This window comes from Trichosurus vulpecula, chromosome 3, assembly GCF_011100635.1.
Source record: "Trichosurus vulpecula isolate mTriVul1 chromosome 3, mTriVul1.pri, whole genome shotgun sequence".
Lineage (NCBI taxonomy): Eukaryota > Metazoa > Chordata > Mammalia > Diprotodontia > Phalangeridae > Trichosurus > Trichosurus vulpecula.
Genome location: NC_050575.1, coordinates 81,104,627 through 81,389,413, shown reverse-complemented (window position 1 = coordinate 81,389,413; position 284,787 = coordinate 81,104,627). Strand labels below are relative to the sequence as shown.

Sequence of the window (284,787 nt, the reverse complement as noted above, 5' to 3'; positions counted from 1 at the left end):
CAATGTCGCCCACAACAAGGAAGATCTGAAAAACCTCAACATTGATAAGAAATCACTCTTCTATTTCTATTCTCTGCAGGCAGTCTGCTATGACACTGGTCAACAATGAATCTCAAGAATTGAATGTACATTTAGTACAACCTGAACATAGCAAAGTGATCTCCTTTACTATATTCCCAGCAAGTGGTCATCAAGTCTCTGTTTGAAGACCTCTAGGGCCTCCTAGGTCCTCCTCTAACTGCCCCCTGAGGTGATTCAGTTCACTTTTGGGCAGCTGTTACAAAGCCTAATTTGCTTCTCTATAACCTAAATTTGCAAAGTTAGACCTTAATTTCTTCTGGAGTCAAGCAGAGCAAGGCCATGCCCTCTTCCACACAAAGTCCTTCAAAGACCCTTAAGTTTTCCCTTCTGAAAGCCAAATATTCTTAGTCACTTCAACAAATACTCATATAACATGGTGTCCAGCCCTACCACCATCTTGATTACTCTCTTAAGATACCTAACACCAAATGCGATACTCTAGATGGGATCTGACCAGAGCTAAATACAACAGCTCTATGTTTTTATACTACACTTTTCAATTCAGCCTAAGATTGCATTAGTTTTGGAGGGTTTTTTTTAGGGGGGCGGGGCAAGGGAGAATGTGGGCTGCCATGGCATTTGGCGTTTGGCGTTTGAACTCACAATCCACTAAAACGTCTAGATTTTTTTTCAAGTTCAACTCAAGTATGACTTTATATATAATATGCCTTGATTTCTGCAAGGAATTTGACCATGTCTTAGGATACCCATGTGGACAAATGGAAAGATATAGGGTAGATGATAACATGCTAAGGGGAATCTGTTACTTATTGAATGATCAAATGCAAAGAATAGTCATTAATGGGTTATTGTTAAGTTGGAGGGAGGTCTTTAGTGGGATGTTCCAGGATTTTGTCCTTTGCTCTGTACTATTTAAAAGTTTTTTATTAATGACATAGATAAAGGCACAGATGGAACATTTATCAAATTTGCAAGATGACACAAAGCTGCAAATGATAGCTAACATGCTGAATAACAGAATCAGTATCTAAAAATATCTTGACAGGCTAGAACAATGTGCTAAATCTAGTAAGATGAAATTTAATATAGATAAATATATAAATCCTATACTCGGGCTGAAGGAATCTACTGCAAAAATACTGAATTAGGGAGATGTAGTTAGACAACAGTTGCTGCTAAAGGAGTTTTAATGGCCTGCAAACTCAAGTGAATCAATAATGTAACATGGCAGACATGAAAACACTGTCCTTCATAAAGCAAGTAATAGTCCTGCCATATTCATCTAGGGTACGGTATTCAGTTTGGGGTACCACTGACAAGATGAAATGCATACAGAAGGTAAACAGGAGGTGATAATAGTAGTAGTAATAATAGCTAACATTTGTGTGGTACTTTAAGGTTTGCAAATAATTTTACATATAAAAAGTAATTTTACAGGGCAGCTAGGTGGCGCAGTCAGTAGAGCACCGGCCCTGGAGTCAGAAGGACCTGAGTTCAAATCCGGCCTCAGACACTTGACACATGTACTCGCTGTGTGACCTTGGGCAAGTCACTTAACCCCAACTGCCCTGACCAAAAAAAAAAAAAAAAAGTAATTTTACATATATTATCTCATTTGATACTGACAACAATTCTGTAATGTATATGTTGTTGTTATACTCATTTTTACAGATAAGAAACTGAATCTGAGACAAGTTAAATGACTTCCTGGGTGGGGAAGGTGGGGGGGGGGGGTCAATGACACAGTTAAGTGACTGAGGCATATTTTGAATTCAAGTCCAGCTTTCCATCTAGCTGCCCCCAAAGATGTGACTCAAGATAACATCATACAAGGATGAGTTGAAGGAACTAAGGATGCTTAGCCTATTTAAAAAAAAAAGTTTCCAGGAATATGTTGAACTAAATGACCTCTGAGGTCACTTACAGCTGTTAAACTGTGATCCTTTTAGTGGCTGTCTTCAAGTCTAAAGGAATATCACGTGGAAGAGGGATTAGAATGGTCCCTACTTGACTCCAAAAGGCAGAATTAGGAACAAAATGTAGAAGTTGATGAGAAGCAGATTTATGCTCAATGTAAGGAAAAAAGTTTCCCAACAGTTAGAGCTATCTGGAAAAGGAATGAATCAGCTCAGTAATTAGTACGTTCCCCCTCCCTACAGAAATGATCAACTGAATGATCAACTGTCAGTAATGTGACAGAGGGGATTGTTGTTCAGGTACAATTTGGACTGGGTGACCTCTGAGGTCCCTTCAGACTCACTGCTCATTTGTGCCATACAAAGCTATTGCTTTTTATTAAATAAGATAAATGAAAAATATTTGTAAAGCACAGTGCTTGGTGCATAGTAGGTGCTATAGAAATAATTATTCCCTCTCTTTCTCCATCCCTATTACAAAATTAGGGATCCAGAGAAGAAAGTAAGCGATGAATATCAGAAATGATCATAATCATAAAGAAGTGAGGTTCCTGTCTAAGTGGCTGAATTATCGCTTAACTATGCCATTCATAATAAGGCAATACTAATTATCTGGTCTGAAGCACGTCCTAATATAGTTTGAAATAAGAAACCTAAATAGCTCCGCTGGGAGCCAGCTGAGATTTTCCTCATATTTAATACTAACATTCTCAGGGAAAACTACACAAAGAAAGCCTGATACTTTACATATTTCTAGGGACTTTTTAAAACAGCTTACAAATTAGATCAAATGCCTCAGAACAATGGACAGACATCAGCCCACTTTCAATTTCAATTTATGTCATATGTATTACCATAGCCTACTTAAGGCATTAGAAGCAGCTGTTTGTCCCTGTCATCTAGTATTTTGTCAAAGAAGATGCAGTCATTTGTAACCTAAATTGACTGAAAGCTGAACAATTTTCGTTTCCTCTAGGGTTAAGACCTTCAGAGAGAAAAGAAAAAAAAATATCACACAATCACTTATTGGATCACTTATTTATCATTTCCTTCTTTAGAATCTCACATAGCACTATATAATTAGGAAAATGAGAGCTGAGAAAGTTAGCAAACCACACTGGGGATACAGAGCAAAAACAACGAAGGGTAATGTAAAAAACATAATAATGATAAAATGAAGCTCATCCCACATACAAACTTAAGGCTAGGCCTAACAATCCTAACTCATCAAATAGCCACTAATTTTTTTTCTCTGTAATGCCAGTTTGCTTATATGATTTTCTCCCCTTGAACTGCCTGATTATTTGAATGGACTGACTAAATGGACTAGATGTTTTGCCAACATACTGAACCACAAAGGAAAAGTCAATATAAATTGAAGCATGTATCAAACACAAATTTCAACAAAGCACAGAGGAAATGCTCCTATGAGGCCAATAGTTTGGAATTGCCCGCATCCTTTTAATAAGTTGGGTGTGGGAAGGCAAAACCCTACTATATTTATCCTCAACCAGACTACATGAAAACAATTATTCAGTTGGGTCAAAACAACCAATCTAAGCAGATTTATCATACTACAGATGAACTTATTGGCTGAACAAACACTTCCCAGCAATCTGGTTATCATGCCCTTACTATCTAACCATCTCCATCAAGAAGCTTGGACTCCTCTGGATTCCCTGGTACTGATAGGAGCCTAGTTATATTTCTGTCTTGCTGGGACCAGGGCTTCCATATCACCTCCTGGCGAGGGGTGTTCCCTTCACCATGCCCATACTTCTGTTCTCCCTCTTCTCCCACCCCGGCTCTCCAGCACCCCTATATGGGTTGTCTTGCCCTATTAAACTATTTAAGAGTAAGGACTATCTTGCTAGCCCTTAGCACAGTGCCTGACACATAGCAAGAACTTAATAAATGCTTTATCTATCAAACTGAATGACACTGACTTTTCACCTGGTTATTTTGGCTCTGTGTTGACCCCAAGACTAAAAGTTAATGTCACTTACAGAAGCTAGATAGTTTGTATGAATTTGAGCAGCCCTCAACTGGAACCAGGGAGAAATAGTTTCCTTTCTTTTTGCGGAACACTACATTCAGTTAGCTCAGCCACATCCAGGAAAACAGATGGCTGCAACGAGTAGTTGCAGAAGCAGCAGATGCAAGTACTGAAATTAAGTGGAGGAGAAAAGATGGCCTTTATAGCATCTGCATTTTGCTATAGAATTGTCAGTGATCCACTCTAACTATACAGGATTGTATGGAAAATTTGCTTGGCTGTACTTTTCATTCTGTTCTTTGTCTCTCTGTTTTAAAGGTCTCTGTGTGTGTATGATTCAGTCCATATCGTGGAAAGACTATCGGTCTTGGAGTTAGCAGACATAGAATTTTCAGTATCAACACTTCTTTAGCTATGTGTCCTTGGCCAATTCAGTTAATCTCATCTGTAATATGATAAAACTCAAACTACAATATGAGTATAATATTATATTATTTATCCCTATAAGGCTATCAGAGTGCTATCTTGCCACTGGACCCAAATGGCTCCAGAGAAGAAAGTGAGGCTGGTGACCTTGCACAGCCCTCCCTCACTTAAATCTTGTTCACTTGCAAGTCATGGCATCACCTTCCCGATAAAGGTCCTCTTTGAGAAAGAAGGACAAACAACCTAACCTTTAATCACCAAATGGGTGTTGCCTCAGTCAGAATGAGACCTGGGAAAGGCCTTATCTTAAAAAGGCCAACATCTCCCGTGGCATTTGGAGCCATCTCCAGTCTTCCTGATCTATATCTGGCCACTGGACCCAGATGGCTCCGGAGGAGAAAGTGAGGCTAGAGACTTTGCACAGCCCTCCCTCTTTAAATCCAATTCACTTGCAAGTCATGGCATCACCTTCCTGATGCCATGGTCCTCTTTCAGAACAAAAAAACAAACAACAACAACATCTAAATGTGAGCTATTGTTTTGAGCTATTCTTACCATATAGACTCAAAGTTTATCTCAGCTGCAGGGCAGAAGAAAGGTAAATAACTTTCTAAAGAAAAAATATTATTAAATTTTACAAGATGAAATGAAATCTGGATGACCACAGATTTTCTTCTTCTTTTGAAAATCCTTTTTTATTCTAACCTCACTTAAAAGAAAGCATTTCCATAGATAGAGCAGAAAACCAAAAAAAAAATCTATAAGAAACTGTGAATCTTCATTTCATACTGCTTGCTTATTCAAAAGTATAATAAATTTTATACATTATTTTCAAAATTGTCCTTCATATCTATGCTTCTTTCGGTTCTCCTTGGTGTATTTTTTTAAAAAAAATATTTCAAAGGGTCTCTTTTTAGGGGATGATATTATTATTTCTAATCCCTCTCATTCTTAACCACTCCCTTCCAAATTAAAAACCAAAAGAAAAACAACTCTTTAAGGAAGGTTAGATTAGGGGAGGGAGTAGTCAGAAGAAAACACTTGAGAAGGGACAGGGTGAAAGGGGAGAGACAATAGAATAAACAGGGGTGGAAGGAACAGGTTAGAGGGAAATACAGTTAGCAACAGTAACTGTGAAGAAAAAAATTTGAAGCAAGTTTTTCTGATAAAAGTCTCATTTCTCAAACCAAATCACAAAGGAAAAATTGATATAAATTGAAGCATATATCAAACACAAATTTCAACAAAGCATAGAGGAAATGCTCCTATGTGGGTGATACATAGTTTGGAATCACCCATATCTTTTTAATAAGTTGGGTGTGTGTGGGGAGTAGAAACCCTACCATATTTATTCTCAACCAGACTATGTGAAAACAATTATTCAAGTGGGTCAAAACAACCAATCTAGAGAACTGAGTCAAATTTATAAAAATAAGAGCCACTCCCCAATTGATAAATGATCAAAAGATGTGATCAGTTTTCAGACAAAATAATCAAAGCTATCTATAGCCATATGAAAAAAAATATTCTAACTCATTACTGATTGGAGAAATGCAAATTACAAGAATTCTGAGGTACTACCTCATACCCATTAGATTGTCTAATAGGACAGAAAAGGTAAGTGACAAATGTTGGAGGCAATGTGGGAAAAATGAGACATTAATGCATTGTTGGCAGAGTTGTGAACTGATTTACATTTCATTCTGTAGAGCAATTTGGAACTGTGCCCAAAAGGCTATAAAACCATGCATACCTTTTGAACTAGCAATACTAGGTACATATTCCAAAAGAGACAAAAGACAAAAAAGAAAAAGATCTATATGTACAAAAATATTTATAGCAGCCCTTTGCTGTGGGTAAAAAATTAGAAATTAAGGGAATGCCCATCAGTTGAGAATTGTAGTATGTGATTATGATGGAATACTATTGTCCTATAAGAAATGATGAGCAGGATGCTCTCAGAAAAACCTGGAAAAGACTTGCATGGCTTTTCCACAATCCGGCTAGCAGCTTCTGTGGGGGTGTAAGATCCACCCACAGCCAGCACCCAGAAAGCTGCCAACAGCACAGGTTCTTTTGATCTGCTTAACTAAGGAAAGCAAAGTGAAGGGGTTGACAAGTTTACTTTAATTCAGCATACAAATACCATTTACTTAGTTCAGAGGAAAAAGCCAGCACCCTGAACTTCAGAGCAAAATACAAACAAATTATAAACATCAACAGACAGGTCCAATACAATTCATAGTTACCAACATCTAGGTTCGGCCTGGGAGCTCAGAACAAGGGCTGGCCTAGAGTCACACGTGCCACCACTGCTGTAGGTAGGAGCTCCAAGGAAGAGGAGGTCAACCCCTGGTTTTTATGTCTTTTTCAGCGTCAGGGGTGAGTCACACATGCGACTCACCCACATGACCTAGAATCGTCACAAAGAGGCGGACTTAAACCCACGTGGTCTAAAAGCCTCTGTTCTCCCAGACATGTAAACTAGGCCCTCCCTGGAGTTAGCCCCACCTTGGGCCCCACCTTAGTTGCCAATTCACACCCACATAGGTTACACACCTAGGTCCCTAGGTGTGTTGGTAACCAAAAATGGGCTCCTTAGCACTTAGTTCAACAAGTGCCCTTGAATAGTTTGGCTTTTGTTCCCTTTGAGTAATTCATTGAGCCTTACTAGGTGCTAAGCCCCAGGCCCAAACCCCTATTAGGTGTAAAACCTTAGTGGGTGTGGATTGGCAACTAAGGTGGGGCCCAAGGTGGGGCTAACTCCAGGGAGGGCCTAGCTTACATGTCTGGGAGAACAGAGGCTTTTAGACCACGTGGGTTTAAGTCCAATAAGTCTGCCTCTTTGTGACAATTCTAGGTCAGGTGGGTGAGTTGCATGTGTGACTCACCCCTGACGCTGAAAAAGATATAAAAACCAGGGGTTGGCTGTCTGTTCTCTGGAGCTCTCTTACCCACAGCAGTGGTGGCACGTGTGAGTCTGGGCCAGCCCTTGTTCTGAGCTCCCGGGCTGAACCTAGATGTTGGTAACTATGAATTGTATTGGACCTGTCTGTTGATGTTTATAATTTGTTTGTATTTTGCTCTGAAGTTCAGGGTGCTGGCTTTTTACTCTGAACTAAGTTTAATGATATTTGTATGCTGAATTAAAGTAAGCTTGTCAACCCCTTCACCTTGCTTTCCTTAGTTAAGCAGATCAAAAGAACCTGTGCTGTTGGCAGCTTTCCTGTGCTGGCTGTGGGTGGATCTTACACCCCCACAGAAGCTGCTAGCTGGATTGTGGAAACACATGGGCAGATGCAAAGTGAAATATACTGTGTACGAAGTAACAGCAATATTGTAAGATGATCAATGGTGAATGACTTAGCTATTCTCAGCAATATAGTGATCCAAGACAACTCTGAACGACTTATGATGAAAAATGCTATCTATCCCCAGAGAAAGAACTGATGGTGTTTGAATACAGATAGAATTCCAAAAATTTTTACTTTATTTTTCTTGAGGTTTTTTTTGTCTGTTTTTTTTCACAACATGACCTTTATGGGTATGTTTTGCATATACATGTATAGCTTATATAGAACTGCTTGCCTTCTCAATGAGCGGGGTAGGAAGAGAGGAAGGGAGAGAATTTGGAACTCAAAGTTTTTAAAACAAATCTTAAAAATTGTTTTTACATGTAACTAGGGAAAAATGAAATATTAAATAAATTTTAAAAACCTCTTGAAACAAATAAGTACATCCAAGCAAAACAAATTCCCACAGTGGCCACATCCAAAAATGTAGGCCTCTTTATGCACCTTGTATCCATCACTTTTCAAGAGACAGGTAACATGCTCCATCATTGACGCTTTGGAGTATATGCGTAAAAGGGTTATGGTGCATGCCCAGATCACCTAAGATGGAAGTAGTCACATGAGAGATGTTTTGGACCTGCTCCTATGAGATAGGACCAGTATGGCTGGACATTCTGCATTGGCTTACCACATGCTTGCAAGTTGCCTCTTTCCATTGACTCCATAGCCAGAACTAACAGTATCATCTAGCTGCTGGGGCACAGTTGCTCTCTTTCCAGTGGCGATCATGAGTGAAAGACTCATTTGCTCACCATGCAGGAGCACCGTTCAGTAAGCTGGATGGGGAACAGTTACATTCTCATTCCCTTTTTAGGCCCCTTGGCCGTGAGAATTAGATTTGCGGTTTCGTTTTGATTGTTTTTTGCAGTTCTAGGTACAAGGAATGGAGTCCCTGACCCGGGGGCTTGAGCCATAAGAACCCTGGAGCACAAGATTCTAAGCTGGATGTTGCTGCCAGCCAGCCTCTGTAGGAAAGCTCCAAGAATGAACTAAAAAGCTAGTTGAAATAATTAACTTTAGCAAAGTTGCAGAATATAAAATAAACCCAAATAAATCATCAGCATTTCTATATATTACCAACACAGTCCAGCATCAAGAGATAAAAAGAGAAATTCCATTTAAAATAATCAGACAATATAAACTACTTGGGAATCTACCTGCCAAAACAAATCCAGGAACTATATGAACGCAATTACAAAACACTTCTTACACAAATAAAGTCAGCTCTAAACAATTGGAAAAATATTAATTGCTCATGGGTAGACCAAGCCAGCATAATAAAATTACAATTCTACCTAAATTAATTACTGTTTCAATGCCATACCAACCAAACTACCAAAAATATTTTATAGAGCTAGAAAATATAACAACAAAATTCATCTGGAAGAACAAAAGGTCAAGAATATTAAGGTGATAAATGGGGGAAAAATGTGAAGCTGCACCAGACCTAAACTGTATTATAAAGTGGAAATCATCAAAACAATCTGGTACTGGCTAAGAAACAGAATGGTGGATTAGTGGAATAGATTAGGTGCATAATAAAAAGCAGTGGATAACCATAGTATTTGATAAATGCAAAGATTCAAACTTTGGGGATAAGAACTCATTATTTGACAAAATCTGCTAGGAAAACTGGAAAGCATCATGGCAGAAACTAAGTATAGACCAACATCTGACCTTATACTAAGATAAGGTCAAAATGGGTACATGATTTAGACATATAGGGTGAAACCATAAACAAATGAGGGAAGCATGAGGTAGTTTACCTGTCAGATCTATGAAGAAAGGAAGGATTTATGATCAAATAAGAGATAGACAGCATTATGGGATATAAAATGGATAATTTTAGTTACATCGAATTAAAAAGTTTTTGCACAAACAAAACCAATGCAGCTAAGATTAGAAAGAAAGCACAAAACTGAGGAGGGGAGAAGGGGGAGAATTAAGGCAAATTTCTCTGATAAATGCCTCATTTCTCAAATATATAGAGAATTGATTCAAATTTATAAGAATACAAGACATTCTCCAGTTGATAATGGTCAAAGGATATGAACAGGCTATTTTCAGATGAAAAAATCAAAGTTATCTATAGTTATACAAATGATGCTCTAAATCACTATTAATTAGAGAAATGCAAATTGAAACAACTCTGAAGTACCACCTCACACCTATCAGATTGGCTAATATGACAGAAAAGGAAAATGATAAATATTGGAGGGGATGTTAGAAAATTGGGACATTAATGCACTGTTGGTGGAGCTCTGAACTGATCCAACCGTTCTGAAGAGCAAGAACCAAGTCCAAAGGGCTATAAAACTGTGCATAGCCTTTGACTGAGCAATACAACTACTAGGTATGTATCCCAAAGAGACTTTTTTGAAAAAGGAAAAGGACCTATATGTATAAAAATATTTATAGCAGCTCTTTTTGTGGTGGAAAAGAATTAGATATTGAGGGGATGGTTGTCAATTGGGGAATGGCTGAATAAGTTGTAGCATATGATTATAATAGAATACTATTGTGCTATAAGAAATGATCAACAGGAATCTTTCAGAAAAACCTGGAAAAATTTTAATGAACTAATGCAAAGTGAAGTGAGCAGAACCAGGAGAACGTTATTCATAGTGACAGCAACATTGTACAGTGATTAACTGTGAATTACTTGGCTGTTCTCAGTAATACAATGATCCAAGACAATTATGAAGGACTTATGATTAAAAATGCTATCAACCTCCAGAGAAAGAACAGATAGTTTGATGCAGATCAAAGCATTCTTTTAAAAAAAAAACCTATTTTCTTTATTTTTTGGTTTGTGTTTTCTTTCACAACATGATTAACATGGAAATAGGTTTTGCATAATTGTACATGTATACACTTTATCAAATTGCTTGCCTTTCTCAATGAAGGGGGAAGGATGGGGAGGGGGGCAGGAGAGAAGTCGGAAATCAAAATTTAAAAAAAAATAAATGTTAAAAATTATTTTTTCATGTAACTAGAAAAATAAAATATTTTAATTTTTAAAAGTTGCCTGTTTTCATGTTGACTTCAATCAGGACAGGAATAAACATTAAGGAAACAAATTAATTTGCAAAATTCACACTATTATTTTAAGCATAACCATATACAAAGAGCTTAAAGGTGACAATAGCAGGAGATTCTAATAATGTAAACTTCCCATCTCCACCCTGTGCCACCTGCATTTCAATCATCATTCTCATCTCCCTCCCATGGGAACCTTGGACTCTGGCCGTAGGAAGTGAGGCTCTGATAGGTAAGCTTTCTACTTAGGTTGTTCTAAACCAAGCCTCCATACCACTTTTGGCCATCGTCTAAAATAGACATTTTTACCGGAAGTAAAGCATAATTGTATTCTCCCTCCAAATCTTTAAATGCTTTAACTTTCAAGTAAAAGTAGTTTTACAAAGGTCAACTATCAACACTACAATATAATATTACAAATTATTCTACATCCTCGTGAAACGCAAAGAAAATGGGTTGACATTTCATAGGAATAATGGTGCTAAAGACAGGGAATATGAGAAAGCATCACATCAGAGCACCATAGGACAAGATCCATAAATTTAAGGTCTTATCTACAACAGAGGCTCACAGGGTTGGATATGAAATTCATGATTCCAGATTTGTAAGAGACCTCAAAACTCCTCCGGTACAACCATTGCCTGAAGTATGAATCCCACCTACAACAAACCTGACAAATGGATAAGTAAAGGAAGTAGTGTGATGGAGACCTTGTGGCATTGAGTAAAAGGCACAGAATTTGGAGACAAAAGATCTAGTTTCTTTTTAAAATTCCCCCAAAAGTCTTAATGATGCTAAGAGATATCACATCAATCTATAAAGTAGAACAGAGAAGGTTATATGTGAAACAATGAGTTTCTATTACCACTTGCTTTTTTAAAAAAATATATTAAAAAATTCAACATTTACTTTCATAGCTGTCCTTTTCCATGTCTCTCTGAATTTCCTTCCTTCCTCTAGTGTATATTTTTTAAAATGCTTCAATGTCCCTCTTTTATCTTTTTGACAGCACTTGTATCAGCAACTCAGTCTCTCCCCGCAAAAAGAAAAAACAATCCTTACAACAAACATAGTCAAACAAAACAAATTCACACATTTTCCTTGTCCAAAAGGGTATCATATTCATCACCTTGGGTCCGTTACTATGGCAGAGAAGATCAAATGCAAGACATTGAGGAGAGAATGGGAGAAAAAGAAGAAGAAGAAGAAGAAGAAGAAGAAGAAGAAGAAGAAGAAAGAAGAAGAAGAAGAAGAAGAAGAAGAAGAAGAAGAAGAAGAAGAAGAAGAAGAAGAAGAAGAAGAAGAAGAAGAAGAAGAAGAAGAAGAAGAAGAAGAAGAAGAAGAAGAAGAAGAAGAAGAAGAAGAAGAAGAAGAAGAAGAAGAAGAAGAAGAAGAAGAAGAAGAAGAAGAAGAAGAAGAAGAAGAAGAAGAAGGGGGAGGAGGAGGAGGAGGAGGAAAAGGAGAGGAAGGGGAAGGGGAGGGGGAGGAGGAGGAGGAAGAGGAGGAGGAATTCTGTATCTTTTTGAGTATCCTTTGTATAGAACTAAATAAATCTGTTAACCATCGAATGAGAATGTCTCAATTCGTTTTGACATCAGACCTAAACTACCAGGGGAACTAACTCTAGTTGTGTTCAGCATGCTACAGCCACCCTATTGCTGACCTTCTTTGTCTGGACTCTTCTTCCTTTCTGCTGCTGCTGCTCAGTCATGTTCAACTCTCCATGACCCCATTTTGGGTTTTCTTAGCAATGATACTAGAGTGGTTTGCCATTTCCTTCTCTAGTTCATTTTACAGATGATGAACTGAGGCAAATCAGGTTAAGTGACTTGCCCAGGGTCACACCCCTAGTAAGTATCTGAGGCCTGGTACTCTATCCACTGAGCCACCTAGCTGCCCCTCCCCATCCCCAATCTCCCACAATTGACCAAAAACAAACAAAAAAAAACATTGTAACAAATAAGCATAGCTAAGCAAAGTTTCCACATTGATCACTTTTGATTCTACACCTTGAGTCCACCACCTGTCCAGAAGTGGGCATCATGGTTAATCATCAGTCTTCTGGGCCTGTAGTTGGTCAATTCACTGAACACAGTTAAGACTTTCAAAGGTTTGTTGTTGTTGTTTCACAGTGTTGTTATCACATAAATTGTTCTCTGGGTTCTGTTCACTTCACTCTTGAATCAGTGTCTTATGACACAATAATATTCCATTACATTAATATACTGCTTGTTCAAGCCCAGTTGAAGGACATCCTTTAGCTTTCAGTTCTTTGTTATGAGCATTCATAAAAATATACATAAATATGAACACAAGCACAAACACATATATCTCCCTTTTCTCTCTCTTTGTGGTATGGGCTTGGAAAGGGTAAAGAGTAAGAGAATAAACTTTAATTAAGCACTTACTATGTTTCAGACACTGTGCTAAGTATTTTTAAATAACACCTAGGGAGAAGAGGTAGCTGAGGAACCTTATGTCATGACATGGGAGGTTAGGTAGTTTGGCTTTAAGTTTAAAAAGATGGAGTAAAGGGGAGAAAACAAAAGGGTTAAATAGTTGCTGTGGGGCTTGAGAAAAGGAATTGATAAGGTAGAATAGAAAAATTATTAAGAAGCAGTAAGAGAGGGGGGATGGAACCAAGATGGCAGAGTAGAGGCAGTAACCTAGCTGAATTGTCCCAACATTTTCCTACCAACTTTAAAATAGAATTCTGGGGAGGCAGAGCCAAGGAAGGGTCAGGGCAAGACATTTTTCTAGCCTTAAGACAACTCAGGAGGTCAGCAGGAGGTCTGTGACACCAAGGTGGGGGCTAACCTGGAGCACGTAGTGGCAGCACCAGATGTGGGCCTTGGAGGTAGCTGTGACCGTGAGCAGCAGCTTCAGCAGCTCTCAGCCCAGAGATAGGCAGGGGGTTAGACAAGAGATTATAGGGTATTCTTTGTTGGCACTAGATACAGGACCTGGTGCTATTTGGCAACTCTATTGCCCATACACAGTTCTCGGTCACAGCTCCGGGATGGTGAGGAGCTCTTGAGGTCAGTCACAAGGGAGAAAGGGCCATGGTTGTGGTGCCAGGGCAGAGAGAAGCACTGGTGCTTGCAGCTGCAGGGGACCAGGGGTCCTTCCTGGGTAAAGACCAGAGTGTAGACAAGGAGAGCAGGGATCACACCTTTCCTCAGATTGCAGGAACTTAGAAGCTCCAAAATCTTTCAGACCTCCAGAACTAGCTCTGACAACAGCAGCATAAAAACATCTAAATATTGAGAGACTGCCTCCTCACCCCTAGGTGAATAAATGCCAACTTTAACATGAAGTTCAAAGTCAAGAAATAGGCTAGAAAAATAAGCAAACAACAACCACAAAAAAGAACTTGTTCATGAAAAGCTACTTATGGTGGCCAGGAAGACAAAGACATAAATTCAGAAGAAGAAAACAATACAAAGCCAGATAAAAGCAAAACCTCAAAGAAAAACTGTTAATTGGACACAAGCCCAACAAGAATTCCTGGAAGAATTAAAGAAAGAGATGAGAGTGGGAAAGGAAAATTGGGAAAGGAAATGAGATGATGCAACAAAATAATGAAAAAAGATTTTAATAGATTGGTAAAAGAGAACAAAAGTTCACTGAAGAAAAGAACTCCTTAAAAATCAGAATTGGCCAAACAGAGAGAGGTAGAACAATTCACTGAAGAACTCCTACAAAAGTTGCATTGGCCAAATGGAAAAAGAGGTACAAAAGCTCGCTGAAGAAAATAATTCCTAAAAAATTAGAATTGGGCAAGTAGAAGCTAATGACTCCCCGAGACCACAAGAAACAATAAAACAAAGTCAAAAAGGGGGAAAAAATGTGAAATCTCTCATTAGAAAAATAACTGACCTAGAAAAGAGATCGAGGAGAAATAATTTTAGAATTATTGAACTGAAAGCCATGATCAAAGAAAGAGCCTATACATCATATTTTAAGAAATCCAGGAACACAACCCTGATATCTTAGTTCCAGAGGGTAAAACAGAAATGGAAAAACTCCACCAATCACCTCTTGAAAGAGATCCCAAAAGGAAAACTCCTAGGAATATTAATAGCCAAATTCCAGAGTTCCCAAGTGAAGTAGAAAATAGTGCAAGCAGCTAGAAATAAACAATTCAAATATCATGGAGCCACAGTCAGCTTCACACAATATTTAGCAGCTTCCACATTAAAGGAGTGGAGGGCCTGAAATATGACATACTGGAAGGCAAAGGAGCTAGGATTACAAGCAAGAATAACCTACCCAGAAAAACTGAATATAATCCTTTGCAGAGAGGGGGAATGGACATTTAATGAAATAAAGGGCTTTTGAGCATTCCTGATGAAAAAAACAGAGCTAAATACAAAATTTTGACATTCAATTTAAAAAAAAAGATAAATACGAAAAAGAAATCATAAGGGACTTAATAAGGTTAAATCATTTAACTTCTATATGGAAAGATGATACATGTAATTCCTAAGAACTTTATCATTAATACAGCAGTGATAAGAAGTCTACATAGACACAGGGCATGGATGTGAGTCAACTATGCTAGGATGATCTTCAACAAAAAAAAGGAAGGGTAAGAAAGAGGGATGCACTAGAAGAAGGGAGAAGGGAGAGGAAATGAAAATTTTCTCACATGCAAAGAAGAGTTTTTGTAGTGAGGGGAAGTGAGGGGTGGCAGGCAACACTGGAATCTCTCTCTCATCGGAATTGGTTCAAAGAGGGAAGAATACACAAACTCATACATACGTATGTATGTATGCACACACTCAGTTGGATATAGACCTTTATCTTACTCAGTAGGAAAGGTAAGATGAGAAGAGGATGGGGGGGAGGGTGGTGATAAAAGACAGGCAGATTAAGGGAGGCAGTGGTCAAAAGCAAAACAGATTTTTGAGTAGGGAGGGACAGAATAAAAAGAGAGAGAGACAAGGATAAAGAGAAGAAAATAGAATGGAGGGAAATATGGTTGGGGAGCTAGGTGGTGCAGTGGACAGAGTGCTGGGCCTGGAGTCAGAAAGATCTAAGCTCAAATCTGATCTTAGACACTTATTTAGCTCTGTGACCCTGGGCAAGTCACTTAACCCTGTTTAACTTTACTCAGTTTCCTCATGTGCAAAATGAGCTGGAGAAGAAAATGACAAACCACTCCAGTCTCTTTGCCAAGAAAACCCCAAGTGGGGTCACAAAAGTCCAACATGACTGAAACAACTGAACAACAAACCATAAATGTGAATGTGAATGGAATGAACTTGCCAATAAAATGGAAGCAGATACAGAATGGATTAGAAATTAGAATCCAATGATATGTCATTTGCAAGAGACACATTTTAAACAGAAAGACACATATAGAGTTAAAATACAGGGCTGGAGCAGAATCTATTATGCTTTAGCAGAAATAAAAAAGGTAGGGTTAGCAATCATGATCTCACACATAGAGAAAGCAAAAATAGACAATTAAAAGAGGTAATCAGGGAAACTATATTTTGCTAAAAGGAACCATAGACAATGAAATAATGTTAAAATAATTATAGCAAGTTTCTCTGAAAAAGGCCTCATTTCTCAAATATATAGGGAATTGAGCTAACTTTATATAAATAAGAGTTATTCTCCAATTGATAAATAGTCAGATGATATGAACAGGCAGTTTTTAGAAAAAGAAATCAAAACTGTCAACAGTCACATGAAAAAATCCTCTAAATCACTACTGATCAGAGAAATACAAATTAAATAAACTCTCAGGTACTACCTCATATATTTTTAAATGAATGCTAAAAATAATGAATATAAAAGAAGCAACAAGGGCTCAGCTGCGATTATATACCACTAATTATGTTACATGCAAAATCAGGTTGATTTTACAAACTTCCTCCAGATATATTCAACAGCCTGAAATGGAAATGGCATAGCTGCAAAGAGATGAGGACAAAGTTAGGAATGGTGGAAGTTCTAGGACAAAGGATTCCACGGTAATAGCAAATGAAGCATCAGAATGAAAAACTATTTGGACAAGGCTAGGTATAGAAGTCAGGGCTGGAGAGAGTTAGGAGAAAAGAGTAGTTCGAGGAACCAAAGGTCAAGATAAGGACTAAAAGTCAATAAACATTTATTAAGTGCCTAGGCACTGAGCAAAGCCCTGGGGTTATAGAGAAAGGCAAAAGAGAGTTCCTGGCCTCAAGGAGTTCACAATCTAATGGGAGAAACAAACAAACAAATATGCACAAACCAGCTACATAAGAGATAAACAAGAAGAAATTAATGGAGGGAAGGCAGGCACTAGAACCAAGAGGGATTAGGAAAGGCTGAGAGATGGGATATCTTGCTTGAGGAACAGTGAGAAAGCCAGTGTCTCTGAATTACAGGGTAGAGGGGATGAGATGTAAGATTGGACAGGTGGGTGGGAGGGAACAGGTTATGAAGGGCTTTGAATGACAAATAGAGGGATAGGTTTATAGTTAAGTGAGATGATTTGAGTTTAGGAGATTGCAAAATGAAAGTGGCATATCAAAGAGGAAAAAGGGAAGAGGGGAAGGGGGGCAAGAGAGGGGGAGAGAAAGAGAGGGAGAGGGGAAAAGGGTTTCCAAGGTAATGCTTTTCAGTTATCCATAAGTGAATTAATAAATAAGCACATCTTTTCTAAACTGAATGTCTGAGATATGTATATATATATATATATATACATATATATATATATATATATATACATATATATACACACACACATATGTGTGTGTGTGTGTGTGTATATGTATACCATATATGTTATATTGTGTTTGTCCTTCATTTTTGAAGAGGACCATGACATCAGGGAAATGATGATATGACTTGCAGTTGACTTTGATTTGAGTGAGGGAGGGCTGTGCAAGGTTACCAGCTTCACTTTCCCCTCCAAAGCCATTTGGGTCCAGTGACCAGATATTCATCAGGATGACTGAAGATGACAGAGGATGCAATGGGAAACCCTGGCTGGCCCTTTTAGACTCAGGCCTTTTCAGGTACTCACTTAGAATGAGGTAGCCTATTCAGTGAAGAGGCCTCTTTAAGAAGTGAGTTATATATGCATAAAGACACACATATATACATATACATAAGTGTATGTATATATATTATATATACACACATATAAGTACATATGTGTATAGATACATATATACACACATTGCTATTCTTTGAATGTATGAAAGTGCTGTTGTGATAAATTCACTTAAATGTTAAATAATTCAGAATAATTTTGTCATATTTTCTTAATGGATACTAATTACATGACTATCATGTGAGGGTCTGCAATTTTTTTTTTACTTAAGAAGTCCTCATCCTCAGGATGATTAGAATTATTTTTGTAAGGAATTGACAAATTGCAATGTAACATAACTGTAGCATAACAATTAGCAGAGACTTTACCATTTCTCTCTCGCAGCTAGATTAATGTAACAAAAAGATAACCAAAAAGGAAAATAAAGAATTGAACAAACTGTTGAAGAATTTAGATATGAAAACTTAAGGTATATTCTGAATGGGAATATAAAAGAATGTATTTCTCACCAACACATTGCAGCTTCACAAAAACAGATCATGTCCTAGGGCAGAGGTATAAAACAAATGAGCACAACATTCCCTAGTGAGGCTCAAACCAGATTGAAATATAATTGGGAAATATTTAACAAAATAAAAATACAGCAAAATATAATGTTTTTATATGATTTTCTCCATTAATATGCACCCACATGAATCCTTATGGCTGATTCAGTGCTGTCATTTTGATTTTAGTTTGACACTTTAGGGCACAGAGAAATTAAAAATATATTTAAAAAACCAGAAATATTAAACACACGCTTTACATAACCACAATGCAACAAAAATAGTAATTAATACAGAAGATACAAGGAAAACATACAGATAAATGGAGATTTAATAATGACATCCTGAATATTTGGTGGTTCAAAACACAAAACGGAGAAACCATAATGATGTGAAAGAGTGATAATGAGAAACATAACAAAATTTCAAGGATGAAGCTAAAACAGTTCTCAGAGCAGAAAAAAATCAAGAACATTCTTTAACAAAATAAAAAGGGGATTAGGGAATTAAATGTGTAATTTATTTAAAAATATTAACCTAAGGTACTGAAATAATTTTGTAGAAAGTTAGTTTGCTCTTACCTAGTTTTAACTATTGAACATACTACTAATTTCCCTTTGTTTAAAATAAAGAAAAACACTAAGTTAAATAAACAGTGCCACAGAATTAAAAATTTTTTAAAGGACAATTTTAAAAAAAAAAATATTTATTTTTAGCTTTCAACATTTACTCCTATAAGATTTTGAGTTCTAAATTTTCTCTCCCTCCCCAAGACAGCATGCAATCTGATGTAGGCTATACATATACATTCATATTAAACATATTTTCACATTAGTTATGTTGTAAAGAAGAATTAAGACCAATGAGAGAGAAACCATGAGAAAGAACAAAAAAAAAAAGAGAGAAAGCAAATAGTCTGCTTCGGTCTGCTTTCAGACTCCATAGTTCTTTTTCTGGATGTGGATAGCATTTTCCATCATGAGTTTTTTGAAATTGTAAAGGACAAATTTTTTAAAGACCCAAAGAGTCACAGCAATCTCCTGATTCTTATAATGAAAGGTAAGCTCATGAAAAACTCCACACAAACCTGCTGCTAAGAGACGCTCACAAATGATCAGAAAGGTCAGCACAGCTAGAAACAAGTCCTGCAACTAAAATAAGAGTGACAAAAGGAAATCAAAGAAATCACACTGAGCTTATGTGATACATGTGAATACAGGAATGGAAGGAAAGCTAATGATGCGTGATTTCACTGTCACACAAATGTGCTGACCACACAGTTCTAAAGCAAATAGTACACTAAAAAACTCTCCACTTCTAGTCGGCATTGTCCCTTTCATGATTCTGAGTGACCGAAGTTGAAAGGTAAACCACTAAGAATTTTCCAATCAGCTGCTATGGGTAGTCTATAAAGTCTCATTCTCAAATGAGGTTTATTTTCAAGGGAAAACAAGAACTACAAGTAATGATATCTAATGTAGTGCTTCATTGTCCCCAGATTTAAAAAGCCTGCTCCCTCCTGCGATTGCTATGACTATCAACTGTCGATGGCCTGCACGCATCTTTAGATGTGATGGCATAAGACAAGTGAATTATATCCTGGTAGTGGAAGCTTCATTCTTCATTTTGACTGAAGCATGTCAGACATTTTTTATTAAGATTTTAAGCAATTGCAGAGAAAGAGACAGCTGGGGCCAGAGTGGAGAGGGTGCTAGACTTAGAGTTAGAGAGGCCTGAGTTCAAATTTGACCTCAGATACTTACTAGCTGTGCCATTTAGCCCCATCTGCTTCAATTTCCTCATCTATAAAAGAGGAATCATAATAACATCTGCCTGATGGGGTTGTTGACAGGCTCAAAAAAAGATAACAAATATAACAAAATAACAAATAACAAATATAAACAATAGAAATATATAGACAATAGAAATATAAAACGCTTTGTAAACCTTAAAGCATCATACAAATGCTAGCTATCTCAATTTTAAAATTATGATATTCAAAGATTCATAGCCACGAATTAACATCTCAAGAACATTTGCATGGGAAAACGTTTGTGTGCTGGGGAGTAGGTGGAGAATTCCTGAAAGTACTGTTCAATTTCCGATATGGAACAATGTTATTGGTACTTTCTCCTGCTGGGGAACCATCTCATCGTCCATCTGTAATGACTGTCCCAGATACCATATATACTCCTCTATCTAGTCAAGTCTCAAGTCTTGTCAATAAATGCCGTAATAAATTCCATAAGTGCTATCCACATCCAGAGAAAGAACTATAGAGTCTAAATGCAGATCAAAGTATACTATTTTCTCTCTTTTCTTTGTCGTGGTTTTTCTCTTTTGTTCTGATTCTTCTTTCACAATATGACTAATGTGGAAATATGTTTAATATGATTGTGCATGTATACTATATTAAGTTGCTTGCTGTCTTGGGGAGAGGGGAGGGAGAAAAAAATTTGGTACTCAAAATCTTATAAATGTGAATGTTGAAAACTATCTTTACATGTAATTGGAAAAAAAATAAAATACTATTAAGTGGAAAAAGCCAACCAACTAGAAAAAAAAAAACTAGTTCTACCTCCATGGCATCTCTCATAGTCATCCCCTTCTCTCCACTCACATGGCCGCTGCCCTAGTTCAAGCCCTCATCTCCTGCCCACACTACTGCAGCAGTCTCCTAACTGGTGTCCCTGATTAAATTCTCTAATCTGTCCCCAAACAACTTCCAATATAATCTTTATAGGCTTTATCAGGTCACTGCCCTGCTCAAAAATATTGAGTAGCTCCCTGTTACCTTTATGATAAAATGCAAACTCCTCAGTCTGGTTATTTAAGAGATCTCAACTGAGGGATGCCTAAATAATTTGTGGTACATGAATGTAATGGAATATTATAGCACTATAAGAAACAATGAATATGAAGATTTCAGAGAAGCATGGGGAGACCTATGTAAACTAAACTAATACATAGATGCAGCATGTTGTAATTGTTAGAGTGCCAGACTTGGAATCCCACCTCAGGTACCTCTCTGAGCAGTTTCATCTTTAAAATGGGAGGGTTGGACTAGATGCCCTTTAAGGTCCCTTTAAATTTATGATCCTAGGGGCAGCCAGGTGGTACAGTAGATAGAGTACCAGCTCTGCAGTCAGGAGAACCCAAATTCAAATCCAGCCTCAGACATTTACTAGCTATGTGACCCTGGGCAAGTCACTTAACCCCAATTGCCTTCCCAAAAAAATATGGAAAAAAAATCTATGATTTTATGAAGTAGGCAAACTAGGAAAACAATTCACACAATGACTAAAACAATGTAAATGAAAAGAATAAAAAAGAACCCAACAACCTAATGTGTAATTACAGGGATGAATGTTGACCCTGGAGAAAAATAAAGGTACTAGGAAAGTGCAGCTGTCTCCCTTCTCCATAGCCTAGGTTAGGGACCATGTATGTGGAATATTATATATACTGTCAGACACACTGATGTGTTGGTTAGTTTTTCTGAACAGCCTTTTTCTCTTTTCTTTCTAAATCTTTGATTCAAAGGATGTCACTGGGCAAGGCGGGGGAGATATATTTGGAAATTTATAAATTTGTTGTAAAAACAATACAAATAAGATAAAGTAAAAATAAACATGAAAGAGATTTACCATATCTTTTAAAGACCTTTACTTGATTCAGGCAACTTCTCCAACTATCTTCCTGCATCTCTCCCCCTTTTACTGACAATCTCTGATACTCACTCACTGTCTCCACTTCCCACTCAGTTTTCAGCCCTTTGCAGTATAGCTTCCAATCTTACTATTTAATAGAAATCACTTTCTCCAAAGTTACCAACAGCCTCTCACCTGCAAAATCCAATGTCCTTCTTGTATTACCATACTTCTTGGCTCTCCAAGGCTTTTGTCACTATCGATTCCCTCTCTCTTCTCTAATTTTTGAGACTTCTTAGTCTTTTCTTTTGTTGGATCACCAATGCCCAGCCTCCTTTGGATGTGTACTCCAAGGCTCTGTTCTGGGCCCTTTTCTCTTCTCTCTATATACTCTCTTCAATTCCATGAACTCCTACAGGTTCAATTATCATCAGTATGCAGATGAACCACAAATCTACGTAGACAGCTTTCCTCCTCTCCTGAGTTCCAATGCTGCATCACCAGCTTCCTGGTGGACATCTCTACTTGGATATCCTGCAGGCAATTCAAATACAATGTGTCCAAAACAGAATTTATTTCCCTTCCCTCCTAAAAAACTACCCACTTCCTTAACATCTTTACCTCTGTTGATGGTACCACCATCTCTAGTAATCAAGGTTTACAACCTTTGAGACAGCCTTGACTTTTTATTGTTTTTCATCCCTATGATCTAATTAGTTGCAAAGTCTTGTCAGTCCTACCTCCATAATATCTCTCATATCTACTCCCTTTTCTCTAATCCCATACTGCCCCTAGTTAAGGACCTCATAATCTCTCATTTGAACACTGAAACTTTTTAATGTATCTGTTTGGAAGGCATATAGTAAATTTTTTCTTAAGTTTTTTTTTTGAGCTAACTTTCTGCTATTTGTTTTTGAAGTGCTTATGATAACAATACAAGGCATACACTTGTAATACAATATACTACATGTCAGAGTGACCTACTTTATAAATACTTTCATATACCTTGGCACAAAGCACAAGATTCCTTTCATACAAGCCCTATTCAAAAACAAATAATTTTTTAGGTTTAGCTTAATGAAAATAAAATCATTTGACCACCTTTTTAAATGAATTGAAAAAAATGGAGAACAATTTTTTTTATTGTGGTTGTTGTTGCCATTCCTGTAGAAGTACATTGTTTTCAGAGTCCTGAAGCTCTGGCACCATTACTTTTAAAAATTTCGTCTTTCATGGGGTATAAAAGCTTACTACAATCAGAATTTAATTAGAAAACAGCATATTAAGACATTGCACTTCGACCTAGGCCTGTCAAATACTGCTCAGATAAAAAATATTAGAAGCAATAAAAGGGCTGAATTATTTTGCAAAGAGAGAAAAAGGTAATTACCTTCATTCATTATAAAGATTCCTTTATAGAGGGCTCGGAACTTTCAGAACTTTCTGGAAAACTCTAATTTCCATTAACAGTTGTTTGGTTTGGACTCCATGAAACCTCATCCCCTTATATCCCCCCCAATCTGCTATCCCTCCTCCCCACTCTTTTCAGCTTCTTTTTGGGTGTTGTCTCCCTCACTAAATTATAAGCTCCTTGAGGGCAGAGATTGTCTTTTGTTTTTCTTATTTTGTGCCCCCAGTGCTTATCACAGTGCCTGGTACATAGTAAGCACTCTATAAATGTTAACTGAATTAAATAATATTTTTTAAAGCTGAGAAAAAGTTTAAATGATGTTCCGTCTTTAGGGAAAACGACAGCAGAATTTCTGTGGCTAATGTTAAAACCAACGCAAAGAAACACAGACAGCTTGTCAGTCATACCCAAATACAAGGTCTACAATTGCTAACAAATTTCTGATTTTTATCCTGAAGAATAGGAATGTAATTTCAATAAAAAGAAAACACAAACTCATGGCATAAAAATATTGGCTGTTGAATTTAACAATCTACACATCTCAGTGTACAAGCTTCTCAGAAATTATAACCTCAATTTAAAAATACCTAGGGAAGATAACCTTTGGGTAATTGGCCAAATTTTGGAATCAAGAGTAATTTCATGTCTGGAAAATACCAGGACTCTTGACAGGTCCTTCAACATGTACGACCAACCAATTACAGCTTCTCAAACATGAGTGAAAATAAATGTAGATACTGGTCTGTAATTTCATCAGTGTGGGCACTCTCCTCCATCTGTACAATTTATAAAAGTTGTAAATAGATAGCTGGAGAGTTGCTATGGAGCAAAAAATTCATCATCTTGTGTCCAAATTGACAATAAAGCTAGCTGAATTTAGCTAGTCTAGTCTACAAATAACAGTCATCATTGAACCTATATTGGAAGCCTTTCCAGATTTGTAAAAGCTACTAAATGTTATGTCCTACTGGCATTGTCTCTAAGAACCCCTTGTCACCTCCACATCACAATGAGGTCTCCACCATACTGTTTTCATTTCCAGTAGATAGAAATTGCAGTACATTACATTTTCCCCCTTAATAGCATTTTTTTTCCAATTACATGTAAAGATAGTTTTCAACATTCATTTTTGTAAAATTTTTAGTTCCAAATTTTTCTCCTTCCCTCCTTCCCAAGACAGCAAGCAATCTGATACAGGTTATACAATACATTATACTCTTAAATAACTTACCAAATGATACAAAGGAGAATAATGAAGGGATACACTCACAGGGGAGAGGAAGGATCAACACTGTTCACCAAAATATCATCTTCTCCATACATATTTAAGGCAGGATCCCCAAACCGGAAAGGGAACAAAGGTACTTAAGAGTAAATTCCTATTGGAATTAGACTGTCAGAACTGTCTGTGTTGAAGGACTTGTATATTGACAATAAGCATACACAAAATTTGTCTTCATAAATCAGAATCTTTACTTTTTTTATTAATCAAAGGGTGATTTTTGAATGAATCAAGTTCCAGAAATTCACTGAGATGCTTAGGAATTATAAAGTCTAGTAGGAAGTCGTTTGTTTTTGTTTAATAAACTGTCAGTCAATAATATATACTGAATGAGATAATAAAGAATTAGAAGCCATAATCCTATTCAAAATCTAATAGAGATTTCCAGTAGGAAATACTCAAGCTGTCTTGGGGACTTCAAGTCTAGTATAAAGCCCTGGATCTATGTGTAATATATACGTGTGTATACACACACACACATAGCATATCCTTGCTGTGCAGATGATGATATGCAGACAGGACATTAAGATCAATCATCAATACACATATCTTAGATAGGCACTGCAAATGGAAAACGAGCTGACCTCAGAAGTAAACAAGGGGAAGAGTATGTTAGATTTCCTTTGGAAAATTGCAGTTATTTTAATGCCTGAGTTTCTCCTTCAAAGGTTCATCTTTTTAACACTAATATTGCTCTAGTGATATGAAGTAACTGTGAATCATATAACACTATAGTTTCTAAAAAAGTGAAATTGAGACTCTCCCAAAGAGCAAAGGTGAGGTGAATTCAGTGAATACATTATGAATGAGGAATTACGTTGCAGATATAGTATAAAGGACATCATCAAAGAAATGTATGACCAGATTAAAAGAGGGACCAGTCACATCACAAGAATGTACTAGCATGCTCCACTAAGACACATAATCAGGTTAAACTGAACTTTATATAAACATGGAAAGAATGGGGAGAATAGGTGTCACTTGAGTTTCGCTTTTATTTAAGCTGGTCAAAAGGAGCAGCACACACCCATACACAAAGAGGTTGGTGCAGAAATACATTCAAGTTAGCAGTGATACAGATAGGAACAAGAAGAAGGGAAAGGGAGACAGAAGAAGGAAGGTAGATTCAAAATTTTCACAAGTAAAACAAACTTTAAGCTTAGAGAGTGAAGGTTAAAGGGAAAAGGAAAGGGTAAAAAACTTGAAATAAACAAAGGTATATAAAATAAAAGAGAATAGAACAGAGGGGAATAAACAATTTACTATCATAAATGAAAATGTGAATGGGCTGAAGTAAGCCATAAAACAGAAGAGGTTAGCAACATGGATTAGAAAGGCAATTCCAACAATATGTTTACCAAAAATACACTTGAAACAAAGACTCACACAGAGGTTTAGGGTTTCCACACCACCCCCATTCCCCAATGGGATAGGCGGTGGTAAGGAGAGAAAACAGATTTGTGTTATACTGCTATAGATGTGAAATGCTGCTTGCATTTTTAGATGAGGCCATTGTATTAGTTTTACTTAACTGTTTTACTCTGTTGCAAGACACATCTCACAAACCTCTCATGAAGAGGAAGTAATCTGTAAATATTTGTAACATAAAAACAAATCACATCAAAATATTTTATTTTAAAGAGAGAACATGAAGAAAACCCTCAGTTATGGATTTGTCAAAGGACACAGACAAGAGTCACATAGAATAGGCAAATATAGATGCATTGTGAACTCTACAGCTGGAAAAAGTATCTACAATTATGAGCCCATAAGATCATATAAATCCACTGGAAGGGTATACTTATTGCTTTAACCATGTTTTGACATTTTATTATACCCATTACAAGAAATTGGCATTATCATCTAACCATTTCACATGTGTGTCTTATCACCCCACGAGAGTACAATCTCCTGAACATTTCCCTCCAAGCAACTTTAAAATAACTCCTCAAATCAAATTTTGGAGTGACAGAGCCAACAAAAGTAAGAGCAAGACATTTTTCATGCCTAAGACAACCCAAGAGGTTGACAGGAGCAGTCTATTTAACAGGGTGGGCACAGATCCAGTGAAGGCCTCAGGCCTTGGAAGTGGCCGTGACAGCAGGGATGGTGGTGGTGACAGCAGCAGTAGTTTCAGGAGCTCTCAACTGAGAGAAAGTAAGGAGGAACAGATGACTGGTCAGAAACAGATTACAGGGGATTCTTTGCTGACACTGGGTACAACTGGCACTAATTCACAACTCTGTTACCCATAGACCATTCTGGGTTATAGTTCCAGGCGGAAAAGAGTTTTTATGGTTGGACACAATGGAGCAGGGCCCCTGGTCTCAATTCCATGGCAGGGAAGAGCACTAGCCTTGTGGCTGCAGGAGAGCTGGGGACCTGGTCACAATTCCAGAGCCAAGAGGAACAATAATAATTGTGTCTAAAGGGGAGCTGGGTAAAGAGCAGAGCGCAGGCCAGGAAAGCAGTGATCTTTCCCTGCATCCTACAAAAACTTACAGACCCTCAGAACTAGCTATGGAAATAGCAGCATAAAAATGCCTAAAAATTGGGATCGTGCCTTCCCACCCCCAGGTGAGCAGAACCCAACATCAACATAATGTTCAAAGTCAAGAAATAGGCTAGAAAAATGAACAAACAAAAACAACAACAAAAGAACTTTATCATAAAAAGCTACTTATGGTGGCAAGGACAACCAAGACATAAAGCCAGAAGAGCACAATAATATGAAAACAGCTATGGAGCAAATCCTTAAAGTAAAACTGCTAATTGGACCTAATCCCAACAAGAATTCCTAGAAGACTTAAAGAGATAAAAGTAGGAAAAAATTGGGAAAAGAAATGAGAGTGGTGCAAGAAAACTATGAAAAGAGAAATAACAGCTTGATAAAAGAGGGACAAGAAATACCGAAGGAAATAACACCTTAGAAAATAGGATTGGTCAAATGGCAAAAGAGGCACAAAAATTCACTGAAGAATTCTTTAAAAAACATAATAGGCCAAATATAGAAAAGGTACAAAAATTTACTGAAGAAAAGAATTTCTTAAAAAGTTCAACTGACCAAATGGAAAAAGAGTTATAAAAGTTCACTGAAGAAAATAATTCCTTAAAAATTAGAATTGGGAAAATGAAAGCTAATGACTTCATCAGACAAAAAGAAGTAATAAGATAAAGTCAAAAGAGTAAAGAAAAATGGAAGAAAATGTGAAATAGCTCATTGGAAAAACAACTAACCTAGAAAATGGATCGAGGAGAGATAATTTAAGAATTATCGGACTATCTGAAAGCCATGACAAAAAAAAAAAGAGCCTCATCATCACATTTCAAGAAATTATCAAGGAAAATTAGATCCATAGAATAAAAGAGAAATTCAAAGAATCCACCAATCACTTCCTGAAAGAGATACCGAAATGAAAATTCCCAGGAATATAATAACCAAATTTTAGAGCTCCCTAGTGGAGGAAAATATTGCAAGTAGCTAGAGATGAACAATTTAAATATCATAGAGCCACAGCCAACATCACACAAGATTTAGTAGCTTCTGTGTTAAAGGAGTGAAGGGCTTGAAATATGATATTCTGGAAGGTTAAAGAGCTAGGATTATAAGCAAGAATCAGCTACCCAGCAAAACTGAGTATAATCCTTCAGGGTGGGGGTGGGGGGGGATGGACATTTAATGAAATAAAAGATGTTCAAGCATTCCTGATGAAAAGACCAGAGTTGAATACAAAATTTGACATCCAAACACAAGGCTTAAGAGAAGCATAAAAAGGTAAATATGAAAGAGTAATCATAAGGAACTCAATAAAGTTAAACTGTTTGCATTCCTATATGGGAAGATGATACATGTCATTCCTAAGAACTTTATCATCAGTAGAGCTGTTAGAAGGAGTCTGCATAGACTGAGGGGACAGGTATGAGTCAATTATGTGATCTCTTTTCTAAAAATGAGTGTGAGAAAGAGGGTTGCACCGAGAGAAGAAAGAAGGGAAAGATATAATGGAGAGAATTTCATTACATAAAATAGGGAAGGGGGTGGTGGACAATGCTTGAATCTTGCTCTCATCAGAGCTGGTTTAAAGAGGGAAGAATTTTTTATGCACACTGAGCTGTGTACTGAAATGTAACCTACCCAGTAGGGAAATAGGAAGGAAAGGGAATAAGAGAAAGGAGAATTTTAAAAGGGTCCTCCCATTAAAATGCAGGGCTAGAGCAGAATCTATTATGCTTTAGCTGAAGTAAAAAAAGGCAGCGGTAGCAATCATGACCTCAGACAAAGCAAAAGAAAAAAATAGACACAGAAAGGATAAACAGGGAAACTACATTTTGCTAAAAGATACCATAGACAATGAATATCAAAAAAATTTATGGCAAGTTACTCTGGAAAAGGCCTCATTTCTCAAATACATAGGGAACTGAGCCAACTTTATAAAAATAAGACCCATTCTCCAATTGATGTATGGTCAAATGATACAAGCAGGCAATTTCCAGAAGAAGAAATCAAAACTATCAACAGTCACACGAAAAAATGTTCTAAATCCCTATTGATTAGAAAAATACAAACTAAAGCAACTCTAAGGTACCACCTCATACCTATCAGAAATGATAAATGCCAGAGGGTATGAGAGAAAACAGGTAAACTAATACACTGTTAGTGGAGTTGTGAACTGGTTCAATCATTCTGGAGAACAATTTGGAACTACATTTAAAGGGCTATAAAACTTTGCCTACCCTTTGACCCAGCAATACCACTACTAGTTCTGTATCCCAGAGATAACGGAAAAGGATTTACATGTACAAAATTATTTATAGCAGCTCTTTTTGTGCTGGCAAAAAAAAACCTGAAATCAAAGGAATGCTTATCATAGGAAATGGCTGAAGAAGTTGTGGCATATGATTGTGATGGAATATTATTGTGCTATAAGAAATAAAGAGGGGAATGGCTTCAGAAAAAAAAACATGGCAACATCTATACGAACTGATACAAAGTGAAGTGAATAGAACTGGAACATCATTATGCATAGTAACAGCAACATTGTAATGATAATCAACTGTGAAAGACTTGGCTACTCTGACCAATACAACGATCCAAGATAATTCCAAAGGAATGGTGAAAAAATGCTATCTAGCTCCAGAGAGAGAGCTGATGAACTCTGAGTGCAAATTGGTATATAATTTTCTCATTCTTATTTTTTCTTGCTTTTTTGTTATATGGCTAACGGGGAAATGTTTTGCCTGACTTCACATGTATAACTGATATCATTTTGCTTGCCTTCTCAGTGGGTGGGATGGGAGAGGAGAGAATTTGGAACTCAAAATTTAAAAAGAATATTAAAATATTTTTTAAAAAGAGTGCAAGCTCATTTAAGTCAAGGGCAGATTAAATTTTTAGGGCATTATCATCGGAGATTTTTTCCTCATTCTTTTCTCTTCCCCTCCCAGAGTTAGCAGAACCCCTCATTATCATACATAGTAATTTCAAAATATACTTGACAAACCCAATTAAATAAAGCATGAAAAAGACAAAGAACAAGTACAAGTAGAAAAGTGTTTAATTTAGGTATAATAGATTTGGGAAAGCTTCATGTACTAAGTGACTTAGTGACTTTTTAAAGATTGAAGAGACAATATGGTAGAGTGGAATGTCAGACTTGAAATCTCAAAGACCTGGGTTCAAATACTAAGGTGCTGACTTTAGCAAGTCACTTAATCACTGTTCCTTAGATAATGCCATAGCATTTAGCTACTACATCACAGATTTTCCACAGGCTGAAGACTCAGTAGTGATTGGAATACGAATTTTCCTCAAGCCACCAGGGTTATGGAAACGCTATAAAGATTATATTTTGGGGGGGACAGACTCTGAGATAGATTGAAGAGAGACAGAATGATGTAATGAAAAGAATGCTGACTTTAGAGCCAGAGGATCTGCATTCAAATTAAGTAAACTGTACAATTTTTTGTGCAGTCTTGAATAACTCCACTTCTCTAGCACTGTTTCCTCTTTGCAAAATGAGATTAGAATATACTTACATTCAATATTAAGTTTATAAGCAATTATTTAAATAAAAAAGATAGAAAGAAGGGGGACCTGGAGACCAGTATATCACAGCAACAAGTTACTAGACAAGATAGCTTAGATGGAATAAATCTGAAAAGTAAAAAATAAAATAAAATAAAATTACAGCATAGAAGAGGCAATGGGGTAGCAAGGAGCAGGTCAACTCGACTCGTCCCAATGTGCCTGGGTAGCATAAGGTAAAAAAGTAACCCACACAAATGGGTGGCCAGAGAGGCTATATTTCCATGAGTGGAGTGACAGAAGATGGTAAAAATTTTAAGAGGAAGGCAAGTTTGTGCTTAATAGACCATAGGGAATATGGAAGCAAAAGGGCAGCTGAAGATATGAGCTGTAGAGGCAAAGGGCTGAACTGGATAAATGAGAGTTCAGAGTGTGGTATCAGCAGGGGGAGAGGATTTTTGATTCAGCAAGCAGCAACTGACTCTGAAATGGATAAAAGGCACAGAAGTGGAAGTTTTCCCAGCTGGGACCCCCAACAGGGGTCAATATACCCATCCTCCAGGGTACTATGACAACGGAGAGGTGGTTGGTGTGAAGATAGTGATGTCAGGTTCCAAGGTTTGTCCCTCAAACAGGGAACAGCTTGAAGGCTGTAGGGGGCAGGGGCGATCTAATTAGGTCTCTGCAACAGTAAATACTTGGTGATCTTGTCCCCTGGGCTGGAGGTATAGTGTGGGATAGTGGAAAGAGCATTGTATTTGGAATCAGAGAATTCTAATCCTGACTCTGCTCTTCAATGTATGACTTCAGGGAAATTGCTTCTCTTTGGGTCATTTACCTTGTTATATAAAGAAGTTGGACTGATCATCTCTAAAGTTCCATCCAGCCCTAAAGCTATGGTCCTAGATGAATTCTCAGGTCTCTTCTAGCTCTAGTTGCATAAATAGACTAAGTTAATCACACACACCAAAAAAAAAATACTATTTAATGATTTGAAACAAGATTCTAAAACTATTTAACTTCTTTTACCTGGATTGGTAAACCGCATATTTTTGCTATACTATACAATGCTACAGCTCTAAGAATTTTAGCTCCAAGACTCTGTCACTAGTTGGTCTATGTGCGTTTACTAGCATTTTATTTGGACCCTGTGCAGAACTTGTTTTTATGTAGAGGATGTGCATCATGAATGCTTAGCACTTTTCCTTTAAATCTTACTTTTTTGTGGTGTTTATGAGACATTTAGCATTTTCAGGCTTGTCAAACTCCTGTTGGTTTTGGCCCTGCTTTCTAGTCCAGGTGTTGGTTGTTTTTGAAATGACCTAAGAAAGTTTAATTTAAAAAAACGTATTCCCTCTTCGGGGAAGTGAGATTGTGTAGTAGGGGGTATATATAACCCTTTCCACTAGGTTGCCTAGCCTCATAATTAACATTTCCAGATTTATGTTTGAGAAGGATGGATGTCAATACTGAGTCCTCTTTTAAAACTTAAGTATGCCTGTGAGAATCACATGACAAACTATTATCGCTTAACATTTAATAGTTATTAGACGTATAGGACCTGGGAGAGGGAGAGGAAAAGCTTTAGAAAGGCAGGGTTAGTGGATGCGGAAGGTGGGAGGCTTTCAAAGCCAAATTTTAGCTACTTCACAATTTTAGCCAGGATGCTGATGCCCAGACCTCTTCTCTTCATAATTCTTTTGCACTTTGATTTGGTTTATTATAGGCAGCGTGGTAATTTAGTTTCTCCTTTGTTGCAGGTGAAAACAATGACAAGCCTGAAGCCAAAGTGATAATGATGATACAGCTTTCCTTAAAGCATATACCCCACAGGAAAATAATTAGTAAAGTGAGATCACACTCTGAAAAGCTTATCTTTCCTGAGGACTTTAAGCAAGGTTAAAAGATTAAGAAAAAGGGGAAATAGCAAAGTAAGTAGATGAAAAACACCTAGCTCAGGTAAAAATTTGATATTTTAAGGTTTTTGTTCATTGCCTACTAACTACTGTGCTCCCTAAGGCAACCTTTAGAGGAAGGGAATGTGATGGATAGAGCACTAGATTTGGAGTCAAAAGAACCGGGTTAAATTTCTGCTTCTGATTCTTACTAGTCCCGTGACACGATTTCACTCAACCTGAGTCTCAATTTCCTCATCTGTACAAGAGATGATATTTGCAGTTTTAGGGGGTAGTTGTGAGTCCTCAAAGATGCCGTAAGTTAAGTGTTTTACAAACTTTAAGACCCTAGAGACCTTATGCAGCTATTTGTACTATAGCTACAAGTTTTTCATTTTCTGGATGAAGAAAAAGTGAAACCTGGGTTAAAATGATTTGCCCAAGGTCAGGGAATTACTGAAAGGGCTGGGGAATAAATAAATGGTGGTCTAATTCCTAGTCTTGCTTCTAAGAATTTCATCCTAAGAAGAACTTTGAATTCGGCCTGGGCTTGAGCTTTTTCTTTGGGTGATGGGAGATGATTCTTTACATAGAAAGGAGCCTGTGGTCTAAGGTTTAGGTTGTGCAGCTCTCCTGAAAGCCATCTTCAGAACATGAGGCTATGTAGGAGTATGTCAATCACTTTTAAAGCCCCTTAAAGAATGTATTCAGCTCGCATTAGCTGAACCACCCACCTGATGAGGCAAGGACCTGGAGAATTGACTAAAGCTATCATTGTAAAAAAAAAAATGCAAACATTTCAAGAAACCAAGAAATGCTGGTTTCTGTTTAGACAAAGAATGAACCTAATCCTGGGAAAAAGTAAATTTTCCTCTTTGGTTTTCTAAATTTCCCCTGGTGTATCTTCATTGCCTAGAACTCTAAATGCTCAACTAAACCAATATTAAGCGTTTACAGGACTTCACAGGACAGAATTACTCTCCTCTTAAAAGACAAGAAAAGAGGATGTTCAAGTCTGTGTTCCATTCTCAAACATGCTCAGAACTCGGAGGAAACTCCAAAAAAGCATCCAAAATTCTTCTGTCTTTAAAAGTGGGCAGCCAGAAACAATCTCTTATCAGAAAGAGAGAAAGATACGGGTTTTGGTTTTTTTTTTTTGTAGCACTTCCATCTTCTCATTTCACCCTCAATCTCAACCTTTGCTGTCACATAGCTTCCCCTATTTTGCGAGGGGCGGGGAGGAGGAGGAGAAGGTGACTCAGCGCACGCGCAGAACACCCCAGTGAAGGCTCGAGCCCCAAGCCAGCCTCGAAGGTGCTGCGGCAGACAAAAGAGTCCAAGAGCTCCCCTCTCCTCCCCCACCACTCGGACCGCAGTTAAAGTTTAAGAACGCGCCGGATGTTCCTTTTAAAACTAGTTTTTCAACCACGCTGGAAGGGGCAGCGTTGACTATACGGGACGATGGACCCCATCTGTGGAGATGGCCCAGTTAGTAACAAGTGTTTGTGCTCCTCCAGTTCCTTTAGTTATGCTAGTTAAGCTTCACAGAAGAAAGTCGCAGCGAACCCAGATCCTTTTTTATGTGAGAGCTCGGAGCTCCGAGTCGGGTCGGTGTCACCGTCACAATCGGCCTCAGGGCACCGCGAGTGCTTAAAAAAAAGGCCCAGATCTGACGACTGAGGGGTAAAGTGGGCGAGAAGTGTTGGCGCGGAGGAACTGACCCCTTCTAGGCCCAGGCCACTCGTGCTCCTCTCCGGCCCAGAGGAGCCAAGTTGTCACCGGGCCCGCCGGGTCTGCCTTGGTAACCGTGAGGAGCGTCGCGCGCCCAACGCCTTCACCCTCCCGTCGGCGCCTCCCAACACTGGGCAGCCGGAAACGGAAACTGTTCTCCAGCCATGCCCGGAATCGGAAGTCCCGCCTTCCTGTGGAACCGAGGTTGGGAAATGCAGCTGAGTTAGGCGACCGGTCTCTGCTTCCCCCTAGTGGAAGCCCTGCTTCATTCCTCCGAGTGTGTGTAGGGAAACTACCTGGATCTGGAAGGAAGAGGGAAAAGAGAGGATGGTGTGGGGGGGCCTGAATGAGTCTGGCCGTCATTCAAGCTTACGTCCCCTTTGCTCACAAGCACAACAGGGGAGATAGTTGCTCTGAATTTTTGAAGATTCATTCACAAGCATTTATTATGTACCTGCTGTATATTGTACACAGTCATTCAAAAATAGAGAATTCAAGCCAATCAGATAGGTGTGTTCGTTGAGCAGGCTCTATAGGATACGCAGAGAAAAAAGGTTAAGATCCACGTCTTGCTTTCAATAAACTTTCATTCTAGTTGGCGAAAAGAAGCTCACGGTCTTGAAAGTCAGACAGTAACATATAGGCCAGGCACGCTGGTGGGGTGTGTATCCCATCCAATTCAACAAGCATTTGTTAAGCATCAGTATGTGCCAAACTCTGTGATATGTGGTGGAAATAGAAAGACAAAAATAAAACATTTCCTGCCTACACGTTTACATCCTATGGAGAAAATTCCTTTGTCCTCTGTTGTCTTTTGAATAAAATGGGCAATATCTTTGATGCTGCACTAATGATAGATATTGGTTGAGTGGTGTTCTCAGTTTGATTTGGTCCTGGAAGATGAGGACCCAGCAGAAATGGGAAGAGAGAGAGAGAGAGAGAGAGAGAGATTGAGAGAGAGGGAGAGAGAGAGAGAGAGAGAGAACAGATAGATTCTGAAATGAGCCTGCATATCCATACAAGGAAGCATGGGGCGCTACCCTTTAATAGTCAGTTAATAGAGACAATTTGTTCAAAACAAAGCAATTACTTTGCAAGGAAGGCTATCCCATGGACCAGGTTCATAGATATGCTTCTTAGTTCAGGGAAACTATGGGAGCTTTGAGATTGGCTTCTGGCCATGCATGACTCAGAGTTAAAGGATCTAATGAAAAGTCTCCTTATTGGCTAGAATCAGATGTCTCTGCTGAAATTTCACAGGGAAAGACCCCAGCTTCAGCCTCCCTTTTCCATTCTGGCTAAGAATCTTGTCATTACTGCTTTGAGCCACTTCCTGGTTGGTGCCACCACCATGGTTAAGGAAAGATAGGAGGAATTGCCCCAATTGTCTATGCATCTGTGAGCACAGCATCAAAAGCTCACATCTTACCTAGGCAAGCCTGAGCTTGGTTTTAGCTGTGAGTTTTGTGTTTGTGTGTTTCTGATGTTAAGCAAAAGCATATCAATTCCAAAATGGATGCATCCAGGCTGGGAGTTGACCTTTTGAGTTAGAAAGGTCCAGAATGTCCAGGTTCCATCAGGTAGAACTGAATGGTGGCAAGCCAGAGTTCCAGTAGAGGTCAGCCAAACCACATGCCTGGGTTCAAAGCAGAGGTTAGGGCCCTTTGTGGAGAAGCGAGTGAGTGACAGTGTCCCAGTCCTTTTGGGCCCCAGAATTGGTTCTTCAATTTTAAACCTATAATGGCATATAATAAGAATAATATTAACAAAGCATTCCCCTATAAACCTGGTATACACTCTCTTACTTAATGAAAAGACTGGGTTCATATTTAGAGTAATTGGTACAGAGGCAAACAAGTAAGGAACACATAGGGTTAAAGCAATTCATATGCCAGCACCTCCATGTTCTGAAGTTCTTTTTCTCTCATAAAAGACCTCATGCTGCCCCTGGGCACAAATCTCTCCTGGACAGGTCACTCAGCTGGGCTCTATAGTAGGTCTGCCTCTCTCTGGAGTTTACCTCCAAACTGCCAAGGTTAGCTCTCTCCTAAGTCAGTAACTGGCTCTCTCCCCTGCTGCTGGGGGTCACACTCCTTCAAGCTTTTTCCCCCGCCTCAACTCCTCCAGAGATAGAGCTTGCCTTTTAAAGACTTGCCTGGGCATGGTGAATCTTAGGTCAGCCAATAGCAAACTGCCCTTTAATTCCTCTAAGTAGACCTTTACACCTTATAAATAAAGGGATAACAAAGTGAAAACCCTTCTTTTCCACTATTTAAGACAGTAATACTTGGTCTTTATGTTATTTGTCCCAGTTGATCAAAGGTTCCTTATCTATTTCTTCTCACTACAGTGATAAAATGAACCACAGAGAATATTATTCAGAGAAGCCTCCAACGTGAGCCAGATGTGACCTGTCAGGAGTCAGGACCTAAAATGAATTATTAGATTCCAATCAAGGAGTGTAGCTAAGCGCTATTAGAATTCAGAGGAGAGTGTGTTACTGTGGGTGATAATATTTTGATATGGATACTTCCCTATACTTCTCTCTTCTACTAGACTATGAGATCCTGGCTCTGTCATTTGCTACCTGTGTGACTTTGAACAAGTCACTGATTCTCTCTGGGTAAATAAGTCAAGCAGGCGGGTCTGGGTGAGGTTTTGTCCTATTTTGTTGGTCTTAGAAGGAAATAAGAGGGATAGACCATAGTATACTGGGAATGAAAGGAGGAAGGAGAAAGAGCTCACTATCTCACACAATAGGGGTGCTTAAGATGAAGAGTATACAAAGGAGTATATTGACAAAAGGGTATGGGGATGGGCGTCCTGTGAACATTACTTTCATGTGAACAAAGCAAACAAAGGTTGTTTGTGTATTCCCATATACGCACTGAGAAAGCATAGTATAGAAATACATTAAACTTAACAGAGAAATAGGTAGGGACAAGGAGAGGGGAGAGTTAAGAAGGGCAGGATAGGTAAGGGAATAGTTATAAAACAAACTCCAACCTTAGAAGCAGGTAGCATGAAGTGAGGATCAAAAAGAAAGAGTCAAAATCTATTATCAGGTCAGGACAAGAGAAAGAAGAGCAGTGGAGTGGAAACAGACTATCATTTATGGATCACAAGTGTTACACAAACTCCTCTGTCACCACTTCTGATTAAAGATTTAATATTTATCAGAGTAGATATGTAAGCCAAAGGTTAAGAGCATTTTCCTAAATTGGCATTAGTTCCATTATAATTTAATTTCCTGTGATGTAGTTTAGTAAATTGTTATGTGGACCTATTTAAATTCAAATAACAACTGAGAAATCAAAGACTATGTATTTTAAAACCTTTTTAAAACCTTACATTAAATGTTAAAAGAAACCAGAAAATACCTGCCTTATGCAGATAGTGAACAATATAAGTTTATCTATAAAATCCTGAACCCACTTTTTAGAACCTGTTCTTAGAACATGTTAAAGGCCTGTATATCCCATTAGAATCATTTTCAGTTGATATAGATAGATAGATAGAAAGACAGATGTATAATGTGTACGTATATATTCATCTGCTCTTGTTGCTTTCTCAAAATTGTCCATTCCAATTAATTTTGTACTTTAATTCCCAATTTATATAAGACTCCAATTAATTCCATTTCCCTCTCTTAGGAGAAGTAGAGACTTTAAGGATCTAATCCTTACACAAAAACATAGGTAGCAACACTTACTGTAAGTAGATGACCTCCATTACACAAATGAATTTACTCCAAAGTTGCTGATTTCACTTCAATTGTACCAAAAGTCCAGGGTTGGGATGTGTAAATACACAAAGTGATTCTAATTTGTACGCATAGAATACTGTATATCTCAAGCAAGCAGTGTGTATGTAAATGGCATGCACTCCAGGACTTGCTCTATACACAAGAAATTAATCCCAAGCCAAATAATAAACCTAAATAAAACTGGATTTCCCTTCAAGGTAAGACAAGATAGTCTATAAGTTATTCTCCTCTAAGAAAACTGATTATACTGAAATTCTTTACCTTAGTCTCGCCAAAGTCAACCTCTACCCAACTATTTCCCAGGGATGCTACTTCCATTGAGCTACTGTCATTCTTCTTGAAGCAGTGAAACTGGCTTTACAACATGACAAATCTGAAAGGAAAACTCAAAAATAAAATTCATAGTCCCAAAAGGTTTTACCTTAAACAGCAAAGTCTTACTTATCACAGCTTGTGGCTGGACACAATAATTATCACTCTTCAATTGCTGCAATTAATTAGTCATAAAAGCTTACCAGGCCTTCCAAAAATTGATCAATTTCTTTTTCTTCTGCTCATTCTACTTCTCCAATTTAATCTCATCCTGATATAAAATCAATTATTAGAAATCCAGAAAATAATTATATTTTGGAATTCCACCTAGATAATGGTTATACTAGTTTACTCAAAAACCCAGAAAAAACACTGGCCAATTGCTGCAAATCTCTAGACTAACGGATATCTATCTCATAAGATATTGTATATAATCCTTAATCTTTAAGACTGTTCTATTAAGACTAAGTTGGTTCAAAACGTAACTTCAAAATATACTATTCCATATATAAATGCATAATTTTCATCATCACATAAATCACTTCTATACTATAAAGAGACTTTTAAATACCCCTCAACCCCACCCTTCGTCAAAGAGCACTTGCAATAGAGGAGGGGATCCCCTTATTCTCAATGAGCCAGTTCATTGTCTAAAAACCTCACAACATTCAGCAACTTTTTTACACAGGGCTGATAAGATCTTATTACCCTGCTCAAGCAGATAGTCCCAAGAAACTTGCAAGGCAAGTTTAACAGTAAGGAGAATTTACAAGGATTTTTTTAATTATTCATTTTGAACTTAAATACAAAAAGGCCTCCAAAATTTAACATTTCCATGTACACAGCACAACATAAAAAGAGGATGAATCATGAATTTCTGTTTCACATGGTTTACTTTTTCTGAAAAACTGTATAATAAATACTAGACATTGTTTTTAAAGCTACCCTGTTTTTCTGTGCTTCCTTCTAAGTTTTCTTTTGTTCTCTACTGTGCACTTCGCTCCCCACCCTACCTTGCTTTAGAGAAAGCTACCATTAGGGGTGTGTGTGTGTGTGTGTGTGTGTGTGTGTGTACTTTACACACACATACTTTACATACACCTATTTATCAGTTCCTTCTCTGGATGTGGATAGCATCTTTCTTCATAGGTCCTTTGTAGTCGATGAGTGTTTATAATACTCAAAACAACTTAGTCACTCAAAGATGTTCTTAGAACAATATTGCTGTTACTGTGTACAATGTTCTCTTGGTTCTGCTCATTTCACTCCCCTGTCATTGCTTTAAGTCTTTCATGTTTTTTCTAAACTCAATCTGCTCATCATCTCTTATAGCACACTAGTATTCTATCACAATCACATATCACTATTTGTTTAGCCATTCCCCAATTAATAGGCATCCCCTCAATTTCCAGGTCTTTGCCATCACAAAGAAAGCTGCTATAAATATTTTAGAACATATCATTTCTTTTCCTTTTTTCCCTAATCACCTTGGGAAGACCAAATAGTGGCATTATCATTTCCACTAACTCTTTGGTTGAATCTTGAGGATTTTCTGAGTATATCGTCATATCATCTGCAAAAGAGATAATTTTATTACCTCATTGCCCATTCTGATTCCTTTCAATTTTTTTCTTCTCTTATTACTATTGCTAGCATTTCTAATAATGATATTGAATAATACTGGTGACAATGGGCATCTTTGTTTCACTTCTGATCTTATTGTGAAGGCTTCTAGGTTATCCTCTTTACAAATAATGCTTGCTGATGGTTTCAGGTAGAATCAGAGGTTCCTAAACTTATTTGGCTCACCACCCCCTTTTCAAAAAAAAATTACTCAGGTCCCCTGGAAATCTTTAACCCTTTAACAATTTTTTTGGAAATTTGTGTCATTTCAAAATAATATAATTTTTGATGACACATCTTAAATTTAATAAGTTATTGCAAATTTGTGGGGTTTTTCCTGCATTGAAATTTTGATGATGCAATATTGTATCATCTAACCATATCGCATTGTATTGTAAACAAGTCATTACATTCACATATTCTTGCCAGTACCTGCTGGACTTCCCGACAATGCCCAACACACTCTCCTGCCAACACAAGAGTCAAAACCTGTCAGTGGACTTGACCACAGATTGGTTATACCTTACATTCTGTGTGTTTATTTGGAAAATAATGTAATCACTACAACTTTAACTCTGTTACACAGCAGATGAAATGTGTATGAACGGTTTTTCAAAATTCTCTTTTCTTCTTTCCTTATGCTTCCAGAGCCCCCTTACTTTTATTCAAGGTTCCCAATTGTATCTGAGGCTACTACTGTCCCCCCCCCCCATTGTTCCAGCGCCCCCCAGGGGATGGTATCGCCCACTGTTGTATTTTATCAAAAGCCTTTTATTCATCTATTGATATAATCATATGATTTTTGTTGCTTTTGTTGCTGTTAATGTTAATGTTAAACCATTCCTACATTCCCGGTATAAATACCACTTGGTCACAATGCAGAATCTTTGTGATATATTGTTGTAGTCTCCTAGCTAGCATTTTATTTAGGATTTTTGCATCCATATTCATTAATGAAATTGGTCTGTAATTTTCTCTGTTCTTGCTCTTCTTGGTTTAGATACCTTATTTGATAGATATTTGATAGATTTAGATACCTTATTTAGTACCTTATTTGTTTCATAAAAGGAGTTTGGTTGATCTTTAAATGTTTCATAGAATTCACTTGTAAATTCATCTGATCTTGATGCTTTTTTCTTGGAAGCTCATTTACTGCCTGTTCAATTTCTTTTTCTAAAATAGGTTTATTTAGATATTCCATTTCCTCTTCTGTTAATCTAGGCAGTTTATATTTTTGTAAATATTCCTCTATTTCACTTAAGTTGCTAAATTTATTGGCATATAATATAGCAAAATAACTCCTTATAATTGCTTTGATTTCATCTTCATTAGTGGTATATTTACCCTTTTCATTTTTAATACTAGTGATTTGGTTTTCTTCTATCTTTTAAAAAATATATTAATGAATGGTTTATCTATTTTATTGGTTTTTTTTTTAAAAAATAAAACCAACCCCTAGTTTTATTTATTAATTTAATTTTTTTTACACTTAATTTCATTAATCTCACCTTTAATTTTTAAGATTTCCAATTTGGTGTTTAATTGGGGATTTTAGATTTATGGTTTTTCTGATTTTTTTAATTGGATACCCAATCCATTGGTCTGCTCTTTCTCTGTTTTATTGATATAAGCGTTTAGAGATATAAATTTTCCTGTAATTAGTGCTTTTGCTGAATCTCATAGGTCTTGATATGTTGTCTCGTTATTGTCATTCCCTTTAATGAAATAATCGATTGTTTCTATGATTTATTCTTTAACTCACTCATTCTTTAAGATTAGATTGTGTAGTCTCCAATTAGTTTTTAATCTGTGTTTCTATGGTCCCTTAATGAAAAGATTTTTCTCTATTTCTCTTTGTCTTTTCCATAAAGTAAGCAATTATTATTCTTCTCTTTCAAAATATATTCAATTAAATACATGATAGGTTTTGACATCATGACCATATCCTCTAATAATTAATAATTTCACAATATCCAAATCAAAAGGAGTTAAATCTCCAAAGAAACAATCTTTATCACTCTCTCAACAGCATTCCTTACATAATGATTTCCCAAAATTTACAATATAGGAAAATTTAGAAACACAATAATAACCTTCACTATATCTGGAATTTAAAACATAAAACAAAACTTATAACTAATCAGATGGTATCAAATCAGTCAAATGTGTTTCTAAATTAGAAAATCACTCATTTTATCACGTTTAGCATTTTGTACCAATCACCTTTAAGATCCAATGTAGAGTTATCCAATATGGAGTAATTGCATTCAATCAAAGAAATAACAATAATAACAAGGATACAGTGTTCCCCATATGCCAGATCTTGTGTTAAGCAATGCAAATATTATATTGATTTTGAACCTTATAACAACCCTGGGAGGTAAGTAGTGTTATTAATTTTCTTTTTAAAAATCAGGAAACTGAGGTAAAGCAACTTGTTTTAAGATTACACAGCTAACCGATTTCCTGAGACCAGATTTTTAATTCATTATGTTTCAAAGCCATAATCATCCAGCATTTTGCCTTAATATCAATTTGCGTTATGGTTTCATTTCATGACAAACCTTTACCATATAAAATCTGGATTTACAATCACAAAATCAAAATCTCGAAATTCCACAGGGCCACATACTCCCAGTACTTCACATTATAGGGTATGCTATGCGCAGGTAGTCTACTGCCAAAGATGTAAAGTGGCAGTCTTGTATCGTTATATCCTTTTCATCGACTTTTGGTGACTTATTTCTAATTGATCCAAACAATTAAGTTCTTTTATATTATTCACAGAAGTAATACAAATCATTTTTCCAAATTAAATATCACTTTCAGTCAAGTCGTTCCCTTAAATGAACTTGTCTTTTTGTGGGTAAAAAGATAGTTCTTAAAAATTCAAATTGTAAACTTGCTTTGAAATTTAGCCCAAACTGACTTCCCCTTCTTTAACCTGAAGTTATGTGATGTTGAATAGCTTTCAGGGGTATAACTGATGATTCAGATGTTGGTTCAGATTTTCCCTTCCTTTGCTCTATTCTCTCACATACATCTATAGTGATGCTTCTAAATTTGTTTGTACCTTTCTCGTGTCACTTAGGGAAGAAAACATAGATATAACACTTAATTCTCTTTTTCTTTGCACTTTGAAATTTTACAGATACCACTTAGAAACCAGCTTCTTCTAATCAGTAAAATTACCCTTCTCTCTTAGCTGTAAAACAATAAATCTGTCTATAACATTCACAGCTATGTTTTTAATTTCCTTATAACAAATTCCAAAGAATGTTAACCCAAAATTCATTAGAATATTTCAGCATTTATAAAACCATTCAAGCCATAATTTGGAGATTCACAGTAGAGAACTTAGAATTTAGTAACAAATTCAGTTTCTAATTAGTTTCCAATGTCTTATGTGGTCTGAGGAAAAAGAGTCCTTTTATTCTTATCTGCCTTTCTCTCTGTACTCCCAAGAGAGAATCTTACTTAAGACTTGAGAACTCAAAAAAGTTAGTTCACAAGACACACAGAGAGATTTTCCAGCAAGGTTTTTCCTTCTAAGCTCTGTGTACACAATTTTCTAAAAACAATCTCAATAGAATGAAAGATTATCACTATAAAACAAATACAAAGACAATAAGCACTAGTGACAAAGCTTCTTAAAAAATAATTTTGTGTGCAGAAATGAAAGTCTCCTTTCCAGGTCAAATTCTGGGACCTTTATATGTGTGTGTGTATGTATGTATGTATGTATTAGTCTAATTTTGCTTTAATATTTAAGTCTTCCCCAAATAACAACTGGGAAGATCCCCTGTTTACAAGTTTCCCTAGCCTCTTAAAAATGGCTCCTCCCCTCCTGGCATGGACCAGGAACCCCTTGTGAAGGAGGAAATATACCTTCAGGGATTCAGTAACCCTCCCAGCACGGACAAATTAGGGTAAGGGTATCCCTGAGTGATAGCTTCTCTTATAGTTTGACTTAAACTGGGAACCCCCCTTGAAGAAGAAAAGCTCTTCAAGGGCTCAGCATTGCTGGAAGAGTCATTGAGCTCTTAGGCAGACTCCCTGGGTTTTCTCTCACCACTTACTGCCAATCAGTCACGCTGAAGCACAGACAGGAAGACAAACAAATACAGCTGCAGCTTCCCCCACAGTGTGGGGGTTTACCTTAGTTTAAAAGGTTGGGATTGGGGGTGGGGTGATCCAATCCCAGTGCAGCTCTCAGCAGAGAAAGTCCCTTCAGTAGAAAATTTCACCTGAGTGCTCTTAAAGAAGAACTTAAAGAAGTGCTCTTAAAGAAGCCCCAAGAGGCTATCTGATCAATTTTCCTCCACCAATCCCTTCATGGTTACCAAGCTGTAATAATTAAAACAAGGTAAACTGAGGCACAGAGTTCTGAACATGATCGATATGATGATCAATTTCAAATTCAAAGATGAATTTACCAATACATAGGATCTCAGTCTCCTCAGCAAAGCTAAGACCCTGAATGAGAGGGACAACTCTTTTATGGTTTTGGGGGAGTACAGAACAAAGAACAGGACTTCATAGGTGGGGGACATGTTATTATTGGTTACAAGAGCTTAACATCATGAATGGCAAAAATCAATATTATTGGTTATAGAGCTGAGGCAAGGAAGACAAATATGATTGGTTAGAAATTGGGAATGATGGGTTAGCAACAACTCCCTCCTTCCATCCTGTGACTGAGAAATGTTCATTATTTGAGCCTATCTGCAAGGTTAGATATAGTGGGCCAAACTTCTTTGGATATCAGTCCAAACATCCTTTGGTGGTTTAAAGGTACTATACCAGGTTTCCTGGTGTCCACTCGCATCCTCCAAGGACAGCAGATTTCTATGAGGCAAGAATAGTACAGGGATTAGCAAGAAAACTTGATTTCTAAACATAACTCATTATAGGTTAGCTGAATTTCTGCACTAAGTTCAGAGACAAAGAACCATGACTTAGGCAGTTGTAGGACAAAATCAATTAACCATAAATAAGATTGATAAAAATAATACAGAATGAATTTAATCTTCTCAAAATGTGAAAGAAAAAAAAACATTGAATTGATTAAACTAGGAACTGATTTTTGTTTTTTGGGGGTGGAACTAATAAAATATTCATATGAAGAGTTTATTTTTAAAAATCAACTAAGCTAGTTGGTTCTAAAAAGCAAAAGTTAAACCAAATTGGATGCCCCTTATCCCTAAAATTTAACATAGTGCTAGAAATTCTTGTTACAGCAATTAGACAAGAAAAAGAAATTGAAAACTTAGTCAAAGAGAAAAGAAAACTATCACTTTTTAAAGATGATCCATGTATAGAACTCAAAAGTAAACTAAAAATAAATTCAGCAAAGTTTCAGGACACAAGATAAGTCTACACGAATCATCAAAATTTGTGTATCTTAACAATGATACGATATGTTTTATTATCAGTCTTCTGGAATCATAGTTGGTAATTTCATTGATCTGAGAAAGAAAACCAGCAAGAAGATACAGAAAGAGAAATTCCATTCAAAATAACTATATCGTATGCAAAATACTTGGAATTTTGTCTACCAAGGTATTTATGAATCAAACTACAAAATGCTCTTGAAAAATTTAGGTCTAATGAAATGGAGAAATAGTCATTGCTCACGGGTAAGCTGTGCCAGTATGAAAAAATAACAACTCTAAATTGGTTTATTTATTTAGTGCCATATCAAACAATCAAAAGAGTTTTCCAAGAGCTAGAAATAATAATAATGAAATTCATTTGGAGGAACAAAAGTTCATGGATCTCAAGCAAAATAATGAAAAGATTGGGAAAAAGGGACCTAGCAGTACCAGATCTCAAACTAAACTATAGTGTAGTAATTATCAAAATTATTTGGTATTAGTTAAAAAAAGAGAGAGATTTATCAGTAGCATAGTATTCAACTAATACAAAGATCCCATCTACTTGGGTAAGGACTTACTATGTGGCAAAAAACTGTTGGGAAAACTGAAAAGGAATTTGACACATATTAGGTTTAGAGTTAGACCAACATCTTACATCATATACCAAGCTAACCTCTAAGTGGATATGTGACTTACACATAAAAGGTAACATTATAAACGGATTAGAGGAGCAAGAAAGAAATCACCTATCAGATCCATGGATAACAGGAGAGTTCATGATACAACATGGATGAGCAAGAATCAGACAAAAAACAATGGAATTTGATTACATAAAGTTAAAAAATTTTTGCAAAAATAAAAGTAATTCAGTTAAAATGAGAAGAAACAGTTAACGGGTAAGACATCTTTGCAACAAATTTCTCTCATAGAAGTTTCATATCTAAGACATATAAAGAAGTGTTTCGAGTTTTTAAGAACAGCAGCTATTCCTCAGTTAAAGAATATGAACCGGTAGTTTTCAAAGGAAGAAATCCAAGTCATCAACAAACACATGAAAAAATGTTTCAAATTACTAATAATTAGACAAATGCCAATTAAAACAATCCTGAAGTTCTACTTCACAATCATCAGATTGACAAAGATTACTAAAAAATAAAACAAAAATTGCCAGAGAGGCTATGGGAAAACAGGCATATTGAACTGGCCTAGCCATTCTGGAAAGTAGTTTGGAAGTTTGCTCCCAAAACTGTTAAATTGTGCATACTCTTTGACCCAGAAATATCATTACTAAGATCAAAGAAGGAGGGGAAAGAACCATATGTACGCAAATATTTATAGCAGCTCTTCTTTTAAAAAAAATATTTATTTATTTATTTGTTTTTAGTTTTCAGCATTCGCTTCTATAAGATTTTGAGTTCTAAATTTTCTCCCCCTCCTTCTGTTTCCCCCTCCCCAAAATGACATGCAATCTGATATAGGCTATACATGTACAGACATATTAAACATATTTCCACATTAGTCATGTTGTAAAGAAGAATTAGAACCAAAGGGAAAAACCATGAGAAAGAAGAAACAAAAACAAAAATAAAAGAGAAAATAGTCTGCTTCAATCTGCATTCAGACTCCATAGTTCTTTCTCTGGATGTGGATGGCATTTTCTAACATGAGTCTTTTGGAGTTGTCTTAGATCCTTTTATTGCTAAGAAGAGTTGTCTATCCAAGTTGGTCATTGCACGATGTTGCTGTGTACAATGTTTTCCTGGTTCTGTTCAGTTCATATAAGTCTTTCCAGGTTTTTCTGAAGTCTGCCTGCTCATCATTTCTTATAGAACAATAGTATTCCATGACTTTCATATACCACAACTTGTTCAGCCATTACCCAATTCATGGGCATCCCCTCAATTTCCAATTCTTGGCCACCACAAAAAGAGCAGCTCTTTTTGTCATAGTAAAGAACTAAGAACTAAGGGAGTACCCCTCTACTGAGGTAACAAATTATAATATATTAATATAATGGAACATTATCATGTCATGAGAAATGGTGAAATGGATAGTTTCAGAGAAATTTAGGAAGATGTATGAACTGATGAAAAGTACAATAAGCAGAACCAGAAGCATAATTTATGCAATAGCAATAACACTATAAAGAAAAGCAACTTTATAATACTTGGATACCTTCCTTTGATCAATGCAATGACCAACTAGAATTCCAGAGGACTGATGATGATTCCAGTCAGCCAATAAGCATTTATTAAATCTCTATTTTGTGTCAGGCACTATGCTAAGAACTGTGGATGCAAAAAGAGGTAAAAGACAGTATCTGCCCTCAAGGAGCTTATGGTCCAATGGAGGAGATGACAATCAAATAAATATGTACAAATAAGCTATACAGAGGAAAAAAGAAAATAAGTAAGAGGAGGAAGTCACTAGAATTAAGAGGGATTGGGAAACTCTTCCTGTAGAAAGTGGAATTTTAGTTGGGACTTAAGGAAGCCAGGAAATCCAAGAGGAAGAGATGGGGAGAGAGAATGTTCCAGGCTTGGGGAACAACCAGAGAAAATGCCCAGAGCAGAGCCATGGAGTGTCTTGTTCATGGGACAAAGAGGAGGCCAGTGTCACTGGATCAAAAAGTGCATGTTGGAGAGCAAGGCATAATAAGATTGGAAAGGCAGTGGCTGACTTTGAGTGTTAAAAATAGGGTTGTGTATTCGAGGTGAGAAGGAGCCACTGGAGTTTATTGAGTAGGGAGGTGACATGACTGGATATATACCTTAGGAAAATCACTTTGTCAACTGAATGAAGGGTGAATCGGAGTGGGGAGACACTTGAGTTAGGCAGACCCATCATTAGGCTGTTGCAACAATCAAGGTACGAGGTAATGAGGACCTGCATCAGAGCGGTGCAGGGTCAGAGGAAAGAAAGGAGGGATGTTGTAAAGGTAAAATTGACAAGCCTTGGCAATAGATTGGAGCATGCTACTCACCTCTTGTCAGGGACTCAAGGGACTCCAAACAGACATTTTTGGACATGGCTAATGCAAAATTTTATTTTGCTGGACTATGCATATTTTTTTACAAGGGCTTGGTATTTTTTTTTCTAGTGGAGGTGACTGAGTGGGAGAGCAAGGAAGAATATGGATTGGAAGTTTCTAAAAAAGGAAAGAGGATCATTGCATCATCTTTTCAAACACATTCTAAGGACAGAAGGAAGGCTAAAAAGAAGCACAAAGAAACAAAACAGCTTTGAAAGCAAAAGATTATACTTATCTACTTTTAAAAAAGATGTATATAAAGAAATCTGTACTTTCATGTACAATTCTTTTTTCTGATCTACTATGAAACACCCACTTTATTTGATGTTTGTTAAGTTTGAAATAAAAAAAAGTTTAAGAAATAAAAGATAAATATGAAGAATACAAAGAAGCATAGGAAGACTTATACAAACTGATGCAAAATGAAGGGAGCAAAACCAGGAAAACAATATATCCAGTGACCATAACAATGTAAATGGAAAGAACAACAGAAAATAAAAACTGAATGCTGTGAAATTATAATAATCAAGCTTGGTTCCAAAGAAAGACATGAAGATGGTTGCATGTTTTTTGCAGATGAGGGAGACTATGGATGTGGAATATTATATATGTAATGTTGGAATTCACTAATGGTTTGATTATTTTTATTAATTGTTCTCTTTCTCTGTCTCTCTTTCTGTTTCTGTCTCTTGTCTTCCTCTCCGTCTTTCTCCATCTGTCTCTGTCTCCATCTTTTTCTGTCTCTGTCTCTCTTCTCTTTCTTCCTCTTCTAAAGGGGATGATTCTCTAAAAGGAAGAATAGCAAGCATCATCTTGGGAAATGAAGATGATGTAAAAACAAGACATATCACTAAATTTTTTTTAAAAAGTAATACTTCAAGGTTGCATAGTTTCATCATCATGGACATGCCCTTTGCTGATGCCACACAATCCTTTATAATTTAGTAGATGATCTATGAGAACTTTTATGATTTTTAAGAAAATTCAACACCAGCATCACCATTTGTCACCTCAGAATTTGATTAGACTGCATTTGGACCACAGACAGACCATCCATTACCAGACAATCCTGGATCCAAAACTTTGATAGAATTTTCCAGAGTTTGTGCTCTACTAGCATAGCCTTCAAGAATCCAATATCACCTTTATGGTAAAAATAATATATCAAAATTGTATTTTGGTGGAGGTTTAAATCCCTAATTTTTTCCTTTTAATTTTTTATTCTTAATTAAGAACCAAAAAATAAAGCATTTCCATACACATAGCAGAACACAAAAGAAAATTTTCTATGAAATCATAAATCTTCATTTCTTGCCACTTATTTTTTTAAATCTGCAATAAATTCTATACATTACTTTCATAACTGCTCTTCCTCTCTGTGCTTCCTTCTGAACTTCCTTCTGTTAATCCATGCATTAAAAATATTTGTGTCCCTCTTTTTTTAGCATCACTATTATTAATTTTCTCTCCCTCCAACTCTCCTTTGGCACAACTAATCAAGAAAAAGAAAGGAGAAAAAAAACCCACTAAGAAATAAGCATAGTTAAGCAAAATTAATTCACATAATGGCCATACCTAAAAATACATCTGCACCTTGTGTTCATAAATTCTCTGTCAGGAGGTTAATAGCATGCTTCACAAAGTTCCTCTGGAAACATTGTTGGTCACTGTATTGATCATTGTTCTTAACTCTTTCAAAAGTGTTTTTCTTTACAATGTTGTTCTTGCATAAATTATTCTCCTAGTTCTTTGCTTTGAGTTTTTTTCATACTACCTAGAATTCTCTGAAATTGTATCTTTTATCACTTCTTACAGTGAAATAAGATTCTATTATATCACAATTTGTTCAGCCATTCCTCGATTATCTAAGAGGCAAAATAAGACATTGACTTAAATTCTAGTTCCTTCCTTCCTTCCTTCCTTCCTTCCTTCCTTCCTTCCTTCCTTCCTTCCTTCCTTCCTTCCTTCCTCCCTTCCTTCTGTGTGGGATGAAAGACCCTCACCAATTAAATTTATAATAAGGAGCCATCTCAGGGTGGGAACAGAAATAAATTTTATTCAATTCTCAAGCATAGGGCATCCTCTGCTAGAACGGATCTAGCAAGGGAGGCCCTTTACAAGAGGCAAAGCACCAATAATTGTACCTAACACAAGAGAATTCCTGCCCACCTCTGACCCTTCTCACCATTGGCTGGGAGACAGGCTTACAATCTGAGCACAAAAGCTAGACAAAGAACTGGGAAATTGAGGCACGGAAACTCCAATTCCCATTCCCTTAGTTAATGATTATAACTGAGGTGACATCTATAAATCAAAAGAAGGAGAAAAGGATAAGGGGAGAGGGAGACCCTTTCTATTCTTCTACAGTACTTTTACAGTAAAGGAAAGCAGGTCACAGTGACCCTATTCTTACTGAGCAAATCTTTTAACCAGAACTGGAAGAAAGAACAAAAAGTTTCAGGGTAAACTTTCCCAGGGGCTGAGCCATTAGACTCTCATGGCCTGAGAATTTTCCACTTCCCTATTTCCCTATTTCTTGATTTTTTAAACATTTCTTAGTATGTATATGTATATATATATATATATATATATATATATATATATGTATATAGTTTTACATATCTTCCCTGTGAAGTCTTCACATTGTATTTACCTCACACTCTTCCTTCCTTCCTTCCTTTCCTTCCTTCTTTTTCTTCCTTTCTTCCTCCCTCCCTCCCTCTTTCCCTTCCTTCCTTCTTTCCTCCCTCTTCCTTCTTCTCTCTCTCTTTCCCTCTTCCTCTCTCCCTCCCTCCCCACCTCCCAGTTCAAGATCAGGAAGTTTGTTTTGCTTATGACATTCCTTTCCCGGTATTATCTTTCCTCTTCAAATCCACTCCCCATACTTTCCCTGTTGAGTAGGCAGGTATGTGTATTCAAACTTCCTTTGCCCATTTCAAATAAGAATGAAATTCAGCTAATATTTATTTCTCCACTTTTTTGGTGTTTGGTGCCTACTTCTCCACCCCTTCCTTCATGTTTGCATATTCATCCTTTTGTGTACCCCATTTATGAGAAACTGCAAGTTCCATCCCTTCTTTCTTTTTTCTACACTAATGAATTTGTCCTTTTACCTTCTAATCTCTGGAAGCTCCAAAGCATCCAGGGGAGAGAGACCAGGCTGGTGGAGGGCCCTAGAAATGTTACAATATGAGTTCTTACAATATCTTACAATATAATCTTACAATATTAGTTCAAGGAAACTGAAGATTTTTATCATGGGAAAAAAGATTTATGGAGAAATTTGATAGCTATCTTCAACTATTTGAAGAGTTGTCATATTAAAGCAGGATTAGATTTATATTGCTTTGGTCCCAAACCAGGGGTATGCTGGAGCCAGATGTTAAATTTTCAGTGTAAGTATTCATACCTCTGAAATTGGCAAATGCTACAAATCAGGACTTGACATTGCTTTTTTGGTTGTCTAGACTTAAGAAAATGATGGAGAAAATATTAATAATGCAGACTAAATTTAAAAGAGTGTCATGTATGCATCCTCCCCCACCCAACCCAAACCAGCTGTTAAACATTTATCAGCATGCCTTTGGAGAAGGCAAACTCTTAATAGGTGGAAGTTGAAGAGGTAAGCTTCAGCTTTATATAAAGAAAAACTTTGCAAGAAGTAGGCCTATCCAAATGGGGAATGGTTTTAAGAGTGGTCTTGATTCAAGTTCTTTGTTCAGTACTTAAAGGTCATTCACTTGTTAACAATAACATAGAAAGGATATACTATGGGGACAGTCCAGTGCTAAGGTCCTTTCATCTCCCTATGGAAAGTTGTTTGGTCAGCAGGGCAGGGTGTGGTGACTTGAGCCACCTAGTCTAAAAGAGCTAAAAGGTATTTCCATTTGAAGATGGTTTGTAATCTGAATAATTTAGGAAACAGAATTTAGAGAAGGTTCCAAGGTATAGAGGGAAAATGTCAAAGGGCATTGATACAAACTATAGTATTTGAAGAGATCAGGGTTTGTGTTTCAAATTTTCGTTTTTGTCAGACACCTGAGTTCATTTAGGAAAATTAGAAGCCCCAGAGTTCAAATTGGGTATTTTTGGTAAGATGAAATATTTGTTTCCTACTCCCATTTTAAGACTTGGTAGGTCAGTAAATCTCAAATAGGGGTCAATTAAATATCAATATATTCATTTAGAGTATATTTGGTTCACAAAGAAGTCAACTAATTCAAAGGGATTGGTTTTTTTTTTTCCACATTGCAGTATTTTCTTCAGTATTTCCAGTCTCAGAGTTGTGCAGATATCTGAAATAAATGCCCATTTAAGGAGGTCGCTGAGTTCATGTAATCTTTATTGTGGTTAAAGGAAGTCAATAAGATCAGTGTATTAGGAGGGCAGAGTTTATAATCTCAAAGAGGATCATAAACATGTCTGAAACGTTCGGAACCGCCGGATATAAGAAACTCTCAAAGTAGAAGGCAGAAGAATCAAAACATTTATTTAGGCTCCACAGTAACCAACCCATGAACCAGCAACCCCATTTTGATATATTGATCAAAAGCTTCCAGGCCCAATAAGTACGCCTTGAAAGAGTAACCAGGAGGCTACAGAGAAGCATGATTGCGTAAAGCAAAATCATGTTTCCCCCTCTATGGTAATAAGATTACCCACTGGCCTGAAGTCTTTGTTCAGCTTTCTCCCGTAGGTCAGCTCTGCTACTGGCAGCTCCTGCTTCAGCTGTGACTGTGGCTGTAACTGTAGCTGTAACTGTCGCTGTAACTGTCGCTGTAACTGTCGCTGTAACTGTCGCTGTAACTGTCGTTGTAACTGTCTCTGGCTCCAACCGGAAAAGGAAAAGAGGATCCTCAAGCTGTCCTCTCCCCTCTTATAGAGTTTTTGACATCATCAAGCACCGCCTGAACGACCAGGGCCGATTGGTTCTTGACTTGGCCCCTCCCCCTAGTGTAGCTGTTAACACCTCCCCTCAGCCAGCCCCATGACTCCTCACACAGGAAGTTGTCTGGTCCTGCCCCGGAAGAGCAAGCCACAGTGTCCAGAGGCTCAATGAGGTAAGCTGAGTCATTCAAAGAAAACAAAGGCCATTATGGCTACACTCCACCCCTTGTTATAGGATACATAATCTAATCAGCCATGTATCCTAGAACATACATTGTGATCCAATTACAAAGGAAACTAAAACATATCATTCATTATAAAGCAAAACATATCATTTGGTGACATTCCTAAATATTGGTTTACGATTCAAATGTGATCCACCCCTAGGTCCCAGCAAGATAATCTCTTCAATCAATCATCCCCAAAATAATTATTAATAATTCAAATGTCCACCCCTAAATCCTTGTATCCATTACATAGGATCAATAATATCATAACAATAAAACAACACAGCAAGGATAACACAAAATAAGTAAACAGAACACTATCATCATTTCCACCCCCCTTGAACGATTGGGGCTCAAAATCTTGGGGTGAGGGGTGAAGGTCTCATTTTCCATAGCTTCTTCATGCTGAAATTGGATGTAGAGATGGCCCTGTCCCCAAAAAGTCCCATTCCAGAGGTCATTTCTTTAACGAGCTGGCAGGAATTCCAAGAATGCTACATGCTTAGGCAGTCACCGGAAAGTGCAGGGTGCTTAAGCCTGAAGGAAACAAAACTAGCAACAAGGTTAGCCAAAACAAAGGACAAAAAGAATAGACAAGTATGGACTATAATTCTTCAAATAAAATCATCTCAAGTTTGGTTGAGATTTCAGTTATGCAAAGATCCAACATCAGAGCCAAACTCAGGTGGGAAATGTTTCTTTTCAAAAGGAACATAATGAGGAAGCCAAGAGGATCCCACCCTAGATAGAGACTAAGATTGTCCTCTCAGCCTTTCCCCAAATGTACAAGTTTTCATCCGTTAATCACACAAGGTCACCTTCAGTCTGAGTGGCTTGTGGGCTTGCAGGAGCAGTTCTTATTTCCCTATTTCTCGTGTTATCAAGTCCTCTATACATTCTGTATAATTCATTGGTTGGAATTCCATCTATCATTTCAAAACCTACCCCTGCTCTCAATAAAGCAGTAAACATTTCTTTCCTTGTTACTCTCCTTTGGCGCCAAGTTTGCTGGTTATTCACCCTTCTCTCTCGAGGAGATCTATCCCTTCCCCAGTCACCTAAGTCATGTAACTGTAAAATCTTATTTATCACTGTTGTAAGACGGCTCCCTACTTCTCCAAGTAATAAATTCAAAATTAGTTGTTTATAAGCAGGGGGAGCTGTCCTAATTATTAAATTCCTATGAGGCAGTTCCATTGGATCATTGTAATATTTGTCTGCAGTTCCTATCATAATGGCAGTCTTCATTACCTCCTCCTTTAGTCTCATGATACAATCTCTAAGTGAATACCAGGGTCTGTGCTCAGTGGGCCACATAGAATCAGTAGCATATCTCTTATTGCATCCCACAGCGGCTAATGCCAACAGAGTAGTCCTGCTATCACCATCTCCTTGCTGATGATGTTCCCTAAAAGCTTGTTGAACTAGAGGATCATGGCTGATACCTATGAATCTCATGCAGTCTGTCCTATCTACTGATATTCCACTGGCCCCTTGATCACTGAGTCTTACCATCCAAGATATCAATGGTTCTCCTATTCTTTGGCTGAATCTACTCAAAATATCTGTGACCTCTTGCGGTGAGAAATCTTCCTGAATTTCCCTTGTAACTGAATCTTCACCTCGGGTTTCTGTCTTCCTCCTTTGTATGGGTCGAGCCCTTGTCTGATCATTTAACCATCTCCTATTCTCTGTGTGAGGCACATCCTGAACCCCAGTAGTGTTTTGTGCCTCAGCCCCTAACATTGTCTCATTCTCTCCCCACTCACTTCCTCTGCCACCATGGCTAGGACGAAGCAGGCAGTCAGGCTCTTTCTGGGCTGGGTTGAAATGCACTCTGGGCTTTTTTGGTCTCCTGTTGCTCTTAGCCACATTAATAGAAAAGTTCTCATTTGAGTCAGTTTGGTCTCCTGCTATCTGAGATTCCCCTTCTTCCTGTGGGGTAGGAGTGCCCCCATGTCTTTCACTTAATCTCAATCTTTCGTATACTAGCCGGTAGGCTGATAACACTATCCAGCTTTGCCTAGATAGTGATGCCCCTGACTGAATCCCAACTTCTCGTAAACACTTTTCCAAATCCCTAGGATCTCCTCTCTGTAGCCTTGGTTCCCAGTTTTCACAGGGTCCAGCTTTTTTAGCCAATTCTTTTGCTAGGGAGGAATAAAATGGATCCTCCCATCCTGGGATATTCATCTCTTCCTCTGGAATTGTTCTGCTTCTAAATAGAGATCTTATACCTAGCGATCCCATCCTCGTCGCCAAATGTATTAGGAGGGCAGAGTTTATAATCTCAAAGAGGATCATAAACATGTCTGAAACGTTCGGAACCGCCGGATATAAGAAACTCTCAAAGTAGAAGGCAGAAGAATCAAAACATTTATTTAGGCTCCACAGTAACCAACCCATGAACCAGCAACCCCATTTTGATATATTGATCAAAAGCTTCCAGGCCCAATAAGTACGCCTTGAAAGAGTAACCAGGAGGCTACAGAGAAGCATGATTGCGTAAAGCAAAATCATGTTTCCCCCTCTATGGTAATAAGATTACCCACTGGACTGAAGTCTTTGTTCAGCTTCCTCCCGTAGGTCAGCTCTGCTACTGGCAGCTCCTGCTTCAGCTGTGGCTGTGACTGTAACTGTCGCTGTAACTGTCGCTGTAACTGTCGCTGTAACTGTCGCTGTAACTGTCTCTGGCTCCAACCGGAAAAGGAAAAGAGAATCTTCAAGCTGTCCTCTCCCCTCTTATAGAGTTTTTGACATCATCAAGCACCGCCTGAACGACCAGGGCCGATTGGTTCTTGACTTGGCCCCTCCCCCTAGTGTAGCCGTTAACACCTCCCCTCAGCCAGCCCCATGACTCCTCACACAGGAAGTTGTCTGCTTCCTGGAATGCTCTTTGGGCCTCCTGCCCCGGAAGAGCAAGCCACAGTGTCCAGAGGCTCAATGAGGTAAGCTGAGTCATTCAAAGAAAACAAAGGCCATTCTGGCTACAATCAGAGACAAGACTTAGTTAAAATTGAGGTTATTTTCTCAAAGAGGAGAAAATTCCTTTAAATTCTTTTTCCCTGCAAAATAAATAGTAAAGTAAAAGTTTGGTTTTGAATTTCGAAGTGTATAGAAAGAAGTTCAGATAAAATTCAATAATTGAGTTCATAGGTCACTGAAGCCAGATACAGGTCATAGGATTACATGTGTGGACCTGGAAGGGACTTTAGATACAATGGATAGAATGCTGGACTGCTGAATCAGGAATCAGGAAGACCTGAGTTCAAATTCTGCCTTAGATACTTCCTAGCTGCATGACCATGATAATTCACTTAACCTCTGTCTGCTTCAATTTCCTCAACTATAAAATAGGGGAAAATTATAGCTCCTACCTCCTGCTTGTTGTGAGGATCAAATGAGATAATATTAATAAAATGCTTTGCAGACTTTAAAGTGCTACTTAAAAATTAGCTATTATTATTACTAAGTATAATCTAATTTACAGATAAAGAAACTGAAGCCTGGAGAGATTAATCAACTTGTCCAAAGTCCTTTAGGTAGTAGCAGAACTGGTTTTCAAAAGTAGATCCAGTGACTCCAAATTCAACACTTTCCATTGCTCCAATAATAGAATCCCAGTCTACAAAATCCCCCTTTTCCCCTAAAAACAAGTCTGTGAAAGTATTGCCTACTAAATGCAAAGCACTAGGCTACAGCCTTGAGTGAAATACAAGGTTGTGAAAGCTTCCCTATGAATAACTCAGGCAAGGCAATATTCAAAATAGAGATAGTACAAATTTAGTTAGGATATGAATCTCACCAGGCCTAAGTTTCGTTTTCCTGTAAATCATATGATTTCAGGGAAACCAGATGATATTCCCCTCTCCCCCTCCCCTAGCCTACTTACAAACTGCCATCTTAGCATTAAAGTTTCCCTATAAGGTAATTCTGTAGTTTCTCTGCTTGTATTAGGTAAAACTTATTTCTTTATTCCTGGTTAGATTGTGAGGCCACTCATCTCCGCAAATGGGGACGGGGGTCCAGCCTCTGGCGTGGGATTTCTTAGAATTGTTTGTACAAGGGTATATATCTCCCATTTGCCTTGTCCCCCTTCACTGCTATCTCCGCCCTGGTAGTGAGAGGTGCCCAATTCTCACAAGACTTGATAAAATAAAGCTTCTGGTTTTTTTTTTTCCCTGCCTTGAGAAACCAAAACACCTCTGTTTTTTTTAACTTGAGTCAGTGGTCTTTTGACCCACACAGCCTTAAGAAAATACAAAAATAATTACTGAGAAGCATAAAAGTCAGAGAACATAAATGGTCACAGGGGGCCAATGAGTTTGTTGGCAATTCATAAAGTCACATACCTCATTGGAGATCTATTTGGCATTATTTATATTTCACCTAAATTTTCAGCTATCCAGAAATTTCTAAACAATAAAAAAGGTCAATGAAAGATTAGTAAGTAATAGAGAAGGGTGGGTATTCAAATTGGGATCATATGAGATAAAAGTTTAAAGTCAAAATTGTCATGTCCTATTCAAATCATGTGAGACAATATATATAAGGTGCTTTGTAAATCTTAACACATGACATACTATCACTATGATTAGATTTTTTTTTGTTGTGATATTCATTATTATCATATTACTTGTTAGTGGCTAGTAGAAACCAAATGAGGTCATTGGGATCATCAAGATGTCATTAAGAGTTGAGAGTCACTTGAAGTCAGAAAGTTCAATAAAGGTCAAACTGCAATATTTCTTGCTTTTCCCAAATTGTCTGGGAGTATATTAGGTAAAATTAAGAAATGTTCTGGTTTAAAAAGTCAAATAAACTCATACTTTTAATGCTCCTAATTAACTCTGAATAATTCCTCTGATCTCTCTTTGATCCATTTTATGTTTTCATTTAACCTTTGTGCTGTCTAGGAATTTGCTTCCTAGTTGGGAAAAATATGAAATGTGCCCATTTGGCCTCAAATGAAAACAATTAACCCACAATAACCTCTCCACATTCTCCCAACCCGACTTCTCCAGACTCCATTCATGTTCTTACTTCACTTTTAGGCTTTCTTGGAATTTTCCGGTTCTCTAGGAAAAATATGATATATGCCAGTTTGACCTTTACTTGAATTCTCCGACCTCAAGTGACCTCAACTTTCAGTGAACTTAGTGATGTATCAATGATTCTATTTGACCTTTATACTGTCTAGAAACTTATTGGCTACATAGGGGAAAATAAGAAATCTGCCTGTTTGACCTTAGATGATCCCAGTTAACACCAAATGACCTCTCTGTAATGCCTTTTATGTACTTCTTGAACCCCTGTGCTGCCTAGGAATTTTCTAGGTTGTCAGGAAAAACCAGAAATGTGCAATTTGACCTCAAAGAAAGAACCAAGTTTGTATAGCCGATAAGTGTCAGAACTGGGATTGGAACTCAGCTTTCTTGGTTCTAGAGAGGCCAGTGCTATTTGTATTACTACATACGGAGGCATTTAAATAAAATTAAATTAAATTAACTACATGGGCATAAGTTGGGATATAATAGGCTTAACAGCAATTCATGTGAAAAATACCTGGGCATTTAGTTGATGACAAGCTTAACTTGGCAAAATCTTTAAGAGAATAATTTACGTACATATTGAGGATATGCTTTATGGAAAAAAGAAGAAGGAGAAGCCTATGTTTCAGAAATGATATGCTACAGCAGACAACATCATTACAGTCAGACAACTGACTTAAAGGTTCAGTGATTAGAAGAGTCCCCTGTGCTTTTTGCTTGTTGACTATGAAAAGACATTTCATTCAGCAGAGAAAAACTCCACCTGTCAAGTTCTCCAATTAATTCTTTCCTGAATATAAAGCATCCCTGGATTGCAGCAACAGCAGAAATAATTTTATGATCCTCTAGTAAGTTGTGGTCATTCAGTATTTGCTTCTGTCATGTCTATTTGGGTTTTTTGTTGGAAAACTGTTTATATCCATTGAGGAATGGGAAATATCACTGTGACTTCTTAATACTTCCTTATATATTTTAGAGGTGATGTTTTATCTGTCATATTTACTAGACACTCAACCTGATAGTTTTCTTTTTAAATACTTTTGGTTGAACACAATTTTTTAAAAATCCCATGTAACAAAGCACATCTATTTTTCCTTAATAATGCTTTCTATTTGTTGAATTGAAAAAAACTCTTTTCATAAGTGAGATACTTTGTATCATTATCTCCCATCTTTTTCATATATAGTGTTTAAAAATTTGCTTCTTATCCAGCTACAATTCAGTGGAGTGTGAAGTATCAAATGAGGAATCTAAATTCGTCTCCATATGGCCCAAAACTTTCCCCAATTACATTTATTAAATAATGAATCTTTTTCTCAGTTTTTATTTTCTATAGACTGATTAAACACTAAACTTTCATATTCATTTGTTTGGATATCTGGTCCATCGATAGAATTCTCTTTTTTCCCATAGTACCAAGTTAGTTTTTGAGAAGTCACTTCCTAATAAATTTTACAGTGTAGAAGAACAAGACCATCTTTATCATCTCTTCTCTTCCACGTGACCCTTTATATTCTTGTCTACTTATTTGTCTACACAAGTTTTACTATGATTTTGTCTAGTTTTATAAAGAAGACTTTTAGTATCCTAATTGCTTTTGATTTAAATGTATACATTTAATTTGGAAGCATCATTCTTACTACATTAATTTGACCTATCCATGAATATTAAATTTCCTTCTAGTTACAGAGGTCTTCCTTTACTTTAGTCATTGTAGTTTTATGGCAGGACTCATATATGTTTGGTATCTTCCTAGGCAGGTTAATTTCCATGTATTTAGTAATTTCTATTATTTCAAAAGTTTTCTTTTTTGTTATTTTCTTGATTTGTACTGCTAGTAAGTTAGAATACAGATTTTTTTTTCTGGGCTAATCTTGTATCTTAAGCTTTGCTTAATTTATTTTTGTCTTCATTATTTTTTTATTGACACAGGTGCATTTTCTAGTTATACTGTCATGTCATCTGCAAGTAGTGATATTTTGACCTCTTTTCCAATGTTAATTTCTTTAATATCTTTTTCCTATCTCACTGCAACTGATAGAATGTTTAATGTTTGCTGTCCATTCTCGAAGAAGACCAAAATGACATCACTATGTTAGAGTCAAATTACAGTGTGTCCGACTATAGCTGATCAGACCAATATAACCTCAGAATGCTCTACCACAGATCAGGCACATATAGACCATCTGAACCTTTGGGGTGGATTCTCTAAACCTGAGTATCTTGTGTTTCTTTTGAACTACTTCAATTCTGCTTTGCTCATAAAGCACAGTACCTTCTCTGATGAGGGCATGACATGCTGGGCAGACATGTGCCAGTGTCTCCCATGTCACACAATTAATTCCTAAGTTCTTAAAGGAAACCATTAGAGTGTTCTTGTATCACTTCTGACCACCACGTGAGCGCTTGCCCTGTTTGAGTTCACCATAAAATATATTTTTGGGCAAGCATATGTTAATACTGTCAAGTGAAAGCAGTGAGATTGCACAACTTTGTTTTTTTTTTACCTGTTTTTAGTGGAAATGCTCCTAACGATTATCTTCATTGTCTCATGTTTGCTTTTAGGTTAAGGTAGATATAGTTTATTGCATTGAGAAAAAAATCCTTCTATATCTATCATTTTGAGTGTTTTATTACAAAGTTATCAAAAGTGATTTTTAAGCATCTTTTGTTATGATCATATCTTTTTTTTTCTTTTTTGCATTTCAGTAGTTTTATTGAAAGGTTACTTTATTGGTACCAGAACATAATGGTACATTGTTAGGTGACTTCACCCAACTTAAGTTTGCATTGATGAATTAGAAAGAAAATTCTTTTTTTTTCAAAAATTTTTAGTTTACAACACTCAGTTCCACAAGTTTTTGAGTTCCAAATTTTCTCCCCCTCTCTCCTCCTCGCTCCCCACCAAGAGGGCATGTAATCTGATATACGATCTACATATACGTTAATGGAATGAACCATGAGAAAGAAGAAACAAAACCAAAAAAGAAGTAAAAAAAAAGAGAGCAAATAGTTTGCTTCAATCTGCATTCAGATTCCATAATTCTTTCTCTGGATGTGGATAGCTTTTTCCATCATGAGTCTTTTGAAGCTGTCTTAAAACCTTTTGCTGAAAAGAGCCAAGTCTATCAAAGTTAGTCATCACAGATACTGTGTGTCTGTAATCGTGTATAATGTTCTCCTGGTTCTGCTCCCCTCAGTCAGCATGAGATCATGTAAGTCATTCCAGGCTATTATGAAGTCTGTCTGCTCCTCATTTCTTACAGCACAATAGTATTCCATTACATTCATATACCACAACTTGTTTAGCTATTCCCCAATTGATGGGCATCCCCTTCATTTCCAATTCTTTGCCACCACAAAAAGAGCTGCAATAATTATTTTTGTACATATGCGCCCATTTCCCACTTGTGTGACCTTTTTTGGGATACAGCCCTAGAAGTGGTATTGCTGGGTCAAAGGGTATGCACATTTTTATAGCCCTTTGGGCATAATTCCAAATTGCTCTCCAGAATGGCTGGATCAGTTCACAACTCCACCAACAATGTAACAATGTTCCTATTTTCCCACATCTTTTCCAGCATTTATCATTTTCCTGTTTTGTCATGTTAGCCAATCTGATAGGAGAGATGTGGTACCTAAGAGTTGTTTTGATTTGCATTTCTCTAATCAATAGTGATTTGGAGCATTTTTTCATATGACTATAGATATCTCTAATTTCTTCCTCTGAAAACTGCCTATTCGTATCCTTTGACCATTTTTCAGTTGGGGAATGACTTTTATTCCTATAAATTTGACTCAGTTCTCTGTATATTTTAGAGATAAGGCCTTTATCAGAGACACTGGTTGTAAAAATTCTTTTCCAGTTTTCTGTTTCCCTCCTAATCTTTGTTGCATTGGCTTTGTTTGTACAAAAACTTTTCAATTTAATGTAATCAAAATTATCCTTTGTGCATTTTGTAACACTATCTCTTGTTTGGTCATAAATTCTTCCCTTCTCCATAAATCTAACAGGTAAACTATTCTTTGCTCTCCCAAATTGCTTCTAGTATCAGCCTTTATGTCTAAGTCATGAACCCATTTTGGCTTTATTTTGGTATACGGAGTAAGATATTGGTTTATGCCCAGTTTCTCCCATATTATTTTCCAGTTTTCTCAGCAGTTTATGTGAAATAGTGAGTTCTTATCCCAGAAGCTGGACCCTTTGAGTTTATCAAAGAGTATATTACTATATTCATTGACTACTGCGTCTTGTGTACCTAACCTATTCCACTGATCCACCACTCTATTTCTTATCCCGTACCAAGTAGTTTTGGTGATTGCTGCTTGTTTAATATCTGGTATGGCTAGGCCTCCTTCCCTAGCATTTCTTTTCATTAATTCCCTTGATATTCTGGACCTTTTGTTCGTCCAGATGAATTATTATTTTATCTAGCTCTATAAAATAATTTTTGGTAGTTTGGTTAGAAAGGAAATTCTTCAATGAATCAGGTATTTAGGAGTAACTGAAGAGTGCATTTGCAAAAAACTTTACAAAATGAAGCATAAGACATATGAGACATACTGTGGCTCTTTGGTTTATCTTTAAAGGGAAGTTTTTTTTCCCCCCACAACAAATTTAAATTAGTTATAGCTATTACAGAAGTTAAGCCATATATTGCACTGATTAACTATGTGCTTTCCTAACCCTACGTGTCAACCCTATATGTCAATTATGATTATATCTTTTTAAATGTATTTTTTAAGTTGATAGTTTTTCTGATGTTGAACCAGCTTTTCATATCTGCTATAAACTCGTTTGATCACGATGGATACTTCTAAAAATGTTCTCAAATGGATTTACGGTTTCATTGATTCAGAAGTTCCCTCCAATGATGCAGCTCTGAAGCTACCTAAGACTGCAGATTCTGTGTAATGATTGTCTACAATAAATTTGCCACAAAGAGACTGTCCAACATGCTGAAGACCTTCCTTGCTTCCTTCTGACATCACTAGGCATCAATGGAATATTCTGGCTATCTATCATCTCTTGCTCTCACCACGTGACTAGCCCATTTCCTCTTTCTACCATACAAGTACCCTGATGATAATCTTTTATTCCTGTTCTTTGGAGTTCCTCACTGGTTATATTTTGTAGCCTGTTCACACCCACTATATCTCTCTATTGACTCATGTGTGATTTGCATTTTTATTATTTGGAGATAATATGTCACGTCTTGATGCCATGCATCAACACTGATAAGAGTGTTGGTAGTAAAAATATGAGCCTCTACTTTCAAGGGAAGTTTAGGCTCATTAAAAGACCTCTGAAATTTCCCAAAGGCAATCTAACCTGTCTCTCCTCTACAACTCTGGGGCCAGCTCATCTATACTGTCTGTTCCAGATAAATGTACTGATAGATAAATTCTATAGGTTGTCTATTCAAACGCATGTTGAAATCTGGGCAATAAGCATTCTTTATCATCTTGGTCCTTCTGTTTTGTTTCTGGTCATGCCAAATTCCTTTGAGTAATTACAGATATCTTCCAAAAGGTTTCTAGAATGTTCAGGGACTTTTTGAAATCAGTACAATGTCATTGGAATATCTGGAGGACTTCATCATCCAAAAAAGATCCCTGTTCAACCTGGAATCTTCATTGAATTCTTTCCATCACAGAGGCAAATACCTTTGTCAAACATCCATTTCTGTTTTTATGTCTCACTTGATGTTTATAATCACAGGGTTGTGGAACAGCATTATGTCTAGTTATATCTTCCAAGGAATCTTGAATGGTTTTGATATATGGATAGAAGATAACTTGTTTTAAAATAGCATTTTGTTTTATCAATTCAAATGCTTTTTATTAATCAACAAGCATTAACAGGATCTTATATTCTCCCTATCAATTATCTCAACTGATATAAAGATGTTGTCCATTGTTGAATATTACTTGAGAAGTCCTGCATATTCCCTATGAGATACCAACAGAAAGATGCTCTTGAGTTTTACATAAATAAGTTATAGTGATTTTGTATAGCTGCAAGAATAGGCATATAAACTGATAATTATTTTTTTTTAGTTCAAGTCCAAGTTAGTTATTTTCTAGTTCAAGTCCAAGATTTTTTGCATGCCTTTCTTTCCTTCACGTCCTTGTGTAATAGTCCCTCAGTGCCTTATAATTGTGCTTCGTCTGTGGCAAATAAAATTAATAAAGGCAAATTGAGATAAAAGGCTCTGAGCAAAATCAGTTTATTAATAGTGATGCATATAACTGTTAACAAAGTGGGTCAGATTGTCAACCTCAGTAAAGCCAGTGACTTCAATGAGGAGAGGACCCTCTTTATTGAAACATAATAAAGAAGGGCTCTTGGTAGGTATGGAACATAACGATTGACTATACTAAGAAAGGTGGGCTGGCATTCAGGGGAAGCTAATCATGCCCCTTTCTGACAATTAAGAAATGTTCATTGTTTTATGGGATCTTATAATCTTGGCTAGGAAATAAAAACTGTCAGACTTACTGTCTCCTTGGCAGAGAGAAAAACCCCTAATTACATAAGGACAGGCAAAAACAGATGCTATCTCTTTTGGGGATGGTTCCAAGTTAACTTGTGGGGCTTAAAGATAACAGATGTCCTTGGAAGTATCGTAGGGGTTAATGGTATGAGAGATAACAACCTTTCTTTTAATTAGAACTTTAAACTAACTCAGAGGGAAAGCTCAATTCCTGAGCTCAACTCAAGGACATAGGGGGCTTAAGCAGATACAGAATATATTGTAACATAAAATCAACACAATATAGAAAAAGTTACAAAGAATTAATTTGAATTTCTCATCTTTATACATACTCGTTTTAATCTTGCTGCTTTTTCTGTCTTTTTTTAGTGACATTTCTCCCTCCTCTATATCTGAGACTATGAGGTTTGGGGATTAAGTGTGATGGTTCTAGTATCCTAATACTTTGTTATAATGATATTTGTAAATATTTTCATTTTCTTCATTTATAGTCCTATTTTTGGTTTTGGATGATTTTGCTTAATTAGCTTGCCAAGCTTTCTTAAAACTGCAGTTAACCTCTGTTGACTCTCTCTGCTCGATGAGTCAATACTGCTCATAATCATCCATCATCCATCTCTTTCCATGTGGCAAGTAAGTTGTAGGTTTGCTGAATGAGGTACTTTTTGGACTCTTTTGGTCCCTTTGTTGTAGCAACTAATTTGTATTTCTTAAGCTTGGCCCCAAAGAAGAAATATGAGAAAGGACCTTCCTCCCTATTTTGCAGAGGTGGGGGACTACTGATGTGGAACACTGCAGATGTTAAAATTTCTTGATGTGTTGGCTAGTTTTGCTAAATTATTTTGCCTTTTTTATTCTTTGTTACAACAGATGTTTGTCCAAGAGGGGATGAAAATACACTGGGAAATAGACAATGTACAAACAAAAGGTATCAATAAAAATCCATTTAAAAGTTATTTTGTTTGGTAGAAGTTTTAAATAAAGTTACAATTGGTGTCGACTGTTTAAATAGTTCAGGATTGCTTCAAATCTATGTCACATTTTTTTTCTCTATTATTCTTTCTTGTTTTTTATATTAACTCTAATCTTAGCTCTGATGCATTGATGGTTTGCTTATACAGACTATTGGAAGATTTTGCTCTTTATGGTATTAGTTGGTGCTCAGCATGTCCATTTTTACCAATTCTTTTCTTGAACAAAATGCTTATATATGAAAGTGTGAGGCTTCTGTACAACTTGTACCTCCTTGTCCTCTACCTTTCTCCTGAACCATGCTTTGCCGTATGTTGATCCCTGTCCTCACCTTTTACATCTTTGCATTGAACTTCATTTATCATAGTGGATGCCAATTTAAATTGGTGGCCCTTATCAAGCTCTTTATAGAAATTTCCTATCACTTTATCCTCAGCAATCAATGTTGGCATATAAGCTGCAACTATTTTCATTGGTGCAAATATTTATCATTGGTGCTGTGATATATGGTGAGCAAATATTGCATGGAATCTATTGTTCCATTTGGGTATTTGTTGAAATCAAATTTGCCAATTCTTTTGCCACCTTAAGTACTACTTGGAAGTCATCTTTCCATTTAGCTGCAACTTCCCCCTTTCTTTGGTTCTGTTTATAGCAAAAATGTCAAGTAGAAGTGGGTGAATCAGAGAAGAGCCAAAATGTCAAAGTAAGTGGAGCATTTTTGTCAATCTCTACCTACATTTCTTTCTGAACTTTTAAAAAGTGAATCATATTGAATTCTAAGTGACATAATCAACAGAAACTCAGAGTGAGTGATTTTTTCAGCCCAGGACAGCTTAGAAGGACAAAGAGGTCTAGGGTACTGGGGGGTGGTGACTAGCCCAAGCATTGTGCAGCAGGAACATCAGCTATGGGCCTTGACATCAGTGGCAGCAACGGCAGTACCAGCAGTGGTACTAGGGGCACTTAGAGTCCAGCAAGAATAAAGGAATTGAATACCTGGTTAGAAAGAGATTATAGGGAACCCCTGTGCTAGCATTGGGTCCAGGCCTAGGCATCATTTGGCTATTCCATTACACACTTCTGGGTTGTAGTTCCATGATACAGAGAATGCATGTAGGTACAAGGGAACACAGGCTTTTGATGGGTCAGGATCACATCAGAGACCAGGAGGGCAGTGACCACATCTCTCACAGCACTTTGGAAACATTAAAACTTAGAGGCTCCCAGGCCTATCTGTGAAAACAGTACGACCAAAAAGCCTGAAGTTTGAGACAGTCACATTCCATCCCACTCTAGAGGTAAGAATAGCCCATTTCAAACAAAGTCCAAAGTCAAGAAATAGGCTGGAAAAATAACAGCAAGAAAGAACCCTACCATAAAACATTACTATGGTGACAAAGGTCAAGACACAAATTCATGAAAACATCTAAAAGCAAAGCCTCAAAGAAAAATGCAGATTGGACACAAATGCAACAAGAATTCCTAGAAGAGCTAAAGAAAGATTTTTTTTAAGAGCCAAAAATGATTTTAAACATAAAAATGAGAGTGGTAGAGGAAAAATTAGGAAAAGAAATGGGAACAGGAAAAGAGAATAGTTTGCTTAAAAAAAAAGGCACAAAAATACTGATGAAAACAACTCCTTAAAAATCAGAGTTGGCTAAAAGGTAAAAGATGCAGAAACCTCACTGAAGAAAGTAATTCTTTAAAATTAAAATTGGTCAAGTGGAAGCTATTGATTCCATGACATGACATGAAGAAAAATAAAATGAAGTCAAAAGGATGAAAAAAAGTCAAGAATGTCAAAGTTGATATAATTATCTCCACATTGCTGTTGATTGCAATATATTAAGTGGCTTTGAGTTTTAATTTAATCTTTTTGATTTTTTACATTTTGATTGAGGAACACAATGGTTTCCTTTTAGTGTATCACAAACTTTAAAAAAATCTCTTGCATAAAAGTTATTGTGCAGTTTTCTTTTCCAATTTTATTATCTTCTTTTTCAATTTTTTTCTAATTTGAATTGTACTGTATTAATTACTATTAACGTCACTCACTGACTTTCTTAAACTTGTAGTTGCACCCTCTCCAGCTTATCAATGTCCTGCACCCAAGATTGAACACAATATTCCAGAAGAAATCTGACAAGAGCCAGGTGCAGGGCACTCTGTTCCTAGAAGCCATCTATGGCTTTCTCATTGCATCCCAAAATTGTGTTGGCTTTTTGGTACCATATGACAATATTGAGGTAACAATTCTTTAATAGCCCCTGATCTTTTTTCAGAAATGCTGTCTAATCATCTCTCTCACTATCTTGTACTGGTGAAGTTGATTTTTAAATGTGTTTTTCGTTAAAATTATAAGCTAAAAATTATAAGACCATTATAGATTTGGGGCTGGGAGAGACCAGCAAGTCTGATCCCTCCATTTCACAGATAAAGATGTACTTTATCAAAGGTCAAAATAGAAGTAAATGTTTAACTTGGAGGGGAGGCGAGAAGGAAACAAGTATTTAAGTTCCAGGCCCTGGGCTTTACAAATATTATCTCATTTGTGAGGTAGGTGCTCACAGCATTCCCATTTTATAGTTGATGACTAAGGTAGCAGTTACGTGACTTGCCCAGGTTCTCATAGCACCCAAGTATCAGAGGCCAGATTTGTACTCAGGTCTTTGCTAATTCCAGGATTAGTGTTCTTTCTATCCAGTAGGACACCTAGTTGCCTCAGGATCTGGATTCAGGCTTTGTTCCTCTGACTCCAGATACAGTGTTTTCTCCCACTATATCATACTGCCTTTAATGATTCTGATTGTTTAATGAGGCATGCAAAGAGATGTTTATTTGCCTCTAAAAAGGAGATCCAGCACTGAACATGAATTGAAGAATTCCATATAGACACTGACATATCATAAGGAGGGATCCATTAAATGTCAACTGAGGTGCCTTCTAATTCAAGATATATTCTTGTGATTTCTCAGTTGCTAGATAACATCTTTCAAAGAATTTTGTGTAATTCTGTCATACAGGGGAGACATCTGGCTGGCATTCGATGCTATTGGATGGATAACCAAAGGAGATGCTGTTGAGCAGAGGTGTTAGGCTTGCAATCATCGCAAATCTTATTAAAATGTAATCGGGAAATGTTTAACAAAATAAAAATACAACATTGGTGTTAATTTGTGCAAGGATCCATTTCTACTTTGAGTTTGACACCGCTGGTAGAGCTCATCATTCAACGTATGTACCTTAAGAATCTACTAATAGTGGGGCAGCTAGGTGGTGCAGTGAGTAGAGCACCAGCCCTGGAGTCAGGAGGACCTGAGTTCAAATCTGGCCTCAGACACTTGACACACTTAATAGCTGTGTGACCTTGGGCAAGTCACTTAACCCCAATTGCCCTGCCTTCCCCCCTCCAAAAAAAATCTACTAAAAGATGTTCATCCCAGAATTGAGCTACATTTATGGGATGATCCTAAGCTTCTCTCTGAAACAAAGGGCAATTATTATAATACTAACACTCTTCCATTCCTATATTTTTTTATAGTATTAAACATAAATAACTGCTTTTATCAAAGGCTTTTCCCTACCCCTCTACCTACTGATGCACTCAGTTTTTTATTTCACACTCTGCTTTATTCCTCCCTGGTTTGGGTTTCAAGACCACATTTGTCTTATAAAGGAGCTTGGCAGAATGCAATCTTTCACAATTATTGAGAATGCTTTTCATAAAAGAGGTATTAATCACCCTTTAAATGTTGGGTAGATTGAATAATTTTTCGTAAGTGTAACCAACATATAAATCACCATACCAAGAAGACAAGAAACTACAAAGTGCCTTATTCAGCAAATGCTTTACTAGGGTAGATATGGCACTTGAGGGCAATACTGTTTAGAACATCAACTCATGTGAGAACCAGGAGAACATTGTACACAGTTACAGCCACCTTGTATGCTGACTAACTTTGATAGACTTAGCTCTTCTCAGCAATGCAAGATTCTAAGACAACTCCAAATAGCTTATGAGGGAAAATGCTTTCCATATCCAGGGAAAGAACTACAGAGAAGACTGAATGCAGATCAGAACATATTATTTGCTCTCTCTTTTTTGTTTTGATTCGCATCTTCATTCTTGTGGTTCATCCCATTGGTTCTAATTCTAACTCTCAACATGACTAATGTGAAAATGTTTAATATGAACGTACATTGTAGATAGAGCCTCTATTAGCTTACATGCCATTTTGGGGAGGGGAGAGAGGCAGGGAAAATCTAAAACTCAAAAGCTTGTGGAACTGAATGCTGAATAATAACAAAAAAAATTAATTAGAAAAAAGAATATAAACTCATTTGAAGAATCTTATGAAGAATGAAAAATATAAAATAGAAGAAGTGGAGGAGCAAAATGATTTTAAAGAAGCCAGGAGAGTTCAAGGGAAGTCATGAGGTACTTATGGTTGAAACTAGAAAGTCAAAAACAGCTGTATCGGAACAAGTGCACAAACAGAAGACTTGAGCAGGAGCCGTTATTGTGAAGGGACTTATTCACAAGCTATCTAAAGTTGTGGAAAATCTCAGAATTTATTTGAGAAAAGGCAAGGGTGCAAATGTTAATAACAACCCATAATACTTACTTTCCCATCTATATAAAATTTTCATGAGAATGCACATACATATCAAGAGTATCTGCAATGATGACAAGCTTTTGTACACAATATTTGAACACTGATAATATACTTTAACTAATACCCACACACTGCCCTCTATCTATTTGGACTATTATTTTCCCACTAGGCCTGAAGGACAATAATGAGTGAAATTGAAGAAGCAAGTGCCAAGGATCATTTTTCTTCGCTTCTTACATGTAGTCTATAGTCACCTCCTCCCTGGGAAGGAGGGAAACAGGTGTTTGCAAAGGGTGGAAGACTGAAAAGCCAGAGAAGTGAAGAAGCAAGGTACAAGTTCCTTTCTCCCATTTCACCACCACTATTTGGACTTGCCTTTGTTACCACATCAGGGAATGGCTATGTCTGGTGCCTTTGGTTAAAGCTGGGTGTGGCTGATTGCCACGCAGGTTGGCAGTAATGGATTTTGGGACTGGTGGACCATGAGTTTTCATAGAAATTTCAAAGAAATAAAAATTAAAAATGCCCCTTTTATAGAGAAAGTTGCGTTTTTCCTTTATTTTTTAAAATATCTTCTCCACATGATTATAAAAAAGCAAAGAGTACTAATGCCATTTTTGTAAAAATACAAAATGTCTCAAACACAGGCTTAATCACATCCTCTGGACAGGTTTTATACCCAGGATATCAAATCCTTTAGCCATGACAGCGGCAGTTGCTTCACACAGTAACATTCTCCACATGTTCACCTTCAATATTTCACCTATGGAAAACAAAAACAAGGCATAGTTGTTCTTTTTTTTTTATCATTCATACTTTGTTAAGCTAAACAACGGTCCCTGACTCTTAATACTGGAAGGGACAGGCACATCAACTGATGGAAATGTTTTTTTTTTACTTTGAAATAAAAGTTTTTAGATTTCTATCTCTATAGTACTATTTTAAGTTTAAAAATTGATTTAAAAATGCATTGTCAATTTAAACAGCTTTGTCCTTTGAGGCATTCTTAAATTCTTGTCTTTCTCTAAAGAATGTGTTCTTTCTAGAATGTCCTTTAAGTGCCTCTGTGCTCCAAATGGAAGCAGAAATTTAGAAGTCTACTTTTGAAAAAAAGGTAATATTAAAAATAAAGGTACTTTGGCCAGGATTATAGAAAAGTGATTTTTGGTTTGCATTCTAGCTCGTGATACTGACGAATTAAGGAACCTAAAGGCATAAAGACTGTATTGCATTTCTTTCCAATGTTAGTTTATCATTAATGGCCAGATTTCCCCATGTAGTTTAATAGTTCAGTCTTACAAACAACTACTTGAATTTAATGTAATTTATTATAGAGGAAGAAAAGGATGAAGTGGAAGCAAAATTGATGATGAGTCTTCAGAATATTGTTTTCAATATAAAGAAAGCCAAGAATTCATTCTAGGACCCAGTCCAGGATGTCTAAAGAGTATGATTACTTTCTGCTGAGAATACTTTATGTCACACTGAATGTTCCACACCAAATCCTACTGTAAGGAGGATAAAGACACTTACCAGTTTGTCGATCTTTCTCCACGCAGTAACAACTATCATAGAATTCTGTGAAAGTGGTTGCTAATTCATAGAGATAATCACAGAGTGTGTGGAGAAACAAGTCATCCAAAATCTTCTGCAAAATCTCAGGAAAACGTAAAATGCACCGGCCCAGCTTCCATTCCTTCTCATGGTCCAAAATGATCTTAGTTTCTTTAGCTGCTTTCCGTAACATCTCTTCATCAATGTTGGCCAATCGGGCAATAGATCTAGAAAGGAATTACTGTGTGAACACTGCTCATTTATGGTATGTATAACCATTCTTTTTATTACAAAATTAAGCATAAAGAAAAGTGCATTAGCCACTCACATTACTGCCAGTTAAGGAGAATAAGTGCTTCTTCCTAGAGCATTATAGCAGCTGTACTAACTTTACTATGCAATTCATAACACTAATGATCTGTTCTGAAACATTTGCTAAAATAAAACTAAAACAGGAAATCTAAATAGATTTAATTCTGAGGTGTTTAAAGCAATAACTTTTAGAGGAGGTAGCCCAGAAATTAAAGGTAAAACTCAAGTAGTCAGATTAAAACAGTTATTTTAAAAGAGGAAATAAAAACAATTTGCACATTTCTAGGGAGGTTTTAAAACAGAATTTAGATCAAGAGGCTGCAAGATAGTTATAAGAGTGCTAGACTAAGAGTCAGAAGACTTGGGTTTTGAGTCCCAGCTCTGACATCGACTGTATTAAGCACTATGCTGCATGCTGGGAATATAAATACAAGCAAAGAAACTTACTATTGAATGGTGGAAGAAAAGACAATACATAAAAGGAAGCTGAAAAGACTAGAGTACATTGGGAGGGGGCAATTTGGGTACCCACTGCAGGGGAATAATGAAGTCTGGAGTGCAGCCTGTTGAGAAACAGAGATATGGTTGGCATGGGTGTCCTCCTAAGCTGCGCTAGGCCTCCACCTTCTCATTTGCAAATGAGAACTGACCTCCATGGTGTCTTCCATTTCTAACAATAGACTTGTCTGTAGGCTGACTTTCTACTTAAAATTATGTCACGTGCCTTCCTCTCCACTTTACCTTATCCTAGTGAAGGCATATAGCAAGTAAGCAGCTGTATTTCCTCTGTCATCTAGCATTTTGTCAAAGGAGAAGATGTAGTCATTCATCCTGTTGTGGGAAAGATCAGCATATCTGATGCAGCCAAAAGCCACGGAACTCTGAGCAGCCTTCAATTCCTCTGGAGTTAAAACCTTTAAGAAAAAAAGGATCACTCACTATTCAGTACGTCTCGGCACTGGCTTAGGCACTTATGATACAAAAACAGATAACGAAATGATCCATATCTTCACAATGAACGTGCATTCTGAAAATGACAATAAAAAATATGTACGTGTGTGTGTGTATGTATGTATGTATATAGTTTAAGAATATAGTTAACAGGTAGAAATATCTACAAACCTCACTAAAAAGAAAGTCTGGGAGACATAGATTGGGTCCAGATTGTAAGAGTCTTTGAAAGCCTAGAAGATTTTTAAATTATTTTATCCTAGAGAGAATAAACATTGAAGTGACATGGTCAGATCTGCACTTAAGGAAGATAATTTTGGCAGCAATGTGTAGGATGGACTGTAGTTATGAAACCCAAGAAGTGACAAGGGCCTGGATTAAGGTGATGGCTGTGTGAGCTGGGTGAATGGGTTCGATGAAATAGTTGTTGTGCAGGTGGAAACAGCAAGATCTGGAAACTGATTAGACATTTCAGGTGAGAGAGAATGAGAGTCATATATATATATATATATATATATATATATATATATATATATATATGTATATAATGCTTAAATTATGAACCCAGGAAATTGTAAGGATGGTAGTGCCTTTGGCAGACATAGGAGAGTTTCGAACAGGAGGAAGATAATGAATTTAGTTTCAGACATCTTGAACTTAATATATTTCTAGGACATCCAGTTTGAAATAACCACCAGGAAACAACTGCTATGGGACTAAAACTCAGAGAATGGGTCAGATCTTGAAGTCAGATGCATAGAAGTTGTAGTTAAACCCATGGAAGCTGATGAGAGGGAGTACAGAGGAAGAAGAAAACAGAGCCTAGGACAGAACCTTAAGGGAACATGCACAACTATGCCAGACAAGAAAGGGTTAAAGGAGAGGAGAGGAAGTATAGGCAATGACTACAGAGAGCTAAAGATTCAAGGAGAGGTAGATTCAGTGGGATTGCAGGGGATGCAATTTTCTGGATAGAATAGGAGGAATGAGATCAAGTGCACATGTAGGGAGACTGACTCTGGCAACCAGAAGAACCAGTCAGAAACTTCAGTAAAGTAGAGAAGGGTAGATGTCATCTAGGGCCAAGGGGTCAAATGAACACAGGCTGCATACACCAGATCAAAACACGATTAGGAAAAGATTTTTAAAAATAAATAAAAATAAGAGAACACAGATGTTAATATGGTTTTCTAAGTCAACACACAGCCTGTAGCCTTTATGTATGTAGAGTTTGGTGGCCCCGTTTCTATTTGAGTTTGACACCACTGGTCTAGCTAGGGGTTTTAAGAATAGAATGGGAGAAGAGTCCATGGCCTTAATTCTCACGGTTAAGTCAGAGGAGGGGGCCTTAGCTAAAAAAAGGAGGAGGATACATGGGGGCTAGAGGAAGGAAGAGGTTTGAAGTAGATTCTGTGGAATAAGATGGGGAAGGAGGGATGAAAGGATTATGTTACTGCAGAGAAAACTCAGTTGAAGCTGAATAACAAGAATTTGTAATGTGCACAGTTAGAATAGCTGTGGGATTGCCTCTAGCTTTTTTCAGCTGCTTGTGAGTAGGAGTGGAGGTGAATGGGAGTAATCCAGGGTTGAAATTTGGCAAGTGAAGAACAAACAAGACCATTAAAGGGTTCAAGAGCAGAAAAAAAGTGAGGAATTGAAATGGCTAACTATTGGTTTGAGGCTGGAGAGAGAGGAAAAGTGAAGTCAGAGGAAAGGAAATGGCCCGAGAAAATACTGAAGAGTAAAGATGGTAAAGGAGGTCTTAATGAGGACAAAGAAGAGGTACAGGAGGGACTAAGCCTAGGGAAACATGGAATGACAGGTTATGGCCAAACAGGAATGTCAGGGAAGTGTAACACCTATGGGTAGGTAATGGGGAAATCGAGCACACATGCTATGTGTGGCTGAGGTGCAGTGTGAAGGTGGTCATGGGCCATAAGGAGTTTTAGAAAGTCGGAAATGAAGGGAGTATTCACAAGGACATTAAAGTTCCATAGTGTAAGAGCAAGAAATGACTGATGAGTCAGGTGCTAAACTCCTTAAATGAGGGAGAATGACACTGGGAGAAGAGGTGGGTACATTATAGTTACCGTAATTTTGATTGAATGGAAATTTTTATTTGAGTGTATTTTAAGAGAGGAAAGGTTACTGAGTGAAAAGGTAAAAGGAGAGTCTGCAACAGTAGGAAGCAAGTAGTATTCTGATACTAAAATCAACATTTTCAAGTATCTCACATAGTACTATGTAATCTGAAGGTAAAAAAACTGATAGAATTTTTAAATTAGTATTAGCTAGCAAGACTGTACAATGCATGGCAATATAAAAGCTTCTCAGTGTATAAAACAGAAAAAGGGCCATAAAATTCACTATCCACAAATATTAAGGTTGGTTTAGTCAACTGGCATCTATTTTGTTTACATAATGTCACAATTACCTGATCTTTTGATTTGGAGGATTTTTGAATGCATATTGATCATTATTTGTTTTAACATTATGCAGCCACAAACTGACACATCAGACCATAAATGCAAAGTGATATTAAGGCGGAATCATGTCGAATAACAATATAAAGAAAAAATATGATGCATTTGGTTTTGGAAAAATGTAATCCTATCATTTGTTTTCAACAATGATAAGTGCACATGGCATCAATACATTAGGTCAAATCAGTAAAACAATTGGTCCAATTGAATCTGGCATAATCCAATGAAGGAGCTAGCTTAATGTCCAGGTTTTTCACTTTTCATCTGATCATCCTGGCTCTATGTGGGGGACCCAAGATTAAACGCTAAATGCCCCTCACTAGAGAGAATGGGTTTTTCTTTTCTTTTTTGCCAAACACTATTCAGTTATCTCAACTGCACCCAGAAAAGTAGATGGAAGCATCAGTGAGTGAACAGGAGGAGGCATTGAAATTAACTGCTGGGGAAGTGACGTCTTTTCTCAACATATCATTTGTGTTTTATTACTGAATTGTCAGTGATGGAATCTAAATAAACAAGAGCAGTTTTCCTAAAAGGAAGATTTCTTTGGATCTGCACTTTTTAGTCTGTTTCTCATTCTGTTCTAAAGCCTGCAAAGGGCACTGGATTTATAACGACAAGACTCAAGTCTCAGCAATTCTATTTGTAAGCTATCTGACTTGGGGCAAGTCACTTCACTTCATTTGTAACATGAGGAAAATAAAATGTACACGACTTATTTTATTTGGTGGCTGTAAGGAAATAAGTGCTATGTAAATATGAGATATTGTATTTACGCTATGCTCTATCTCTACTCGGGTGATCTCAACTATTCAAGAGCAAAACAGTTTAGGAAAGACACTCAAAAATATGTTAACTTTAGACGGTACAACAAAATCTGAGTTAACTAAGACCACCTAAATGAGAAAGTAAAAGGTCAAAGTATCATATTGCTTTTGATTTCCAGTCTACATAATGAACACAGTAAGAAGCAAAGAAAAAAAATCAAAACATATGCTTATTTAACTCCAACATGTACAATTACCTTATCTCTTTCTTTTTCCTTCAGTTTATCCATAGACCTTTTCAGTCCTTCCTCTAATAGATCTATGAGGCGCACTGTATCACCTGAGCGAGTTTTAAATTTTTTCCTAAAAGCAAACATTTAAAAATTCTGAGTTAATAGATTCAAGCATCAACTGCACCTAAAAAACAAAACCGGCACTGGACTAAATCCCAAATAAAAAGGAGGCTATAAGAAAAGAGAAGATAAGTTGTGTATAGTGGAGAGGAAGGGCAAGGTGATGAATTAAAGACAGTGAAAAGAAGACAAAATGAAAGGTGCTTTTTCAATTATAAACAAATCAAAGATAGAACAAATCCAGTTAGAAACAGTGGATGACAGAATCTGTGAAATTCAAGTATATACAACTACAACATACACACACACACACACACGCACACGCACGCACACACGCACGTATATAACTGTTGCTAGCTGTTCAAAACATTTGCTCTTATTTAAACATTTTATAATGGAATAAAATACTATAATCATGACATACTAGTAGCACATAAATGTAAAAAAATATTAGAGTCCTAAAGTCAATTTTAAATTACTATACCTGACTAGTGAGGTGCCAAAATAAGAATTAGGTCAGGAACAAATATTAAGTAAACATACTAAATAGGCTAACTTCATACTATTTTAAACACTACTGCTTATAAATTCTAGAGGCTCCTTTCCAATAGAAATGAAAATTTAAACAAATCAGACAATTCACACTTGCTTTTTTCAAAATTCTGAGCAATTTCTTAATTATTGAGTTATATATGAACTCAGTATTCTACTGACTACAAAATAAACCTCAGTCTAACACACGGCACAAAATCAATAATAATATTCGTTATAACCAGGGCTAAAAATAGGGTAAAATACTTGGAAACGACTGTACCCGTACAGGTACAAGGTTGTTCAGTTGTTTTCACCATGCTTGGTTCGTTCTGATCATGCTACCAAATAAAATATGGTTTGTTTTGTAGATATTTGGGAGGTGGACAGTCTATTTTTCATTCCAGGCTTCACAGACTTACTTGTCTTCTCCTAGCACTACACCAAATCCAGCATGGCTTACTCGGGTCACTTTAGGGTCATACCATCCAATCATCTGAGCTGCTGCAAATACAGTCTGGAAGTGCAAAGCCTACAAGATAACGTGAAAATGTTTATTTGTTCTATTCTGTAATACAATTAAAGAAGCTAAGGCTATGCTTACGTTTTGACATTAGAAATGATTTGTGGTTTTCTCATTATGGGTACCTTCTCTCACTGACAATGAAAACCACCCCCTAAATGACTTCATCCTATGCTGTGCACATCTACGTTTTACCTTCATAAATCCTTCATGGAAGATCTACCCCTATATTAATGCTGAAGAGGAAAGAAAGTTTTAGCAGCAATATTATAGAAGGTGATGGCTCTTATTCTCTACAACAGGGGTTCTCAACCTGGGGTCCACTAACTTCTAAGGCTCCATGAACTTGGCTGTGAAAAAAAGTTACATCTTTATTCTAATACAACTGGTTTCCTTTGTAATCCTATGTATTTTATTTGATGCATTTAAAAACATTTGAGAAGTGGTTTTACCACACTGCCAAAGGGGTCTATCATGAAAAAAAAAGTTTAAGAATCACTGATCTAAAAAAATGGCAACAAAAAACTAATGACAAATTCTTCCATTTCTTTATATTTTAGAGATCTTAAAAGTAGTCTTGCTCATATCTTTGTTGGAAGGAGAATAACACTGTTCTGAATTTTAGGGTTTAGGGAACCTTAGACAGTTACCAAATGACAAAGTAAAATATGAGTTATGATTCCACAGAAGACATGAACAAAAGGGATCTGTGAACTCACCTGTCCATTGTCTACCACATAGATAATGACATCTGCCTTTTCTTCCATTAATCTTTGCTTAATAGCTGCTAAGTCGGATGTATCATAAGTATAACCTCCATCTGATTTTACTATTGTTAATGGAATTGAGCAATCTGGGACAAACACAATCTTCCTCCCATCATCCACCTGTACAAATCCTATAAGAATAGGTTAATTGTCAATAGGACTAAAAGAATTTCTCAAAAAGACAACATTTGCAATTCAGCTCAACAGTATTCACAGAGTATCTATCTCAGGCACTTATGACTATATACTTTTGAACACGGTAAAGTTTACTAACTTCTCAGCCCATCAAGAGGGCAATACAAATGCGATGTGTTTTCTTCTGTATTCACGGGATACAAAATATTTGCCCCCAAGAACAGTTATTTCTAAGAACACCTTTGCACACCAAGAGCACTTCTGCCTGTCTTCTAACTCTAAGGCACAACTCAGATCTCTGCATAGCAGCTGTTCCCAAGTTCCTGACAGGCTCCTTTAAAAGCCTCATCTGCTCCACCAGCCTAGGCCCTCTGAGACTTTCTTATCCAAGCTAACACCATAATTATCTTTGAGGAGCCACCCAAGAGGCCAATTTACAATGTAAGCGAAAAAGGCAGTGATAGGAAATCAGAATGATAGTTCTAGTTCAAGATCTAGGAAAACATTCAAGAGGTTAACACAATGGCAAAAACATAAAGAGAAAGATGAAAGTGAAACTCAGTGTTGTACAATGACTGAGCTTGGCCTGGGATAAGAGCTGAGAAAATGAGCCTCCCTCCTTTGCAGAAGTTGGGGGTGTGAAATACTGTGTAGCATATACTGTCAGACATATATGTTGGTTGATTTTGCTTAATGGCTTTTTCCCTTTTCTTTTTTGGTTCATGGCTCATGGGGTAGGGAAGAGGGATATATTTGGAAAAGGTGACATAAAAACAAAATGCATCAACAAAAAAATGTGAAGCGATATCATAAGTGTTTTGGTCCAGAACTGTGGGAGAAATGGAAGAAAAAAACCTCAGCTTCTATTTATATAGTCACCTCAAAAATGATAAAACGAACACACTGGGGATTAGGTCTAGCAAACAGTAGGTACTGGCTCCATCAATCCTGATTGGGGGGTGGGGGGCTGTGATGGTCTCCTGCAGTGGGTGGAGGACTATTAAGATCCCTTTAACTAAAGGCAATGAAGCTACTTCTGCTTAATAATGTTCTTTATGCCAATTACAGCATCCACCTTTGAAAGATCAAGATAGTATGATCCTATATGGTTCTTAACCCAGAAGTTCTACCTCCGACTAGAAAATTGATTATGTTGGCTCTCTTCATTTCTGGTCTGCACATGGGATTGCAGTATCAGTTAAATTCATCACCATGTCACTTTGTATAAAACACAGCCTCCTCTATTTGAGGGGTTGGAGCCAAGATGGCAGCTGGAAAAGAAGGACTTGCTTAAGCTCTCCCCCAAATCCCTCCAAACACCTGTAAAAAATGGCTCTGAACAAATTCTAGAGCCACAGAACCCATGAAACAGCAGAGGGAAGCAGGTCTCCAGCCCAGGACAGCCTGGATGGTCACTGGGAAAGGTCTATCGCAGCATGCTGGGAGGGACGCCAGGACAGACCAGACTATGAGTCTGGCAGAGCAGGCCTGAGGGCCATGAATCACTGAGCTGTGGCAGTTACCAGACTTCTCAACCCACAAATGCCAAAGACAACGGAGGTCTGGGGGAAAACTACTGGATCTGGGTGAGAAAAATGCATGGTCCAGCCCCAGCCCTGGGGGCGGCGGAGGTGGTGGCACAGCTGCTGCAGCAGCAGTAGGCTCCTGCAGCTGATGCTAGAGCTCCGGTGGTGGCTGCTTCCTGGTCCCAGGCCCACAGGGTGTGAGGAATCAAGCGGTGGCGGATCAGAGTGGGAGTGTTTTGTTGGGGCTAAGCCAGGGTTCTCTTGCTTTGCCCTACTTGGATGTGGGTTGAGGATATGGTTGGGGGTTCTCAGGGAGGAGCACTGCTGGGGCTGGCAGAGCTTGGGGTGACTGTGGAGGAGTGGCAGCTCTGAAAACAGCAGGGCAGCCCCTAAACTTGGGACAAAGCACTCTCCACTCTAAAGGCAGTTATACCCTGACAAAAAGCTCAAGGGTCAAGTAGTTGGCTTGGAACATGACCAGGCAGGGCAAAAGGACTAAGACTCTAGAATCTTTTTTTTTTTTTTTTGGTGACAAAGAAGATCAAAACATACAGCCAGAAGAAATCAACAAAGTCAAAAAGCCAACATCAAAAGCCTCCAAGAAAGATATGAATTGGTCTCAGGCCATGGAAGAACTCAAAAAGGAAAAGCAAGTAAGAAAAGTAGAGAAAAAATGGGAAGAAAATGAGAGTGATGCAAAAAAAGCATTAAAAAACAAATCAATGACTTACTAAAGGAGACTCAAAAAAATACTGGAAAAAAAAAAACATCTTAAAAAATAGACTAACCCAAATGGCAAAAGAGCTCCAAAAAGCCAATGAGGAGAAGAATGCCTTGAAAGGCAGAATTAGCCAAATGGAAAAGGAGATTCAAAAGAACACTGAAGAAAATACTACCTTAAAAATTAGAATGGAGCAAGTGGAAGCTAGTGACTTTATGAGAAATCATAAAACAAAACCAAAAAAATGAAAGAAATGGAAGACACTAAAAAAACCACTGGCCTGAAGAACAGATCCAGGAGAAATACCTGAAAGCCATGATCAAAAAAAGAGCCTAGACATCATCTTTCAAGAAATCAAGGAAAACTGCCCTGATATTGTAGAACCAGAGGATAAAATAGACACTGAAAGAATCCACCAATCACCTCTTGAAAAAGATCCCCAAAAGAAAACTCCTAGGAATATTGTAGCCAAATTCCAGAGTTCCCAGCTCAAGGAGAAAATATTGCAAGCAGCTAGAAGGAAACAATTCAAGTATTGTGGAAACACAATCAGGATAACACAAGATCTAGCAGCTTCTACATTGAGGGATCAAAGGGCTTGGAATATGACATTCCAGAGGTCAAAGGAACTAGGATTAAAACCAAGAACCACCTACCCAGGAAAACTGAGTATAATACTCCAGGGCAAAATACGGATTTTCAATAAAATACAGGACTTTCAAGCATTCTCGATGAAAAGACCAGAGCTGCATAGAAAATTTGCCTTTCAAATATAAGAATCAAGAGAAGCATGAAAAGGTAAACAGGAAAGAGAAATCATAAGGCACTTACTAAAGGTGAATCATTTTGTTTACATTCCTACATGGAAAGATGATGTGTATAATTCATGAGACCTTTCTCAGTATTAGGGTAGTTGAAGGGAATACACACACACACACACACACAGAAGGCACAGGAGAAGTCGAATATAAAGGGATGATACCTAAAAAAAATAAAATTAAAGGGTGGGAGAGGAATATATTGGGAGGAGAATGGCAGAGATAGAATGGGGTAAATTATCTCACATAAAAGTAGCAAGAAAAAGCAGTTATAATGGAAGGGAACAGGGGGCAGGTGAAAGGGAACGAGTGAATCTTGCTCCCATCAGATTTGACTTAAGGAGGGAATAACATACACACTCAACTGGGTATCTTACCCTAAAGGAAAGTAGGGGGGAAGGGGATAAGAGAAGGGGGATGATAGAAGGGAGGGAACAGCAGGGGAGGAGGCAATCAAAAGCAAACACTTTCGAAAAGGGACAGGGTTAAGGGAGAAAACTGAATAAAGGGGGACAGGATAGGATGGAGGAAAACATAGTCTTTCACAACATGACTATTACGGAAGTGTTTTACATATACATGTGTGGCCTATGTTGAATTGCTTACTTTCTCAAGGAGGGTGGGTGGGGAGGGAAGAAGGGAGAGAATTTGGAACTCAAAGTGCTAAAAACAAATGCTCAAAAAAAAAAAAAGCTGTTTTTACATGCCACTAGGAAGTAAGATATACAGGCAATGGGGTATAGAAATCTATGTTGCCCTACAAGAAAGTAAGGGGAAAGGGAATGGGGGGGAGAGTGGGGTGACAGAAGGGAGGGCAGACTAGGGAAAGGGGCAATCAGAATATATGCCATCTTGGAGTTGGGGGGAAGGTAGAAATGGGGAGAAAATTTGTAACTCAAAATCTTGTTGAAATCAATGTTGAAAACCAAAAATATTAAATAATAAAAATATATTAAAAAAAACCCAGTGCCTCCTCAAAGGCCTCCCTCTACCATTGCCCTGATCATGGCACCCATTTTTCCCCCACAAAAAAGGCCTCAGAGTGGGCCCACTGCTATCACAATTTCTGGGTTTTCCATCTTGAGGTTAATGCTGAAGAAGCGTGAGGTCTGACAGGCATTAACATGCCTTATAAACAACTGTATGCAGTATGAGGCATCATCTAAATTCCTCCACTGGTATTGACTCTTAATTGGAGAGCCTTTAGTTGTGTGATTCTATAGTCAGATCCCTGACTACTACACAGGAAAAAGCATGAATAAAGTATAAAAATATAAACAAAAACTCCATCTCTCAAGGCTAACTGCAGACTATACTTTAGTCCACTAGGAGATCTTGCCAGAACCCCAAACCCTCAAGTATTTTTGGCCTCTATTATTGGACTGATGGCTCCCAAAGTCTACTTGGGTAAACCTCTCTCATAACAAGCCAAGCCATCAGAGAACCAAAAAACCCCAACTTCTTGGCTACTAAATTCTTATAGGTATGGACTCACTGGGTTAGTGGAAAGGTGGGTACAGGAGAGGAACAGTATTTTAACCTTAGCCACTGTGACTTCATCTGGCTCAGTGTCATCATTATACCTTCAACGTAGTGGTGAACATTATACTGTCCTTAATTTATGACCAAAAAAGAGATCAAGAGGACCACAGGATATAAAATGGATAATTCTGATTACATTAAGTTAAAAAGGTTTTGCACAAACAAAACCAATGCAGCCAAGATAAGAAAGAAAGCAGAAAACTGGGGGAAAATTTTTACACCAAGTTTCTCTGATAAAGACCTCATTTCTCAAATATATAGAGAACTAAGCCAAATTAACAAGAATCCTTTCATTCCCCAACTGATAAACGGTCAAAGGATACGAGCAATTTCAAATGATGAAATTACAGCTATCTATAGTCATGTAAAAAATGCTCTAAATCACTACTGACTAGAGAAATGTAAATAAAAAAAAATTCTGAGGTACTAACTCACACCTATCAGATTGGCTAATATGATAGAAGAGGAAAATGACAAATGTTGGAGATGTGGAAAAACTGGGAAACTACTGGACTGTTGGTGGAGTTGTGAACTGATCCAACTATTCTGGAGCACAATTTAGAACTATGCCCAAAGGGCTATAATAGTCAGCAATACTGTACTAGGTCTGTATCCCAAAGATTAAAAAAAAAAAAGAAAAGAAAAGAACGTATTTGTACAAAAACATTAATAGCAGCTCATTCTGTGGCAACAAAGTATTGGAAACTGAAGGGATGTCTTATCAATTGGAAATGGCTGAAAAAGTTATGTGTAATTGTGATGGAATACTATTGCGCCCCAAGAAATGACAGGCAAGATACTTTCAGAAAAACCTGGGAAAAACTGTATGAACTGATGCAAAGTGAAATGAATAGAACCAGGAGAACATTATATAAAGTAACAGCAATACTGTAAGATGATCAACTGTGAATGACTTAGCAGTGAGGGGTGGGGAACCTGTGGCCTTGAGGCCACATGTGACCCTCTAAGTCCTCAAGTGCAGCCCTTTGACTGAATCCAAACTTCATAGAACAAATTCCCTTAATAAAAGGATTTGTTCTGTAAAACTTGGACTCAGTCAAAAGGCTGCACCCAAGAACCTAGAAGGACACATGTGGCCTAGAGGCAGCAAGTTTCCCACCCCTTATTAGTTATTGTTGGTAATACAATGATTCAAAACAACTGAAGGACTTCTGATGAAAAATGCTATCCACCTTCAGAGAAAGTACTGGAGTCTGAATGCAAAGTGAAGCATATCTTTTTCACTTTATTTTTTCTTTACAACATGGCTAACATGGAAATGTTCGGCATAATTTCACATTTATAATTGATATCACATTTCTTTTCTTCACAATGGGTGGGGGAGAGAGGGAGAGAATTAAGAACTCAAAATTAAAACAACAAAAAAATCCCTACCAAAAATAAAAAATAAAATTTTAAAGAAAGGAAATGGACTCTCAGGTCTCTGTCCACATTTTGTCAATATGGTGAATTCAAATAACCCTTAGAAAAACTGGTTCGGTTATACTGAACTCCTTTCTTCCCAGGTAAAAGTAAACTGTTCCCAACTAGCCTTGGGAATAGAGGAAAAGATACTACTGGTAAGATCAATGATTCTATGCCACCTGCCAGACTACTTGGGTCTGGGGCTACTTGTTCCACTACTTTTACAAGGTCACAAATGGCTGCAGCAATCAATATACTTTAATTCATCTACTCTAAGTCTCCAGGTATCATGTCCCTCCTTCACAGGCTACATATCGTCATTAAAACGGAATTTCAATACTTAAGTATTTAAATTTCCTTCATTTCCATTACTTTTTGAATTTCCATCAGTTTTCAGTTCCAAGGAAATATTCTCCAACTGCATGCCCTAAGACTCAATATTGTTTAATATTAATTATCCTGGATGGTTCAGGCAACTCTATGAAGCTTGCATTTAGCTCTAATCTAACCACAATAACTGGCATGGAAGCTGCCACAAGTCCCTATCCAGCTACTGATTCTCAAGAACTCAATTTTTATGACCACAATACACTATTTAATCAACATAAATATAACTGAAACCCAGACTTTGGATCTTCTACCCACCTTTACCTGAGGAAGACACTTCCCTATGTTTTAATTATGTTATCAGCGTTGAGGAGTTATCTAGTAGCCTTTTGCATACTTGGAACCCCAGTGCCTTGACTTGGGCATATATAGCCTCTAGACCCTTTTTAGTACTGCAAAAGTATCACTATCCTCTCAGTCTCCTAGGTTGGTAGCCTCAGTGGTATCCTGGATTTCTCACTCCCCCTTTTATCCAACCCTGCTGCCAAATCTTTCTGTTTGACCTCTATGCTCATACCAACTTATTTTGGGCTCTCCAGAACTCTTGCCTGGACTCCAATGGCCTCCTAATCCATTACCCTGCTTCAAGTTTCCCTTTGTTTCAATCTATAATCCTGCAATCAGTTCAGGCGGATCTGACCATGTAACTTTATAAACTCCAGTAGCTCCCTATTTCCACTAAGATAAAAAGCTACAAAATCCATTTGGCTTTTAAAGTTCTTTATGGCTCTGCCAACCTATCTCTCCAAATTCATTATAATATCACTCTCTTTCAACTCTATGGTTCAGTCGAACTAACTTTCTTTCTGATCTTCACAAATAAGCACACCTTTCTTTTGTCTCCATGGCTTTGCAATGGCTGTTCTCCATGCCTGAACTGTACTCCTGCCTCATCTTTTCTGCATAAAATCCTTCATTTCTCTTAATATTCAGCTCAAGTATCACCTTCTACTTCTCTGTAATGCCTTTCCCGGTCTCTCCAACTGCTAGTATCCTCTATCTGTAACTACACTGTATTTATTTTGTGTATACTTAAATACATTCATGTTGTCTACCTCAATATAATGTAACTTCCTGGAGAGCAGGGACTGTTTCATTTTTTGACTTTGGTCTCTACACTGCAGAATACTGAGTAAGCATTTAATAGATGCTTGTTGACTATCTGATATAATCACTATGTGGTTTGTTTACATATGCTATCCCCTCCCTTCCAAGTGGACTATAAATATGACAGCATATGAGGATGACAAAAATAAGCCGTCATTGTTCTAAAAACAATAATCTGAATTAAAATATAGTTTCAAATTCTTGGTAGCTTTATTAAGTTCAAAAGCACACAACTTACCTTTCTCCTCAAATTCTCTGACAATATCAGTCATCCTGTCTTGGTAGAATGATTCCCCTCTCTCTACTAGGGAAATATCTAAAGCCTCATAGATTTTTTTGAACTCTAAAAGAAAGACAAAGAAAATTAGCTCAAGAGAAATGATAAACCATTCTAAATTTCTCAGGTGGTACAAGACAATGGACTGACATTCCTCACAGGACTGACTCGAGACAATAAATGGGATAAAGGATCACAGCACAATACAACCGTGTGAAGGCTATAAAATTAAGATCTTACTTAAAATATTGTACACTGGATATAATGAATCTCCAAAGCTCACCCTGGCGAGAAACATCACAGATAAGATTCCAAGCTTTCGTGATATCTGGCATTTTACTCTGGAGTTGAACCACACATTGGTATGCACGCTTCTTGAATTCTTCTTCAGTGTCAAACCTCTTCTTAGATTCCTGAGTTTAAAAAAAAATTTTTTTTGAAGCCTATTTGTACAATTCTGGAGAAGAGATCAAGGAACATCTAAATCTATAATGCTTAGGACTTATACTGTACTTAATATTAAAAAATATTTTACGTACCTTTGCTGAAGGACCATATTTGTTACTTTTTTGGTGAATAACAAAATCTTACATTTTTCTGCTTTTCATCTTCCTTTCCCAATTTTCACAGTCCTACCTCAAATAATTTCTACTTGGTTCAAAAAAAAAAGGGGGACAGATGGCTTGTATCAAGAAGCTGAAATTCCACATCATTCCCTGTTCCACATGTGGTTTCTGAGAAAATAACCTTGCTTTTCTTTTGAAATAGGGACATTTATTCTTCTGTGATTTAAAAAAGCATTGGAACATTTGTTGATCTGGGTGACTGAGGAGCACACCAACAGTAAAGTGGTCAGTAAGGTGACATGCTTATGCCAGTTCAGTTTCAGCTGCTCTGTAATATCTACCCCAGACACACACCAAAAGAAGCTGTGAGGTGGGAGACAATTCTGGATGTCTCTACATAAATGCAATGATTTTAGTAAAGTAATTTGCAACATATTTCAGTTTATTATAACAATAATTAGTATCATTGTAAAAAAACAAATTTCAATATTCAGATTTATAAGATTGGTAAACAAGACATTACATGTTATGTATCATTCAGTCAATGGATACAAATACAAAAGTAAACAGGGGATATATACAAAATAAATAGTGATTTGGGGGCATAAAGGGACACTGACAACTTGAGAAATCAGAAATGGCTTCTTGCAGGAGGTAGTACCTGAGCTGTGCTTGAAGGGAGTTAAGGGTTTCAAAAGGTTGAGGTGAGGAGGAAAAGCATCTCACATATAGGAATCAGCCTGTGCCAAGGAACAGATGCAGGAAACAGCTAGCATAATAACTAGCATTTACATAGCAAAGACCTTTACAATAAATATTCTCTTGTATGATCTTCACAACAACTCTGGGAGGTGGGCACTATTGTTATCTTCATTTTACAGCTGAAGAAACTGAGGCAGAGGTAAAGTGCTTTTCCCAGATTCAAACAGTAAGTGTCTGAGGCAGATTAAATCAGGTCTTCCTGCCTCCAAATGAAGAGTTTTATCTACTTGTGCCACCTAGCCACCTTACAAAGCCATGCACAGGCAGCAACAAGAACGCTAGCTGGATGGGAGCAGAGTGTAAGTTGAGCGATGTACTATGAACAATGCAAAAGTAGTCTGGAATTAGATTCAGAAGAAATTTAATGTCATACAGGAGAGAGGTGAAGAACAAATAACTGGAAATATATACCTTATAAAAGGCCTGAAGATCACCTATAGGAGGTGAAACCGTTACATAATCTGGGAATTTATCTTGCAGATGAGCGATGAGCATACCGAACTGTGTCCCCCAGTCTCCCACATGATTTAACCTGGTTAGTAAAGAAAACAAAAACAAGAACAAAAACACTTTCAGAAACGTTGAAGGACAGAGCAAGGTAGATTTTGGAAACACAACCCCCTGCATTGTACAGAGAGAACTGAGAATCAGGGAAGGAAAACAACTTGCTCAAGATTCTACCACTGGCTTGTGGCAAAGCAGAGAATCTGAAGCCGAGTTCCCAGGCTCTCCTTCTAGGATTCTTTCTATTGTATCATGCTACCTCTTCATGTTATGGACATTTTAATTAAATGGTCTATTTCAAGTTACAGAACTCTGAGGCTTTTATAACACCTAATCACTAAATTAGGAAATCATACTGAAATGTTAAAGGCAAAACTTATTAAGAGACTGCATTATCTCTATAATGTAGCTAACCTGGAGAGAGCTCAGGGAATTCAAGTAGGCCCAAATAACTGAGGTTAAGTGAAAAATTCATTCATTCATTCATTCATTCAATTTAACTCTACTTAGGAAAAAAAAATTAACCACCTACCATGTGAAAGAATCCATGATATGTGCTAAGAACACAAACCCAAGGATCAAAGAGTCCCTGACATCAAGAAGCTTACGTTCTACTAAAAGGACAACCTGTACTCAGATGAGTACAATAAAATACATGGTATGAGGAAAAGAAGAGATTCAAGGTGCTCTAGACAAATGAGGATGGAAATTACACTTTCAGTGGTGTTGTGTAGACAAAGCCCCATTTTCAAATGAAACCTCTAGATTTCTACAGAAATGTCAAAATGAAGGAAAGTGGTATCTACCTGAGTACATCATGACCCACAAATTCAAAGAGTCGGCTCATGCTCTCTCCTATGATTGTTGAACGAAGATGGCCTACATGCATCTCCTTAGCTATGTTTGGAGAAGAAAAATCGACTATAACCTGGGACAGAAAACCAGAGAAAACACTGTGCAGAAAAGCTTAATTTCATTAATATACATACAAACCTCTTCATAAAACTTACATTATTACCAACATTTATTAAATACTAATTAAGTGTTGAGTACTATGAAAGATACTGGGGAGATACAAAAATAAAAATCCCTGTCCTTAAGGAACTTACATCCTATTGAGGTAGACAATATGTACATAAATAAGTATATATAAAATAAAAATGATGTGATGGGGAGAGGGAGTGGAGGGTAAGCCTAAGTGGCTGGAGAAGAAAGGCTTCATATTACGAGTAGAGCTCAAGCTGAGCTAACCATTAACTTTTTCAAGCCTTTTCCTTTGTGTTTTCTCACTTTAGAGTTAAAAGAAACCTGGCAGACAGGTTTGGCAAATGTTATCCCTCACATTTACTCAGTGGTAGAGCTCAGAAAGGAATCTAAATCATGATATACAGCCTTGTTTATTCTTTCCTTAAGACCATTGTTGTTTATTTTTTTAATAACTAAAATGTCATCTCTTATCTTAGACCATAAACCTTTAAGAGTACTGCTAAATGTAGAACTGATAAAAGAGCAAACTACTTCTAATAAAATCTGCCATTTCGTACTTGTGATTATGACGGAACTATCAGGTTTCCAAAAGAAAGGCTACTGTGATTTTACATTCCATTCACAATCATATCGCAATAATTTAAATGATGAAAACTCAATGTAGAAAAATGCAAAGCATAACAAGTTATGACGGTAGCTCTTTACTACTGTGTACGATAAACAATACTTCAATATAAAAATGCTGTCCACATAGGTACCTTCTTTCTTTCTCCAAGAGCAGGTGGCTGTACTCCATTCACCAAAAGATTAGTCAGTTGTTTGGATACAAAATCTTTTCTTAAGTGAACATTAATAAAACCTAATAGTGAGAAAGGAAAAAAGAGAAAGCAAGTTGCAGAGCCTCAGTTTTGGTACCCAAATAGTTTTCTTTTCAAATGATCAAACAAAAATACCTGTAGTTGAGAAAAATACATATTCTCATTAAAAACTGATACCGTTTAATAAATGAAGACCAGTTCTCTATCACTGATAAAGCAACAGATCTCCCTGGAATGGCTTCTAGAAATATTAGGTTATGTAAGCAGCAAACTTGAGATTTTATCCTACTTCAAACCAATAAATATGGCTACCACTTGGGGTTTCTGAATCAAAGAATTTTAGAGTTGTGAAGGGCACTATAGATCACCTTGTCCAATTTTTCTGTTTTACAACTGAGGAAACTAAGGCTCAGAGAGGCCAAATAACTTGCCACAGTTTACACAACCAGTCAGTGATATTAAAAAAAAAGAAAAGTTCTAAAGGACCCAAGTCCCCTGAAGGTAAGCTAATGGAGTTTCCTGTTAATGATGGTGTATCAATCGGTGTATAAATTACCTGATAAAAATAAGGTTTCTTACCCATGACCAAACTATGATGCAGGTTATAAGAAAACAATACAACATAGTTTCATTATATATTTATAATATAAGCAATATTACAGTCTATGATTCAGTAACATTTTTAAAAGCCTACACATATATTACTTTATGTTCTGAAAAATACTTTAATATCCACTATTTTACATCAATTATCATACCTGAAGTAAAATGAGTATTATTTATTCTTTATTTCACTGGTAAGGAAAATAAGCCCAGAAAGCAGAAATAATCAACTTAAAATCATATGGCCAGCTGGTAGCCAAATGATTCCTATATCGTAGGTGGAAGCCCTTTTTACTAACCTCATTTTATTTATTTAATTCATTACTCAAGTGTTTTACCCTAAAACTGGATTTGAACTCATCCTGCTGGTTCCTTAAGTTAATCAAGTATCAGTACTTCTACTTTAAAAGGATGATTATGATCATACCAGGACCAGCGATTTCAACTTTTTCGATGTATTCATTGTCTGGAAGGTGTCTGGCAATATTTTCTGCAATATCTCTTGGGTTAACTTTCTCTTCCTTGGTTTTGAGCAGCATCTGTAACACAACACAAGGCAACTTAATACTCTACAAAACTAAGCAAATTTCTTGCAAGTCCACAGAAGTACCCTGACATAAAGCAAAAGGTTCTTTTCATATAAGTGCCACCAAAAAAGCAGAAGCAGTGAAGCCTAGCCTCTTTTTATAAGGTCAGCTTATATAAGAAATATCATGAGGACAATTAAAGAGTCAAAACCACATAATTTCTCCACTTAAAATGAGGCAGTGAAAATGTGTGGAACACACAATTTATTTGCTATTGTTACTTTAGTAATACAACATCCTTAAGATTCTAAAGATCTGTTTTGTTTACAAATTTAATTTTCGAGTCATCATGGAATACAAGAGCTTAAATACCTGGGCATTAACTAGAATGCAGTACTTTATAATATTAAACTTTAACCTAGAATATGGAATACAATCCAGGTAAAGATACCAGACTCACTAGATAAGAACTTGAAGGTAGGTAGGGTAGGAGGAGGAGGGTTAATGGCAATTATCAAAATAGAGGAAAAATTCATTTAACAATAAATTGTGCTAAATCTATGGAGGGAAAAAACAAAAAACAAATGTGAAGGATCATCTATGGCCAATATTTCAATCATCACAGGATAGTCCAGGCCATATATCAATTTTATTTAAAGAGCAATGATAGGTTAAATATTTGAAGCTATTAGTAACTGGGAGATGGTCAATTTTAAATTTTTATGCTATGATATCCATATGTACATTGTTCCTAAATAGAATGGGGGAAGAAGAGCAGTACCAGAAACAATACACCAAATAAGGGATGGATGGGTGTCCAAATAAAAAGGACAAGTTTATACTTTCCACAGTTGCTCATTTCACTGTGAGGAAAAACAATAAAGATTCTTGGTAAAGGGAAACACAAATTTATTGTGGCAAATATACTGGCTGTTGATGGAGTAAACAAGACATAGGCCTAAACCTTTAAACTATATCTTTAAGAAATCAAGTCCTTCAGTATTCGGGGGAAAAAATCCTATTCAATCAATAAGCATTTATTTAGTAAGGGCCTACTGCGGGCCAGGCACTGTACTAGGTGTGGGGAAAAGATACACTTTTGATGAATAAGACAAACTTAGAATTCAAGGACAGTTATGATGCTATTGCAAACACTTTGCAATCTTTTGCTTATAGGATGTATATGCTCCTGTCCAAGATTTAAATAACCCAGAATAATTAATTTTAACATGGTACCTTTGTGAGACCCATAGCACTGTTACATTGATAATCCCCAAATTTTGGTTGCTGACTTGGTGTGACTATCAGGGGAGGATTTTCCAAATCTGGATAAGCAGTCTTAATAGCATAAGCAAAGAGTTCTTGTAGGCGGCTATTGATGTTAATCATGCTTTTAGTTGGTCTATTCCTTTCTGCTTGAAGACTCTGCGGAAAAAGAAATAAATATAAATTGTCATGCCCCCAAATACAGGCTCATACGGTATTCATGGTTTTGAGGAATTAATGTTAGGTAAAAATGAAAAAGACAACATAAATTAGAGGTCCATGTGGTATCTTGACAAGACAGGCATAGTTTTATATATAGTCACAGATTCTAGAAATTATGGAATTGGGAACTAGGATTTACTCTGTCTTGTTGAAATCTTGGAATGAGAAACTCAGGCAATAAATGGAGCCCAATCAATTTATTAACAAAAGCAGCAATTACTAATAAATAGGGTCCAAGACTCCTCAGTAACCAAGGATCCCACCTGACAGTCAAGGCATTTCTTTTAAAGTAAAGGGACCCAATCTATTCTTAGTCAATGTGGGTGTTATCTAGTTATGATTGGCTAGAATCAGAGAATGTGGATTTTGCACAGGGTATGGGGAATTTTCACAGCAACAACTCAGATTTCCTGGAATATATGACATCAAAGTTTCATGGAATATATTTGACCTTTACCTTAAGTTTCTGTTAAAACTGGGTGGTGGGTGACTTCTAAGAGGGAAATAAGGAACTAAAGTTGCAGGCTCAAGAAGTTTAAGCTCACATAATGAGAAGGTGAATAGTAACTAGATTAAGCCTGATTAAGCCATAATGAAATACAGTACTATCTCAAATTTTAATATCCTACAATTTCCCCCTATGAACCTCTGAAGAGATGTGCATCTTCAATGGATCACTTAAATAAAACAATCATCAATACCTAACGAACCCTATATCATTCCTTGTATCGTTCCTACAAAATCTTTAAAGGTAAAGTAACAATCACAGAATAAAAAAAAGGCTGAGTTAAATTTAGATTCACAAAGCCACTTAGCAATACTCATGATTAATTAATTTTGAGAAACTCTTGGTACTGCAAGTGGAACAACAGTTAAGATAACCCAGATAACAATTAATTATGAGACCTAAAGAAAGCATATTTAATTGTTGGATTATGGTGAGAATTTTCATCTTGAGTCCCTGACGTCCCAGGGTAGTTAGCAATACTTGGAATGGGCCTTCCCAGGATTGAGTTCCATTGGTCCACTAGAACTTCCTGATGTAATATTATCTCCAAGGTGGAAGTCGTGTAGCAAAAAGTCCAAAGGCCCAGTCTGTCCTGCGGTTCCTGCTTCATGAAGTTCATTCAGTGTAGTTTGCTTAAATCTTCCAGTAACAAGGCTCAGTACAATTTAGTACTCTCTCCCAGAGCCTAACTTGGAAAATGAGCCTTTCTGTCTCTTAAATTTATCAGAGACTTCAAAATAGGAAAATAATTTCAATTGTCAATGCAATTTTATACATAAAATCTTTAACCCAATTTTGAGAACTTGTTACTAAAACATACTCAGGGCCTGTATATCCTATTAGATATATCTGAAAGCCAATCATGTATTCCTAATTTGCAAAGAAAGGAATGTCATTCTGTTGCTTTTTCAAAATTTACTACTCCATTTAATTAGATGACTTTTACATTATCTAATTTCTTCCTTTTGATGATATTATCCTCATATAATCATGTATAACATTATTTATTTGTGTATGTACTGAAAGAATGAGATACTTGAAGGATTCATTCCTACACATGAGTGCACAAGTATTAGCAAGGGGGTGGGAAAGCAAAGAACTCATTAGTTGCTCAGGATATTAAGGCGACTATTAATTCAGATTGAAAACAGCAAGATCCCCCACACTTATAATAGGATGCAAGTATAAAAGATCTTACTGAGGCAATCTGAATCATATCCTATTATAGTAACTCGGGTGTTTCAGTATTAATCTATTGAGAGATTTAGTGTTGCAACAACATACTCATCTGCCCTGTTTACAAAAATGTGCTATGAAAGGAGGAATAAAAAAGGGACATGATTATGTTATCAAAACTATCCCCTCAAAGGCAGTGATCTGAGATAAGCCGCAGGGAAAAAAATCCCTTTAGTTCTGTTTGATTCCAGGCAAGGGTCATATGTAATAGCCAACCATCTAATAAAGTCCCACATTATTCATAGGGTATCAAAAGCCATGCTCAGAATTAACCAGGGGGGGAAATTTCCTATTCGGAAAGGAAATTGCAGAATAGGGAATCTGAGTCAAAAGGATCCTACCTTAGCCTATGTCAGGTTGTCCCCTCAACTTTTCCCTGGCACAGACATCTACCTGTAGCAGTTCTCATACTGTGCTCTCTTTGGGCAGCACATGGCATCCCCCTTGAATAGTGGACTCGTGGTTTCATGACAATTCAGACACTCATACCTGAAATCAAAACTCAGAACAATATCAAATTATAGTCCCACAAAATTTTACCTCAAACGGCAAAGGTTCACCAATCACAGCTTAAGGCTAGATTACTATTTTCTCAAGTTGCACAAATAATATTTCATTTATAAAATAAGATTAAGTACATTCTAGAGTTTTACACATACAGTGACTAGTTGGCTCAAAACCCGTAGGAAAATTTTTAGCTACTTTAATTTTCCAGTCCTAAGAATAAACAATTAAGTTACATCTTATTTGTTAACAGATACAATCTTTATAATTTTCAGATGTGGTAGTCAAATAATCCTATTAGAAATTCTCTTTCTACTATTAGCTAAATTTGTAAATTTCTCCACTTTGGCTGGGAGAGGTCCTTGTTCCTCAAACTGCAGAACTTCAGGGTTACAAACTATGCTGTCAGTAGGGCTGCTCAGATCTTAAGACCTCATCCAAGGAAAAAGTCCCTTACAGACACAGATTGCTTTAGGAGGATTTTACTACTTTCTCCCAATACTGAGTCATTATGACTATTTTCCAATTTAAAGTAAAATATACCTCATTAAATATTTAAGTCTTCAAACATTTTGACCATATTCTTAACAGTTCACTTTAGAATCTAATAGTGATTCTGATACAATGTTTCCCCAAATTTCACAATACAGAAAAAATTTCACATTCACAATGTTAAAACATGAAACAAAACTTATTACCAGTTATTAGTTCAGTTGAATACACTTCCAAAATATTTTACACAGAAAATCACTTTTGGCATTCTAGAGTGATTGCACTCAAGAACAATATAGAGTACTTTCTTAACATTTTAATACAGTGCTTATAACATGGTAGGTTTTTTTCTGATTAAGATTCATTTAAAGAGGTATAGAGTCCAAGTCTTTTGGAGTATTTTAAAATGTTTAGGTTTTGATTTTTCAGTTATTCTGAATTTCTTAAATGTATCAGCATAACAATCTGCTAGTTAACATTACATGGCAGTTAAGTAGTAAGAGTGAAATTTTTCTATAAGAATGAAATCTTAAAAATTAAATAATGGAACCAACGTGAATTTACAAAAGCAATCTTTCAGCAGTAGAGCGTTACCAAACATTCTGTCCGATTGAATTCTTGTAAGATCTGAATATTGCACTGTTCACCCTCTGAACAAGTCAGGCACTATGCCAAGCATTTCAGTTATATGATCCTCTCAACAACTCTGGGAAGTGGGTGCTATTATTATTATCCCCTTTACAGATTACGGAAACTGAGGTAAACAGATTTACCACACCTCAGTTTCCTAATCTGTAAAGGAGACAATATTCCAACAGGAGAACACATCTCACTGTAAATGAGACCACAAATTTTAGTTTCAGGACAAAATTTTAATCAAATCATGTTTGGTTTTACAATGTCAAAAGTTATATTTGTAACCTTGAATTTCCCAAAGGCCATTTACCGTTAACATTTCAAATTTCAGGGCCCACTTTACTTAGCTCAAAAATCACCAAATGAACCGAGTCATCCCCTTTTGTTTTCTTATCTTGTCCCTCTAAATGCTTCAAAACGGTGGGTGTAAAGTACACATCTTGGTTCTTGGGAGACCCTAAAGGTTGCGATTCACCCTTTCAAGGACAGAGTGTTAGCATGTATAACCAAATAATTTTATACTGCAAATTTTCCTTTTAAAAATCTTGAAATTTTTGTCCCAATTATATCCCAGACTATTTGTCCCTTTACACTTTAGTGCAAGTTTTATTACACAAAACCAATTGCAGGACTGTCACCTTTTTGGATTTTTAAAGGCTTACAAATGCATCATTCATTACAATTTTTTATTAAGTTATATCGTTTGGGGGGCGGAGCCAAGATGGCAGCTGGAAAGCAGGGACTTGCATGAGCTCTCCCCCAGGTCCCTCCAAAAACCTATAAAAATGGCCCTGAACAAATTCTAGAACTGCAGAACCCACGAAATAGCAGAGGGAAGCAGGGCTTCAGGACAGCCTGGATAGTTGCTGGGTGAGGTCTATTGCGTACGCATCTGGGAGCAGAGCAGAGCCCAGCATGGGCAGCGGCAGGACCCACCAGACCGGAAGCCAGGCGGAACAGGCCCTAGCGCCCTGAATCAGTGAGCTGTGGCAGTTACCAGACTTCTCAACCCACAAACACCAAAGACAACAGAGAAGGTTAGTGGGAAAAGCTGCTGGGGACAGAGTGAAAGGAGGAGCTCCCAGTTTGGCCACCACCTGGGGGGCAGGGCAGCGGGGATGGTGCAGCTACAGAACCACAGCTGCAGTTGCTTCTGGCCCTGGGCCCACCTGGTGGGAGGAATTAAGTGGCTGCGGGAGTGCAGAGCCTGCTTAAGATCTGAGTCAGGTCCGGGTTGGCAATTCTTGGGGGGAGGAGGAGCACTGGTGTGGCAGAGCTTGCTGTGTAGAAATAGCTCTGAAAACAACAGCACAGCCCCTCAAGCTTGGAACAAAGCACTCTCTACTCTACAAGCAGTCATACCCTGACAAAAAACTCAAGGGTCAAGTAGTTGGCTGGGAACATGGTCAGGCAGTGGAAGCAGGCTCAGATTCAGACTCAGACTTTGGAATCTTTCTTTGGAGACAAAGAAGACTAAAACATACAGCCAGAAAAAGTCAACAAAGTCAAAGAGCCTATATCAAAAGCCTCCAAGAAAAACATGAACTGGTCTCAGGCCATGGAAGAGCTCAAAAAGGATTTAGAAAAGCAAGTTAGAGAAGTAGAGGAAAAATTGGGAAGAGAAACAAGAGGGATGCAAGAAAAAGAAGTCAATGACTTACTAAAGGAGACCCAAAAAAATACTGAAGAAAATAACACCTTAAAAAATAGACTAACTCAAATGGCAAAAGAGCTCCAAAAAGCCAATGAGGAGAAGAATGCCTTGAAAGCAGAATTAGCCAAATGGAAAAAAGGAGGTCCAAAAGACCACTGAAGAAGACACTACCTTAAAAATTAGATTGGAGCAAGTGGAAGCTAGTGACTTTATGAGAAATCAAGATATTATAAAACAGAACCAAAAGAATGAAAAAGTGGAAGACAATGTGAAATATCTCAATGGAAAAACCACTCACCTGGAGAACAGATCCAAGGGAGATAATTTAAAAATCACTGGACTACCTGAAAGCCATGATCAAAAAAAGAGCCTAGATATCATCTTTCAAGAAATTATCAAGAGGAACTGCCCTGATATTCTAGAGCCAGAGGATAAAATAGAAATTGAAAGAATCCACAGATCGCCTCCTCAAAAAGATACCAAAAAGAATACTTCTAGGAATATTGTTGCCAAATTCCAGAGCTCCCAGATCAAGGAGAAAATACTACAAGCAGCCAGAAAGAAACAATTTGAGTATTGTGGAAACACAATCAGAGTAACACAAGATCTAGCAGAACCTACATTAAGGGATCGAAGGGCTTGGAATACAATATTCTGGAAGTCAACGGAGCTAGGATTAAAACCAAGAATCACCTACCCAGCAAAACTGAGTATTATGCTCCAAGGCAAAATATGGACTTTCAATAAAATAGAGGATTTTCAAGCTTTCTCAGTGAAAAGACCAGAGCTGAATACAAAATCTGACTTTCAATCAAAATCAAATTAAGGGCTGAGAGAGGAATATATTGAGAGAGGGAGAAAGGGAGAGATAGAATGGGGTAAATTATCTCGCATACAAGTGGCAAGAAAAAGCAGTTCTGTAGGAAGGGAAGAGGGGTCAGGTGAGGGGGAATGAGTGAATCTTGCTCTCATCAGATTGACCTGAGGAGGGAATAACATACACACTCAACTGGGTATCTTATCCCACAGGAAACAAGGAAGAAGACGATAAAAAAGGGGGGACGACAGAAGGGAGGGCCAAAAGGGGAGTAGGTAATCAAAAACAAACATTTTCGAAAAGGGACAGGGTCAAGGGAGAAAACTGAATAAAGGGGGATAGGTGAGGAAGGAGCAAATACAGTTAGTCTTTCACAACATCAGTATTGTGGAAGGGTTTTACATAATGATAGGCAAGTGGGCTATGTTGAATTGCTTGCCTTCTTAGGTAGGGTGGGTGGGGAGGGAAGGGGGGATAGAACTTGGAACTCAAAGTTTTAAAAAGAGATGTTAAAAAAAAAAAGCTTTTGCATGCAACTATGAAATAAGATACACAGGCAATGGGGCATAGAAATTCATCTTGCCCTACAAGAAAGTAAGAGAAAAAGGGATGGGAGGGGAGTGGGGTGACAGAAAGGAGGGTTGACTGGGGAACGGGGGCAACCAGAATATATGCCATCTTGGAGTGGAGAGGAGGGTAGAAATGGGGAGAAAATGTGTAATTCAAACTTGTGAAAATCAATGCTGAAAACTACATATATCAAATAAATTAAATAAATTAAAAAAATAAAAAATAAAATAAATTATATCGTTCACAGTACTTAATTGCTTAGGCTGACCAGAAGCAAATACCATGATAAAACAAATTCTATTATAAATTAAGTTGCTTCCTGATTTAGACAAGCTTCTGTTTTCATGGTCAACTGAGTTAATAGTAGGTAATTCCTAAGTATCAGATAAATTTAAACTTTGAGCTCTAACCAGTGAAATCACCTTCCTTCCTTGCACTATAATCTGTCACTCTCCAGGGAGTGATAAAAGGTCTACGTGTTGTTTCCATGTAACTTTCTGTTTTATTCCTACTTTTCCTTAAAACAGAACTCACCAAAATATTTCAACATTTACAACACATTCAAACCATGAATTTGAAAATCACAGTAGGGAAATGAGATTTGTCACAACTTTAGACTGTAATTAGATTATAATACCATACTACTTTGCCCTAGACAATTAAATTTTGTTGAATCGTTTCAGATCTGTCGATAATTGAGTCCCTCTATTGTTCTCCAGTAAAGGGGAGGGAGAATATAGGCATTTAACCTGATTCTTCAAACATCGAGAATGTACTAAGCTACAGTTACCATAATTTGGAAATTTATAGTAAAGATGTTACAAGTTAGTCACTAATTTTAATTTCTAGTTCATAATGTTACACATTTCTACAAACTGGGAACAAAATTTCCCTTCCCTCTTATCTGAGTCTTGTCTGCCCTTCTGGCTTGCCCAGAGTTAGAAAAGCAGAAAGAAACACTTCCTTTTTGAAAGCTTTTAAAGTTCCTCAGAAAAACATATTCTCCATGCCCACCCCCCACGCCCCCTTCTGGTTGATGAGACCACAGGAAGAAGTTAGCAGTATTTACCACAAAACACAGGTAATTCAGTAAGACAGACATAAGACAGACGCACAGACATACTTGATGGCAATGTTTTTCCTTCTTTTAGTTTAAGCAAAAAAAAAAAGTCAGTGCACACAATTTTACTGACTGCAATCTTAAAGCCTTTAATAAGTTAAAGTTATTCTTTGGGCCAGATCAAGGAGACTAAATGTTTAAATCAAGTCCTGGGGGGGTCCTAATAGGGAGTCCCTCCTGGCAGTCCTAAAAGGCAGCCCTTGCTATCAAGATGGCTATCACAGCACCATGCTCAAGACAGCCTCGGGCGGGCTGCTACAAGTTGTAGCATCAGCACAGGTAGCCAATTTATTTCTAAGGAAGGGATTCACAGTGTTGGAGCAGGGAACATTATTTTACTTGTGAAAAACACGTCGTCCTGCTGGTTGGATGCATTCATTTAGGGCTTACTTTAGCTTACTGAGCCCTCCTGAGCACCCCGGTTAAAAGTGTCTACTGGAGTGCTCTAGGGGGTTCCTCAGAGAAGAGGTCCCAGGGGCAGGGTGCTATCATTCAGCCTCCTGGCTGGCTCACCAACTGTCATGATTAAAATCTATGAATAAGAGAACTGAAGTAATAAACTTCTGAGCACAATCAATTTATTAGCAGAAATAGCAATTGTCAATAAATGGGGTCCAAAGTTCCTAAGGACCCACCTGACAGTCAAGGCACTTCTTTTATAGTAAAGTGACACAATCTGTTATTGGCAGAGTCAGTGTTATCTGGATAGAATCAGAGTATTGGGGATTTTGCATAGGGCATGGGGAATTTTCACAGTAACAACTTAGATTTCCCGGAATATCAGATATCAATGCTCCATGGAATACACTTGACCTTTATTTTAAGTTTCTCCTGAAAGTAGGGAATTAAAGTTGCAGTCCTAAGGAATTTAAATTCACATAATGAGGAGAATAGTAACTAGATTAAGCCTGATTAAGCCTTAAAGAAATATAATAGTATCTCAAATTTTAATTTCCCACAATTTCCAGAGAGAAAATTATAACGCAAAATTACTCATAAATAACTTATCAAATACTAGAATAGAAAAAAAAAGCATAGAAAAAATATTATTGAATTGCCAAGACAGAGGAAGGATGAACTCTTTGCCAATAACAAATTGGGGTAGGAAAGGAAAGGAAATTTCACTATCTCCATATTGCACATAGTTTGGACTCTTTCCTATTAGTTAATACTGCTACTTTTACTCCCTGTTTCCCTGTCTGAGCAAGAGTCAGATGAAGACTTTAAAACACTGATAACACAAAAAGTTGTCTAAATTAGATTTCATTTCTTTTCTTAGCCACTTTACTTTGTTTACTACTTAAGCCTTTGAAAAAATATTGATATAGGGAATTATATTCTTAAAATTTGTCTGTGGGAAGAGAAGACAGACTAAGTTGTCTTAGAGGACTGCTTTAAAAAAAAAAACAAAACTTTTTACTTCCACATTCTCTACCTCCCTCCTCCCCCACTCTTGAGAAAGCAAGAAATATGATAGCCATTATACCTATATAGTAATGTCAAACATTTCTGAATTAGCCATATCTTAGGGAGAAAAAAAAGAAAAATAATAAAAGGAAAAAGACTGCTTCCTTCTGTATCCTGCGACCATTAATTCTCAATCTGAAGGTGGAGAGCATTTTACAGCATGAATTTTTTGGAGTTGTGGTGGTTCATTGTATTGATCAGAATTACAGTTGATTATTCTTACAATATTGTTGTTACCATGCAGACAGTCCTAGCTCTGCTCATTTCACTTTGCATCAGTTCATATAGGTCTTCTTGGGTTTTTCTGAAACCATTCTCTTCATGATTTCTTACAAAAAAGAGCATTCCATCACATTCATATACCATAATTTGTTCTGCCATTCCCCAGGTGATAGGTATTCCTTCAGATTCCAATTCTTTCTATCATAAAAGAGCTGCTATAAATATTTTCATACATATGGGTCCTTTTCCTTTTTCTCTGATCTCCTTGGCATATAGACTTACTAGTATTGCTGGGTCATTCCGGGAACCAAGGTGCTCTCACCCTCCCTTGGTGACCTTGAAAAATCCAGAGAATATTGCCCCAGGAAAAATTCTGAAACAGTGGAGCCAGCAGAAAGATGGGCACCTCAGTCTTTTAGCTCAGGGAGGCTAGGGAAATTAATGGGAAAAGTCCCTCTTGCTGTGGCTGAAGGGGACCAGTACAGGATGGGAGGCATCCAGCAAGCCAGCAGCAAGTCCCACCTCAGAAGACCAGCTGGAGATCCTGAGCCCCAGGGTGCAGGAGCAGGCAAGCGCCAACACTAGGCACACATCACCTCCAGCTTAGCACCAGGTAAACTAGGAGACCACTACAATATCCAATTGCCAGCACCTGAGGCCCCAGCACAAAACCAGTAACCAGGCCACTAGGCCCTAGCCCAAGAAGTCTGGGAGAGCGCACCCTGGGCCCCAGAAGCAGAGATCAAATTTAAGCGCCAGAAAAAAAGGCAAACAACATGAGCAAGGAGAATTAAAAAAAAAAAATCACTGACCATAAAGAAATATCTTAGTGACAGGGAAGATCAAAACACAAATTCAGGAGAGGACAACATAGTCAATCTACCCACATTAGAAACCTCAAAGGGGAATATGAACTGGTCTCAAGCCCCAAAAGCCTAGATGGAAGAGTTTAAAAAGGGTTTTAAAAGTCAAATAAGAGAGGTAGAAGACAAATTTAAAAATACAATCGACAAAATGGAAAAAAGTACACTGAAGTAAACAACACCTTAAGTAAAATTGGCCAAATGGAATAGGAGCTACAAAACCTAACTGAAGAAAACAATTCGTGAAAAATTAGAATTGGGCAAGTGGAAGCTAATGACTCTATGAGACATCAAGAATGAGTCAAACAAAATAGAAAGAATGAAAAAACAGACGAAAACATAAAATACCTCATTGGAAAAACAACTGACTTAGAAAATAGATCCTGGAGAGATAATTTAAGAATTATTGGTCTACCTGAGAATCAGGATGGGAAAAAAAAAAAGACCCTGGACAGCATCTTTCAAGAAATCAAGGAAAATTGCCCTGAGTCCTAGAACCAGAAGGTAAAATAGTCATTGAAAGAATCCACCAATCACCTCCTGAAAGAGATCCCAAATTGAAAACGCCAAGGAACACTGTAGCCAAATTCCAGAATTATCCGATCAAGGAGAAAATACTGCAAGCAGCTAGAAAGAAATAATTCAAATATTGTGGAACCAGAGTCAGGATTATGCAGGATCTTGCAGCTTCTACATGAAAAGATCAGAGGGCCGGGAATGATATTCCATAAGGCAAAGGAGCTTGGATTACAACCAAGGATCAACTACCCACTGAAATTGAGCATAATCTTTTCGGGGACGAGACAGACATTTAATGAAATATGGGACTTCCAGACTTTCCTTATGAAAAGAACAGAGCTCAATGGAAAATTTGATCTTCAGATACAAGACTCAAGAGAGGCATAAAAAGGTAAACAAGGGGGGAAAAACCCAACAACATGTTATTCAATAAGGACAAACTGTTTATAATTCTACATGGGGAGATAACTCACAACTCTTGAGAATTGTATCTTCATTACATCATATAAAAAGGAAATATATAGAGGGGGTGGGTTTAAGTTGATTTTGATGTGATGATAAAAAGCCTAATCAAGGGCTGAAAAAAGATTGTAATGGAAGAAGAGAAAAGGAGGAGGCAGAAAAGGGTAAATTACATCACAAGAAGAGGCACAAAGATGTATCACAATAGAGGGAAAGAAGGGAGGGTGATGAGCATTGTTTGAACTTTACTCACTGGATTTGACTCAAGGAGGGAACATACTCAGGTACAGATATCTAACTTGCCTATAGGCACTTGGAGGGGAAAGGGGAAGGAAAAAGGAGGGAGGGATAGAAGGGAGAAAAGCAGAAAAGGGAAAGAAAAGAGAGGGACTGATAGAAGGGAGGGCAGATTGAGGGAAGCAGTGGTCAAAAGGTATTGCTTGGTGAAAGAGTATGCATAGTTTCATAGCCCTTTGGGGATAATTCTAACATTTAAACAATATTTGTTGAACAATGGTTAGTGATCTATAAAATAAGTTATAATCCCTGTTTATAGTTTAATGGAGAATTCAATAGGAAATAACAAAGCTGATTAAGACATGCCTTAGGACACTGAATCTAATATAAATTGGGTAAATATGCCATAGAACTTTGGTCTGTACTACATTTTAAAGCATTATGTAAACCTTAAAATACTATTAAAACATAAGTTATCATTACACATATTATATAAAAGATTGATAACGTTCCCAATTGTTTCATATATTTAAATCTTTTTTCCCCAACAAAATTACCTAGTAATCACATGTTCATTAAGGACAGAGGAATAGCTTTTGTAACCCTCACAGCACATAGCATAAGAGAAGTTACCTGACACAGTACATAAAGTCCTGGCCTCTGATTAAGGAAGACCTGTGTTTGTACCTTTCGCCTGACTTCCAGTAACTCTGTAGCCATGGAAAAGTCATTTAATCACTCTGAGGCCATTTCCTTGGCTGCAAAATGGCAAGAACACTCACAGGGTTGTTTTGAGGATTAACAAAATGTGTAAAGCACTTTGCAAACTTTAAAAGTCCATATGAATCCCACCTATTACTTATTTGTTCAGACCAAATGACTAAGATACGAGAAATGTGGAAGAAAAAGTAAATACTAATATAGATTACAGTCAAGTAAGGTCAAATTGGGATAGTTCCATGAACTAGGTGCAGTAGTGACCGAAATGTAAAACTCACTCAAGGAAAGAGGCTTACTTTCATTCTTCTCGTTGAGTGATTTTTCAGTCATATCCTACTCTTTGTGACCCCATTTGGAGTTTTCTTGGCAAAGATACTGGAGTGGTTTGCCATTTCCTATGCCAGCTCATTTTATAGATGAAGAACTGAGGTAAACAGGGGTAAGTGACTTGCACAGTGACAGCTAATATCTGAGGCCAGATCTGAACTCATGACTCCTGGCCCAGCACTCCATCTACTGCACCACCTAGCTGCCTAACAGGCTTACTACAATGGTGTAAAAGTTACACTTTTTGGGGGCAGAACATAAGACGGATTGATGAACAAAAGCTTTTTTAGCTCTAAGACATTAACTGACACAGTCTCTCTGAGTCTTTTTCTAGTATTTTATTAGAAAATCATTTACTTAGGTCTTGTAATACTGTAATTAGAACTTGGCTAGTATTTATGTATGTAGTGTGTAGGATTTTAAAATTAGGTATACCTTAGTTTCTCATGTATGTGATATTTAAGACAATGGTAACAGATGGGGATTTGCCCTACTCATTTTAAATTGTGTTGAAAATATTTCTGAAGTAGTCTCAACTTACTGGCTCCTCTATGGAGGCAGGTAGTGCTAATCTAAGTGTATAGGGCTTGTGTAGAACCTCATTTTTTTTCCAGTCTGAACCAAACAAATCAGGTTTATGTTATGTGAGAGTAGCTGGCAGTAGTCTCCTTTTAAAAATGTAAATACCCCTTGGAGGGGGTTTTGCTTTAAATCTTTTGTCAGTTAACATTAGAACAACAGGACTGGTGTATAGTGTTTTGGGGGAAAAGGAAGGTCACTAATAGAAAGAAAAGAGTAGTTGATAGGAAGGATGGGCAGTTACTAGATGCTTGTCTACTCCACAATTTTGTCAATTTACAAGTTTAATATAAGAATGAAAATAAATCTGTCACTTTAAGGAATAGATTGTTTCAAAGATTATAAAAATATCTGCAGAAAAGCTGTTAGAAAATGGACAATTCTTTTAATGATTTTTCATTTTCTCTGCAAGCTGTTCTACCAAATCTAAGCAAATTTAGCACAATTAAATTTAAAGCAGAATAACGGCATAAAAGCTTCTAATATTTCACTTGGTAGTATCAGACGATCTCTCTCTCAGAACAAGGCAAAAATCACAAAAATGTCTATTCATTAAGCTTTTAACATTAACTCTTCCAAGTTCCAAAATCCTTTCATCATAGCTCTACATTATTTCTCAAATATTCTACTTAAAGTGTATTTTCCACTAAACCTGGGGATGATTATTTTATTTTCTAAGGTTTTGACTAATGGAGGAAGTTTTACCAATGCCTTTGGCTTTTATATTGGCTATTTCTGCATAAACTCTGCCTTGCCTCACCTAACCTACTCTTGTAATAAAAAAGTTAAACAAAACGCTCCCTTCTCATCCCTATTGCTTTTTGAGCAGGGTGCTGGTGTGCACTTTTTACATTTTCCAGAGCATGCCAAAGGTTGCCAAAACTTCCTCTTTAGTTATACCATAGGTATATAGGTCACATTTGTTTTGAGTGTTTTTAGTTTTCTTTCATTTAAAACAAACCAGAAGTGCTTTTGAAGGGTGAGGACTAAGCAGGGCCCCAACTCCAATAGCTAGGTATATACTATAGGCACTCATTATGTCATGACTTAAGTCTCATATAGACTTGACCTATAATTGGATTTCATGACAAGGAAATGCTTTTTTATTTGACCTCGAGATTATTCTTATTCTGGGTGAAATACAAATTTATTTTTCCTTTTGTTACAGTTGAGGAAAAATGATAACTAAACCTGTAAGGTCTTTCTGCTGGGGTAATGGCAACAAGTCTTGAAGCAATTTACACCCTCCAGGAAAGCAATTATTTAAGTCAGATTACCCTCTGGAAGGCTTGAGTTCTTTCCCAGGACTAAAAGACCATAATTCAGAATAAAGAAAATATTTATTTTAAAGGTTTAAAGCAGACAAAACTCTGGTATGTAAATTCTTTTAATGTTCCCTGTCCTAACAGCCACTTTGAAATTTGTTCCAACAAATGGATACTGTGAATTTGGATTGTTAGTCATACTGAAGGCATCAAAATATAGTGGATGGATTTGGAGTCAGACACATTGAGGACGTGCTTATGACACTAAGATGTATGGTCATGGGAAAGTGACAATCTCTGAAGAAAAAAGGGATACTTACCACTTTCAGGGAAAACACATTTCATATGTTGTAAAAATATTTGTAGAAAAGCTGTTAGAGTGTGGAATCTCCTCATCTGGAAATTAGAGCTAATATCTGCAGTGCTCAACTCACAAGGTTGTTGTGAAGTTCAAAGGAAAATATATGTAAAGTACTTTGTAAACTTTAACGTGCTAAATAATGTCAGTTGTTGTAACATCTTGGAATATCTAAAGCGCGAAGATGACCTTACAGTTAATCTAGTCAAAATACTTCATTGTAAAAAGAGCTAGCATTTATATAGCTCCTTAAGGTTTGTAAAGTGCTTTACAAACATCTCATTTTAACTTCACAGCTAGTAGTAAATGTTTCAGGCAGAATTCAAACTCAGGTGTTCCTTATTCAGATCCAATGCTCTATCCCCTGTGACACCAAGCTGCCTCCTACAAATGAAAAAATCTATGAAGCCTTAAATGAACTACTTAATACCACATAGGTATAGTCAAGTGGCAGAGCTGGGACCAAAAAGCAGATCTGATTCCCAGTAGCATTTGACAACTTCATTTTTAGAACTATATATAGCTTATAACGATATATAAGTTTATAACTTCATTTAGAACAATTTAGGGCATTGGAACTGGAATCAGGGCCTGATATTGAGTTTGAAGGAAGTACCCTCTCTCACTGGTACTTCCTCTGATTCAGGTCCAATAAATTACCTTGTACTTGAAGGCTTAAGCCTACTGTTATCTTAATTTAATCTTAAATGTACATTTAAAAATGTATTCAATTCAGTAATTATACCATTGCTACACCAAGGCATGCTGAGCTAACAAAACATTTTAATGAGACACTTCAAAGAGCCATAAAAAGACACTAAGCATGAGACAACTCAGCTTTTGCTCTGTTTGCACAAACTAGGAGGCCAGTGGTAACTTGTTTGATCCCTGGAGATCCTCTTCTTTCCAAATTGGATCTGTAGTGCTTCCAAAATCTTTTATGAATCTTAAAGTCTAGAACTGAGAATAAGCCCCTGAACCTATTGACACAGCAGAGGCTTACCCACCTTTTGGAGCACTTTCAGCCGATACTTAAGTTTTGAATTTTCTTCTCGTAACTGCTCCAAACTAGGAGAAACTCCTATAGATCCGAAGTTTTTCAATCTGTCAATTTCAGCAGTCAGAAACTTAATCTCTTTCTCCTAGGAAGGAAAAGAAAACAGCAACATCTTCGGCTGTACTTTATCAGCTATTTTACTTTGGTCTGATAATTTTATTCTTTATTATGTACAGAGGAGATATGCTGGGACACAGTATTATTTTGGGGCGGGGGGGGGGGCACTTCAAAGTACTTGGGCAATGTTTTTGATAAAATAGGAGAAAGTTGCTGGTAAAACCTAATAACTTAGATTCCAATGCATAATATCAGCCCCCAAATTACCTAGCTAAGATAAGAGGATTGGACCATCCCTCCCTCACCCTTCCTTGTTGGTTTTTGGTGATTTTCCTTCTTTGGGTTACTTCTCTGATGAACTAGGAACTTTGTGAGGAAGCTCTTCTGTACGGCGTGTTGGGCTCCATTTGCATTACATATGGCCATAAGCATAGTCCAAACTACTAGACTGATTCAGATAAAGAAACAACAAAGGTATCTTTGTTCCCATTTATTACAAAGTTTTAGTTTCGATCTGCGCAGGAGTGTCCATATTGAGAACTCCCATATGGAGGGAGACTGATTCATTAAGGCATCAAAAAAAAAAAATACTGATGTGACAAAGCTCAGGCTACAACAGTTTCATTTCTCACCAGTGCCGGTCTAGCATTCACTGAGTTCAATTTTAGGGTTTTCCATAACGTTGGAACTGCTCATTGGTCCTACTGTCTCTAACATATGGACCAGGATCCAACTAAGATTCAAGGTACGTTTTCCGACCCCGAAGGCTCTGCCCAAAAAACCTGGGCACCCCTGCTCCTCGCCCCTCCCGCCCGTAGGATTACCTCCATTTCCGCACCCCTGCTCTCCCCGTCCCCAGAACCAATTTTCCTTTTTTTTTTTTTTTTTTTTTAAAAAACTCTAACACCTAAACTGTTAATGGGCCGATTCCGCAGGAGGCGAGGACACGAATCCCGGAGGATGTGAGGAATTCCCGGGAACTTTCAGACGTTCAGGGAGGCCTCTCATTCCCAAAATTCCTCCCTCCTGGGCCAGACCCAGGCTCAGGCTTCCTGGAATTGACTGTGAATGGGGGATCTCGGGGGAAAACAGTAAATTATCCAAGGCCAGGAGTTCTGCTAGACGTCCACACCCCTCTCCCTTCCCCCACCCTCCGCCCATACGAAGGAAGGGTCTCGTTTCCTCCACGCTCGTCCCACGAGCGGTCGGAGACCCTCCCCCTGTCCCGCGGCCCACTCTCGGTCTGGTTCCTGCGGGGAGGCCCCGGGCCGGGCCAAATTCCTTGGCCACGTCGTCCTCTCCCTTCTCCGCCCCACTAGAGCCCGGGCCTGACCTGCTGCAAGAGACGCGCCGAGCACTGAGCAACCAGACCCTCCATCCTCTCGTCACCACCTTACTCGCCTTGTGGCCGGAAACGGAAATGGATCGCCGGCCCTGTCAGAAACCGGAAATCCCGCCTTCTCCCGGAACTGGCCTCCGGAACGGAGCTAGACCGGGTGTCTCGGGTCCCTGCCGCCCCCTAGCGGGGCCCTGGGGGTCTGTGGGGACACTTTTTCGGGGTCGTGGTACCTCTGCCTCACACCCCATCACTTGTATTGCGAACTTTCCTCCCCCCGCCCCTCCAACCCATTCAACTTTGGACCCTTCTTATTGTTGGGAAGTTTTTTTCTTTCATCAAATCCGAATCTGCTGATTCTTTCTACGCCACCACGCGGCCTCGCAGGGACTCTCCCAGAGCAGCCAGAGCCTTTGATGGGCAATCTGCTTCCCTGCCCCCAGGTCTCTTTTCTTCCCTCCCCCTCTCCCCCTTTTATTTTTTGGTGGTGAAGTTAATTTCCTCCAAGGCCCCCTCCCAGCCCGTTACATTAATGACTAGAGTGATCCACCTGTAAGGCCCCGGCACCCACCCGAGGGGCTCTGGGATCCAGCCGCCTTGAATCTTCTCTCCTGCTCCGAGTAATTTGAAAGGCTCAGGAGAGACAGAGGGAGATCTGTGGATTGTAGGGAGTGGCGACTTTCTGTTTCCCCCTAGGAGGAGCTGATCTCCCTGGGGCACTGCAAGTTTAAAATCACTGAAGGCCTTGAGTCCAGTATTAGCACAGTCTGGGCGGAACAAATCCTTTTAGGAAGGGGGATTTGTTCCGTCGAGTTCGGATTCAGTCAAAGGGCCGTACTGGGGGACCTAGAGGGCCTCTTGTAGCCTTGGCTCCGAAGGTGCTTCCCCCGCAGGAACCTGAAAGTACAGTGGGACTCTAGGGTGGGAAGCTTTAACTGAGTTCAGCTCTCCCGGACCCTTATGGTAGCCTGCTCCTCCTTGGGTGAAGGAGGGGCTGCGTAACAGACTTCTTAAGAGCTGAAGAACTGGGTTTTAACCCAGTTCACTCTGAAGCTCGTAGATTGGACCACAATAGGTCCCTGCCCAAGCTCTACTTAAAGGCCGTATTTTGGGCCCTCCGGGCCTAGAGTGAATGTCAATGGTAACTTTCTCTTTGGAACAGCAGCCCAGAGGGTCTACCCCTCCCAGCTTAATTTTTTTTTCTTTTTCTTACTAAAGGGGCCATCCCTTGATTCACTTCTTAAAGAGGCCTATTCGCTGAATGGGCGTTACCTCACATGAAAAGTACATGAAAAGGCCTTAGCCTAAAAGGGCCAGGGTCTCCCTCTGCATCCTGGGCCATCTCCAGTCATCCTGATGAATATCATCTGGTCACTGGACCCAAATGGCTCTGGAGGAGAAAGTGAGGCTGGTGATCTTGCACGGCCCTCCCTCACTCAAATCAAAGTCAACTGCAAGTCATGGCATCATTTCCCTGATGGTCCTCTTCGAAAACGAAGCACAAACACAAGAGCTAATGGCAGAATTCTCTTTTTCTCTCTGTTGTTCTCGTGTTTTCAGCCGTACCAATTTCAACCTTGAATACTGGGAATATGAGAAATGGGTGACATCTGATTTATGGAATATTACGTTGTGATCTTTCCAACCCTCTGAGGTAGGCAGCATAAGCAGCTTTTCTTTTACGCAAGGGAGGCTCAGAGAGAAGTGATTTGTGCAATGCTCCATGGCTATTATGTATCAGAGGCAAATCTGAGCCCAGGTCCTAACCTAACTCTAAGTCCAGCACTCGCTATCAGACACTTGTTGTGAGTAAAGATGAGGGTACAGTCTCTGGGAGCCCCCTTAAACTCTCCTTGAGTCTTCCAACTGGATCCAGCCTTCCCCTAATGCCATGGGCCTTGCATTATCATTGGGCCCAAGTCTCTGCCTAGCCTAGACCTCCATTGTCCAGCTGTTTCCCACCCTTAATCCTGATCAAAATACCTATACCCTAGCTCTGTTACCCTAGCCCTGTATTGTCTGTCATCTCCATGTAGCCTTCAGCTACTTCCCACGATGGAGTCTGACCTCATCTCAGTCCAATCAAGCTCCTTCTTAGACTCCTCCTCAAGTCCCTCCCTAAACCCCTCCTCTAGTCACCCCAGACCACCCCTCAATCCCTCCCACAATCTTTGTGTATATAATCTCCATCTTGCCTCCATGAAGAGGCTCAGATTCAATCTAGCTCAGTAGATTGAATCTGGCCGGCTTGTGAAAACAGGCATCACAAAGGGTGGGATTTCTTAAGACAACCCATTATGGCAAACCCTTAACAGACTTTGTCATTTCCCTTGGCTGAAAAGGCTTGGGTCGAATTCTTTCGGCAAGACCCGGCGTGTTGGTACTTTGGGGTGTCGAGCACCCCTCAACCCAAACCTCTTCACTTTGAGCTACTAATATCGTATGTGAGAACTGGCACGTATGCAAAACACTTCCACCATTATCTCCTCAAGTAGGGGACTTACTTGTTTCCAGGAGAGTTGTAATGATGTGTAATGAAAACCTCTAGGAGAGGCTTGATTATGCACAGGCACTCTGTAACTGGTTCTAGGTGCTAACCACATATTTAGATGAAGACTTTCTGATTGGTTGTGTAGTCAGAAATGGCTCTAGTGACCAGTGCCTTGACTGAATATTTTTTTGCTTTTCAGCTACTTGATCTTGGTTTGACTCTTGACTAACAGCATTTGGTGAGACAATGCTTTAAGGTAGAGGTGTCAAACATGCAGTCAGATGGCTCAGTAACCAGAATATTTAAGAAACAAATAACATTAATATGTGGTTTTCTAAGTCAATATGCAGCCTGTTGGGATCCTTATTATGGTCCTCATCTGATAGATGTTGTTTTTGGACGTGAAGTTGGTGGAACTAGTGCTATGTACTTAAACTCACTCCCTAAAGATTGAGGTGGGGTAGGCAGCAGTGCCTGTTCCCCAGGTTTGGGGGCGAAATGTTGTACTTTCGTTTTTGCTTTATCTTTGAAATAAATATCCCTTTGTAAAAGTTAATTGATGTAAAGTTGGGCAGATGTAGTCAGACTGGTTGGTACTGGTATACTGGGCCAGAGCACATCTGATGTGTGTGTGTGTGTGTGTGTGTGTGTATCCACATATAATTATGCCAAATATTTACAGAAGAATTTTGTGGTGCCTAAAAACTGGACACAAAGAGTGTACCTGTCAATTGGGGAAGAGTTAAACAAATTAGGCTATATTAACATAATACGATATTATTGATAAATGCATGATTCAGAGAACCATGGGAAGACTTGCAAGAACTGATACAGAGCTAAAGAAGGAGAAACAAGAAAATAATATACACAGTGATTACAGTAAAGCACACTAAAATGAAGTGAAATCTGTGAATGTCATGACCATTTGTGGTTGTAGAGAAGAAATTTAAAAATGTACCTCTTTCCTTTTTTTGGAGAAGTAGGACAATGGATGTGAAATATCACATGAGCTGTCAGAAACTGCCATACATCAATTGGCTTTGTTTTTTCTTTGGTATAAAAGAGGGTACAGTGTGTGTGTGTGTGTGTGTGTGTGTGTGTGGAGGGGAATAATTGGAAATGACCACATTGTAAAAAAAATTAATGGTTAGTAGTATTATTTTTATATCCATTTCTGTGTTTATATACAAGTGCCCTTATAAAGGAAGGAAAAACATGGTCTGTGGCTTTGATGAGTCAGATAAAACCAGAGGGTTGCAATTGGCTCCCTTCTTCTCCAACCCCTTTTATAACATAACTCAGCAAAAGCCAAAACACACTGAGAGCAAATACCTTAGCAGCATCTTTGCTGTTGAACTGTTTTAAGTGATGGTGAAAGTCAATCTTTTTAAATGTTAAAATCATTGCCATTAATCTTAAAAGTAAAAGGAGGAAAAAAAGATTTCATGGCGCTGAAAAATTACCTCTGTTTTTTTTGGTCTGAAGAGAAATAACAAGCATTTATTAGAGTCAGAATGCCACGGGACTCTAACTACTCCTTATACCCATCCAAATCTACAAAGATTTGTGATTTTTCTTCATGTGCATGCTTCTTCCAACAACACAGATCAAAATATTCCTAGAACTCGGTAAATGGTCTTCAGGACTTGCCAAAATATTCATTATCTTGTAGCCGAACTGATGAGAAACATCTTCAAATTTAGGTAGGTTGGTTCTTTGACAACAAAACTTATCAAATGAGACGATCATAAAGTGTTTAGCACAGTGTCTGACACAGAGTAAGCACTATATAAATATCAGTAGTAGCAGTCATAATCATAATAATTATCATCATTCTCATTGGGTCTTCATTCTTAGGCCGCTAGGTAGTGAAGTGGATAGAGTGCCTAGAGTCAGGAAGACTCATCTTCCTGAGTTCAAATCTATCCTCAGACACTTCGTAGCTGTGTGACCCTGGGCAAGTCACTTAACCCTGCTGGCCTCAGTTTCCTCATCTGAAAAATGAGCTGGAGAAGGAATGGGCAAACAATTCCAGTATCTCTGCCGAGAGATAGGGTCATGAAGAGTCAGACAAGACTGAAAAACAACTGGACAATGACTGACTGCATTCTTAAGCCTTTTTCATTTGTGTAATGAGGACCTGCTCTCTACTGAGTCAGCCGAGAATTATGTCACCTACATGCCAAAGGAGGCATTGGTAAGACTTCACAATGGAAGCGGAGCACTGTGGACGATATGAATCTGGAACTAGACCAAGGCAGGCTGTCAGGAGAGCAGATGCGAAGATCTATTTCATTCATACCCAGCCTAGGACTTTGCTGGCTGTTTTATTAACTTACAAAAGAGAACAAGTTAAACAAAACAAACATTTCTGGGCTGTTTTAATCATGATTCATAATTTGGATAGTTTTTAAAAAAATGCCATTCACATCTAGATTTGAGCAACATGATACTTGCTAAGTAACCTAGGTCTTTTTCTGAAGCATAGTCAAGTAAAAGAACCCATCCTAAAAAAAAAGATGTGTGATAGAAAAGGCAACTGTCAGCCTAGGAGAAATGAGGCAAATTCAGATTGATTTTATTTCTTCTTCATGCTAGACTCTACTGAAATCTAAAATTCAAGTCAATGTTTCCACCCAGGCTGAGTGTAAGATGTGAGGTTTCTGAGATAAGAGTCAGTACTAATACAGCAATATTCTTGAGTACCTAAAGCTCAAAAGCTTTGCTCTAAGAATCTGAGGCAGAAACCGCTACCCCTCTTAGGAGAGCAGTTTAATGCTTGGTCCAGAGGATTCTAGAGCAGTAAATAAACAAGAGTAGGGAATCTCTTTTGCTTTAAAAAGTATCGTGTAGTTAACACTTAACATATTTGAAGTTCACCAGAAGACTGCACCAGAAGCATTCTCCTTCTACCTCTTGTAGCTCTGGTCATCTTGTCCCTAAAGATGCTGGGGCCAAAAGTATGCTCTAGTTCTGATTTCTAAAATGTCAACATGGGGGCATTTAAGACTAATTTATACAGACTGAAATTGAAATGGGGATATATTCCAGGAGGGTTGATTCATGCTGGAAAAACTGAACATGAGATGAGGTATTTGGAGGGGCTGTAGCAGATGGTGACAATCAACCAATCTACTAAGTTTTTATTGAATGGCTACTACGTTCCCAGCTTCATAGTTGAGCATGGTAGAGGATGAGAGAACTGTAAGACATAGTCCCTTTCTTCAAGGAGCTTCCAACCTAGTTTCAACAGACACACGTGAAACAATTCAGTGCTAAACTGAGCCACTGTATTAAACTGATGTAGGAATTCAGGCAAGTCTTAGCTGAGGGCAGCATGTTACTATGGAAAGGACACGAGGCTGAGAGCCAACGTTCTCCTTCCCACTCTAACTAGTTTTATGACTTGGGACAAGGAAGGGCAATCTGAAAGTGGAATGCTGGTCAGATGGGAGCAGAGTAGAGAGGATGGGAGTCAAGCTTCAGGCATCAAGCTGAGACTAAGTCTGGACACTAAGGCTTTCTTCCCTCTAGGACTACACAGTACCTACCATAAGGTAAAATGTGCAGTGACCAATCAGTGCTCAGCGGCTCACTGAAATTACCAGGGATTGCAGTTACCTCAATGCCTGAATTTGGGTTTGGTTCTCCTCTTTCCTGTAGTTGGAAAAACAAGTCATACCCAAAGTGCCTGGATCTTTGAGGGGGAAAGTTTTTAGGGGCAGAGACCAAGTATTTCATGTATATATGACAGTAATATCCTTACCTCTATGTGAGTATATTTAATTTATGGAGAAGATAAGAATAAAGAGGAGTAAATAAAAATAAAAGTCCTACCAGTATGGGAGAAAGAAATGGATGGGAACTGGGGTCAAGCAATAATAATATAACCTGAAGTGGGGCTGAGGGAGAAAAAGGGAGAGAAGAAAAAAAAAGATTCATTCAGAAAGGCCACTTTATTGATGAAGATAAAAATGAATGTAGTTCCCCACAGCCCTCCCCTCACCTTTGTGGCTTCACTGGGCATGAGACTGGCATGGGCAGGCCTGCCTACCTCAAGTGTGGGCCAAGATGCCCAGGTCAGGCCCTGCCCACCCTCTTTTCTCCTCATCATGCAGCCAAATGCAAACACGTCACAGCTCACGAAGATTCATTGACGGCACTTTAGAATCCCCAAAATGGCTCCCGTGCATTGTTATTTCTCTCCCCCCACCCCTTTTTTTTTTTACACATTGTACAAAATACATGACTAGGAAAAGTCAGCTGTGCTGATATCTGCAGGAGATCCTTTTAGGATTCCTTATCTTCCAAATGTATTTATTGCAGTAAGACCTCTAAAAGGTAGAGCTGTACAAAAAACAAACAAAAAAACAAACAAAAAAACACAACCTACACGATTTTAAGAGCAGCAACTCAATACTGCTTTAGTTCATTAAAATTTTCTTTCCCAAAAATACATTCCTAAATATACAAACTATACAATCTTGTCATTTTAATGCTGGTTTTTATAATAACAATAGAACCAAAAACTAAAAACAAAAACAAAAACCTGTTCATCTTCAAACTGACAAGAGCTCTACTGTGCATGGGACTGGGTACCTTCATATAACACCACATAAATAACTAGCCACACCCAACTGTTCACATTGTGGGTACATGGCCAGTGGGACAAAGGAAATACTTTTCTGGCGATCAGACATCATCCGCAGAGAGGGTCGGGATGTTAATCCTGGGTCGGGTGAAAAACGCCATCTTCTCCCTACAGAGGATGTCATCATTGTTGGTTAGTGGAGAGGCCCCACTAGACTAAGTGCCCATTTCAGCTCCAGAGTCCATAGTGAAGGTCACACAGCTCAAGAAAATGTTACCAAGGCAATGTCCCTGTGTTCTCAAAGTAGTGCTCTGACTATCCTGAGACAAGGGCTGTGAGTTTGTGAAGCCGGAAGGGATCAGTGAGAATAAATCACCCCAAACTGTATTTATCACTCAGCCTCTTCAGCCAATCCCCCACAATTACCAGTGATAGAAATGTAATAATAAAGGCTGGAGCAGGTGGTTCATTCATTAAACAAGAGCATCTGACAAATTAGGCAGCATTGTGCTGAGACCTGATAAAGCCAGCCAGGGGAAGAGCATGCAAGGGCTCATACATCACCAGGGAAGACTTGGCAACGGATAATCATCTGTTACTGAGAGCCAGCCCTGTACAGGAGGCCAATGAGAAATAGGGAGATGGGGAAAGTGGGACAAGAAGGGAGAGTGAGATTACAGGAAAAAGAGGGGAATGAAGGAGAGGGAAAAATCAGAGGAAGACTGAGAAAAGAGGACAGGAACAAAAAGAGAGACAAGGATAGGGAAATGGAGATACTGAGCACTGAAGTAGGGTATCATTGCTCCTACCTGAATGACTGTACTTCTGGGGGCTCTTTACAACTCTGCCCCCGTAGTCGGTGGACGTCCTTAGCTGCAGCTCTCATCATCTTGTCAGCTTGTAACTCACCCTTGTGCTCAGCCCTCTCTGCCTGCAGGGCAAAGCAATTCCAATAGTTCAGTTAACTTGGGGCCTCCAGAATGCCTCTAGAGATTGGTCAGTGAAAGAAGAGTGTATTTTAATACAAAGCGATGAGGTTTCTGTGGTCAGGGGGGCCAAATGTGATGAAAGAGGTTATTTTGAGCACTTCTCACGCTCCACGATGATTTATTTTGTAATGAATTTTACTCAAAATAAAAATGAGTAAGTTATCATAACATTGTACAAAATACATGTTGGATCAGCAAGATTTATCTAGGTCAATGAACTGACCTGTGCTGTCACGGAAAGAAATAAGAGACGGAGATTGAGTGAAACATTTGGGAAGGTGGGGAGAAGGAGATTTATAGAAATGGTCACTAGTTTTGGCCATGTGCATGTCCATGAAACAGAGGCACATCTTTTTTGTCCTAACTACTACTACCACCACCACCACCTCATGTTTATATGTCACTTTACAATTAACAAAAACATGTTCCATACAACCACCTCATGGCACAGATAGTGTAAGCATTATTAATATTGTACTTTTCATTTCATCTTTGAATCCATAATGCTTAATACAGTGCTTACTCACAAGCACTGTATTAAGTAGGCATTTAATAAATACTTGCTCAATTGAATCTCCATTTTATAGCTGAAAAAGTTCAGATTTCGGAAAGTAATAGTATTTTAGTGTGGGACACAAGCCTGGAGCTGTGGTGTCAGTGGGAAGAACAATGGAGTTCGGGACCGCAGATCTGGGTTCTGGTGCTGGCTCTGCCCCTCACTAGCTATGTGACTGACTTGGGCCAAGTAACCTTTCTGAGTCATCCAGTTTCCTCATTTATAAAATGGAGATACTAGTACTACGAAGCTGTCTAGAGGATCAAATAAGATGGTGCATGTAAAATACTTTATAAACCAAAAAGCCCCATAGGAACATACTCCTTCCTTCAGTTGTTGCTATGGAGATTTGGTGAGATTGGGAGTGTCAGCTCCTGTTAGTGCAATGATAATAGGAACAGCTAGCCTCTATAGCTATTATCATAGCTATATAAGGTTTAAAAGTACTTTACAAGTATTATTTCATTTGATCCTCACGCTATCAGTGATAATCAGTGCTATCATTATCCCCATTTACAGGGGAGGAAACTAAGGCAGTCAGAGGTTAAGTGACTTGCCCAGGATCACCCAGCTAGTAAGATTTATGAGGCTAAATTTGAACTTGGGTCTTCCTGGTTCCAGGTCTATCTCTTTATGAAGTGTGTGGTGGCAAGCTGCCACCAGCCCTGTCAAGTTTCCATAGGAGCCATTCTGAAGGAATATACTACATAGATACAATATAGTACTAAAAAGCCCAGGTTCTTGGCTTTTTAATCTAGTGTTCTAGGAATTATGCTCTTTCCACTATACTGCATTGCTTTTGGGTAGCTAGGTGTGACCCTGGGCAAATCATTTAACCCTGTTGGCCTCAGTTTCATCATCTGTAAGGTGAGCCGGGGAAGAACACGGTAAACCACTACGAGATCTTTGCCAAGAAAACCCCAAACAGGGTCACGAAGTGCCAGAAACAAATGAACAACAGCAACATAACTTCTTTTACTATAATCTTCACTTTAACAACAACGGCAAGAGCTACCATTTATATAGTACCTACTACATGCCAGGCAGAGCAGCTAGCTGGCACCATAGTGCACAGAGCGCTGGGCCTGGAGTCGGGAAGACTCATTTTCCTGAGTTCAAATCTGTCCTCTGATACTTACCAGCTGGGTGACCCTGGGCAAGTCACTTATCCCTGTTTGCCTCACTTTTCTCATCTGTAAAATGAACCGGAGAAGGAAAGGGCAAAGCACTCCAGTTATCTTTCTTGAGAAAACCCCAAACGAGGTCACAAAGAGTCAGACACAACTGAAAAATGACAACTGCAATGTACCAGGCACTGTGCTAAGCGCTTTTACAAATATTAACTCATGTGATCTTCAAAACAAAACAACCCTGTGAGGCAGGTGCTATTATCACCTTCCTTTTACAGCTGAGGAAACTAAGGTAGACAGAGGTTAACTGACTTGCCCAAGGTCACACTGCTAGTAAGCGTCTAAAGGCCGAATTTGAAATTGGCTCTTCCTGACTTCAGGTCCAGTGTTCTATCTACTGTGCCAACCAACTGCCCCTTGTTTACAAATGAACCATAATTTACCCAACAGATGTATTCGCAGAATACTATGGAAACAAGTGTTAGATAATGTAAAAGAATGTGTTCTTGTTTTTCTGTTTTTTAAGACTAAATTTTTATATTTTGGGTTATCTTAAGGAAGGGCACACTTATATTTCTATTTCGAAAATCTTCCAACTTGACATCTTGAACCTTAAACCCTTTCCTTGGCCAGTAAGTTGAATCGCAAAGCAAGAAGAACCTTCCATGAAGGTATGGTTTTATCACTGTAAAAAGTTCCGCACTAGTTTCTTGTCCCTTAAGATATCTAGACACTGGATCTAAGATTTCTGGTCAGAACCAGTGGAATTAGTTATATGTACTCCAATCTTGATTGCCAGAAACATTAATAATGCGTCATCTCTGGGCCAGCCTCAGAAACACCTGATCTCCTGAGGTGGCTACATTAATAATTCTCCCCTTCAAATACTACTGTTTATGAACCTTATTTGTAAATACGATGCTGGATGGGCCAGTTAAGGGAAATGCTATGGAGAAAATTACGTGTGGACTATTGCTATCACAGCTGCTTGGATTTCCATAGTATGTTTATATCTGTTCAAAATTAGGTACATTTGGAATAATCATTGTTGACTACAGGACTTCTTGATCAGCTAGGTGCATTACTAATAAAAATTTTGGCCTCTCCTCATTCATTCATTTGCAAATGATTTCCCCTACCTGGGCAAAAAGCACCAAGTCTGCTTGCCTTTTTTGTAAATGATATTCTATCTGACCACAGAGAAAATCCCTCCTAGCCTTAGTTACCTTTCACCAAAGGTCTCTTTTACAGAATACAATGGTTTCATGGCAAGTATTCCCATCGTAGACTTATTCCTACCCAAGGATTAAATCTGAGAACATTAGATCAGAGCTTCTCCATTCTTTGTCACTTACCCTCTTTTCTACCATCCTCAGCAAGAGCCGGTACCGTTCGTCATCTCGGACCCACTGAGGCAGCTCCTTTTCCCCATGGCTCTTGGCTCGCTCTAGCTGTTCCTTCAGTTCCTTCAGCACCGAGATTTCTTGTGTCAGCTGATTATGCCAGGTCCTTGAAGCCTGCAAGTCTAACTCTAGGTCTAATGAGGTGCGGATTAGGCGCTCAGCTCTGAGGGATTTGACAGATGATGGCTGGAATAGAGAAGATGGTTACTACTACTACTTATCATCTGAACAATCCACTTTGCTTATACTATTCCCTTGATTTTAAAAGCTTCTTCTTTCCCATTTGTTAAACTACATGCCTCTCCTTTAAAACCAGGGTAAAAACCCCACCTTCTTCAGGAAGTCTTCCCTGATTAATCTCAACTGATGCTGACTACTCCTCTATTTTAAACCCCCTTGGCATCTGCATGCTTGTTTTGCATAAGATTCATTTATGAATAAACTACTTTATGATCTCTTAAGGAGTTTTAGGTTTCTTCTCTCCCCAGCTAGATTTCAAACTCCCTGATGGCAGAGACCATAGGATCTGAAATTTAGAGCTGGAAGGGACCTCAGAGGACATCTGGTCCAACCCCTTCTTTTTACAGAGGAAACTGAGGCTCAAGAGGTTATGTGATTTGTCTAGGGTCATACACTCTATATTCTGAGTGAAGTTCTCAGAGGAAGAAAACCCAGTGTCTTTCTTTTTTAGAGTAGAGCCAAATACTAGAAATTGGTGTGGCCAAGCGGTAGTTAAGGAGAGTGCTGATGTCACAGGTGCTAAAGCCCAAATGCCTGCATTTTTTTCTGGCAGCTCAGGGACTGGGCAGCCCATGCTGTGCTTCTCTAAGATCTTTTTCTCAGCAACCCAGTTACTGTCCTTGGAAAATCTGTGTTGGACGTCTACCCCCAAGTGCTGCATAAATGTCACGGGCTCCTGAACTTTTCTGGATAAGTATAATGAATGTCATGCCTCCCCCTGGCCCCCTTACATTTCCTTCAACATGTTACCTCTTCCCTTTAATGCTCCATAAGCAGAGGAAATAGTGTAGGGGAAGAAGAAATGAAGAATGGATAGCAGATCTAGGAATGTAATATCTTGTTTGGGACCAGGCAAGAGCTCCTTAGACTCCTAAAATTGCTGGCCACCTGAACTCATTTATGGACTCAGTTAACCTGAAGTTACTTTGTATTTGTGTATATCTATATCTAAATCTCTTTATATCTCTGTCATTAGCTATATCTCTATATCACCTCTATCTCTGTCTTTATATCTATATCTGTACTTATCTTTCTTTATCTATCATTATCTAAATCCATGTCTCTATATATCTTTATATATGTTTATATAGATATATTTAATTAACATAATTAAATATATTTAAATCCATGTTTTTAGCCATATCTATATCTTTGTCATTATTTACATCTATAGACAAACATAACATCTATAGCTCTATATACCTATAAATTTGTGTGTGGGTGTATGTGTGTATAAGCACAGAGTGCAACCAGAATCGGTTACAGTCAATACATGTTTGATAGTCTCTCAAAGACACTCCCAGTACACATCATCACACCTCTCCCAAAAGCATGGAGATGTTGTCAGAAGTATTCTGTGCATGTGCCAATACCTGTAATTATATATGCACATCACCATAGCTAGCATAGTAGGTGTTTAATAAATGCTCGTTGACTGATTTATTCCTCAGCTCTGGATGTAAATCTAAAGCTCAGCAGCCCCTTCTTTGTTCAAACATGGCCCTACATGCGGCAGATCTTTCCTTTTATGCCATTCTCCCCTATGGGACACTCACATGGGGTTTCTTGCATTTGCAAACCACTTTCTAATCTAGTCCAGACTTGACTTGTAAGGAACTGGAATGGTCCTTTGCTTCCTAACTCCAAGCAGTCATTTTTCCAGAAGGAATCTCTATTTCTTTCAGGGACAGCTTGTCAGCTTTCAATGTCAATTTCTAGCTGGTTTGCAAAAAAACCCATTTGCACTTCACTGCTTTTGAGAGGCTCTTGGAAGCTCAAGTTCTTTATTGCAGCAGAAGGCAGTCAGAAGCCTTAATTGGTCAGTCAATTGGACAGCATTTACTCAGTACAGCACCTGATGCAAAGGGCTAAAGAGGTTAGGGCTGGGGGAGAGTTTACCAAATAAATAAGCCCTTGAGGAACTTCCTATCTAATTAGAGGTTGATGCTTTTGTCAAGCAAAGCTAAGTATGCCAACTCATAATGTATACACAGCAGCCTCTCCCCTGTTCAGGCTTGCTATTTCAAAGAGCTGGATCCTTTACATCAAAACTTGTGAAGATCAAGTCCATTGGGTCCTACAACATTATTGGCTGCTTGTGAAGGGCACTTTCATCTGATGGCTCAGGATGGTGGTGAGGGTGAAAAGGCCCTGGGTGAAAAAATAGTTTGAAAGTGATTTCTTACCCTCTTCATTCGGACACTTCTTCTCTCCAGGGAATTTCGAACAAAAGGTGGTTTTTTGGATAGGGTTGAGCTATCGCTATCACTTCGATTCAACTGAAAGAGAAATGTCAACATAAAGTAAATGTGGAGCTATTCTCATTATCAGTCCTGAAATCCATTCGGTGAACATGCAATGGTACTTGGAGTTTGAGGAGAGCCTTGAATGCCAGGCTAAGAAGTTTGGATTTGATCCTACAGATAACAAGGAACCACTGATTCTTTTTTCACATGATGAAAGCAATGTTTTAAGAAGATTAATCTGCAAGTAGCATATAGACTGGGAGAGAGGGGAGATTCAGGCAGGATCACAAGTTGGGGCACTATTACAATAGTATAGGCATGAGGGAACTCACCTGAAGTGGTGGCAATGAGGATGCAGATGTGAAAGATAACAGAGATAAAAAATGGTTCTCCTTTATGGTTACTTACCCGACATACATACTGACTCTGAGGCCCAGGAGAGAAGGTCTTAGAGCGAATGATGGTGCTCCCTCGGACAAATGGTGTAGGGGGTGGGTTGCCCATCCTTCGATCTTTGGGCCGTACAACTGTAGGTGATGGTGTCAGGCTCTCTGTGTTGGTTTCTTTGTCCACCTGAGGAAAAAGTCACTCATCCTAAAGCCATCCATCACTCATGAGGATTTAACTACCTACTTTTGGGAAACAGGCATCTGATTGATTTTTCTAGGCTCAGGTTTTCTTTGCTATCAGCATAGCCTGAAATTTCCCTCTTCGCCCCACAGCCCACCACTGACTGCTGTATCCTAACAGATGGAGCAACCCCCTTCTACATCCCCCTGGGGCCCTTCCTATGCTGAAACAACAGGAGGGCATTTTCAACCTCTAGAAAAAAAAAATTCAAATAGCCAGTAGAGGCATACCTTGCCTTTACATAGAAGAGTGACTGGACAGTTTTGTAAACTGAAATCTGATTTCTCTCATACTTACTTATTTACATTCAATTTCTTGAGTTTTATTATTAATTTCTGAAGAACCTAGCAGGACTTAAAAAATACTTTAAAGATATATGTATAGCATTGTATAATATCAACCCAAAATTTTATAATAAGGTACTGTAAACACCCCATAAAAGAAAAAAAATTCAGGCTTCTTCTCTGGTATGAAGGGAGGACCAAAAAATTTTATGTGGATTTTCCAGACTGCAGAGTGCCGCACCCCTAACACCTATAATATGGAAGGAAGGGATAACTGTAACAACATTTATATCATGCTTATTATTTACCAGGTACTGTGCTAAATGCTTTACAACTCTTATCTTATTTGCACATCACAACAACCCTGGGAAGTAGAAACTATTATCATCCCCATTTTACAGATGGTGAAACTGAGGTAAACAGAAGTGATTTGCCCAGTGTCACCCAGCTAGTTAAGGGTCTGAGGCTGGATTTGAACTCGGTTCTTCCTGGCTCTAGACCCAGTGCTCTAAAATGAACTAGGGAAACTTGGCATTTATAGAAATTTGGCATATATAATGATAGATAGACTAAGCTTCCAAAGTGATATAATGTGACAAATAATTCCCTAGTTAAATATTTTTGGGGGGGAGGGGAAGGCAGGGCAATTGGGGTTAAAGTTGCCCAAGATCACATGGCTAGTAAGTGTGTCAAGTGTCTGAGGCTGAATTTGAACTCAGGTCCTCCTGACTCCAGGGCCGGTGCTCTACTCACTGCACCACCTAGCTGCCCCAGTTAAATTTTTTTTTTTAACAGTGGGGATGCACAAATATCAATGGTAACTATAGCGACAGAAGAGACAGGATAAAGGAACTACATCAGGTATCTCTTTTCTATAAAGCTCCAGGCAGAGTTACATTTAGTAACAGGACAAAGAAAGGGTAGGGTTGGGGAAGCATCTGGGGAGGAAAGAGAGGAATGAGTAACCGGTTCTGATAAAACCTTGGGCACAGGTTCACCAACGGACTGGGGTGGCTTCTGTACCTCATAGGTCAGGATGAACCAGAGGATGGGGAAGCATCTGAAGTCTTGTAGAACCAGTTCCTCTCTGCGGAACAGAGAGACTCTTGGATATGATATTAGGGAAAGACAGAACCAAGACATCTTCGAGATCACTGAACCCAATTTCTTGCCCAATGGATAACATCCCTTTCTCACTCAATACTTTTGCTTGGGCAACACTTAACCTCTTTGATTACCAGTGCTATGACCAATATTGGGGATAGGGAGACTTGAAATATAATCTCCCTCCACCCCCACCTCCCTCTGCTTTTTATACTCCTCCAATTCCAAAGGAAATGTCTGTTTCTTGGTAGACGAAAAGTGGTCATCCCCAAACCTCCACTGACTGCTAGGAGTTGCAATAGCTTGGAGCTCATTGTCTCAGCAGCCACTTTTCAGGGGGAAGTCAAAAGCTACCTAAGGACAGAGTCTTCTCTTCTCTGAGAAAAAGGATTAAGGGGCAGTAATGCTAGGGTACTGTGTTATCTCTCCTAGGCAGGCTGGTTCAGATTCTTAGATGTCATTTTCTCCCTCCTTACCTTTATTGCTGGGCTATCTTTCATACCCAGCAAATTTTTCTCAGTGAAAACATCCTCCTCTTCCTCCTCATCCTCTTCCTCCTCCTCAGCAGCTCCTTCATTCTCACTGCCACCATTGGGATCTTCATCATATGGCCTATTATAGCACAAAAGGCTTAGGTCATCAACCTAGAGAGAGAGACTAACCCCTAAAGACCCCTAACCACTGATCATTGCCCTGATGTTCCTCTTGTCTGGAGTCTCAGAAAATAAAGGGACCATTAAGATGAAGAGCCAAGGGGACATGACTGTTGGGAAGAAAAAGGTGAAAAGTGAAGTAGAGGACCTCAATTTATATACAGATCCGAGTAACTGTAATGGGGCTGATATTTTCTCCAAATAAAACAAATCACAGATTTCTGTGAGAATACAGTGGGATTTGTCTCAACATGACTCTGACTGCAGTATGCCTAAGACATATTTATAAGTTAGTGTCTTAGAGAGTTTGAATGGCCAGGAGAGGTGGGGAGGGGAGTACGTGTGTGGGGATGAGGGGATAGGAAGAGAGAACAGAAGCAGGGTTGCTAAGTAACAATGTGAAAAGTCCCAATAAAAGCTTGGGAATTTGGCCTAAATCACTGATCCTCTGCCAGAGCTTTAGAAGACATGTCCTATGTCTATTTCTGGCTTCAGACCTTCTCGGGTTTGAACCGGCACAGCAGTTTGCCAGAGACAAAGCAAACTTTAAAAAAAAAAAAAGCAACCTTAACCCAGCAATTTTTCTACTCTCAATCACAACAGGAGGAAAAGCTGAAGGAAAAGCTCAATGAAAAGAGGAACTGGGTGGAAGGACACTTCTTATTGTTAAAGAATTTTGACCTGGGGAGGCATAGGAAACCAGAGTTGTTCTCAGATTTCCACCGGGAGTTCTTTTCCTGAATATTGAGGGTACACTGGGATAAGGACCTGTGTTCATGTTCTTTATCAGCTGGGCCTGCTCAGCATCAGTGCTGATGGGGGGATTGTGGGGGAAAGCCCTCCCTCACTCACCAGCTCTCTGCCATAGTCAGAGCATTACTTTCCCCCTCTAGCCTCTTCTCCACCGCCTTCAGTTCCACAGCTGTCTGTTCTAGGAGTGCAGAAACAGTGTCCTGTAGAGAGAAGGCCCATGAGGCTCACTCACCATGCCTCCCAGCCCCACTGCTCATGATCAGTCATAGAGCCCCAAAGTTTGAAACCTAGAAGAGTCCTTGGAGATCATCAAGAACCCCATTTAAGAACCCTAGTCCAAGGGTTCTTAAATGTTGGGCCTCTTTGGCAGTCTGGTGAAACCAGCTTGTGGACTCCTTCTCAGAAGAATGGTTTTTTGAAATGCATAAAATAAAACACACAGAATTACAAAGGAAATTAATTTTCTCAAAATAAAAGTTATCACAATATTAAAAAAACAACACCACCAAGATGATGGATACCAGGTTTAAGAGCCCTTCACCTTATCCATTTTATCTATTTTGTTAACAGTGAGTGGAGTCTAGTTATGCCAGTTCCATCACTCATGGTCCATAGGCCATGGAGGTGGAAATAACAAAGAGCATGTAGGTCGATACTAGCCCATTACCAAGGAGGACCCTGAGGCTTAGAGAGTATAAGTGATTTGCTAAAGGCCAGGGTTCAACCTCAGTCCTCTGGCTCTAAACCCACTTGCTCTTTCCACTAATAACACTGCCTTTTGCTACCATCCATATGATCACAGGTAAATTGCTTTACCTTTCTGGGCTTCAGTTTTGTTGACTGTAAAGAATAAGAATTATATTACCTATAGTAGAGGGCAATGATGAAGGGAAAGCACCTCATGAAGGAGGAAGTGACAAAAAACTGTGGATTATTTTTATTAGGGATAGGGACCAGCGACCTGCCACCCCCTTTACTCCTTTCCTATTCACTTCTGACATGCTCCTGGATATTGTACATTAGAAGCTGGACTTGAACCCAGTTCTTCCAGGCTGGATCTTGAGTTACTATGTCACTTTTTTTCTTAAAGCCTCTCACATCTTCAGAAACATAACACTCTAAATATATGTCTATTAATTTTTTCTTTAATCCAAAAAGTTCTCTCATAGCTCTGAGCAAAATCAAAAAAATTAAACCTATTTGAATGACTTTTCCAAGTAACACAGCTACTTATAAATATGATCCTTTAAAAAATAATAAAATTTAAAAATTTTTTAAAAACAAATATGATCCTTTCATAGTGTTTATGATTTATAGTATATCAACGTGTTGTAAATGGATTAATCTAATGAAGGAAGTTTGGGCTCAAATAAAAACCTATATACCATGCTGCAGCAGAGCTTAAAAGTAACTCATCAGTCTTGTGAAATCCTGATTATACCAATACTCTATTGCAATTTAGGAGAATATCAATTTAAAACAACCAGAGCTGCAGAGACAGCTTATTCTTTTGTCTATACTAATGGTGGGTGGAGAAAAGATCTGTGGAATTCAATAATATATTCCTGCAAAACATATCTATTGGCTCTACAATGCAGTCAAAATCATTTAATGAGACATGTTTTAGGAGAGAGCCCATACCTGTGAGCTCATCAGTATAGGGGGCACCCAGAGAGGAACTCCCTCTCCAATACAGATTATACCTGCCCTGTAGTTAGGAGTCTTAGAGAGTTGGCTGGAGCACTGAGAGATTCAGTGACTTGCACAGGGTCACACGGCCACTATGCATCAGGTGGCACTTGAATCCAGGTCTTCTGGCTTTCTATTCACCATGCTATACTGTTTCTATGTGTCCAGTATTTGATTTTTAATTGAAAAAGGATCCTCTCTCCCAACTCAGAGGAAAATCTTTTTTTTTAATTTTGGATCATATAGTAAAGTTCATTTATGTCTTTATGTATCCACTAATATAATCTTTATGCCCTCCATTCACAAAATGGGAAGACTAATTCAAATGTGCTTTCAAAGGATATCTTCCAAATGAAACAGAAGGTCAAGAACTTCCTCCCTCCATGTTTTAGTACAGTACATGGAGTCATTGGGGTTTTGTTGCATAAATAAATAAAATATCTTGGCCAAATGAGAAATTAAGTGCTATATACATATCTAGCAATACTCTCTATGTATATGTGTATACATATCTATTATATATTATATATCTGGGTGGTCTTATACCTAACATACATGTATATAAAAATATACATATATGTACATATACATATGTGTGTATAGAGAACTATAGGTACATATGTTTTAGTGGTTACTTTAAAAATGATTATGCTACTTGTGTGCAGGACATACTAGACAGGGGGTAGAATCAGTGTGGGGAACTTTCAGTGTGAAAACTATCTCTACCAAAATAGATCAATAACTCCTTTGTAACCTATGTCCTTACAGAGAGGTGGCAGGGACCACTGAGAAGTTAAATGACTTAACAATCATCACAAAGGCAGTCCGTGGCATAGACAGAACTTGAATCTGTAGCCATACTGCTTTGCCATTCAGGAACCTTTGCAGGGGGTTTAAAACAGATTAGTTTTTAAACCTTCTTTTAAAAACTGTACTAAAAATGAGTATGATACATAATTTTATTTAAAAATTCAATAAATGTGGTTGTTTTAAAAATTATTAACTCTACTTTTTTTCTTTAGATACGTTTTATCATTATTTTTTAAATGCTTAAAAGCAGATTTCCAGCTGCCAAATTCAAAGAGGTTAGCCAAGCTGTGCTATGGCAGATATTTGTACTCAGATATATACATACATACATACATATATATATATATATGTACATGTGTGCATGTGTCTATCATCTAATTATATCTGTCTCTATATATTATACACATACACATTAGACATGGCATGAAGATCGATCTCTCTCTCTCTTTCCTATCTATCTTTCCAGTGGAGCAGATGACCCTGGGTTCTCGTGTGCTATACTTATAAAGCACAACTTTTGGCAGGTCCTTCTCTAGTCAAAGGCAAAGGCCCGGTGATGGACTGTATGTCTATTGTCTAAGGCTTGATCAGCCTGGTTATGTTTGGGGGAGGTTCATCACTAGGATGTTAGTTAGTGTGAAGAACTTTTTATGCATGGCAGTTAAGCCATATTCTAAGTGACAGAAGGGCTTCAATCTATGTGTGGGGTGTGGGGGCGGGGTGGGGTGGGGATGGGGGGAAGTACTCATGCTGACAAAAGTCACAACTTCTCTATCTATATGTACATGTGTATCCATATATTTGTATAGAGAATATGTACATGTTATACACATGTGTAGCTAGCTCTTTTCTTATTCCTCTTCCCTCCACTGACTCACAGAATCACAGAATTGGGAGTCCAGCAGCCAACAAGTTCAATTCATACTCAAAAAGGAAAGCCCACTCTAATATATGAAGTAAGTGGTGACCCAGACTGCTTGAAGATCTCCAGAGGGAGCCAGCCTCTTCCATTTTTGGATGGCTCTAATTGTTAGGAAACTTTTTCTAACACCCAGTCTAAAGTTGCCTCTTTGTAACCTTCACCCATTGTCGTCTGGGGGGTAAACAGTACAAGTTTAATGCCTCTTACATGTAAGGGCCTTCAAATACTTAAATATGGCTATCATGTTCCATTCTCATCCTCTTCTAGGCTAAATATCTTCAGTTCTTTCAACCGCTCCTCATATAACATAGACTCAAAGCCTTTTATCATCTTGGTTTACCTTCTCTTGATGCTTTCTGGTTTATCAATGTCCTACTTAATCTGTGGTATGTTTCGCACCTCCACTATTCTCCTCCTCCTTCCCCTCATGACACAACTATTTCCACTTCTGGATACCCCATCTTTCCTGAGTGTCATATATGTTAGGTAAATATTCATTCATGTTCTCTCACCGAGTTCTCAGTGCCCACCATTACAGAGCAGTTGTGTGCTTCTTGCTTGTTTTGTCGGCTTTGCTTCTTCAAGTATTTGTAGCTCAAGAGATTGTACCAGCGTACTGTTTTCTCTCCTGACCGGCACACCTCAGCAAGGCTGATCTGGGCTCCACCCTGTGGGAGGATAAGAAGAGAAGATGAGATACTACCACTGGTACTATCTTAGGCTATCCTCAGCTCTCAGGAGGTATTTGAAAAGTACCAGGGACAGTTTACTAAGGGAAGAATTTACAGAGAGTAAAGTTAAAAATTAGATCCTTTTAGTTCTGAAAGCATAGCCCATTCCTGGTGATTCATGAAAGGATCAGAGCCTGGATAAACAAAACAAGGCATCCTCCTTTTACTCATTCCATTTCCATCCATTTCCATCCTCCTTTTACTCATTCCATTTATTAAGCATTTATTGTATACACAGCACTGGGCTAAGTGCTGAGGGAGACATATATAAACAAGACATGATTCCTATCCTCGGAGAATCAAAAGCATCTCAGCTGGAAAGACCAGAAGCCATGAATACTGGAACAAAAATCCTCTCTAGGCCTTGGCCTTTGTTTTAAGATTTATAATCATAGTGAAGCCCATTCATCCTACTTTCAAAGAGCTCTAATTGTTTAGAAGTTTTTCCTTACATTGTGTCTAAGTTTGCCTTTCTACAACTTCTAGCTACTTTTTGCTAGTTTTCCCAATGGGGTCAAGCAGAGCAAGTTTATACCTGCTTTTCCACGACAGTTTTAAGAAGTGTATCTGCAGGTATTATATCTCTTCTAAGTATTCTCTTTTTTTGACTAAACTCACCCCTTATTTCCTCCAACCCCAACCTCCTATATCAGCTTCCTGGCCTCTCACCATCCTAGTTGTCCTCTCTGGAACAAGCTCCAGTTTGTGAAAGTTCTTCCTAATACACTTTACTTCTGACCAGTACCAGAGAAGCTTGCCTTTCTTAATGCACAGTTTAAGACTGTTAGACTTCTTGGAACTTTCAAGCTTCAAATTCTTTTCCCCACAGAGAACACTGGATTGGTTTTGTAAACTAGGTGAGCCTACTTATCTTTGCATATCCACCCACCAATAATGGTTCCCACAAGTGGTAGGAATGCCAAAGAACAAGGAAGCAAGGTAGTCGTGGACAATCTACTAATCTACTTGCTAGCCAAGTTTGCCCCTGGATAACTAGACATTAGAACTGCTCTAGCAGCATCAAGATTGACCATGGGGAAACAGGACTGATTGTCTTCCAAAGGTGATATACCTCAGGATTTTACTAGGAGACCAGAAAAACTTTCTGACTTGCCACTGATGATCTCATATCTGCCAAAACCTGATTAATCCATGATTTCATCATCCATTTCTATGGAGACAGATTCTCAAGTCAATGAGGAAAACTTCTGTAACTCCTCTTTCTAAATGCATATCACTTGGAGACTGTTATTAATTTTTTACAGTTCACATGTTCTAATTGTAGCTTTAAGAGCTTAGATGGAATGTTGTGGGGGGGGGCAGGGGCAAGGAGAGGGAAAGATAGACTGATAGCTGGAAGTATCAGTTGAGAAATGCCTTGACCTGAAGCATTTTGGGGGTCGATGAGGACCTATGATTAATCTTTGTGTGTGACAGAGAAGGTGAGGATGGACTTCTTTCTTATGGAAACTATCTTAGGTTTTGTTAGGAGGAAATCCTACGAAGAGAAGTTTATAAAGACAATTCTATAAAATACTTTGGAGAAGCTGACAGATGGTTTCCTGTCATTGTTAAAGAGAATACAAAGAGTAAAGGTAATATTCTTGAGGAGAAACATTAAGAAGATATTAGAGACAAATGATTATCTGGAGTAAGTTGAATGAGTTGAGACTGAATTTCCAAACAAATGAAGAGAGGTTAACTACTGATAGTTTGAGGGTTTGAGTTGACTTTGTTGATGACATTGGTCATAGCCAAATATTGTAAGTAGTTCTTTATTAATATCACACACATCATATATGTATATACATACACGTGTATGTATATTTATTTGTTCGTTTGTTTAAAAGTTATATATTTTGGTAATTTTAATATTTAAATATAGATGAAAAAGTAATTAGTAGTGGTAAAGGTTTCTCTAGGTCATTAAATAACACTTAATGAATTTGAGTGGGAGCTTGAACTAATAATTTAATTTGAGAAGAGATTATAAATTTATTAATGAGAAGTACATATTCTCAAATACTCCTACACTGTTATAGAGATTAATAAATATATAGCAACAAATCAAGTGAAATAAACATAGAGCAATGAATCAAGAGCTCCTGTTCTAAGAGCTAGTTGATTGTTAAAGTTTCAGTGTGAACATTCACACCTCAGAAATTGGCAATCTTTACCAATTAGGGATTGATTTATTGTTTTGTTGATTGTCTCAGCTTAAAAAAAAGTTAATAACGTAGATTAAACTTACAAGTATGGGTGCACATATTTTGCCTCCCAGACAAATTGCTAAGCATTTACCAGCATACTCTTGTCTTGCTCTGCTGGCATTACTTGAGCTCAGCAGAAGTGCAGTAGAAGGCTCAGGAAATGAAGTTATCATCAGACTGGAAGCCTTAGGCTTAGCCATTAGCCCGTAGGCTGATGATGATAATGATGATGATGATGCTAATTGGCATTTATATAATGCTTTAAGTTTTGTAAAGTGCTTTACATGCATCATCTCATTTGAACCTCACAACAACACTGTGTTTCTTATAGTTGTCATTCTGGCAGACTGTGAACGCTACGGCACAGTGGTTAAAAAGAAAATGATGGCACTGGGGTGGGTGGGGCTATGGAAATAAGTGGCTAGGAGAAAAGTCAAGAGGTAGAGTGAGAAGGAAAGGCAAGCGATGAAGATTGGGGTCAGAGGGAAAGGGAAGCCACAAATTGTTGATCAAGCTCAGGTACCACAGGGGTTGGCAAATGGGACTGGAAAGAATGCCTAGCCCTTTCTTTCCAGGCTATGCTAATCTTTCGCATCCTTCCAAGTTCCACTTCAGATATCCACCAGGAAGTCATTCCTCATGACATCTACCTTTACTAATCTCTACCTTCTTCAAACTCTGTAGCCCTTAGATTTTCAACTAGATTCTGATTTGTTATATGGTACTCTTGGAGAGGAAAACGATAATAACGATGACGACAGCTAGTATTTGTATAGTGCTGGGCCCATTTTAGAGTAGGGGCTCTAGAAGACCTAATTGTCTGAAGTAAGCCTGGCCTCCTATAATTACTAGCTGTGTGCCCCCAGGCAAGACACTTAAACCCTAAGCTTCAGTTCAGCATCCTCATTTCTCATCTGGGTAATAACACTTTCTACCTTATTGGGGTGCTGTGAGGACCAAAACAGATACATATATAAAACACTTTGCATACCATAAATGCTAGTTATCATCATTGTTAATATTACTCACCCACTGATATAAACTCTCTAATCAGGAACCAAGTCTTATTCTCAATAAATTTTTCTTAGTGAATAGTACTAAGTAGGAGATTAATAATTAATTACTGAGTGAAATGAAAATGGATGAAGACAGCACATTTTCCAGGCCCATCCAAGGTAAAGGAACCTAACCCCTACGGTGGCCATTAATGTGTATCTCCACCCCCAGAAAGGGATACTTAAGAACCTCCCTGATACCTCACATTTCTGTTCCTTTCCCCCTCAAAATCTGACAGTCCATTATTTGAGTAAGCAACTCAACATTTTCAAGTAACCCAGCGAGGTGAGCTTCTCATCAGGCAGCTGAATATAGATAAGTGCCAAAGTGAGATGGAGAGATTCAGCAGCCTCCATGGCAACCTACGATGGCCAGATTTCAATTAGGAAGGAGGAATAAAAGGCAACCAATTAGGAAGAGGAAACAGGACTGATTCTCTTCTAATTGAGAAATACCCCAGGGCTGGGGAAACACTTCACTAGGAAGCCAGAAAATCTTTCAGAGTTGCTACTGAGGAGTCTGCCAAAGCCTGATCAATTTATCACCTCATCATCATCCATTTCTATTTGTTGCAGAGCCCCTGAAGAACATGATGCAGGGCCCAGGGACCATTTCTTTCAATTTCCTGAGATGGGGAAGGAATGGGGGAGAATCTCAGAACTGAAGAATACCAAGGCTGAAGGGGCCCTTAGAAGACAGAACACGGAACGTCAGAGCTCTAAGAATATTGAGAATTCCAGAGTCAACTCATGGGTTTGCCTTTTCTGTGTCTCTTGCTGAAGAGAAATAAGCCAATAAAGGCCTAGACTTCCCACTCTTCTGAGGGAACATGCTAAACACACATATGTAGTCACATGTGTATATATATACACACTTATATACATGTGTTATATATCATGCATGTGTGTAAGTTCATGTATATGGAAAGTAGTGGAATAGTGGCATGGAATAGTGGAAAGAATACCTCTGACAGTACTTGTGATCTCAGACAGGTCATTTAACCTCCCTGGGCCTGAGTTTCCTGATCTGTAAAATGAAAGGGTTAGATTAGGGAGCCTCTGAAGTCACTTCTAGCTCTGGATCTGTGATCTAACACATAGTGAGAGAAGCCTATGTATTTACAGTGCTTTAAGGCTTATAGGGTGCTTTTCTGGCAATCACTGCATAGAGCAGTGAGTAAGGATCATTACTTCCATTTTGTAGATGAGGAAGCTAAGGCAAAAAGAGGTTAAGTGACTTACCCACAGCAACACAGTTAAAAACGATAATAGCTGGCCTTTGTTCAAGGCCTTCCCTACTCTACCACGATGATGAAGGAATCTCTTCGTATTCTACATAGTCCCCTCTAGTCAGGACACACCCCTGTTCCCAGGAAGTTATAACTGAGAGGGAAAGGAAATTTTGGAGTAGTGATGTCAGTCAGCTGGACCCTATGGTCTGAGCCCACTTTGGTCCAGTTAAGAGTCCCTTAAATGTCTCCTCCTTACCCCAATTCCACAAAAGAGAGAAAGGGCCAACCTTTTTCCTCACTAAGTACAACCGATGGGTTCCCAAGGTGAGTCTGGTGAAACTTTCCTACAAATGACTCTTCAGCACAAAATTGGAAGAGAGCTTAAACAAGAAGAGGTTTAAGGTAGATAAGAGTAGTAGTTTCCTGAGGGTCATGACCAGAGGTGGGGAACCTGTGGCCTGGAGGCCACATCTGGGCCTTTAAGTCCTCAAGTGTTGCCCTTTGACTAAATCCAAACTTCACAGAACAAATCTCCTTAAGTCTTGAAGTTTGGGTTCTGTCAAAGGGCCACACTTGAGGACTTAGAGGCCCACATGTGGCCTTGAGGCTACAGGTTCCCCACCCCTTGTTATGACACTGGAAGAGAACACCAAAGGAGTCTCCTAAAATCTGCCTCTTTTGGATATCTAAAAACAGGATACAATAGTTATCATGGACATTTAGGGGAAAGGTCATCCAGAAAGCAAAAGATTACCCACATGGCCTTTGGGACTTCATTTGCTTGCTAAGGTTGGAGAGTTCTACCCAGAATGCAACAGCAGTTGTTCTGGAGAGCAGACAGAAAACCACTTCCAATCACCTCCCTTAAACATTTCCCTTTGTCCTTCTTCGAATTTTTGACCTTGGGAAAGTAGGGTTGGGGATAATTCTCTAATTTACTTTTACTTCCTTTGGATACATTCTTTTCCCTTTGGAAATGTCTGTTACTGTTGCAGAGGTAAAGAAGAAACAGACTACAGAAGGAGAGAAAGAGTAGCAATTGTAATTTCTGAGCTAGGGCTTCAATTCTGATCAAAGGAGAAACCCTCTGGGCCCCCAGGCATCCTGGGAGAGAGGAGGCACCATTTCTCTCAGTTTCCTGAGATACGAAACAATGAGTTAGGAGAATAAAAGAACAAGAGAATGTCAGAGTAAGAAGGATACTCAACTGCAAGTCTTGGAATCCCTGGCTGAACACAATACTCTGCATCTGAGAAGTGGCAGTTAATTTTGGCGCTTCTGGATGCTATCAACTTCTTAATGCTGCCTAAAATCATGTTAGCCTCAAGCTAAAGGTCAAGATTCAGCTGAGGTACAACATTCTACCCATGGTGTGCCCTGGCTACCCAGCTTCCAGTGACTCCCTTCCACATGATGGCTTAAATTACTTTGTATTTGTATATATTTTATTTTGTTTTTCTGTGTACAGATTGTTTCCCTCTAAGTGGAAGCTCCTTGGGGTAAAGATAAGGGAATAAGCATTTATTAAGTAATTACTGAATGCCAGGCACTGTGCTAAACTTTACAAATATTATCTCATTTAATAATTTGATACCAAGTGGAGGGACTATTTCATTGTTGATTTTGTATATTCTGGTGCCTAGCACAAATGCCAAAAGCATAGTGGGAATTAAACAAATGCTTGTTAATGAAAAAAGGTTAGAAAAACGAACTGACACATTTGGAGCATAGTAGGTACTTGTCTATGGGCTTACAGATTAGATAAGATTAGAAAAATGTCAACTGCTTGACCAACCATCTAAGGCTATAAGTGTGTTCTATGGAGCTGTGAGCCTATCACAGATTCTCAGTTCTAGAGTTGTTTTTTATTGCTGGTTTAGGTCCCAGGTTCTATCAAGGCTAATCCTGAACAAATTTTCATCTTTTTCATCAAAGTTTTCATCAATTCTGATGGTAATTGGTCAGATGGGAAAACTGGGGATAAGTGGAAGGAAAATTGGATCAGCCTCTGTTCCTGCAGGCAATGGTGCTGCCCTGGAGGGAAACTGGGCATCTGCCTATGGAGTAAAAGGCAGGTTCTACACTTTTCCTTAGAGCATGAGGGACTAATAGCAGTGACTGGTCAGGTAGAAATTCTGTTCTGGGATCTGGAATTCTGGAGATTGGTTTGTCTTGCTTTGATGAAGCTATCCCTATTTAGAGAAAGCACATCAAGTTATCTTACTGTGTAATTTAAGGGACTATAGAAAGACATTCCTCCTCCCCTGAGCAAAAAATATCTCTTTTCACCATGATGCCTTCAATTCTACCATTGGTTAGTGCTTTAAGATACTATCCTATGTTCCCTTCATAAAATGCAATACATTTGGGAGGGATGCTTGGTGGATGGAACCCTGGATCAGAGGTGAGATCAGGAAGCGCTGGGTTTGAATCCTTGCTCAGACATTTACTAACATGGTCATCCTTGTCAAGTCACTTAGTCACTATCAGCCTATTTCCTCATCTGTAAAATGGAGATAATGCTAGCATTCGTCTCACAGGGCTGCAGCCCTAGGATCGAATCAGATAATTGATAATTAGAATGCTATATCTAATAAGATTTTATACATAAAATATAAAATTTTGAAAACTTTAAAGCTCTATGTATTGACTATTATTAACTTACAGAAAAATGAACACATTTTAGCCAAAATACATAGGTAAGAATTCATCAGACTGATATCTGAAAATGAGTTAAGAACTGAGATAAGGACTAGCTTATAGACAAAGTTCTGAAGACAAAGAGAAATGAGTCTCACCAGGCACTCTTCCACGTGATTCTGATCTGTAGTACAGACATCCACTCTTAGGGTCTTCTGGTGCAGAGAGGGATAGGAGATGGATACCCAGAACATTTCATTGAATATAAGATTGTCAGAAGCTTCCAGGGGCCTTGTCCGGAACAAGCAGGGTGTGCTTTCAGAGCAAGGAAGGATAGCAACACGGACATTCCTAAGGGAAAACAAAGTTAACTCTTTCACATTCAAAGGGCTTTATTAAACAGTTGCTGTCACTGTACTGTTAGTTTTACTTTGTTACAAGAGAACTTGCAGGAATGAAAGTTATCTGTAAATGTTTATAATGTGAAAACAAAATACATCAATAAAAATTTTTAAAAGTGGAAAAGATGAGAAAAAAGTCAGTAGGCTTTTTAAACTAATTAACAAGGACAGAATAGAGAAGGAAGAAGATATGACTCCCTTACTCTATTTCTGTATTGGTAAAAGGCAGCTAGATGGTGCAGTGAATACAAGGCCAGGCCTGGAGTCAGGAAGACTCATCTTCCTGAGTTCGAGTCTGGCCTCAGACACTTACTAGCTATGTGACTCTGTGCAAGTGACTTAACACTGTATACCTCAGTTTCCTCATCTATGAAGTGAGCTAGAGAAAGAAATAGCAAACCGCTCCAGTATCTTTGCCAACAAAACCCCAAATGGAGTCACAAAGAATTGGACACAACTGAACAACAACAATGGAAAAGGCTGCGTAAAGTCTACAGGAAATCTCATCATCAGATTCTAAGGACAGGATTATGTGTCTCTTAGTGATACTTAGAGCATTTGGTCATCTCTATTCTGTTTCACAGGAAGTAGGGAGAAAAAGTTATGGACAATATGGTATACAAAGAAAAAGCAGAGTGGGCTCTTGGCAAAGCCCCTTTGGGCTTGGAAACAAATAAGGCTTCCAAAAAGGAAGGTGGGAAAAAGGCTGGGAAGTGAACCCATTTCACAAGGAATTCCCCAGAAGATTCACCCTTAGGATGTCATGGTCAATCAATCAATACTCATTTATTAAGTGCCTGCTAAGCTGCTCTCTGCTAAATGTTGGCAATACTAAGGAAGAAAGGGTTAACTAGTTCAGCCCTCAAGGAGTTTACATTCCAACAGGGGAGGCAACCTATACAAAAATTTATACATACAAAGGAGAAGGCTCTATGCCTGTACACCTGTATACCCATGTATGTGCACAGCAGTCTCCCCAAATGGCTGCTTGCTACATGGTTTGGAGAAGGGAAAGTGGAGGGACAAATGAATAGAAGGGAAGTGGCCCTCTACAGAAAGGCCTAGGATTCTTGCACACTGACTACTAGGAGGAGACAGTCACCTGGGGTCCAAGCCTGCAGAGAGCCTAATTCAATAGATCCTGTTCCTTAAGGGCCTATCACACTATGGAGAAGATGGAATAGGCTAAGGAGATTCCATGTGTCCTCCAAGAAATCAAATTGTCATCACTCTAAACCATGGGATCTTAAACTGCCAGAGAGGGGAAATACAGACTCCTTCCTCAGAAACCTAAGCCAACTAACACTTGACATGTATATGTATATGGGTGGGAGAGGGTGGGAGGGTGAGAGGCTTGGTGAAGAAACAGTCCACATTAAAAACAAAAATAACTGCCCCACCTAAGCCTAAAAATCTCCCAGAAAAATGCAGCAATTACAGTGCCTATTTAGAATGATAAGTCTGTCATGTTTTTCAAGGAAAGCCTATTATACAAAAAATTGAACTTACACAAAAAATAAATTAGGGGGTGATTACTGAAAGAATCTTCAGCCTATGGCTGAATGAAATAGACAGTCACCTTTTCTCCCACTTATCCCTATTCTGTGTCTTTAAAAATTATTCCATTTACCAAGATTTATAATACTTTAAAATTATTAAATATTACAATACATGTGAATTTTTTTTCAGGATCGTATCTATTGAGTAAATCAAGGGCAGACCTTTTGCAAATGTACATTTAACATTATTAGGGAGTTAGAATCAAATGGCAATCCCGAATCGCAGTAATGCACAATGCCATAAATATGTAACAAGTACTTATGACACAAATGAAGCCTCCGACACTGAAGGAAATGTGTTTGGGAGCCAAGCATTTAATACTGGTGGAGGACGATACTTGGGCCCCTCAGCTCCCATACTTACACCTTCTGGTCTTGTTGCAACAACAGAGCAGCAAAGTTACTCAGCTGGACGATTAATATCACAAATTGCTTATTCTTCTCATCATACCTGAAATGAAATGGGGAACATGTAGCACCTGTTATTAACAAAATGTTTCTTCAGTAGCAAGAAGATGCAGTTGCTAATGGCTTACGAACTGATTCTGGAGAATTTTCACTGTACTCGCACTTTTCTGTATTGTTAGATTATCAGAAAGCAACAGACCTGGACCACATTATCTTAGGTCCCTGCAGATATGCCTTTGCCGAGCTAAGATTTAATGTTACGCTTTCAGTTTTTATAGAGGGGTTGATATATCTTTTTATAAGAAATGTCTCTTTGAAGAATGTTTCTGTATCTTTTTGCCAAACCTGTAGCTGAAGACATTTTCCATTATGGTACCCAAAGCCCATTATATAGCCCCAATCAATGAATCCATTCAACCTAGTGTAGCAGAAGGAGCAATAGTCTGGGAATCAGGAAAACTCAGTTCTCCTTCTGCCTCTGCAACTGACTTGCTTTGGAAATGTCATTTAAACTCTGTGAGACACAGTCTTTGACTAAGGGGTAGAATTAGGTCTCCATGGTGGGGACCAGAGTTTCCTTGTGGGGAAAGGGGCAGGGGGAGGGAAGAACCTTGCTTTCAGGTCTTCTAAAGTTCTATGACTTGATGATTCTGTGACTTCAAGATAAGGAAGAAGCCTTTTTTCCCCCAGAAGAAATAGTTTGCTTCCTCTTATCAAACAATGAGAACAGTATAATGAAATGTTTCCTTTTTGCCTTAGCTGCCAGAAAACTCAGAGTTTAAATTTAAACTGTAGTAGCTCTCTCACTTCAGTCACCACAAATTGTTGTGCCTGAAGGTAGGCACAACGTAGGTAGGTTGTGCACATCTACATGTATTTATATAAATGTAAATGTACATACTTCTACTTAGTGGGAGATGCTACTAGACTGAGTAGGGTCCACCTACTCTTCCCTACCAAGGGAATCCCCAGGGAAAGGCAGTGAGAATAGTCTGAGAGCTCCCTCTGCTGGCAAGATTCCATGTGCCGCAACAGCTTAGTGCATAAGCCCACCTTTGAGCCATGGTTGTGTTTCCAGGTCAAGGTGTTTATTACAGAGCAATTCCCTACTGGTTGAGGAGGTGTACAAGTTGAAGAATAAGGTCAAAGACTTTAGAAAGCATACTCAGGGAGTTATTTGCATGTATTTACAGTTGCTTTGACCAATGCAATTCTGCAAAGCTGAGCTTACATGCCTTTGAAAACAGAAGAGCCTTGGGCTCAGGAGGGTGAGAGCATCCTGGAGTTAACTATCAAGAAAAGTTCTCCAATAACATAGGTGTCAAATGGGTTACTATAACCAGAGGTAAGGAACCAAGCTAGGGTGAAAGCTCCAAAGAGTTGAGGACATGTCAAACTTTTACATGTGTTACATAAAAGGAATACAGTATAGCACAATGGAAAGAACACTGGATTGGAAATTTGAGATCTGGGTTCTAGTTTTGGCTCTGGAATTTACTTTCTGTGCAACCTTGGGCAAGTCATTCACTCTCTTTGTGTCTGTTTCTTCCCCGTCAAAAGGAGATAATCATACCTGTCCTACCTCCTTCATCCAGGGGGTGTGAGAATCCCATGAAACAAACTTGAAAAGTAAAATTTAAGGTGTAGAGAGTCTGGACAATTCCTAAGTCTCAAAACTGAACTTCCCTATTCCTTTGCCCCCTTTCCCAGTCCTTACTTCAGAGCAATCTGAACTCTGGCAGCTCCTATGGCCTCCAACTCATCACTGTCAAACACAGTAGCTTCTGAAGTGCCCAGTCTGAAAGGCAACAAAGGAGAAAAAGAATCAGGGTTTAAGCAGCTCCCATCAGGAAATTCGAGGACAGCTATGTACATTTCTTAAATGATCCAGTGATGGGGAATGGCTGAAAAACATTTGCAGTATTTGAATATAATACAATACTATGGTGCAGTAAGAAATGATGAATATGAGGAATTCAGAGAAAGCACTACATGAACTGATGTGGAGTTATATAAGCAGAAGTAGAACATTTTGCGTAATGGCTGAAACCAACAAAAGTCTGAGAGAATAGGGAATGAAACACAATATCCCTCCTCTTCAGAGGCGGGGGCATACTAAGGCAGCATGGTGACCTCGCTATCAGACCTGCTTACAACATTCTAAGTTCTTTGCTTAACAAAAGGTACTGTCTTTGTCACAAGAGAGGGTGATTCTAGAAATGACTGTGATGTAACAATAAAAACTCAATAAGATGTATGTAAAATCAAATGTAACTTCTAAATTAAAAAAAAATTAACAATAAATGCTGAATATAATGAATGAATATAATGACCAAGCTTGGTCCTGAAGAAGAGATGAGAAAATAACCTTCTCCCCTTCTTTGTAGAGGTGGGGAACCACTGGTGTAGAATACTGCATATATTGTCAGTTATATTTGATGTGTTGGTTTGTTTTGCAGAATGCCTTCCTCTTTCCCCAATGCTCTTTCTTATTATTTGTTGCAGGGATGGCTTTCTGGGTAGGGAAGTATGTATGTGTGGGAAGAATATATGTGGAAATAAAGATTATGTAAAGCCAAAAGATCTCAATTAAAACGTAAATAAATTAATGTAACAACGAGACTTTGTGTTCACCTACCTACCAAAGGGAACCCCCTTTTCCTGTGCCTTCTTCTTTAAGTCTGCCTATAAAATCACCTGGAGCCCCCATTGGTAGGCAAGCCAAGCATTAGGTTTTTTTTTTCTTCTTCTTCTTTTTAATCATTATTTATTTATTTAATATTTTTAGTTTTCAGCATTAATTTTCACAAGAGTTTGAATTACAAATTTTCTCCCCATTTCTACCCTCCCCCCAAAGCATTAGGTTTTAATGAATGGTCCCAGTGCTCATCTGTGAAAAAAATTCAGAGAACAGGGGCTTCTTCTTTCCTCAAACTTGTTTCCTATGGCCCTGGGACATTTAAAACCATTCCCAGATGAATGAGTGACCTCAGAGAGCTGACATTTTCCCTCATTTTCAAAGTCCTTAGCCCTCCTCCTTCAATACACAGCTCTTGAACTAGAGCATCTTCTGAGGACAGAGAATCAGACTAGGATCAGGGCTGCATCTCTGCACCATCATCATCACCACTGTTAAAAACCCTAACAATGTACAACACCATACTCAGATGACTGCAAGGTCATGGTGCCTATCCTCCTTGTACTTAACGAGGCAGAGAGACAGCAAGGACATGGATTGTTACCTCTGCCCAGAAGCCTCGTACACACCACTGTCTCCTGCCACTGACTCATCTGACACAGCTGCAGATACACAGGCTACTTTCAGGACTGGTCCTCTGGACACATTCGAACCTGATGGAAGAGGAAGAGGAAAGGAATCAGTCAATTAATCAATCACTAAGCAGTCATTATATGCCTAGTGTGTGCCAGGCACTGTGCACTCAAAGACAAAAAAGTTATAGTCCCTGCCCTCAAGGAGCTCAGGTTGAGGAAGTATCCTACATTGGCAGCATGCATCCCCAAATGACCTGTCCTCCCCCCACTGCTCCCCAAGAGAGTCAAAGCAAATTAAAAATAATTCCCATGTGGCCTTTGAGAGGCAGTATGGTATAATGGAGAGAGATTTGGGTTTAGAGTCAAGAGAGACTCGCATGTGAATTCCAGCTCTGACCCAGACTAGCTTCATGATCCCACACAGGGCTGAGCCTGCATTTCCTTAACTATAGGGTTAGAGACTCATTCTGGGATTTCATTCCAATCACGAATTCCCAGAAGAGGAAGCTCCCTTTATCAAAGTAGGGCAACATCTTCTGGACAATTTAAGGATAAGACAAAGTTGCCTGGTGCACTGAAAGGCTAACTGATTTCCCAAAGGTCACATCTTTATTATATGACTAAAGATTTGAACCCTAGATCTTCTACATTTTGAGGGAAACTCTATCCCCCACCTTTTTCTTTCTCATGCTTCCTTATCTATAAAATGGAGATAACAGCACTTGTACTGACTACCTCACATGGTTGTTGTGAGTAAAGTGCTTCATATATTTTAAAGCACTAAATAAATGTGAAATATTGAGGCAAAAACCTTGGTATTTATCATATCAATCTTGAGGGAGAGGTAGTATGGAAGGAGACTCCTCTTCCCCCCTTCCCATTTCCCTTTCTCCTTAAAAAAAGAAAAAGACAGGGTCTATTTTTCATTTTTGTCTTTGTATGCTGGTACCTAGAATAATACTTTGCACAGACTAGGCCCCATTTCTTCCATGATTCTTTGATGTTACCACCCACCAGGTCACTTGGGACAGGGTCTCTAAGCTTCTAGACCTTGGCTTAGTAATCAGAATGCATGCTGAATACCAGCTGCATCTGTCTAGCAGCCTTACCACTGAACCAGGATGACAGTGTGTGTCTGGCAGAGAGGAAAAGGAAGGACAACATTGTCATTAACCACAGTGCTTGCTGGGAAGGCAGAGAAGGAAGAAAAGGGGGAAGACCTGTTGGATGAAGCTAAGAGACATCTTTCCAAAGCTGTTGTCCATGAAGACAGTGCATTTTTGTTGTTCAGTTATTTTAGTAGCATCCGATTCTTTGTGACGCCATTTGGGGTTTTCTTGGCAGAGATACTGGCGTGTTTTGCCATTTCCTTCTCCAGCTCATTTTAAAGATGAGAAAACTGAGGCCAACAGGGCTAAGTGACTTGCCTAGGGTAACATGGCTAGTAAGTGTTTGAGGCCAGATTTGAACTCAGGAGGAGGAGTCTTCCAGACTCCAGGCCTGGCACTCTATTCACTGTACCACCTAGGTGCCTTGAAGATAGTGTATAGATTTCCCTTATTTTTACTCCCTCCCACCCCATAATAAGTATAGTTTGGAGGCCTAAGTCTCCCATGATCAGTCATACTGCAGGGATCAGAGCAGGCATCATAAAGCCAGACAGGTCTTCCCCTTCTCCTCTAAACCACTTAGGGAGATTACTCTGTCTGCTGACTGAACACAGTACTAATCACTTAACCTGCTTAGCAGTGAATGCCTAGCGCCTGCCACCAGCCCCAATACCACTGACAGGGGACTTCCCCATAAGAACATTCACACAAACACAAGAAAAAAGCTGCATTCAGACCAATGGTTCATTAAGCCCTGCATTCTGAATGACGGTGACTCCAAGAAGTTTGTGGATGAACATCAGAGCTGCCTTTCATGATGCTGACTTCATTGAATGTGTCCTGGACATTTCTAATGTAACTGAATAATTCTATCATAGCAGGGGTTCCTTTCATGGACCCCTTGGACAGTCTGGTGAAGCCCATGAACTCCTTCTCAGAATAATATTCTTAAATGCATAAAATAAAATGCACAAGATTACAAAGCAATTACATTGGAACACAGTTTTCAAAATATGTATTAAAAAGCCCCAACAACAATTAAGTTCGCAAACCTCAGGTTTAAGAACCTTTGCACTGTAGAATTTATATCCAAAGATTTGTTAAGATCTTGCTTTAACCTCTTTATATCTGTGATCTGGACCACCTCACAGGGTAAAAGATTTCCTTCAGTTTACCACCTGCTGCATTAAAGAAGTACATGCTTTCTATTTATTTTAAGATTCGCTTCTTTAAGCAGTAAGGGGTGTACTCTGCTCACATCCATCTAGCTGCTTCAGACACAGGGCTTGTGGGCAGCAGTGATGTTCCTGCCTATTGCTCTGATTAAATGCCAGGAATTCACTCACCAGGGCTCCCTATTACTGGTGTAGCCTTTCCTCACTCTCCCCCCTTCTCCTCACACCATATAATGCTGTCATCCAAAGCATATTCATCTGGGCCCAGTGCTAATTGGATCTACATTCCTACATTCCTGGGGCTGTATTTGCTTTAAGGATAAGGTAAGCTCTGGTTGCTTCAGGTCCTATCCTATAAGCAGGCAGATCCCTCCGTAGGCAGAGAAATTCTAGGGAGATAAGTTACTTGAAAGCCAGGACCTCTGTCTGTTTTTTACCTTGCATCCTAAGTCCTACCTTGAAGGAGTTCAGTAAGTCTTTGTGGGCTGACAGATATCCTTTCTTTGTTTCTGATAGCCAAGCACTGTGCTGGGACTAGCTGGGCTAGTTCCAAAGGCCTAAGAAACACATTCCCTGAGAATACGTCAATCAGGTGTTCTTAACCTGGAGTTCACAGACCCTCAAAGGGTCTTTGGATAGATTTCAGGGAGTCCAGGAACTTGGACAGGAAAAAAAAAAATCACATCTTTATATAATTTGTTTCTTTTGAAGCCTATGCATTTTACTTTATGTATTTAAAAACATTATTCTGAGAAGGGGACCAGAGGTTCCATCAGACTGCCAAAAGGGGTGCATGACACAAAAAAGGTTAAGGACCCTAGGTGTAGACCATCCCACTCATTTCGGTGCTTATGCAGTGACTAAGGAGTCTATTCTATGCTCAACCAAAAGGAAGGTTTGGGGAAGCTAGACTTTTGCCTCCTTTCTTATGGGCTCAAAGTCATGAGTATGGGGAGCACATGTGGGCAGCTTACGGATGCCACAGGTTTCTGAGTAACTAGGGGCAAGGGGGTATAAAGCCTATTAGGCTAAGGGTTCTTCCATATCACCAGGTCCCCACAGCCCAGACAGGCCTCATTATGATGGTCTGGTTGGATGCAATTCTACTTATGCATAGGGTGTTCATAGCAGAAGGGAAGGGGGGAAAAGAATGTATTTCATTTTTGTGAATAAAGCAGGACCTGGCTCCAGTTTCCTAAATGACTGAGTCTGAGAAGACCCGTGGATCAAGGCATTTTTGGAACCTATGTGCTTCATCTAAGTCCTGGCGCAGTGAGGTCCTCTTTCTTGTCCCTTTCCAGAATTAGCAGGGTCTAGATGCGGAAGCCAATATGGAAAGCTCTACCTTGACAAAGGTGCTTGTCTTCTCCAGTTTCTTCTAGCTGGTAACCATTTCCAGTGCTGCTACCAAGGGTGAGCTCAGAAAAGTTTACATTCAGCTCTGGATCTTCAAAGTCCAAGGGGCTCAGGAAAGCGTCTCCTGCTAAGAGGGGATCGACGACCAGAGGGGAGCAGGGTGGGGATGGGGAGGAAAGAGAGGATCGAGGGGAGAGTGAAGTCATGGACTTGGGAGTGCCAGACAGAGAGCGGAGAGCCTGAAGGCGGCTGGCTGCCTCAGCTTTCTGAGTCTTTACCACCTCATTCTCATGGATGGTGGTGATGTAGCCTGAGGGCCGGAAGCCAGTGGCTCCCTCCATTAGCAGGAATTCCACTTTGCTCTGGAGCTCAGAATCCAGCTGGTCCAGTGGATCATAGTAGAGATCAGTCAAGCTGGCTGAGGTGGAAGAGTCCAAGCTGGAGGCTGCCAGGGATCCCCGGCTGGATGTGAGCGAGCCAGGGCTGCTGCCAGAGGACAGGGACTGCATGCTGCTGGAGAGACTGCAGTAAGGACAGTGGAAACATATGCATTACATGAAGAGACTCTGCAGCTCTAGGCTCTCCCTCCAATGCTACAGGCAATGGGAGCAGACTCAGGACCCCAAGAGTTTTCTGATGCCTGAGTCCAAAGTGTAGAAGGCCAACCAGACCACTACCAAATACTCACCTTTTCAGCTGGACGTGGAGACTTGCAACTAGCCTCGTCATCTCTTCTAGTTCTCGCACCAGCTGGTTTCTCTTACTATTTAACTTCAGCCTATGGGGAGGCACAGATTAGAAGGCAGTAAAGTAAAGTGCTAACATATCTCTCTACTCTCCTCACAAAATAACTCACATGAAATAACTTCTGTTTCCAGAGAGTTTAGAGGTTTACAAAGAGCTTTCTTAGCAATAACACTGCCCAGACCTGAGGTGGCGCAGTGGATAGAGTGCTGTGCCTGGAGTCAGAAAGACTTGAGTTCAAATCCAGCCTCAGACACTTACTGACTCTGGGAAAGTCAATTAACCCTGTTGGTCTCAGTTTGCTCAGCTCTAAAATGAGCTGGAGAAGAAAATGGTAAATCACTCCAGTATCTTTACCATGAAAAAGCCAAATGGGGTCACAAAGGTCTGAAACAACAAAAGTCCAGACCTCATCTTCTATTAATTTGGGGAACTCCTAGTGTGGCAACTTTCTGTGCTCAGGCAGATAAGTAACTGGTTCACAACACATGCAGTCATAGTATTCGGATGACACCAAGAGGTTGAGTGACTTCATCAGGGTCATAGTATACGACAGGGACAAGGCTTGAACTTTCCTCGCTCTGAGGCCAGCCCTTTATCCGCTATACAAGTGTTGCCTATCAATAGTTAGGATTACTCTTATTTTACAAATGAGGAAGTTGAGGCACAGATGGGTATATTGACTTTACTTAGTCACTAGAATCCATAGTTACACAGTTAGGAAGTATCAGAGTTGGGAGTCTAACCCAAATCTCTTCACTCCAGACCAGTGTTCTTTCCATTCTATATCTCACTGCCTCACAAAAAGAAAAAAGAAGGTTCCTCCACCCCTGACTTACCCCTTTCAGCTCCATCTCTCTGTCTCTCTCTTAGATACACACACACACACACACACACACACACACACACCTTTTAGTGCTAAGGTATTTGTGAGATTTTGAATCCATAGAGTAGCAAGTAAATAATAGGCTAAAACTCTGTTCTTGAAGGATCATTTATAAAACAGGCGTACTTTCCAGCTCCCTACCTAAATTCCAGTGAAGACTGAGGCACTCTCCAACTCTGTGGAACACCCCCCAAATTTCCATCCATCCCTCTTTTAAAGGCAACTCAGATGGACTCTCCAGTCTCCCTCAGGGTTTGGAGTTTTTTCAACCCTTCTCCAATTATGCCAACTACCAGTTTCTGGAGGTTTGGTTAGGAAGGGCCACTCTAAAATAAAGCAAGAACAGTCTCGTTGTCATGAATGGGAATGGGACTCTCCTTGGGCTGCGACAATCTATCGTTCTCCAGTGCATGCAAAGCTGCATCTGCTCTGAGGAAAATCCCGGTAATTAAAAAATACTGAGGGAACGTGTTCCACTGCTTCTTGTCAAGGGTACAGCCTGCTCCTGGGTCTGGAAGCACTGCTGTCATCTGCTGCCATCTGTGCTAGTGAGGGCCTCCCTCCCCTTGCTACCCCTGGCGGCCTGATCACCAGGCCCCTGTCAGGGACTGGAGATAAGCTGGGGAACCCAGACTAGGGTTTAGCCACTGAGGGGACTAACATTGATGAACCTGTTCAGCTTCTCAGTGTCAGGGAAAACAAAACCAACAAATCCCAGCAAAACCAAGGCTCAAAGAACAGCCCACAAAACAAAACAAAAAGAACAAAGCTTGCTATATAGAAAACCCCATAGAGAGGTGGAGGTTGCTGGATAAACAATAGAGTGGAACATTTTAATCCAGGGCAATTAAGAGAAGGGACAACCAGAGCCAGTGTGCAGGCCAGTGGCAAGCTTCTCCCTAGCAAATGAGGATCTCCAAGGACTGCTATATTCAGTGACCTCTCTGACCATTTTCTGCTAAAGGAGGCTGGCTGGAGCTCAGTGAAAATGCATGCCTGGGGCTTTAGTGAACTGGCAGCATTTGAGGCAGATGGAATCCTTTATGAATGAAATTTTTTAATATCAACAGAACAGAAGACATTGAGAGATTCCTCAATGACCCACTAGAGAGATCTTTGGAAAAGGGATGATTGGTGAGGTCAATAAGAAACTGTGTTCTCAATGTCTACTCTTTGAGACACTCCTGAGCATCTTCTCATCCATGAGAGACAAGCCAGGGTTAACTGCATCAGATTCCAAATGAGAAATATAGTTCAAATGAGAGACCTCAGTGCGCTGCTTATAGAATTAGAACCCTATAGTCAATGAAGCTTAGAGAACCCCTAGAATTTACATTCATGGGCATACCCCTTTGTACCCACAAAAATATGTAGGTGTGACTATCACCCCTGAGAGGCTCTTATCTAAGCCATATGGTTTTTCTCTTCAGTGCCTCATGCACCACAGGTGGACAGGAACACACAAAATCCCCAAACATCCATCTATTTGGGGCACTGAAGGCAAGGTAAGAAGCAAGGTCAGAGTGAGAGAACATAAGTCAGAATCAGCCATTGCTACTCTGTAATTTAGGAGTTCTTTTATTTTTTTGAGAGGGGAAGGGAGGGCAATTGGGGTTAGGTGACTTGCGCAAAGTTACACAGCTAGCAAGTGTGTCAAGTGAAGCCGCATTTGAACTCAGGTCCTCCTGACTCCAGGACTGGTGCTCTATTCACTGAGCCACCTAGCTGCCCCTGATTTAGGAGTTTTTATGCGACTTTCAGCAATGAAGATGGAGGCATTATCTTTTACTATGCTTGCCAGAGAGCCATGACCTATGAAGTGGAGAATGGGTGAGACCTACCAATCTGGCAGACACATGGTTTGGGATCTTGCCCCACCACACCATCCTTGCGTCTCTCTGCCTATGGGTCTTTCTGATTTTTTGCTTAGCCTCTGACTCAGTTTCCTCATCTGTAAAATAGGGATAATGAAAGCACCTACCTTCTAAGGTTGTTGTGAGGATACAATGAGATAATAACATATGCCAAGCATTTTGCAAACCTTAAAGCGCTGTATAAATGAGAGCTCATTTTGGTTCATATCCTCCCTCAAGTGGGAAGACAGTGATTAGATGAAGTGGGGGGTACGGGGAGGGAGAGGGAGAGAGAGAGAGAGAGAGAGAGAGAGAGAGAGAGAGAGAGAGAGAGAGAGAGAGAAAGGAAGGAGAGGGGAAGAACTGAGGGAAGAACAGAAGGAGAAAAGGAAGAGGAAGAGAGAAAAAGAAATGGAGGAGGAAGGAAGAGAGGGAAAGAAGTGAAGGAAAGAAGGAATAATAAAGGCAGGGGAGGGTTATTATAGTAATTGTTCCATCCAGGAGGATGCTTGCTTCTGTTAGCAACTATGCTGCCCAGAGAGCATCTGCCTCCAGGGAACTGTCTTGAGGTTTCTCACAGCAGCAGCCGGCTCCCTGCCCACAAGCTGTCTGGCTTCTCTGCTGTTAATTCCCTCCTAAGGATTCAATCTCCCCAAAGCACTAAATTGCATTCTCAGCAGCTGCTTCAGAAAGGCAACTCTTAATTCTCTGGCCCAGGGCACACTCTGCACCAGATGGGATGGGGAAATGGAGAGGAGAGGTCAGCAAGGGACTTTGAGACCAGGACCTCTACGGCCTAGACTTCTTCAGCATAGGGGAATCGAAAAGACTTCCCAAACACACCTCTCTTAGAAGTATAGTCCTCATAGCCAGAGGAGACCTCCTGTTATTGATTCCAAATCGCAGACATTATGGCTTTACAGAATTTGATAGCTGTCCATCTAGTCTAGCCCTTCCGTAAAGGGAATTCCCTCAATAACATGCCTGACAAACGGTCAGTGGCCTGTGCTTGAAGACCTCAGGAGGGAGGAAACCCCCCCCTCCCGGCCTCTTCCATTCTACTTCTGCACATTTCTAACTGTTAAGAAATTTTTCCTAACATCAAACCTCAACTTGCCTTTCTGCTCCTGGTTCTGCCCTCTGGGGAAAAGCAGAACAATGGCAGTCCACGTGACAATCTTTCCAATATCTATACTGACCTATCATGTTTCCCTCTGCGTCTTCTCTTCTCCAGGCTAAATATGCCCAGTTCCTTCAACGGATCATGGACTCAAGACCCTTCACTTACCCTGATTATTCTCTGGATACTTTCTTTCTGGACAATGTCTTTCTTAATCACCGGTGCCCAGACCTCAACACAATATTCCAGATGAGGTCTGACAAGGGCCCTCTATGGTGGGACTGTCAAGCTACCTCTTCCTGGAAGCCGTGTCTCTCTTAATGCAGCAAGAAATCTCATTAGTGTTTTTGGTTCCCAAATCACAGTGATGACTAAAATGGAGCTTTAGTCCAGTAAAATTAAAAATCGTTTTCAGAACAACTACTCCATCTTATACTTATGAAGTCAATTTTTTTTTATGTTACTGCCTTCATTTTATAGTAGAAGCAATTGAAGCCCAGAGGGGTTAAATGATTTGTCCAAAATAATAAGACCACAGGCAGGGGGTGTCCTGGTAAATGTTTAACAACCAGCTCTCTGAAAGGAAATAAATGTACTTGTGACATACTTTTAAGTTGAATTTACATTATCAGTATCTTCTCCATCACTTTCTTAAGTCTAGAAAATCAACAAAATAATAAATCAAACCCTGATTTATAGTGTTTGCAGATTTCTGAGGTGTAAATACTCACACTGAAAATTTAACAATTGGTCCTGAGCAGGTTTGAGCTGGCTCCAGCACACCCTTAACCATAGATCTGGAGCTGAAAGGGACATCAGGGGCCATCTAGTCCAATTCCCTCATTTTAGAAGTGAGCAAACCAAGGCCCAGAGGAATTAAATGACTTGTTCGAAATCACACAGCTACTAAGAGGTAGGAGGATGAGAATCTTGCTCCTGCTTCCTACTCTGGTGGATCTTTCCACTACATCACATTGTCTCAAAGCTGCCTGCAAAATGACCAAGGCAGGTTTCAGCAGGCTATGCAGGCCAGGAAAGGTGATGAGCTCCATCCCTCATGAAGTCGCTTGGCTTTCTCCCAAAAATAGTTTCAGGGTTTGGTTGCAAGTGGGGAACTGAGGACCCTGGGAAAGGGGCCAACGGGAAGCAAGGGTTTTCCTAAGTCCAAGACAAAGAGCTCAAAATGGGGCACAAGGAGATTCCCAGTAGATTCTTTGAAGTACCTTCAACTCTTAATTACTCAGGCTCTTTGCTTCTTTTCCCTTTCATTTTGTCTTTAGATCATTTTTCACTACTTATCAGCTTCCCCTCCATTTAGCAATGGCCTAGGGAAATCCAACCTGCCATAACCAACTTGACTTCCTATGAAGAGTTCTGATAAAAGGTTTAGTTGGAAAGGCTGAAATCAGTGGTTCAAAGGAATTTTGGATTAATAGAATGTGAACTCCTATCAGTCAAGATCTATGAAAGGTTGCATAATATAATGCAAAGAGCTCTGGACTTGATTAGATGGTCTGAATTTGAGATCACATGTGACCCTGCAAAGGTTGCGTGACCTCCAGTTGTTGCATATGCAAAATAGGGATAATAATATTCCCAGTACCTAGTTTGCAGAGCTTTTGTGAAGACCACAGAAAATACTGAATGGGAAAATGCTTTGTATATATTAAGTATTATATATCTAATGCACAAAATTGTGAGAAAAGCACTGTGGACATCTTAAAGTACTATATAAATATATCTATCTCATTCTATATATAGTTAGGCAGTATGTCTATATTGTTCCCTATATAAGTATTTATCACTGTGCCAAGCAAGATACATCATCTGTTATTATTGAGCTGTGGGTTTTCATCCTTTCATCCATCCATCCATCCATCCATCCATCCATCCATCCATCCAAAGAAGTACTTACTGAGAGCCTAATGTGCACTACTGTACTAGGTGCCACATATACACAACAAATATAAAAGATAATTTCAGCCCTCAAGGAGCTTATTTTTTAGTTTGAGAGACCCAGTATATAAACAAGGAAGAAGCAAAGACCAAGGCAAATACATAATAATACAGCCCATCCATACCAAATACAACACAGTTCCCCACTTTATAATAGAGAGATATTCCTGAAACATCTTGCAAAATCTGAGTTTTTGTAAACTGAATCCTATGTTAAATGCATTAGGGTTGCTGGCTAACAAGAATTCTTTGAAAGTAAACAACTGGCCCATAAATTCACATTTCATCATAATGGGTTTTCTTAAAGTGAGGGTGCACCTACTGGCAAAAGAAACTGAGGGTTGGAGCATAGATCATGGGAAAAGGACTCTAGCTTCTTCCTTGTCCAGCCCTTCTGTCCCCAGCTCTAGGACTACCTCTCAGTCAGAGCTTTGCTCTGAGTATCTCTGGCTGCCTGAAGGTCCTCCTCCAGCCGCTTCCTTGTCATCTCTAGCTGCTCCACCTCACTCTGGGTCCACTTCCGAGGGCTGATGAACCGCATCTCCTTCAGCAGCTCCTCCTTCTCATTGATGAGAATCAATCGATCCCTCTCAGAGTCTAGTACTCCAGGCCAAGCTTCACTGTCCAGCTTGGCCAGTTGGATTTTCAGGTTGGCAATCCTAAGGAGAATCACAGAATGTTAGAGCTGGAAGGGGATCTAGTCCAATGGTTCTCATTTAATGGTTCATGGAAAAAAATCTTTAATGCTACCTTAAGCAGTAAATATAAAGAATATTAAGAGTAGTATGTTAAATTACCTTGGGAGTTGACAACATTTTTTTTGTTGTTGTTGTTGAAAGGGGTTTGTGGAACAAAAAACACTGGGAAACACTGATCTAGTCCAACTCCGTCATTATATAAGTGGGGAAACTAAGGCACAGAGAGGGGAAGAGACTTGCCTAAGATTAAAGAATTAGTTAATCACAAGTCTAGGATTAGAATTCAAGTCTCCTGACTTTTATATGTGTCTTCTCCTTATATATAAACACATGACCTCTCTGGTAGAGAAGAAGAGAACAAATTTCATATCTAGCAAAGCTTTGGGATTACAGTCTGAGCCTCATTTTCCTTCTGAGGGTACACTGATGAGGGAATTGAGGGGATTAGGAAAGCAAGGGGTTAATTGTGGGAATTGAGTGAACCACACTGACTCCTTCTTGTGACTCAATTCTGGAGCTAGCTTAGTTTCTATTCAATTATGGGTCCAGTCCAAATTGTCTTGTGAGAAAAGTTTTTTTAATTGTAGGAACTGGGAGAAAACCTTATTGTATTGCTTGAACCTAGCCCTACATAGCTGGAAAGCTATACCACCTCTTCCTACTGTTTAGAGATCCTCAACCAAAGATTAGGTCATGCTGATCAGAAACCCAGTCAGACCCAAAGATTGATAATAAGGACACTTTTCTCACAATTACATCTCAAGCAACCCCTATGTCTTATCTGAAAACTGGCCCCATACTGATCAATCAGTTATTGTTTCCATGTTTCTTTGATTGTTCACAGACACTTAGGGATAGTGAGATACCTCCTTTTCTGAAACAGGGAATTTCTCTTGTTCATTCTCCTCCTTCCAACTTAGACCTAATCTTTCATCCAATTAGAAATCAGATTACCTAATGTTGTATTGTTTCCTTTTAACTAATTGGCCTTATTTGATGAATTGCTTTTAACGTATAAAAGTTTGTCTCCCCTCCTGTATTCAGGGTTTAGCCCTAAGCTGAGGAGGGGGCCTGGTCCTGATTTGTTAGGCAATTGGCATGCATGGATCAATAAACCACTACATTTGGAAGATTGAACCTTTGTTTCCTCAGTAATTTCATCTTTCACTCGCCACATTGAACAGGAAACCACCACTTCCCCAGGGCAGGTATTCAGCAATTACTCTGTAACTTTTTACGACACTCTGTTGTACCTACTTCTCGCATAAAATAAAGTTGATGGAGTTCACTGTAAATCTTAAGATGTTACATAATTTGTTATAAGAATTCCTAGGTCAACTGAGAATATATACCCATATTACCATAGCAGTAATTATGAGTATTGTAGCATAGGGTACTATACTAGGTACCACAGAGATCACAGAAAATATAACAGACAACCTGAGCCCTCAGGGAGCTTATGCTCTATTTGGAGAGATCCAATATATAAACAAGGAAGAAGTAAAGAACAAAGTAAACACATAATAATGCAACCCATACTAAATACCACAGGGTTTTCCACTTTACTAGAAAGGCATTCTTGAAACATCTTGTAGAAAGTGAATTTTAATAAATGTTTTCACAGCCATATCTACTGTTATAGTTGAAGATATACCAGAAACTAAGAGGAAATATCTCCAAAAATGTGAAGATATGATGTAATTTCCCATTCACATATAACTTTTCAGGTATCATTTTACGAGGTCCTAGATAAAGGCAAAGCAGAAACATGCTCTTTCCCAACACAAAGCTTTCCTCAGTTCCTTCTTCCCTATGGGGATGACTTCAATGCATATTACAATACCACAGCAACAAAATCCACGATTCCCTCAGTTGTCCCCCTCCCTTCTATTCTCCATCCCACTTCTCCCCTCTGCTACTGAAATGCTGACGTGGATGACAACCCTTCTGTGCCTTAGCAGGTAGTTTCATGAACTGCTCTGATCAAAAGAATTCATTTTCTGGTTGCCAATCCTCTGGGGATGGATCTAGAGATGAGTTATGCTAATTCCTGAACACTTAACAATGGCGTATGGCTTTTACTTTTCCAAGTACTTTCATGTATTATCTCCTTTTATCCTTATTTCTTTTCTTGGGTTGAATAGGGCTGACATGGTTATACCCACTGGATAGATGGTAAGACTGAAGTTCACGGAACTTACATGACTTGACTTAGGTCACATGGCAAATTCATGGCAGATGTGAAGCTAAGACCCAGGCCCCCTGATTCCCAGGCTTGGTTTTTAAGTCATATGGCCAAATGCCTCCATACAGATTCTGATTTATTCTAATGATTTTGGTGTGAAGTTCTACATGACTTGCCTTCAAAGTTTCCTACTGAGAAAAACACACATTTTTCCCCCTGGGCTCATTTATTTTTGTTCATGTTCTTTCATGAGTTCACCATAGCAGGGATGCTTACTGTTAATTAATGTAAATTCCACAATTGTTAGAAAATTCATCCTAGTTATTTTTAGGGAAGCTGGTTTGTGTTCTGGCAGTCTGATGAAGCTCAGCATTGCACCCCAATGAAGAAAAAGTGTCATAGGAAGGAAAGAAAGGGGAGGCACGATTCATTGAATTCCTCTGTCTGCCCTTAAAGACATGCATTTCCTAAGAGGATTGTGGGTGTTAGTAGTGACTTGTTCCCTCCTGGCATCATTTATATGGATTAGATTTCAGAATGGAACTTTCTATGTTTCCCCAAGGCATCGAGGCAAGCCATTCTAAAAGGCTCCCCGTTCCCCCTCTTTACCTATGTAGATTTTCTTGCCTTTTTCAATTAAAATGGTATCAGGGTAAATGGAGAGAGCAAAACAATCAGCAGCCTTGATTTAGGGAGTGATATTGTGAGAAGGACTCAGTGCCCAAGCCAAGATTTCAGTCCTTCAGCCTCCACCCCAGAACTAACCACACAGATGTCATTTCAGAAGCTTGTAGGCATTTCTCATGAACAGGGATGGCCACTGGATTAGTTAGTGAGCCAATAACCATTTATTAAGCACCTACTATTTGCCAGGTACTGTGCTAAGCACTGGGGATACAAAACAAAAAAAGGCAAAAGACAATCCTTGCCTGAGAGGAGCTCACAATCCAGTGAGGGAGACAACAAACAAATACATACCAACAAGCTATATAGACGATGAACAGGAAAAAATCAACAGAAGTGGTATTAGAAATAAGAGAGACTGGGAAAGATTTCCTGTAGAAGGTGAGGTTTTTTAGCTGGGTTTGAAGGAAGCCAGGAAATCCAGGAGACAAAGATGATCTGGACTGTACAAGCTTGGGTTGAATACAAGCTCCCCAGGACAAGAGGAAGTCTGAGCTCTGGGCAAATACTTGATTTGAATTGTTTGAAGCAGAGAACTAGGGATAGAGGACAGAAACGAGCAGGCATGGGATGCTTACTCCCAGGAAGATAAGGTGGCTGCTTCCTGCCATAGCAGCATGCCAGCACTCCCATTCAGCCCATTCCAATTTGTGCGTTTAAGGTTTTGTTAGGATATTATAAACCCCCTCATTCATGAGGGGAAAAAAATTATAACAGCAACCAGCAACCTTATCTAATTGAGCCTGATTCCAAATGTGAATGCAGTCCATATTGGTGAAGAACTCAGCAGGCTTCCAAGGCATGCTATGCATGTCTAGGTTGTATGTTATCAGTGACAATGAGATTGGTTGTTAGGGTTCACTAAATATATGAAATTCCTTCAGTCACTAAAGTCGTGCCTTTTAAAAGCACACTTTGCTATGGGCTATGGGCTGAGGTTTTCTACAACCCATTCCTAGCCCTAAAACCCTGCCTGTAGCTGTTAATAGATCTCTCTTCAAACATATCTCTTTACGCTGTAAACTGAACAACCATTATCATAGACATTATAATATCAGACACCCCCAAGCCACCAATTACCTTCTCTTAGCTTCTTCATATCGAAGGCGTAATCTGACCTTCTCAGCCAACTGATTGTTGCCACTTGTACTGAACTGGGAGGAAAGTATAAAGTCAATATGTTATATGGTTACTGTTGCCTACACAGATTTCAGCTTGGAGATCCCATGTGAGGCTGAACAGTCTGACTGGGGAACAGCTAATGACTCCCTTAAGTTCATAGCCTGACCTCAGGGATCTCAGAAAAGATTTGAAAGCACAACAGTTGCCTGCCCCAGATCATGGGGTTTAGCCACAGACTCAAGACAGAAATGTATACTACAAGAGACATACAATTTCCCCTCCCTGCCCACTGCCTGGAAAACCAGCTCTGGACATCAAATGTTCCCCCAAATCCTAGCTGCAGAAGCGTGGGGGACAGTTGGTGAGAAGGAAGCAGGGACAGCCAAGAAACACGAAAGCCATTCTGGGGAGAAGAATCAAAAGAAAACTTGATAGGGCTGGAGTCAGTAGTGAAACACTAGGGGAGCAGGGATGGGAAGGAGGATGGGAAACTGGAAGGAGGCAAGAGGCATCTTTCAGCTACACCTCCGGCACACAGCTCATGGCCAGACTCAGGGAAATGGGGGTGGTGGCAGGAGAAGCAGCCCCATTCCGCGGTGCTAATTGTAAAGTGTGGCAAGAAGCTACACAGCTCACCAGGTCACGTACGGACATGACTTCTCTTCACAAGTGTGAACGCAGCTACAGAAATCAGATAGGAATATAGTTTAACCACAGGGACTGGGTGGCAGGGAGGGGGAAAACTGGCTGAAGTCAGGCTTCTCTGGCTAACCAACAAAAAAGTCTTCTGAGAGTTTCTGATCTCCACTGGTCAATCTTACTCCAAAAGGGCTACTCCTTTTAGAAAGAAACAGATTTCCAAATCACCAAATTTTAGAACTATAAAAAGACCTCTGAACTCATCTTTATCAAGTTTAACAATTCAGTTCTCCCTATTCAACACTGGAACCAGTGTTTAGCTTTAGGCTCATTAGAATGACACCTGTATGAAAGTGGAATTGCTTTATTTTGGTACTAATAGGAGTGGAGAGCACACACTGCATCATGGGATTTAGGGCAGGGAAGAATCTTAAGAGACCTTCTAGTTGTATGCCTCAGTTTACACATGTGGAAAGTAAGGTTCAGAGAAGTTAATGACTTTCCCAAGGTCACACAGTTAGCAGGGTTGGTCAAGCTCTCTGACTCCAAATGTAGTATTCTTTCTATCTTACATTGTTTCATCTTCCATCAGGTGAAAGAGAAAATAGAACTTAATTCCAATACAATTCCAATGAATTGTACTAAACATGATGAACAAAAATGAAGATCCACCAAATAAAGAACCTTCATCAATATTATCCCTAAAGTGTTCAGAGAGGTAAAGCAGTACAACTAGGCAATATTCCAATACCCAGAGTAAATGATAAGGGCTTTTATTTTATTTTTTAAATCACCAACTCAGATGGCCAGGATCATAAGCTCTTAGACAGAACTGTACCTAGCCTTGCACTTAATGGACTAACAGTTTAAACAGCCGCTCACTCAGTGCAAACAACTACTCATGCCAGAGAGAACACCAGAATGCCACACATCACTTGTGCCCTTCTCCCTAGCAAAATCTCTTCAAGGGGCTAATATGTTGTGGGGGCTTCTTGTCAAATGTGGCTTAAGGCAATTAGGATAGCATCCCACAACCCGATCTTCTTACTGTGAGTTTCTGGCCCCAGAAGACAGAGGAAAACAAAATTTTGTATATCCTACTCACATTTCCAGAGACTTCAGTCTGTGAGCTCACATCCATATACTGCTTGGGCAGGGAGAAGCTGGAGCTTTCTAAGGAAGTGTTGCTGGCCCATAAATCTGAGTGGGACCCTCTGTCTGTGAGGAAGCCATCCTTCAGCATAGCTAGGCTCTAGTCAGATAAAAATCAAGATTAGTAACTGCTCCTTTTCCTTTCCAGGTAAACAAAAAAGATTTCCTTCAGTCCAACTAATCGCTCTTCTTGCTTTTTCTCACACACAACAATCTTTCTCCTAGCTCCATGATAGTATACAAGCTGTCAAGTCCTCCATGGCAGGAATATATTTCCTTTTCACTTCTGACTCGTAGAATCCCTGGTTTTCTTCAAAAGTCATCTCAGATGAAAACTCCTACAAGAGGCCTTTCTCAATTTCTTCAGCTGCTAGTACATCCCTTTACACTTGAATTTATCTTGTACTATAGATATCTTGTATAAATAATATAGTTATATTGCATGTACCTAATATATACATATGTACCTTATTATATTACCTTGTGTTATAATATATATATGTATATATATATACATGTTTACATTCATATATTTCCATGTGCTTGTATGAGTACATATTGCTTTCCCCAAAAGGATGTAAGCTTCTTGAGGGCAAGGATTATTTAATTTCTGTCTTTATATCCTTAGTGCCTAGAGCACAGGGAGCCCTTAAAACATGTTTGATTGATAAGAAATGAATAAAGAGGCAGATTCAAAGAAACCCAAGAAGACTTATGAACTGATTTAGAGCGAACATGAACTGATGCAGAGTGAAAGAAGCAGAATCAGGAAAATAATTTATACAATGACTACAATAATATAAAGTAAAACAGTTTGGAAGGACTTAAGAACTGTGATGAAACACAATGCCCAATCTGACCCAGAAGACTTCTTATAAAACATGGTTCTCACCTCTTGGCACAGAGGTGTTGGGACTTCCACAGGTGAATAATGAGACAAGCATTTTCAGACGTGACGAATGTGTGAATATCATTTGCGTAACCACACTTACTGTCACAAGGGAAGGCTTTGATTTTGGCAGTGGGGGAGGGAAGGAATTATAAAGGAGAATAGAAGAGTAGTAATAGGGATACAAAAAGAGAAGAAAACAATGAAAAGAATGCCAAAAAAAATCATTAAAAATACAAAGCAGAGAGCAGAAGGGAAGTCTGGGAAAGGACAAAGACAAGTAGGGCAAGGTTTATAATCATATTAAGTTTAATATATACTTTAAAAAGCTAAGTGATCCATAACAGAGACTCATAGTTTCAGATATAATTCTCTTTTTCTGTTCTCTGTATATGGAAATGCTAATGTTTATCAAGTTCAAAATTTTAAAAAAGGAAAAAAAATGCTTGCTTCCTTGACTGAATTGAATTCCATAAGGTTTTATTAAGTGCCTACTATATTCCAGGCACCATACTAGGCACTAGAGATCTAAAGACATAGATGGAATAGCCCTTGTCATCAAGAAGCTTACATTCTATGTGAGATTTTTATAAGCACAGAGGTCCATATTAGTGTACACTATTACTGCTATCGCTTTTGTGTCTTTACTTTTTTTTGTTTCAATCAGTAAGGCTATCTGTCTTAGACTGAAGGTTTCCTTCCAAGGGATGAGACTATTTTGCACAGAACCAAATGCTTCAGAAATGTTTTTTCACAATGACAGTGGATATGTTAGTATTTTTAACTATTTGCACTCTGATGTGGTCAGGCAGTCAGTCCCAAATAGCTGGTCTTAACTACTAGCCTGGCTCCCAACATTCATTCCTAAAGAAAGTAGGACAAGGTTCCTTGTCTATTGTTCCTTCTCCCCCGTCCCCTCAATACCTTAATGAGGTCCTGCTTTTCCTTCTCCCCGCAGGTGATGGCCTTTTTGATGGCTTTCATTTCTCTCAAAACAGCCTGTGCTTCATCCAGTTTGTAGCCACCCTGAGCATCAGACATTTTCATGTCAATTCTAGGAGACAGTTAAAACAAAGCAATAAAGATGTGATCATGACTTCTGGGGGCTCTGAGCAAGCTTAGCCATAGGTAGGCTAGGCAGCCCCCTTCCTGGTGGATTGTGAAGACTGTCAAAGTGATCCATAGCCCTAACCCAAACTCCCCCACTTGTTTGCCAATGGTGACGCCTTTGGATTTAGACACAGATATCAAAGCTTTTTTCAATACTGTGCTACAAAATTAGAAAGCCATATGTGTTCAAGCTGCTTGAATTTAGTTATATAATTCACTGTACTCAGCTCCAATAACAATTACTAATTGATTCAAGCCTTCTACCATGTCACCTGGCGGCAGTCACACAATTGCAGGCAGGTCATTAGACCCCATTGGTCCAATAGTTCAGGTGTTAGCTAAGTAATTGGATCATTTTTTTGGAGGGGACAGTGCCTAAAAATCCCAGGTAGCCTGCATATCTCAGATTACATGTTATACGTCCTAGGATCAGCACTGAAATATATATTAAGATAATAGCTAGCATTTATATATGGCTTTAAGGTTTGCAAAATGCTTTTCAGATGTCATCTCATTTTATCCCCAAAACAACAGTGGGAGGTAGGTGCTAATATTATCCCTACAGATGAGGATACTCATCTATAAAACAGGGAATAAGGTACAGATGAGGTAGACAGAGGTTAAGTGACTTGCCCAGGGTCACACAGCTAGTAAATGTCTGAGACCCAGTTAGAACTCAGGAAGATGAATCTTCCTGACTTCAAGCCCAGCTCTCTCTATCCACGGACCACCTAGCTTGCTGCTTCTAATAGGTTACTTGGACATTAGGGGGTCAAGACATAATAAACCAAGATACCCATTAACACTTGTCCCAATTAGTTTGTCAGGTTGCTTGGCCAGGATCCAAGTGACTGGGGTACAAGATAAAGACAATGTGGTACAGCAGGAAAAACAACAAGGAAAACATGAGGTTTAGGATCAGAGAATCTGGGTTAAAATCCTGGCTCTTCCACTGACTATCTGTGTGGCCTCAGTTTCCTTATCTGTAAAATGAAGGGACTAGACTAAATGACCTCTACAATCTTTGTTAACTGTAAATCCTTTGATCGTTTGGTGGATGATCTATGCTCCTGTGGGGGAAGGGATCTAGGAAAGTGTGAGCCCCACCCCACCATGGACTAGTACCCTGGACAGTAGAACCAGGTAGGGTGAAGCCAGTCAGGGAGGGGGGGCTATAGAGGAAGGAGGACAGAAAGGCAGAAAGAACAATTTTGGTCCACGGCACAACTTTGCCTGGGGCTGGCCCTGAGGTCCTCACTCCTTAAAGTCAAAGGAAGCCATATATTCAGAGTGAACACCACAAGCCCATTATTTCAGGATGATAAAATGCTAACATACTCTTTTCTGATTCCATGTTCAGGCCAAGCTGTCCTTGTCTAAAAATAACCTGAGAAGGGAATCACTTGAAGGAACATGATTTTCAACATGGTTTCATCATCTGTAAGCCTTTGAACAGAAGACCAAGAAAGAGGGAGTTCAGCCTAAACACAGCCCCCTTCGGTTATTTCAGGCTCCACAGGGAGAGCCCAGCCCCTGGAAAACAAAGCTTCCATTTATCAGTCCCCACTAAAAATAGAATGTCTATTCCCTCCAAGCACTTGGGTCCTGGCAGGCCTGCCAGAATGTCTCCTCTTGCTCTCCGGTTTAATCAGAAAAATTAGTCTAATCAGGGCCTTTCCCATCGGAATCCTGCCTAAGATGCTCAGCGGAAGCCAGGCTCCCCCAGGGTAAGTGTGCTTGCAGGAGGGGACACCCTGTCTGATTGGAACCAGGCGCCCAATGGCAGAGGGGGAGACACCAGCCGACAGAGCACGTCCAGGGGGCTGGAGGCTTTAGGGTGGGGACTGTGCCCAGCAACCTTCTGCCAAGGCAGCTTGAATAGCTTTGAATCCCCAGTTGGGATGGGACAAAAGAAGCTTGTCTTCTGTGCTGCCTGCTCCTTAAGCAGCCTCTACCTGACTTCTCTCTGAGGCCTTAGCAACCCAGTCTGTGGAATTTGGCTCCAAAGAACAGACTCCGAAAGGGAACACTCTGGGAATGCAAGGGGGAAAAAAAGAACAAAGGATCACCATTATAAGTGTCGGTGAATGAATCTTTTTTTTTTTTAAGGAAAGTGGTGGTGGGTTTTTTTTTTAAAGGATTTCCAAGTGGCACAGCTGTCCTTTCTCATGAACCTTCAGAGGTCCAAGGAACCATAAAGGGTCAAGGAGAAAAAGCGGACAAATAGGACAAGGATCCTGGCAATAAATAATCCCTTTTCCCATTCCAGACAGCTCTTACCTGGTTAGCAATAAGAAAAAGGGAAAGTGAGAGGGAAATGTGCCACCCTTTCCCCCAAAGTGAAGTTTGAACTGTTCCTAGTCACAGGGGACAGGGAGAGTTTGATTCATGGAAAATTTCCAGATAATCCCAAGCACATTTTTAATCATTAGTTTCCCTTTCCTTCCAGGTTTCTCTGTCAACCCTGACAGACTTATAGAAGAAATATTTAAGCTAGAGCTGTTAACAAAGAACAGAATGAGTAGATTTGCATTCTCCTTTCCTTCTCTGCTTGAGGAGAAGCAGAGGGGACTGGATAATCCAGGGACTGCACACCAACCTCTTAAGTAACTACTAAACCTAGTCATACTATTCTCTTCCTCCTCAAATTATATTGGATTTCCTTATCTCGGTAAATGTTGTATCCACAGTAGAATGCAAGATGCTAGAAGGCAGGAGCTAGTTTTCATTTTATACTATCTCCCTAGAGCCCGACACAGTGTCTTACACACAGTAAGCTCTTCATAACCAGCTTGTTATATTGGCTGGAACTGTCATCTTGCTTATTGTCTTAAGAAGCCATATGATAACAGTGCTATAGAAGTGAAGACTCATGGTACATCATTCATCATTCATGTTCCTGCCCATCCATCCAAGAAGTCTAACTTCTGGCTGGCGTACTGGCTGGTGCTGGTCAGAGCTGCCAATCAAGGCTTATCTCTGTGCCTGAAGGGAGGAAAGACAGCCGTCTTGGGGGTTTGGGTGTCAGCTTGTGAAAAACCTAGACTTTTTTTTCAGGGCTGCTGCAATGGAGCAGAGTGGTAAAACAGGTTTTTGAGTAGCTGGGAAAAGAATAGGGAACCTTCTAACCTGACCAGAAGCTCATGGAAGAAGGGGCTGGGGGAGGGGAGCATTGAGTTGTGAATGAGTAATCTTCAAACTATTTACACAGGAGCTACCTCAGCAACAGGATAGTGGAGGATCTGAAGCTCAGAAGCATCAATCAATCAGTAAGTATTGTGTGGCTCCACTGGTCCAAGGAAGGCAGTTCGGTACAGTGGAATCAACATTGGTTTGGGGTTCAAAGGATCTGGGTTAAAATCCCTTCTGATGATTATTACCTATGTGACCTTGGGCATGACATTCAACCTCCTGGTGCCTCAGTTTCATCATCTGCAATATGAGAGGTTGAGCTAGATGGCCTCTGAAGTTGCTTTTGGCTCTACATCTGTGATCCTAAGTCTAAGACTCTGTCCTTAAGAAGCTTCCAGTCCAGGGAGATGGATAAGACAGCCCCTCAGGGGATAACAAGGAAACAATACAAGATGATACAGCACTAGAGAAGCATCATGGTATGACAGAGAGAGTGCTGGACTTGGAGTCAGGAAGACTGAGGTCCCAGTTCTACCTCAGATATTTACCAGCTGTGTGGCCCTGGGCAAGTCACTATATCTCTCCAAGCCTCAGTTTCTTCATCTGTAAAATGGAGGTGATAATAATAGCACCTTCCTTACAGGATTGTTATGAAGTTCAGAGGGGGTAATGTGTAAAATGCTCCTCACACTTCAGTGGGCTGTAGAAATGTGACTTATTATTATTATTAGAGTGGGGTTCAATCACTGCGGAGAGCTCCTGATAAGGAAGCTCCCTGTAATGAGGTGAACTTACTGTTGTTACATGCCTTACATTCTTAGGTAGTTGCCTAGGGCCCTGAAAAGTTAAGTGACTTTCTCAGGGTCACAGAGATAGTATATGTGGGAGATAGAAAGTGAACCCACGGTAGTAGCCTTAAGCTACTGGTGCACTTTGAGACTAGCCCCCTGTGCACTATCCTATACTGCCTCTTGAGACTGACAATAATGTGGGACACACCATTTAACTAATGGCACCTTATAACAAGCAGTAGATACAGGACCGTCAATGTCAGATGCCATGAGCTATATATGATCCATGGCTACTGAAATCTAAGTGGAAACAGCTAAGTTTAGATAGTTATGACCTTTTTCAGTTGTAAAGAGCTCCCTGATGGCCACCACAAACATGCTTTCATGACCCATCCTTCAAGTGATTTGGAGGGGTTTTTTTTTTGTTAGGGATATAAGGAAAAAGGAAGTAGTACCAAAGAGAAAGAAAAAAAAAAGTAGCTTTGGAAGGAGATATATCTGAAGATGTGGAATCAACCTGAAATTTCTCTAAAACCAGGAGCCTCCAGTTCTTCAAAGTGGTTTAAGAGAAGGACTTTTATAGTTAATGCACAATTATCGATCAATTAACTAGCCAAATTCATTAAGCACCCACTTTGTGCCAGGCACTGTACTAGCTGCAATGTGAAATGCAGTCGAGATAAGACAGGTACATACAGTGCCTAAGGCAGTCTCTTGCACAACATTAGCATTGAATAAATATTTGGTAAGTGAATGAATGAATGGATATGAAGAGATAGCTAACAATACATATGGCTAAGTGTCAAGTGAGTTGTACACACAATAACACTATTGGAGTTCAGGGGATGGAGAAATCACTGCTCACGACTAAGAGTGACACTGATGATAATGGCCACTCTATTGTCTATAATTAATACCTGACTCACCTGGAAACACTGTTCTGGTTTCAGATAATGATAACGGAGGCTCTCAAGGACTTTAATAGGAGAATGATGAAAAACAGAATTCTGAGCAAAAATATGAGCTCAAAGGAAGGCTCTCTGGGGAGGTATAAATAAGAAGAAAAACTGGATGGCGGAGAAGAAACTTAGGGGGAAGTTTACAGAGATAACAGAAAGCACGCTTAAGACTTTTAGATGTTTATATGATGGTAAAAATAGTGCTTTTACTTTTCCCACAGAGATGCCACCACCGCCACCATCAGCACTTTACCATAATGACTACCACTACCACTATCACCAACATCACCACCACCATTATTATTGCTAAGGCTACTTGGACTTCTATTACTACTGTGACTATTACGACCATCATTACTGCTACTGCTTTTGTTACTCATACTCTTCCTCTTTCTCCTACTAGTACTACTATTACCACCATCACCACCACTACCATTACCACCACCACTATGACTATGAAGGAGGAAGAGGAGAAGATGAGGATGAAAAAGAAGCATGGTATGGAGATTATGAGTTTGCTTTGAATTCAGGAAGATCTGGCTTCAAGTCCTACCTCTAACTAGCTTCGTGACTATGGACAAGTGAAGTAATCACTCAGTGCTCTGGGCAACTTTCTAAGACTAAAAGCTACAGATAAGTCACATGTCTGCAATGGCAGAAGGAGTTTCCACACCGGGAGTTTTCCTACACTTATGAAATCACAAGTCTGAAATAAGCATACAAAAAAAGTTCATGTTTATATATGGTGCTGTAAAGTCTGCACTGTCCTTTATGTACGTTATTTTATTTGATTAAAGGGTCTGAAGTTAAACTATGACTTACCAGATGGAATCTGTAAATGATTTTTTTTTGTTTTTTTGTTTCTTTTTTTGGAGGGGGATAAGCAGGGCAATTGGGGTTAAGCCCACAGTCACACAGCCAGTAAGTTTGTCAAATGTCTGAGGCTGGATTTGAACTCAGGTCTTTCTGACTCCAGGGCTGGTGTTCTACTCACTGTGCCACCTAGCTGCCCCCTGTAAATGATTTTTTTTTAAAGCTTAAAGTTTTGCATGTGCTATTTACAATCCACTTTGAATACTAAGGCTGCTACCTTTTAAAATTGTGGGCACTATCATACACACATCTTTAATGTACAGAATCTTCATCAGTGAGAGGAGGATGAAACCTGCCTAAGGGCTGGGTTGGGTGTAGGTGAGGAGGGAAGGAGGCGAGTTGAGAGGAAGCAGGGTGGCCGTCACTCACCTGCCTGCTGTAAGTCCCTTCATTTTTTTTTTTTTGGAGGGGGAGCTCTTTTGCAAGATGGTCTAAATTTCCTCTTGACCTTGGCTTAGCTTGACTGACCTGTTGTATACATTTTCTTAGGGTAAGGTACCTGAAATGTGGGTCTACTACTGACCTAAAATGCAGCCTAACCCAGTTCTCCATGATTGTATCTCCCACCCCCATTTCCTTTTTTCTGCTAATTATTTTCCCCCAAAATTGATTAGTGGCGCAAAGAAAGATAGACCTGAAGAAAATGATAAGGCCTAATGGAAGCAGATTCAAACAAGAACCTAAATATACGGCTACAACTATAAAGGATGCTACTGTTATTTTCCCCATAAACTTGGAATAGCTTGAAGTTTGTGGATTATAGATTCAGAAGTGGAAGAAACCTTAGAGGTCACTGACCCCTACTCCCACCCTCCCATTCTACAGATGAGGCAGCTGAGACCCAAAGAGGTTAAGTGACTTGCCTGGGGTCACCCAGCTAATAAGTCTCTGAGGCAGGATCAGGACTCAGGAGCCTCTCTTTAATCTACTGTGTTGCAGTTATGTTTTCATTTTTTATCATGTTTGTTGGAATGCTGATTTTTGTGGATAGTTTTAAGTTTATCATATAAAATCATTTTTCTAATAAATTGATATAAATTGATTATAGAGTTATTACCGGACAACGAAGAAACTGAAACTACTAGGAGTAATCATCCCCTGGCTCCTTAGAAAAATCTAAGCTCTAGATCAGGGGTTGGCTATGGCCTGTGGGCCAAATTCAGCTGGTCACCTATTTTTGTATAGCCGGTGAGCTAAGAATGTAAATAGCATCTTATTTTTAAATGAAAAAAACATTCTTAGCTCATCGCCATACAAAAACAGGTACTGTAGTTCACCAAACTCTGCTCTAGATTTAAAGTTTCTTCTAGCTCTAAATCTAGACCCTAAAGAAAGAGCTAAGCTAGAACCCAATTTGGGTTTTATCATCCACACTGGCATCTGCACTGGTAAAAGGGAATCTTATTGGCAAAAGAAGCATTAGGACATGAGGGGAGAAGAGTAAGAAATGGGGGGTAAGAGAGGAAAAGGAGAGTGGAAGAAAGAAGATCCTCCAAGGAGTGGGATAGATGCACTTACTTCTTCAGGGTTTGGAAGCCACGTTCCTTGAACTGCAGCTCTTGCTGGAGGTGAACCATTTCCCTCTTCAGTTTATTGACCTACAATGAAAAACAAAGGTGCTCAGTTACAAATGCAAGTGAGTGGGTGATTTCCACTCCCACATTTCCTTGATGAATAGGAATGGATCCAAGGTGTCAGGTCCACATTAGAGAACCCACCCTTAAGGAAGAGACCAAATGTATCTTGCTTCAGGCCAAGCCAGATCCCAAATACAATTCTCTTCCCTGAACTCTGACTTCTGTTATCTGGAGCTCACCCCTTGAGTCTTCCTACCCCACCACGCTACCCCTTCTGACTTTTTGGATTCAGTGGTATGGTGCTGCTGAGCATTCTACCTCCTGGTTTTTATACGGTCACCGCTACATCCCTCCAAGTCAATCCACAGGTATACAGAATGACTCTTTTTCCCTAAAACAAACCCTTCTACTTTGACATGTATTTTGGGGGAGATTGTAGTCTTAGAGCTCCTAGGTTACTGGGACCCTTTCAATGACTTCAAAAGAACAATTGACAGAAGACATCTTACCCGGGACTTAGCAGTAGCAATCTCAGCTTTCAGAATCTCAGGGTCATACTTAGAACTGGATGATGAGCCAGAAACCACTAAAATGAGGAAAAAGAAAGGTGTTTTGGTTCAAGAAAAAAGTTTGGGCAGAGTGATTTTTTAAAAGATTTTTTTTAAATAAATGTTTTTTTCATGCTCCTTTTTTTTTTTTTTTTAGTAAACATAACAGCCAATTCCCAATAACTCTCCTTTTCTCCACTGAACCCAGTGAAGTCTTTGTAACAAAGAAGTGGAATTAAGCCAAACAGATGGATACATTGATCGTGTCTGACAAGGTATGTTTCATTTTGTTCCTATAGTTTACCACCTCCCTGCTAAGGGGAGGGTAGCATGCTTCTTTGGTAGTCCTTTTTCCAACCATCTGTTGGATTCATAATCCAACAATATGTAAAGAGACCCTCAATACTTCACAGTGAAACACAGAATCAAAATCTCTATCATTCCTCAGTTATGACTCAGTTTCCTGGTGACCAGTCAAACTGAATGGCTCCATAGTGACTGTCTGGTGTCTCTAATAACAAATGCTGAGGTAATATAGGTGCTATTTAAATGTTTCATGTGAATTTATCTTGTCTCCCCCAACTGGGCTATCATTATCTTGAGGGCAAAGACTATGTCTTCAACTTCTTCTTCATCCCCCACAGTGACTAGTATAGTTCTAGGCATATGATAGGTGGACATCTGCTATGTGGTGACCAAATGAAGTGACAGATCACAGATCAGGGTTGTGAGTGTGAGTGTGTGAGAGAGAGAATGTGTGTGTGTGTGTGTGTGTGTGTGTGTGTGTGTGTGTATACACTTGTGTGATCAGTTTAGGTTATACTATTTCTAGTAGCTCTGAGTTCAGGTCACTCATTGCAGATTGACCCAGACAGCCACAGCCTACATCTCACCATTGTGCTTTGACTATAGATATGGGATCATAGATGACAAATTTAGAGCTGGAAGGACTTTAGAGGTTGGCCTCCTCGTTTTACAGATGAGGAAACTGAGGCACAGAGAAATTCAATTGACCTGCCCAGGGTCACATAACTGGGAAGTCTCTGAGGCAGGCTTTGAACCCAGGTCTTCTGGACTCTAAGCCTAGGTAAGGAAATCCTTTCTGAGTGGGAGTAACTTGGGATATAGCCTTTATAGTATCAAGCCTCTTAATATTTGCTCAGTAGCCTATGAAAAGGCCTTATCTGGAATACCCTGATTTAACCAAAGACATGGATTCTCCACTAACCGTGTAACCTTGGGGGAGTTACTTCCCCTTTCTGAGAACTGGTTTCCTCCTCTGTAAAATGAGAAGTATGAGATAATTTCTAAGATCTTTTGTGTGATTTATCACTAGGTTATGGCAAACAATATTTTGCTATTAAAAAATGGTATTTAACACCATCCTTGGTCACAGAAGAGAGGGCATCGGGCAGGTTGTCTTACTGTGAGGGGGCAAGGTGCACAGGCAAGCCCAACAGCACAGCCTTTCTCCTCTGGGCTGAGCCACAGGTGTGGTCCAGGCCCCAGGCAGGCCAAGAACACTTTGTAAAGCCCTTGCATGCCACAACGGGTCATCTGAGTTAGAGAAGAGGTATGTGGCCTTACCGGTTGGGCCAGAGCAGTCTACTTGGATGGCAAACAATGCCTGTAAAACATTAGGAAAATAGACCTCAACCTCCTGAAAGGTCATTCTGGTGTGTCCTTTTAACTAGGTTGACTGAATAGTGTGCCTGGGTAGAATTTCTTCTTCTCCCCCATTCCCTCTACACCCTCTAAACCCAAGAGGATGGAAGTTCAGACTATTGCTGCTTCGAGAGTGCTAAGCCTAGCCAAGCTTCTAATGTGAACCTGGCACTTAGACATATGGAGTTCCTCCCCGTAAAGTTGCTTAGGTCTGAAAGTAAAGGCTGAGCAGAGTTTCTGAAGATTCTATAGAAAGACCATAGAATCACAGATTTAGAGCTGTAAGGGACCTCAGAGGCTATCTAATCTAACAACCGCATTTTACAGATGAGGAAACTGAAGCCCAGCAAGGTGAGGGGATGACTGAGGTTATACAGCTAATAAACGGCAGAGGCAAAATCTGAACCAATCTCCTCTGAAATGCAGCCACGTAGATGACAATTAATATTCTACATGTTAATATTTTGATAGAAAACTTATAGTTATAAATTGGAGACCATTGTTTGCAGTGTGTTGCTATTTATCCTTTCTTTTTTAGTTTGTGGAAGTGTGTGTGTGTGTGTGTGTGTCTGTGTGTCTGTGTGCGTGTGTGTGTGTGTCTGTGTGCATTATTTGCCAATGGAAACATTTTGTATTTGTGAGTTTCTTAATTTTATTGCTGTGTACATTCTTTAATCTCTGAGATGGTTGGCCACCAAAGGGTTATCCTTGCTTACACCATAAAGGCCTCCCTGCCACTTCTATCTTGGGGCACAGGGGGAGGGGGAGCTGAGGTGGGAAGCATACAAGAAGGTGTGTTTCAATTTCCTTCTTACAGTAGCCTGAGCACCTGCTGTATTAGACAAAGACCAGGGAGCTGTTGGGAAGGGGATATGAAAGCCCCAAACAAGGACCAACTTCAAAGTAATGTGCTTAGCTCTGAAAGAGATCAGCTGCTTTCTGAACATGACAATGGCCCGCACTCAATTCAGGTGACCAAGTACTTGAGTCCAGTGGGGCTTCTTATGGTATCCTCTGAAAATGGAGGATTTACTAAGTTTAAATGAAAAGAAGGGAAGGCAGAGGAATGGAACGAGTGGGGAAATTGCTCTTTTTTTCTCCTTTCCTTTCTTTTCTTTTTAAAGCCACATATCCCACTAGGAATGAATGTCAGTGTAAGTAAGAAAACTCTGAGGCCCTTGTTCCCCACTGGAATTTAATCTGTCTCAGGCCAAGCTGCTTTCCCAAACATCAACTAAATTTTTTCCTGGATCAATTAAAAAACCTTAGTACTTTGTTTTATTATTTTCCCTTCTGATCCTTTACTCACTTTCTAAGTGAGAAACGTCTGCCTGAATAATGTCCTAAAAGTCTCCTGGACTGTTCTCCTCTTTTCCATTTGGTACCTGGCCCTTCCCTTCTTCAAACTGTGGCTTAAAAGTGATCACTTCCAGGAAATCTTTCCTGATCAACTTCGCTGTACTTTGGTTGTTCTTATGCTCCTTTTATTTGAACAGGCAGCCTCTGGGCTACAATACCGATTTAGGCAGTATCAATTCAAACTCTTAAATTCATAAACAGGTCCTTCAGTTCTTTCCTTTGTCAGTGTTGTATCTATGAAGGACTCTGTTTCCTATCAATGTTGTATTCTTTCTGCAGTACCTGTGCACAGCGGGTGCTCATTTATTATAGTGATCATTAGAGTCCTCTTTAGATTCCAGTTCCCAATTGGAGAAAAAACCTGTTGTCCTGAATAATGATGAAAGTAATCCTTTACATTTATATATGTTTTTATATTCATCAAAACACTTTCATACCTATTGATTATCTCCTTGGATCCTCATAACCTTGTAAAGTGTTGGTTTCTTCTTCCCACTTTTGCCCCACTCCCGCCTTTTTTTTTTGGTACTGTAATTCCAACTAAGTAGGGGACTCTTGGAGTGCAAGGTATACCTTCTGAGGCACATCAGCAACTTGTCTGTAACTTATAGGCTTAGAGGATCAACTGCCTTTGGCACAGAGAAGTTAGGTGACTCACCCATAATCACACAGCCAATATGTGTCAAAGGCAATACCTGAACCTAGGTCTTTCTTATTCCAAGGCTAGCACTCCATCCACTTTTCTATCCTATATCATATCTTTATTTTATATTTGAGGTCCAAAGATAGGAAATGACTGGTTTAAGGTCACACACGTAATAGGTGGCAAAGTTGAAATAATCCAAGTCTTCTGACTTAGTCTCTTGTTGCCATCTCCGACATCATAGACTGTTTCTCTTTCACACTGAGCTCCCTCCAATCTGTTCCCCCTCTTCACCTGGTAGCTGTGATACTTTCTTAGGAAGGCATCCAAGCCTCTAGCCACACATCTGAGGGCTCCCCTCCTCTCTGGTCCCCATACCTAAGTGGAACAGCTGCATAAAGCCCAGGGAGCCCTTGGAGGGATACTCACAGCTGATCTGGGAGCCCAACTTGTGCTCCCAGACATCGTGGAGCTGGCGGTATTCCTGCTGGGCCAGCACCAGCCGCTGCTGCTTCACCTGGTAGATTTCTTTCTGTGCGCTCAGAGCCTCCTGGGCCACCACCAGGTAATCCTTCAGCATGTGCTCCTGCTCTCGTCGCCATTGCACCCGGGGATCCTCTATCTGGGTGGTTTCTGAAACAGACCCAGGAGACCCTGTTTGGGGACCCTAGCCTTCCTCCTGTTGACCACAGAAGGGAAGGTTACCTCCCCCATCTCCATCTGCCACAGGGAGCTAGTATGGGTGTGGGGTATGGGACTGGTGTGATAAAAGGATTTCAATCCACTGACCATAGTTTCTCAATCAAAGAAACTAGTCCATCCATCCCAGAAAGCCCTTTCTTGTTGGAGAGGACTAGGCAGGGGTCCCTGGGAAAAAGGAAAAACATTTTTCCTGTCAGATCAAAGCATCAAAGATGCTGAGAGGAAATTCGTGGTCTCTCAGAGGGCAGCAGGACACGAGACTAGGAGACTAGAAGAGAATGTTCTCTGTTTATACTTTGCCAGGGAGAATAATGCTCTGTTGGTAGAGCTGTGAATTGGTCCAATGATTCTAGAATATGCTAAGGACGTGATAAAAATGCTCATACCCTTGATTCAGAGATCCCAAAGGGGTTAGAGACAGAGGGAAAGTCCCCATATACACCAAAATATTCATAGAAGCACTTTCTTTGGTAGCTAAGAACTGGAAACAAAGTCAATTCCCATCAGTTTAGGAATGGCTAAAAAAAATTGTGGAACATGATGAATGTAAAAGAATGTTACAGTGCTGTTAGAAACAATGAACATGAATACAGAGAAGCATGGAAAGACTTTTATGAACCAGGGCAGTGAAGCAAGCAGAACCAGGAAAATAATATACACAATGACTTCAATAGGGTAAATGGAAACACCAACAAAAAGTCGCCAAAACTTAGCCCCAGAGAAGAGTTGAGAAAATGTACCTAACTCCCTTGTTTGCAAAGGCGGTAGCCTATGGATATAGCTTATTGCATAAACTATCAGACTGAGCTGGTATATTCGTTTCTTTTCTCTGTTTCTAAGAAAGACTTGCAGCAAAATCTTTATGCATGGGGCCATGTTTTACACCTCTTTGTAGCCCCTACAGCATCCAGCCCACTCAATAAATATTTGTGGACTGACTGATGGATGGATCCTGGAGGGAAAATGCCATACCAGCTTCCCAACAAAGTCCCTGGGCAATGCTTCTTGAGTAACAGCCAAAGTTTGACCGAGGAAAGAGTGTCGGGGAAAGCTCCAAGCCTGGGCTTGGAATCTGGGCATGGGCCCAAGGACATCCTGGATGCTGTGAGGGCCTAGGACGGTATGCAATTTACAAAGACAATGGCCCCAGCAGGCATGGCAAAGGGCAGTGCAAAGCATAAAATGAGCTAGCCAAGGAAGTGGACAAAACTGGAGAAAATTTCATTTCTACATTCTATTTGTACTTGTTCAGGGATGGGATGGTGATAAACAAGTCTGTTTGTATCTAAGTCTTTCACTCCTTTCTGTTACTCACATTTAGAAATGTACATGAGTCCATTTTGCTCTCTGTGAGCATATCTGCCCAAAACACTTGGTGGGGAGATTGAAAACAATTTGGTTATAGTTAAGCTTCTAAAATATCTGTGGGTTTTCATTATCTCTGTAGTTGTATCCATCCTTGACGTTTGTTCAGGCTATTATCAACCATGACTCATGAACAAGAAATGGCAAGAAATAAGTCATCTAGGTTACTTATGATTGGGAGAGGAAGTGGGTTGGTCATGCCTGAGTGAAGGGAACTAGATGGTACATACTCAACCACTATACTGGTCCCTACAACATAGTATCAAATCCTCTATGGAGAATTTATGGAAAGGTATGAACAAGCATTACTCAGGATGAGAAAGAGGCAGCATTGAGCCAGGGAAGAAGTGCTGAATGTAGAGCCATGGGATCCAAGTTCAAATACTAGTTCTGCCACTTATGAGCTGTAACCTTGGGCTATGGCTTAACCTCATCCGTAAAATAGTGGAGGGGGCATGACAAGATGACTTCTGAGGTCCTTTTCAGCTGTAGATTTACTATCCTATGGTATGACTGGATTGCAACTTACAGCTGCAGAGGCAGGTGCATATTGAGATCACAGGTAAATTGGGGTTATTTTAATAATCCAGATTCCTCTTTGTCTCTCTGAAGCATGGAAAAACAGAATCATAGATTGAGAGCTAAAAGGGACCAATGTAGTCTAATTCTATTATTTTACACATTAAGAAAAAAACAAAACTTGAGGCTCCAGGATGTTAAGGGACTTTCTCAATGTCCCACACATATGTAATAAGGGTAAGAACTAAGATTTTAACTGGGGTCCCCTGACTCCAACGTTTCTACTGCACCATCATCCTAGATAAATTTGGGGAAAGAGAGGAAAATGAAAAGAATGAAAGTTGCTCGTAGGGTCCAGACAATTGTGTTGGGTATGACAGAGAAGTCTTTAATTTTCTTAAACCCAGGGCTCCATCTGGAAATAGTTATGGGATATATACATATGAGTTGCAGTTTCAGTGTCCTCAAATGATGTTTTTGTTCAACAATAAAAAACAAACAAGCAGTAATGTTGGGTTTGTAGAAAGATGAAGAAGAAGAAGGAGGAGGAGGAGAAGCTTATAGAATGACAAAGCTGAAAGTTGAATGAGTCAGGGCACTTGTGTCATGGCTAAGAGACAGTGAATTCAGGCTCCATCTCTTAGACTTGGGAAGTGTCCAAGGTCAGTCATGTTCACCTCTGTCCAAACCCAAGGACTCCAAGCTTTGCTAGCAAGCATCTGTCATGCATCTAGTCCTCCATGGACCAGAGTTATTCTAAAAGCCAAGATGAAATAAAGAATAAAGCCATGAGGCTCATCATTTGGGGAATGGTGCAAACTGTGGTATATGATTGTGATGGAATACTATTGTGTTATAAGAAATGACAAGCAGAATGGTTTTAAAAAGCCTAGGAAGTCTTATACAAACTGATGCAAAGTGAAGTGAGCAGAACCAGAAAAACATTGTACACACTAACAGTAATCCTGTAACCATAATCAACAGCGAAAGACTTGGCTACTCTGATCAAGGCAATGATCCATGACAATTCCAAAGGACCCATGAGGAAAAATGCCATCCATCTCCAGAGACAGAACTGATAAACTATGAGTGTAGATTGAAGCATACTTTTTTAAACTTTATTTTTCTTGTTTGTATAAATGTGTTTTCTTCTGCAATATGGCTGACATGGAAAAATATTTTGTATGACTCCACACGTATAATTGATATCATAACATTTGCCTTCTCAAGGGGTGAGGGAGGGGTAGAAAGGAGGGAGAATTTGAAACTCAAATTTTTTCTAAATGAACGTTAAAATTTTTTTACATGTAATTGGGAAATATTTAATGAAATAAATAAAAAATATATTTTTAAAAAAGAATAAAGCCATAAAGAAATTAAAGTCTCAGTGACTGAGGCTTTTCTTATGCTGAGCCTAGCCACCAATTTTAAAGATCTTGCTTTGGGAAATAAAAAATTTACATTGAAATCACAACACAGAGGTCAATGAGCTCAATGAGCAAGAAAACGTGTGTGTTTGGGTTCAAGTGCAAATCACAATCCTGACCTCAAGGTTGGGTCCAGCATGGATTATCTAAATGGCAGTTTGGGACTGTTTTGGGGACTGCCTTTGATCTCCATAAGAGGGTTCTTGGCAACCTTTGATAAGCCAACTCTGGGTCCTTCAAACCCAACACAGGCAGAATTAACGTGTGAAAAAGAACTTGGGCCCTAACTCCAGCAAGAGGTATTGGCCATGTTTTCCTGTCAGCCCTGTCCCTGCTTCCCTGACAATTGTGCAGATTACCATGAGTTAACAATACTGCGTTACCAAACAATCAGCCTTCATTTTTTAAACTGTCTTTTTAAAAAAGAAGTCCTCGGATGTATAGACTCTGTCCATAATTATGAAACCCTAAAGCCAAGTGGCCTTATTCATGTCAGGCATGATGTCTCCACACAGCAAGCTCCGGACTATGATTTTCCTGATTTTGCTGTCATCTTCTGCAGGGTAGAGCCCTTCCTTGAGGCAGTATGGCACAGCAGATGGGCCACTGGACTTGGAGGACTCAAGAAAACCTTGATTCAAATCCTGGCTCAGAGATACTTGTTTTCTGTGTGACCCCTGCCAAATCATTTCACCTCTCCTTGCCTCAGTTCCCTCATATGTAAAATAGATTTTGTGTGTGTGTGTGCGTGTGTGTGTGTGTGTGTGTGTGTGTGTGTCTGTGTTTGTTGGCCTCTTAGGTCTCTTCTTCTAGCTCTGAATCTAAGATCCTATCAACCAATATTTCAGCCCTGAGTAGAAGTTCCAGTCATTTTGGAACAGAATGGCCACCATCATATTACTAGCTGCTGACAGTTTACAAAGACTTTCTGTATCCTACCCCCTTTTACCCATATAACACAACATTTCTGGGTTCAACACTCTCCTTGTCTTGGGACCCCTAGCAACAAGCTTAGACTAGTCCTTGCTAGTCCTCCCATATCATGATACTCTCTACTTCCACCTCAGGATCTCCTTCTTATGCTCTGATTTTAATGACATGATATACCCTCAGCAATTAGAGACAGGGAGGGACTGATTAAGATTCCTATACATCCCTATTTAACACTGGATCATATCTAGTCATCACAAAGCATTAATCTCATTGCCCAAACAGACTCAATTAAGGGCATATTTATTTCTCATTATAAAATAAGCAATCACAATCACTACAATCACTACTACAATGCAATTAATACCACTAGCAGCCTCTAAGAAAGTCTTCTGAACTTTAAGGTCACCTATGTTTCTACTACCCATAGAAGTACTACTTAGCTCTAGGCCCCCAACCCTGCAGCTTTCAGCTTCTCTGCTCTTATTCTCCATTACAGGATCATAGATCCTGGATCTGAAAGGAAGCTTGGAGGTCATCAAGTCTAATAAACTCATTTTACAGAACTCTGAGGCCCAGAGAAATTAAGTGATTTGCATAGGGTCACACAGCTAACAAAGGTCTGAACCCAGGTCTTCCAGAGATTAATTTGGGCACTCTGTACATTAGACTATACTGCTTCTTTCTTAGACAAGTAGAAAAGGTTGGAGAGAAACTTACAGGAAGAATGAGTAGGTTGTAGGGCAGAGAAGCCAATCCTTCTAGTCCTGGTAAGATGGACAAAACCACCAACATTGGGGGAGGAGGGGCAGAAGCCTGTCCTTGTGGGATACAGGGGAAAGAGGAATCTTGTAAATCAGCAAACAGGTTATTTCCTCCCACATACCAAACTGAGGGCCTATCAGCAGTTCCCTGAATAGACAGAACACAGCCTTGAATTTGGATCTAGTTACTTCAGCTCATTTCAACAAGATTTTTTTTTTAATTAAATACTTACTATGTATAAGGTACTGAGGATACAAGGACAAAAAAAAATGTTAAATAGTCCCTGTCCTCAAGAAGTTTGTATTCTACTAGGGAAATAGCATATATGTAGGTTAAATAGAAAATACATATCAAAATAAACACAAAGAAATTTGGTGGAAGAAAAACAGAGGGCACACTAAAGCTGAGTGAACCAGGAAAGGGTTCTTGAAGAAGTGTCATTTGGACTGAACCTTGAAGGAAGCAGCAGATTATGAGGTATAGGGGAGGAGGGAGGAGATTCTAGGCATGGAAAGGCAAAGAGGCAAGTGATAGAATATCATTTATGGGGAACAATGAGTAGGTCAGTTTGGCTTTAGAGTATGTGAAGTGGAATAATAAGAAATCAGCCCAGAGAAATCCAAATAAAGGAGTTTGTATTTCATTGTAGAGGAAATAGGGAGCCACTGAGGTTTCCTGAGCAGGGTAATGATTTGATCAAACATGTGCTTTAGGGATATCAATCTGGCACCTGTGTGGAGAATGGATTGGGGGCACAGAGTCCAAATAGAAAGCAATAGTCTAGACAAGAGGCAACACGGGCCTCATTGCCATGTGAGTAGAGAGAAAAGAACAGATGAGAGAGATGCTGAGGAGGTAGAATCTGCAAGAATCCTGGGTGTAGGAGACCCATTTGTTTTAACTGACACCTTTCTTTTCGGCGCTAGAGGGGATTCCACTGAAGGATAAAGACCCACAAACCATTTGACCCAAGTTTGGACACTGCCTTTAGTGAATGGGAAATATCAACCTGCTGAATGGCAAGGGTGGGCCACTGCCTACGGAAAACAGATACGCAATTAGAACTTCAGAGAACTTCGTTATTTAATGGATTAACCCCAGGGACCTGAAATCAACCTTCTGGAGGTTTTGCTCTGATTTTTCCTGGAGACCCAGTGATTTGAGGTCTGCAGTCACTTACTGGTGTTGTGATCTATGTAGTAGCCGCCGACCTGAGGGTCATAGGCCTCTTCCCAACCCAGTGGCAGCTCATCGCTGATGCAGTCAGCGAAGGTGAGAGGTTTCGTGTACCTGGAAGGGGAGAAGAGAGACAGATCCCATCAGCCTGTGACCTTCTGGACACAGAACATTGCAGTTAAAAAGTGCTCTAGACCGGCAATCAGAAGACTTGCATTCCCATCTTAAACCTGCCTACTTATTTCTGCACATAGTAGGTACTTATGAAATGATTATTGAATGATATAACAAAGATTACATGGTAGAGGAATTTAGGAGATAACCACAGGCAGTGGCGTGCAGTGGAGTACAGTGGAAGGGTCACTGGCTCCACTATCTGAGAACCTGCCTTTGATGCTTACTACCCATCTTGGCTTGGGCCGATCACTTCAATGCTTGGGGCCTCAGTTTCCCCATCTCTAAAATGAGAGGTCTGGACTGGATGGTCTCTCCTTTACAGCCCTAAAATTCTACTATCCTTATTTTTTTTGCCCTCTGGGACCCTCACACTCCTCTGTAGTTATAGGTCTTCTAGTCAGAAGGATGCCCAATGACCCAGAGATGCCGTGCTCATCATTCAAAGCACAGAGTTGAGGTTTTGGGGAGAAAGGGTGTTTGTTCCATACCACAAATCACAGCAGCAAAATCAGCTCTCTCAGGGAGGCAGGCCATGGAAAGAATACGGACCTGGAAATCAGGTGATCTGAGTTCAAGCGGGAGGATGGGGAAGGGTCCTGCCGTTAACTAGCAATGCAACTTAGGGGCAAGTAATTTAATTTCTCATTTTCTCGTTTGTAAAATGAAGGATTGGGACTAGATCGTAGGTATAGAGCTAGAAGGGATCTCAGAGGTCACCTAGTCCTCATTTCACAAGCAAGGAGGCTTAAGCCAAGAAAGGCTAACTTGTTCAGGGTCATAAAGACAGTAAGCGTTAGAGGTAGGATGTGAACCCAGGTCCTCTGACACCAGTGCTCTTTCTGCTATACACACTGCTTCATGATGAAAGGTCTCTTCTAGATATAAAATTCTGTGATTACATCTTCCCACTTCTCCCCGCCCCCCTTGTCCCTCCTAATTCCTATCCTAAAGCCTCCTGCCACGTGGACTTCATCACTGATTTCACAAAAGTGTAATGAGCACTCACTCTGCGTAGAACACTGTGCTAGGCTCTGGGGAAGTTACAAAGTTTAGAAAAGGGAAGCGAATAAGCATTTCTATAGCACCTACTACGTTCCAGGCCCTGGGCTATGCACTTAATACAAATATTATCGCATTTGGTCCTCACAACAGCTCCTGGGGAGGTATTATTATCATTATTATTATTTATATTTATTGTTATTTTTATTTAATTTGTTTATATATTTAATATTATAATTATTATTATATTCATTATTATCCCCATTTTTAAGTTGATGAAACTGAGACAAACAGAGGTTAAGCGACTTGCTTGGGGTCCCGCAACTGAGAAGTGACTGATAAGTTGTAGTCCAGATCCCTTTTCCTGATCCTCCCTAGTCAATAGTTATCTCTCCCTCCTTAAACGATCTTTTACTTCCTCTCCACTCACATGTTTGAGGGCAAGGATTATTTTTCATTTTTGTCTGTCTAGCTCTAGATATGATTAGTTGTAATCCCTGCCCCCACACAGATTCCAGTCTAGGAGGAGAATAAGACACAGACACATGACTATAATGCAGAATATTGCATGAGTAAGTGAATTAGAAAGGTAGCAAAGTTCTTTGTGAAGTTCCCAGGGGAAGTCTGTACTGAGTGAAGGGGATCAGGGAGACTTTGTGGAGAAAGTGGGATTTGAGTTCACCTTAAAGTGTAGCTGATGATAATGATAACAACAGTTGATATCACCAAACACATCACTTTAAGGTTACAATGTGCTTTGTATAGATTAAATCCATCATTCCTCAAAACTTCCATGTTTCTGTTGAGGAAATCATTATCCTCCCAGTTCCCCAGGTTTCCAGGTTTGCAAATTTGAGTCCTCTTCCACACTTCCTCTATCTTGCCCTGCATACTCAATCAGCTGCCAGGTCTGTCAATTCTATGTCTACAATGTCTCTCGTATCCACCCCCTCCTCTCCCAATCACGCAACCACTGCCCTCTTCTAGAGCTTCCTCACCTCTTATCAGACTCTTTCAGTTACTTCCCAAATGGTTTCCCTGATCCTAGCCATTCCTCTCTAACCCATCCTTCACACAGCTGCCAATGCAACCTTCATGTCAAATCTCCTACTTAAGACTCTTCATGGTTTTCTCAAAATGGAAACTTATAGTTTTATATTGAATCCTTTCTCATGTTCTTCTGAGTGCATGGCAAAGTTCTTTTTTTTTTCCTTTCCTCATCTCGTATTTAAGTTTAAAATGAATTTACAAAATTTACAAAAAAAATAAGACTCTTCGGCAAGCATAAAAATAAACTATACAAACTCTTCAGTTTGGCATTTAAAGCCTCTAGAGATATGGCTCCAGCCTACCTCTTTTCACATTATTCTCCTTCACATATTCTGTCTTTCAGACAAACGACCTCCTTTGCTGTTCCCCAAAGCTGATATTCTGTCACCCATCTTTGTACCCATGCATAGTCTATCTCCTTGTCCGGAGTATATTCCCTCTTTACCTGTTTTTTTTTAATTATTAAATTTTATTTTTTAATTTATGGAATAAAACAAGCATTTCCATAAGATAGTACAATAAAAAAGATTGCATATCAAACTCCAAATCTACTAAGCGCAACTTGCTATTACTTTCAAATATACAACAAAATTGTCATGTAACCTTTTTTCTTCTTTCTTCCCCCTTCCCCCACCCTAAAGATGGCTACCATTAGACACAAATAAGTACGCATATATGTATGTATATGCATATATGTAAAATTATTCTATACTTACTTCCATTTATCAGTTCTCTGCCTTGAGTGTTCTGAGGGTCAACTCAGGTGTCACCTCCTGCAGGAAGCTTTACTGATCCCTTATGAGTTATCTTTTCTTCCTTAAATGAGTTACTTACTTATCACCTACAAATTGCATCTCCCAGCCAAATGAAAATTCCTTGACTGCCGTGATAGGTTTTCATCTTTGTGTGGCTCTAGCATCTGGTGCCTGGTACAATTCACAGAGGCAGCTAGGTGCTGGGCCTGGAGTCAGGAAAACCTGGGTTCAGATCTGTATTGGACACTTTCTATCCGTGTGACCCTGGACAAACCTCTGAACCTCTGTCTGCCTCAGTTTCCTCATCTGTAAAATGGGGATGATAATAATAGCACCTACTTCCCAAGGTCGTTGTGAGGATCAGATGAGATAATATTTGTAAAGTGCTTAGCACGGGGCCTGGCACATAGTAGGTCTTAACAAATGTTTATTCCACCCTCCAGAGGAGCCCCTCCTGTGTTGAATGCATAGAAGGGGAAGGAAAACATTTAAGGCACAGGAAATAGATGTGAAAAGCACAGCGCTAGGAAAGAATGTGGCATGTTTAGGAGACAGAGAATAGATTAGTGTGTCAGGGAACTGTGTGAAGGGGAAACAATATGGTTGGAAAGTATTGTGGAGGGCCTTGAATGCCAGACAAAGTTTGAGCTTTACTCAGGAGGCAATAGGCAGCCAGAGTAAAATGTTAAATAGGAGGATGATGTGACCAGAAAGATAAATTCAGCTGAGATATAAATGATGGATCAGAGAGGGGATAGAGTAGAGCCAGGAGGACAAATCAGACTAATGTGACAATGCCCATCCTCCAGTTTGACATTTTGGGAGGGATCACATAGGACCACAGGATTGCAAATTTAGAGCTGGAAGTCTCTCTGAATCTGCCCAGGTTAACCCCTTCATTTTCCAGCTAAGGAAACTGAGGCCCAGAGAGGTCAAGTGATTTTTCCCAAGGTCACATAGGTAGGAAGTTGCAGAGACAGGATTTAAATTCAGGTGCCCAGACTCCAAATCCAGCACTCTTTTCACCATCCTATACCATTGTTATTAGGCAGACCTAGGTGGCCAACAAGGGGGCAAAAACAGCATAACCAGTTAAAAGGTTTAGGGACTAAGCCTGAGATTTCACTATAGAGAACTCCCATCTGAAGTTGCAGAAGGCAAAACACCTAACTTGCAATTTATATCCTTAGAGATTGCCTAAGGCACTAAAAGGTTAAGTGACTTGCCCAGGGTCACAATGCCAAGATTTATCTGAGTTCTGAGGCAAGCTCTTTTATATTGCCTCTCTGACTTGTTAATGAGCAACAAAAAATACCCATGATGTACCAAGGTATTGAAGAGGGGCAAGGGGAGCCAGGAGTACAGGGATAGGAGGTATTTCTGAAATTCCCCGTGAGGTAGTACTTTGAGCCTCTTAGTGGCTCCCGACAAATATTTTGTTCTTCTATAGAGATTGAAGGGGATTTATTACTCTTTTTTGCAGATGGATAGACTGAGTCACAAAGAAGGGCAAGGAGGAGGAGGAGAAAATACATGAAACAGGACCCATATTTCCTGATTCCCTGTCTCAAGGGCTTCTCTCTAGATCAGGGGATCTTAACATGGGGTCTGTGAACTTGTTTTTGAAAAAACTGTTTTCCTTATTGTATTTCGATATAATTAGTTTCCTTTGTAATTGTGTGTATTTTGTTTTATGCATTTAAAAACATTATTCTATAGGTTTCACCAGGCCTATGAGACTCTCTTGGCACTCTGGTGCCTTCTCAGAATAATGTTTTAAAATAATTGCAAGAAATTCTAGAATTTAATTAGATGTTAATGAAAATCAAGATGTAATGTTTTTCCCAACCAAGTTCACCAGCCTCTTAGAATTTATTCAGTGACCCCTCGAAGGTCCATGGACCCCAGGTTGAAACTCCCTACTCTCGACCATCATGGGAGACGATAATAACAACTGACATTTATCTAACACTCCAGTGTTTCTGAGGCACTTTGTGTGTTACTTCATTGGCTCTTTACAACCACCATGTTTGATAAATTCTATAGTTATTATTATCCTATATTACAGAAGTGGCAACTGAGAGGTTAGGTGACCTTCCCAGGGCCACATGGGTGCTAAGCGTCTGAGGTGAGATTTAAACTCAATTTTTCGTAGTCTACGTACCACATCTGAAAGAGATATAAAATATGTGGCTCATAAGCTGAGTGTGACACCCCTGCTCTACATCATGTTATCTCTCTGTGTTTGATATACAGTAGGCACTTAATAAATGCCTGGGGTTTTTTAAATTTTTATTTATTTTATTTTTAATTTATGGAATAAAACAAGCATTTCTATAATAGTACAATAAAAAGATGATGGCACATGGAATTGCAAATCTATTATGTACAACTTTCTATTCCTTTTAAATATATAATAAAATAATCACATACATTTATTTTTTTCCCTTTCTCCCCTTCCCCCCAACTCTAGAGTTGGCTTACAAGAATCCAATCAAAACAACATATTAAAAAAGTGGGGGGATGGACCTAAAAAGTCAAACTAAAAATCTATTCTGAAAAATGCCCTCAGCCTGTGTAACCACAGCATTTGTGTGTTGTATAATGTTGTGAGAAGTCAGGGGTTCCCTAAGGACGGGGGCAGGAGGTAGGTAAATTGTCAGGTGACACCTAATACACTCATTATTGAGGAAGCCCCCAAGAATCAAAACACAACTCATTTCATGTTCCCTGACATCCCCTCCAAAGAAATATATTCCCTCAGAGGAAGAAACTCATGATATCTAGACTGGTTTCACCTACTACATTATCTGGCTACCTTTGTGGAATTAAGTATCACTCTGGGGAAAAGGAAGAAAATGAGGGAGAAAAAGATTGGGAAATTCTTGCAAAGCTGACTTGAACAGTTGTAACCAAGGGGCTGTTATGCAGGATTGGGCAAGATTCCAGGGCAGTTCCTCCAAGGAGGTTTCAGAGCTTCTCTGATGGCCTGCCTTCCCTGCTCGACCCCCCACCCTCCAGAAACAAACGGCTACTTTACATCAATTCCTTCCCTTCCTTAGACTTGTCTAAGTGTGACTCTGGCTCTCTCTCTCCCACTGCAGGGAGTGAGGACCAGGATTGTGAGCCAAGACTATGGCTCCACCTTTTTGTTCAATGATCCCGTAAAATGGCTTTTAAAGAAAAAGCCACACATACCACACTGGGTTACTGTATCTACTGACAATTCATAACGCGGTGTGGGAAAGTATAAGCCCTGGCCACCAGACTGAGGCTCGTTCTCTCTCTATCCAGCTTTCATTACGCTGTGCTCTCAAAAGCTGGGCCTTTCAGCCTGCCAGCTAGACTATGAATCTTATTATACACAGTTTGCAACACAGAAAACCAAGATGAGATTGCAATTCCTAAAGTCTTGACTGCATTTACATATAATCATGCAAAATCATTCATTGAGTTCTTACTGGGTGTGTGGCACTGATGCTCCAAAAATTGAATGTTTCAGAAACAATTTCCACCTGCAAAAATCATTCATCAATGAATGTCTCCATCCTAAGTCCTAAAGAAGATTGGGCATGGGGAAGATGAGAAAAACAAACAATAGGAAAATAGGTGGCAAATAGATAGTCTTGAAGCTAGGCTAGGACTATTCCAGAGGGTATGGGGCATGTGCCCAGAAAATGGGGGGGTGGGGGATGGAGAGAAATGGAAGTTCAAACTTTTCCACAAGGGGATGGAGGTTTAGTCCCTCAACATTTATTGTAAAAGTCTGGCCTATTGGGGGATTTGCTCACTAAGCTCTGCTCCCCTGCCTGGTGCCTATGAAAGAGAAAAGGGCTGAGATTCCCTGAAAGTGCCATCAACTTGCTGTTTTTGTGGGTGCATCTAGGAAAAAGGCTAGGCCAGAAAAACCATAAATCTGTTGCTTTGTATATATTCCCTGAAGTCTGCTTTGTATATATTCCCTGAAGTCAGACAGATTTGCTATCACTTTTTAAAAGAAATTATCCCCTTACTGCAGTAATCATATTACTAAAGGCAGTAACTTCGATCCCCTCCAATTCAGTGATTGTCAAGGCCCACAGAAGCTGACCCATGTTCAGGCTTTTACTACATGGGCAACATTAGATGCTGGTGCTTTTTCATCTTCTCATAGAATGAAGGAAAGGAAGGAAATGATCATTTAGGATTAGGGTTAGAGTTAGAGTTTAGGCACAGGGGTAGGGAACCTGTGACCTCAAGGCCACATGTGGCCTCCTAGGTCCTTGGGTGCAGCCTTTTGACTGAGTCCAAGTTTTACAGAACAAATCCTTGTATTAAGGGGACTGGTTCTGTGAAGTTTGGATTCAGTCAAAGGGCCACACTTGAGGACCTAGAGGGCCTTAAGACTGCAGGTTCCCCACCCCTGGTAGGGTTAGGATTGGGTATTAAGTTACTATTATATGCCAAGAACTTTACAGATATTATCTCAGTTGATCCTTACAACAACGCTGGGAGGTATCATGATCCCTGTTTTACAGTTAAGGAAACTGAGGCAAACAAAGGTTAAGTGACCTCCCCAGGGTCACACAACTAGTAAGTTTCTGAGGCTGGATGTGAACTCAGGTCTTTCTGCCTCCAGGCCCAGAACTCTATCTACTGGGTCACCTAGAGGCCAAGGAAGCACCCTAGGAACCAATTTCTCCCAGGACCTGAATGCTCAGCAACTTGTGTTGTAAAGGTAGTTTACCTTTCCTCTCCTTCCTTATTTGAAGGGTAAACTTTATTTTTATATATATATATGTTTGATGTTTTTCATGAAGTTAATGAACAATTAAAAAATACTTATGAAGTACTTAAATATTCCGGGTACTGTTCTAAGCACTAGGGATGGGATAGAAAGGAAGGTAAAAACAATCCTTACTTTCAGGAAGTTAATATTCTAGTGAGGGAAAACAATATGAAGATAATTTTTCGCACAAAAAATATATACAGAGTAGATGGAAGGTAACCTTGGAAGTTGGAGGGTGAGGGAGGGGAGGGACCAGGAAAGGCTTTCTGCAGAAAGTGAGACTGGAACTTAGTCTTAAAAGGAGGCAAGAAATCTTAGGGGTAGGGAGGGAAAGCATCCCAAACAGGGGGGACAGCCAGTGCAAAAGAAAGAAGATGGGAGATGGAGTATGGTGGGCAAGGAATAGCAAAAAGATCAGTAAACAGTTCAAGGAGGGGAGAGAAGTGTAAGGGGGAGCTAGGTGGTGCAGTTGGGTAGAGCACCAGGCCTGGAGTCAGAAAGACTCATTTTCCTGAGTCCAAGTCTAACCTCAGATACTTCCTAGCTGTGTGATCCTGGGCAAGTCACTTAACCCTCTTTGCCTCAGTTTCTTCATCTGTAAAATGACCTGGAGAAGGAAATGGCAAATCACTCCAGTATCTTTGACAAGAAAACTCCAAATGGCGTCATAAAGAATTAGACATGACTGAAAAACAACTGAATGACAAAACAAGTATAAGAGGAAAGATAGAAAGGGGCCAGCTTGTGAAGGGCTTTAAATGCCAAATATATAAGATAGAAGTTATACATACATACATATATACAAACACACATACACACATATATGAATATATAAATTTAAATAAAATATATAATTAGAAGAAATCGAGAAACACAAACATTACAATGTACAAAGAACAAAAAAGAGAATATGTTAAACTATGAGTATACAGTTTGGTTTTTTAAAAAAGCATACTAAATTTGACAGAGTAGTAACAAAATTGTTCTGCTTGTCTGTGTCCTAGTCAGCACTTCCTCTTCTGTAAATTTAAATTTTTAAAAATTAATATCCTTTATTTTTTCGTAACCTGTTATCTCCTAAGTTATCTCTCCTCCCTTGCTCTCCCAGAAAATCATCTCTCATAATCTGAGTTTTTAAACAAAGCTAAGCAAAACTGCCCAGCACACCAACCAAGTCCATCACTATATGGAGTGTTCCACAGCCCTAGTCATCCATCTCTACAAAGAAAGAAGAGAGATACCAAAGTTTGGTCATTATTGCTCCACAGCACTCTGTTTTGACTTTATTTTTGTGTTTTGTTTATGTTATAACCAACATGCATATTGTTTTCCTGGTTCTATTTACTTAATTTTACACCAGTTCATATAAGCCTTCCTTGCCCTTATAGCACAGTGATATTTGAGGTATGCAATTTAATCTCCCTTAATTAAAACTTCAACCTTCAAAAGATAGAAGAGGTAATGAAGAGAACTGCTAATCTGGTCTGATTCTGGTGATGAAGTAAAACTTGCTGATAAAACAGAAAGGATGGAAATCTTGGCGGGGGGTGGGGGGGAAGGGTGGAATTGACCACTCCACTTCAGAAAAGGAGCAGAAAGCCAGATATAGTCTGAAATGCACCCTATATTATGGAAGAACAGGTTTCAAAGGCTTCATAGAGATGGATGGGAAGGATGACATGGCTTAAAATTCTATAGGGTCAGAAGGGGATGAATTCCAATGAAGAATGAAATTCTGATAACACAAATATGAACAATTCTGATGAGGAAGAAAAGGTGAAGCTATCTAAACAGTTTTATGAGGATATGCTCATTTAAGAAATTGGATTATATGAATATATATGTATTACATATGCATAAATGATGAAAGAAATGGTAGGTAATGAAGGACAAATGAACAAAAGGGGCATGGTTTTGTAAGAATATGGTCAGAAGAGCTCAGAATCAGCTTAGGTTAGCAAAGAATGCTAAAAAGCCTCCTATCCAAATTTTTAAAATTTATTTTAGGGACAGGGTAAATGAAGATCAAAGAAGGGCTAAGACTACTGCTCTGGGTTAATAGAATGATGACGCTAATGTATGACAGAGGAAAGGGAGAACTACTTAATTTTTGTTTTCTCAGCCAAGAAGAATGATCTTCAAAATGAAAAAGGACAAAACAAAAGATGATCACGGGGGAGTTGGTCCCCGAGATAACTGAAATGAAAGCCATTCCCTTCTAGTTGGTGTTGTTCAGTTGTTTCAGTTGTGTCCAACACTTTATGATCCCATTTGGGGTTTTCTTGGCAAAGATACTGGAGTGGTTTGCCATTTCCTTTTCCAGCTCATTTTACAGATGAGGAAGCTGGGGCAAAGAGCGTTAAGTGACTTGCCTACAGTCATACAGCTAGTAAGTATCTGAAGCTAGATTTGAACTTAGGAAGATGAGTCTTCCTGACTCCAGGCCTGACACTCTATCCACTGAACCACCTTGCTGCCCTAACTCAGTAATTTTAACTCAGTAAGTTGCTCTTAGCCTCAGTTTTCTCATCTGTAAAGTGAGGGGGTAAGCCAGATTGCCTCTTTAATCTAGCTATAGATCTGTGATCCTGTGGGCTACATCCCAGGGCATTGAGAAAACTTATAGGTGTCTGTGATCTTTGTAAAAAATCTGGGGAAAACTTAAGTACCTCAAGACAGAAGATGGGTAACTGATATTCCAATTCTAAAATAATGGATAAGGGTGATGTTTTCAAACAATTGGCTGGTGAGCTTGACTTGGATTCCCAGCAAAATTTTAGAACAAATTTATCATAAAAAGGATAATTTGTCAGCATTTAGAAAAGGAAACAGTGATTGCTAAGATCTAAAATGACTTCTGCCATACTAATCTCATTTCCTTTTTTTTTAAAATAGGATTAAACAGGTAGATCAGGGTAATGAAATAGGCATAAAACTCCATGACTTCATTTTTTAAAAAATTGGTAAAGTCTCTTATGTTTTCTTTATGGAAGAGATGGAGACATGGGTTAGAGGATTATATAATTAGATGGCTTTATTCTAGAAATGATTAGACACAAATGGTAGCCATTAATGCGTCAGTGTCTTTGGATGTGTTACATGGATGTGACATGCTTATTTCGTGGGTAACAAACCCCTTGGATAATCTCATGGACCAAAAAAGATCTTTACAGCCTAGGACAATGGGCCAAATCTCAAATATTCAAGTAAAATGAAATTTAATAGGACTAAGAGAAAAATAAAACAGTTGCGTTCAAAAAAAAAATTAACTGCATAAGTACATAATGAAGAAGCTATTTGCTATATAACATTTCCTGGGGTTTCAGTAGACTGCAAGCACAATGAGTCAGCATTGTGACTCAGTGGTCCAAAACAGACAATGTGATCTTAGGGAGGCATAACATCCAGTATGAAGGAGATGATAATCCTGTCATACTATGGTCAACCCACATCTACAGGACCGTGTTAAATTCTGGGTGCTACCCTATTAGAAGGAAAGTGACAAGAAGAGGGCATTAAGATGGAAAAAGGACTGGAGACCATGCCATGTCTGAAGAGCAGCTAGAGGAACTGGGGATGCTTAGTATGGAGACCAGAAGACTGAGGAAGAATAATGCCTTCAAGTATATGAAGAGTTATCACATGGCAATGGGATTAAATTTGTCTTGCTTTGCCTCAGAGGACAGAACTAGGAGCAATGAGGAGAAATCGCAGAGAAACAGATCTAGGTTGGAAAACCTTCTTTAAAAATTAGGGCTGTTTGGGAGAGGAAGGGCCTGTCAGGATGTGATGTGTTCCACTTCCAGTGATGGCTGTATGACTACTTGCTTAGGAATGCTGTAGGTTTTTATTTTTCAGCTGTAGGTTGGACTGGATGACCTCTCTATGATTCCTTCTAACTCTGAGATTCTATAACCAGACTGCTTTCCTCTAACTCTTAGATTATACCATCTGGGTTTGAGTTCACATCTACCCTCTTGTGATAAAGACTGATACTGTTATTAGCATTGAGTCCTATGGGCTTTCATATATGTTTGTGTGTGTATATATACACTTGGGTTTGTGAACTTGATCATGAGCCCCTGTTACACTTTTTTAACCCATATTCGAACCTGACATTCCCGAGCCATTCAATTCATTGTACACAATCAGCTTCTGGTAGTCAGGTGCACTCATTTGTTCCCTGGAAGACACATTGTAGGGTTGCTAGGAGGGTAGCGGGTGTAATTGGGTGAGAAAGATGATGATAATGATAAGGTGATGGAGAAAACTGTTAGCACTGTCTATGAACCACCTGGTTAGAATTTCACTTTCTCTCAAGCCTTGAAGTGAAACAAATTGGGACAGGGTATTTGAGGCAAGAGCAGCAGAAGGAGGCAGTCCTAATCAACAATGAATCAGGCAATCTGACTGCCAAGCTGATGGACGTCCCGTGACTCCAGTGGCCACATAAGCATACATCAATTAGAATTTAGTGGGGGGTGGGGGGGAGGGGGGTTTGCTTTGTCACACTGTCAGAATACCAAATACTGAAATGGTGTGAGATAAGATAAAACAAACAACCTATTAAAAAAAACCCACCAGAAACGGATATTGCTCATTGCTTTTTTCATAAGACAGTTGGTAAAGACTAGATAAGGCCAATAATGACTCAAGAACCCTATAGCGGTCTAGATTAAATACAAATGCAAGGACATTGGTCTCTTGGCTGTGGTTATTCTCTCCTCCTCAGCATGCAGAAAGCAAGAAAACTGTCCATGCAGTGAAGCACTGGGGCAGGGAATGTTCTTCCTTCCTCATGCAAAGACACAAAAGACAGAATTATTCTTCAACACAAATTGGGTTCTGGGATCCATATGGTGCCAAACTCCCACTGCCAGTCAGCTGAGAAGTTAAAGTATCTGAAGGAAAGGTTTTGATCATCCAAAACTCAGGAAAAGACTTTTTTTTTAAAGTACAAACCCCACCAATTCTGAGAAGCTGTTTCAAACTTGTTCTTATCCCGGTTGAAATTTCAGTGTGTGAAGGCATAAACATAGTTACATTTATTATCACACTAGATAAGAGACATTATATTGTAACAGGAAAAGTATAAGCATTTATATAATGCTACGTGTTTCATGAATATTATCTCCTTTGATCTGTGAAACAACCCACTTAACAGTTGAAGCAACTGAGCTAAACAGAGGTTAAGTGACTTGCCCAGGGTCACACAGCTAAGTGTCTGAGGTTGGATTTGAACTCAGGTCTTCCTGACAACAGGCCTGGGGCTCTATATACTGTGTCACCTAGCTGCCTCTGGATAGGATGATGGAACCCAGGAAGATTGGGGTCCAAATTCTCACCTCAGAACTTATTAGCTGCAGGATCCTGGCTGAGTCACTAAATCTCTTTGTATCTCAGTTTCCTCATCTGAAAAATGAGAGGGATTGGATTCGATGGTCTTGAAGATTTCTTCCAGCTCTAAATCTATAGTCCTGAGACTTTCTCCCTGATCATCTGTATGCAATGCAACAATACAGAAGTGGGATGAATTGGGGCATGGCATTTAAGACTGTGAGGAAGAAGAATGCAGGCTGAAGGTCAGAAATTCCTTTAAACCTCAACTCAGGTGTCACCTCCCATGGGAAGCCTTTCTTTTATCCTTTCAGTTGTTCAAGCTCTCTTTTTCCTTAAATTACTGTGTTCAGGGAAGGGATGGTTTTCCATTTTGTCTCTACATTCCCAAGACCCTAGCTCAGTAGCAGGAACTGAGTAAAGGTTTGTTGAATGAATGAATGACAACACTTTTTGGAAGACATAGATTAAGAAAAATAAAGAAGGCACCAGGTCTTCAAACTAAGAAGCCTTTACTATGTGACGTGGGTGAAACACCAGGGTCTTGAGGCACCCTCTACCATTAAGCTGAAGATAAACCTAGAGGAGAATGAAAAGCTCTTTTATGGGGAAAGATTAAAGGAGTAAATTGTGCTGCTTATAAGAAATCCTGACAATAAGAATCTCAAATGGCACAAATGCCAAGAGGAAGATGAATTATTCAGTGTGGCAAACATATCATTAGGAAAAGTAGGATGGAAAGCAAAATCTGAAACTGAACAATGATTCTTAGAAAAAAAAACTTGCTAGATAAAGAGCAAACTCCACTATAGACCTATCTGACCCCTCCTGCCCCTCCTCCTAGGAAATTCTGGGTGTTTCTGCAGCCCAAGATCTTTCTTCTTGGGCAAAAAACCCCCAAGCCTTTGTGATCGGAAGACATGCCTGCTTTGTCCCTATGGCCAGAGTTCAATGATCCACCAAAATTCAACATGGGTCTCCGGAACCCATGTTTTAACCTGTAGGAAAAACTCAGTCACAAAGTGAAATTAACCAAATGCCAAAACTATGAGAGGTGAGAGTAGGAGAGAAAGCCAAGCAAGATCCGGTTCTGCCTCTTAATTACAAATCTCATATTGAACACAAACATTCCTGAATGTTTCATAATGGGTGCTCCTGGAAAACATCCCAGGATATGTAACCTTGAGGATATAGAGGAGATTTTTAGATGTTGCATATATGTGTTTAAGGAGGAGAAGCAAGTGCATTCCACCCTTGGAGAAGCCCTAGCCCCTCAGATGGTGGGGGTGGGGGGAAGGGAGACAGCCCCCTCATGGGGATGGAGGGGAGAGAATGGACTATGTTGCAGGGGACATATCAACCCTTCTGTTTCCCAACTCTCCTCTGAGAAGTGTACTCCCAACTGGACATTGAGAATATCAATGTTGATAACAATATGGTCTGCAGTCAACAATCAGATATTTTAAAGAGGCTCAAGGTTTTTTCTACAGTCTAACAATAAAACCCATAAGACTGCTGTAATGTGCATTTCATAATTTCTTTCAAAGCATTTGGGATTCTTTTCAAAAGCTCTTTAGGAGCCCCCATTCTAGATTCTACTCTGGGTATAGATGGGCTGGCTAAAGACTCAGAAGCACTTACAAACTAACCTACCACACAAACCCCTATTCCCGAGCCTGTATTACCTGCAGGTCTGAAGGGCTCCCCCATTCACTCACCTCACCTTCCTCTCCCTCCCCCTTCTCCTCCCATGCTGTGCTGTGGCTCAGCCTAGACCAGCCAGATGCCTCCCGTGAGCTCCCTGAAAGAGAAAGCCCAAGACACCTGCCCATTTATGTGCACATGTGTGCACATACAGGACAAAGTGGCACATTCCTCCAACCTGTCTCTGCTGTGAGTGTAAGCACTCACAGTGAGGGAGGGAGCACCTGGCAGGGGAAGGGGGTGGAGGAGTGGGGTGAAATCTCATCAGCTTCTAACCTGACCCTAGCCTCACATTCTTAGCCCATCCAAGCTTCTAGGTTAATGATGCCTCATAAGCTCAGGCATAAACAAGCAAGCCTTCCCTCACTGCCCAGGGGTAATTCACATACATATTTCCCATAACTCGGATTTCACAACCCGGCTCAGTTACACTCCTTCACCTCCAGGCTGTTGGAAGCCATAAAACGAGGTTACTAAGTAGACACAGCTCATTTTGTGAAAATGAAGGCTAGGTGGGCAGGCAGAAATTCTAGGGTCTGGAACCTATTCATTATGCTACTTTCCCTCTTTGCTGCCTATCTTCAGGATAAGAGCACTAACTCTAGAGTCAGAGGTCCTGGGTTCAAATCTCATTTACTGTGATCTTGGGTGACCTTGGGCAAATCACTTTAAACTCCCTGGGACTCAGTTTCCTTATCCATAAAATGAGGGACTTAGAGATCTGTTCCTGCTCTTGATCTATGATTTTGGAAGCCTCTTCACACCCTTCAGTCAATCAGCCAATAGAATTTATGGAGCTTCTTCTACTTGTCCCATGCTAAACCCTTGTGAAGGATGTACACTCAAGGGTCGCCTGCCCTCAAGGAGATTACTATCTAGGTGGAGAAACAGGAACGAAACAATTTTCAAATGAAACAGTGAACAAGCTTTTCTACCACTTTGATAACTTAAAGGCTGCAGTTCCCAGGTCTCTGGTATCCTCAGTTTATGTGGGGTTTTTTCACTGTTTGAACTAGATTATTTCCACTTGCGAAATTATTTCTAGAGGAAAGATAAGGAGAAGAAGTTGGAAGGAAGTTTCCAAAGCTTCCCCGCTCCCTCTTACAAATCAGTTCTCTTCACTCCACCGTTCTTTGGCTTTTCTGCTCATACCCAAGTCCCAGTCATGTTACCTTCCCTTCCCTTCCCTCCTTCCAAATTCCTAAGACATCATTCATTCCTCAGAACCTCTCCAACTTCCCTCCCTAAGTTTGTGAAGGACATCTGTGTCACCCTTTTCACTTTCGAGCCTAAGGATCCTGAACCAGACACCAGTACAATGTTTGTTTCGGCTTACTTTGATGTACCATCTCTGTCTGGAATCTTTTCAGTACAAACTCTTTAAAGAAAAAAAAAAGAGAATTTCTAATATAGTTTACTGAGGGGAATCAACTCTAATTGCCTAATGGTAGAATTATCTGAAAAAGGATACAAAGGCTTCATCAGATTGCCATAAGGGTCGATGGCACAGAAAGGTTAAGAAACCCTATTTGAGATTGTCTCTGAGATCCCTTGCAGGGCTAACATTCCCATGATCCTTTTCATGGAGGTGTCAAAGTGGGACTGTCTTAGGGGCTGATTTCTACTCTAATCTTAATAGTTCTTAGTACTCTGTCTGGTCTCTTTTCCCCGAATGCTGTGGGCTAGCATTAATTCTTAATGGTAGAGCCTTCCCTCTATTAATTATTTCCTATTTATCCTGAATATAGCTTGCTTTGTATATATCTGTATGCTTTCTAATAGAGATGTGGGAAGGGGAATTCATTCATTTATATATTTCCTTAGCTCCTATCATTTGCACAAGGCATTATATTGGATCCTAGAGAAATACAAAGATGAAGAAGACACATGGTGTCACTACCTTCAAGAACTTTTATTCTAGTAAGGGGGGAAGAGACATGTACATGGATAATTATACTTCACAGTGAAATTATGGGAAATTTTTTATTTCTTCATGAGGCTCCTGTCTAAGCTTAGTTGGGTGATGTTAGGATCATTACTAGACTTGTTCCAATGCTTTGCTTGTCACCAGTTGCCCATTACCATGGGCAATGCCTTTCCACCTGCCAAGGAGGGTAGTTACAGTGGGCATTCATGCATTGAACAGAGAGATTTCTGGGAAAAGGGCCATTTTGAAAACAAAACACTTTACCAGTTCATAAAATGCTCCCTTGCCTATCTCAACTTGACCCAGCTGAGAGCTGCACCATCTATACCAGAGGTTCCTAAACTTATTTGGCTGATCATTTCCTTTTCAAAAAAAAAATATTACTCAGTGTCCCCTGGGAAATCTCCTTTCCTTAACCCTTTAATGGTTTTTTTTTATTTTTACATTTGCATCATTTTAAAAAATATTAATTTTTTTAAAAGACACACCTTAAATTTAATAATTAATTATAAGTTTTTGGGTTTTTTCCTGCATTGAAATTTTGATGATGCAATACTACATCATTTAACTATATAGTATTATATTGTAAGGAAGTCATTACACACACATATTTCTGACTAGACACATTGGCTACCAACACTTGCTTGTTAAGACTTGTCGACGGACTTGACTGCTGACAAGTTATAACTTGCATTTTGTGTGTTTATTTGGAAGATAATGTACTGACTACAACTTTGACTCTATTACACAACAGATGAAACACGTACAAACGGTTTTTCAAAATTTTCTTCTCTTCTTTCCTTGTTTCCACCTCTCCCTTATTTTTATTCAACACCCCCAATTGCCCCACCCCTCATCGTTCCAGTGTCCCTCGGGAGCAGTATCACCTACTTTAGGAACCTATGAATTCTATACTTTGGAGGAAGATGAAGCTAGAGGGGCCTGGAACAACTTCCCATTTTCATTCATAGTTTTACTCTTCCACAATCTAGTTTCATTGAGTTCCCTGAGGGCAAAGACTGTGTCTTTTTCTTTTGTGCTCCACACAACAATCATAGCAGCTTAGCAGCTTTATACAGGATAGGTACTCAAATAGGGTGGAAGGAAGGAAGGAAGGAAAGAAGACCTTTTCGAGGGGTGGACCCAAAATCCTGTTTGGATTCAGTCAAAGGGCCACACTTGAGGACCTAGAGGGCCGCAGGTGGCCTCAAGGCCACAGGTTCCCCACCCCTGATAACCCTTTGAGTCTGAAGACCTAGGTTCTTATCCCAGACCTGTCATTAACTAGCTATGTGACTTTAAGTAAGTTACATCACCTCTAAAACTCTCAATTTGCTCATCTGTAAAATGCAAAGATTGGAAATAGAAGCAATGGGAGGAAGTTACACAAAGGCAGATTTAGGACTGAAAGAAGGAGAAAGTCCCAAAATAGATCCAGCTAAAAGCAGCATGGGTTGCTCAGGGAGTTGGGGTGCCTTCCCCCTCCCAGCAGGTCTTTAAGCAGAGGCTGCACCCACTTATTAGTGATGTTACAGATGTGATTCTTGATCACATATGAGTTGGACTAAATGGTCTTTGAGATCTCTTCTAAATTCTGAGATTCTGTGGTTCCGTGAGTAGATGATGTCCTTTTCAGTTTCAATGATCTGTGATTCTCTGATCTCTAAGATCAAGTTCTGCTCTAACATTTCATGATTCCATTTCTGTTAAACATGTATTGAAAATGATGTATAAGGAGGTCCAGAAACAGAATTTAGGCAACTAATTCTCCCTGAAGCTTTGGTCTTGCCTAGGAAGACAAAACTGTCTGCCACATCACCCTGTACAACAGCAAGACAGGTGGTGTCAAGTCTAGAACACCAAACTCCCCTTCCCTGGGGAAACTCTCTCACTGTGGTTTTGTGGGGCTGCCCTCAGATGCCCTCAGATGGGGTTAGTCGTCAGGATAACTCTTCTTTCTCAGACACTTCATCTGGCCCTATTAGTCAGCACCTTGCTGTCTGGATATCTGAAAAGCTATAGACTCGTAAGTGATCCCAGACTGCATCACAGCAAGTAGGCCTCCCTAGTACCAAAGCTTGCTAGCTCTGTCTGTCTGCTGGCATGTCTGTCTAAAAAGCCTATAATAACCAACAATGTCAACAAAGAGTTCTGCAGTGGGATTTGAAAGGAAAGAGTTTCCATATCTTTAAATAGTGGGCTTTCTTTCACTACTTTTCTTTCTTTCTTTTTTTATAAAGAAAATGGAATATTATTCCCCTAAGGAAGCACTACCTGACAAGTCAACTTTAAACATTAAGGTTCTTCAAGCTGAAGGCAGCTGAATTAAAGTCAACGGGAAACAAATAGGCAATTAAAATAACTATTTTGGGAAGCTCAGCATTGAGGCAGTCACAATATGAATTATTCATTCATACTGCTAGGGTTACTTTTGTGTATTTTTTTCCTCTGCTCAATCTCTACTCCCTTTCTTTTGTTCATTCAGCCTCAGAAGCTGTGCACAACACCAGCCCCAGCCATGCTCATTGGGACGAAAACTGCTTCTCTCCCTCCCTCGCTCCTTCTGAGAGAGCCAGGTTGTTTCTCCAGATGGGCACCACACATAAATAAACTTACACATTTGGCAAAGGCTTTTAGCTTCCATACCAACAAGGAAAAGTTTGAATTTCCAATGGATTCAAGGTCTTTTGTGCTTGTGCGTGTGTGTGTGTGTGTGTGTACATGCATATGTCCCCATGTGTGGGAGCTAGACAGTGAGGGGGAGGGAGAAGGAAAACTATCCTTTTCTCATATATCACAATCTTCCCAGCTGCTTTACAGGATGACTTGCTCAGAGACTGGCCACGTGACTAGTATGCTGTGGGAGCTCAGTGGAGTTGGAAGAGTTTAGGGGTTGCCATCAGATCAACTTACATTCTGGGAGATGGATAAGGAGCAGAAGAAACTAGACTCGCTGTAGCCTCTGAACTGGACTTCTATGGTCCCAGTGCCATTGTTGGGCCTACTTGGGGGAGACTGAACCATCCTGGGTACCTTGAGCAGTTTACCCAAGAATCCCTCTTCCTGCTTGCTCTCTGATGGGACTAGATTTGGGCACCTCTGTGATGTGATGTGATGTTGGGGTTAGTCACAACTTCTCTGGCCTTCAGTTTCCTCATTTACAAAATGAATGGGTTGGACAAGGTGACCTCTAAGTTCCCTTCTAACATAGAAATTTTAAGGTTTTTAGTAATGACAGATTCTTAAGGAGGGAAAAGTCATCTGTTCTAATCTTTGGCAATGTAAAGTAGCATGAACATCTGGGCCTTACTTTCCTCATCAGCAAAAGGGAGAAAGGGGATAAGAGCAAAGAGGAGATTGGACTAGAGATGATCTAAGGCTCTAAAAATAGCAATATTCTTTGGTTCTTTGGCTGCAAACCTCTTGGTTAGAAAACTAATGGAGAAAGGTGAAACTTCTACTTAGTGTCTATCAAGGTGGCATTAAAATTATTTTAAAACATTAATATTCAGTTCAAATCACGGTATCAGAGATGATCCGATAAAAGAATCCCTTTAGTGGAATCTGGAAAAGGAATGAATACTCCTAGGAAAAGTGGGTGTTTTGGGGGGTAGTTAATCATTTTGCTTTTTTTGAAAAAAATTTTTTTCAATTAACAAACATCTACTCTCTCCCTCTCCCCACTTTTATGTTGGGAGGGGGAGGAAAAAAAGAAACTTACCAAAACAAATATAAAAATCAAGCCAAACACATGTCCACATTAGCCATTTAAAGAAATATATATCTCACACTGTGTATCTAGTTCATCTCTTCTCCATCGGGAGGTGGGCAGCATTCTAAATTATTATCTCTGGAATTATCATTCTTAAGTCTTTCAAAATTGTTCATTTTTACAATATTATCATAATAAGAAATGTTCATGTGGTTCTATTGACTCTGAATCAGTAAAAAGTGAAGTTCAAGTGATGCCCAGTCTCCTGCTCCTTCTTATTTTTTATAGACTTCTACTTGCATGCCCCAATTATGTGAAATAAGTACCTCCTCAATTCCACCCTTTTTTTTTTCTACTGGGATATTCTTTTTTTCCCTTTCCTTTTCCTTTCTTCTTTTAAGATTATCAAAACATAACAAAAATCACTCCCAAGTCTTTCATTTTATTGACTCTCTCACTGATCCCTACTGACATCATGGTTCATAGGGAATGTTTGTGTCATTCACCTCTCCATTAAAAGGCAAACACTTCATTATGAAGTCTTTTCCAATTGCTTGCTTGTATTTGTCTTATTATATTTCTCTTTTCTCATGTTTGATTTTTCAAAGTTTCTACTAAGATTTTGTCTTTTTATCAGGAATGATTGAAAGTTTCGCATCTCATCAAAGATTTATGTTCCCCCCAAAGGATTATACTCATTTTTCCTGGTAAGTTATTCTTGGTTAAAAGTCTGTACTTTTTGTATTTCGTATTCCATGCTCTTCATTTCTTTGAAGTGATAGCTGCTAAATCTTGTATGATCCTATCTGTAGTTGCTCTGTACTTGAACTCTTTTTTCTGGCAGTTTGTAGTATTTTTCTTTTGACTTGGAAATGCTAGATTTTGGCTATGATGTTCCTAAGTACTTTCTTCAGGTGGTAACCAGTGGATTCTTTTTAATTTTCCTTTTATGGTTCTAAAAGAAATGGCCAGTTTTCTTTCAAGAGTTCTTAAAATATGATATCAAGGCTTTTTTTTTTCTTTTGGTCCTGGATTTTAGGTACCTCGTTGATTCTTAAATTTTCTCTACTTGATCTGTTTTCCAGGTCAGCTGTTTTTGATATGAGATACTTTATACTGTCTTCTATTTTGAAAAACAAAATGGACTTTGTTTTAATATTTCTTGTTGTTTCATGGAGTCATTAACTTCTGTTCGATCCATTCTGATTTTCAGGGAGTCTGTTATATGGGCAAGATTTTGTATCTTTTGTATCGAGTTGTTAATTGTCTAAGTTTCTCCTCCATAGTTCTCAATTCTTTCCTCTATCACCTTCGTTTCCTTTATAATACCATTTTAAAACTCATTTTTTTAAACTTTTACATCATTCCTTTTAGGAATTGTAATTGATCTTGTGAGAAACCTGTGTTTTTCTTTGAGGCTTTACTTGTAACTATTTTGGAACTGTTCTCTTATTCTGGGTTTGTGTCTTGGGCATCCCTTGCCTTATAATAGATCTTTTGTTGCTGCTGTTATTATTTAGTCATTCTTTCAGCAATCTGTTCTGGGTAACCTGAAGTTTTGGCCTGAGTCTGTGATCCCTGTCCCTCTGGGAGACACTTTATGCTGCCTTCTTGGTTTGAAAACTGAGTCTAAGATCTTTTCTTTGTGACCCCCATGCTGGGGGCTATGAGTACTGCGCACTTTTCCAAGACATGAGCTCCTAGGATAGAGCTGAATTCAAGATCTGCTCTGCTGGCCTAGCTTAGAGTTCCAGGAGCCGAGTCTGGGCTGAGTCCAAGCTCCTGATCCCTCTGGGTGACCCCTTGCTGTTGGCTTGGGGTTGAGTCTGTGATCAGTTCTGGGCATCTCTGGGCTATTACCTTATCTCAGAGTTCTGGCAGCTGAGTCCTCAATCCTGGCCTCCCCCGTTTTCAGAGTTCCTGCCCTGGCCACTTGCCTGTAGGTCTAATTTGTGATCTTGGGCCAGAAAAATAACCCATTTTAGTTTCTCATTCAATTTTCCATTCATTGCTTTGCCTGTTCTTCTTAAATCATTTTTGTAGTAGGAGGGAGAACTGGGCTGAACAGCTTCCTCTCACTGCCATCTTTGCTGGACTCTTGATAGTTTTGCTTTTTGAAACAATCCGAAATACTCTCAGTATATCCTCCAGAAAAGTTGTGGGACAATAAGTGGGAGAGAGGAGGAAGAAAGAATCTCAAATTAGATGGAATAGATAACAGTGTCTATGTTAGTAGCACAGGAAGGAAGCCATAGATAATAAAGGGCAAAGATCACAGAAACCCTTAATTCTGCAGAAGGAAGAGACATTGAGAAATGCATTCCATTCACCCAACTGCCTTTGAGGAGCACTTTATTATGGGCTGAGAAGGAGAAACTCTGTCTTGGTTTTAAAAACTCAAAGAAGACCTTCTTCCACCTAACCTGAGAACTCTACCCTTTCCCTCTCAAGATGTTGTTCAGTTGTTTCAGTCATGCCCAACTCTTCATGACCCCATCTGGGATTTTCTTAGCAGACACGGTAGTGTTTTGCCTCTTCCTCCTCCAAGACAGCCATCTTTAAATCTAGCTTAATTCCTTAAGATCTCACAGAATCTCAATGGTGCAATAATAGATCTGGAAAGGAATTCATCAGATCATCTGGTCCAACTGATCTTCCAGAGCACCAGTAATGGGAAGCAGCAGTGGGAATGTTGTCACTTTATCTCCCTGGGCCTTGGTTTCCTCAACTATAAAATGAAGGAGACTAGACAGCTTTTGAGGTTCCTTTTAGTTTTGATCTAAGTTTATATGAAACGGAAACTTCACTGGATTGTGAATACTCATATCAAGTACTCACTTAGTCCTTGAACAGATGGGGCATCATGGAGCAAAGAGAGAATCCATGAGATTACCTGGCACGCTCATGACTCAGCTGTTTGGGAGTAGACTAAAGAGTGTATTCTTCCCCCCAATTAATTCACCATCTTTGCCCCTGAGGGAAGGGGCCAGGTTGGCCCCAAAAGATGCTGCTTCAGAATTCATGTAGGAGGCACTGGGGAGACTTTCAAATTATTCCTTGACATTTTCCCACAGGCTCCTGGGCACAAAGAACATTTTAAAAATAATAATAACAAACCACCATCAATCACTCTAAATTGTAACCAAGGACAGCGTGTTTCACTCAGGAATGTGGGTAGATGATTTTGTATGTCAAATAGAAAGTTGATACATATCAGCCTTCTTTCCTAACTCTTGGGCTACAAAATAAACTCAGAAGCAGGAAGGGCTAATGCCTTTCTACTGAGGAAACTGAGGGAATTGAGGGAATTGGGACAGCAAGTGGTTAGTTGTGGAAATTGAGAGAACCACACTGACTCAATTCTGGGGCTACTTATTGCCCTTTCTATTCAATTATGGGTCTAGTCCAACTTCTGTCTTGTAAGAAAACTTTATTCAATTGTGGGAATTGGGAGAAAACCTTATTTCATTGTTTGAACCTAGCCCCGTGTGTCTAGGAAGCTGGACCACCTCTCCCTCCTGCTTCAAAACCCTTAACTAAGAGCCTAGATTATGCTGACCAGAAACTCAGTCAGAGCCCCAAAATTGATGCAAGCAGAATTTTCTCACAATTGTACATCTCAAGAAACCCACATGTTTTCCTTGAAAATTGGCCCCATACTGATCAATCAGCTACTGTTTCCGTGTTCCTTTGATTTTTTACAGATACTTGTGAGGAGTAGGAAACCTTTCTTCTCCCCTGAATTCAGGGAATTACACCTGCTCATTCTCCCCCTCTCAACTTGAAAAGTCTCTAATCTTTCCTCTAATTAGAAATCAGATGGCCTAATGTTGTATTGGTTCTTTTTAATTAATTGGCTTTATTTGATTAATTGTTAATGTATAAAAGTTTGTCTCCCCCTGTCTTCAGGGTCCAGGCCTAAGCTGAGGAGATCTGGTTCTGGTTTGTTGGGCAACTGGCATGCATAGGTTATAAGTCAATATACTTGGAAGATTGAACCTTTGTTTCTTCAGTTTCATCTTTTACTTACTACACCACCTTACCACTTTCCCTGCAAGTATCCCTCTGGTTCTCTCTCTAGTGCCCCTCCCAACCCCTATCACTTTGATTTGGAAATTCAATGAAAAACTTTTTACTAATTTGCTTACTATCTGCTAAGAACTGTGCTAAACACTAGAGATACAAATAGAAAATCAAGACAGTTCTAGATCTCAAGGGGAGCTCGTATTCAAATCAGAGGAGAAAACAGAGTTCAGCTGCAGGGCAGGTAGAAGGGACCCCCAAGTCCTAAAGATCCACCTGTTGGACGAGTGGCAAAGCCCAATCTAGAGGACATAAAGCCCTGTTCTTTAGGTTTCATTGCTGCGGGTGAGGCTCAAATACAAGCAGAGGAGTCTAACTCTCAGAAAATGTGCTAGTTAGAGGCATCAGACCCAACTGTAGCTCAGACCCCTCCACTGGATTTCTCAGAAGTACTCCTATTGTGCCCTCAGACTCCCAAATCTTGGTCCTTGATTCTGCCATCATGGTGCACTGGGTTTCCCACCATCATTCCTATACTCCCCAAGAAGTTTATGTTGAGAACTATAGCGACAGACAGACAGACAGACAGACAGACACACACACACACACACACACACACACACACACACATATTCAGGGGCTAAATACCAATGCGGGAGATTTTCCAGGCCTTTATTTCTCCCCTAACTTCCAAGAGAATCATGGAATATTAGATCTGGAAGAGATTTTAGAGATCATCTAGCCTCACCTCCTTTCCATCATTTTACAAAGGAAGAAGCTATAGCCCAGAGGGTCAAAGTGAGTTCTCTAAGGTTGCACAGCTCATAGGTAGTGAACTCATATCTAGGACCTGACCCCCCAATTAACCTCCTCCAGTACCCTTTCCACTATGCTATGGAACTTTCTCATTTCCATTTCCTTGCTCATTAACACCTCCACCAAACAAGGGCACAAAGGCGAAGGAGAAGGTGGCAAGACTGTTCAATACATTTTTTTTCCTTTCTCAACAGTTCTGGATGAATGTTTTGTAGTGTAATTATCAGGCAAAAGAAACTTTTTAGATATTGACAGATTTCACATATCTGTGCACCATCCTTGGCTCCCACTGTCACATAAAATCCAGACTGTAGGGAAAGGGGAGGAGCTACTTTACCCTCCAAAGGAAATCCCAGAACTGGTCTCAGATTGAAAAATTGGGGGTTGGTCCAGGAATCATTCCAGGTTCCTAGTCTCTAAGGGCCTACCCTCAGCTATACCCTAGATGCTGTAAGAAGTATGGTCTTCCATGACTATTCAAAATAGGAGTGCTCTTCATGTGCCTCTGATAGGCATGGTGTTCTACTACTATACAAAAAATGTGCTCTTCGGTCTTGTCAGCTATGAATAAATTTTCCTGTGAGGAGATTTCAAGGTAGATAGGAAAGACCCAAAAGGCACTATAGCCTTTTCAATGATAGAGACTCTTTCCTTTACCTGTAATCACTATTACCTGTAATGCCAAGGGAGACCAATAAATTGAACGTACCTGACATTCATTTTTGAAGGTATCTTAATCCATTTGATTTCCAAAGGAAATTCTTTCCAACTCTCACTCCCTTCATAGTCACTGAATCTCTGAGTTGGAATAGAGGGAAATTAGACATTATCTATGCTAGTGTCTTACCGGATATGACTCCCTTCTATGTCATCTCGCAGCTACTGCCAGAATGTCTCTAGGAAAGAGAACTCCCTAGCTCATTAGGAAGGCCATTCTATTCTTTTTTTTAAATAATTCTTACTGTTAGAATGTTACCAACCCTTATGTTGAGCTAAAATCTGCCTCTCTTTAATTTCTGCCTATTTGTCCTGGTTCTATACCAAGTAGAATATGTCCGATCTTTCTGAAGGTAACATTTGAAAACAACTATCTTGTCTATCTCAAATCTTCTCTTCTTTAGGGTTAATCTAATCAACAGATCTTCCTATGGATGGATCTAATTGGTATTGCCTGCACTCTGCTTGGCACTTTACTTGGCACATGACCAGCTTTTCAATGTTCCTCCTAGATAAACTAAACACAGTATGGGCTGTCCACTGACCACCCCATATGACCTGCTGTATCACCCACGTTTGGCTCCTCAGGCTCTGTGCAGGTGATCTAGACATTCACGGGACTAATTCACTCCATGAAGACATACCTTCCCTATCCTTCTCTGAAATCATTTTAGTGTCTATAGGGTTTTACCAAAATGCTTTGATTTGGGACTAACTGCTGAGGACAGAACAACTGCACCGATGGAGAATGCTTGCTAAAGAATAATGATTAACAGCTAGGCTAGATGGGAAGCTATGAGGTGCAATGCACAGAGCATTGGGCTTGGAACAGGAAGACTCATCTTCTTAAGTTCAAACCCAGCCTCAGATGTGTACTAGTTGTGTGACCCTGGGCAAGTCATTTAACTCTGCTTCAGTTTCCTCATCTGCCAAATAAGCTTGAGAAGGAAATTGGCAACTCACTCCAGTATCTCTGCCAAGAAAACCCCAAATGAAGAATCAGACGCAACTAAAATGACTGAACAACAACAAAAATCTACTTCATTAAATAAATATGTATTATAAATGGGGGCAACTAGGTGGTACAGTAGATAGAGCACCGGCCGCAGGGTCAGGAGGACCCGAGTTCAAATACGGCCTCAGACGCTTGACACACTTACTAGCTGTGTGACCTTGGGTGAGTCACTTAACCCCAACTGCCCTGCCTTCCCCACCTCCAAAAAAAAAAAAGAGAAGGGCACTTGAAGGTAACATGGTACAGTGGAAAGACTGGTGAACTTGGGGGGGCTATAGGGCCTCATTTGTAAAATGAGGGGATTGGACTAGATAGACTCTAAGGTCTCTTCTGGGTCTAGAGATATTATCCCTTGACTCTCATTTATAACAATCTGTTGTCATATGACAATTTCCAAAACTAAAAAAAAAAAAAAACAAAACCTCTCAGAAGAAACTTCAAACAGTGAGGAACAAGTGTTTAGTCCAGACCATTCCTCTTTTGCAGAATGGAAAAAGCTTTAGATCTAAGAATTATTTCCACTTGGAACCAACTTATAGTCCTAATAGTTGCCTAATATGAATGATACACAGCAACTTGTCATTCACTAATGTTCTGACACTTTAACAACCCTAATGCTTGACACTGATTCATTCCTAGGACGGAAGACAATAAATAACACAAATGTCCCCAGTGGCAGGGGAGGAGGAGGAACAAGGTGTCTTAAATGAATTGGTGGCAATGACAATTATCAATTGTTCTTAGCACCGTGGATTTAGAGCTAAAAGGGACCATAGAAGACATCACTATCCATCCTCCCCCTTCCCTTCTCCCCAATTCATTTTATAGGTACGAAAATTGAAGCCCAGAGAAAGGAAGTCATTTGCTCAATGTCACATCAGGAGTAAATAAAAGAACTGAGATTTAAACTCAGGACTCATGCTCCAGATCTCCTGCTTTTCCATGGTACCACCCTCTTTTTTCTATTGTGCTATAAAAACAAAAGACACCAATAAAACTTCTTGATTTGTAAAATGGAGAGGCAGACTAGGGTAGTGGATAGAGAGCTGACCTAGGAATCAGGAGAACCTGGGTTCAAGTTCTACCTCTCACAAATTTTAACTGTGTGCCTCTGAGCAAGCCCTTTAACCTCTCAGGGACTCAGGCAAAGTCTCTAAGACTAAATTTCAGAGAAAGTGACCATCCTCATTGGTAGATACAGTATCATCACCAGGACAACCTTTTTTGCATGAAATCACAGGTCCATTAGTAGAATATGGGGACTGATCTAGCAGATAGCTTCTGACTTGTAGTTTTCTAAATCAAAGATCCTATGAACTTAAAAACACTAAACTCTTCTCTATTTTTTTCTGCACAGAGCAGAAGACTGTCTCTTGCGAGATAGCCTTTCTTTGTTTTGAAGTGACTGGGTAAAGAAATAAAGATACAGCTTAAATGGCAGTGGTATGGATAGAGTATATAAGAGGGACAATGCAGAAGAAGCACATGGCTTTCATCTGAATTATACTCTAGGGAAGCAGGATCATGGAAGGAGTTTCTGGAGCCTTCTTCTGACTCTGCCATGGCTTAGTCTCTTAATCCTTCATCTCCTGAAATAAAATTTAGAGTTGGAAGAGACCTTAAAAATCAACCTCCCAGCCAGGGCAGGAATCCCTTTTCTGTAAGATGGTCATCTGGACCCTGCTTGAACCCCTACTGTGATGGGGACCTCCTTGGGGTAGCCTGTTCCATTTTAAAATAATTCTATCTATCCAACAATTACCAGTTTTCTTTGCAGTGGAATAACAGCACCCTGATTTTTTTGGCGATAGGATCCCACTTTCAGAAGTCCCCAAGATCCCCACGTCCTCCAATGCCTCCCTCACAGGTTGTTGAGTCCTTTGGGTTTTCCCTGTCAGGACAAGCTCATTGACACTGCTGTTCTTAGAAATGACTTGGAAAACTCCCCAGCGTGGTAACAGGAACTATAGACTTCGGGCAGGCCTCACTCTCTGGAGAACTCCATCTTCCATAGAGAGAAAGGAGCTACTCTTGGCAGGAGCTGCTAGGAGTGTAGCCAAAGCTAAAGCTTAAACTACCTGCTACCCAGTTCTTTGTTAAGCACCTAAAGAGTGCATCTGACTGTCCATTCCCTATGGAATCTGAATTACTGCTTCACTCACACATTAGCCCATGTTATGATCTACATTCTGATTATCCCAAGGTATTATTTTGGAGTAGAGGCAAAGGCATTGGGAAACAAGGGGTTTGTGATGGTATTACCTGAATGGGCTCTTCATCTCCAGGTGGTACAGTGCAAAGAGTTCTGATCTTGGAGCCATGGGACCTGAGTGTAAATTCCGGCTCTTCCACTTACTTGTTGCTTGACCTCATGTGTGTCATTCAGTTATGGCCTCACTGTCCACTTCAATAAAACAATGAGGTTGGAATAAATGACCTCTTGGGTCCTTTCCATTTCCAAGTCTGTGATACTATGATTCCTTTGCCAGGATGGGAGATTGTTCTTGCAAGCTGAGCCCAAATGCACTGAGCCATTTTAGAAAAGAGGTCTTAAATTTACATAGAGGTGGTTTCTTTTTGTTGTTGTTGTTCAGTTGTATTCGACTCTTCACGACCCTATTTGGGTTTCCTTGGCAAAGATACTGGAGTGGTTTGCCATTTCCTTCTCCAGCTCATTTTACAGATGAGGAAACTGAGACAAACGGAGTTAAATGACTTTCCTAGGGCCACACAGATAGTAAGTGTCTGAGGCTGGGTTTTAACTCAGTTCTTCCTGACTCTAGGCCCAGGGCTATATCCACTGAGCCACATAACTGCCCAGAAGTGGTTTCTACATGGACAGAAATATCTACATATATCCTGGGGTTTTATATAATAATATTCCAGAGCTTGGGGGATAGGGGCAATATTACATTCTTCAGATTTAACAAATATAGTCAATCCTCAATTGTCCACTCTGGTGGAAGAGATCAGCAACATGGATGATCTGAATCTTCAGGTAATCTATAAGTATTTTTTGGGAGGCATTCCTTGTAAGACTGGATGCAATGATACCATTTTACTTTCTATGGATTTCTCTTCCTAGTTGGGTTTTGTTTCATCTAATATTCAAGCTAATTGTTTGTTTCCTGAGTATGTCAGGGGTTAGAGCTGAAGGTTGGAGGGAAGGTAGGTTGAGAGGTACACCTGAAAGTATGCTGAGTGATACACAGAAGCTCTGAATTAACTCACACAAGGGGTGATTTTACAGGAAGATAATCAACAGACCATACTCAACCTGCTAGTCTCATCAGGGCCAAAGGTGGGGCACTTAGCTTTCATTCCCTGTCCTGCACCCGCCCACCCCCAACTGCTAGTGCCTTCCTTCTCTCCTATAGTATCGTGTATCTAACTTTGTGTGCATGCATTTATTAACTTTATATTTTTGCTGTATATATATTTTACATGTATTTCTTGTCTGCCTAAATTAGAATATGAGATCCTTGCAAATAGGGATTATTTCAATCTTTGTACTTTTATTCCCACCCATCCACACCTAGCACATAGTAGGTACTTAATAGATTCTTGTTGATTGATTGTTGATTCAAGCTAGACTTTGAGGAGCTGTATTCCCATGCCTGAATTCCTAGTTTAGAGACACTGAATGCAACTCCTTCAGGAAACATAAGCATTGATTCAAAGCATTTACTGACTGTCTACCATGTGCTAGGCACAAGGCTAAGCTCTGGGGATAAAAAGATTTTTTTTAAAAGAAATGAAACAGTCTCCTCACATTGCTATATAGTGGCAAAGAGAGGTTAAACTAAGCTTGGCTGAATCCAACTCATTATCCCCAAATGGAGTGGGACCTCATCTCCTTTCTTCTTGTAGAAAGTTGGTCGAGATCTTTTGTTTGTCAGCCAACCAACCATGCTGCCTGAACACTGTGGGCAACAAACCTTTACTAGTGGTATGGGAGATACAAACAAAAACAAGGGCATCACCCCATATCTGGAAGACCTTACAGTCTAGGTCAGGAGCTCTTAACTTTCTCTTCATCATGGATCCCTTAGGCAGTCTGGTGAAGCCCAGTGACCTCCTTTTGCAGAATAATGGTTGGTCACCTACATCTATTACTGAACACCAAATTTCAGCTAAAGGTTAGTGAAAATGAAGATGTCATTTTTGCCTTCCAAGTTCACTGGCCCTCTGAAATTTACCCAGGGAATCTAACCATGGACCCTGTCTATAGACCTCAGGTTAAAAATTCCTGATTTAGGCAGAGAAAGGGCACATACATCTTAGAAAAGCTAAATTCTCACTGAGTTCACAACAATACTCTGCAAATAGAGCAATTAAAGTCTAAAAAACAGGGGTATTCTGCTTCACAGAGTCCTTTAACATTAAAAGAAAATCAGTCACAGAGTTGTCAGTTTGCAAGAGACCTCAGCTGCCATCTTGTCCAACCCGTATCCCAAAGGAAATTCCATTGTATGTCTTGAGTGGTTTTTTAGGAACAATTCTGACTAACTAGAGACAAGGCAATGGACTAAATTATTTCCCCAGGTCCTTTCGAAGATTATCTCAGGGGCCAGATTTTGGTAGTGTTCTTTTGAGGCTACTTCTTGTGTTCATAGATTCCTTATTTTTATTTCTCAAGCAGACCCTGACAAGATATCTGTTCTCAGATCCCCTTTTTACTCCTGGACTAAGCATCTGTGTTTCCTCCTTGGAAAAGTACATGTTTGTGATGGCATTTACTGGTGCTGTTTCTCCTGAGTCCCTCAGGTGAGAAGTGAATGAGGTCTTCATAAAGTAGGGATAAAGGAAGGTCTGTGCTCATAGTTGTGCAGTGTCCCAGAACTTCTCAGAAGGCGTGTTTCATTGAAATGAACAATGACAGTGTGACCTTCTCTGTCAGCACTGCCAACTCTTTCCATCCGGTCCACGGATTAGAGGAACCTTAGTTAGCTGCCCAGTTAGGAGGAATAAATCATGCAAACATCCTGGGGGAAGAGCACCTTACTGGCAGAAAAACAGAATCTCAAATAGTGACGGTATTAACTTAGGTATCCCCACACCTCACTTCTCCCTTTCTTTCCCCGTCTCTGTTTCTATCTCTCCCTCACACATGGAGGAGCTAGGAAAGCATCACTGACATCTTTAAAAATTGGAATAACTTAACATGCTAAAAACTGAAATGGATCCTCTTGAGGACTATTTTACTGACTTATTGAGTAAGGAACTCAAATGAATTATGTGACCAACAACTAGTTATTACAACTTACATAAACATGTTACTTATATTCTTAAAGTACTCGGATACACATGGTTACTATGCATACAACTCCTACAACAGATTCCAACACAGATTCTACTTCCAATCTCTTTCTTCAGGCCTCTTCAATTCAATAAATGTTTTTTGTGTGTCTACATGAGCACCTACACTATGGGCTAGGTAGGTACTGGGTGCGAGGTCTCCAGGGGACTCTCAAATGGGATAAGTGATACTGAAACAGGAAGGATATTTTCAGTAAAGCTTTTGATAACAACAATATATGTGTATAGTCCTTTACAACTTACAAAGAGTACTTTCCCAAGCTTTCTCATCTGATCCCAACCATTCTGTGATGTAGATGGAGGGGGGCCAGGGAGCTCCATTCCCAAAGTATACGCAGTGTACTCTGCCTGCCTACATGAAATTGGTTGGAGAGAATGGTGATGTATAATGGAAGGGCCCTGCATACAATGGCATTCTACACTTGGGTCCAGTCTGCTAACCATATGGCAAAGAGATGGCCTATGAATTGGCTGCTGAGCTAGAAGTGGGGAGCATTCAAAAGGTACTAACTGGACAGATCAAGTTTCTTGTTCTTTCTCCTTCCTTCCTGGCCAAGGTTCAAGTGAGACAGACAAGCTGTAAGCCTCTGGATGGGGAAAGACCTCAGGCCATCCCCTTTCAAGTGAGCCAACACGTGGCCCATGAAAATAAGCTTCTGTTCTTTGCTTTTTTGTCTATTCCTTCCTAAATGTAAGTGGCATAGTGGAGATAGCTAAGGCCTTGTGAGTTTCAAAAGGTCACGAGAGAAAGTCACCAGAAGTTCACGACAATCCATGCTGGAATTTGCCAGAAGCCCCATGGTGAAGAATGAAATAGATTGAAGGTGGCCAAGAGGGAGCTGCAGTGACTCATCTGTTGGCTATACAGAATTTGGAAGTTGAGTTTAGTGGGGGCAAATGTTCTACAGAGCCTGCTTTAGGTTTGAGCCCACTCTGCTCAAGGACTGAAATGATATAGGAGACAGTGAACTCCTAGGTGTTGGTGGGTGGAGAATGCTTCATTAATTCTATTCTTTCTGTACCATTCTATTTCTTTCTAAATGCAAATTGATGTTAATTGATTCAATGAAACTAGGAGTTAATATTAGGAAGAACAGCCAGTTCGGGGGCTTAAGGTGACAGCATTTAGAGAGAGGCATACCTGATCTCTCAGGTAATTCTGGGGTTAGTAACTAGCTAGCTAGCAGGGCCCTTCCATTAGATATCATCATTCTCTCCAACCAATTTCATGTAGGTAGGCAGAGTACACTGGGTATGCTTTGAGAATGGAGCTCCCAGGGGGCCAGGATGCACATAAAAATAATGACTTACCATCTACATCACAGAGTGGTTGGGATCAAATGAGAAAGCTTGGGAAGGTACCCTTTGTACCTAGGTCTGTAGCTAGCATTTCTCTGGGAGAGTAGTAAGTCCAGAGTCTTGCTACATATAGATGAGGAGTGGCTAACAGGGATGAAGTGATTTGCCCAAGATCTCATGCAAGTGGCAGACTTGTAACTCAAACCCAGAGCATGGTGAAATGGAAAGAATTCAGGATGTGGATCCTGAGGGCCAACGTTCAAACCTTGGTTCTGCTACTTTCTACCTGGGTGACTCTAGGCAAGTTAACTCCAAAACAAGTTGAACCTGATGACCTCTAAAGTATAAAAGGACTCATCTCAATGATTCTTGGGCCTTCTGACTCCAAGTCCAATTCACTTTCTAGTCTCCTCCATTACATTGAATCCCAAAGCAAACTTCTTAGCAGCAAGTTATGGTGTGAAGGACTCAAGTGGAGGCTGAGGAGATCTATGTTTTATTCCTAGCTCTGCCTCTAACTATCTGTGTGACCTTAAACTAGTCACTTCTTGGACTTCATAGGATCACAGACACCAGTTTTTTCATCTATAAAATGAAGGATTTGAACTATATAACTGAGGTCTCTCTATCTTTCTAAGACTCTGTGATTTGAGAATTTCACACCAATTATTTCTGAACACAAAAGAAAAGAAAAACAAATCAGAACAGGCGGTGGTGCTAAGAACCCAGAAGGAAGCTCAGGGCTAGGATGGTGGCACCTACTGTAATTCTGCCAACTCTCTCCAGGGAAGGCATGTGAGAATACTGAAAGATGAAGAAGAGGCTGTAAGTCAACCTTTCAAAGGGAAATGGAAGTGTGCTCAGCTTGCTCCCAATGGAAATTGCTGCCTGGGCTTGTCCTGGTGGTGAAGTATTGGATTTTGAATGGATTTAACTCAAGATTAGGAAAAGACCCCTGAAGGGAGTTGCCTCTACCTGGTGTCCTGCCCTTGAGGATGAGGGGTGATGGTGGTGGTGGTGTAACAAACAACAACTTCCTGGCCATGCACACTATCCATGACTAGTGACTGAAAGCTACCATTGCAATTAGTGTCAAGAGAACTTGAAAGGAGAGACCTAAATTCTGTTGGGGGGTGAGGGAAACACCTCTCATTCAAGCGACATTCCAGCTTTGCTCCAGCCACTATTCAGCACCAGCAGCGCATAGTGGACAGAAGGTTAGACTTGGAAATAGCTGGGGTCAGTCCTGCCTCTGACCCGTACCATGGGTATGCGTGACCATGGATGTTCATTTAAATTGGAATACACATACTTACACCTTCCCAACAATTCATTCTGTGAGATGGGCACTAGAGATGTTATTGTTTACACTTTGCTAATGAGGAATGGTCTGCCCATTCTATTGGCACTCACACAAGATCAGGATAACTAGAAGAAAGCCCTCAGAGCACATTGGGTGTGAAGGTAGGGAAGGGGGAATGAGCATTTATTAAACACCTACTATGTGCCAGGTACTGACTTATGTGCTTTACAAATACCCTCATTTCATCTTCATAACAACCCTATGAGGTTAGGTGTTATTACTACCACGTTACAATTGGGGAAAGGGGAAACTGAGGCAGACAGGGGGTTAAGTGACTTGCCTAGGGTCACATAGCTCTTAAGTGTCTGAGATTGGATTTCAACTTAGGTCTTCCTGACTCTGGCCCAGTGTTCTACTGACTGTACCACCTAGCTGCACTCAAAAGAGTGGACTTACTGTTGTACCCTCACTCCATGTCACCCTCCCCGACCCTGTGGAAAATTTATGGAAGGTCAGTGACAAATGTAGCATGGTGGATCACACAGGATCACAGTTCTAGATCTGGAAGGTTCCTTAGAGGCCATTTTAATCTAACTTCCTCTGGAAACTAAGGACCAAAATTATTAAGTGACTTACCTAACATCACATAGGAAAAAAGTGTCAAAGGAGGGATTTGAACCCAGGTCCTCTGATTCCATGGCCAGTGCTTTCCTCCTTGGGTACCCAAATCAATTTTAATTCAACAAACCGTTAAGCAAATACTATATACTAGCCAATATATCAGGTAAGACTGGGCATTAGAGACATGAGACAAGAAGAAAAAGACAGTTCCCATCCTCAAGGAATTTATACTTTACTAGGGGAATACAAACTTACAAAGTAATATAAAGTAATTTCAAAAGGGAGTAAAACTAATAACTGAGCAGAAGGGGTGGTGGTAGAGTGAAGAAAAGCCTCATGTAGGAGATAATTCATCTGTGCACTGAAAGAAGCCAAGGATTCCGTGAGCTGGAAGTGAGGAGGCCTTCAATTTCAGACATGGGGGAAGACAGGTACAAAAGCCAGAGGTAGGAGACAGAATGCCACATTATCTAGTACATCAGCTTGACTGGAATGAATGGAGAGTGTATGAAAGGGAGTAATACACAAAATAACAGTACATAAGTGGGAGGCAAATTGTAGAGGACTTTAAACAGATTGAGGATTTTCTATTTTATCTTAAAGGCAATAGGGAGTCACTGAAGAGATTTGAGTAGGAGAGTGACTTGGCTAGATCTGTGTTTTGGTAATTATGTGGGAGGATGGATCAGAGAGGGAAGAGAGTAACAGAAGGAGGATCAGTTAGGAGGCTATTGCAGTAGTCCAGGTAAGAGGAAGCCACAAAGAGGAAATCGAAGATCCATCTAGGAAGGTAACAGAGACAGCAATTTAGGCACAAAAAGATGAAGAGTCTTGCCTACTGCCATGTAGCCAGCAAGTTTTACTGGCACTGTTTAAACCCACGTCTGCCATGACTCCCAGTTCAATGCTCTTTTTTTCCCCATAATTCCACATTGCCCTGAATAGAAAGAGGTGAACTCAGGAAAGCATGTACTTGAACACACACTGGAACATGTGGTGGGTATATGAGAGAAATATTTTCTTTGGTGCTTTGATGTCAGAGAATAAGGTTCTTTTTAGATTTGGGAGAGTCAGGAAGAACTGGGGTCCAGTCCCTCCTCTGACACTGAGCTACATGATATGGATAAATCACACAACTGTTCAGTGTCTGGTTTCCTCACCTGTAAAATGGACGTAACAATACCTGGAGCATCCACCTGATGGGGTTGTTGTGAGGGTCAAATGGGCTAATTTGCATAAAGTGAATGGCAAATATTTGAGAACATATGCTCCTTGACCCTTGATGGCAAGGGCTGGTTTTTGTTTTGTCTTTATATTCTGGCACCCAGCACATATTGGGTGCTTAATTAAATGATCCTTGAATTGAAATAAACAACTGCTATGCCAAACCCATTTCCTGACACTTCTCTACTAAATCGACTGAAACTATCTAAGGACACTTGGAATCTCACTTGGAAACCCAAAGCCCAGCCATCCATTAACAAATAAAGCATTTTTGCCATTTTATGGAATACATTTTCTCCTACTAGAGCTCCTCAACTGGCCCCAGGAGGTCACCAGCTTTTACTATTTAACTAGCATTAACTTGACCTACAGGTTTCTCCACCCTGGTATTATGGTTGTGTTCCTCTGTTTGCTGAGTGGACTTGGCTGACACTAAAGTTGGCAGATCAAATCATGGAATGTCAGAACTGGAAGAGTCCTAGGAGATGAGAAAGATAGCCCAACCTCCTAATTGGACAGGTAGGGAAACTGAGGAAGCAACTGATGCAGTTCACACTGTAAGTAGCGGAGTCAAGATTCCCAGGTCTCTTGACTCTCTCAGTCTCATACAGTGTTCTCACCACTACATTCCCCTGCCTCTCAAACAAAAGTTTCTGGGTTCTTGGTCTCTGTTCATCCATATTTATTGAGCACCTACATATGTGAGGTTTGTTTTAACTGGTTTGGGGATCCTATTATTATATTCTTCATTTATACAACTCTGATGGCCAACTGTCATTCCTTGAGGATAAGGACTGTCTTCTCTTTGTTCTGTAATTACTCTTTGTAGGGTGACTGAGAATACCCAGCAATCTCTGCAAACTATCCAGTTCTTTCCCCTGACTTTCACACTGACCTTCCATACTGACTTCAAATGGCACCCTACTTTTTAATGTCAGCCAGCAGCTTGGGCATGGAAGCAATGTAGCAACAAGGTTCTTGCCTGTCCAGTCAAACCACATTGGAACTGTACCTCACTCTAACAAAGATTCTGTTATCATATAGGGCTTTATGTATTTGCATGGTAGGTTTTTCATCATGACAAGGAAAACCAGTAGAACTGTTATTAACTCTGTCTCTCACAGTAAGTATATGAAGGGATTTCTGGTATTTTTCTAGGGTCTGAAGTCTCATTTATTTCAATTCTGTGCTTAGAATCATAGAATATTACAACTGAAAGGGGCTTAGAATTAAGGAAGAAAATAAGCATTTATTAAATAACTACTATGTGCTAGGCACTATACTAAGTGCTTTGTGAACATTAGCTCATTTGATCCTCACTGCAACCCTGGAAGGTTGGTGCTACTATTAATCCTCATTTTACAGTGCAGGAAACTGAGACAGACAGAGGTTAAGTGACTTGCCCAGGGTCACACAGCTAGAAAGTATCTGAGGACAGATTTGAAAGCAGCTCTTTCTGATACCAGGCTCAGGGCTCTATGCATTCTGCCACCTAGCTGATATCATTTAATCCAACCTTCATATTTTTACAGGTGAGAAAACCATGGTCCATTTAGGTAAAATGACTTGTCAGGTTATATACCTAGTAAATACAAGAGCTAAGTCTTGATTCAAAGCCACAGGCCTTGGGTTCAAATCCTGCCTCTGACACTTAGGACCTATATGACCTTAAACAAGTCACCGTACCTCTTTGAGCCTCAGTTTCCCTGTTTGGAAAAGGAGGGGTTGGACTAGATGGCATACAGTTCCTTCTAGCTCTACATCTAAGATGCTGTCCTCAGCTCATGGAAATTACAATTGGCAGAACCGGCAGAGAAACTGAGCTGCAGTTATGGTGGAGACATAAAACCTAATCGAGACCCCAGCTCCTGGGGCTGTACTTCAGCTGGTCTTCAGTGCTGCCTTTACTCAAAGGAAGTCCCAGGACTTAGAATTTCATTGAAATAAAACCAGCAATAATGCCTGACATTGGTGTCATGGTTTGTTGCTTTTCAGAGTGCTTCCATATCCATTATCTCATTTATCACCCTCAAAACCCTGTGAAGTAGAATGCTCAGGTATTCTTTTAACAGATGAGGAAACTGAAGAACACAGAAGGAATAGAAGTCATTTAAAGATTTTTTTTAAAGCGCTTATTATTTGTGAAGCATCGTGCTAGGTACTGGGGGAGACAGTGATTAAAAAAAAAAAAAGGCAGTTTCTGCCCTCAAAAAAGTTTATATTTTGCTGGAACACATGACATACAAATATAAGTGAATACGAGGAAGGAGATTATCCTAATGACTACGGGGAGCAGGAAAATGTCCAAAGGGAGATGGCACCTTAGCTGAGCCTTAAAGAAAGGTAGGGATCCTAAGAAGTGGAGGTGAGGAGGACAGTCTTCCATGGAGGGGGAAGCAGCCAGTGCCAAGAAACAGAGACGGGATGGAGAACAGCAGGTTTGGTTGGGGAACAACAAGCAGACCCATTAGGCTGTAATAAAAGAGAGTAAAGAGAGTAATTTGATAAGTGTGGGCAGAGTGGCTGAATCCAGATGAGGAAGGCAAGTGCTAAGCTCAGGAGTCTGGGTGTTATCTCTGAAGCAATAGTGAGCCATTGTAGACTTTGAGCACGTCAACAGCGTGGTCAGACCTTGTGATTCTAGTAGATGATGCCGGCAGCTATGTGGAAGATGGGCTGGAGAAGAGAGAAACTAAAACCCGGGCAACTACTGCAAGAGTCTGGAAAAGAGGTGATGAGGGCCTGATGGGAGTGAAGAAAAGGGAAGAGATGTTGATGAGATGCGGGTTACACTGGGGAGGCAGAAGAGGTATGACTGTGCTGCTAAATGTGCATGGCAGTGGTGAGGAAGAGTTAACAATAAATAAATAATAAAATATTAGTTATAAATATAAATAATAAAATATAAAATAATGAAAATAATAAAGTCATGCTATAGGTCAGTGGCCAAACTAGGACCAGAGAGAACCCAGCTTCCTACTTTCTGGGGACGTGCTTTCCCCTAGAGTGTGCTGCATCCCCTCAGTTGAGGACTGACTGATGGAAGCTGTGCAGGATAGCAAACATATTTTAGGTGGGTTTATTTTCTTAAGCTGTCTGCAAAACTGCCTTAATATAGCCAAGCAATCCCTGCTTCTCTTCGCTGAAACAATTCATGCCCTTTAAGCAAAACCCGTGGTAATTAATACATTTCAGCTGCGCTGTCATGAGTGCTGCAGTGGGGAAATAAAAATCAGAGGTGCTGTGGTTTTATTGCTAGAAATTTATGGGCCTTGCAATCCATCTTTCGCCCCCCCTTTCTTCTCCAGCTCGGCATCCTCTTTGCAGGGCTGGGATGGCTTCTAACACAGCAGCCTTCCCTCATGCCTAATTGAGCCAAGATGGAAACTCACATGAATTATTAAGAAATGCCAGCAGTGGGAGATTGGAGGGTGAGGGGTGAGGAGAGGCTCTAGATCACTGAGGATTGGGCAGAAATGTCACAGGAAGTATAAGTTCAGTGTCAAGGGGTTGTAACTCACAACAAGTAAGGCTCCTTAGCAAAACCTCATTAATTTGTTGCTCCCCAGAGAAGAAATCACAATGGCAAAATGTCTCAGCTCAGTGCATTTCAACATCAAGATTCCACAAAGCATGAAGGGAGGGAGAAGTAATAGATTCGGAAGGCTTTTAGTGAGGATTCATGTGTAGCCCACTTCCCCTCTACGATTCACTACTAATATAAAGACGTGCAGATCATTGATGGGTAGGGTACTTTTGGTTGCCAAGGATCCTGGCTTCCCTTTTGGATGGATAATGAAACAGGGTTTCTAGATTTACAGAAACCTAGTGTACCCCTCTAAATGGGAGCAAATAACCCAGAGTCTGAAATGAAAGCTTTCTGGCTTCTTGTTGTGCGAACAAATTCTCTCAGGACATTTTCTGGCTGACTGGATCTGTCTTGAAGACTTTGGGTGCTCAGAAGAAATTTAACACGTATAATCCAGAAGACCATTTCAATAGTCTCCTGCCTCCTATTTTCCAGCCCTTCAACCAATGTCACATACCACAGATAGATAATCCTTCTAAAAGCATAGCTCTGATCCAGTCACTCCCTTACTGAAAAACCTACCACGGCTTGTTACTATTTACAGTATAAAATTCAAACTTCTTAACTTGGCATTCAGGGCCCTTCACAGTCTGGCCTCAACTTGCTTCTCCATACCATCTTCAACTAAAGCCACAATATTCTACTTGCTTCTCCAGAATAGACCTTGCTGATTGCCATCAGCCTTATATACATGAAAGGCCTTCCTCACCCGGCTTATCTGAATTCACAAATCTTATAAGGCCTAATTAAGTTCCAGTTTCTCTTTTAAGACTTCCTGAACTACCTCTGTTATTTAGTCTTGCTCTGAGCTTTCCTAGTATTGTCTGTGTGTGTATATACATACACATAATATGTATATACACATATAAAATATACATATTATACAAATATAACTCATGTGTATATTTATATTTTATTCAGATTTGTGATGTTACTAGTGTTGGGAACTCCTGGTGTGGAAGCTCCTTCTACCAAAAGAGATCAGCAACTATTCTGCAACTTAAGTCTTAGAGACTTTCTTGAGGTGAAGTGTCTTGAACAGAGTCACACTGTCAGTAAGATGTGTCTGTGGCAGGATTTGAACTCAGGTCTTCCTGATCCAAAAGCTAACTCACCATCATCCACTATGGCAAACTTTCACAATATTTCTTGGTCTCAAGCCTTGTCTCTCCTCTATTTTAATGATCTATGTCTTCTCTCCCCTGTTATACTATACATTTTGTGAGGCCAGTCTTACTAATTTTTTTCTTACTCAGAGCACCTGGCATAGTACTTTGCATAAGCTGAGCAATTAATAAATGCATGATTGATATATTATTGCTCCAAAATAATAGCCTCCACTGTTACTTTTTTGAATATCCTTTGACGGGTCGGCAGTATTACTTCTCATGTTCCCCTAAGGTTCCAGAGAGCTCCATGCCTTACACAATACCAATACCATACACAATAAAACAAGACCATAGATGTTAAGACTATGTCTAATTCCACTCCCAGCCCCCCTCTCCCAGTTCCCTGGCAAGCCCAATGCAGATCTCCACCCCCTCAAGCTGAGACTTCCCCAAGCATAGTGTGTTGGAAGCCAAAGGCGGTGTCTAATGAAACACTTGGAGATGCTTCCCGGGGAATAGGATGCTGCTTCATCTGTTTCACATGTCTCTGTGATATGACACAGGGCTGCCACCCAACCCTCAGATGCACTGAAGCATCCTGGCATTGAACATGGAGTTGAGTGACTCTAAATTAGCTGGGCAAGTATAATTAGCTAACAATGCCTACTACGTACACACAGGGGAAAATGGGAAATGCAAAGCCTGCAAGCAAGAGATAATAAAGGTTTCGTTCCCCCTGACTGTTGGATGAATGGCCAGATTCTCTTTACAGCTCAGTTAAGCAGCCAGTGGGGGGACTTGGCGGCTCAAACACCTGGCAGGAGTATATCTGATGATGACTGAATTCTTGCTTCTCCCCAAAGCCATTTCCTGTTGGCAAATGATGTATACATCCCTTTCACAAAGAAAAGCCATTTTTCTTCCCCATTTGAAAGGCCAGTTACCTGTGGGGAAGGGGTGAAGACACCATCACCAATTTAGATCAAAAAGCTACAAGGCGTTTGATGTCTGAGTTAAAAAGGAGAGATGAAAACCAAAATGATGGTATTACAACTGTCCAGTATCCAAGCATGGAATTGGGGGAGTGAGCTTGTCAGCCATCAACAATCACAGGGACTTCTGTATGTAAAAGCTTGCATTAAGCAGCGGAGAAGGTAAAGTAGAAAGAATACTAGCCTTAGAGTTCAAAGCCATATAGGTTCAGTTCTTGGCTCTGACAGACTACGTGTGTAACCTTGGGCTTAAACTCCCTAAGCCTCAGTTTCTTTATAAAACAGGGATATTTATACTATTTACCTCATAAAGCTGTGTTGAAAATATTCTTTCTTTCTTATTTCATAAAGCAGTGCAATGGATACCTCATTGTCCTGTAAGTTAAGGAGACACTCACTGGGAGCAAAACCAGGAGAGCATTGTATACAGTAACAGCAACATTGTGCAATGACCAACTTTGATACACTTAGCTCTTCTCAGCAATGCAATGATCTAAGACAATTCCAAGGGACTCATGATGGAAAATGCTATCTACATTCAGAGTAAGAACTATGGAGTCTGAATGCAGATTGAAGCATACCATTTTCTCTCTTTTTTTCCCCTTTCTTGTGGGTTTTTCCCTTTTGTTCTGATTCTTCTTTCATAACATGGCTAATGTGGAAATATGTTTAATAAAACTGTACATGTATGGCCTATATCAGATTGCATGCCATCTTGGGGAGGGGGAGGGGAGAGAAGGGGAGGGGAGAGGAGAGGAAAGAAGAGGAGGGGAGGGGGGGAGAGGAGAGGAGAGGAGAGGAGAAGAGAGGAGGGGATGAAAAAGAGGGATGGGAGAGAGAGTAGAGAGGGAGAGAGAGAAAAAAAGAGAGAGAAGAGGATGGTAGAAGAGAAGGATGGGGAGAGAGTAGAGATGGGGAGGGAGGAGAGAAGAGGAGGAGAGGGAAGGGGGAGAAGGAGGAGAGAGGAAGAGAGAGGGAGATAGGAGAGAGAGTTGGAGGAGGAGAGAAAAGAAGAAAGAGGCAGTAAGAGAAAGAAAGAGGGAAGAAGAGAGAGGAAGAGAAACATCTCTATACACAAAGTAGAACACTAGAAGAGGATTACATGTGAAACCATGAATCTATTCTGTACAGCTTGCTTTTTAAAGGTTAAAATAAATTCAACATGTTACTTTCAAAACTGTACTATCTGTCCTGTTTCCCCTTGAATTTTTCTGTTCCCTTCTGTGCATTTTTAAAGATACTTCACTGGCATTCATTTCTTTTCCTTTTTTTTTTTTTTTGCTACCTCTTATACCCAATTCCCCACCAAACAAAAGAGGGAAAACATAATCTTTGTAACAAATTAGCATAGTCAAAAAAAGCAAATCCATATATTTGCCATGTTGAAAAACATCTATCTCCTTCTGCACCTTGGATCTATCAAACCTCTGTAGCAGTTAGGTAGCATTGGTCCTCTGGAGTCATAATTGATTGCTCATTGCATCCTAAAGTCTTTCCAAGTTGTTTTTATTTTTTTTAACTTTGTCTTGGTTACTGTATAAATTATTTGTCTGTTTCTGTTCCCTTCATTCCACATCAGTTTATACAAATCTTCCCAGATTTCTCAGAAACTATCTTTCATCATTCATGACAGTGCAATAATATTCTATTACATTCCAATGCCATAACTTTTTCAGTCATTCTCAATTAGATCCTAAAATTCTATAGGGGAAATAGGTGATTTCAGTAAGGATGGGAAGCCTTCAAGAATGAAATTCTAAAGATATAAAAGAGATGAAAAGATGGCATTATCTAAAGAAGTCCATGTGTCTTTATATGACCATTGATCAAAAAAAAGCATCTACAAGGACAAATGATGGAAGGTGAATACAAAGGGATGTATGCTATAGTCCTTTAAGATTACAGTCAAGAATGCCAAAACTTGGAATAAGCTGTGACTGGGGAGGAAAACCTAGGACAACAAAGAGGAATTTTTTTTTTAAAGTCACACTGTGGAAAACAGGAGGATCAGAGATAGTAGAGCTGCTTGAGGTGGATGGATGGTGATAACAAAAGACAAAGATGACAGAACCGTCCAACTGCTATTTTGCTTCTGTTCTCTTGGTCTACAGAAACAAATTTTAGATTAGAAAGAATAGAAGAAAATTGGCAAAAGGGAAAATGAAACCTCAATGAAGTAGGGAGCCCTTGATGAGTTCATATCACCAGGACCAGATGAATTGTATCCAAAGTTACTAAAAGACCTGGCAGGTATAATTGCTGAACCATTGACAGTGATCTCTGAATGATCAGGGGGAATGAGAGAAGGGTGAAAAGATGAGGAAGTGGCAAATTTCCTGATTTTAATAAACAGGGTGAAAGTAAAGTCTACAAATTACAAACCAGGGAGCTTCTTTTTGATTTCTGGCAAAATTCTGGAAAGCATTTTTAAAGGAATGGTTAGTGAACATTTGAGAAGAAACAGGGATCACAAAACATCAGAATGGCTTCGTCAAGAATAGATCATGTCAGACTAACTTCATTTCCCTTTTACAGGATTACCAGACTGACAAATTGGTTAAAAGCATTGATGTGGTTTACCCAGATTTCAGCAAAACATTTGCCAAACTTTCTCATGCCATTCGTGCTGACAAAATGGAGCAAAGTGTACATATATATATGTATATACACACATATATACATATATACATGCATGTGTATGTGTATGTGTGTATATATATATATATATATACACACACACACACACACGTATATATAAGATACTTTGATTCTATATGTTTGAAGCTGTGGGAATGACCAAGCACAATGTGGAACTGTTAGTAAGTAGCTCAATGTTAGCTAGAAAGATTTCTAATGAAGTGTTCCAGGGATGTGTACTTAGCCCATTTTTACTGATGACTTGGATAAAGGCATTGAGGGGATTAGGACAGCAAGTGATTAATTGTGGGAACTGAGAGAACCACACTGACTCCATCTTGTTACTCAATTCTGGAGCTAACTCAGTTCTCTTTCTATTTAATTATGGGTCTAGTCTAACATCTATCTTGCGAGAAAAGTTTATTCAATTGCGGGAATTGGGAGAAAACCTTATTGCATTGTTTGAACCTAGTCCTGCGTGGCTGGGAAGCTGGACCACCTCTACCTGCTGTTTAGAAACCCTTACCTAAGGACCTAGGTTATGCTGACCGAAAACTCAGTCAGATCCAAAGACCGAGGTAAGGAGCTTTATCACAATTGTACATCTCAAGCAACCCCATATGTCTTATCTGAATCAACCAGTGATTGTTTCCATGTTCTTTTGATTGTTCATGGGCACTTGGCAGGTCACCTCTTTTTCTGAATTCAGAGAACTGCACCTGTTCATTCTCCCCCTCCAACTTGGAAAGTCCCTAATATTTTCTCCAATTAGAAATCAAATTATCTAGTGTTGTATTGTTTCCTTTTAATTAATTGGCCTTATTTGATGAATTATTTTTAATATATAAAGGCTGTCTCTCCCATATTCAGGGTCCAGGCCTAAGCTGAGGAGGTTTAGTTCTGGTTTGTTGGGCAATTAGCACGCATTGCTTAATAAATCAATATGCTCAGAAGATCAAACCTTTGTTTTTTCTCAGTCATTTCATCTTTCACTCTCCACATTAAGAGGCTCCAAAAACTATCTGGACAGGGGAGACTGAACCTAACAAGATGAAATTTACATTCTTATTCTTAGTTCAAAAAGCTAAGTGTTTACTGAGCACCTACCATGTGCCAGGCACTGTTAGGTGCCAGGGATACAAGAGCAATGAAATAATTCTTGCTCTGGGACAGCCTACATTCTATCAGGGGATTTCAGTGGACTGGAAAAAAAAAGGTAAGAGGTTCTTAGTGAACCTCAAGCTTAATATGTAAATTTAATATGATAGCATAGTGATTGGTACCTGGAATATCCAGCACAATCTTAGGCTAACTTAAGGAAAGCGTTGTTCCCAAGTCTCAGGTGGTGATTCTCCTGGTGTACGTTGTTCTGGTCAAACCAGGATGGGAGGGCTGTGTTCAGTTCTGGGCACTACATTTGAAGATTCTCAGGACCATATCACATGAGAGTCAATTGAAGGTGCATTGGAATAAGTAATAGGTTGCAGTCAAAACAACTGGGTTTCAGTCTTGTCTCTGACATCTAGGTACTAACCTAAGTGTTCGCTTTGTTTGGGTTAAAAGGTGTTCGATTTGGGGCAATTATTTAACCATTCTGTGGCTCAGTTTCTCATTTTTGAAATGGGGGTAATAGTAATACTTGTACTTCCTAACACATAGGATCATTTGAGGAAATCATTTTGTAAATTGCAAGGCTCTATATGAACATAAAATAATGATTTTTTTGTTGTTGTTCAGTCCTGTCCACCTCTTCATGACCCCATTTGGGGTTTTCTTGTAAAAGATACTGAAGTGGTTTGCCATTTCCTTTTCCAGCTCATTTTACAGATGAGGCAAATGGGGTTAAAAGGACTTGCCCAGGGTCACACAGCTAGTTAAGTATCTGAGGCCAGATTTGAACTCAGAAAGAGTTACTCCTGGCCAGACACTCTACCTACTATGTCACCTTGCTGCCAACAACCTTGGGAAGTAGGTGCTATTATCATCCCCATTTTACAGACGAGGAACCTGAGTCACATAGAGATTAAGTCACTCTCCCAGGTTAAGAGATTTGCTACACAGCTAGTTAAGTACTTAAGATAGGATTCCAACTCAAGTCTTCCTTCTTCCAGGTCCAGTGAGCTATGCACTGCTCCACCTAGCTTCTATTAAAGTTTAAACCTACTCTAGAATTTTTGGGACACCCTGTATAATTTTTTAAAATAGCATTTATATAGTGCCGTAAGGTTTTCAATGAGTTTTACATATGTATTATACATATGTAGCATGTCATATATAGTGTGTGACTAAATGTGAAATATATTACACAACCCCCAATATAATATATAACATAATACACAATAATAATGAGCATATAATAATGATGAATTTCAAGGGTAGACCTGAAGGGGAAGAAAGTAGCAGGGCAAGGGTAGTCTCTCTCACTTTTGCCTTGGTAATTAATGGTGCTGTCCTCAGCCTGAGTACTGATAACTCAAAAACATTAAGAAATTGAGAGAAAGGTTCCTAGAACATAAATACATCCTCTATGTAGGGTTTATGGGAAGACATAGACAAGAACGATATAGCATGAGAAGGTCTGGATGGGCTCTAAGATGCAGTATTAAAGCTAACACTGGTGCTGGTGGAATAACATCTCTACTGAATTCTTAAAGTACACAGGCAACTCAGAACCTTTTAACTAAACCAACTGGGAACTACATTCTGGAATGACTGCCTGGATGCCAGTCAGGGGAAATGACTGGATGGTGTAAGGTAGAGACAGTGAAAAGTAGGACTAGAAGTTCTCTGGATGCCACCAAGATTTAGAGAAAGTACAGATCTATGTGTAACACAATACTCAGTTACAAATATATGATACGTATGAACAGAAATAAAACTACTTTTAACACTGCCTCAATTCATGGGATCATAGATTTAGAGCGGGAAGGTACCTCAATGATGAATTTCAAATTTAAATATGTTTCACTATGAAGCAGGTAGGTTGTACAGTGGATAAAGCGCTGGGTCTGGAGTCAAGAAGACCTAAGTTCAAATAATAGCTGTGTGACTTTGGGCAGGTCACTTATTCTGTTTGCCCAGTTGCAAAATAGGGATAATAAGAATATCTCCCAGGATTGTTGTGAGTATCAAACGAGATGATACCTGTAAAGAGCTTAGCACAGTGCATGGTGTATAGTAGGTACTTAAATGCTCTCTCCCCTCTCCTTTCCTTCCCTTTAATCTATTATTTAAGTACACTGAAGGTCAGCATGGTATAAATGGATTCCATTTGACTTAGTGTTAGAAAACCTATATTGAAATCCCAGCTCTGGCTGCTATCTAGTCTGCATGATCTTAGGCAAATCCCTTAACTTCTTTGGGCCTCAGTTTCCTCACCTGTAAAATGAGGAGCTGGACTAGATGTCCTTCAAAACCTCCAGTTCTAAATTCTTTTATCTTAAGACCTTATTTCTTCCCCTTGATGCAAGTCCCTTCTTGCTGAGATAATCTCCAATTTATTCTGTATTTATCTTGTTTATAATACAGTTTCTGTGTTGTCATCCCCATTAGATTGTGAACTCCTTATAAAGGCAGGGAATGTTGTTACCTTTCTTTGTACAGTGCTCGGCAAGACACTTAATAAACGCTTGGGGACTTGATTTGAAATACTTGCTCTGATACCATGGACTTAACTTTTCCAAGCCTCAGTTGCCTTATCCCTAAGACAGGAATAATAACTGCTTTCATTAATAACATACTTTCATTACCTATAGTTGTTATGAAGAAGGTATTCTGCAAAATGTGAAGTGCTATGTGAGTTATTTTTTTTAGCCCCTTGAAGAGTAGGTACTGTGTCATTTTTCATTCCAGCATCCCCAGCTCCTAGTGGAGTACCTTGCATAAAGTGAATGTTAATAAGCCACAAAGTTCTAAAGGTCTAATAAACTATTATAATTAAGCCATTAGGCATTTAACAAATGTTTGTTGAACTAGAGCACAGAAAAATTCAGTGGGATATAATCCACTACAGAATGGTTTCAAGATCGTTCTAGATGCTCTCTCGTTCTCTGGGTCTGAGGTCCACAGGTAAAGGCACAATTTTAAAAATAGAATCTTCCCCCATAACGGTTGCTTCAGAAAATTTCTGGCTAGTCTATGGGGGAGAAAGGTTTTCCTTCTCAAGTTGGGGCAGTGGAGGTTGTGATAGGACTCTGCTGTAGCAGATCCTTGGAGCTATCAGTAATATCCATTAACCCTCAGGAGGGCCTTTATTATCATCACTACTCATACACGTATGCTCCTTTACAGATTTTTATTATAATAGTAGCAATAATATTAACCATTTATATTTGTGTAACACTGTGGGGTGACAAAGGCCTTTACACACACTATTTCATTCTTTTAGCAGAGCAAAGACCAGTCAGGGCAAACATCAGCATTCCCATTTTCCAGATGAGGATAACAAAGAACAACAGAGTCATTTGCCCAAGGTCACACATGACATTATTAGGATTTGAACACAAGATCTCCAAACCCCAAACCCGGATTGTGTTTTTTTCATTATCTAGGGATGAGAGAGAAGAGTGCTGCTTCTCCTTCAGAAAGAATGTGTTGCATGACTGCACCTTTTAATCTTGATTTTTAAAAAGGCAAGTATTTCAAGGTCATGTTCACTTCCCTCTTGTCTCCTCCCCAACTGAAGTGAAATTCCAAGAATGCAGCCTTAGGGCCCTGTTTACATTCCCACCCTCCTGGTATCCAGGATACCAGAGTAACCTGTCACATTCCATCCTACCAATAAACCTCTTTCTGCCTCTGGACCTCAGACTCTGAGATGGCCAGCGCTGCCTCCCTCAACAAGCATTTTCCACTACTATGAAGGGAAACTGACAGTCACCTGTTCTCTAGGAGGGCCAATAAATTGCTTCATCCCAGGAAGGCGAATTACAGTGACAGGGACCCATCCACATCCCTTCCTCCCCACTTTGCCAGATATTCACAGATTTGTCTTTATAGCCCTGTAGACAGACAGAGGGGGCGGTAACTTGGCATCTTCTTAACTACATATCTGGGTAACAAAGTTAAGGTTGCTTCAGGATCTACCCTTTTGGTTAGGTCACCTCCTTCTGGTAACAAGCCTGGGGAGAAGGCCAGATGCTCTCCTGGATGTCTTTGGGGCTTCTAGAGTGGTCACACCAGTTCATTGTTAGTGTCAGCAAATGCTCCCTGAGGCTGTTCCTTACCCGTTGCAACACAGCTTCGGTGTGTCCTTTGCTCCTACACTTCCACCCACTACATCTTTATACGCAGAATCAAAGACTGCTTCTCTCACCTAGCCCTTGCTCATCTCAGTAAAACAAGGCTCTCCATTTGCTAATCTGTAAATTATAGACTTTGAGCTAAAGGATCTCTAAGTTCTCTTCTGGCACTAAGATGCTATGATAACAGGTCCAAGAGCTAGAAAGGACTGAAGAAGCCTTTCTAGTCCAAGCCCTTCACTTTACAGAGGAGGAAGTGAGACCCAGAGAGGTTAGGTAACTGGCCCCCAGGATCACACAAGTGATGTACTAGAAAAGGCAGGATTTGAATCCATGTCCTCAGACTCTAAACTGAGAGTTCTTTCTGCTGGTTACATTTAATTCAGTTTCCCTTTTTCTCTTTCTGCTCTGTTTTTTGCTTCAACACTATTTTTTTCCTCAAAATTTTTCTCTGCATTTGTTTCCCTGACAATGGATTAAAAAAGAAAAAAAAAGGCTGGTGTTTGTAAGCATGATTTTATCAGTGAAGTCTTGGAAACTAGCAGCTCTGCAAAAAGTCCCAATATACCGACTAACTCCAGGTTAATTAACACTCCTTGTTGATTACAAACCTCCCACTCCAAGCAAATAACAATCCCCAAAGACAACAAACCTACAAACTAACCCACAAAAGAGAGGATTAGATGGCAACTTCAGTTGCCAGCCACCCATAAAAAAACGGAAGGAAAGCTTCCTCTTGGAAGCCCCCTAGCCCTATTTCCTAGGTTTTATAACACAACAGCAAACATTTCGCTCAGTTAAGATTTAGCAAAGAGGAGAGCTGCCTGGGAGTACTTCCTTTAGAGCATTAATTCCAAACCCAGAATGGGACACTTACTGTGCAAAACAATAATTTTTTTAAAAACTCTCTGGGAGAGGGAGAAAGACTGGAGACTGCTAAAGCAAATCAGACCCAGGGGCTATTCTGCAGGGGTCTGCTTGAGTTGCCCTCAGTGGATCTGATACAGACACCAAGCAAATCCCAAGTCTGAGGTCGAGGAAGGCTTCTTGTTCTGGGATGAGCCTCCTCAGTGTCACTATGACAGCAGTCACTGTTGCCTCATGAAGTTACATGTGAGGCCACAGTCCCTGGAGGTGGGGGAGCTGGGAGCTCCCTGGGCTGGGTGTTTTATCAGCAACACACGTGGCAGCCTGGCAACCCTTGAACACAACTTCTTCCCTTCTGTGATATCACCAAGGAGGGAAAAGCAGAGCAGTGGCCAGGACATGGCCAAATCCATTGGCAGATGTGGATCCTGGCAACACCTGGGTGATCTCTATGGTGCTCATTTTGTAAAGGAAGCACAGATAGTTTCTTGAGGTGCGCCAGGCAGGAGAACAAGTGGGGAGGGAAAGTGGAGGCAGCTTGGAGAGGATAAAGCCTGGTGCCAAGGATTGGACAAGAGACAAATGAAATGCCAGGATGTTAACCAGATGTTGAGGTCAGGCAGTGGTCCTTTGGAGGAAGCAAGAAAACATCCTGTAGTAGAAAGAGCATGAGGCTGGCCACCAAGACGTGCAGGTTCAGGTCCCAACTTTTGCTGCGTGACCTTGGGCAAGCCACTTTATCTCTGTGTCTCTGTCTCCTCTTGTGTAAAATGAAGGGCTTGGAATGGATTACTCTTTAAGACCTTTTCTAGCCTGAAAATTCTATGACATTGTTAAGGTAAATATTACATGTTAAACATTTTCAGTTCCTTCTACTTATCCTTGTACGTCACGGTCTCAAGGACCCCTCATCAGTCTAGTGGCATTCCTTGGGATACTCTCCAATCTGTCAATGGTCTTTGTAAAATGTGGCACTGTTGAGATGTGGTCCAATCGGGGCCAAGAACATCAAGACAAACACATTATTCTGTATTACAAATGCTAAGTCTACATTCGACCTAAAATTACACTAGCTTTTCTAGATGACACGCTACACTGCTGATTTCTGTGGAGCTTGCTGTTAAAACCCTCACAACAAGTTGTTATCTAGTGTTGTTTCCTCCAGTTTTTACACATGAAATTCACTCTCAACAAAACAATATGGTTCATAGCTTTCTCCTGATAACCTCACAATGCTGGGAGAAAGTAAGGAAAGCTTTAACATGCTGGGTAGACACCCAGGGATGAACTTATGGGAAGACATAGACAAGTATAACACAGGACAGGCAATGTAGAAGGATTGCAATCTCTATCTTCAGAGGAGACATCCAAATTGATTAGACTCCAGATCTATGTGAGTATCTGAATAGTATGGTTATGGACAAGCAACATTTGTATTTTGATTGTCTTAATACGGTTGTTTGAGGGTTGTGGTAACTGAGGAGCATATACATCTCATCTGACTTCTTCCCAACTGGGTAGAGAGAGAAATTAACCAAAGGCATGTGTGCTTGCTAAGGTGAATAAAAACAAAAGAAGATCGTAGAACCACAGATTTAGAGCTGGAAGAGATCTCGCATGCCATCTCATCATCATCATCATCTTCTTCTTCTCCTCCTCCTCCTCCTCCTTCTTCTCTTCCTGTTGTTCAGTCACATCTGACTCTGCAAGCCCATGGAACATATTGTCCATGGGGATTTCTTGGGAAAGATACTGGCGTGGTTAGTGGATCAAAGCAAACAAAGGTTAAGTGACCTGACCAGTGTCACACAACTAGTAAGTGTCTGAAGGAGGATTTGAACTCAGTCTTCCCCCATCCAGCTCAGTGCTCTATCCACTCAGCCACCTACCTGCCTCTGACATTTAATCTAACCCCTTCATTTTACAGAGGAGTAAACTGAGGACCAGGGAGTTTCTATAACTTGCCCAAGGTAGAAAAGAACAAGTTTCCACTGGCTGACAGGGTTTAAGATCTTCATTAATCGATTTATTAAATACCTTCAAGTCATTTTATGATATGCTATTTGCTGTTGGGTGTATTAAACAAATACATGGTATGGTCCCTCTCTTCTAGGGCTGACAGTCTAGTTAAGGAGACAAGACTAACATAGGAAACAATGAGAAAATAGGACATTTATACCAAAACAAATAAAAATTATTTGGGGGACTTTGTGGGTAGCTAAGTGACATAGTGGATAGGCCTGCAGTCAAGATCTGAAGTCCATCCAGCCTAGACACTAGCTGTACAATCCTGGGCAAGTCCCTCAATCTCTACCTCAGTTTCCTTAACTGTAAAATGGGTATAAAAACAGTTGTGGGGCTCAAATAAGATAATATTTGTGAAGCACTTGGATAGTTGGTGCTTATTTCTTTCGCTTCCTCCTTTGTGGGTCTCTACGTTATGACTGCCCCAGATTCATACTATCAATCAAGACAGATGTGCTCTCTCCATAGCCACAGCCGTGACAGCAGCACGGGGAAACAGAAAAAGCCCACGGTCTGGAGCCAGAGATTCAGTTTTCAGCCCCAGCTCTGCAGAGGGACCACAGGCAAACCTCTAAAACCTCTAAAGTTCTTCAAAATCCCGAGAATGGGGACATCAGGCTAAATGATCTTTAAGGTCTCTTCCAGTTCCAAATGCTGTGAATATATAAAATCAGAACCATATACACAAAGACACAGATGTGTGTGTATACATGCTTATATAGACATACCTATAATAATGATGATAATAGCTAGCATTTATTTGATGCTTTAACAGCTAGTGTTTATATGTAAGGTTTATGGAGCACTTTCAGATGTGACCTCATTTGATTTTCACCATGGGAGGTAGGTCATCTTGTTATTTTATAGATGAAGAAACCAAGGCAGGCAGAGGTTAAGTGACTTGCCCAGAGTCACACTGCTGGTATGTATGTGAAGGCAGATTTGAAGTAGGTCTTCCTAACTCCAAGTTCAACTGTACCCACTGAGCCATGTAGCTGCCTTAAAGCTGCGTGTGTGTTCACGTACACATGTGTAAACACATATGTATACTGTAAACTTTAAATTGTGAGCTATAAACTTAAATGCTATGAGACATTGGAGGAGGGACAGAGCCTTATAGGATACGGTAATTGAAAATTAACTCATAGAAGAGTTAGGCTTTGATCTTTGAAAGACCATAGATTTAGAACTAGATGGGACCTTGGCTGGGACTATAGATCATCTAGTAAATTAATCAATAAACATTTATTATGTGCCTACTGCATGCCAGGCACTGTCATAGACACTAGAGACAAAGACACTAGACATAGACATTAAAGACAAAAAAAATTGTACAGTCTTTGCCCTCAAGGAATTGATGTTCCATAGGGGGAGACAGCATGTGTACTTAAGTACATACAAAATATATAAAAATAAATACAAGGTAATTTCAAGGAGGGGGAAGTTCCAGAAGCTAGAGAGCAGGAAAAGGCCTCATAGGGAAGGTGACATCTGGGTTGAGCTGAAAGAAACTAGGATTTATTTCTAAGAGGTGAAGGCGCGGAGAGTGCATTCCAGGTAAGGGGCGGGGGGTGGGGGAACCTTTGCGAAGTCCTAGAGATGGCAAATTAAGGATTGTTTTCAATCCCCTAATTTCACAGTTGAGGAAATTGAGGCCAAGAGATTTTTCCCAAGTAACAAAATAAATGGCAGGTCCAGTATGTGAACTCAGACCCACCAACTCCAAATCCAGCACTATTTCTACTGTACCACAGAGTGTAACAACTAAAGCAGAGAAGCAGCATCTTAGGAATCATTTAGATGTTAATGTCAGCCTTTAAACATCTGTGTGTGTATATGAATACATATCCAGTCACTTTTAAATGTTGTTCTGTAATGAACTTAAATATTTTCTTTATGAAATACAGAGGTATAGAATAATTCACACTTATATAGGAATTTATCTGTTATCTTATTTAGTCTTTAACAACTTCCAATTTTGCAGATGTGGAAACTAACACTTAGAGAAGTTAATCAATTAACAAGCATTTTATCTGTTAAGTGCTGTTAAGGGGTCCCCTGAACTAGTTGTGATTGTCTGTTAACAGTGCCTACCGTGTGTCAGATACTGTGCCACATGCTGGTGATGTAGTTACAAAAATGTGATACAATTCTTCTTCTTAAACAGCTTATATTATGTTGGAGGAGACATTGTGTGTATGTACACACACCTCCCATATACATGTATGCGTATATATGTATACACATATGTATGTGTATGTACACACAGTCTCCGTATATGTATGTATATACACATACATATGTGCATATACATATATAATGTGATATATAGTTTATGTAAGTATATATTTACTGTACACATACACACATATATACATACATGTATGTATACATATATTCTGGATATACATGCATATGTACATTCAGAATAAATGTATAAAGGATAAACGCAATACATATACGTACATATCTATGTATATATTTATCCTATATACAGTCAAAATAAATGCATTGAGGTCAGGGAGGAAGAGGATTAAAAGTTAGGAAGATCAGAAAAGCCTTCCGACTTGATGAAAGACATTTCTAATAAGTTTCGGAGCTGGGACTTGAACCCAGATCTTCTGAATTCCAGGTCTAGGAAAGAGTTATAATAACCTGTCAGTTGACTGCACTGGAATGTGCCTACATTTAACTCACATATCTGGGTGGGGATTGTTTAGGGGTAGGAATGCCTTTTAATCTTGAGAGAAGTATTCAGAAAATGTCTTCTCATTTGTATGTTAACAAAACATTTGAGAAGACAAAAATCTTCTGGGGGATTGGGAGAGGAATTATAGATGGAAAAAAGAAATCCCCACATTTAAGTATATTCAGGCCAAATCCAAAGCAGAATAAAAATGATTTCGGGATTAACCACTGATTTTGAGAACTGTTCCTTTCTATAAGTACCGAAAATCAAGATTGACATTCTCTCCATAGAAGCTCATCTCTTTCAAAGCATCATCTCCTGAGGACCTAGATGACACAATCATCCCCCTTCCCTCCTCCCATCCCCAAACATAGAGGTTTTTATATGGAGGAGATATGTAGAATATAAGCTTCATTAGAAAATAAAAATAATTACTTTGCCCATAAGGTACACCCTTCGGTGCCTTTAAAATTGCCCTCTTCTGCAAGGGGATTTTTCACCAGGATTTTAGAAATCCCCCAAATGTGAATGCTCATTTAAGCTGTTATAGTACTTTAATGACAGGAACTGGAGAAAGAGAAACATTCAGTTTTTGCCTTGGCATGCCCCTTCCATGTGCCACACCTCTACCACTCACAATCTCCACAGAGGATTGTTATTAGTTTTCCATGCTGAGTACAGAATTAGACCATGGGATCCACTTCCTGACCACTCCCATTCTCTCCATCTCAGAAGAAGACCTGCCCACTGCAAGAAGAGTCTTTCTGGGAAGATGAACTCTGGAGAGCTTCTCTGCTATTCTTAGTCAACTGGCCACCATTCCTAGGACCAGGGTTATTAATATGTGTGTGTGTGTGTGTGTGTGTGTATGTGTGTGTGTGTGTTCTGTGTGTGTGTGTGTGATGGATCCCTTTGGCAATCTGGTGAAGTCTATGAATCCCCGGGTCCTTTATGGACCCAGAATCATGCTTGTTTTCTATGTGCATAACCAAAGGAAATAGTAACTTTATTAGAATTTCATGAAAAGATGTAATTTTTTTTCCACTTCAAGTTCACAGGCCACCTAAAGTCTAGCCTGTTTGGATCTGTGGACCCCAAGTTAAGAAATCCACTATATATTAGATCACAAACTACCACTGCTACTAATATTAGTATTTATATAGCTAACTCTATAACATGTGCCAGGCACAGTGCTAAGGGCTTTATAAATATTATCTTGATCCTTACAACAACAATACTGAGAAGTAGGCACTATTTTTATCACCATTTTATGGTTAAGAAAACTGAGACGGAGATTAGGTGACTTGACCAGAGTCACAAAGTTAGTAAATGTCTGGGGTGGGATTTGAACTCAGGACTTCCCAATAGAGCCCAGTGCTCTATCCACTGAACCACCTCACTGCCCCTACACGCCATGGTGACTGTGTCTATTACAGTTTTTTCTGTCTACAATGACTGGAGCGATGAAAGTCTTAACATATGGTGAACATTCAATAAATGCGAGTGAATGGATAAACACTGGCAGGGTGGCAGGAGTACTGGCTCTCCAGTAAGGAGTTTAACAATTTTTCAGTCACGTTCCACTCTTTATGACCCCATTTGGGGTTTTCTTGGCAAAAATCCTAGAGTGGTTTGCTATTTCCTTCTCCAACTCATTTTACAGATGAGGAAACTGAGGCCAACAGGGTCAAGTGACTTGCCCAGGGTCACAAAGCTAGTAAGTGTCTGAGGCTGGATTTGAACTCAGGTCTTCCTAACTCCAGGCCCACTTCATCATCTAGCTGCCCAGAGGAAGGAGACCTTTGTTCAAATTTATTGCTTGTGTGATTTTTCTCCAGTCCTTTAAGCTCCCTTGGCCTCGGGCCAGCTTTAAAATGAGGGGACTAGACTAGGTGGCCTCAATAGGTTTCTTCCTGTAGGAGAAGTAGGATAGTATAATCCCCATACTAGGCACCATTGCTCCCATACTAATCTTGGATATGGTTCCTAGTGTAAAAATTATGAAAATTGTGAAAACAGACTGGTTAATGACCTTACTAACCGCCTTGATCTGCTTGAGCTTCCTTACTACACAGGAGGCCAAACTGACCTGAAAATCAGAATCAGACAATCAGGAGGCAAACTGAGCATCCCTCAAGCTAGATTCACGAGTGACCTTTGTTGTGTTTGTTCACAGAAATCCCTCCAAAAAGCACATTACTGATAATGAACAGACTCTCCTTATTCTGATGAGCCCCCACCCAAGCTCAAAGAAATTTAATCTAAAGTAGGGAAGCTCATTGTGTTCTACTCAAGTTTGGGTGGAGACAAATTCTTTTGTCTAGATAGCCCAAATTAGGGGGGAGGGCGTTGAGGAGGTCTGACAAAGAGTTATTTCCTCTGTCCAGAAGTGAAATGATGATGCAGTGACATCAGCCACTGTAAGAAGGGTACATAAATTGTTCACTCCAACTCCAAAGAAAGCTCAGCTTTTGACTGCAATGCCACATGCATGTTCCCTCCACTTTGAGAGAAATAATAAATGAGCAAATAATAAGATTCCGTTTGTCATTCTTAGACCAAACTCTGAAGGCTGACGCTGGGGACTAACAGAGCTCGTTACCTGTGAGTTCAAAAGGGTGTAAAAGAGAGGCCTAAGGCCATTGGAAAAAACAGGTTTTATTTTCTGAAAGGAGAAAAATGAAAGTCCTTGTGGTCTCATCAGCACCCAGCTGTTCCAGCCTGCCAAAGGGAGGAAAACTAGAACCTCTTTTTTTCCCAGTGAATTCCCTCTACTACACGGCTTCAGGAACCAGGCTGCTCTCCAGACAGTGGTCAGATGGTGGTGGGTCATTGACTTTCCCTTATGCACATCCTCTTCCCTGGGCCAGAAAGAAAAACTAGAAGACAGCCCTGTGAACTAGGGGTCAAACATACCCCAGAGGCAGCACCTCAAAAAGAAAACAGGTTTGATCCCAAGGCCTATGAAACATGCCCAGACAGCTTTCCTATGGAGGGGTCACTGACCTCCCCCCTCCCCCAACAAGAGGAATACTTAACTTCCAATTCACTGTTGAACATCTCAAAGATCAAGCCCCTCTCTACCTCTGCTCTGTTTCTAGGCACAACTACAGTAACCCAATGGATACATGCCTTGGGTATCGGTGACAACAGCTTTCTGGGTTGGAATGTCATATATATTGCTATATAATAAAGTAAGCCTTTTGCTAACTGCCTTAACTTGGGATAATTAGTAGGTATTCCTCACCCTGTGAATTATTTACTGTGTTCTAATGATTATTGTTTCTAGTAGCCATTAGCTGTGCTTTTCTACTTGACGCAGACTTTTAGCAACTACTTAAAAGCTTCCAGGGATACACCCCAGCTTTGCTAAAAAACACATACTAAGAACAACATGCTGCCAATTTTTGGAATCTACACATGAGACTGTGACCATTTTTCCTTCCCTGCTCACATGTCATTCAGTGTTTATAAGGAACCCCAAGGAGCTCTAGCTGATGTCCATGGATCAGCTTCACCAAGGTCTATGGCAGAATTTTTCTGTCTTGGGTCTCTACAGTCTCAGGATAAAGAATCTGATTTAAACAAAATGAAGAAGTAAAGTCATCTCCCAGGAGCTACCCAGAGGCACCAGATTCAGCTCTTTGGGTCTTTGGAATTCCATAAAGGAGGAGGTTAAAAAACTAACCTTCAGGGATTTTATTTTTACAGTTACAGTAATGAGTTAGTCTGAATGATGATGATACTTGCCCCCAGATTGTCTAAATAGAGTGCTGTGGCCTTTTCTCGGGTCTTCAGGCCAGCCAAAGGGTTTAAGCTACTGTTTTCTAATTAGATGGTTTTTTTTTAAATCTTTTGACAACCTGAGCAAGAACAAAAGGCCAACAAACCCAGGAGTTAGGCAGTAAGAGCCATATTGTTTAGGGTAATGTCTTCAATCTCTCCAAAGTTTGCTGCTCTTTCGGGATAGTTAAGAAATGGTCTTCTAAAGTACAAAGCTCAGAATTTAGGTATTTAAATGACATCACCAAGATGTTACATTGCACCAAGAATCTATCATTCAGCGGAGTCTGGTCCCGGACAATGGTTTTCTACGTTAAGAAGAGAGCTTTCAGGAGGCGTATTTCAGGAGTCTCTGCTTATTTCCCTCTTCATTTATACATGAATTAAACAGGGCAATTAGATCCAAGCCCTTCCCTCTCCCTCCTCCTTCCCACCCCACTTCCCACTCATGTATTACACATATGGCTCCTCTCTCTTAGATCTTGGGGATACCAGGGCAGAGCCCCTTGGGGATTCGGCACTCTCTTTGAAAAGCTCCAAGGTGCTCACATTTCCTAAGATCTCAGAATAATAATGGGGAAGTAGAATAAAAGGGAAAGAGACCAAGAGTCTTTCTTAGGCAGAAGAAGCTCAACCTAGGTGGCAACTTCACAAACAAGTATGAAATCTTATTCAAAACCTCCACAACCTTATTTTAAAAACCTACCAGCCACTTGCTGGTAACTCACAACAGGATTTTTTTTGGGGGGGGGGGGCAGGGGTAGTTTGCAGGGCAGAGAAGGCAGGATTCAGGCATGATTTTTTCTGTAATTCCATTTCAGACTTGCCTAAGGCACTTGGAGGTTAAATGATTAGTCCACACCTTGAATGATTCAGAGATAGGATTTGAACCCAGCTCTTGCTGAATAGGCGGCCAGTCTTTGGTCACTACACCAGACTACCTCTCAATCAGATCATATGCTTATTTACAGCTAACAGGCACTTTTTTTTGTCCAGAGAGGAAAGAGGGGCAGCTGGGTGGCACAGTGGATAGAGTGCCAGGCCTGAGGTCAGGAAGACTCAACTTTCTGAGTTCAAGTCTAGCCTGAGACATTTACTAGCTGTGTAGCCCTGGGCAAGTCACTTAACCCTGTTTGCCTCAGGTTCCTCATCTGCAAAATGAGCTGGTCTAGTATGCCAAGAAAATCCCAAATGGGTCACGAAGAGTTGGACATGACTCAACAACACCAACAAAAGCCACTTTGGGGGTCGACTAATTCAACCTCCTTATTCTATAGCTGAGAAAACTGAGAGCCTGTGTGACAGGTTCTCTCTAAGCAAATTCCCTAGAGTAAGAGCTTCACTCTGATGACTAGAGAATGGAGGCAGGAAATTGCTATGCCTGAAATCTAACCTTGTGACTCCATGGAGAATTTTACATCTTTAGCTCAGAGGTCCTCAAAATATTGTTACAGTTTCTCAAGCCTCAGAGACACAGAAACTTGATTTAAAAAAAAAAAATCTCAATGACGTGACAACATTGTATTATTCACTTTCTGCTCTGGTCCTTGATCCCACTTGGGGATAAAAGACAGTTAGAGGATGAGGAGGACTACAAATTGGAGATAAAAAGATAGGAACTTGACTCAGAAATAATGCGCTCACATAAACTTAGAATATTAAAAAAGATTTAGTAATTTCTTACAAACACGGATGGCCTACAACTGTGAAATCTGCTCCTACCCCCTTTCCCCATCCCTACCAAGCTTCCACATTGCCCTAGGGTTCAGCAGGACGGTCTGAAAAATCTTCTTCTACCCTAGCATGAATTTCCAGTTTAACTAAACCTTGGCCTACTCAACCACAATTACCATGGCATTTCAGTTTGGCCTGAATTGTTCAGATAGCTCAAGCCAATCCTTTGTTTCTCCTCCATCACCTAGGGAATTTCTCCAACTCTCTCACTTTCTGGGCTGTGAGGCTGGCCTCACTCTGACCTCATATGCCAAAAGCCTAACTTGTCTCCCATCTCAGTTATAGCAATAATTTTCAAATCTCCAAATGCTTCCGAGGGCTAGGTCCACAAAGGGAGCATTAATGAAGTTTCAAACACTAAGAGACTGTGGAAAACACAGAAGTCTCCACGTTGTTCTGCAGAGTTAAGCCTCTCCCTTCCAGCACGCCCCTTCCCCTCCCCCCCCAAGATAAATAGGCAAGTGAATAAATAAATAAGTTCACTCAACTGGTAAAGCAGGTTTATGGCACTAAGTTGACAAGAATAAGGAAATAAGGTTTGTTTTTAAGAGCTAAGTGATGGACAGTGTTCCTCTGAACACAGGGACCTGGCTCTGTCTTCTTCCTTCCCCAATCCTATATGGATGGACCTGTCAAGGGAGTAATGGTATCTTTGTTTGCCTTCTGTTGGGTCAACAGTTACTAGTTTAGCAAATAGCAATTCACAGACTCACACATGAGAGACATTGAAGGTGATCATTAGAAACATGGGTGGGGGTGGGGCGGGCGGAGAGACTTCCGGGAGTTTCTTGGTCCGATAAGTCAATTCTTCGGTCCTGCTTGCTTCCTGACATGGAGGCTCTGACTTTGGCTACAAAAGTCTGTGGATGGTGATGGGCAATATAAAGCTATCAATCATAATTCTATGCTTTAGGATCATAGATCTGGAGCTATAAAGGGACCTTAAGTCTATAACTCAGCCCCTTCATTTTATCAGTGAGGAAACTGAGACCAAAATCAGTTAAATGACTCGCTCAAGGTCACACTGGTAGGAAAAGTCAGAGGTGAAATCTGAATCTCGGGCCAGGGCTCTAGTTCCTAAGAAAATACCAGTCAGTCCATGCCACCAAAATGCACTGCCATTGTGCTTGGGTTATACAGCCTTGCCTTCCACTCCAGAAAGTTCAGTTCTGGCTTGGGTCTGCACAGACAGCATGTTTGAGGTTTCTGCCCCATTCCAATCAGACTGACTGGGACACACCTTAGCTTCTATTGTTTCTGTCAGGCTCAGCTGGTTTTCCAGAGGCTTGGCTCAAAACTCAACAATGCTGTACTTTCATTTATGCTGACCAGGAGGGCAAATCAGATTGCTGCTCTCTTTGGAGAGGACCAGGAGGAACTTCTTAAATGGAAATCTTCACTGATTCACTTGACCTGACTCTGCTACTCTGCACTACACTCAGTTCAATGCAATTTAACAAGCAAGTACCACCTACAGGCCAAACACAGTGCCAGGTACCAGCGACACAAGGGCAAAAATGAAATAGTCCCAGCCCTCAAGGAGCTTACATTCTATTGGGAGGTAGGGAGAAGAGATGTGCACAGATAAGTAAATCTAAAATAAATACAGTGCTATTTCAGCGAGAATAGCTGGGGGAATTAAGTCAAGAGGAAAAGGCTGGCCTTCGCTGGATCTGAGCATTGAAGGGAAGGTGTTTCAAGAGGCAGAAGGGAGGATCATTCCCGGCATGTGGGACAACCTGTGCAAAGGCATCATGGGAGAGGTAGAGTATCCTCTCGGTTCTTGTGTGCTCAGTTTTTGATCAACAATGGCACATTCATTCATAGAAGATCCTCCTGCTATGTACAAAGCACTATCTTAGGTGTCATGGCAGGAGCATGTGCAGTGGTACAAAGATGAATTTTTTTAGAAAAGTTTTTTACCCTCAAGAAGCTTACAATTTAATACTAGAGTTATTATGGGTCTTACCAGATAGGCTAGGAGTTTAAGCCCTTCACCTCTCCCTACCAGCCAGTAAGGTCCCCACCCCTCAGTATCTCTCCTGGGCATTCCAGGAGTGTTGTTGACTTTCACAGAGCATGATGGTAAGACTATGTTATCTCAGGAATGTGTCTAGGGTAAGGTCCATGCCTACAATAAAAAGCTGCTCACGGGTGAATCGGTGCTTGCTAGATTAGAGCGTCATAATACCAGATCATGAGGCTCTTAGGAATTTACTCTATGCTTTATTGCCATCTGCACACTAGGGAAAATGGAGAAATTAGATGAGGCCTTTGGGGTTTTTTCCCTGTTCAAGGCTAAGAAAAATCAGTAGTTCATTTTCTGCCCCTCAACCAGGAGTCTATAATAGTTCATAAAGGAACCATTGTAAACTTTTACTTAATTCAATCAATCAGAGGCAGTTAGGTGGCACAGTGGATAGAATTCTGGGCCTGGAGTCAGGAAGACCTGAGTTCAAATTTGATTTCAAATACTTACTAGCAGTGTGATCCTGGGTAAGTCACTTAACCTCTGCCTCAGTTTCCTCATCTGTAAAATAAAGATAATAATAGCATCTACATCCCAGGGTGGTTTTGAGGATTAAATGAGATAAAGCACTTTGCACAGTGCCTGGCATATCGTAAGTGCTACAGAAATGTTAGCTATTATTATTTTTATCAATTCCACAATTATTAAGTAGCTACTATGTATAAAGTACTGTTCTGGGTGGTGAGGCTACAAAACCTAAACAGTCTCAGTCTTCGGTCGGCCTGTGTTCTACTAGGTAGGACACAACATTCTGTTGGGTGGGATCTACAACATGCATGTAAATCTTATACAAAGTAAGTGTTCAGATAGGCTTTTAAAAAATATTCTGTGAAGGATAAAAGTATACTTCTTCAAGAACTGTTTGTCAAGATGCTATATTAGCACGACTAGTTTGTAAAATGGAGATAAAAACTCTAAAAAGAAAAACAGTATTATTAAAAAAAGTCACTTTGCAGGCCCAAAATATGTCGCTCCCCTATTTGGAAGATTTTTTTTTTTTTGATGAGCCAAGAGACAGACAACATAGTATAGCAAAAAGGGTTCAGTACAGCAGGGAAAGGTCCAAAAGGCTCATCACTGTGTAGCTGCAGAGTGGTGTTGTGTTGGGTTTTTTGGATTTTTTTTTAAGTATGTCCTTTGCTGTGAGAAATGAAAAGTAGCCTCTCCCAGATAAAGAGAAAAAAAGAAGGAGGTGCTGAGAATTAAGAAGGAGGTGCTGGGTGGTTAACAACTATCCATGATAAACACCTGCAGAATAGACCAATAAAGATGTTGAGTTTCTTGGAGCCAAGAAGAAGTCCCTAGGACAGTTCCACAAAGTGAGGATGATTTACTCAAGCATGAATTGATAACAGCAAATGAGTGAGCAGAGCGAGGAATTTGTATTTAAATGCTTAACTTGGCTCTAACTTGCATATATGGCTCTAGAAATGAAAGAAGAAATGGAGCATAGTAGAATAAACACAGAATTTCAGAATCAAGTGATTTGGGTTCAAATTCCAGCTTTGCTACTAGCTAGCTATGTGATCTTGGGAAAATAATCTCTATGGCTTTCAGTTTCCTTATCTAAAAAATGAAGGGGTGGAACTTGATGACTTTTAAGGACTCTTTTTGCTTCTAATTCCTACGATCCTATCCTGTTAGCTATATGCTGTTAATGTAGTAGAGTTACATCTTTGTATCCTTCACTAATGTCCTATTCCTGCTCATGGCGTGGACATACATCCTGGGTTCTAGAAGTCGATGCCAGCAGAGCACAAGCTTCAGCAGATCCTGACAAGCTAGAAAGGTTCCAGGTGGTGGACCTGTGAGAGACTATTGCCCGAGGACGAGCACATGGTCTGAGAGATGCATCACCAGTACGGCAACAGAGGGTGATTTTTTTGGTCATCGAAACTCTCATAAGTCATAGACAGGTCAAAATCTGTGTTTATGAAGCAGGAAATTGTTGACCCCTAACGTACTGAATAAGTATTTGTGTAAAATTCATTAAGAAGTAGATTTCTATGCCTGCTTTTCTCAGTTATCCACATCTGATGGAAGCCTAATGACCCAGTCCACGTATCCATGAACAGGAGCCACCTTTCACCTGGTGACAGCACAATCTTAGCATCTAAGAATTAATCAGCTTTTTTAAAAATAATTGGTTTGCTTTGTACACACAAACATGCATCACACTATTTATACCTTTTCATCTGAAAAATCCTGGCTAGTTTCTTGTCTCTTTTAAATAAAATGCCTCTAGACCCAGAGCCTCTGTCATTCCCTGATTTTCCCTTTTTTATTGCCTGAAGAGCAGAATCAACTTGGGCAAATCCCAAAAGCTGTCTGTTTCAGTTTGCAATAGGAAGTACTGACTCCTCAATCCATAGCAGTCAATTTTTTTGGTTGAAAATATGGTGGAAATCTAAAAGAAGCTGAATACAAGGTAACATTATATCTTGAGCATTTTGTAGTTATTGTTGAGTCATTTTTCAGTCACATTTGACTCTTCACGACCCCATTTGGGGTTTTCTTGGCAAAGGGATTAGAGTGGTTCACCATTTCCTTTTCCAGCTCATTGTACAGGTGAGAAAACTGAGGCCACCAGAGTTAGGTCAGCACTTCTTAAACTGTGGGCTGCGACCCTATATGGAGTCTCGAAAAATTTGGCAGCAGTAAAAGGTTTCTGAAAGCCCAAGGACTGAAAATTAATTCAAAATCAAACGTGTAATGAATCAGAGGTGTTTCTGGCAGAGCGTGCCTACGTTGCATCTTGCAACTTCACTGCAGCCTTGGTTCTGAACACAAAGCATGTGCACCTTGCATGAAAAAGAGTCATGAAAGGCCATGAAAAGGGGTGAAGGGGTCTCCAGTGGAAAAAGTTTAAGAAGCCCTGGGTTAGGTGACTCACCCAGGGTCACATGGCTGAGAAGTGCCTCAGGCTAGATTTGAAGTCAGACCTTCCTGACTCTACCCACTGTGCCACCTAGCTGTCCCTGTCTTGGGCATACTGTATCTCATACAGGATAGCAATGGATAAGCCCCACCAGATATGAAAGCTACCATTTCATCAATTTTTTCAGAGATATATAGATTTTTAGAGGGGAAGGGATCTTAAATGTCATCAAATCTGACCCATTTATTGATGTATTTATTTATCCATCTATTCATTTATTCATTAATATATTTGTTCATTTATCCATCTACTCATTCACTCATTTTTAAAATTTATTTCCATCAAGGGAGCTTTATTATCATCTAGTACAACTTCTTCCTTTTACAGACAAGAAAACTGTACTAGTTATAGGTCAGGGGGCAGATGAGGTTGGTTAAGACTGGAAGGGACAAGCCAGCAAAGGAAAGATCCATCCAGCTCCCCTGACCTAGAGTCCTAAATTGGGGGAGTTACATACCCTGACCTAGAAGGGTCTTTGAGCTTCTCATTTGTATTCCAGGGCACTTGAGGGCCGGAAGATTTCTTAAATCCATGGAATGCTATTCCAAGTCCAACACTAAAACTATCTCTCTTGACTCCCTTACTTACTGAGGAAGCATATCGGAACCAGAGGTTATCTAGTAGTCCAATCCTCTCATGTTAAAGAAGAGGAAACTTGGGTCGTGTATTAAGGTAAGACATGGCAGCTGAATTAAGAGAATGATCCAGGAAAATGAATTGTTCTCTTTTGAGAATAAGATTTAAGAATCACTCTTTACACCATGGGGAGTTGGACACAAAGAATCATAGAAGCAGCCGAAAGGTGACTTACAGGCAATCTAGTCTAGTTCCATTTTCCGGAAGAGTAAATTAAGGCCAATGAAGGGAAGGTGATTTGCTTAAAGCTATTTCTTTGGATTTGGGGAGTAACTGAAAAAGACAGCCACCTATGATAAGATCTTTTCTAACTCCTTGCTCCAAATAGAGGTGAATTATCCTTTGGTAACTGGTTTTGATGTGAACAAGAGTTTAAGATGAAAATGGCTCTTTAAAAAGCCATACTAATATCAGTATTGAACACCTGTCATCTTAAGAGAGAAGGTCTCTGCCACCATTTGGAGTTGTCTTGATTAAGCAAAGCAGAGTCCCCAGATAGTAGGAGGCAGCATGTGGTAGTGGAGGCACTACTGACCTTGGAGTCAGGAACACCTGGGTTCAAATTTCACCTCTGTGAGATAACATTTGTAAAATACTTTACAAACTTTAAAACAACTACAAAATGTCACTTACTATTATTAAAAATAGGGGATGCTGATGACAAAACAGGAACCTTCATACCATCAGGTGGCTACTCAAAGAGAAAATGAGAACCACAGTAAGACAGTGGAGACTAGAGCATTATGATTGAGGCCAGCGTTATGAAGATACAGGATGGTCAGGAAAAACACAGATTAACTGATTAGAAAAGTCTTGAAAAATGGGAGCAGCGCTAGTTGAATCAGCCAGGGGTGGGGAACCTGCAGCCTGGAGGCCACAGGTTCCCCACCCCTGGAAGTGCTTCTGGAAAAGAGAAACTAGATGTAGAAATGCTAGAAAGGCCCAGGAAAGCCATCAAGTCAAGGCTACAAAGTGATGCAATCTAAACATTTTTAGAGTGCTTTCTAGAAGTTATCTCATTTGACCATCTTAACAATCCGGTGCTCGAGGCAGACCAGGTATTATCCTTATGGTACATATGGGGAAACTGAGACCCAGAGAGGTGAAGTAATTATAGTAAGAAACACAAGAAATAATACAAATACGTATCTCCTAAGGGCTTATCTTACTGTCTTGTTGATAGCAGTTTATAAGAACCATGCTGTCACAAGAAACCCTATCTTGACTCGAGGCATGTGCCCCACCCTGGAATTCTCTCCCTCCTCATCTCTGCCCCTGAGATTCCTTCAAGTCCCATGTAAAATCCCACCTTCTTACAGGATAGGAAGCTTTCTCCTGATCCCCCTTAATTCCACTGTATTCCTGCTGATTATCTCCAATTTATCATAGCTTAGTCATTTGTGTCCTCCACGTGACCGTGAGTGCCTTGAGAACAGGGGCCATCTTTGCTTTTCTTTGTAGCCCCAGCATTTAGCAGAGTGCCTGGCACAAAGCAGGCTCTTAATAAATGTTTGCTGACTGGCTGACTTAGGATGAAGGAGCAGATTTGGCACCCGGACAAAAAAGAGTGATGTAGTATATAACATGGGCTGTAAATAACTGGATCTGGGTTTTAGTCCTCAGCTCTACCACTGAATGTGTGATTTTAGGCAAGCGGACACATCTGTCTGGAACTAAGTTTCTTAATTTGATTTTTGGGATCCCTTTAAGATTTAAAATTCTATGATTCTCTCCCGTTGCTTCCAGTCTGGCACTGGACTTGAAGTAGAAGAGATGCTTTATTAGCCAGGAAGGGTAGAGTGACCCAGTGATCAAGGCTACAGGATTGTGTAAGTCAACAGGGGAATGAGGCAGAGAATGATATATCTATTAAGAGCCTGATTACTGTGTGATAAATAATGCCAAGTTTATAAATAAGGAATAAGAAGATACTTGTTCTTTTTTCTGGGTATGTGGAGGGTGGCAGAGTTGGACTGGACCTGTGATTTCATTAATATGGGGGCATTCTAGTGAGGAATTTCCTTCTAGTGAGCAGCTAGGTGGCAAAGTAGATAGAGTACCAGCCCTGGAGTCAGGAAGACTCCCCTTCCTGAGTTCAAAGCAAGTCACTTAACCCTATTTGCCTCAGTTTCCTCATCTGTAAAATGGTAAACCACTACAGTATCTCTCCCAAGAAAACCCCCAATGGGGTCATGAAGAGTCTGGCATGACTGAAACAACTGAACAACAAATGTAGATGAGCACCTGCTCTGCAACATAGTCTTAGAAAGTTGCCAGAGGAAAGTGACAACCTGGACTTCAACCCAGATCTTCCTGACTCAGAGACCAGCCCTCTAGCCACAACCCCCTGCTACCTGTAACACTTGGGTATACAGTTTGTGCTAACCTCTCACTGCATCTCCATAAACCTCGGAAAAATAGTTTTACACTCAATGTCTGATTGGCTGATTAGGAATGTGCCATACTGAAGTGGCCCATGTGGATGAGGGTCTTTTCTAAGAAATACGGCAGGCCTGGAGAGCACACGCCATGCAGGCCAACACATCTGGATGTCAACTTAAAGATAATGATAAGAAATGTTAAAAATAAGAATCCCTTTCTGGTTAAGAAGAAGACTGCACTCACTACCATTGTGCAAACCCAACATGGTGCTCAAGACAACTCCAGTCTAAGGGAGAAGCTGGAGGGAGCAGTCCTGGTGTAAAGAACCCTATGAATCAATGCCCCACGGTGACATCTACAATTTATAACCCCCATTTCACTGTGACAGCGTTGGTGTCAACTTCCATGCAGCACTCACTTCAGAAATTCCAAAGAAGGGCTTGGCTTCTTAGACCCAGATAAGGGCAGAAAAAAGAGGTTTATTGATTTATTTATATAGCCAGTGACGCCAGGGTGGTTTCAAACACTAATTGTAACATGAACTCATGTGAAAGTTGGCCCACCTGAAAGATGACTTCAGTCTACTGGGGTTGGGGGAGGCCCAGGGATTTCAGCAATGCTCCAAAGGCAAAGCAAATAAAAACAACAGAAGACCTTGAATGTTGTAGTGAGGCCTTCCTCCTTGTATTTCAACCCCAAATTTGGCTTAAGCCACACATAGTTTTCTTCATAGCACACAAAGAACATATCATGTTAGGATTTCCTATGTTACTTTAGTTCCAAGGTTAAAATGATGCCCTTGATTCCTAACAAGCCAATTCATTTCAAAGAATGCCAAGATACCTACATTCCTATGCTTTTCTTTCTTTAAAAGAATTTTTAAAAACCATTTCTAACATTTTGTTGATAATTGTTTTTTTTTAACATCTCTGCTCTTCCTCTCTCCCCTCAACAGAACCCTCGTAACCAAGAAGTTAAAAGAAACAAATCAACACATTGACCGTGTCTGAAGATAGATGTATGCCACATTCTACACCCTCAGTCTACCACCTTTCTGCTGAGAGGAGGTAGGCATGTTTTACTACCAGTCCTTTGAAGTCATAGTTGGTCACTGCCTTGATCAGAGCTCTTGAGTGCTTTCTTAAATTATTAAGAACTTAGAAAAAATATTCTCTACTATGAACTATTATGTAATAATAATTATATCTTATGAACTTAACAAAAAATATCATACAAGAAACTGAGCTTTTGTAATATGTATTTTTACAGTATGCATTAAACTTAACATGATAGTAACAAAACTGCCCTACCTGTCTTTGTCCTATTCCGAATTTCCTTCTGCTCTCTGCTCTGTGTATTTTTAATATTTTTTCAATGGCTCAATTTTGAAATCTTTCAACGTGGTTTTCATTTACATTATTGTGGTTATCAGGTAAATTATTCTCCTGGTTCTGCTTGTCTTGCTTCTGCATTAGCTCAGGTATTTTCTTCTGCCTCCCAAGCCACAACACGGATCTCCAGGGTGGTTCCCAAGGACAAATCCACTAAGTAACTCCCAGTGGGCTGTGAGTCAGGACCAGGGAAACACAATGTCCCCTAATGTGTTGTTGAGGCCCAATCATAGCAGTGCACCTGCAAGGCAACCCACTTGGGAAAGTCTGAAGCTGTGCTTGGCCGCTATTCCCTCTGCCAGCAATGAATAGGAAAGGTGGAAGGGGCGGGGGCGGGGAGCAGCTCACAAAAAGGTGCCCCTAATCTTGATGCAGTTTTGTTATCATTTTCTATGGCTGACTGTGGAAGGCAAACTTAAGCTTGAGTCCATTTTCTCTGGCAGACATTTGAAACTTTAATGTTCCTTTTCTCCCAAACAGTGAGATACCCCTGGACTTCAATCTCCTGCATTTTTCATCCCCTCCTCCTTGTGATTCCCTCCCGGGCTCCCCAGACTTTCAGGTTTGGTATCTTCCCTTTGCAGAATGCACAACAAGTGAGGTATTCCCTCAGGAATGTTTCTTGCGTAGGGTATGAGGAATAATAACCCTCTGTCAAAGGTTAAAGAACAAAATTGCCACTGTATCCAGTTTCCTGGTTTTCCATCTTTTTATCTCATTCTAAAAGAAAAAGGAATTCAGTGTGGTGTAGAAAATAGAGCTCTGGACTTGAAGTTCGAAAGTCTTGAGTTCGAGTCATGTCACAGACATTTAGGAGCTATATGACCCCTGGTAAATCACATGGGCTCTCAATTTCCTCATTTGCAAAATAAGGAAGTTGGGATAAATGGCTTCTAAGGTTCTTTCCAGCTCGAAATCTGTGACCATATTATCCTATGAACTGAGAGAGCTGTCAGCAGGAGTGGGAGTTTTTTATTTTTTTTTTGAGTGCTATATTCAAGATATAGTCTCAGAAATATGATGGCCTGTCAGTCTCAGGGCTTGGTGAGCTGGCCTGCTGCACGAAGTCTGGAGCCAGACTGGACACTTGATCAACAGCCTCTCTTTCACATGAAGATGCTCATGTTAGACTCGGACCTCTCTGCCCTGTGAGACTTTCTGAGCTACTTCCCCAAATGGAGTGGATTTAATTTTGCAAGCACTTTCAACAAGTGCTCTGCTTTGCTGGAAATTCCAAATGAAAGGCAGCCAAGCAGTATCAGCTGGCCACTGAGACAGGGAGCCCCCATCCCCGGTGCATCACCAAGTCAAACCTGAAAAAGCCACTCACAAGACAAATACTTCCCACAGTCAGAGCTCTCCTGCAACACATGCAGTCACCTCTTAACCCCTGTTTAGTGTATGCCTTTCTCTTTTTACAAGCACCTGAGAAGAGAGTCCCAAGAGGCATTCCAATCTTCCCTGTAACTAGGGACTCCTGAGAAGTAACCTGACTCGGTCCTCTTCAGAAGGACAGTGTTTCTCTCACAGCTACATGGGCTCCCAGAGAAATGGAAACCAGCCCTTTTGCTAGGTGTGTTTGGGGGAAATGGGAGGTGGGGTGAATGAAGACAATGATGGTGTCAGTTACCTATGCTGTTCCTTCCAAAACTTAAGCTAGGCTAGCCTAGACTAGGCTAAGCAGGGCCTGACATCACCTTTCATCTAAACGCCTTGGAAGCGAGTTTGAACACCTAGACTGTCTGTCCATGCAGCACTTTACAAAGAGAGTTTTCTAACTCTAAACTGCTGGATGATACACTCTGAATGGAGACTCACATTCAGATGTGAAACTGTATTCTCTTTTTAACAGAACCCTAGTCATTAGACCATACCATTAGACCATTTATCTCAAAATAAAGTTGCTTAGACGTAACTTTTACCAAGATTTAAATTGGGTTTTCCCCACCTTTGAAATTCCTAGGCCTGTTCTACAAACCAGTTTCCACCTCCCCATTCCCACCCTGGGCCCAAATATGAATTATTTGTCCAAGGCAGACCCAATCCCAAAAGGCCCTTAAATTGTTTGCTTTGATGGACTTGTCTATACAGCCAAAAAGAGTTAAAGAACACTCCAACTGTGACTATAAAGTCAGGAGAAACTAGCCTAGTTTGTTAGGAGAAAGTAGATCATATACCCCTCAGCGGATTTAGGTGAATCAGAATCAGCCTCACTCTATGATCAGCTCTTGACTAACAGTATCTGGGACAGTGAGAACGGGCAAGAATAACTGAAATCATGCTCATTCTGTTAAAGGAGTCTGTAGAATTGTTTTCCATGGCAAAAATTCCTTAGGACCATGAAGCTGAGTCGAGGGTCCGATCAAGCTAGGCAGGGCAGTAACTGTGTGGCGATATGGTTTCTAACTTAATTGACACTGGATAATCAAGAATTGAAAATCTAGAGCCCTGTCATTGAATGAGCAATCAGCGGGACGGAAGCTCTGGTTCCTGATAGATAATGTTGGAATGATTTTTGGATTGCCTATCCAAGGGGTAGGGAACCTTCGGCCTCAAGGCTACATGTGGCCCTCTCGGTCCTCAAGTGCAGCACTTTGACTGAATACAAACTTCACAGAACAAATCCCCTTATAATAAAAGGATTTGTTCTATAAAACCTGGAAAGGCCACACCCAAGGACCTAGAAGGCCACACGTGCCCTATCCGATGTCATGGCAGAGTTGGCTAGACATTGCCAGAAATTATGTCATAGATGATCTGGAAGGTCGGTGCTATTATTATCTCTATTTTACATATGAGGAAACTGAGGCAGAACTGAACCTCTATTTACTTTTCCTGCAACAAGGATACAGAGAGGGCCTGGCACTTTTTCCCCTATTTAAAAACATTTTTTTTTAAAGCATAGGAATATTTAGTTAGACTAGCTAAGAAACTTTCCTCATAGAGCTTGTTCAAATAATTCACTTTCTTAGAGAATGATAACTTGTATTTGTTCCTGAACCTCACTAAACTATACATACCAAAGACTTCAGGGGATAGAAGGGACTTTAGAAGCCCATTTACTCCTAATTCCACACCCCGCCCCTCACCTTTTATTTTAACAGATGAGAAAACTGAATATCAACTTTAAGTGACTTGCTCTAAGTCACACAGCTATTTTGTACTAGAGCCAAGACTTGAACCAAGGTCTTCTAAGTGCCTTGCCATCGGTGTTTTTCCCCACTACAATATGGTATCAAGTAACCCTGTCCTGGTCCTTGTTTGCTCCTTGAAGAAGGCAGTTATTCTGCAAGATGAGAACTGCTCCTGGGCCCTGTGAATGCCAGGCTGGCAGAACCTGGTCCCAGATGACCCATCAGGTTCCTAGGCTTGACCCTTTCATCAATGGTGACTTGTGGTAATGTCGGAGCCTTTAGCCTAGTGGGCAAGGAATGCGAGCTGCACATTTGGCTCTCTAAGGTTGTTCGGACAACCATCTGCAGGAATTTCAACCTCCCAGTCTTCCTCTCAGTGAAGGGGGAAAGCTGGCAGGCCTGGCTGCCTGGCTGCTCTTCAACTCCCCTAGTGAAAGGGAAGCCTTAAATCGGATTCCCTACCCCCAGCAGCCTCCCTCCATCCGCAGGACAGCACACAAAACAGCTTTACCCCCAGAGGGAGGAATGTGCCAAGACATTCTTTCGAGCTGGTAACTGGAGAGTCTGTTCTCCCCACCATAGCTAAGAAATTACTTTTCTGACTAAATAAACGATCATTCTACATAACTTCCCTAGATGGAGGGATGTGTGGGCATCTTTTAATCGAGTAAGGAAAAAGCCAGGGCAAAAAAAAATACAATTGCCAGAGAAGAAAAGAAAATCATCTTGTTTTAAAGCATTAACTAGTTTTAGACATGTAATTACCTTGGCAGGATCTTACCCCCTCTAAGAAGGAACTGTACTGCATTTAGCTTTGTTAAACTTGGAGTCACGCCTCCTCCTCCCCACAGCCCTGCACCCTCCATCCAGCCCCAATGTCAGGAGGTCTGCAGAGATGCAGAGTTCTTAGAAGAGCAGAGAATTTTAAAGCTAGAAGAGCCCTTGGAGTTACCTCACCACAGAAGCCTCAATCTAGAGATGGAATTTGACAACCATTTATTAAATGCTTACTGTGTGCAAAGCATTATGCTAGGTACGGGGAATGCGAAGGGGGGGAGAGGAGGGAGCAATCCTTGATCACTAAAAGCTGATAAAGTCTTTTGGAAAGCATCTAGCCCAGCTTCTCCCCACCCCGTTTTGCAGATGAGGAAACTGAGGCGGAAGAGCTGACTTGTGCCAGTTCATGTGGATGTTAAGTGGCAGTGCTGGGGTTTGTGTCTGGATCTTTTCACTCCAAATTCTTAAAGATCCATCATACTGCTCCAAGCCTGAGGAAACTGAGAGTCAGAAAGGGGAAGTTACTTGCCTATATCATACACTAGAACACAGCTTCTGGTAAGCAGGTCAACAGGAAAAGGTCAAAGGATAATAGACCCAGAGTTGGAAGAGATCTCATCTAATCCAGCCCCCTCATTTTACAAATAAGGAAACTTGGGGCCTAAGAAGGTAAAAATGACTTTCCCAATTACACAGGGAATAAACCTCAGGGATGGGTTTAAATTCAGATCCTCTGACCCTACAGCCAACGCTCTTCCCACTGTATCAAGCCCCCCCCCCCATATCATAGGATGACAGATTCGAGCTGGAGGAGTCCTCAGTGGCCATGTAGTCCATTTTACAAATGTAAATTTGAGGTTAGGTGACTTGCCCAAAGTAGCCTAAGCAGTAAATGCCAAAGGTGGGATTTGAACTCAGATCTCAGATCTTCTGACTCCAAGGGCACCTAGATGGGATAATGGATAGAGTGCCAGTCGTGGGGTCAAGCAGACTCATCTTCTTGGGTTCAAATCTGGTCTCAATTGTGTGACCTTGTGCAAGTCACTTAACCCTATTTGCCTCAGTTTCTCATCTATAAAATGGGCTAGAGAAGGAAATGGTGAGCCACTCCATTATCTTTGCCAAGAAAACTCCAAAATGGGGTCACAGAGTCAGACATGACTGAAACGACTCAACAACTTCTGACTCCAGAAGTAGTGCTCTTTCTCCTGCCCTACACAACTTCCCTAAATTCCACATATTACCAAGTCAGAAGGTATTCAGAGTCAATGCAATCTCAAATTCTTAAAGCCATCATCCTTAGAATCTACATAACCATGAGAAAGACCCAACTCCATCTCATAATACTGAGCAATCCACATCAGCCCTGCTTCTCCTTGGCCTAGACTGCCTGAGGAAATGTTTTGTATCCGGGCCTCCAAGGGGTGGAGTTTATAGAACTAATAGGATGTTAGAATTGGAAGAGAGTTTGAGATTATCCAGTTCAACCCCTAATCAAATGAGCGTATTTGTATTTTGTAGAAGGAGAGGGAGAAACAAGGGTTTGAATCCCTAGGGATTCCCAATGCCCTGGAACCACAGGAACATACATGTGGATGCCTAAGAGGATCTGGAAAGGGTTCCTTTTGAGGAAGTGGGAAGGAGAAAAGAAAATTCATAAGGTCTTGAACCCCGTGCTTCTTCTGAGAGGCCATGGAAAGAAAAGTTTGAGGGCATGGCTGGACTATCTGATGATCCTGGAACAGGGTCACTGGTATATGTGACCATGCAGGGTGGTACGGTGGAATGGGTACTGACTCTGGCATCAGAGGGCCTGTGTGACCTTGTACAAGTTATTTCTCTTGGGCCTCAGTCTTCTCATCTGTAAAATGGGGAGGTTGGGCTTGATGGAGTCTGAGGTCTTTTCTAGCTCTATGAAATAAATATCAAATTTCTAGGATGGTCCAGTGGATAGGACATTGGACTTGGAGTCAGAAGAGCTGGGTTCAGATCTTCTCTTAGACATGTACTAGCTGTGTGACCCTAGACAAGTCACCTAACCTCCTTAGGCCTTCCATTTCTAAATCTATGATCCTGTGATCTTATGAAAACTCAGTAGAAAGAAGAGCAAGAATTCATCAGGACTGCCATCAGTGAAAGAGTGTTGAGTTTCCAACCTGCATGTTTGTGCATTCTTGTCTTGGATTCCTGAAGCCTCCCCCTTGCAGGCTGCTTTCTAGGGACCTCATTTTATAGGTACCTGAAGGCCACAGGGCATTCATACCAGCCATGAGTGATCCAACTTATATTATCCCCATGGGTCTTTATACTTTGTGGATCACAGGACGAAAGGCAGATAGGGGCATTTCAGATTGGATACTTTCGAAGATCACTCCTTATTGGGGAAATCAAAAAAAGCATTGATTTGGCCAGGATTCTTAGAAGTGAAGGAACAGTGAATGGGGAGCCCCTTGGGCCTTCTCATACTCTGCCTTTTAGCAGAAAAGGGGAAGGTAAGAGAATAGGCATTTTATTAAGGGCTTATTATGTGTCAGACCCCATTCCAAGCACTTTACAAATATTATCTCCTTCAAAAAATAAGCCCTGAGTGCTGCCCAGGGGAGGAGGGAGTTATTGTTCCCACCAGGGCCAGGACATATATATCCCTGCTTCTTCTAGTGCAGAAGCATGGGGTGAGAAGTTCTAGAGTGGGAAGAAAGAGGAGGAGGAGGAAATGATCACAATGGGTACAAGAGAGGCCTCTCACCTCCATTAACATTATAACAGCTTCCAAGTAGCTGTGACATTCTTGGTGAGCCAAGCTGCTTAGCCCAGGTTGCGGGCTATCTGGGTTTCCCCACCCTCCCTCATGGCCTCCCCTCTCACTCATCTTCCTGTCATTTCTGCTTCCCTTCAGCTCACTGGTTGCCTCCCCCTTCCCCTACCCACCCACCCCCATTCCTTTGATGGCCACTTGAGTGTGTGATAATTGCACAGACCTCAGCTCCCTAAGGCCTAAGGCTTCTTTACTGTTCTTCCCTTCTGTTCTCTTAGTCCTTATCCACCTTCCAGACCCACACCTTATTCATCAACTTCCGCTCGGGATGGACTTTTTCCTAGACCCCACTCCTCCAAATATTCATATTTCCCAGATGTTAGGGAACCACACTCTTTAGAAACTCTAGCTCTAAAAGGCCCCGTTGTGTTTCTAAGGACACCTAGTCTGCCCAGTTCTTCCTTTCTTTTCTCCAAGCCTCACGTTTTTACTTGCTCAGGTAGTTCTGGGGGCAAGGAAAAACGCTGGGACAAGATTGGTGGGGGCACTCTTGAACAACAACTAGCCACTTTCCCAGAAAAGGCCCTATAGTCCAAACAGGTGCACTCACTGAGGTTTCCTTGGAGAAACAGGTTTCTTGCCCTACAATCTGGTGGATGGGAGGGGTGTGTGTACAAGGTTGTGATGTGAGTGGCCTCAGAGAGGTCTAGGACAGTTAAGACCGCCCAACAGTGACCCCCTTCAACTCTTAAGGTGGAAGAGCTCCTCTGTATGAGAGTAGCAGAGTTTTACCCTTCACTGGAAATTGTCACTAGCAACCCCAGACATCTGAGCATCCCCTAAGTCTTGGGAAACCCAGGGAGGGTTCTCAGGAGCAGGTGCTTGGCCAAAGAGTAGGACTGGTTTGCTAAATATGAAGATGGTGGAAGCCCTACCCCGCTTCACCCCCCCCCCCCCAACGCACACACACCCGGCCAAAACATTAAAGCAAATTCTTAAAGGCACAAATCTTATCGATAAAAGGAAGGGCTGGGCTAGCTGATCCCTGAAGTCTCTTCTAGCTCTAATACGCTCTCTGAAGAGGAAGTCAGACACCTGCCCCTCTAATACCCCAACCTCTCGTCACCCAGTCACCCAACACGCCGTCTGCACTCCCCCCCCCCACTTCCCCTGCTGAGCGGGACTGAAGGTGGGGTATGAGGGGTGTCATGGGTAGGGCACCCAGGGCGGAGTGAAGGCGATTCTCCCGCCCCCTCCTCCTTCCCTTTCCTCTCCCACGTCCTACCTGTCCCGCGGGTCGATCCAGCTGGTGGTGCGACTGGTGTGGTCGATGTAGTAAACCTTGCCATCAAAGTCCCGGGCCTCCTCCCAGCCCTCGGGCAGGGGCAGCTCCTTCCTCGGCATCTTCCCGAGCCGGTCCGCGCTCCCCCATGCAGCTCCCGGCTGGGGGGGCCCGGGGCTCAGCGGCGCCGGCGGGGCTGTTCGGGCCCATCCAGCAGCGGGGGCACCATGGTCGGGCCCCGCCGGGGGAGCGGCGGCCGCGGTGGCTCCGGCCCAAGGGCAGCGCGCCCGCTCCTGCGGCACAGCCCGGGGCGGAGGTGGCGGCGGGGGCGGGGTGGGGGCTGAGTCCGGGATGGCCGGGGCGCAGCCGGCACCGGCACGCGGGCACCGAGCGCCGAGCGGGGACGGAGAGGGGGGCGGCGCTAATGGGTGCAGGGAGGGCCGGCCGGGGCTGCGGCGCTGTCCATTCGGCCCTGCGGCCCCGGCCCGGGCACCGGGGCTCCGCTCCGCCTCCTCCGGTCTCGGCTCACCGCAGTCCTCTGCCTCCCTCTCCCATGTGCCGCTCGGCTCCCCGGCAGGCGAAGCTGTGCAGAGCGTGCGCGCGTGTGTAAGTGTAGTGGGGAGGGAGGGTGCGGAGGGGAGGAGGGAGCTTCTCGCCAGCTGCGGGCTCCCCGGATCCGGCCGCACGGAGCGGGAGCGGGCGCTGAGGCTGGAGCTAGAGAGCGAGCGCGAGCCTCCCCCCGGCGCTGCGCTCCCAGCTCCCGGCTCCGGGCTGCCGCTGTCCTCCGCCCGGTTCTCCCGCCTCTGTCCCCTCCTCTTGTTTCTGCGGCGGTGGCGGCAGTGACTCTCCTGCTGCCCCCGCCTCCGCCAGGTGCTGCCGCTGTAATGCAGGTAACCGCGCTGCCCCGGAAACAGCGAGCCTGGGAGGCGGGGCGCAGGACGCCTGGGTTCCCTTGGCTCCCAAGCAAAGTCGGGAGCCAGGACCCGTAGGGCTCTAGCCCCAGGGCCACTGGCCTAGTTCTTTGGGACTTCGGCCACATGGCAAGACCTCCAGAGCAGATGTTAATCTGGGGGCCAACCGTCGGGGATCGAGTCCCACCAGGAACTGACCTCATTATCCTTGGCTCTACACTCTACTTTCTTCATATAGATAAGTGAGAAACTGCAAGCAAGGGTTCTCTTGTCCTGGCTTGGTGTCTGAGCCGGTGACTGGAGTCTAGAGGTAGGGACAAATAGTGATGTGCTTTCAGCAAAATCCAGTTTCCCCCACATACAAAACCTCACTCCTCCTACCTTGTGGCAAATTTGGCCAACGCTCTCATACCTTTAATGTTTAGCATGTAAAAGTAGTCCCCAAATGGAGAAATTCCAGCATTCGTGAAAATGAGTCAGAGAACCTGGGTTAAAATCCTCCACCTATGTGACAGTGGACAAATGGCTTAACCTTTCTGAGCCTTAGTTTTCTCTTCTGTGAATCAAAGGGGTTAGATGACTTCTGAGTTCTCTTCTATCTCTGCTTTATAATCCAGTGGTGTTTTGTCAGATTGGGCCCTTGCTTTATCAATCTGTTCCTCTAATCCAGGGGTGGGGAACCCAGGGATTCAGTCAAAGGGCCATATTTGAGGACCTAGAGGGCCACAGAGAGGTTCCCCACCCCTGCTGATCTATCGTTGGCCCTTTCACTCAGTTCCCCTAATCCAACAACTTTTTCCAGCTCACCCTGTTCTCTCTTCCCTTTTCTTTGTATGTCAGAAAGCTCTCTGTTTCACATCTTCCAGGTAGCCTTCCTTAAGAAACAAAAAGTATGTAAATGCCTTCATGTTCATGCATATCTTGTATGATGTTTATGTTGCGGGCTAACCATAACCATTTTATTTCTGGATCGCTTTTCCTGACATGTTAGATTGTAAGGGGCTGAGGCCTATCCTCTATTCCATTTCTTCAATCACATAGTACTCCACTCTTTGTGGTGTCTCAGTCAACATGAATTGAGGGCAGAAATGAATCTAACATTTCCTTTCAGGGTTCCAAGGTCTCTCATATCTACAAGATGTTCCTACTATAACAAACCTGTCCCCTATATTTGACTCGTCAACAGGATCATAGATTTAGTGTTGAAAAGGATCAATAGATGAGGAAACTAAACCCAGAGACATAAAATGTCTTGCCCAAGACCACCACTGTAAAAGATAGAGATGGGGATTCCAACCTAGGTCTGATAAACTCTAAATCTACCCTTGTCCTTCAGCTTTTCCCACTGTGGGACATTTTACACTCTCTCTCTCTGTCTCTCTCTCTCTCTCTCTCTCTCTCTCTCTCTCTCTCTCTCTCTCTGTCTCTCTCTCCCCCTTTCTCTCTCCCTCTCTCCCTCTCTCTCTCTCTCTCTCTCTCTCTCTCTCTCTCTCTCTCTCCCCCCGCCCCCTTCCAAAAGTGTCGGTTTAATGTCACAAAAGCCTGATTGTATTATCTGAAGCCCTTCCCAAAAGGTGGCAGAATATCCAAGGTCTTAGGCTTCCCCACATCCTAAACAGTTCAAATTTCTCCTAAGGCCCCACAGACATGCATCACTTTCCTCTGGGGGACAATCCTTCCTCTGTCCATTCCATTCACTTCCAAACCTCTCTTTTCAAAAACAATCAGATCCTGCCTTAGATAGTTAATAGTTATATGACCCTGGTCAAGTCACTTAACCTCTATCTGCCTCATTCCTGAATTTGTAAAATGGGGATAATGATAGCATTTACCTCCCAAGGTTGCCATGATGACAAAATGAGATTTTTTTAAAAGTGCTATATAGATGTTAAATGTTAATTATTGTAATTATTATGTAGTCAGATTGAACAAGAATTTCAGAGAGTCATGGTAAAATAAGAATTAATATTAATATGATACTTTAAAGATTTGCAAAGTATTAAAGCATATACTCTCAAACACTTTAATAACTTATAACTGTTAAGAGTTTTGAAACACCCTAATCTCATTCCAGTTTCACAACAACACAACTATCCTCTGAGATAAGTACTACAGATGTTATCCTCATTCTACAAATGAAGAAAGTGAAATAAAATTAAAAAAAAAAACACCAAGAGAATAAGAAGGTAAAATATCTTGTAGGACAGTCCCTGTACTACAGTGTTAGGTTTCCTTAGGATGTCAATGAAAGAGAGAAAGGTTCCCAGCACACTGAATGGACAACCAGTGGTGAATGCATGGATGGATGTGGATCAGAGTGGCATACGATGTGCAGGCATGAATAGGTTATGATATACATTATTGAAAGATTGCAGATCCATTTGAATATTTGAGCAATATCATGACCAAATTGGATTGACCATAATAAGTTTTACTAATTGTTTATTGTCATCCTTATTTTTATTGCTATCTTTCTTTTATATCATCATTTCTGAAGATATACCTCCCTCTCCTCTATCCAGTGAGCCATCCCAGCTAATAAAGTTTAAACAAGAAAGAAAATATTTCAGCAAAACAAATCAATACATCACTTGTGCATGACACACACACAACATTCTACATCCCTGGTCCCTCACCTCTGCAAAGGGGAGAGGGTTCATTTTTCAACTACTGCTTCTGCTTGTTAATGGCTAAAAATGAAGGGATTCACTAGGTAGTAATTGATAGGTCACAGTCTAATAGACATAGCTTATGCTTTAGGTCCACTAGATATCTAGAGGATTTTGTGTGCCTTGAAGTACAGCAAAACTTCTAAGTGCTACCTTTTTTCCCCACCCCCCATTTGTTAAAATTATGAATGCTTGTGTGAGATATACTTCAATAGAACTGTGATGTCATGCATGTGACTACTGTCTTTACCCATGAATATCTCTACCCATCAATGCCTTAAGACCATAGCTGGAAGAACATTAGAGTATATCTTGTCTCATCCTATGTGATTACCATCTATGTTCTTCTAGTAAGCTTTCTGAGGGCAGGGACTATGTTGTTTTTCTGTTTCCTAGATTGTTGGATGTACACTGTGTGTTGAATGTATCAGAGGACATGGACAAGAATAGGACAGGATAGGCAAACTTGTATGGGTTGTGGTCCAGAAAGGCAAGTTATACAGGAATATGTTAGAGAGAATACTCCATAGATAAGATCACAGTTCCTGGCACATGGGAGGTGCTTAACAAACGTGTGCCAAATCCTTCCATCCTCCACAGAGGATTAGCTCAGTCTTCCAGAAGCCTCTCTTTAGGTCTTTTCACATTTCATGGGTACCAGTCAAGCTCTGTCAGTCAACCCACCTGTCGTCAATTCTACATGATATGCCATCCCTGGCACCTGACTGGCCCACTGCCTTTTCTCAGACTATGATTCCTCAGTGTTACCCCTTAAACTGTTTCCTGTCTGTAGGTCACCATTAGGAATATACTACCACCTACTTGTGCCTGCCATGTGTCATTCCATTGCCATTTGGATTCCTTAGAGATTTTGATATTCCCACCACACAGCATTGCTATATATAATAATCTCATTCACAAGTAATTTTACTAGGCTAAGTAATAGGAAGCCAAGATAGTGGGGTAGAAGTAAACTAGAGGAATCAGGAGGGATAGGAAATAAGAGATACACACAAACATAAAAACAAAGATCAGGTGTAGAATTTGTTGGGCAAAGTATATATCTATATATGTATGTGTGTGTATATATGTATGTGTTTATATGTGTATATGTGTGTATATATCTATATATAAATATATTTGAACTTAATTGTAGCCTGGGGGGTTAGGAAGGGGGGAAAAAGAACAAAGTAAAAAGTGCTCAGCAGAGAACAAAAGAAAACTTACAAGGAAGCAAAGAAAAGATGGATAGCTCTGAACACAATGTATAGTATTTATCATACAGGCTTTCTTCTTTTTTGGGCTTTCTTGAAATGAAAATTTATTGCTATATATTTTGAACCCTCTCTTATGTTCTGCTATGCACATAACATGCTTTTTTTCTTTTCTTTGTTTTTAAGTTTCAATATTTAAGTTTATGATATATTTCTTTTTCTTTTCTCTATTTTGTATTTGAGTTCTGGTGTTTGAGTCTAAAAGAACAAAAAAAAACAAAAAAAGTAATTTTACTTTGTCTTGTTTGGCAACAGAATGTTTTTCTTGTTAGTTTTGATTGTCAGCCAATCAATAAGTGTTTATTACTAGGTGCTAGGGATAAAAAGAAAAAAAAAGAAAGACCTCCTGTCCTCAAAGAGCTTGTGGGGGGAGGGGGGTTGGGGGGGAAGAGAAGAGGTGGGAAGGGAGAAGATATGTATACAAGAGGTGTTGATATGAAATAAATACCACATAATTTAGGGGAGGAGGCAGCTGGAGACATCAGGAAAGGTCTCTCATAGGAAGTGGTGTTGGAGCTGAACTTTGAACTTCAAAGAAAACTAGGAATTCTCTATCTCCTCCATTTCCATCTCCAGGTTCTTTTGACTTCCTTCAAGCCCATCATTGGGAATATGCTAAGATCTCACCTTCCGCAAGGAGCACTTCCTGATCCCCCTTAATGATTGTGTCTTCCTTCTGTGATTATCTAGTATTTATCCTGTCTGTATTTTGTTTGTACGTAGGGAAGGAATGAAGCATTTATTAAACATCAGCTATGTTCCAGGCATTGTGCTAAGCACTTTCTCTCATCTGATCTTCATCACACTGGGAGGCAGGTGCTATCATTCCCATTTTAGAGTTGAGACAACTGAGGTTAAGTGACTTGCATACAACTAGTAAGTCTTTGAGACCAGGTTTTCTGATTCCAGGCTCAGTGCTCTGTATCTTTTTCCTAGCTGCCTCAGGTGTCTATAAATAAACAAACTATGCTTATAACGTAGTTGGTTGTATGTTGTCCCTCCCATTAGACCATGAGATCTTTGAAAGCAGGGAATATCTTTTTGCTTTTCTCGTTATCCCCAATGCTTGGCACAGTGTTTGGCACTTAAGTGCTTAATAAATGCTTATTTATTTGACCAGGGATTCTAAGAGGTAGAGGTGAGGATAGAGTGTATTCTGGCCATTGAGGGGACAGATAAAAAGGGATGGGAGATGGAGTGGTGTTGTATGTGAGTGTCAGCAAGAAGTTCAGTTTGGTTTGATGTTAGAGTAAATGAAATGGAGTAATGTAAAACGTGCCCAGAAAAGTAGGTTATACAGGGCGTATTTCTATAGCAATCTCCAAATGTTAGCCTTCCTTTAGGTGCCCATGCCATTTTTTTCAAAGATGCCTACCTTCTGAATCATGGGGTGGGGGTGGGAAGGAGAAACAGAGGAGCAAGAATTGACTCATTATGACTCTTCTCCCTATTCCCCCTGGTACCATTCCTTAGCTCCCCACCTCCCTCACTACAAAGCAGTCCTGTGTTATCAAAAGCAAGGAACAGCATGAGGTAATGAAACAGATGACTGGCTGGCTGCTGCCCTGTGAACCCTCAAGATGGCTGTGTGAATCATCGCTAGGTATTCTATGAACCTGTGCACTATTGTTGCAGGCATCTGTGAAAGAGATGAAAGGTGAAACCGGCCAGCCCACATGATATGCAGCATTGGACATCATTCCACAGGTGACTGAGCCGCAGGAATCTGGACAGGAGGAGAAAGCTGGTGGCCCCTCCCCTCCTTCTTCCTCTGCGTGGTAGGTCCACCTGCCTCCCCTCTGAGTTGGTGGAGAAATTGAACAGGTCAGCTTTTGAAATAAGCAACCGTCCAGCCCTTCACCATTTGTTTACAGGGTAGTTAATAGAGAAAGGGGAATGACTTCAATCAGCAATAATAATAATGCCTGACATTGATAGGATACTTTATCATTATAAAGTACTTCACTTAACACTGGCTCATTTGCTTTCAGCAAAATCCACTGATGTAGTGTGAGTTTTCAGGAACCCATTTCACAGACGAAGAAACTGAGCATCAAAGAAGGGAAATGACTTATCCACGGGCTGCACAGATGGTACAAGACTGACATGGAACTCAGGCCCAAGTGCAGTAGAAAGACTGTTGGATTTGTATCAAGAGGCTCTGAGTTCAAATTTGGTCTAAGCCTTTTTTTTTAAACCTATATGACCTTGGGAAACACACATAAGCTCTCTGGGCCTCAGTTTCCTCATCTGTAAAAACAAGAAGTTGGACTGAGTAGGCCCTATGATCCATCTCTAAAAGTATGCTTCCTATTGTGCTCTAAGAAAGGATGAACAGGTGGACTTCAGAAAAACCTGAAAAGACATATATGAACTGGTGCAGAGTGAAATGAGCAGAACCAGGAGAATACTATACACCATAACAGCCACAGTATGAGATGACTGACTTTGATAGACTTAGCTCTTCTCATCAATGAAAGGACCTAAAACAACTCCAAAGGACTCATGATAGAAAGTGCTATCCATATCCAGAGAAAGAACTATGGAGTCTGAATGCAGAGCAAAACAGACTATTTTCTTTTTTGTTGTTGTTTTCTTTTCTTTTCTTTCTCATGGTTTCTCCCTTTCGTTATAATTCTTCTATACAATATGACTAATGTGAAAATATGTTGGATCACCGAATGTGTGTGTAGATCCTATATCAGATTGCAGGCTGTCTTGGGGAGGGAGGGGGAGAAAATTTAAAATTTATGGAAGTGAATGTTGAAAACTAAAAATAAATAAATTCATATAAAAAGAAAAAAGAGAAAAGTATCATGCTTTAAGGTTTGCAAAGCACTTTACATAATATCATTATCTCATTTGAGACTCTCAACAACCTTGTGAAGTGGGTACTATAGGAAACCCCACTTTACAGGTGAGGAAACCGAGGCTCAGAGAGATTTACCCAAGGTCACACAGATATCAAGTATCAGAGGCAAGATTTGAACCCAAGTCTTTTTGACTCCCAGTCCAGCACTCTATCTACTACACTGCCCTTCTATGTCCAAGGTTCTTTCTATACTGTCTCCACCCACATTCTGGACCCTTTAAAAGGGATTCTGATTTAAGTTCAGACTCTTGGGCTTCAGTAGAGAAGAGGCCATTTCACATTTAAACATTTCATCTAGTTCCTGGGGGAGGAGAGTACATTTTGTGGAGAAAGAGAAGAGAAGAGAGAAAGCTTAAATAATGGAATATATCTGTCAAACCATAGCCTATTTCCTGTTAATATCTGCATTCCTCAAGAAAGCAGAAGCTGAAGTAATCTCTGCTAGGGAGTTTTCTCCTCTCCCCTCCTACTCAGTGTCTGTTCCTCCCTGGCTCATAATGTCTCTTGTGCATTTCCAATAACACCCATATAGTTAGCTTCCCATGTTTGAACCAATAAGTTGCTTTTTCCTTTCCACTAATTATGCATGACTAGAGGCTGAGCTGCTTCCTGATTCTTTTATGAAGAGAAAATATGCAAGTCATAAAGAGAAACCTTATGGACTATATAGTCCAATCCCTTCAGGGATAATAAATGACTTTCCTAAGATGACGTAACCAGTTGGTGGCAGAGCCAGGATGAGAACCCAGGCTACTTGACCCATAACCCTGTGAGGTAAATGCTGTTATTCTCTGCAGATGAGAAAATGGTGGCTCAGTGTGGTTAGTGAAGGTTCACAAGTAGGTTCACACAGCTAATAAGTCTGAGGTGGGATTTGAACCCAGGCCCTTCTGATTCCAATTCCAGGAATCAGAATCCTGTATCCACTGTACTTGATGCCTCTGACAAAAGATCGTATATGATCTAGTCTGAGCCTTTCATCTTACAGAGGAGAAAACCACAACCCAGAGAAGTGAAATAACTCATGGTCACACAGCTATTAATCAGCATAACCTGTATTTGAATCCTACATTTTGACTATATGTCCAGTGTTCTTTTCATTACACTACACTGCAGAACTCTAATTAGCTTCTGTACATGATAATAGGTGTTCTTGCTTTATGCAATTCTTGTACAATTGCATGTAAATAGATTTGGGAAGGAAATATAATGATCTTGTAAATGCACTAGGGGTGCTTGCTATTTATGGGAGATCCAGTGGTTTCATCTGGAAAGTGAAAAAAGTCTTTATCATATTTTCTCTGTTAGATTGTAAACACAGCGAGGGCATCTAGTCTATGCTTGTATCTCTTTGAGGCCAATCTCCCCTCCTCCCCTTCTCCTCCTCCTCCCTCCCTCTTTGCTTTTCAGTAATAAGCACTTAAATTACTCTAATTAAATTGTATGTATGTTACCCTCGAGCAGCTAGGTAGCATGGTGGATAGAGCCAGGCCTGGAATCAGGAATTCTCATCTTCTGACTTCAAATGTGGCCTCAGATACTTATTAGCTGTGTGACCCTGGGCAAGTCACTCAACCCTGTTTGCCTCAGTTTCCTCATTTGTAAAATGAAGTGGAGAAGGAAATGGCAAACTGCTCCAGTGTCTTTGCCAAGAAAACCCCAAATGGGCTCAGGAAGAGACTGAAAAACCACCGAATGTTCCCCTCTGCTCATTTTTTTGTACCAGCTGAAGGAAGAGTATCTTTAGAGCATTGGGAAAGCTATTTAGCGTACTTCCTCACTCACTTGAGGCCCTTGGTTCCAACTGCCTGCAGTTGGGTACCCTACCTTCCCCCAAAACATGGGACCCTGGAAAATCTCCCTAATTTGTCGTGCACCAAGGACATATTTCCACCAACCAAATACTCCTCTCTACTTCAGGAAACTCCAGATCCCCTCCTTAGACTCTGGCTCATGTATGGTGATCATTGCTGGATCTTCTTGGAGTTTCTCTGTATTCTCATCTGTTCTCCAAGTCACCTCTGCCCTTCTGTTCATTTACACCTGCAGGGACAATGCTGATCTTCAGAGAAACAGGACCAGGTGCATTCTTCACACTTCAGGCAAACAGTCTTGCAGCTTTCCCTCAGCAAGGTCGGAGCCCATCACAGCTGGGCTTATGCTTTCTTGGGGGGAGGAGTGGAAGGAGGGCGATGGAGGAAAGGGTATCTGCATTTTGCTAAGACAAAAGGACTTGTGAATCCTTCTTAAGGAACTCAATAGGATAGAACAAGGGCTAGCTTTATTCTTCATGATCTATTCATTTCCTCTCTATAAAGGCAGTATGATATAGTGGCCAGAGTGCTGAACTGAGAATCAGATCTGGGTTTGAATCCTGCATCTGAGGCTCACTAGTTGTGGAATCCTTTGCCTTCTGTTGTTCAGTTTTTCAGTCGTGTCCCACTCTTTATCACCCCATTTGGGGTTTTCTTGGTAAAGATATGAGCCATTTCCTTCTCTACCTCATTTTACAGATGGGAAACTGAAGCCAATAGGGTTAAGTGACTTGCCCAGGGTCACACAGCTAGTAAATGTCTGACTCCTCCTGACTTCAGGCTTGGCACTCTATCCACTACAACACCTAGCTGCCCTTGATCTTTGCCAGCCTCACTTGTAAAGCAGATGCAGTGGACTGGGCAACCCTGAGAGAAGGGTTGAGAGGCTTGGTTTCCCCACATTTGCCTGTCCTTCTATTTGCTACGTATTAAGTCATGCTATAAGACTCATCCTGCTTTGAAACAAAGTGGCATTTGAGGCTGTTGTCCAGTCCTGACCTATGGATACTTGGTGTCCTGTTTGGTTAGGATGGGGAGCTTAACCTTGCCTTTCATCATTTATGAAGTTAATTAAGTTGGGGCTGGGCATGAGGAGGAAGGTTTGGAAAAAGAAAGAAAAAAGGAAAAAGGGGGAGTTTTTGCAAAACAGCTCTCTCTGCTCTAATCTCCTCCATCCTGCATAAGCCAAAATTTGATGGAAGAAGGGGGTGGGGTAGTTAGCAAAGTAACCAGCAGACCAGCTGTAATGAAGCCATCTCTCTGGTATTTATAGAGTTCTCATTGCCATGGTACCCAAGTGCTTAAATTAAACTCCAGCATAGAGATATATCAGCATGGATAGTCCCTACCTGGCCCCTCACAACTACTAAAGTCCCCTCATTTAATAGTTGGGGAAGCTGAGGAAGCCCTGAGAGATTAAATTATTGGTTTAAGACTACACAGTAATTCCATGCAAAGGTGAGACTGGAACTAGGGTTTCTTGAATCCTGGCCTCTTCCTCCTAGATAAGACTGAAAAACTAATCTAATGTAGCCTCTGGCAAAGACTTTTAAGCAAAGAGACTCAGAAGGGTGTCTAAAGTATACTGACCACAAACCATGAACACAGCCACTTGAACGGAGCCCTCCCTAGATATACATATAGATATAGATATATAGATATAAATACATAGATGTATAGACAGATATATAGTTATATATAGAGATATATAGCTATAAAATATATATTATACTATGGATAGAACCCTGGGCCTGGAATCAGGAAGATCTGAGTTCGAACCTGGTCTCAGATGCTTACTAGCTATGTGACCTTGGGCAAGTCATTTAACCCCTGTCTGCCAGTTTCTTTCCTGGTAAAATGGGGGTCATAATAGCACCCATCTTCCCAGGTTGTTGTAAGATATTTGTAAAGTGCTAAGAACAGTGCCTGGCACATTGTAGGTGCTTAACAAATGCTTGTTTCTTTCCATTACCCCAACCTGGGTCAATACAAAGAGATTTGAATTAAGCTCCTTGAGGGCCAAAGACTGGTTTTATTTTGGTCTCCGTATCCCTAGTGCCCAGTACAGTGCATGGCACACAGTAGGCACTTAATAAATGCTTATCAAAAGGAATCGCCCTCTACTGTCCAGCAGGATAGGTACTGAAAGTCACCCTGAATTAGTAAAGTATCACAATACTTAGATGAACAAAGATGAACTTCTCATCTTTCTTCTCTCTTTTTTCTTTCACTTAAGAGTACTTTATTTTTTTCCAATTACATGTAAAGATAGTTTTCAACATTCACTTTTATAAGATTTTGAGTTCCAATTTTTTTTCTCCCTCCTTCCCTTCCTTCTCTCTTGCCTAAGACAGCATGCAATCTGATATAGGCTATGCATATATAATCATATTAAACATATTTCCACATTAGTCATGCTGTAAAGGAAATATCAGAACAAAAGGGAAAAACCGTGAGAAAAGGGAAAAAAAGAGAAAATAGTATGTTTCCATCTGCATTCAGACTCCCTGGTTCCTTCTCAGGATGTGGATAGCATTTTCCATCATGAATCTTTACAAATTGTCTTAGATCTTTGTATTGCCTAGAAGAGCTAAGTCATCGAACAGTGTTGCTGTTACTGTGTACAATGTTCCCCTGGTTCTGCTCACTTCACTCACCATCAGTTGATGTAAGTCTTTCTAGGTTTTTTCTGAAATCTGCCTGCTCATCATTTCTTATAGCACAATAATATTCCATTACATTCATATACCACAACTTGTTCAGCCATCCCCAATTGATGGGCATCCCTTCAATTTCTAATTCTTTGCCACTATAAAAAGAGCTGCTATAAATATTTTTGTACATGTAGGTCCTTTTCTGTTTTTTATGATCTCTTTAGGATACATACCTAGTAGTGGTATTGTATGCACAGTTTTATAGCCCTTTGGGTATAGTTCCAAATTGCTCTTCAGAGCCATTGTTAGATCAGTTCACAACTCCACCAATGATGCATTAGTGTTCCAATTTTCCCACATATTGTCCAACATTTATCATTTTGCTTTTTGGTCATATTAGCCACTCTGATATATGTGAGATGGTACCTCAGAGTTGTTTTAATTTGTACTCTCCAATCCACCCTACAATTCAGCCAGGGCCAGGGGATTCGGGCTGAAATCCAAATACAGTGTTGAATCCAGAGTGAAATGACCCACGCTCAAATCCTGCTTCTGCCACTTACTGTGACCTTGGCCAAGTCACTTAACTTCTCTGGACCTCAGTTTCCTCATCTATAAAATGAGGGGTGGGGGCAGGGCAGAGCCAAGATGGTGGCTTGAAAACAGGGACTTGCTTAAGCTCTCCCTAAAATCCTCCAAACGTCTATTTAAAAATGACTCTAAACAAATTCTAGAGCTACAGAACCTATAAAATAACAGAGGCAAATAAGTCTTCAGCCCAAGATGGCCTGGATGGTCATGGGGAAGGATCTATTGCACCGTGCTGGGAGTGTAGCACAGCCCAACATGGGCCATGCCAGGACAGACCAGGCTGGGAGGAGAATGGGTGGAGCAGGCCTCAGGGCCCTGAATCACTGAGCTTTGGCAGTTACCAGGCTTCTCAACCCACAAACGCCAAAGACAACTGAGCAGGTCAGTGGGAAAACTGCTGGATCTAGGTGAGAGAAGTGTGAGGTCAGGCCCCAGCCCTGGGGGCAGTGGGCAGCAGCAGCAGGAAGCTCTAGCAGCTGCTTCCAGAGCTCCAGCAGCAGCTGCTTCTGGAGCCCCTTGCCCACACAATGGGAGGAATTAAGCTGCAGATCAGAGTGGGAGTGCAGAGGCAGGGTTCTCTTGCTTTGTCCTGCTTGGATCTGGGTCACAGTCCTGGTTGGTGATTCTTGGGGGAGGAGGAGCGCTGGTGTGGCAGACCTTGTGGTAACTGTGGAGAGGGATTCCTCCTAGTAGTTACATGGTAGAAAGGAGTGCTTGTACTCACAGACCAGAGCACAGGCCAGGAGAGGAGCATCATACCACCTCAGAATAGAAGTAGCTCTGAAAACAGTAGCACAAAACCCCTGAAGCTTGGGACAAAGCACTCTACACTCTGGAAGCAGTCATAGTCTGACAAAAAGCTCAAAAGTCAAGTAATTGGCTGGGAAAATGAACAAGCAATGTTAAAGGACTCAGACTATAGAATATTTTTTTGGTGACAAAGAAGATCAAAACATACAGCCAGAAGATGTCAACAAAGTCAAAGATCCTACATCAAAAGCCTGCAAGAAAAATATGAATTGATCTCAGGCCGTGGAAGAGCCAAAAAGAATTTGGAAAATCCAGTAAGAGAAGTAGAGGAAAAATTGGGAAGAGAAATGAGAGTGATACGAGAAAATCATGAAAAACTAGTTAACGGCTTGCTAAAGGAGACCCAAAAAAATACTGAAGAAAACAACACCTTCAAAAATAGACTAACCCAATGGCAAAAGAACTCCAAAAAGCCAATGAGGAGAAGAATGCCTTAAAAGGAAGAATTAGCCAAATGGAAAAGGAGGTCCAAAAGACCACTGAAGAAAATACTGCCTTAAAAATTAGATTGGAGCAAGTGGAAGCTAGTGAAATTATAAAACAGAATTATGGAACAGAACCAAAAGAATGAAAAAATGGAAGACAATGTAAAATATCTCATTGGAAAAACCACTGACCTGTAGAATAGATCCAGGAGAGATAATTTAAAAATTACTGGACTACCTGAAAGTCATGATCAAAAAAAGAGCCTAGATATCATCTTTCAAGAAGTTATCAAGTAAAACTGCCCTGGTATTCTAGAACCAGAAGGCAAAATAGAAATTGAAAGAATCTACCAATCGCCTCTTGAAAAAGATCCCCAAAAGAAAACTCCTAGGAATATTGTAGCCAAATTCCAGAATTCCCAGCTCAAGGAGAAAATATTTCAAGCAGCCAGAAAGAAACAATTCTGGTATTGTGGAAACACAATCAGGATAACACAAGATTTAGCAGCTTCTACACTGAGGGATCAGAGGGCTTGGAACATGATATTCCGGAGGTCAACCAAGAATCACGTACCCAGCAAAACTGAGTATGATACTCCAGGCAAAATATGGATTTTCAATAAAATAGAGGAATTTCAAGCATTCTCGGTGAAAAGACCAGAGCTGAATAGAAAATTTGACTTTCAAATACAAGAATCAAGAGAAACATGAAAAGATAACATGAAAGAGAACTCATAAGAGATCTACTAAAGTTGAGCCGTTTTGTCTATATTCCTACATGGAAAGATGATATTTGTAACTCATGAGAGCTTTCTCAGCATTAGGGTAGTTGAAGGGAATATATATAGACAGAGGGTACAGGGTGAGATGAATATGAAGGGATGATATCTAAAAAAAATAAAATTAAGTGGTGAGAGAGGAATATACTGGGAGAAGGAGAGTGGGAGAGATAGAATGGGGTAAATTATCTCACATAAAAGTGGCAAGAAAAAGCAGTTATAATGGAAGGGAAGAGGGAGCAGGTGAAAGAGAATGAGTCAATCTTGCTCTCATTGGATTTGATTTAAGGAGGGAATAATATACACACTTAGTTGGGTATCTTACCCTACAGGAAAGTAGGGGGGAAGGGGATAAGTGGGGGGGAATGAGAAGGGAGGGCAGATTGGGGGAGGAGGTAGTCAAAAGCATACACTTTTGAAAAGGGACAGGGTTAAGGGAGAAAATTGAATAAAGGGGGACAGGATAGGATAGAGGGAAATATAATTAGTCTTTCACAACATGAGTATTATGGAAATGTTTTGCATAATGATACATGTGTGGCCTATGTTGAATTGCTTGCCTTCTTAAGGAGGGTGGGTGGGGAGAGAAGAAGGGAGAGAATTTGGAACTCAAAGTTCTAAAAACAAATGTTCAAAAAAAGAGTTGTTTTTACATGTAACTTGGAAATGAGATATACAGGCAATTGGGGTGTAGAAATCTATCTTGTCCTACAAAAAAATAAGGGGAAAAGGGATAAGGGGTGAGGAGTGGGGTGACAGAAGGCAGGGCAGACTGGGAAAAGGGGCAATCAGAATATATGCCATCTTGGGGTGGGGGAGGTAGAAATGGGGAGAAAATTTGTAACTCAAAATCTTGTGGAAATCAATGTTGAAAACTAAAAATGTTAAATAATAAAAAATAAATTTAAAAATAAAAAAAAATAAAATGAGCATTTGGACTAGATGGTATCTGAGGTCCCTTTCAACTCCAGAGCTATGGCCCCCTGCTCAAAAGTCTTGAAGGGCTCCCCAGTGCTATCAAACCCTTTAGCTGGCATTTAAGGCTTTTTACAACCAGGTCTTGATTTACCTTAGCTCTTATAATTTCTCAATATGAACCTTCCTTGATCCTGGCTTGGCTGTTCCTGGAACATTCCTAACTCAATATAGGGGGTAGTTAGAGGGGTTTGCCTGACTACCTTTGCAAAGCTAAAGTTGTGTCTGGAAATGGCTGCCCTGGACAGAGAAGTAAACTTTATTTCTCCCAACATCCCATTTCTGAGGTTTAACCTGCTTCCTTGTTCCCTACTATGATGCCCCATGCATACAAAGACTGGGTGAATTCAAAATATGTTCCTTTGAGTCAACAAGGAAGAAAATTACATTCTTTTAAAAAAAATTTATTCTGAACTTAATAAAATGAGCATTTCTATAACATAGAATAGTTAAAAAAAAAGATTGTACATGAAACTGCAAATCTATTATGTACAACATGCTATTCCTTTTGAATATATAATAAAGTTATCATATAACTTTCTTTTTTTTATCTTTTTTTCTCCCCCCTTTCCCCATTCTCACCTACATAAAGGTCACTTCTTCCATGGGTCTCCCCTTTTGGCCCTAGGTACTTTCACAATAAGCTAGGGCCCCTCAGTACTGGCCCAGAGTCCTTCTATTTCCCAAGACAAAGAGACCTTAGGATGGGGAATGTAGAGGATTCCATCACCCTGAGGACTCCAGGCCCATGTATCCCCACCCAAGCACCCCCTGGAGACAGAAGAGAACCTGAACTGTCATTAGAACTGTAATTAGCAAATTAACAAGTAACACTGAGGCCCCTGAGGTGCAAGGTTCTACAAAACCCTATCAGTGAATACTGAGAAAATGCTGAGGGACGCTCGGGTGAGATGGGAGTGGGGTTGGGGGGGAAGGGTGGGCAAACTTTCCTTACACCCGGAATGAACCTGCACAGACTCTTTCTGTTCCCTGGAGTTTGAACTGAAAAAGTCCTCGTGCTGGTAGCACAGCCTGGGAACTCCCACCGGTCCTCCCTCCAGGTGGTGTGGAAGCTCCTCCATCTGTGCTGCATCCTCTGGTGAATAATAGAGGAGGCATGACCAAGATAACAATCTGCGCTTCAGAGCTCTCTGGGAGGGAAACAAAATGAGACCAGACTAGAGGCCCGTCTTTTGTGCATTCATGCCTGGAATGCACTGCCTCTGAATCTTCATTTCTTAGGATCCCTGGCTTCCTTCAAGGCTCAGCTCAGACACCATCTCCTAAGTGAGGCATTTTCTTATCCCCCTACCCCCTGAAATAACCACATTTTTACTTTGTACGTATTTTATATCTATTTGTATATTCATTCAAGTTTCCCCTAACAGAATATAAGTCCCTGAAGTCAGGGAATGTTTTGGTTTTGCCTTTATACCCCCAGAGTCTAGCACAGTGTCTGGCACATAGTTAAGTGCTTAATAAATGCTGATTGATTGATTTAAGCCTCTGTTGCATCCTTGACCAGATGGTCCAGGCACAAACATTTCTAGGGATTAGTGTGCCTAGGGGTCAATTTCTTCTAACTGTGGATGGAGGAGCAGCAGCAGCACAAAGGACAGCCAAACCATGGGTGAAGATATATCAACGGAGCAAGTGGTCAGTATTCCAGAGATGCTGGTGCACAGCAGTTGCAGAGAAAACCAGACCCCAGGTCAGTTTGTGCTGCTTAGCTAGTGGAGGACTGGAGTCTCAGTAGGGATGTAATATCCCCTCCTTCCTCCCTTCCCCACATGTTGGTGCTCTGGGACAAAGCTCTATTTGCTTTGGCCTAGTTGTGACTCTGGGCCCAGACAATGAACTCCTCACTTGAGGATTATATTCCTTTCAATCTGATTTCCTTTCCAAGGCTCCTATCATGATGTTCAAGTAGGATATGGAGAGCAGCAGAACCAGAGAGACTAGATTGAAAAGTCAAAAGGCATCCCACAGGATCCAAGGACCAATTTCTATTGCTCGGAATGGAGGCGAAGAGCAGACTTAGGCTGCCTAAGTTTGACTTTCCTGTTCTCCAACCTCAACCTCACATTTGTATAAGGAGCAAAAATCACTTCTTGCCATGAGGTCAGCCTTGAAGGCCTCCTGCCTCAGACGCCATCCCTACCCAGAGGCTAGGATGCTGGGTCTGTGTATATGTGCGACAATGCTCTGTGCCCGCCAGGTGTGAGTGTGTGCATGCCTACATCAACAGAGCAGGTGGCTGCTGCCCCAGAGTGCCCAGTGTTGCCAAATTCAACAAGCAGGTGACATTTCTTTGTCTCATTCTCCTTGCCATGTCCTTCAAGGGGAGCACCAATGTGGAAAATAAATCCACAAGCTGTTCATTACACTTCCCTACATACCCACTGTGTGTTATAGCTTTGTCCCCTGTACACACACACACAGAGTGCATCACACGACTTCTAAAACCCACTGATTGTTACACTTTCCTCTAATATACTGCATAAGTTCTCTACAAATTTTGTACATTGTTTTTCTCTTTCCACATATTCACACACACACATATTTCTCACTCAGACACACAGTGTTAAATCTCCTCCCAACACACTGCATTTTATTAACTGTTTCTCTCTCTCTCTCTCTCTCTCTCCCTCCCTCCACCTCCCCTTTTATCTTTACACACACATACACACTCAGAGTGCTTACCTCCACATACACAAATATACACTATGTTATGCCTCCAGGGACACATGTTGTGTATTGAACCCCCTGTAGTCATATATGATGTCCGTGTCATACCTGATCCTTTCCCAACCCTCCCTGTGCTCCTCACATTTTATGTATTTGTTACACAGACACACATTGTGGGAATTCTCTCCCCATATACATACATAACATTTTCCCCCTATACATTGTAATATCTACTCTTCTATATTCCTTGAGTTCTACCATTACAACCCTTCCCCTCCCAACACACAAATACACACACACACACACACACACACACACACACACAGTATTATCCCTCCCCAGAGCCCGATTTCACGGTGGATATGCCTCCTTAACTGCACTAGGGGATCTAGCACATTTTCCTCTTCTCAATCACTCATTTACAAACAAGAAGCCCTTTGACCAGTGGGGCTCCCGTGCCTGGTCCCAGATTCTGTGCAACACCTGTGGCCCATTTACAAAAATGCTTGGAAGGTGAACAGGGCCAAGAAGCACATGCAGCTGTGTGCTTGACCGAGGAAGCCAAAGGTAGTTTGGAACTTTGTGGGGGCGGTGAGGTCAGAAAAATGGTAACCTGCTTGTGGGAGCCAGGACCTCTTCTTGCCGGGGTTGCTTTAGTAGGCAGTGAAAGCCAAGCAGTTTGCCATGGTGGGACTCTCCCTTGAGAGGTTCTATATTGAATCATCGATCTAGGGAAGATGTTTTGTCATGAGTGAAAAGTTTGGGCAAACCTTTCTGCTGCCTCAGCACCATGAACAACGGGGAGCTGAACATTTGGAGTTCCACCTTGCCTGTCCTTGGAGGCTTAATACAGAGGCTGAAGGAAGATCTTGGGGTGAAGAAGGTGCAGAAAATGTACATTTATGTTGATTTAATTTTATTCCTTACGTCTCCACCCCTCCCCCTAGAATGGGTCTCTTTCCCAGTAGAAAATAAGCTCCTTGAGGGCAGAGATTGTTGAATTTTTGTCCTTGTATCTCCAGCACCTAGCACTATGCCTGATATATAGTAGGCAGTTGATAAATACATGTTCATCCATTAAATAACTTAATGGGAACAAAGTGAGGCTGGGGGAAAAAGATGTAGAGAGATGCTAGTGGGATGAGGGCTGGCATGGATCTGATAGATGAATTGGCAAAACCATCCATGAAAGGACACAGCCAAAGGGAGAGTGGCACCAGCTGTACTGAGAGGCAAGGGGAGCTTGGCAAGTACTCTGGAATAGCCTCTGGGGTTGATAGTCTGCATGATAGACAGAAATTGATTGGCAGCCATATGCCTAGGGTTCTAACTAATGAATGGGACCAGGCACTCCTATGACCAGGAGGTCATAGCTTCTCCTTTTGCATTATATAGGGCAATGGGAAGGGCAAACAATGAGATTGGATTCCATTGAAGGACTCTCCCTTCCATCACAGGAAGACTGAGGAATCTCACCAGGAGGTGTGAATAAATTAATGCGTGACCTAAGCATGCATTTAGGTGTACCAAGTTCGTCCAGGCACACTTTATTGTACCACCAGCCTCTGTGGCTTGCCTCCCTTGGTTCAGGAAAGTAGACTGAAAACCAAGCAGTTTGCCATGGTGGGACTTCTCCTCGAGAGGTCCTGTATTGAATCATCAATCTAGGGAAGATGTTTTGTCATGAATGAAAAGTTCAGGCAAACCTGTCTGCTGCCTCAGCACCATGAACAACGGGGAGCTGAACATTTGGAGTTCCACCTTGTCTGCCCTTGGAGGCTTAATACAGGGGCTGAAGGAAGATCTTGGGATGAAGAAGGTGCAGTACTCTGCAGTAGTCCAAGCTTTCTGGGAGGCTCTGGTATGAGAGGAAGATTAAATCTAGTGCCAAGTCTGGAATCTCTCTATGACCACCTTCTATGCTCTCTCCACAGCACTGCCTCGTGGTCTTGTGGTGCTTCTGCTTTGAGGAGCCCATCTCTTGTTTTGGGCAAGAAGACTGTCTTCCTCCCTGCCCACCCCCTCCTGACTTGTGCCTGGGGACCAGCTGACTGCAGCTGGGTCAAGGAAAAATCAACTGGGCATTTCCTCCCCCTTGACTCTGGATACTTTGTTTTCTGTGACTCAGACAGTTGTATGTGGCCCTGGGACTCTCATTAGTACAGGCTGAAAAGGCAAAAAGGTTAAAAATTGAAAAGTTAAAGGGATGTGTCAGTCCTTGGACTTCTGGCCCTTCATGACAGTGTGGGGCTAGGGGAGCAGGGGCCAATTGGAAAGATGTCTTTTTGAGTGAAGAAGATAGGTTCAAAAGTTTATTCTGTATTTGAGGGGGAAAGTTTAATTATAAGGAGCCCTTTGCAAAGTTTGTATTTTAAAGCTTGGCGAATTAAAAAAGTTGGTTAAGTTTTAATTTCTTTAGGATCAATAAGCATTTGATAGGTTTTGGGGGTGGAAATCTATTTTCAATAGACTTTTCCAATAAGCATTCAATAGATCCTTGTCATTAAAAATATATAATTTCCTAGTGGTATGACCTAATGAAATAATCTATGCCTCCATAAAGTGTATAGTGATATGGACTCCTGACAATCTCTCTCATATCCTTTGCCAGACGTCCTTGTCTCAGAGCCTGCCTGGCCCAGAAAATGTCTGATAGCGTAAGTAATCATCATGGTATTTTCTTGCAGATGGTAAAATGACCCTCCCTATGACAGGGACATGGGACGGTATTTGTATCCCATTGACTAGCATGTCGTCTGGCACATAATTGGCACTTTAGAAATAATTGCTGATTGATAGTAGAGGGGATAAACCCTTGAATCTCTCTGACTACTACCCCTATGGATGGCATATGAGAGGATCCCACTGCACCACTCATCTTTTTCATTTAGAAATTGCTTTGACACTCATCCACTTAGCCCACTTAAGAGACTGATCCCTGATTCAGAGCCCATAGCTGCTCCTCTCTGCAGACAATTGCTCAGTGTCACCATCTCCCTTGGACTTTCCCCAGTTCATGCTGGGAAGGAGGAGGAAGAGGAGTGCTCCTCTTTATTTTTTCCCAGAATTATGCGGTAGAGGGAAAGGAGTGTGGTGGTGGGCAGGTGGTGGAAAAAGGCTTCTTCCTAGCAAACCAGGCTCATCAATCTCAGCCCTAGAGCCTCTGCAGGCAGGAGAGAGCCCTGGGAAGTAGGGATCAAGGCTTAGACTGAGAGGTGGTGAGGTTTTTTTTTTAAATCTATTTGGAATGATGAAGATTTAGATTTAGATCTGGAAGAGACCTAGTACAACCCCTTCGTGTTATAGAAGGAACTGAGGCTCAGAGAAAGGTGAAGTGACTTGCTTCGTTAAGATAATCATGCTCATCATCCATGCTTCAGAGGCAAGACTTGAATCCGTGTGTTTCTGACTTCTAGTCTAGCTCTTTATCTATTGTGCCAGGCTGGTGCCCTACATCATCCAGCCCAACCAGGGGACAAGGCACCATTCCACAAAAGTTTTTTGGGCTTCAGTTTCCTCCCTTGTAAAACATGGGAGTTGGACTAGATCACCTATGAGGTTCCTTTCAGTTTTACTTGGCTCAGGCCTAGGTGGAATCTTAATGGGGGCTGGAGTGCAGAGAAGATACTCTGGATTTTCTTTACATGACTTCCCTATTCAACCAACCCCAGTGGTTTCCTACTGTCTATTATTGTCCTATTAACTCTTCTGTTTAGCTTTTAGAATCCTACCTAACCTAGCCTTTATCTTTCTATTCTCACTGGACATATCTCCCCTTCCTGTTCACTGAGATCCAGCCAAATTAATGCTCTCTTCTTCCCCTCCTTTCTCCATCTCCCCCTTCTTCTTCTTCCCTTCTCTCCCTCTCTCCCTTTCCCCCTTTTAGCCATGCCTCCTCCTCCCTCTCCCTCCTCCTCCTTTTCCCCTTCTCCCTCCTTCTATCTCTCTCCCCCACTCCCCCTTCCTTCCTCTGTCCCCCCTTTCTCCATCCCCTCCCCTTCCTCTGTCCCCCCTCCTTCCTCTGTCCCCTTTCCTTCCTCTCTCCCGCCTCCTCCTCTGTCCCCTCCCCTTCCTCTGTCCCCCCTTCCTTCTCCCTTCCCCTCCCCTCCCCCTCCTCTCTCCCCTTTCCCCTCTCCCATTCTCCCCTCCCTTCCTCCTCCTCCTTCCCCCAATTCCATGCTTTTGTAGTGACCATCTCCCATGGCTGAAATGCACTCCCTCCTTACCTCGTGCCAAAGTATTTCTCTTTTCTGTAAGACACAGTTCAGGTGCTACATTTTCATGGTGCCTTTTCTGATTTCTTCAGCTTTTATTACTCCCTCCCCACCCTACCCCCCCACCCTGCCTCACTACCTTGTATTTAACTACTTGGTACTTATTTGTATTTATTATCTTCATATTTATGTTTTATATGTTCTTATATGTACTTGATGTCTCCCCATTAGAGGGTATACTGCTTGTGAGAAGGGATTATTTCAATTATTATACTTCTATTCCTCAGTGTCCAGAACATTGTTTGGTATATAGTAGGCTTGTTGCCACCCAAATGCTTGTTGATTGATTGGAGCATCCAACAGGTAGCCTCAGCCTTGAGAATATCAGCCAGAAGTGCAAGACGGCATGAGTGTGAAGGGAAGTAGGAGCTGGGAGTGGAGTGTTGGGGCGGGGGAGGGGGAGCGGAAGTGTGTTGGCATCTTTCGTGATAGAAGTATGTGGCTTTTCCAAGGCAGGGTGGAAACCATTTTAAGCCCTTACATGTGCTGCCATAGGTTGGACAGGAACTCTTTACACATTAAGTAGGCTGATTCCAGGGAAACAGTTTCTCTTCTGGATCCCTAAAGGTTATGGCTCAACTCAGGGAACGAATTCAATATAGTTTGACTCACTGGTTTTCCATAATGGTTGTTGCCCTAAAATAAAACCTGCATGTTGTTAGCAAGGAAGATGGACGAGAGGAAAGGTGTGCACGTCAAAAGCCTAGGTGGAGAAGTTACATGATAATAATTGGAGAAAAGGGAGGGCATATGAGAAACGCTCCCTTAACACTCATTTCCCAAGTCATCTTCATTTTCTGGATTTGTGTGGTTCAAGTAGGAGAAGGGAGTTTAGGCTTGAGAAAATGGGCTATATTTAAACCAGGAAGCACATCAGGAATTTACTTTTTTTCTGACAGTTTTTGTTTAGTAAGAGGATTGTGGGCTAAATTTTGGAAGACATAGGCCTGGGAAAGATGGGGAAGGCCAGTATATTTGTGGAACTTCTGTGGAAGGCAGTTTGACGCTACTGGGTCACCCCCTACTCACTACTCCGAAATTCTAAAGGTCAGAGGTGAGGTCCAATATTCTTCTCATTTGTATACATGCATGAACTCTGCCTCTCATGCTGATAGAATTTGAGTAATAGCTGCTATTTGTAAAGCCCGTTAAGATTTCCATGAAGCTTTATAGACATTCTCATTTGAGATTCAAAGCTACCCTGTGAGACAGATGTTATTAGGCTCCTTTCATAGCTAGGGAAATTGAGGCACAGACAAGGTATGCCTCACTTATGTCCCCCAGCTTATAAATGTCAGAGATCAGGATACTGATCCTGCCTCCAGGCCCATGACTCTTTACTGTATCACACTACCTCTTAATAGCAAAGTCTCACTTATACTACACCCTCCAGCCCCCCACCCCTAGCTCCCCAGCTTAGCCATGATCTCTACTCTCTAATTTGGTCTTCCTAAGGAAGGTAAGGGTGCTTGTTTCTGAGCCCTCTCTGAGATTCTTTTTTTTTCTGGATGAATTCATGAATCTGTTCCTCTCTGTCTCATAAATACAGAGCTGCATGTTCTATGGCAAGTTCATCCCACTCCTAGGAGACCAGGCCATTGGAGATAATGTCTCAGGTCACTGATTTTCCTTCCCAAATCCTTAGAAAGGAAACAATAATCCTGTTGAGTTTGTATTCCGCGACTCCCCTGCCCTTCACTCACCATATTCTAGGGTCCCCGAAATATGTCTCAATGTCCTCTGGGAGTGTACCCATTCCCTTCTTTATTAGAGGAGAGAATAAAACATTCTCAGAACCTCCTTTTCTCCTATTCTGGTCCATTCTTCAGGGCATGACAATTCTGTTAGAACTCTAAAGTGATTCCATCCGAGGTCAACCATGTCAGGTGGTATAGGAGAGAGGAGAGAGAAGGCAGAACCTAGAGCAGGGGTGGGGAACCTGTGGCCTCCAGGCCAGTTGTGCCCCTCTAGGTCCTCAAGTGCAGCCCTTTGACTGAATCCAAATTTAACAGTTGCTCGTGTCAG

The 284,787-nt window shown here is 40.2% G+C and overlaps 2 protein-coding genes across 3 annotated transcripts; both read right to left on the bottom strand.

The window, feature by feature from the left end:
- Positions 1–71,251: 71,251 nt before the first annotated feature.
- Positions 71,252–110,246, bottom strand: RARS1 (arginyl-tRNA synthetase 1). Of its 2 annotated transcripts, XM_036752038.1 has the most exons (15): positions 110,160–110,246; positions 108,720–108,854; positions 92,905–93,093; positions 91,569–91,680; positions 90,479–90,579; positions 89,540–89,661; positions 88,641–88,761; positions 87,185–87,314; positions 86,863–86,967; positions 78,916–79,094; positions 78,096–78,205; positions 77,047–77,152; positions 73,330–73,502; positions 72,256–72,503; positions 71,252–71,485 (listed from the first exon to the last, which is right to left on the bottom strand). In XM_036752038.1, the coding sequence occupies exons 1-15, from the start codon at positions 110,202–110,204 to the stop codon at positions 71,376–71,378; spliced, it is 1,986 nt and encodes a 661-aa protein (XP_036607933.1). In that variant the 5' UTR covers positions 110,205–110,246; the 3' UTR covers positions 71,252–71,375. The 2 variants fall into 2 exon arrangements, with proteins under 2 accessions (XP_036607933.1, XP_036607934.1); XM_036752039.1 differs by lacking the exons at positions 108,720–108,854; positions 110,160–110,246 and adding an exon at positions 95,242–96,026.
- A 6,774-nt stretch (positions 110,247–117,020) lies between these two features.
- Positions 117,021–260,163, bottom strand: WWC1 (WW and C2 domain containing 1). The gene is made up of 23 exons (XM_036753105.1): positions 260,030–260,163; positions 181,276–181,385; positions 174,817–175,020; positions 170,682–170,758; positions 170,114–170,193; positions 162,655–162,784; positions 160,795–160,941; positions 159,009–159,082; positions 154,778–155,020; positions 148,491–148,580; positions 147,792–148,324; positions 144,132–144,240; positions 142,607–142,687; positions 140,846–140,932; positions 138,680–138,872; positions 131,166–131,321; positions 127,332–127,432; positions 126,303–126,438; positions 124,217–124,381; positions 123,749–123,841; positions 121,275–121,508; positions 118,054–118,175; positions 117,021–117,412 (listed from the first exon to the last, which is right to left on the bottom strand). The coding sequence occupies exons 1-23, from the start codon at positions 260,146–260,148 to the stop codon at positions 117,346–117,348; spliced, it is 3,351 nt and encodes a 1,116-aa protein (XP_036609000.1). The 5' UTR covers positions 260,149–260,163; the 3' UTR covers positions 117,021–117,345.
- Positions 260,164–284,787: the final 24,624 nt, after the last annotated feature.

Coding starts and splice junctions, on each gene's coding strand:
- RARS1 (XM_036752038.1), bottom strand. CDS start 110,204: ATGGAGGGTCTGGTTGCTCAGTGCTCGGCGCGTCTCTTGCAGCAG. Junction 89,662..90,478: donor CTCTTGGAGAAAGAAAGAAG/GTACCTATGTGG, acceptor TTTCTGTCCCAG/GTTATAGTCGATTTTTCTTC. Junction 79,095..86,862: donor CAGAGAATTTGAGGAGAAAG/GTAAGTTGTGTG, acceptor CTATTCTTATAG/GATTTGTACAGGTGGATGAT.
- WWC1 (XM_036753105.1), bottom strand. CDS start 260,148: ATGCCGAGGAAGGAGCTGCCCCTGCCCGAGGGCTGGGAGGAGGCCCGG. Junction 138,873..140,845: donor TTGCAACAAGACCAGAAGGT/GTAAGTATGGGA, acceptor GTTTTCCCTTAG/GAATGTCCGTGTTGCTATCC. Junction 118,176..121,274: donor TGAGGATGGTAGAAAAGAGG/GTAAGTGACAAA, acceptor TTTGCCCTGCAG/GCAGAGAGGGCTGAGCACAA.